General features: G+C 44.5%; 1 protein-coding gene across 5 annotated transcripts; it reads left to right on the top strand.

Annotated features, from left to right (window-relative positions):
- Nucleotides 1–87,531: 87,531 nt before the first annotated feature.
- Nucleotides 87,532–228,608, top strand: TRABD2A (TraB domain containing 2A). Of its 5 annotated transcripts, none has more exons than XM_074932130.1 (7): nucleotides 87,532–87,770; nucleotides 102,208–102,768; nucleotides 165,116–165,262; nucleotides 167,440–167,614; nucleotides 181,765–181,855; nucleotides 193,236–193,502; nucleotides 228,189–228,608. In XM_074932130.1, exons 1-7 carry the CDS (start codon nucleotides 87,666–87,668, stop codon nucleotides 228,190–228,192), a joined length of 1,350 nt encoding a protein of 449 aa, XP_074788231.1. In that variant the 5' UTR covers nucleotides 87,532–87,665; the 3' UTR covers nucleotides 228,193–228,608. The 5 variants fall into 5 exon arrangements, with proteins under 5 accessions (XP_074788231.1, XP_074788229.1, XP_074788227.1 ...); XM_074932128.1 differs by lacking the exon at nucleotides 228,189–228,608 and adding an exon at nucleotides 227,351–227,456; XM_074932126.1 differs by lacking the exon at nucleotides 228,189–228,608 and adding an exon at nucleotides 196,949–197,556 and having other exon boundaries at nucleotides 193,239–193,502.
- The last annotated feature ends 59,750 nt before the right edge of the window (nucleotides 228,609–288,358 follow it).

Genomic DNA, 288,358 nt, shown 5'->3' with positions numbered 1-288,358 from the left:
TATAAGAACAACACAATACTGTGACAAAAGTGTAGCCTGTCAGAGCTTACATGTTTCCAGGTGGCCTGCTGAGTGTCAGACTCTGCTTTCTGCTCTGGCAAAGTATCCTGCTGCCTAAAGATGATGCTGACTCACTGTTTTTCCCCTCTAATTACCAAAAGTGAGAGGTGAAGATTTTTTCCCTGCCCACTTCTTTTGACCTCTTTGGTGCTTGCTTTAGATGGTTTCATTAGTCATGATCTGCAACACGTATGCTTATAAAAGTGTGTTCACCCTTTCATGTACAGGTTATTTACATGCTGGGATTTCAGGGATTTTCCTCCTTCAAAGTGCTTTTATAGAGCTTATATCTGGCCTAATTGAATATCTGTGGGGAGATTAATAGGGGTTTTTGCAAAAACTTAGAAGAGATCAGTTAATCTTTTTGTGGGCTTTTAATGGCCTTTTTGAACCAAAGTTAAGTATGCAGTTAAGACCCATGTAATTCTCTGTCAGTTCTGAAATATTTAAAGTTTCTTTATTTAATAAGGAAAAATTTATATGAGCAATAGAGGAGAATGGAAGTGAATCCAAAATATTACATGGTATTCTGGTCTCCAGGAGGCACAAATCAGAAGACAGACTGATTTCCATCAGATAAACTATTTCCTCCATTGAATGTCTCTTTATAATAGACTGAGCTGAAGGCTAGGAAGCACAGATTGACAAAATTCAAAAAATAACAAGAAAGGGGGAATGGAGAGAAAAGATTTATGAAAAATGATTCTGGTAGATTGGGAAGGAGCTAAAGTAGAGACAGTGGCAACTTTCCAATTACGAACAGGGGAGAGAACAGGAGAGAGTGTATATTAGATGACCTGCTGTTGACAGATCTGCAGACTTTACCAGATGCCTTTAGAGTTTTGTCTTGGCTTTCTTGGTCTGCCAGTGTGGATCTCACCTCCTCTCCATGCACCACAAACACAGAAAAGCTTGGGGGCACACCTTTCCCTCCCCCTTGCTCCCTGCAATCTGGCCATGAAGAATGGGAATGAAATTGTGAAATGTCTGATCCACCAGAAAGGTCTCAAAAGCATGTACCAAACAGAGAAGACACAAACACAAACTTCCTTGTCACCTTTCTCAACAGTAAATCTCCTCTTAGCTTCTGCTTTTCATAACTTTGGCATAATCTTTATCTTCTTGTTGCCTCCCTTCCTGCAAAGCTGTCTCTCTTCACCCATTTCACGCTCATGAGATGCGCATTTTATGTTGCTGAAGGGCCCACTTGTCAGGTTACTTCTTCTTGTATCTGCTATTCCAATTTATATACAAGTTTGGGAATAGCATAAAAATATTATACATTATGAGAATATGAAACTTAAAACTGAAAAAATAAGAAAAATTAAGAAAAGAGCTAATAATATGACATATAACAATGAATCCGATTTCAGACTGCACACGCTGTCACCCTTCTCCTTCCAGACCAGACAAGGGAGACCAACTGGAGCACCTTTAAAACTGCTTATGGGGGATGCAGCCCATGCTACTCATTGCTGCAATATAATTGTGGGATCTATTCATGTTGTGAGGCCACTAACAAAGTATTTATGGCTTAGGTTTTCAAAAATGTAAGACAGGTGGAGAATTAACATGCATTTATTTCAGTTGGAGGGAGGTGTCAAAATCTTTTAAGTCAGGTTTTTTTCTCCCTTTTGTTTTGTGGACATCTAACTTTCCAGTAGAAGTTAACATTTTTTGAAATTTCACGTATTTCAACCAATGTGCAGCTAACTCCAACCTCTCAATGATATAAATAATCAGTGATTATTCTGGATTTAAATTGTCATAAAGAGTTGTTACAGCCTGGCATTTGGGGATTTGGCTGATCACTTCCAAAGAAATGGGTGAGATTGCTCTTCTGGAATTCTCTGAGTTGTCTCAAAGGCTGTTTCAGTCACAGGTTGTCTTCAGGATCCAGGATAGGAAAATATTTCTTCTCCACTTGAAATACGGTGGCTGAAAGTTAACATTCAGAGAAACATGTGAATTGTGAATTGTGAATTGTGAATTCAAGGTTGAATCCCTCATCACTGGATCACTGAAGTAATTGCTCAGCTGTCAGGTTGTAGCCAGAATTGTCATCTCCACTAATGATTTTCATAGGTAGCCACACCTTGCTTACTTCAGGAAAGTGCTTATGAAACTGACATATGGGCTCTGACAAGTGTCCTTTTATATTCCCTATTGCAAGGTTCAGGATGGGACAGCCCATTTTCAGACACAAACTGGTCCTGGGTTTCCCATGTGTTAGGATATTCTCCTCCCTAAGAAACACAGAAATGGGAGATATTGAGGAAAGCTTCACTTTCAACATGTTTGCTGAAAGCTGTTATGTTCGTTACAGACCATTAAGTCATGGGAAATCCAGGAAAGAAAGCAGTACTGCACCTGCATTTTGAGGTGACACACAGTTTTTAGAGTGTCTGAGAAAATAAAATGAAACAAAACCAAACCACCCTGCTCGAAAACTTTCTGACTGCAGTTGAGGAAAAAGGTACTTTTCTGCCCAACATCCCCTGCTTTTCACTAGGAATAAACCAACTTCGTTTGTTTGCTCACTTTCTCATTGTCCAAAGATAAATGTGCTTTAATAAAATCAAGCATTTGTGAAGCAGTGTCTAAAACAGTAAACCTTAATAATGGATGCATACGAGCAGCACAAACATACTGAAGCCTCCCTTAACTCATTTCCCGATATGTCCCCCAAACTTCTCCCTGGTACTTTTTTCCAAGTTACACTAACGATGTAAATACTGGACTCTGTATTATCTTCCTGTAAGAAGCAAAGTTCTGAGTATATCATCTGTTGGAGAACGGCTTGCAGAGAGCAAGGCCATGGGTCTCTGCAGGAGCTGATTGCAGCCATCTGAGGTAAACAAAGGAAAAAACCCAGGGTACAGTTATACTAACAAAGGACTGTTATGTTAACAAAGAGAGAAACTGAGGTACACAATGGCCTTGAGTGTGATGGTAAAAACAACCTTGGGAAAGAAGGCAGGCCAGAAGAGAGAAGATGTTGTGACATGCCTGAGATGCCACAAGGGGCTGGGATATTATAATGTAGCCTTTTACATGTATCCAATAGATTTGTGAGTAGTATGCATGATTATTGTAGAGTGCTTATATAGGGTGTGATTTCTTTCAATAAAGTTGAAGCTTGCTCTATCATTCACATTGAATTGGCTGCTTGCTTCCTCCGCCCGCCGCAAGTGGCGCACTGAACAGGGTTACCCGAACTCTGCTTTTCCACCGAACAGAATCCGGGAAGCGGCGGAACGGATTTTGGAGCAGGAAGGCGATAAGGTCGCTGCCAGGGACAGTAGAAGTGTGCCATCTCCTAAAGCGTCGGGATTTGTAAGTCTGACATTGGAGCAGATGATCCACAATATTGCTTCAGGAGATTTTGCAATACGAGGAGTGCTACCCCGGAATAGGCCGCAATAGGGATTTACCCAGGAAAGGCCAGGCTGCAATAAGGATTACCCAGGAAAAGCTACAAGGAATAAAAGGCTGAATCGGGATTACCCAGGAAAAGCCTTCACTGGTCGTTGGCTACTTGATCGGACTTTAAGGAAGGTCGTCAAGCTGCACCAGGAATTTAAGGAATTTTTGCCTGGGCAGGAACAAGGAACGAGAGGTAGCCCTTAAACTTTTTGCCTTTTAGAAAAGCGGGGAGTAAGTCCGTTAAAAGACTTAGCCGCGCTGATTGGTCTGGGCAAGGCTAAGGGACACTTTAAAGAGCCAAATTTATTGTTTAAAGAAGCAGAATGGTGTGATAATCTTTTAGACCCTGATGCTGTAAATCCTGAAAAAGAATCTGAACTGTCTGATCTGTGTCCTCCCTTAACTGAGGATGATCCGGAGATAAAAGTGAGGTGAAAAAAACGTAAAAGTGAGGCGCAAAAACCTTGGCGCAAGGGAATATAGACATGGCAAGAAAAATTCTTACTCCTGTAAGCTATGAGCTGAGTCATCAGCCACGTTGGGAAATACGGCATTTTTCTGTTATTAAAGATTTAGAGAAAAGCATTAATAAGAACGGGCTGCAAAAACTCAGATTACAACAGCTATTCTGGAGGTGATGGCTCAGGGATATCGATTGGCCCCATAAAAATTGACTAACACTTTTAAGAAAAAAACGGCATTCACGCCGGCACAGTAGTCTATCTGGAAAACCGACCGTGTAGATCTCTATGTTTAACATTCAGAGCTGGCGGCGGTGGCCCGCGGCCTCCCCGACCCCCCCGCCGCAGAGCGGCCGCCTGCGGCTGAGCCCAGCACTGCGCTCTCGGCACCCCCCCGCCAAAAGCGGCAGGGTTGTACAGCACAGGCTTTAATATGTTCTTAATGGAGTCCTCGTATTTGTAATATTTGTCATTTTATGTTGTGAATAATAAGTGTCAGGAGCTCCTTTGTGTAGTTGTGTGATTGTGTGTGTGTGTGTGTGTGTGAGAGCCGCGGCCGCTGCAGCTGCGGAGTTCTCCGGCCAGGGAAGCGGCCGGCGAGGAACTACAGGGTCCTAGTGCCCGCCCGCTGGGGCATCGGTGCTGCGGTTTCTCAGTGTTACAGGTAAAATACCTCCTCTAACGGGAGGCAGTAATTCTGTGTTGATTGTTGTCTTGAATTTAGGTGCATACTCTGCGGGGAGAGTGCACCTCTGTACCATCTGCCTAATGGATATATTGTTAAAAAATCATCTGCAACTTTACAGGGGTTGTTTGTTTTACCAGGGGTCGTAGATGCTGATTATGAAGAGAAAAATCAAAATTATGGTCTGTACCCCTGTGTTCTGTAACAAAAGGGTCAAAAATTGTTCAGCTTGCTTATTTTACTGCGGCTCCCCCTAATAGTATACCAAGAAGCTGCAATTACTCAGGATTTAGATCAGCAGGTACCCCTTAAATATTTTTGGACTAAAACAGTAACACAAGGTTAACTTCTGGTAAAAGTACTCTCATTAAAGCTAAAAAAATGTGTTGAGCTGACAGGCATTTTAGATATTGGTGTAGATGTAACCATAATATCTGTGAGCAGATTGGCTGTTAGCTCCGGTAACTCAAATGCTTTTCAGGGTTGGTGTCATGCTGTAACAATTTAAAGCAAAGATCTCATTCATGTAAGGGCCCCCCAAAAAACTGGGTAGCAAATATTCATCCATTTATATTGGAAAACCCTTATTGCATTTTGGGGTCATAACTGTATGACTCAATGAGGAACTCAAATTGGATAAAATTTGTCTTAATCACCACTGTAGCACAACCCACCCTGAAACCCACCCTGACACTAACCTTGTAAACAGAATCACCTGTGTGTATTGTCCTGCAACAGCTTAAAACTGTTATTAAGACTTTAGATTTACAGACACTGTTAGGAACCATAAATTAGATACAGCCATTGTCGGCCTAACTCATAATGATCTACATAGCTTATTTGATATTTTGTGAAAAGATTCTTCACTGATATCACCCAAAGTACTTACAGAGAAAGCAAAACAAGATCTTCACCGTATAGCTAACAAGCATTGCAAGTATACTGCGTTCCCCCACAGGACAAACCATCATAGAAAGAGCACGCCAGATCTTAAAAGTGCTTTTGCAAAAACAAAAGGGGGGAGAGATCTTGGCTCCAGGTCAACCATTTGCTCTGCTGTAAAACGCATGCATTTTTTCCACCAGAATGCCAGAGCAATACAAAACCAGTTTTCTTTATCAAGGCATCCAGCTAAAAACATCACTGCAACTTGCCCTGAATACCTGAAAGACTCCATCTCTTCAAACCTTTTAAACATCTCCCCTGTGTTACAGGTGCCACAAGTATTGTGTTGTCTTCCATCACAGATACCAGATCAACAAGAAGTCCAGAGCAAAGCTCAAGTGTTAACAAAAACCTAGAAAGGGGTAACTGTGAAGGACCATTTTCTTTAATACCCTGGGGAAGAGATTATGCTTGTGTCTCCACAGGTCTCAGTCTCCAATGGTCACCGGCAAGGTGTGTGCAACCACACCTGAGGGTGAGAGGCAGCCAGCACTCAGGATCCAGCTGTGGGTGCTGTGAGTGCCCCTGTGAGGACAGTTTGCGGTCTCTTCGACTGGTTATTTAAACAGAATGTCTGAGTAATGTTTGCTACTGTAACACAACAAACCACACTACAGTTGCCAATTCTTTTAAGAGAAAATGCTAACCGTAATTTTAACTCCTTAATGAAATTTATAGGCTTACTAGTCACTTGTGCAAGATGTACTTTAGCTAAAATATAGTTATTAATAAGGATAAGATACCGTAAGAATATGTGTATTCAACTTTCTTTGTTTAGTAATATTAAGAATTAAGAGCTCAAGTATTTAACCTTATTTAGAAACTCCCTTGGTTTTCCCCCTGGAGTACTGGCCAGGCTCCAGGTGGAACCCAACAGGAGGATGAAATCAGATGTATCCGCTCAAAGAAAGTTGCCAGTTATTTTGGCCTGTTGCTTTAAAGGCTGGACCTGCTTGCAGCGACTTTGGATGCCTCACCTACGGATGGACGCATCACGTAGGGTTTCCAGTTTGTGAGGAAGGGCACTTTAAATTCTCTCAAAGAGAGAAACTGAGGTACACAATGGCCTTGAGTGTGATGGCAAACAACCTTGGGAAAGAAGGCAGGCCAGAAGAGAGAAGATGTTGTGACATGCCTGAGATGCCACAAGGGGCTGGGATATTATAACGTAGCCTTTTACATGTATCCAATAGATTTGTGAGTAGTATGCATGATTATTGTAGAGTGCTTATATAAGGTGTGATTTCTTTCAATAAAGTTGAAGCTTGCTCTATCATTCACATTGAATCGGCTGCTTGCTTCCTCTGCCCGCCGCAATCATCCCTTGAATATCTTCAACTATTTCTTCAATTCCAAATCATGTATTAGATCAAGTTTTGTGACTATTTATTTCAGTGTTACTGTTATTGTGCTCTCATTGCAGGGAGCAAGAAACTTTCAACAGTTGTGGGAGACTTTGTAACCTTAATACTTTGGTTGACTTATTCTGAAAGATGTTTTAGTATTCACAGCAATAAATGAATGGATGACATTCTCAGTTGTTATGCTTTTGATTTACATATCAAACTTCAAAAGTTTTGTCTTTGAAGTAACAGTTGTTTCATTTGGGATGGCAGGAAATGTTGGTTGGTTTCACTCATTTGTTGGTTATGTCTTTGTAACAGAACATATGATGAGCTGACTGATGACCCAGTCCCAGTGAACTTTTCTGTATGTTGCACATGTCGTGACTTTGTGCTTTCCTTTGAATTTGTGCAACATGGGCCCAAGGGCCATTCTTTTGATACTTGCTGCTAATTGGAACTTTAAAGTAATTTTGTCAGCGTAGGTTGCTAAACCTCATCACAATTGAATGTGAAACATCTCACGGTTCTGAGTTTGGCCTTCATTATCCTGGTTTTAGAAATCCTTGCACTAGATTGCAAACACTAGACACACAGGGGAAAAAAAAAAGTTTAAAAAGGAATTTGTTTTGAAAAGAGGTGGATGTGACTAGTAGTATTGCTATTACTTTAAAAACCAAGGTCAGCACAACAACACTGCAGGCAAGAAAGTGATACCAGCTCTAAACCATCAGCAGTCCTGGCCAAAAAAGTTTTGAATGGCTTTGGATGTCCACGTCTAGCTGTTTCTGAACTTTGTGCCTGTAAATGCAGTGAAGATGGTGCTGTTATGCAAAGTGGGAAGAAAATCAAGGGAGGGAAAGATACAGCTACATTATCAACACTGGCTTTCACTGTAATTGTTACTATTTGGACATTTCTACCTTGATGAGGAAGCATTTTAAATAGCAGAGGAGTATGATATACCATGACTGTCTTCAGTGACACCCAAGACTTCTCTTAAAATAGGTGTAAGGCCTTCTATGTATTTGGGGCAGTAAGCATATGGGTATGAGGTATAGGATTGTGTAGGTTGGGTTATGTCACAGAGCTGAACTTGTTGTTTCTACTCATCATATTTTTTAAGGATCCTCAGAGTTCTATAGCCTATTGCATGTTAAAACCTCTACATGGGTGAAGAACTTGTCATTAGTGCTTTGTATCAGTGGAGGTGCCTCTAGAGCATCTTAGGCCTAGCCCTTGGTGCTCAAGACATGGGCCAGAAATCTCCCTGTGGGGTAGGTTACTCCTTTATTCCTCTACACTGGCTTTTTTGTGAAGTGTCAGACCTGACCACCCTGGGAGACACTATGTTAGCCTGGACTGACTATGGGTCTGAAGGGTCTGAACTCATCTGTCCTCCATTCTACCTTGTGCGACAGCTTCCCCATATATATTTAATAGCACTGGCACCTTGAAAAGTTAGTTAGTTTAGCCCTGAAAATTTGCAACAAGATGTGTTTTAAATCTCACCTAAAGATTCATGGGAATTTGTACTCCTAAATCTGTTAGGGCTTGGGAAAATCTGATCTGCACTTTGTGGGAAGTCTCAACAGAAAGGAAAACAGCCAGCCATAGACAACAGGGGCAGGACAGAGCAGGTGCTTTGCTCCAGCATTGGCTTGGGCTGTGTCCCTGAAGGAGCAGCCTCAAGATCCTTGCCTGTGTTGTTTCACTGCTAATGAATAGAGACTTCTTATTCCTGGAGTTTGCAGTTTTTCTCTTGAGAGAATATCAGCAATTGGGATTTCAGAAGTGCAGGCACAGCTTTACCCATCTGCCACTGAAATCACTAAGTGTTTTACCCTTGGGATCAGTAGGGGGAGCATTAGGCCCATACTGAGCTCTTTTGAAAATCCCACCCTTTAATGAAGAGAAAAATGGGACGTTGATGACTGTGTTCTAAAAGCTCTTCAGAGAACACAGAATTTAAAAAGCACTGAAAAGAACAATCTGAGCATTGCAATTGCCTGTCTGACCAGCCGTTTATCCCCAGGTGATAGTTTTTCCTCTGTGAACGATACTTTTAATTGCTTGTATGATACTATGCCTCATCTAGTGAACATTAATATGACAGAGCAGAAGCATAGAAAGGCTGGTAATCTGCAGTAACAGAATTTGGCTATTGTGAAGTTGTCTTTGTGTTGCAGCATGGTAACAGAATAAAATAGGCCTATTTAGTGATTAACACAGAGGCAGACTAATTGGCCTTTTTTTTTTCCTCTATGAAGACAGTGGTTAAGTGCAGATGCTACCTCTTAAAATACACTCAAGTGAAGCACATGTTATACATTAATTGAGAAAACACCTGTCTAGGTGAAACTGGAAATATTCAACTTGTTTTATGCAGGAATATTGGCTACACCATCATACAAGATGGAAAATTTAATGATACTCTTCTTCTGCCATGAAGTGAAACAAAATGCATGGCATCTACCCTTTGAGAACCCAGTATTCAGGACAGTCAAGGGTCTGCAGTCCCCACTCCCTGAAGTTTTGCTGATAGTAGCTGCAGAAAGAGTCAAAAGATACAAAGTCCCATGAATGTATTGGGATACTTCATGCTGAGTTGAGGTTTTGTTCTTTTTCCCCTGCCTGTATGGCCTTTTACTTAACAATGTTGCCACTTAAGGTTTTCTTTAGAATGCCTTTTTCCTCTTTACTCATCTTCCTTGTTCTCAGCTGTGCATTACTGTCTTCTGCAGGCTGATCCGAAAGTCTGATTTTTCTAACACGTGACTCATGCACTAAGGCTGCCTCTGGCATGTGTGCAACCACTTCAGTGAATGTCACTGTGTTTCATTTCCAGCCAAAAAGAAAAGAAGGAAGTTCTTTCTGAGTGGAGGAAGCCAGAGCTTCCTGATGTCTCCTCTATTTCAGTTGCTTTCAGTGGATAGAAGAGGGAGTTAAAAAAACTCTCGTGCCTGACTGCTGATTCTCTTTCAGACAGGTAAACATCTGCCCTGGAGAAAGGTTCATTAATGCTGGTGTTATAATCAGACAAAGCCAATTTTTATAAAAATATATATTTTTATTTGGGTTCAATCAATTTAGGGTGGGAAGCAATAGGCAAAGCAGAGCTGGGTGCATGGAGAGCCGCAACTCTGCCACACGCACGCCGAGTTCCAAAAAGCAGCATTTTTTATACTCTTGTGCCATCGTCTTTAACCAATCTCCTCCCGTCAGATAGTTGTCCTGCTCTTTTCCATTGGGTCATTTGGGTTGCTGGGGTGCATGTCCTCCTCCTATTGGGTCTTTTGAAAGTCTCGAAGCCTTGGTCTCCTGGCGTGCTTTTCTCCTATTGGATCTTTTAAAAGCCTCATGATCCCATCCTTTTGGTGGGCTTTTCTTCAAACAGCAGTTACATGTCAGCTCTAGGTGAGGTTTCTGAGACAAGGTTACATTGTTCCAATCGGAATGCTGGGGGGGGGGGGGGGTGGGTTCTGAGACACGGTTACATTGTTCCAGTCGGAATGGCACACTTTACATTTAATTGTTTAACATTTACAGATCATTCAAGTGTACCTACCCGCCTTGCCCAGCCTAGCAAATTAGTTACAATAGTTTATTACAGCATCCGCCTTACTTAACTTAGCAAATTAGTTACCATAGTTTATTACAGTCCTCCCTCCAATTTGCTAGTTAAGCTTAAAAATAGCTTCTCTAGCAGCCCCTAAAAAGGTGGTATCTTCTAATTCAGTCTCTAGTCGGTGTTCTTCTTGTTGGGTTAAATCAGTGTATTGTTGCCTTAACATTATGAGTTGGACAGCTTCAATCCTGTTCTTAACAAGGTTAATTAATTTGTTCAAGATACAAAGTCCAAAAGTGAGAATTAATAACAAAATAATCAGGGATCCAATTAAGGTTGTTTTTATCTCCTAAAGGACTGAAAACTTCATTCAAAATTATCATTTATCCGTATATTGCAATACCAGGATCCCGTATCATTTCTCCATACACAGGTTCGATTATAAAAGCTATTTCCATATAATTTAGCATATTCAGTTTCATTTTTATCTGACAGAAATCCCTTGAACCCTTTGCTACGTCCCTGTTCATTAAGCCATAACCATATATAAATACCTCTATCTTTGTTGATCGATTTATGTGTAAGTGTCCACTGGCATTTACCCTCCTCTACATCAATTCCTCCTTTCTGAGTTCAGTTCACACAAAATCTGCCCTGATTTGGAAACTGGATTGGCCATGTTCCGTTTTCTTCCCAGGTAGTGTTGTTAATATCACTGTAATTACTCACAATCTGCGATGGAGTAAGGGGTACAGAGACCCACAGCCAGCTGAACAGTCCTACAGTCCTCCACAGACCCAACAGTGGCTTAGATTGAAAGTTCTGCTTATTGTCTTGGCTAAAAAAGCAAATTTATTATCTTCAAGGGGAACATATGGAGAACTTCAACTTTCTGTATTCATTACAAGGCTGATACATATAATTAGGAGAAAAAGGAAACCACTATAGTGAGGTCCGGTATGGCACATTTTTCTGTTTGTCCCTAGACCCATTGGGTTGCTGCCAACGGTCGGGTGTTTATCTTCTTAACAGCAAAAATGGAGGCCAACCTGGTCTTGCCCTCACTTTGAATTTATTTTTAGTCTTCTTCTCCTTTTTGTTACTCTTTCTTATTCAACTAATGTTACTAATTTCTTATTCAACTATATACAATGGCTTATATGTCGATGGATACAGTCCGGGTATCAAGAATAACACCAATATGGTTTGCCAGCTTGATCCAATTTTATTAAGTACAGAGCATCTTATATACTATTAGGGCGTGATTGCATACAGCTAAACAAGCTGTGATTGGTTCTAAGCTACTGTCCACACAATATAACTCATATTTCATTGGTACAACGCGAGAAGCACAAGTCTATGGACCTCCTACTCAATGTTTCAACTTCACTCCATATCTCTAGTTAAGGAATTTGCTAAAACAATAGCTCTCTATGCAGTGGCAAGCCACAGAGGAACATTGAACAGTAAGTTCTTTACACAGGGGCAGCTAGCAGAGAGTTACTCATGTCGGTATCAAGGACCAAGTGGCCGTTATCTTCCAAAAACTTCTCCACAACTCCCCCTTTTTTCTTTTTAAGTGATCCAGACCCCTTCTATTTTTCAGTCCATCGTTCTCATAAAACACTTCTACACACAGGTTAATACCATTAAAAGGATTACAATGACAATTTAAAATTCAGATCTGCAATTGCTGGGGAACTCTGGATACAGCGCGAGTTTAGAGTGCCCTTCCTCACAAACTGGAAACCCTACGTGATGTGTCCATCCGTAGGTGAGGCATCCAAAGTCGCTGCAAGCAGGTCCAGCCTTTAAATTAACAGGCCAAAATAACTGGCAACTTTCTTTTAGCAGAAACATCTGATTTCATCCTCCTGTTGGGTTCCACCTGGAGCCTGGCCAGTACTCCAGGGGGAAAACCAAGGGAGTTTCTAATAAGGTTAAACACTTGGGCTCTCTTCTTACAGCATCTTATTCTTATTAATAACTATATTTTATCTAAACTACATTTTGCACAAGTGACTAGTAAGCCTATATATTTCATTAAGGAGTTACAAGAATTGGCAGCTGTAGTGTAGTTTGTCCTGTTGTAGTAGCAAACATTACTCAGACATTCTGCTTAAAAGATCAGTCGAAGAGACCACAAACTGTTGGCACAGGGGCACCCACAGCACCCACAGCTGGATCCTGAGTGCTGGCTGCCTCCTTCTGTTCATTTACGGGTGATTTGTTTGCCTCCTGATGATATGCAGGGCGAGTGAACCGACTCGGCACCCAGAGAGGTCCTTCCCCTGTGGAAACACACATGTAACCTCTACCATTAAATAAAACAGGTGATGGTCCTTCCCATTGTCCTGTTCGAGGATGTTTATAATTTACAAAAAACTGAGGTAAAGATTGTGGTCTCCCAGATTTTATATTAGCATGATGGATAACAACGGGCGGCTCTTCTCTTCCCTCTGTACTACTAAGATAATTTAAAGTGAACAAAACTTTGTTCAGTCTTTGAATTGGGTCATTTTCATCATTGCTTTTCTGTCTTTTCAAATAATCTTTTAACATTTGATGTGCTTGTTCAACTATAGCTTGTCCAGTAGGAGAATGAGTTATGCCTGTAAGATCTTTTATATTCCAAATACGCATAAATTTTGCTACACTTTGACTAACATAGGCTGGTCCATTATTAGTTTTTATTTGCACTGGAACACCCATGACTGCAAAACATGCTGTCAGATGTTTTTTGACATGTAATGCTTTTTCTCCTACTTGGGCTGTAGCCCAGATAAATTTTGAAAAGGTATCTATTGATACATGAACATATTTCAATCGTCAAAATTCTGGAACATGAGTCACATCCATTTGCCATAACTCTAGAGCCTGAAGACCTCTAGGATTTACTCCCAGACCCAGACCTGGGCCATGATGACTACATTGAGGACAGGCACGTACTATACCACTTGCTTCTATTTTTGTTAAATTGAACTGTCTTTGTAAAGAACAAGCATTTTGGTGAAAAACATCATGACTGTTTCTGGCTTGTTCAAATGCATTTAAAGGTGGTAAGTGTGTAACTAAACTGACTGCTTGATCTGCTTTTGTGTTCCCTTCTCCTAAACCTCTATCCCATAAATGGCTACGAATATGAATAATACAGTAAGGCTGATTTCTCTGATTCAGAATGTGTCGCAACTGCTGAAATAGTTGGTTTAACCTTACATTTTTTATTCTTTTTAAAAGTGCATCAGCTATTCTTTGCACAATTCCTACAACATAAAGAGAAGCAGATACAACATTTAAAGGTTCCTGTGGCCAATTTTGAAAAGCCCAAGACACTGCTTTCAACTCAAGAGTCTGTAAACTGTCTTGGTTGTCACCCTGTAAAATATGCTTTTGCCACTCAGTATCTTTTTTCCACACACATACAGCTAAGCGAGTTCATTTTCCAGCATCAGTGAACAGAGTTCTTCCATCAACAGGTAAAAATGATACATATGGCCTTTCAATCCACTGTTGGCCACCTAATACTTGCCACATTCGACCTTTAGGTTGTTTATTATGAATAACTCCAGAAAAACCCAATACAGCTTCTTGCATAGGCAATGAATGCCAGCATCCATTCTAAGTCTTCTGAACAGATTGGAACACTAATATCCTCTGGTTCCACACCCGCAATTTCACATACACGATCTCTACTTTTTCTGATGAGAAGCCCAAGAGCTTCTGACTGTGTCAATACTGAGATTTTTGGTTGCGTCTGTAAGAAAACCCATTCTAAAATCACCATCTCTCCATTTTGCAAACCTTCCTCTCTCAACTCCCCTTTTTTCTTTTTAAGCCATTGACATAAAACACTGAAAGGCTGGTTTGCAACATTGACAACATAAACAGAAATTGCAGTGTCTTCCAGACGGCAAGAGCTCCAATGAGAAGAAATTTTTTGTGCTATGTTATGTAAGGCCTCTTGATGTTTTGTTGTACATATACGGGGTTTTGCTGCATCGGTACCTTGTAACCATGATAAAAGTGGAGCAATATCATCGTTAGTGATTCCAACAATATTTTGAACCCACTGGATATCACCTAGTAATTTTTGAGCATCATTCAAGGTTCTAATAGTGGTGCGCAGATGGATCTTTTGTGGCCGTATCTGTGTATCTGTGATGATCCATCCAAGATATTTCCATGGTGCCGAGTGTTGAATCTTTTCTGGTGCTACAATCAATTTCTTTGTGGCCAGTGATTGGATTATACTTTGAACAAGTTCATCAGAAATCTCATGTGGGTGTGCAAAAAGAATATCATCCATGTAATGATATCCCAGGGAACTGTTGACGCAACGGTGTCAACGCCCATGCTACATATAACTGACACAAGGTTGGTGAATTTTTCATTCCTTGAGGAAGCACTGTCCATTCATATCTTTGGCTTGGGGCTTCGTGGTTTACTGCTGGTAAAGTAAATGCAAAGCGTTGAGTGTCAGTTTGATGCAATGGAATGGTAAAGAAACAATCTTTTAAGTCTATTATGAAAAGAGACCAACCGGCAGGCAACATGGTAGGGGTAGGAAGTCCAGGCTGCAAAGCATCCATAGATTGCATTTGTGCATTTACAGCTCGCAAGTCCTGTAATTAACGTAATTTTCCAGATTTTTTCGGTATAATAAATATAGGAGTATTCCAGGGACTTACTGAGGGTTGAATGTGACCAGCAACTAATTGTTCTTGAACCAATTGTTGTGCAATTTTCAGCTGTTCTTTTGTCATTGGCCATTGATCTACCCATACAGGTGTTTCTGTAAGCCATGTGAGGGGCAAGATGGGCGGCTGTTGATCAATGGCCATTACTAAAAAAGCTGCTTATCAGTAGTCAATACTGCACCAATCTGCGACAAAACATCTCTTCCTATCAGTCCTTGAATTCCAGCTGGTAATGACATAACATATGGTCGTAACGTGACTCTTTGTTGATCTGGGAATATAATAGATACTGGATCAGTACTTAAGGCAGGTACTTCTACACCCCCTACTCCCAATACTCTTGTAACAGGCTTTTATACAGGCCAGTGATGTGGCCAATGTTGTTTATTAATAATAGTGATGTCTGCTCCTGTGTCTAATATAACTTGTATCTGCAAGTGGGCTGAGTCCTTATGTAAGGTGACTGTTTGTTCTGGTCGACTAGATAATTCTTGAGTGAATAAAATGGCAGGTCCAGTAGAGCTAAAACCTTTTGCTCCTCTTTCGTTATGATGTTTAAGAGACAAATCACCGGCTTTAGGTTGTGAATTCTACAGCGTAATGATTTGAGCTATTTTGCTGCCAGCAGGAATAGTCAGGGGAGGAAACAGCGTATAGGCCATGACATGAATTATTCTAGTGTAGTCAGCATCAATTACTCCTGGTAAAATTATAAGTCCTTTTATTCCAGAGGAGGATCTTCCGATTAACAAACCTCCTAATCCACCTGTAACATACTCTGGTACAAATAATGGTCCTTTTGCAGTAGTTGGAATTAAAGTGACTTTGTTATCCGTTAAGGTGACATCTATTGCTGTTGCCACATCCACCCCGAGACTTCCGTATGTGGCTGGTGCATGTTGGGAGAGGTATCCATTGTCGATTGAGGAGGAACAGCTATTTTTGTCGACGCGCGTTGTCCCACCGCGCTGCATCTCCCGTTTCCCGATCGGAGACAAGCTGCAGTTGCATGAGAGGATCTATTACAATTGTGACACCATACCGCTGTTTTTTGACAATTTTTTCTAAAATGTCCATTTTCTCCGCAACGAAAACATGGACCCATATCCTGAATAAATTTCCTCCTTTCTGGTATTTTATTGCTCATCTTAGTAACAGTAGCAACTACTGGTTTTTCTCTTTCTACCTGTAAAGCACTTCTCACAGCAGAGGCAATCATGGCTGCTTGGGCATTCTGTTCTGCCCTGGAAGCACGTAATAACATTTCACCAACAGGGGCTTTTTTTGGTAAACCTGCTAATATAGTCCTTGTCTTGGTATTAGCATTCTCAAAAGCTAACAACCAAAACATATAGTCTTTCATCTCATCAGGTAAATCTGCTTGATCTTTTATAGCTTGAGATAGTCGATCAATAAAGGCATTATATGGTTCTGAAACTCCTTGTCGAACAGCTGCAAATGGAGATGACCTTTTCCCTTCAGGAATCTGTAGAAGAGCCTGGTGAGCTAGCTGTTGTGACATTTGATGAAAAATTGAAGGAAAAGTCACCTGCACGTTAGTGGTGACATATGGGCCTTGACCTGTTAGCATATCTACAGTTACAGCATAGAATGGATCATTCTGATCATATTGATGCTTATTTAATTCAGCAATTGCAAGTTGTTTCCATGTTCTTTCCCAAATTATATATTGCGAAGGAGTCAGCAGAAGTGAAGCAATATTCTGACAATCAGCAGGAGCCATCAAATCTGCTGTAAATATATATTTTATAATGTTCTTTGCTGCTTCTGATTTTAGTCCATAAGTAGTTACGGTCTGTTTTGCTTGTTGTAAAATTTTCCAATCATGTGGTTCCCATTTCCCAGCTCCACCATCAATAACCACAGGGCAAGCTAAAGATGCAGCTGTTTTCCAATCTCCTTCTAAAATAGCATCTCGAATTACTCCATTCCATCGTCGTTGCACAGGATCGAGGTTAGATACTGTAGTGTGATAAGATGGAAGTTGTTGTGTAGCTGGAGCTGTATTTGTTGTAGCTGCTGTTGTTGGTGGTAGCAGTGGTGGTGTAGAAGGAATTGCAGAGCCTGTATTAGAATGTCGCCAAGTGGTAGATTTTAAAGAGTCCTTTTTTATCTCAGCACTGGAATGCAACTCCTCCAGTTTTTTCATTAGTTGATGTAACAGTTTATCATTTTCTAGGTCATCTGCAGCAGGAGCTGCTGGAGGCGTGTTACTGCCAGAATTATTAGCTGACGATGATGAAGAGGAGGAACCAGAAACCGGAAGAGGTGGATATGCTCGTGGGTGGCAGCTAGATCCACCTTGCTCCGCCTCCTCTTTCTTAACGTCCTCCATTTTAGAAGCAGTCTCTTTCACTTCCGTTTTATTCTCAGTTGAAACCGGAACTGCACTGCTCGTACCGCCCCCTTCCACACGAGCTATGATTTCTGCTGCAGAAGTAGCAACAGGAGCTGACATACCACGAACTGGCAACTTAGTAACATCAAAGCCAAAAAATTTCGCCACTCGAGGATGTGGGGTGGCTGCTGCGTTGTTCACTTCTGTGTTATCTGATTGTAACGCCTTTATTGCTGCAGCGGCAACCTTCCGCTCAGCTTTCATCTCTTGTAAAGTATTAATCACTTCCCACCACACTGATCCAAGTCCCTTTGCTTTCTTTCCTGCTTTTCCACCCTTTATAGTAAATTTCCACAGTAAATCTCCTACTGCCCTCCACTCGGAGAGATTAAATAACATAGAGGCACTGAGACAACACATTGGTACAACGCGAGAAGCACAAGTCTATGGACTTCCTACTCAATGTTTCAACTTCACTCCATATCTCTAGTTAAGGAATTTGCTAAAACAATAGCTCTCTATGCAGTGGCAAGCCACAGAGGAACATTGAACAGTAAGTTCTTTACACAGGCGCAGCTAGCAGAGAGTTACTCATGTCGGTATCAAGGACCAAGTGGCCGTTATCTTCCAAAAACTTCTCCACACTTATACACTTATTTATAAAGCAGACACCACAACTTATTATAACAAACATTCAGGATTTTACAAAACTTCATAACAAATACCTTAAATTTTTCTTGTTACCAATATAGAGTCCTTCTAATTATTCAGTTAGTCTTAATGAGTCCATCCCTTTGTTGATTCCGCTGCATTTGAAGCTTTAGGTCTCCCGGCGTTGATTCAATCTTCCACTGAGGCTTTTCTGTAACAGGTCCTTTTACCCTGGAAACTTGAGTCCACCCTCTCTCAGCAGTTCTTACAGCAGTTTTTGTGGTTAATAGTACTAGGAATGGTCCTTCTTATCTATGAGATAAGCTTTCCTCCTTCCAGGTTTTAATCATTACTTCACCTCCAGGTTGTATTTTGTGTGCTGCAAATCCTAAAGGAGTTGTCTGGGCTAATATGATCCGAATTAAATGCTCTTATAATTCCAAATCGTGATAGAATTTGTTCCAGTACTATTTTAGTTACTGACTGAACAGTCGCTCTGGTGGTAGGAAAGGCTTCTACTCAGTGAGTAAATTGATCTACTATTACCAGCAAATATTTATATCTCCCAACTTTTGGTGGTTCTGTGAAATCTATCTGGACCCTCTCAAAAGTTTGATAAGCTGTTTTCCTTCCACCAGCTGTGGTCTGTCTCATAGTTCTTTTATTAATCTTTTGACATGTTAAACAACCGTATGTAGTTTGTTTTGCAATTTCATATATTCCAATGCAGCCAAAATATCTCAAGAAATGATCACTCAAAGCCTTAGTGCCCCAAGGACTTCATTTTCTACAATTTGTAATTTAGATTTTGAAACCTTTAATTTTTTTTTTTAATTTTTTTTTTTTTACAAAGTTCAGCAGTTCTATAGTCCCCATCCTGACATCATTCTCAGTTTGTCCAGCTATTAATAAATAATCTACATATAGTAAAAGCTATATTTTTGAGGATGGCTTGAATGTCTGCAGTACCTTTTTTTTTTTTTTTTTTTTTTTAATGCCTGCCCAAAAAGGTTAGGCGATTCTGTAAACCCTTGGGAAAGCACTGTCCATCTGAGTTGTTATTTTCTATTATTAGATGGATCTTCCCATTCAAATGCAAAACAGTCTCTGTTCCCCTTGTCCAGGGCGAGCGGGACAACAATGCAGCCTTTAAGTCAACTACACTTTACCAAGTATAGTTAGGGGTATTTGGTTAAGCAGCATATAGGGGTTTGCTACCACAGGGAAACGAGCCTGTTTGCTGATTTACAGCCCTTAAATCTTGCACCAATCTGTAAGATCTGTCTGATTTTAAAACCGGTAAAATAGATGTATTATATGGAGACATACAAGGTTCCGATGTGCCTTTACTTAATAATTCGTCTATAATTGGTTTCAGCCCCTCTCAACCCTTTAGGGGAATGGGGTATTTTTTTATCTGAATTGGTGTTTCTGGATCAATTATATCAATTTTAATAGGCTTTATTTTAAGCTTTCCAATCTCTCCTTTTGTATATCAGACTTTAGGATTCATCTGTTGCTGGTCTTTTTCCTTTAATGTATAAATTTTCTTATTTTTTTTGTACTATTATTTTTTAAATTTCAGCTTCTGGTAGCAATAATAAATCCCCTCGGAATATTTTTTTACAGTTGATTTTTTTCCACACCCCTATTTGCTAAAAATCCAAACTCTTCTCTCTGGGGCTTAGTTTTATTTTTATCAAGCACTCCTTTGATGTCTTTGTCCCCAGAAAATAGAGCTCCCGACTCCGTTATTCTTTAAACATCCTTTTATCCTGCTGCTGTTTTCTACAGTTCTGCTGTAAATGTCCCTTCTTTCCACAATAATAGCATGCTAATTCGTTTCCTCTAATTACTGCCCCTTTCTTTTCACCACTCAAAGCTGCAGGTAAATCCATTAGAATGAGATCTCAGAGATTTCTCTGACTGCTGCAAATATTTTCCCCTTTGCTTCCTGCTTTTCTTCGTCTCTCCTAACATGCACTTTCTGTGTTTCTTTTAATATCTCCTGCAGACTCCGGTCTTGCCAATTGTATACTTTTTCTAACTTTTTCCTGATGGCACCTCACGAATTGGCTACGAATTGAGGTGGGGTTTTTTGTTTGTTTGGGGTTGGTTTGTTTGTTTGTTTGTTTGTTTTTTAATAAAGCCTCTCCCACGGGGCGTGTCGGGTCTACCCCCGAATACATTTGTAAATTCTTTCTTAATCTTTCCAGCCAATCAGTGGGTGGTCCATCTCTCCCTTGATGTTTGCTAAAGACTATATTAATGTTTTGCCCCCGAGGAACTGCTTCTCTAATGCCGGCCACTGTTAAATTTCTAAGGTCCCTCATATTCTGTCGGCCCTGTTCTTGATGACCCTAATTAGGGCGGACACTGGGCCATTTCTCATCTGCTGGTGGCCCTGCTTGATTTTGCATTTCCCACAAACGCATTCCGGCTGGTCTCATAATTTGCCTTTCCTTGGTCGTAAATAAAATGCTTAAAATGGACTGTACTTCTTCCCAGGTGTAAGTACTGGGACCTAAAAGTTGATCTAACCTCTCAGCTACTCCGAGAGGATCATCTAATAGAGTGCCCATTTTTTTTTTTTTTTTTTTTTTTTTAGTTTCGTACATCGGAGGTGTTTAACGGGACTGCCACAAATCCGATGCCTCCTTGATTGCCTCCTAGGGGTACCTCCCATAAGGGATAAAGAAGCTCCCTCAGTTACGGCAGTTTTACTTCTTGTACATGCAGCCGGAGGTGGAAGGGGAACCGCCGGGGCTGTTAAAGCCGCCGGGGCAGTTAAAGCAGCCGGAGTTGTTAAGGCCGCCTGGGCCGGGGCAGTCAAAGCCGCCGGGGCTGTTAAAGGTGCCGGAGTTAAGGCTGCTGGGGCCGGGGCCATCAAAGCTGCCGGATAATTAAAGTATGGAGGCGGCCAGTTATCTAGTGGTTCCCATTCATAATCTTTCTCTATCCCTTCCTTGTTCTTATCCCCTTTTTCTTCAGATTTTTCATCCTTTTTTTTAGTGTAAGTATTGAAGCTGGATAAGGACGTGAAGTCCTGATCCACAATTTTGCATAATCGCTTTCTTCTCGACTAAAAGGTTTTCTTGAGTAAACATATGTACTGAAAGCCTGGCAAATCCAGTCTTCAAAAGATCCAAAAGTAGGCCAGAAGACAGGTGGGTTTAAAGGTTTTTTCGGCCATTCAATCATAAAATATTGGACTAATTTTAATTTACTTTTTCCTTTCTAGGACCACTTCCATTCCAATTTCTAATCATTATGCCTAATGGACTATCTGGTGGTATATCCAGTAATTTACTCATTTTTTCTGGTCCCGGGTTTTTGATTCCTTTTGACCCATCTAGGGGTTTTACTGTGGCAACTCCTACAGCCCCTGTAGGGGGTTGGATCCAGGGAGTTGGGCCTCTTACCCATCCATGTATCCTTTGGGAATTTTCTAAGGCAATTCCTCTCGCCTTGGGAGTTTTCTATGGCAATTCTCGCCTTGGGAATTTTCTACAGCAATTCCTCTCGCCCTTGGTTACCAGTAAGAGTGTCCTGTGGGGGGCTGAACCCTTTACCCACCCATGTACCCCTAGAACCCATGCTCCCACCCATGAGTCCTATAGGATCTGCTTCGGTCCTTCACCGGCCAAATCCCTCGCGGGAGTTTGGAACTGCGGTTAGAAGACCTCCACACTCGATTCAGAACTCAAATCCTGGCTCCAAAACTACTTTCCTTTCCAGAATGAGGTTCCATCTCAATCACACTCTCACACACAAGCAATCGAATCCCACCCAACCGAACAGTATGCCTTATACTCACAACTCCGTTGTCTTCATTCGGGTCTTCGTGCACCAGAATTATGGGTATTTTATACTGCAGTCTTTTCTTTGGAGCTCCAGTTCCTTTGACTATTGCTTCTCTTTTGTCCATTGATCTCTGGAGACTGACCCAGACTTCTACTTTCGAGCCACAATCTGTGGGGCGCCCCTCGAGAAGCCACAGTCCAGGAAAGCACACTGAGATCATGTCTGGGTCACCAAATTGTTATAATCAGACAAAGCCGATTTTTATAAAAATATATAATTTTATTTGGGTTCAATCAATTTAGGGTGGGAAGCAATAGGCAAAGCAGCGCTGGGTGCATGGAGAGCCGCAACTCTGCCACATGCACCCCGAGTTCCAAAAAGCAGCGGTTTTTATACTCTTGTGCCATCTTCTTTAACCAATCTCCTCCTGTCAGATAGCTGTCCTACTCTTTTCCATTGGGTCATTTGGGTTGCTGGGGTGCATGTCCTCCTCCTATGGGGTCTTTTGAAAGTCTCGAAGCCTTGGTCTCCTGGCGCGCTTTTCTCCCATTGGATCTTTTAAAAGCCTCATGATCTCATCCTTTTGGCGGGCTTTTCTTCAAACAGCAGTTACACGTCAGCTCTAGGTGGGGTTTCTGAGACACGGTTACAGTGTTCCAATCAGAATGGCACACTTTACATTTAATTGTTTAACATTTACAGATCATTCAAGTGTACCTACCCGCCTTGCCCAACCTAGCAAATTAGTTACAATAGTTTATTACAGCACCTGCCTTGCTTGATTTAGCAAGTTAGTTACCATAGTTTATTACACTGGTAATGTTGCAACAAGAGTCCAAACTTTAAACACTCACCTCAGCTCATCTCTGGCTGATCCTGTACTCTAGTTTGTGGAAGAACGTGTGTGAACAGTCTTTGCATTCCAGCTGTGTTTTGAATGCTTTATGGTTCAAGTCTGACTCATGACTTTTTAGATAAGCTTACAGTAAGTGTGAAAATGCATGGTATAGAAGCAACACTAATGCTTTTTAGCTGGTTTTGCTAGTTTGAAAACACACTAGTGGGAGACACCAAGTCAGAATAACAATTTAATAGGGAAATAAAAAGACGGAAAAAAAATATAAAGGCAGATATCACTGGGTTAAACTAACAGAGTCAGGATACAACCTGACACCCTGTTAATCAGGGTGGTGGTAGCAGTTCCCCCGAAGTGGTGATCCTGTAGAAAGAAGGTCTGCTCTTCCTCAGAAAAGTCCGGTGGTGGCTAAGTAGCTCCTGTCCTCCGGAAATGCAGTGGAAGAGAGAGCGTCTCTGGTATTCAGAATCTCAGGTTATATCCAGGATGGAATGCTTGGTTTCTCCCTCTGGGTGGAGCATCTCACAATGGGATAATGAGTCATGCTTCATGGCATTGATGGGCCATTAACAGAAAGATAGTCTGGAGGGGGGGGAGGGAAGGAAACACTGCCCCACCTGATTTCTACAGCTCATGAGGATGGTTATAGAATACACTGCAACCCAGGACACTGGTGAAGCTCTCAAAAGAAAACGTGAAAGTAAGAGTTTATGCATGTGTGCACACTTGCTTGTACATTACAATGAAAGTTTAAGAGAAAAAAGAGGCAATTCATTATCAAGATAAAACTCTCAAGGCAAAAATATTTAGCTGTCATATGCTGAAAGAAGAAAAAATGGCCATAAACATGTATAAAAGACCTTGTAACTTTTTCCTACATGCTCCATCTCACTCTTGGCCTGAGTTGTCATATGACGATCTCTGTGAGCTTGGAGGCAACCAACTAAATCTCCACTGCACAGATACACAAATGCATGAAAGATGTACAGTGTTTACAGATTTAGTTTTGTTGGTTTTTGTTTTATTTTTTTTTTTAAAAAAAAGAGTGTACAGAATCTTGTATAATTCATAACAGTTTATTCCTTCTTTTTATGTTATTCACTTGTAATCTCCCAGTCTATGCCCAAATTCACTGACATGTGCAGGTAGAAACTTGGGCTAAGTGTTAATGGAGCATCTAAGAAAAGGCTACACAGTCATTTACAAGGGCTCTGATGGTTCTTTATTCTGTTTTCCTGTATATAAAAAAACCAACCTCATTTATTTTTGTCTTGACAATATAATCTTCACAATGAATTTTCTATACTGTTCTTGGTTTCTACAATGAAATTCTCCATCTCTTCTGTGCCACACTGCCACTGCAAGCCAACATTAAAACAAAGAAAGATTTAACAACGTTTGTAAAGGTCTAGTTGGGGTGGCCTGTGTTGACCCCAAGGTGAGGGAAAACTCACCTTGTGAGTAAACTCTGACATACTAGTCATTGAGAAGCCCACAGGACATCTTCCTGGGCTAAAACAAGTTTGGGTTTTGGTTCAAATATGGGCAGGAAGACAAGTCTGTGACCTTTTGTTTCTATGCACACATGGGGTCAAATGAGCATTGGCTCCTGGAAAGGGAAGGAGTCACATTGGTACCAGGAGTCAACACAAGATTAACTAGCAGAGCTAGTGAGAGCTCAGTCCTCCCTTGGTCTTCATCTTTTCCTTCCCATTACATCTTTTGCATTTTTTTTTTTTTTTTTTTTTTTTTGTCTTTCTCGTGCTACCATGACCCAGCCGAAATGGGCATTTAGAGCAGAGCATGAAGAGGTGGAACACACTCAAGTGATATTGGAGGACTACTAGGGCACAGTGATCACAAAATAATAGTGTTCTCAATTCTTAGACAGGACAGGAGAAGACTAAGCAGAACTGAGATCCTGGACTTCCAAAAGGCTGACTTTGTCTTGTTTAGGTACCTGCTTGACAGGATCCCCTGGGAGACTATCCTGAATGGTAAAAGGGCCCAGGAAGGCTGGGTGCTCTATAAGAAGGAAGTGTTAATGGTACAGGAGCAGGCAGTGCCCAAGTGTTGTAAGACAAGCTGACGCTAGAGAAGACCACCCTGGCTGAACAGGGAGCTTTGGCTGGAACTCAGGGAGAAAGGGAGATTTTACAGACTTTGGAAGAAGGGGCTAGCCACACACAGTGATTACAGAGAGACTGTGAGGCTATGCAGGGTGGAAATCAGGAGGGCTAAAGCCCAGCTGGAAATTAATCTGGATAATGAGAAATGTTTCTATAAATATGTCAGTAGCAAAAGAAACACCAGGGATAGTCTCCATCCCCTGCTAGACACAGGAGGAAACATGGTAACAGGTGATGAGGAGAAGACTGAGGTGCTTAATGCCTTCTTTGCCTCAGTCTTTAATAACAAGGTTAGTTTTATTGATGAAATCCAGCTTCCTCAGCCAGAAGACAGAGACTGGGAGAATGACGCTCCTGCAATCCAGGAGGAGACAGTCAGTGACCTGCTGCATCACACAGACACACACAAGTCTATGGGACTGATGGGATACACCCGAGGGTGCTGAAGGAGCTGGCTGGGGTGCTCGCCAAGCCACTTTCCATCATTTACCAGCAGTCCTGGCTGACCGGGGAGGTCCCGACTGATTGGAAATTGGCCATTGTGACGCCCACCTATAAGAATGGTCGGAAGGATGATCTGGGAAATGACAGGCCTGTCAGCTTGACTTTGGTGCCCGGGAAGCTGATGGAGCAGCTCATCCTAAACACCATCACGCAACACATGAGGGACAACCAGATGCTCAGGCCCCGTCAGCATGGGTTTATGAAAGGCAGGTCCTGCCTGACAAACCTGATCTCCTTCTATGACAGGGCAACCTGCTTATTGGATGAGGGAAAGGCTGTGGATGTTGTCTACCTTGACTTTAGCAAGGCCTTTGACACTGTTTCCCACAGCATTCTCCTGGCAAAACTGGCTGGTCGTGGCTTGGATGGGCACAGGCTTTACTGGGTAAAAAACTGTCTGGATGGCCGGGCCCAAAGAGTTGTGGTGAACGGAGTTAAATCCAGTTGGCGGCCGGTCACGAGCGGTGTCCCCCAGGGCTCGGTTTTGGGGCCACTCCTGTTTAACATCTTTATTGATGATCTAGACGAGGGGATCGAGTGCACCCTCAGTGAGTTTGCAGATGACACGAGGTTGGGTGGGAGTGTTGATGTGCTCGAGGGTAGGGAGGCTCTGCAGAGAGACCTGGACTGTGGGAGTTAGGGTCTGGCGCTCGGAAGATATCACGTTGTACGGGAAGATAAAATGTAGGCAGATGGATGTGACGCCATGAACCCAGGGTATAAAAAGCGGTGTTATGCGATAATAAACGCCATTTGCCATCCATCACATTGATGTCTGTGTGCAGATGGACCGAGGGGCCTGGGGTTGGCCGCTGTGTTGTTTTTCCCTGAGCCAGGTCTTTAAGCATCATTAGGCAACAAATGGTGCCGAAACCCGGGAAGTGGGAAGCGGCTAGCTAGGGAAGACGTTTGGAGGAGGGAGGACACTCCCAGGACCAACAAGGAGTAGAGCATACGAGTTCTCAGGACCAACAAGGAGGGGGAATGTCCTTGTGAAGGTCGTCTTGTGAGGCTCGGATTGCAGTTCCCGAGGACCCGCGAGGACGATGGAAGCTCTCGTGAAGGTCGTATCTCAGTTACATAAGCAGTGGGGAATTGAGTGTAAGCCTAAGGACTTCACTCGCGCTGTTGTGAGGCTCTTACAACTTGGGGTTATTGATCAGCCGGTGGATATTCTCCACCCTAAAGTGTGGGATAAATGCACTAAAGCATTAGCCGAGGAGACAAAGTTCTCGGGTTGTGGGAAACACCTTAAGTCATGGGGGAGGGTTGAATTAGCCCTCAAGAAAGCTATACAGGAGCAGGAAACTTGGAAGGCGGCAAAAAACTGTTTATTAGCCACCCCGAGATTAGGGGTCAGAGCGGCCACTCAGACTATTAACTTCCCAGATGACAGTGATCACATTGAGCCAAAGTATTTACAGGAGGGCGGCACACCCCCTCAACTCTCAGACCCTGATCCGCTTGCGGAAAGGAGAGAGCAAGTAAAAACTTTCTGGGGCGTTTTGGTAGAGGAGGCAAGGAACGCCGCGGAAACATCAAATCAATACAAACCTGGGACCGACCGCCGCCCTATTTGCTCCAAAATGGCGCAGAAAAAAGAGGGGCAGGACAAGATAAAAATGGTCCTGACAAAAAGAATGAGGAACTGCCAGCAACTACAAGCGAGGCCAGAGGGGAGGAGTGTACGGGTGAGGAGTATAGAGCCAGTTACGAGGCTAGAGGGAAGGAGTGTACAGGTAAGGAGTACAGAGCAGGAAAGAGCAAAAGAAAAGGTGGGGGAAGTGTTCGGGTAGGAGCGGAGAGTGTGGGCGAGGGGCGGAGAGCCAATCTAAGCGGCCACCTGGAGAGACACCTTGATAAAGCAGGGCCCTCCCCTAGCAGGAGGTGGGACGAACTCGGGGGTAGGGAGTGGCCTGTCCATAAGGGGAACTGAAGGGGAAGGAGCCTATCAGAGAGGCACTGGAGCCCGGAAGTGACCAGCCAGTCGAGTTCTGACTTCGGGTCAGACAGTAGAGAGGATGAATGGTTTACAGCCAACTTAAACTTAAAGGAAAAAGGAACGGGAGCAGACAGAACTAAAGGCCAACACCCCCCACCCACCCACTCTAAAGAGAATCCACGAGAAAAGCAAACCCCCCTCACGGACTGGAGAGAAATAAAAATGACATGCGCCGACTTATTCCCACCGGCAGCACTAGCATTCCCGGTCCGGGTGACAGACGGGGGACAGAGGGTTTACTCGCCCATAAACCCTAAAGACATACAGGCGATTGGTAAAGCAATTGCCGATAAAGGTCTCAATTCCGCCTTAGTCTCCACCCTTATTGATGGTGTTTTTGGGGGGGATGACATGCTCCCATTTGACATAATACAAACTTGTAGACTAATCTTTGACGGAGCAGGGATGATTGTTTTTAAACAAGAATGGGAGGATATTTGTAGAAGATTATTGGCTCAAGTAGTGGGAGCAGACCACCCCTTGCATGGATCTAGTTTGCAATGTCTGATGGGCACAGATCCGGCGATAATTACCCCTCAAGCACAAGCTCAAGGCCTACGAGTCCAGGAAATCATGGCAACTACTTGTGCAGCCAGGGACACTATTCGCATAGCTTGTAGGGTCGTTGCAAAGCCGTCCTCCTGATCTACTATTAAACAAAATGAAAGTGAGAGCTTTACACAATTCATAGACCGCCTTCAAGCAGCAATTGACTCCTCAACATTACCTGTAGAGGCAAAAGGCCCAGTTGTAACAGAATGCATACGTCAACAATGCAATTCAGCGACAAAAGAAATTTTACAGTCGCTGCCGGCTGGGGCAAGCATAGCAGATATGATTAAACATGTCATAAAGGAAGAACATCTAGCTCCGATTCAGGCGGCTGTTCATACAATAGCTGGGGTAATGGAGTGCTTTAAGTGCGGTCAGTCAGGTCACATTGCAGCGAATTGCCCCCAGCCAGCGCATCTATCAACGATGATTCCCCCATGCCAAACGCGATCTGGGGGGGCCCATGCTGGACCTGCGGGAGAAAAGGACACCTTGCCAAAGAATGCAGGTCCAGGCAGCCGGGAAACGGGAAGGGGAGGGGGCAACAGGGCCGCGCACGACCCTCTCCCACTTGGGATGTGAGGCAGCCCAACTATGCCAACCCTGGATGGAGCGAAGCGCTCCCAAACCCGCTTCCCCCTTGAGAAGCGACCAATTTTATGGCTCAACCCATTATAGCCCAACCTACACCACAACCAGTGTTTCAACCAATCTCACCTATACATCAGAAACAACAGGAACCACTCTTGGGGAGCGAGACCCCTGGGTGGCCTTGGCGGTAAAGTGTGATAGGCCACCGACAGTATGGGGAATCTGCTCCCTCTATAATGCCTCTGAAGATACTACCATTAGTATCCCCTTTTTAATTGATACTGGAGCAGATGTCACTGTCATCCCCGAGACAAATTGGCCCCCCCACTGGAAATTGGAGGATGCCCCCTCGGTAGGCGGAGTCGGGGGTTTAACCCGCGCTCAGAGGAGTGTTCAGCTGATAGCTATTACGCTCGACACTGAGAAAGGGCCAGAGAAAACTGTTACTCTCTTTCCATACGTCATGTCGGGAGTCCCACCCCTGTTAGGAAGGGACACCCTCTCTCTGTTAAAAGCCAGAATAACAAATTTACCATGAGGGCCACTGCCGTACACCCGCACCTGCCAATCAAGCTGACATGGAAATCATCTGAACCGGTGTGGGTCGAGCAGTGGCCCCTTCCAAAGCCTCGAATGGATGCTCTTCTTGAGCTACTCGACCACGAACTACAACGAGACCACATAGAGCCTTCCACCAGCCCATGGAATACCCCAGTTTTTGTAACACCCAAACGAAATGGCGAGGGGTTCTGCCTCCTCCACGATCTGCGTGTGGTAAACAAGAGAATCCAGCCGATGGGTCCAGTCCAAACATTGTTGCCCATGAACTCTATGATACCAGAGAAACAACCTTGTGCTCTCCTTGACATTAAGGACTGTTTCTTTTCCATACCCTTACATGAAGAAGATAAGGAACGTTTTGCTTTCTCTGTTGTGTTCCCAAACAGCCAACACCCCAACCTGCGTTTCCAGTGGAAAGTACTACCTCAAGGAATGATTAATTCACCCACTATTTGCCAAATTACTGTAGATCGGGCGTTGACACCAATCCGTAACAATGAGCCAACTGCAACCATTATTCAATACATGGACGATATCTTGATCGCCGCACCGTCAGAAAATCAGGTGGACCAATTGGTGTCAACAATCTCAGAAACCTTGAAAACAAACGGGTTTGAAATTGTGAGTGCAAAAATTAAGAAAGGACCTAGTGTAAGTTTTTTAGGGGTAGGAATCACAGGTTCTTTTATAAGCCCTCCTCAGGTAAAAATCCGTCGACACATTGAAACACTTCATGATATGCAACAGCTAGTAGGGTCTTTACAATGGCTCCGCAATATCGTCCTAATTCCCCCTGAAATTATGGCCCCCCTGTATGATCTTCTAAAAGAAAAAAACCCCTGGGACAAAAAAACTCTGACGACGGAAGCAATGAGTTCTCTCGATTTCATCGAAGGACAGGTATTGTCAAGCATGCTCGCCAGATGGTACCCCAATGTATCACTTGATCTGTACATTCATTTCATGCCAGGGGGAGGAGTAGGAGCACTAGCTCAGGGCCCCCCTGAAAAAGCCCAATCAATACAATGGATAGTCCTGGGAAAACCATCATGTGCTTTCTCTCCAGGGGTCGCGTGCATTGGCAATCTCATCATGAAAGACAGAAAACTCGCCCTAAGACACTTGGGCATTGAGCCCGCCAGGATATATCTTCCCTTCCGAAAGCAGCTCTCAAGGCAGTCAGTGACGACATCAGACTATTTAGCTATAGCCCTTACCGGATTCGGTGGAGAAATCTGGTATGCCGCAAAACCTCCCTGGACTCAAATGTTGGCAGTAGTAGCCATTGACCCCCCACCTAAAGTCATAGATCGACCCCAGGAAGGACCAACAGTCTTTACAGATGCATCTTCAACGATATCGACTGCCGTAGCAGTGTGGCAAACAGGAGACGAATGGCACCATATCAAAATAACGGATTATGAGCTTTCAGTTCAACAGCTAGAAGCAGCAGCTATAGTACTAGCATGCGGGCTGTTCCCAATGGAACATCTCAATATAGTGACTGACTCCATGTTTGCAGCCAAACTTTGCCTAGCCATGTCAGGTCCTGGCGTGACAACATCCACAACAGCGCTAATGCTCGAAGAGGCACTCTCCGCATGGAAAGGCACTATTTCAGTTATCCATGTCAATAGTCATAGTCCTATTAAAGGGTACTTCCAGGTCGGTAATGACAAAGCTGACACTGCTGCAAAAGGACTATAGATACCAAAAGAGGCTCGTCAACTACATGAATCTCTCCATATTGGAGCCAAAGCACTAGCAAGGAAATGCAAGATCTCGGCTACCGACGCAAAACATATAGTAGCCACATGCCCCTACTGCCAGAAAGCACCATTGTGGTCGTGTGGCGTTAACCCCAGAGGCCTTAAGGCCTCGGAAGTGTGGCAAACAGACTTCACACTCTGTCAACTACTAAAACCACGAGCATGGCTAGCAGTAACGGTAGACACTTATAGTGGAGTGGTTGTTGCCACGCAACACCTCAAGACTGACTCCAAAGCAACCATCCAACACTGGCTAACAACCATGGCATGGCTAGGTGTCCCTAAACAAATCAAAATGGATAACAGCCCAAACTTTGTCTCCAAATCAGTCCAAGCATTTGCTCTAAAATGGGACATCACTCTAACACAGGGTATCCCGTATAACAGTACAGGACAAGCCATAGTTGAGCGAGCGAATCAAACTCTGAAATTGAAATTAGAAATATCAGAGAAGACAGAAGGCTTCACCAACATCATCCCACAAGGAGACCAAGCACGTCTTTTAGCAACCGCCCTGTTAGCGTTAAACCAATTTCCCAGGGGGGAAGAAGTGAATAGCCCCGCTCAAAAACACTGGACCACTTGAGCGTTAGAAGAAGGTCCACCAGTCACAATCAGAAATTAATTAGGAGAATGGGAACAGGGGTGGAAGCTAGTCTTGACAGGATGGGGATATGCCGCAGTTAAAAAAGAAGGCAAAATTAAATGGCGTCCTCTTAAGTCTATTAAACCTGATCTCCGGGATAAAACTAATGAGAATTATGAGTTTCTATTCACAGGACCGGATCATCGGGCTCCCCCGCAACCCGTATATCCCTGTGGCGAGGAAGGAGAATGAGTCAGAGAATATCCTGACTACAACGGGAAGCTCTACTTCATCAAGACCCGAACAACAGCTGAGGCGCCCCCGTAAAGGGCTGCCGCAATGTTTCTGTGTAATTCTGCTTGTAGGGTTCATAGTATCTTGTGGCTCATATGAGCACCAGCCGTGAGAATGGGTGTTAACGAGATGGGATTAAGAGATACTACAAACAATCATCACTTCGGGGCCCCCTAGCTTTCAGATAAAACTCTGTGACTTAGCCCCAGTAGAGTCCTGTTTGCACACGTCAAGCTATTACATGTGTCCCAGCTCTAACCCTGGCAGGCCTTACTGTAACTCCCCTAATCAGCATTACTCTTCCCACTGGTGATGTGAGACAATTGCCTCAGACTGGGCACCAGGAGCAGGGCCAGACAAATATTTAAAAGTACAACCAGGACGTTACGGGTGTGCCATTCCTCCAAAGGACCCCTTGAGACCAGGGCTAGCAGCAACCCATGGGAAAATCGAGAATTGGTGTCAGTTCCTTATGCTCAATGTCACCAATGAGGATGATCCGAGATGGATGATTGGCAAAACTTGGGGTGTCAGATACTATGAATCAGGTACGGACAGGGGGATATTGTTTTCTATTAGAAAACGGGAAATACAAAGCAGCAAAGCAATTGGCCCCAGTGTCTTAGTCAAAAATGACAATGACGCTGAGCAAGGAAGAGAAAGCTTGCCATTATCCACCCCTATCCTAACTACTCCTCTTGTAGCTAAGCAGATAACCCCTCCAAGCGAACCCAAGGTGAGCCCTTACCGCTTACCTGATAAGCCATTCCTTAATGTACTAAACGCTACCTTTTGGTCATTGAACCAGTCAGACCCGGACCTCACAAGCTCCTGCTGGCTGTGCTATGATATGAACCCGCCCTTTTATGAGGACGTCGCCATCAATGCCTCCTTTTACTATTCGCCAGATGATAATCCAGCTCAATGCAGGTGGGACACACCACGGAGAGGGATCACCAGGTCAAGGGCCAGGGCATATGTCTGGGCAATACCTCTTTGGCAAACTGGGGTAGTTTCGTTTGCGTGAAAACTGTTAAGGTCAATAGAGCCTACAAATGGGCAATCCCGTTCACATCCGCAATGTGGGTCTGACACAAGTCAGGAGTAACCCCCTGTGAGTCCCTTATTCTTTTTGATAATTCTGCCGACTTTTGTGTCCAAGTTCTAGTCATTCCTAAGGTCCTATATCATCCAGAGGGAGACTTATATCATTATTTCGAAGAATCTCACCGGATTAATAAAAGAGCAGTAATAACAGGCATTACCATTGCAACACTGCTCGGGCTAGGAGCAGTCGGCACAGCCACAGGAGTTTCTGCCCTCGTGACCCAGCGCCAAGGATTATCCCAGCTACAAATGACCATAGGTGAAGACCTACAAAGAACTGAAAAATCTATCTCCTTCTTGGAAAAATCTGTCTATTCCCTTTCGGAGGTCGTCCTACAGAACAGGCGAGGGTTAGACCTTCTGCTGTTACATCAAGGAGGTCTTTGTGCCGCGTTAGGAGAAGAATGTTGTTTTTATGCAGACCACACAGGGATCGTACGAGACACCATGGCTGAATTAAGAGATCGGCTAGCCCAAAGAAAAAAAGAAAGAGAAGCCCAACAAGGATGGTTCGACTCTTGGTTTAAACAGTCTCCATGGCTAACCACCCTCTTTTCCGCCCTGATCGGCTCACTCACTATAATACTAATAGTACTAATTTTGGGGCCTTGCATATTGAATAAGTTAGCATCGTTCGTGAAAAGCCGCTTAGAAAAGGTTAACATTCTGTTTATCGATCACCAGCAAATGCTCTAAAGCATGCTCGCTCTACACTCAATATATTACCTCCTTAGTCTGTCATTCTAAATCTGATAGTCTAAGCAGTGTCTATAGCCTTAATGTTTTATATATATGCTTTATTTTTATATTTACCAGCGTTAAGAACGAAGAACTTTAAATATATTACCTTTAGGAACTCCCTTGGTCTTCCCCCAGAGTGCTGGCCAGGCTCTGGGTAGAACCCAACAAGAGATTCAGAATCAGATGTTTCCGCTTAAAAGAATTTGCCAATCATTTTGGCCTGTTAATTTCAGAACAGGGCCTGCTTGCAGCGATGTTGGATGCCTCTCCTATGGATGGACGCATCACATAGGGTTTCCGGTTTGTGAGGAAGGGCACTCTGATTCTCGCTGCACCCAGGGATCCCTTGCGATCGCGGGTCTGAATGTTAGTATTCCTACTGATTAAGTGCACTATTTAATATTTTAATCACAGATAATACATTCAGTTTACCTTTTTTATCAATGATTGCAGCTGCTATATAAATCTAGCCTTTATGGAACACATTTAGGTACGCTATACTTTTAAGGTCTATCTAATTTCTAATTAATATAACCTTCCAATAAATTTAGCAAGTGTTATCATATCATTAGAATAGCATGGGGGGGGGGGAAATGTGGAAGTTAGGGTCTGGCGCTCGGAAGATATCGTGTTGTACGGGAAGATAAAACGTAGGCAGATGGATGTGACGCCATGAACCCAGGGTATAAAAAGCGGTGTTATGCAATAATAAACGCCATTTGCCATCCATCACATTGATGTCTGTGTGCAGATGGACCGAGCGGCCTGGGGTTGGCTGCCGTGTTTTTTTTCCCTGAGCCAGGCCGTTAAGCATCATTAGGCAACACTGGACAGGCTGGAGCGATGGGCTGAGGCCAACTGGAGGAGTTTCCATAAGGCCAAATGCCGGGGGCTGCCCTTGGGCCACAACAACCCCCAGCAGTGCTACAGGCTTGGGGAGGAGTGGTTGGAGAGCTGCCAGTCAGAGAGGGACCTGGGGTATTGATTGACAGCCGGCTGAACAGGAGCCAGCAGTGTGCCCAGGTGGCCAAGAAGGCCAATGGCATCCTGGCTTGTGTCAGCAATAGCGTGGCCAGCAGGGACAGGGAAGGGATCTTACCCCTGGACTCGGCACTGGTGAGGCCACACCTCGATTCCTGTGTTCAGTTTTGGGCCCCTCACTACAAAAAGGACATTGAATGACTTGAGTGTGTCCAGAGAAGGGCAACGAAGCTGGTGCAGGGTCTGGAGCACAGGTCCTACGAGGAGCGGCTGAGGGAACTGGGGGTGTTTAGTCTGGAGAAGAGGAGGCTGAGGGGAGACCTCATTGCCCTCTACAGCTACCTGAAAGGAGGTTGCAGAGAGCTGGGGATGAGTCTCTTTAACCAAGTAACAAGTGACAGGACAAGAAGGAATGGCCTCAAGTTGCACCAGGAAGGTTTAGACTGGATATCAGGAAGCATTTCTTTCCAGAAGGGGTTGTTGGAATGGGCTGCCCAGGGAGGTGTTGGAGTCCCCATCCCTGAAGGTATTTAAGAGTCGGGCTGACATAATGCTGAGGGATATGGCATAGCTGAGAACTGTCAGTGCTAGGTTAACCTTTTGACTGGATGATATTCAAGGTCTTTTCCTACCTATTTCATTCTTTGATTCTGTGATTCTGCCACATGTGATTTTTATTTCAAACACTTGAGGGCACTGTTGATTTAATTTTACAGCAGACAAGGTCCCCTGCTGACAAGCTCCCTCTTAGGATCCCACCGGCGACAGCCTGGCCTCCCCTGGCATGTGCAGCTTTCAGCGCTTTTGGGGTTCAGCTTCGGCTCCCAGCCTGTATAGCTGGTATGGGACCCTTCCCTGAGATCTGGTATCCACAGCTGACAGTGTAGACTAAGAGCTTGACAAGCACTGTTACAAAATTAGGCCCATTGCAGCTGGTATGGGAACTTCACATTGAATATCTAGCAGTTTCACAACTTGTGATTTTGGTGCCTCAAGCTTTAATGCACCTTCACGTGATGGCCTGTGGATTAGTGGAATCTTGTTTTTCTCAAAACCTGAATTTTCGCTTGTTCCAAGTAAGTGTTTCCCATTGCTGTGCTAGTCAAGTCTGCCATTTCAAACTTGTGGAGGTAGGTGTGATAGCTCTTTGCATCAGAAGGAATGAAACATTCTCTATGTGCAGTGGGATGTCTTTGAAGACTTTAAATATTGATGGGTTTGAAGCAGCTTACGGAGACTTCCTGTGCAGGAGCAGTAGGAAATTTTGAAAATGCTGAGTTTGTGTTCTCCCAGAATAAATACTTAAGAAAAATTACTTGGACAACTTAAACCAATCTAAACAGTCTTACCACATTTCCCTGGCTGCCATCTAATATGGTAGAAAATGACAGACTGAAATCTTACAATTTGAAGGCTGAACTTCCAACCTTCCTTTTAGCTTGGGACTTTTCACCAGTGTCAAGACAGCTAGATATCTTGAGTGCAAGTAGAAGCTCTGATAATTTTGCAGGCAAAGACTAAACTTAATTTTTTTGCAAAGAAATCAATTCCTTACCCTTGGTCATTTCCAAAACCAGGTTTGGATAACACTAGTTAATAGCATGGGGTTTAGGAGTGTATCCCCCTTGTGGCACTAGTAAAACTGAAGCATGTATCCAAAAATCAAGTGGTTTTTCACTGGTATGTAGGAGGAAACAAAGGTATTTTGTCCTTCAAAAGAAACCAGGGCTCTGCTGTTTTGAATTTCTTAGAAGATTTTGGTACAGACCTTGTGTGTAATACAGTCAAAAGATTGATTTCTCATGACTTCAAAGGGCAGGGATGGGGGCATCATTTTGATGTTCTACTTATCAAGGGTTCTTTGATTTTCCCTCCCTTCTCCTTTCTGTACCAAAGGAGTCCTTGATGCTTCTGTACTCCTGTTCTTGCAGGGAGTTGAGTCTCTGCTGTCACTCCCATTTTATGGATAGAACTGAACACAGTTTGGACGTGTTGACACTGTTGAAGGAACAGAAAGCCGAAGCTGCCTTGCCTGGTGTCTGACTCAGTGAATGCAGCCCGCTCTGTGTAATGATCTCATTCCTCCTGCTGAGCACAAAGATGTTTTACACAATTCCATTAGACTTTTTACTGATAGTATGGTATTGCTTTTCAAACATTAGAATCAAATGTTTCCAGCACAAAGCTACTTCATGGATGGAGATGTGCAGCATCTCCAGCAGTTCCTAGTCTCAGTGCACTCAGACTGTGTCCTCACTGAAACTCTTCCTTCTTCCTCACTTTGAGGCACCTGTACATGGGCTCTCTATCTTTCAAAGACTTGGGGAGATATAGCAGATTCAGTCTTGCTGGACTCGGGTGCCTATGTGTGGAAGGGGAGAGCAAGGCTGAAGGGGCTTTATGACTCTTGTTATGCTGCAGCACAGGAGAACTTGCCCAGTGTGAGCCTTGCTTTATGTAAAATCTGGAGGTTAAAGCCTCCTGGGAGTCATGACTGAGTAAACAATACCATGGAGTCAGAAGAGCTTATCAACTCTCACACTGTTTTTTTGTTGTGCATGTCACATTCTGCTGAGGGTTTTGTCCACCAGTGGAGCAACTTCCAGGTAACTTGGAGGAGTACTTATGCTATTGAAAAAGGTACAGGTGACACACTCTCCAGAAAAGTAGGTACAACTGCCAGCCCTCCTGCACCAGTTTTAGTGGAAGTATCACTCAGGGAGTGCTTGGCTTGCCTTACCCAGCAAAATGAAGTCTTGGAGAAAATATGTTTAGAAGTAAACATGCTGGGAAATATGCAGAATAGAGAGAGATGTTCAAGCCAAAGGAGCAGAAATTGTGTAGACTGTTCTAGGTTAAACAAAAGGCAACAGTGGAAAGGCCTCTGTTCTTGGAAGAAAGGACATAGTGGCAAGAGGGAGGATAAGACATTTCTGTATTGTTATGATGGAACTTGATCCCTCACTGAGCAAGCATGCCATGTGTTAGCCTACAAAACAAGATACTGGAGCTCTACTCTAGATGCCCTGCCAACCCCCATTCCTGTGTTGACCAAGTGATTTAGCATAGGGAGTGTCCTTGTTCTGCACAAGGACAGTGCCTGGAGCACAGGAAACGAAGAGAACCTGATCCTTGGCCAGTATTAACAGCTTGAAGACTGCTGTAATCCATACCGTTGTGCATGTTTCCTACTCTAAATGTTATTTGAGACCTCAGAAAGATATCAGGCAATGCTTAAGGGACTTAGCAGCATGATGTAAGATGTGATCTTTTTTGTGGAAATTTCCTCTTTACAGTGAAAAATGGATGGTAGTCCCTGTGCAGTGATGAACTGTCCAATTTCTGGTGTCACTCAGCCTGACTGACAGAACCTGGTAAGGATCATAGAAACATGGGATGCTTAGCAGACTGCCACTTCAGCTGTGTCATGCATATGTGCATGCCACTACTTCCCTTTACCGTTTTTCATGTGACTTAGCAGCAGCTGAATGGTAAGCCCATGAGCTAAGGCAGTGTATCAAATACATCACAACTCAGATCTTCACAAGTACACATATATAGCAGATAAATCACAAGTATCAAATGCATCACAAGTCAGATCTAGACCAAATATAATACATCATATACAAGATTAAGGATGCATGGCAGGCCCACACACAGTGATTTAAGTCCTGTCCCATGCACTTCTGGAGCTTCCACTCTGCCTGTGGATATTTTGTCCATTTCTTCTTACTTTATTAGGTATCACTGCATACAGAGGTGCAAGCTATCTCTGAGAAGGTACTCTGGCCTGCTTCCATAGAAATGTCAACATTCTTCATGTTAGTTGTTGTGGCTTCTTGTCTTTCTAAATGGTGATGAATGTATGTCACACAGGACATAGTGAGAAAACTCTGGAAATGTGAAAGGCACCAATGGGGACAAACAAGAAGTCCAGAGTCATCTGGCTTTTTGCTTTTCCCCCAGTCTTGGCAGCAAGCTCATTAGAAAACCACCTATAATACACCCCAAGACAGTCAGTGAGTCAAGCTCTTCCAGTATGTTACCGCAGCACTGCTGCCATCAGTTCATAGTTTTCTTCTGAACATTCATTCCAGGCAACTTGTCCCAAGCTGAGCAGGACTGGCCTACATTGCTCAATCCATTCCTCTATAACTTCCTAAAACTGCAGAGAGTTCTTGGATTCCAGAACACTTCCTTGGACATTTGCTTCCTTGTGACCAGCCTCCTTCGTAGATAACCCTTTCTTCTGTCCTTAGTTTCATGCGTAAAATGGTTATTTTCTTACCACATACTTACAGATTAATTCCTATTCAGAGTCATCACATATTCTCTCATTGTGCCAGGCCCTCTCAGTGCATAGTGATACTAATAGAGACATAAACACAGAATTTGTATTGAGCCACTTCCCTGTACCAAATAAAAGTCTGACATGTTCTTCCTTCTAGCTCTCCTTTTTGGACTCTTCCTCCTTGAAGAGGCTTCCATTTCCAAAGTGGTCCTCTCACATTGTTGGGGATGCCTTTGAATAGGAGGATGAAGGGAGACTGTGCCCTATGTGTTGTGTCAGGAATGGCTGGCACAGAGTAACAGAAATCTGAAAACTTCAGGGAGTGAAGTGGGAAGTGTTGCTTGTACAAAGACACAAGGGAGAGACATGCAACTGGGAGCAGAACATCTTTGTGGGCCTAAATTGTTCATCTTTGCACCAATACATCATTTGTGACCTTTCAGCTGTCCTGGAAAGCTGAAGATTCCATGATGGAGCCTGAGGTTTGTAGAAATATGATGGACACAGCATGAGGCAGCTTGGGAAGAGAAGGACCAGGGACCCCATGTGTCAGCACCTACAGGTGAATCATGAGTAAGACTAAATATCTCTGATCTCTTCCTAGAATGTGGTATTCCCTTTTCTACCATTTAGCCTCCACTTTTCCCTGTGATATAAAACTAGCAGCCCAGGGTAGCAGTTAGTGCTCTGAGGTGCAGCACATTTGAGTCTGTTGGGAAAGATTGCAGACCATGAGAGCAGGAATATTTGTAGGGATTCTAGCTCTTGGGGGTAAGGGAGATGAGGAGCAAGTGGGCCTCTGAGGGGGCCTCCTGGAATGAAAGACACCTGGATATGGGATGTATAGCCTTGCCCAAAGTCCAGTCTCAGGATTCAAAGTTTCTTGAGTAGAACCTGAAGCAATCCTGCCAATCTTTGAGATCTGTTAACTTTACATTACTGTAAGTATCAGAATAATCAGCTCTGAGACTTGCAAGAACCATTGAAAAGCGCAGTTCCCTGCATCTTCTCCCTAGATTGGACTCAGAGGTGTTCTGGACACCACCATGACAGCCAAACAATGTCAGGACCATAGTTTGGCCATGTGGGGGTCTGATAAGTTCTGAGTGTTCTCTTATTTGAAGAGGCCTCAGGCAGGCAGGACAGCCAGCTGAAGTGTTTAGGTGTGTGGTGCAACTCAACAGTGGATCCAAAAAACCCATTCAAGATACTAACAAGCACCAAAGAGTGTGCTGCTCTGCAGAAAGTCTGTGAGGCTTCATTTGTGCATTGAGAAATGGTGGTTTCCCCAGTCTGACAGACTCAGAAGCTCTCCTCAACAGCCTATCAGCTGCTGTCAGCTGTCCTAACACATATCTGCCAGGGAACTGGGTCTGCAATGTGCCTTAAAGGTAGATATTGCTATTGAAAGTGCCTGGTTTGCTTCATGTGTATATAGGAAATAACCATGTGCAACGTTACCACGTAGGACAAGCTGAGGGCCAACAAGATGGAAAGCAGATTTACAGAAAAAAGCCTGGTGGTCCTGATGGACACCAGGTTGAACATGAACCATCGATGTGCCCTTGCCACAAACAAGGCTAATGGTGTCCTGGACTGCATTGAGAGGAGTGCTGCCAGCAGGCAGAGGGAGGGGATCCTTCCTCACTCCTCAGCACTGGTGAGGCCACACCTGGAGTTGTGAGTTCAGTGCTGGGTTCCCCAATACAAGGGATCTCCATTGTACATATTGGAGACAGTCCAGCAAAAGCCACTAACATGATTAAGGGACTGGGGAATTTTTACTGTGAGGAAAGGCTGAGAGAGCTGGGACTCTTCAGCCTGGAGAAGAGAAGACTTAGGGGGGGATCTCATCAATATATATATAAGTACCTGAAGAGAGGGTTCAAAGACAACAGAGCCAGGCTCTTTTCAGTGGTGCCAAGCGACAGGACCAGAAGCAGTGGTCACAAACTGAAACACAAGATACTACCTCTGAACATCAGGAAACATTCTTTCACTGTGAGGATGATCAAGTATTGGCACAGGCTGACCAGAGAGACGGTGGAGTCTCCCTCCTTGGAGATATTCACATGCCATCTGGACATGGTCCTGGGCAACCAGCTCTTGGTGATGATGCTTGAGGAGGGCAGTTGGGACAGATGACCTCTACAGGTCCCTTCCAACCTCAGCCAAACTGTGATTCTGCATGATTTAGTGTCACTGAAACCAGTATTTGTCTTCTGGAAATATTTACTTGTTGATAACTCATATAATTATGTTATGGAAATGTTTTGCCTGAAATGTTCAGGCTGCTGTAATATGAGCACATCACACATGTAACGTTTATATAGGTTTCAAGTATATGCTGAATGTCATCCCAAGGAAAGGACAGCACAGAAACCATTCTTGATATATGATGCTGTAAATATATTAGTGAAGCAAAACTACCGTCCTTAAAATAGATGGAAAAAAACCCCAGCCACTGCCAATGTCTCTCTAAAGATATCTTTAGTAAAAAAATTAAGGGTTTTCTAGCATTAAATATTTATAGGCATATGGGATCACCAGTACTGCCCTTCATCAAGATGTCTTTGAAAGAAATTATTTGAGATGGAAAATCTAAAAGTTGGTGCTATGTGTGCTGGTTTAAACCCTGCTGGGACCGGAGACCACGTTGCCATTTTTCCTCCCCCACCCTCAGGTGGAGTAGGGCACAAACCCTGGGGTTGAAATAAGGAGAAATTTAATACAACAGTGTAATAAACAATCTGAACAGCAACAATAGCAAAAATAACATCAGTAAACAGTAATAACAGTAAACAAGACAAAAGATATATAGAGATACACCGCAGTGTACACAGCCAGACTGCTGTGTGTGCTTCCCCAAACCAAAGCCACAAAGCAAAGCTTCCTGCGCTGCCAAGCTTGACCTGACGCCAGCATGGTAGGAATAACCCAGCTGGAGATACCTTCCCGCTGGTGGGGAAAATTAACCCTATCCTAGCTGAACCAGGACATAACCCACCCCTTCAATCTATACCATCTGCGTCATGTCCGGCTGCCATTTAGCAGTTAACAGTAAAAAAACAACAATGAACAAAGGCACAGCATAATTCATGGCATGTTCTCACCCAGAATCAAGTCCCCCTGTAGTACACATCTGACCTCTCCATTGTCCTGCAGCACCCACTAGGTAAACCCAGGTTCTTGAGCAAAAGCAATCCCGTGGATGGGTTTGCCTTTACCTTTGCCTGGCGCAGGACTAAACCAGACCATTTTTCCCAATATATTCCTCATGCGCACCACAGGGACTTTATTCCCATCTACAGCATGTGGAGGTTTCAACTGAGCCAGGCCAGCTCGATTGGAAGACCCTCTTGTGTTGACTAGGCAGGTGGCCTTTGCTAGATGCATGTCCCAGTCTTTGAAGGTCCCACCTCCCAGTGCTTTCAATGTGGTTTTTAACAGTCCATTGAAGCGCTTGATCTTCCCAGAGGCTGTTGCATGGCAGGGGATATGGAAGACCCACTCGATGCCGTGTTCTTCTGCCCAGGCATTTATGAGGTTGTTTCGGAAGTGGGTCCCGTTATCTGACTCAATTCTCTCTGGGGTGCCATGTTGGCACAGGACTTGGGTTTCAAGGCCAAGGATGGTGTTCTGGGCGGTGGCGTGGGGCGCTGGGTAAGTTTCCAGCCATCCAGTGGTTACTTCCACAATTGTGAACACGTGGCGCTTCCTGTGGCGGGTCTGTGGCAGTGTGATGTAGTCGATCTGCCAGGCCTCTCCATATCGATATTGCAGCCATCACTCTCCATTTCGCTGGGGCTTCACCCGCTTGGCATGTTTGATTGCAGCGCACGTCTCACATCTGTGGATGATCTCTGCAATGGTGTCAATAGTGAGGTCCACCCCTCGATCTCGAGCCCACTTGTATGTTGCTTCTCTACCTTGGAGGCCTTGGTCTGCCTGCTGGTTGTGTCGATGTTCATCAGTGGCCCGACTCTTGGGTACATGGGCATCCACATGGCGCACCTTCACAGCGAGGTTTTCCACATGGGCTGCAATATCCTGTCACACCTCAGCAGCCCAAACGGTTTTACCCTTATGTTGCCAGTTGCTCTGTTTCCATTGCTGCAACCATTTCCACAGGGTATTGGCCACTGCCCACGAGTGGGTGTACAGATAGAGCCTCGGCCACTTTTCCTGCTCAGAAATATCCAAAGCAAGCTGGATGGCTTTCACCTCTGCAAACTGGCTCGATTCTCCCTGTCCCTCAGCAGCTTCAGTGACCCGTGGTGTGGGACTCCACACAGCAGCCTTCCATCGTCGATGTTTTCCCACAATGCGACAAGACCCATCAGTGAACAGGGCATCACGCTTCTCCTCATCCGGCAGCTCGTTATATGGTGGGGCCTCCTTAGCACGTGTCACCTCCTGTTCTGGTGACATCCCAGAATCTTTGCTCTCTGGCCAGTTCGTAATCACTTCTAGTATCCCTGGGCAGCTGGGGTTCCCTATTGGAGCCCGTTGTGTTATCAACACAACCCATTTACTCCACGTGGCTTCTGTTGCATGATGTGTGGAGGAGGCCTTTCCTTTGAACATTCACCCCAGCACTGGCAGTTGGGGTGCCAGGAGGAGCTGTGTTTCAGTGCCAACCACTTCTGAGGCAGCCCAAACTCCTTCATACACTGCCAGTATCTCCTTCTCAGTTGGTGTCTAATTAGATTCAGAACCTTTGTATCCCTGGCTCCAAAAACCTAGAGGTTGGCCTCGGGTTTCCCCAGGTGCTCTCTGCCAGAGGCTCACGGTAGGGTCATTCTCCCCGGCTGCAGTGTAGAGCATGCTCTTAACCTCCTGCCCTTCCCGGACTGGTCCGAGGGCTACTGCTTGGGCAATCTCCCGCTTAATTTTTTCAAAGGATTGTTGTTGCTCAGGGCCCCATTCAAAATCATTCTTCTTACGGGTTACGTGGTAGAGAGGGCTCACAATCAGGCTGTAGTTCGGGATGTGCATCCTCCAGAACCCCACAGCACCCAGGAAAGACTGCGTCTCCTTTTTAGAGGTTGGTGGGGCCATGGCTGTTATCTTGTTTATCACCTCCACTGGGATGTGGCGACGCCCATCTTGCCATTTTATTCCTAGGAATTGAATTTCCCTTGCAGGCCCCTTTACCTTCTTTTGCTTAATGGTAAAGCCAGCCTTCAGGAGAATTTCAGTTATCTTCTTTCCTTTTTCAAAGACTTCCTTGGCTGTGTTCCCTCATACAATGATGTCATCAATGTACTGCAGGTGTTCTGGAGCCCCACCTTTCTCCAGTGCAGTATGGACCAGTCCATGGCAAATGGTGGAGCTGTGGTTCCACCCCTGGGGCAATCGATTCCAGGTGTACTGGATGCCTCTCCAAGTGAACGCAAACTGTGGCCTGCACTCTGGCGCTATCGGAATGGAGAAGAACATGTTAGCAATGTCAGTTGTGGCGTACCACTTGGCTGCCTTCGACTCCAGTTCATACTGGAGCTCCAGCATGTCCGGCACTGCAGCACTCATTGCTGGCGTAACTCCATTCAGGCCACGGTAGTCCACAGTTAGCCTCCATTCACCATCAGGCTTTCTCACTGGCCATATAGGGCTGTTGAAGGGTGAGTGAGTTTTGCTGATCACCTTCTGGCTTTCTAGTTGACGGATCAGCTGATGGATGGGGACCAGGGAATCTGGGTTGGTGCGGTACTGCCGCCGGTGCACCATCCTGGTAGCAATCGGCAATCGCTGCTCCTCAACCTTAAGCTGCCCCACCACTGAGGGATCCTCTGAGAGGCCGGGTAAGGTGGACAACTGTTCAACCTCCTCCAGGGCAGCCACACCAAAAGCCCACCGGTACCCTTTTGGGTCTTTGAAGTACCCTCTCCTGAGATAGTCTATGCCCAGGATGCACGGGGCATCTGGGCCAGTCACAATGGGGTGCTTATGCCAGTCCTTCCCAGTCAGGCTCACTTCAGCTTCCAGTAGGGTCAGCTGTTGGGATCCCCCTGTCACTCCAGAGATGCAAATGAATTCAATCCCACTGTAGCTCGATGGCATCAGGGTGCACTGAGCGCCAGTGTCCACCAAAGCCTTATACTCTTGTGGGTCTGACGTGCCAGGCCATCGGATCCACACTGTCCAGTAAATCCGATTATCCCTTTCCTCCACCTGGCTGGAGGCAGGGCCCCTCTAATCCTGCTCATCATCACTCACTTCTTGCAAGAATGATTTCCTGGTCCCCTCAAGAGGGTCAGACATAATGTTGGCCATTCTATTCTGCCTGGGGGATTTCTGACTGGACACTGGAGCTGCGCTCTTCTTGGAGGACTCCCCTTTTGTGATGGTCTTCCCTTTCAGCTGCTCTACTCGTGCAGCTAGGGCGGCAGTGGGCTGTCCATCCCACCTCCTCATGTTTTCTCCGTGCTCGCGGAGGAAAAACCACAGGGTGTCTCGTGGTGTGTGCCTTCTGCTGCCTTTCTCTTGGGTGGGGAAAAGTTTACTTCTACTGGCTGAGACATCAGCCCGTGCAGGTGGAATGTAGGACATGTCCTCCTCTTCCATTTTCTGGACCCTCTGAGTCAGTTCCTCCACAGCTGAGACCAGAGAATGTTGACATGAAGGGAGATTTCCCTCATATTGCCGGAGCTTGCCAACCACTCCATCCACTGTTAGAGTGTGGGTGTCTGTCCACCAGGACACTATTGCCAATGCTTTCGAGTGTGCTTCTGGTGCACTCTTAAGGAACTTTCGCCACTTCAGGTGTGTGCAAGGGGCCTGATCTGGGTCCATGGGTGACTGCTCATTATTTAAATCACCATAGATCATCTCAAACACAGCCAGTTCCCTGAGATTCTGGATGCCTTTCTCAATGGTGGTCCGTTTGCTTAGCTGACATAGGATATCATCCTTGTAGGGGTGCCTCTTCCTTACACTGAGCAGGAGTTGCTTCCAAAGGCTGAGGGTTTGAGTCTGTTTCCCTATTTCCCTATCAATGCCAGCATCCTTGGCCAAAGATCCCAGCTGCTTGGCCTCTCTCCCCTCCATCTCAAAAGCACTGGCTCCATCGTCCCAGCATGTGAGCAGCCAGGTGCAAATCTGCTCGCCTCCCAGGCGGCCGAAATCTCTCCACATATCTTGTAACTCAGTTGGGGGTAGAGATCGGAGGATCACCTCTGGGCCTTCCTCCTGTTCCCGTGCTGGGCCTGGGTCATCCACATCCCCTCCTTTGCGAACTGACTTTCTTGTATATTTGATTTTCTGTACTGACACAATCACTGGCTGGCTCTCTGGCTCAGCTGCTGTGCTGGTGGAGGCAACATGCTGGCTCTGCCTTTTCCCCCCCAACAGATACTGTACCAGTAAGTTCACTCTCAGATCCTGCAGCCCTTTCTCCCCCTTGAGGGTAGTGAGCAGTATTAAAGAGGACACGGTAGGCATGGGCAAGTATCCAACACACTGCAGCGATTTGTGTCTCCTGGGTTTTGCCAGCTTGGTAAAACACCCTTTCTAAGCAAACCATCAGCTTATCAGGGCTCTGCATTTGTTCAGGAGTGAAATTCCAAAACATTGCAGACAACCACTGGCCCAGGCATTTTCCCATCTTTTCCCACACCCCTTGCCACTCACTGTTATCTGACCTCAGGGCAGGTTTCTGGGCACTGCTATTGTTAGAGAAGTGCGGCATGGCCCAAAACAAGATCTGGCAGGCATTCAGAAAGCATTGTGCCGCAATCACACTGGCCTGCAGGCTCCAAGGATAACTGAAAGTCTCAAAACCCAAGAGGATCGCTTCCCCTGGCTCACCCATAGAGAGGGTGAGACCCCTAACAAAAGCCGAGGCAGCGGACAGGTAATGGCCTGCTCCCACAAACAGTGATACAAACACATTATTAATAGTCAGGAGCCAGTACAGCAAAACAAGCCCCTTTATACATTTTCCATAGACAACAAACATCAGCACTGGGATCATACACTGGATATAAGGAATAATCCAGCCCCACCACGCAAGCAAGTGGGCCAGCACTGCAAACATTTTCTTATCAAACAGTACAAATACAAACAGTAAAAACTGCACCCAACAGATTGCTCCAAGACACTCTGGTCAGGGTCTATCTCTTTTTTAGCCTTATTTCAACACTCCTGTGCCCCACATTGGTGCGCCAAAGAAGGCTGTGCTGGTTTAGGCCCTGCCGGGACTGGAGACCACGTTGCTGTTGTCCCTCCCCCACCCTCAGCCGGTCAGGCTGGAAGTGAGGCACAAACCCCGGGGTTGAAATAAGGAGAAATTTAATACAACAGTGTAATAAACAATCTGAACAACAACAACAGCAATAATAACTACAATAAACAGTAATAACAGTAAACAAGACAAAAGATATACAGAGAAATACTGCAGTGAACACAGCCAGCCCGCTGTGAGTGCTTCCCGTGACCAAAGCCACAAAGGAAAGCTCCCCGTGCTGCTGCACCGGATCTGACGTCAGCATGGACATCAGGCTGGAGATCCCTTCCCATTGCTTGGGAGAAACTTAACCCTATCCTAGCTAAGCCAGGACAGTATGATATGACGGAACTCAGGAAAATGAAATAACCAAATGAGGTGATGTTCTGCTGCTTAAGGACACCAATTAAACTCAGACACCAGAGTGAAAACAGCAGGCGTATTTTACTAGTGATAACAGTGTAATACAGAAAACATGCAGTAAGAAAAAGCAGAATAGTGCACTTAAAACAGCAAAAAGGAAAAAAACAGGGTAATGCATTAAATCATTACTACATGAGAGAGAGAATGGAGATTAAGAAAAATACATCACCACTTGCATATATTACCATCATCCAGACCCGCGGTGGCTGGGCAGCCCCGGTTACAGCAAGGATTTGGAGAGCCTGTCCCAGCAAGTAGGAAATCTTATGCGGTGTGTCCACCCATGGGTGAGGCTTCCAAAGTCGCTGCAAACGGGCCCAGCCTTATATACCAGAGATAAACAGGCCAGAATAGCTGGCACCGTAGTTTTGCGTGGAAAATTTATGGTTTCATCCTCCTGTTGGATTCCACCCAAAGCCTGGCCAGGGCTCAGGGGGGGAAACCAAGGGAGTTTTTAACAAGGCCAGATACATGGGTTCTCAGCCTTGAGGAAGGCTAAACAAGGGAAGTTGGATACATTCTCTCCTCACTACCGATTCTGTTCTGTCTAAGCTGCACCTTTCACTAGCGAGTTTACATACTTTGTTAATGATTACAGACTAGGTTAGCAGCTTCGGCTTGGGGCCTGTTGTTCAGGCTTCAGTACTTCAAAGCTTTAGCACTTTTTACATCAGCATAAGTGCTTTGTTATAACTTAGCATAATACCTACTAGCACAACAGTTATCAGTTATAAAATATACAGGATTCATCTATAGGTCAATTCTGGCTTGGGCCAGTTGTCCAAGCCTTAGCACTTCAGGCAAAGCACGTTTAAAATTATTGAAAGGATTTACTGTGGCATATAATGTGGCTGTCAGGCAGGCTAGATCTTTCACTTGGTTGTTACTTTTGCCTCACTTCACTTTCACATGACAAGGCTCTGCTTTCTCTAAGATGACTGCTGCATCCCAGCCACAACTGGATTCTGTAACAAGCATCCTTCCTCCAGTCCAAGAAACAGTTGGGCAGTGGCAGGGAAAATCTGATTTTCAGTTAACTTGAGAGACCTACCTGACATGGATGAGACAGTTCAAATTATCTTGGCAACATAAGTAGACCTACAGCCACAAGATGATGGAGAAAGCTTCTGGTATAAGTAGAAAGACAGCCCCTTACTTTCCAAAACAGTGGTTTTTATGGCTTGCTGAGATGATGATCTTATTTAGCTGGCTAAGGCTGTATGAAAAGCTCAGACCATACTGCACAGAACATGAGCTCTCTGTCACCAAGTACCATCCAAAACACCATTCCTCCTAGTAGACATCTGTGACTAAACTACAAATGCTTCAGCTTCAGGACCAGAGGGCATGGAAGAAACAGAGGCTCACGCCAGATGCTAGCTGATGCAAATGTGATCGATCAGTAGATTGCAGGACTAATAACTGAAAGAAAGTGCTACATCTAGTAAGCCATTCACAGCACACAGACTTCACTGGTCCTGCAGGACCCAAGGACTGTCCTGTTATGCCTTCGGGAGCTCCACACATCAGGATTATTTGGGTACATAGAAAAAATGAGTGTTCTTTTAACAATACTGTTTTTCACTGATCTAGCCACAAAGTGGGCTTTCATGTACTGTAAAGTCATTTGATACAATGGGGCTAAGCATAGTGTAAATGTCAAGATAGATTAGAGCAAAACAGTTTGGAAAGGGCTGGACCATGGCCAGGCAATGTGTAGCTGTGCTGGGGAGCAGTGTGGCAAGACCCACAGCTCTTGGCTCTTTCTACACCTGTCAGTGCCCCAAGGTAGGGTGCAACCAGCTAAGTGAATCCCTCCCCAGTGGAATTGCTGTCCTTTGCCTTTGTGGTGGTCTTCCACACCAGTGTGCTGGTAGTTTTCCACAGGGACAACACTGAACATAATAGTTGAGCCTTTCCCTGAGATTCAGCACAGAGCCAAGCATTCAGCCTTGCATCTGCAGAAACTGCCTGGCAGTCAATGCTGGAAGCCGGGCAGCAGCAGAATTTTTCATTCCCATAAGTATTCACACTTTCTTCCCCTGTCTTACTGTTGTTTCTAAACATGTCAGACAATAATCAGAAATTAGAAGGATTTATGTTCTCTCTACAGGGAAAGCAGCACATTCACAACATCAAAGGTGGGCTTTAGCAATCATTAGTGCAATACCACACTTCAATATGATCAAAGCAATCAGTGCCCAGACACAATAAAGAAGATGGAGCTCTGATTCATCTCGTTCATAAAAGGCAACAATAAAGAGATCTGGGAAGAGGTTAAGTATATGAGGTCATGTGGCTGAGATATCCTTTTACATCAAAACCAATTCTCATTTCATATCCAATTATACCTCTGAGCTGTCCAGCCCAACATCACTGTCATCTCTGGTTTTCAGTTGACATTGCAAATTGTTGAATAGAAAAGCTACCATAAAGCATGCCTCAGCTGAAATTCCTCCTGAAGTTGGTCACTGCAGAGGGGTAGCTATTTGAGAGCTGGGATACTTGCTCTGCCTTTATTGCTGTTGCCAGCCAGCCTCATTCACATTTAGGTGAGGAACTTTTTAGCTACTGCCTAGTCAATGAAAATAGCCTTTTCGATTACCGTCTGAGCCAGGGTAGAGAGTTCTGAGTGTAGGGACAATGGACTTTGCGCTGTTGGGTGTCCATAGCCAGGGAAATGAATGCCATTGAAGTCAAGCATAGAGATGTCATTCACCAAGCCACGGGAAGGGACTGATCCTTTCGTCTCTCAGACTTGTGCAGCTTAGGCTATGAAAGTGCACCTAGAAAATCCCATAGGAAACCCTTGCCTTCTGCCTGAGTGGGGGCACCTCTGAAACACCCAGCTTTTTCTTAAAATTCTTGAGACATGCAAGTTCTTCTATATGCCAGGGGTATTGACCAGTGACTGATTACAGCAGTTACGTATTTCTGTGCTGTTCTCTGAATTCAGATTCAAGCTTATTGATGTGTGGGGTATGTGTGGGAGGCTGGGACAGCTGGTGGTTTGGTGTTTGTGTGTGGGAGGGTCTGTTGGGAAGAGGTTAGATTAACAAGACCTCAGATGCTGGAAGTCTGGTCCAAAAGTACATAGCCTGCAACTGCAACTGAAACACTGTCTTCTCTTGTGCAAGCTAAACTGCAAGAGCTTCTTTAGCCTTTTTCTGGAAGATGGATTTTCCATGCTCCAAATGACTTCTAAAGAAGATGTTATAAAATGTATCTCAGGGGGAGAACACAAACAGAAGATCAGACCCAGTAAGAAGAAAGGGATTCAGTGATACTTACCAGGGCAATACACTTGTTTGGAAGCAGCAAAGCATCAAGAAATATTGGCATGTTGTGTAGACATCAAATTAAATATGGCTTTGTCAACTACTAAAGGAGTAAGAAAGGTGTGGTCGTTTAAGCCCTGCCGGGACCGGAGACCATGTTGCCATTGCCCCTCCCCCACCCTCAGCCGGTCAGGCTGGAAGTGAGGCACAAACCCCGGGTTAAAATAAGAAGAAATTTAATACAACAGTGTAATAAGCAATCTGAACAACAACAGTAGCAATGATAACAACAATAAACAGCAATAACAGTGAATGAGACAAAAGATATACAGATAAATATTGCAAATGGTTACAGAACAAGCCTGCTGTGAGCTCCCTGCCACCAAAACCACCAAGGAAATGTTCCTGCACGCGGACCTGACATCAGCATGGAATGAATAACCCAGCTGGAGATCCCTTCCCCCTCTCTTCTGGGGAAACTTAACCCTATCCTAGCTGAACCAGGACATAATCCACCCCTTTATTCTATACCATCTGAGTCATGTCCAGATGCCATTTAGCAGTTAACAATAACACAACCATACTTAACAAAGGCACAGCATAATTCACAGCATGTTCTCACCCAGAATCAAGTCCCCCTGTGGTACACATCTGACCTCTCCATTGTCCTGCAGCACCCACAAGGTACACCCAGGTCCTTGAGCAAAAGCAATCCCGTGGATGGGTTTGCCTTTACCTTTGCTTGGCGCAGGACTAAACCAGACCATTTTCCCAATATATTCCTCATGCGCACCACAGGGACTTTATCCCCATCTACAGCACGTGGAGGTTTTTGACTGAGCTGGGCCAGTTCAACTGGCAGATCTTCTTGTTTTGACTAGCCAGGTGAGACGGGGAGTCTAAACAATCTTAGATTGATGGTGCAAGACTTGCACAAAAACAAAAGGAGGCGTATGGGGCTGTTCCCAAAGACATACCAGGTGCTGATAACGTTGCTAGGCTACTATCTCCTAGCCCAAAAAGAAGTCTCCTCTGGTCCTTGAAGTTGGGGGTATCAGCAACAGATTACCCCAAACACCGGCACAAACTGGCCTGGCAGTCTGGTCAGAAGCCAGAGAACAACTGAGGCTGCGCAGAGCGACAGGGTGAAAAGTTCATCAGAGAGGAAGAAGAGGTACTTCATATTCACGACCCCTCCCCTGGAATTTGAGACCCCTGCCTGGAACTTGAAGAGCTCATCGCGCAGGCACAAGGGGAGGAAACCTGATTACCATGAGAAGCGAGGGGAGGCGGGGGTAGACTATGTATATGTATAGGCGTTCTATGACTATGCACTATTTTGAAACATATAAGCTGGACGGGAGCTGCAAACGGTGCATGTTTGTGGTGGAGTGATCCCCCATGTGCCCAGCGCTGAATAAACATACCCACTTTATAACTCCACAGTTACAGAGTGATTTCTCCGCAAGTCACAGGTAGCCTTTGCTAGATGCATGTCCCAGTCTTTGAAGGTCCCACCTCCCAGTGCTTTTAATGTGTTTTTTAACAGTCTATTGTAGCACTCAATCTTTCCATAGGCTGGTGCATGGTAGGGGATATGGTAGACCCACTCGATGCCGTGCTCTTCTGCCCAGGCATTTATGAGGTTGTTTCGGAAGCGGGTCCCGTTGTCTGACTCAATTCTCTCTGGGGTGCCGTGTCGCCACAGCACTTGGGTTTCAAGGCCCAGGATGGTGTTCCGGGCAGTGGCGTGGGGTGCTGGGTAAGTTTCCAGCCATCCAGTGGTTACTTCCACCATTGTGAGCACGTGGCGCTTCCTGTGGCGGGCCTGTGGCAGTGTGATGTAGTCGATCTGCCAGGCCTCTCCATATCGATATTGCAGCCATCGCTCTCCATTACGCTGGGGCTTCACCCGCTTGGCATGTTTGATTGCAGCACATGTCTCACATCCGTGGATGATCTCTGCAGTGGTGTCAATGGTGAGGTCCACCCCTCGATCTCGAGCCCACCTGTATGTTGCATCTCTACCTTGGTGGCCAAGGTCTCATGGGCCCACCGGGCTATGAACAGTTCACCTTTGCGCTGCCAGTCCAAGTCCACCTGAGCCACTCTAATCTTAGCAGCTTGGTCTGCCTGCTGGTTGTGTCGATGTTCATCAGTGGCCCGACTCTTGGGTACATGGGCATCCACATGGCGCACCTTCACAGCGAGGTTTTCTACACAGGCTGCAATGTCCTGCCGCACCTCAGCAGCTCAGACGGTTTTACCCTTATGTTGCCAGTTGCTCTGTTTCCATTGCTGCAACCATTTCCACAGGGTATTGGCCACTGCCCACGAGTGGGTGTACAGATAGAGCCTCGGCCACTTTTCCTGCTCAGAAATATCCAAAGCAAGCTGGACGGCTTTCACCTCTGCGAACTGGCTCAATTCTCCCTGTCCCTCAGCAGCTTCAGTGACCCGTTGTGTGGGACTCCACACAGCAGCCTTCCATCGTCGATGTTTTCCCACAATGCGACAAGACCCATCAATGAACAGGGCATATCGCTTCTCCTCATCCGGCAGCTCGTTATATGGTGGGGCCTCCTTAGCACGTGTCACTTCCTGTTCTGGTGACATCCCAGAATCTTTGCTCTCTGGCCAGTTCGTAATCACCTCTAGTATTCCTGGGCAGCTGGGGTTCCCTATTGGAGCCCGTTGTGTTATCAACGCAACCCATTTACTCCACATGGCATCTGTTGCATGATGTGTGGAGGAGGCCTTTCCTTTGAACATCCACCCCAGCACCGGCAGTTGGGGTGCCAGGAGGAGCTGTGTTTCAGTGCCAACCACTTCTGAGGCAGCCCAAACTCCTTCATACACTGCCAGTATCTCCTTCTCAGTTGGTGTCTAATTAGATTCAGAACCTTTGTATCTCCGGCTCCAAAAGCCCAGAGGTTGGCCTCGGGTTTCCCCAGGTGCTCTCTGCCAGAGGCTCCAGGTAGGGCCATTCTCCCCGGCTGCAGTGTAGAGCATGCTCTTAACCTCCTGCCCTTCCCGGACTGGTCCGAGGGCTACTGCTTGGGCAATCTCCCGCTTAATTTTTTCAAAGGATTGTTGTTGCTCAGGGCCCCATTCAAAATCATTCTTCTTACGGGTTACATGGTAGAGAGGGCTCACAATCAGGCTGTAGTTCGGGATGTGCATCCTCCAGAACCCCACAGCGCCCAGGAAAGACTGAGTCTCCTTTTTAGAGGTTGGTGGGGCCATGGCTGTTATCTTGTTTATCACCTCCACTGGGATGTGGCGACGCCCATCTTGCCATTTTATTCCTAGGAATTGAATTTCCCTTGCAGGCCCCTTTACCTTCTTTTGCTTAATGGCAAAGCCGGCCTTCAGGAGGATTTCAATTATCCTCTTCCCTTTCTCAAAGACTTCCTCGGCTGTGTTCCCTCATACAATGATGTCATCAATGTACTGCAGGTGTTCTGGAGCCCCACCTTTCTCCAGTGCAGTAGGGACCAGTCCATGGCAAATGGTGGAGCTGTGGTTCCACCCCTGGGGCAATCGATTCCAGGTGTACTGGATGCCTCTCCAAGTGAACGCAAACTGTGGCCTGCACTCTGGTGCTATCAGAATGGAGAAGAACACGTTAGCAATGTCAATCGTGGCGTACCACTTGGCTGCCTTCGACTCCAGTTCATGTCCGGCACTGCAGCACTCATTGCTGGCGTAACTTCATTCAGGCCACGGTAGTCCACAGTTAGCCTCCATTCGCCATTAGGCTTTCTCACTGGCCATATAGGGCTGTTGAAGGGTGAGTGAGTTTTGCTGATCACCTTCTGGCTTTCTAGTTGACGGATCAGCTGATGGATGTGGACCAGGGAATCTGGGTTGATGCGGTACTGCCGCCGGTGCACCGTCCTGGTAGCAATCGGCACTCGCTGCTCCTCAACCTTAAGCCGCCCCACCACTGAGGGATCCTCTGAGAGGCCAGGTAAGGTGGACAACTGTTCAACCTCCTCCAGGGCAGCTACACCAAAAGCCCACCGGTACCCTTTTGGGTCTTTGAAGTACCCTCTCCTGAGATAGTCTATGCCCAGGATGCACGGGGCATCTGGGCCAGTCACAACGGGGTGCTTATGCCAGTCCTTCCCAGTCAGGCTCACTTCAGCTTCCAGTAGGGTCAGCTGTTGGGATCCCCCTGTCACTCCGGAGATGCAAATGGATTCAACCCCACTGTAGCTCGATGGCATCAGGGTGCACTGTGCGCCAGTGTCCACCAAAGCCTTATACTCTTGTGGGTCTGACGTGCCAGGCCATCGGATCCACACTGTCCAGTAAATCCGATTATCCCTTTCCTCCACCTGGCTGGAGGCAGGGCCTCTCTAATCCTGCTCATCATCACTCACTTCTTGCAAGAATGATTTCCTGGTCCCCTCAAGAGGGTCAGACATAATGTTGGCCATTCTACTCTGCCTGGGGGATTTCTGACTGGACACTGGAGCTGTGCTTTTCTTGGAGGACTCCCCTTTTGTGATGGTCTTCCCTTTCAGCTGCGCTACTCGTGCAGCTAGGGCAGCAGTGGGCTGTCCATCCCACCTCCTCATGTTTTCTCCATGGTCACGGAGGAAAAACTACAGGGTGCCTCGTGGTATATACCTTCTACTGCCTTTCTCTTGGGCAGGGAAATACTTCTAATGGCTAGACATCAGCCCGTGCAGGTGGAATGTAGGACATGTCCTCTTCCATTTTCTGGACCCTCTGAGACAGTTCCTCCACAGCTGAGACCAGAGAATATTGAGATGAAGGGAGATTTCCCTAATATTGCCGGAGCTTGCCAACCACTCCATCCACTGTTAGAGTGTGGGTGTCTGTCCACCAGGACACTATTGCCAATGCTTTCGAGTGTGCTTCTGGTGCACTCTTAAGGAACTTTCGCCACATCAGGTGTGTGCAAGGGGCCTGATCTGGGTCCACGGGTGACTGCTCATTATTCAAATCACCATAGATCATCTCAAACACAGCCAGTTCCCTGAGGTTCTGGATGCCTTTCTCAATGCTGGTCCATTTGCTTAGCTGACATAGGATATCATCCTTGTAGGGGTGCCTCTCCCTTACACTGAGCAGGAGTCGCTTCCAAAGGCTGAGGGTTTGAGTCTGATTCCCTATTTCCCTATCAATGCCAGCCTCCTTGGCCAAAGATCCCAGCTGCTTGGCCTCTCTCCCCTCCATTTCAAAAGCACTGGCTCCATTGTCCCAGCATGGGAGCAGCCAGGTGCAAATCTGCTCACCTCCCAGGCAGCCGAAATCTCTCCGCATATCTTGCAACTCAGTTGGGGGTAGAGATCGGAGGATCACCTCTGGCCCTTCGTTCTGTTCCTGTAAGGGATTCCCCATCCCTCACTTTGGGAGCTGACTTTCTGATATATTTTGTTTTCTGTATCGGGGCGACTGATACCTGCACTGGCTGGCTCTCTGGCTCAGCTGCTGTGCTGGTGGAGGCGACTGATACTGGCTCTGCCTGTCCCCCCGGCCCATCTGCTGTACCAGTAACTTCACTCTTAGGTTCTGTAGCCTTTTCTCCCCCTTGAGGGCAGTGGGTGGTATTAAAAAGGACACGGTAGGCATGGGCAAGTCCCCAACACATTGCAGCAATTTGTGTCTCCTGGGTTTTGCCAGCTTGGTAACACACCCTTTCTAAGCACTCCATCAGCTTTTCAGGGCTCTGCATTTGTTCAGGAGTGAAATTCCAAAGCATTAGACGTGCCCACCGACTCAGGCCTTTGCCCATCTTTTCCCACACCCCTTGCCACTCACTGTTATCTGACCTCAGGGCAGGTTTCTGGGCACTGCTATTGTTAGAGAAGTGACGCATGGCCCAAAACAAGATCTGGCAGACACCCAGGAAACACTGTGCCACAAATACACTGGCCTGAATGCCCCAAGGATAACTGAAACTCCTCAAAGCCGAGAGGATCTCTTCCCCTGGCTCACCCATAGAGGGGGTGAGACCCCTAACAAAAGCCGAGGCAGCGGACAGGTACTGGCCTGCCCCCACCAACAGTGATACAAAGGCGTTATAAGCAGTCAATAGCCCGTATAACAAAACAATCCCCTTTATACATTTTCCACCGAAAAAAACCATCAGCCCTGGGAACACACAGTGGATATAAGGAATAATCCAGCCCCACCACGCAAGCAAGTGGGCCAGCACTGCAAACATTTTCTTATTACACAGTACAAATACAAACAAAAAAATTACACCCAACAGATTGCTCCAACACACTCTGGTCAGGGTCTGTCCGTTTTTTAATTCTTATTTCAACCCAATTCATGCCCCACATTGGTGCGCCAATTAAGGCTGTGTTGGTTTAAGCCCTGCTGGGACCGGAGAGCATGTTGCTGTTGTCCCTCCCCCACCCTCAGCCGATTGATCTGGAAGTGAGGCACAAACCCGGGTTAAAATAAGAAGAAATTTAATACAACAGTATGATAAACTATCTGAACAACAACAGTAGCAATGATAACAACAATAAACAGCAATAACAGTAAACAAGACAAAAGATATACAGAGAAATACCGCAAATGGTTACGGAACAAGCCCGCTATGAGCTCCCTGCCACCAAAACCACCAAGGAAAAGTTCCTGCGCTTGGACCTGAGGTCAGCATGGTATGAATAACCTGGCTGGAGATCCCGTTCCCCTCTCTCTCTGCTGGGTAAACAACTCTATCCTACCTGAACCAGGACAAAAGGGAAGCAACTGAGTCATGTGTGTTGAAGAAAAGGAGTCAAGGCAAGCAACACAGAGGACACAGAAAAAATCAGTCACAGAACAGGGATATTCTGCAGGGGAAGAAAATTATTTTGCTTAAAAAGATGAGATGGGTAATAAAATTTGGGTCAGAGAGGTGCTCATCTGTGTTGGCAGTGAGTGTAAACTGATACGGTTTCAGTCACTCCCTCAAAGCTTCAGTATACACAAGCGAGCAATGCAGTTCTTAATTTCTATCATGAAATGGTTTCAGTTGGGTAGCATTCCCATTTTGCTTAATTAATACCCACTCTCTTCTGGGTAACAGAAGCATAAACTTTTCTACCATAATGGAACCTCTCACTTCACCTACCTTCTATGTCTGAAGTAAAATGAATTTTCTTTTCCAAAATCTCCAAAGTCACACAGTGAGGGAGCATAGTGGCCTGTGGCTCTTCAGCACTGAGCCAAACACTCATGTAATTCCTGGAAAGAGCAGGGTATGCAGGTACAAGATCCTTGGGGCCTGGCATGTGGAGTGGAAGGTACAAACCAGCAAGCAAAGAGCACTGGATAGAATTACACTCTGACCTGAAAGGTACCTGAGTGCTTTTTGCTGCTCTGGTTTTCTGCTGTGAGACCCCTCCCCTCTGCCAGTACTCTAAGTCCTTCCCTTTGGAAACAGAAAAAATCAAACAGAAAAAAAGCCTGTTTGTGATCTCCAGCCTGATGCGCATAGCATTCTCTCAGGTGGCCCTGACTTGCACGGAGGAGGTGACCATGCTGAACAAGGCATTGCCAGGGGTTTTGACTCTGGTGACAAGTGTGGAAAATCATCTCTATCCCTCCCAGGGTTATTGGCACCTGTGCACACCAGCGCCTGGCCACCCTGTGCAATGCTGAGTAACTCAGTCTTGTGACTGTAGCCACTGCCAAGGCCAGTGGGATCTGCATCTGTGTACTCTGGCACCAAAGGCTGGAGGTGACCATGTGGCTCCAGCATGTGTAGCTTTCTGGAACCTCAGCTTCAAGGACTTGGGTGCCCCTGTCACCTTCAAACTGGGATTTTAGCTTTACAAGTTCCTTGCAAATTCTGAAGAACATGGCCCAGGGTCTCCACTGGAGCACACTGACATGGCTTATCTCACCCAGTGGGATCCTGACCAAATACTGTCTTTCTCCATCCACCACTCATCCCCTTCCTGCTCTGTCCATAACTAGCTCATCTATTCAGTGTGCTGTTGCGGGAGGGTAGTGGAGTGTTCTGATTTATAAGTGTAAAACACAGAAGTGCAGTTAAGTTGTTCTAGCTCTGCACAAAAGACAGTGTCTCCTTTTCAGACCTTCCTGTGGAAAAGCACCCATCCCTCAGGAATTCTGCCTGCCAGTGTTGGGGAAGCGTGCTGCAGGTCAGGTGGTATGGCCCTCCAGAAAATATTCTGCTCATATTATTCACTGGGAATTGTCTGCTCCACTCTGCTCTCCTCTGCAGGAGATATGCAGTTAATATTTTTGTATGATCACCTCAGATGGCCCTTCTGGATTTGCAGTATGGTGGGATCGTGCCTAGGATTTCATTTCTGTGCAAAACAGTAATATGTCCCCACTTTGATCAGCACTGGTTCCTCTTCTGCTCAGATCCCGCATCCAGGCAAAGGCTATTAAGGGAATATTCCTGCCTTTTTACTGTGAGTGGGGAGGAACAGGTGGAACACTGTTACAGAGACTGCTCCTCTTTCTCTTCCTTCACAGTCAGGGTAGCAGAGCCCAAGTGCATGTTTTTTTGTTGGATAACAGTGAAGCAATATAACTGGTGAGAAAGAACCAGCTGTTACCCATTTTCCAGGAGATGGTTGTTTACCTGCTACTGTCTGTTTAGGACTATACCTAAAGCTACCTTTAAATTCAGACTTTCTGTGTACTCTTATCTGTGCTCAGAGGAAATGCAGAAAGTTTCCCTTTCTGCTTTTTTTTTTGTGAATTTAACCACCAAATGAGAAGAGATGCAGTAGCTATGGGACAGCTCATCCTTGCAAACACCCTCAGAAGCAGAGCTGACACTGTGATTCAGCTCTAAGTGCAGAGCTATAAGGCAGAAAAAGGCAGGTCCCATGCCTTCTCATGCTTTTCCGTGTGCCTTTCTTTTGTCCTGCAGCTAGAGAAACTCCAATGCTCAAGCACCAGAGAAGGTGTTTGCCTGAAACAGCATGTGCTGTTTGATGACCAAAGAAAATGTTTGCAGACCGGGGGAGCAGAGGCAACAGGAGAGGATCCACTAAGTGCAATAGTGATGGAGGGTCTGTAGAATGGCTTTGTAATTAGGAGCTGGGGAGATAGGCACGTGGCTGGTCCCACCAGAGAGCTCAACTCTCCCCTCCTCTCCCCAGAAGCGCCCCACAGGACCATGACTTGCCCGCAAGAGCACCCTGCTCACAGTGAAGGTGACTGTGCACACAGGCTCACAGTTGCCACAGAAGTGGTTTGCTCCCCACTGCACAGAACCCTTGACCTGTCCTCTGGCCACCGTGGCTGCAGACTCATGCACTTGCCCTGGCAGTATGTCTGCCTCTCCTCTGGTGAAGATCTGGAGGAATCTGTCTGACCTTTGCACGCTGAGTTGGAGTATGCAATGTGCTTGTGTGTAATCTCTGGGCAAACAGTGAGGAGAATGCCCTAGGGAAGTGCATGTGGGATGCAAAGTGTGCTGATGTGCCAGACAGCCCCATTGCAAGGAGGAGATGTGCACAAGCAGCAGTGGTTCTGCTGGAGAAGGAGTATGCTTTCCCCACAGAAGAAACAGGCCCCAGCTGGGAATTCCTGGGACACAGATGCACTGCAATGGAAGCGTGACACCATCAGCTGCAATTGTGCATTATCCTTCAGAGCAGTGGTTTATTTGAAACCTGTTTCCAACTGACCTGACATTCATTTCCAAGGCAACAACAGGTGGCAGCAGACAGATGGCTCAGTAATTTCAAAGCCTCTCCAGAGAAAGGAAGTGTCACTATAAGCTTACACTATCTTGACATTAGGAAAGAATGGGACCTTAGCATCTGCATTGGCTGAAAACAGTGTTAGGGAGGCATGGATTTTTGTAGTTATTCTCATGGTCTCCACTGACATGGTTCCATGATTCTCAAACCTTCTCCTTATCTCAAAATGGTATTTTGAACCAAAGTTTAAATTACTTATTTCATAACTGTAGATGTTTTCTCTGCATCATCTTGGTCAAACCGCATTGTTGCTTGATGCTTCAGTTTCCTTCTTTTTTTTTTTTTTTTTTTTTTTTTTTTGTCTTTCATGGTGCTGGACTCTACTATGGCTGGAATCTCGCCCCATGCAAGAAACAATTGTTGGAGGGCTGTATTCCTTTGTTATCAACTGATGAGTAAGGGAACTTCAACTTAGACATCTTTTTGTTATCTTTGCCTTGCTTTATTCGTTGTTTTTTGTTTGTTTGTTTGTTTGGGGTTTTTTTTTGTTGTTTGTTTGTTTGTTTTTTTTAATTTATATTGGTAAGGGTTGGCTTTTCTTTGTTGCAGTTTTAGTGCTGCTTGTCCCCTCCGCAGATTGACTTTTGATAGTTTTTTTCATTTCCCCCTTCTCCTGGATATTTTGTTGCTGTAGCTTTTTGAAAGAATGAAGGTTGTCTTCCCCTCTGTATCCTCATTGCATGGTAGAAGGCCCATCAAATGCCAGAGACAATAAATGAAACATTTCTTTGCTATACTAGAAGTAGACCTCTTCTTAGTGAAGCCAGATTGCATTCATTCTCAGCTCTGACCTGTCCTCCGGAGTACATGTAACTTTCTCCTCTTTCTGACAAGGTAATCAAACATGATCAAAAGGAATAAAAGGACTGGCTCTGTCTTGTTATCTGGTGCATACCCATCAAGCAGAGTCCTGAGAGGGAAAGTTTGCGGCACAGCATAAATTCTCTTTGGAGTGAAATGGAGGGATGAAGTCATGGGCATTGATAAGCATCTTATTTCTCTCACCTGGGGTAAATCACAGCTCAACCCAGTGGAGCTATATGCTTATGAAGTTTGTGTAAGTAAAAGTAGCATCAGACCAGTCTTCCTTTTTCCAGGAAGTCCAGTCCCTCTGTACCATCATGGATGTACTTCAGGTGTTAGAAGGCAGTTGGCTAGCCTAAACTTTCCCTTCTTTGTTAGTGAGAGCAAGCTTGGCCAGTCAGAGCTGCTGGATTTACAGAGAAGATATGACTTCATCTGGTGGTGATGGGGCTGGGCTGACCTCAGGCCCAGAACTTCATTAGGGTTTCAAAAGTAGGAAGGGAAGGGGGTGATAGCGTGTGGGTACTCTACAATCAGAGGTAAAGGTATAAAGATATAGACAAATGGAGGTGAGAATATCCTGGTTGTAACTGAGCAGAAAATTACATTGGACACAGAAGGCGAGAGCAAGAGAGCAGAGTGAGGTTTATTGTCCTGTGGAAAGATGCAAATGGGGTGTGGAAAGAATCAGTCTTCAGCATGAAGCCAGTGAACAGTGACATAACCTGAACAAAGCAAGGGATGAGCTGACAAGCAAAAAACGGCAGTGTTCATTGAAATTAGCATGAAGAAAATGACCATGATGAACTATAGCAGTTTCCACAGGGCTGTTCACTGATTAGTAAACCCTTGGGTGGGTATTGCAATGCAGGCTCCTTGACACAAAATCTCCCTGGACCACCCTGAAGAGGAGCATGGCTATTGTCTGTACGTAAAGATGGGTTTAGGACTGCTGCGACACAAAGGGGCAGAGGTGCACCTGGATGAAAATGACAGATGACTGCAGGCCTCCCATAGTGTGGCAGGGGATTATATTTGCCTTTTGAGATACATTGGTCTGGAAAAAACTCTGGCTCTGCTTGCCATTGCAGAAGGAATGCAAACTTAGAAGGCAGGAGATGCTGGGAGCAATGCCATTTTAACATTTTACCGAAGTGTTCTTACTGTCATGCTACCTGTCATCTTTACCCTCCTGGGCTCAGCAGTAAGAACTATCCTGCTTACAGAATGTACCCTAAGATCAAACAGGATCTGGGGGCTGATGAACGTCATTATGTTCTCCTAACAGAGAGCTGGGCTCAGGCCTACCTTTGTTCATCCAAGTGACAGTTTTGATCCCGGACAGGTAGATGGATGAGGTGGGCAGGCTGCCACTGAGAACACTGGTGTCTCCTATACAATAGAATCTGCCTTGCCAGTTGAAGGAGAAACCTATATAAAGGTGTATGAGTAGCAATTGGAGTTGGCACAAGCTACTGTAGATGGAAAAGACACCAGTCCCTGGGTGGAGTTAAATCCAAACCCAGAAGGAGGGGAATTGAAAAGCACTGTTTGTGGACTGGAAGAAGGGCAAAGAGAAGAAGTACAGCAGCTTGACCTTCTGGGAAACCAGGACTGTGTAAATTGCAATCTCAGCTCCAGGAAACATTCAGCTGCCTCCATGCAAGCCATGAAATTAGAGAATTAACTGCTTGATCCATCAAAGAGATTCAGAGTAAAACAGAGATATTCTGCAAATATTCAATAAAACCAAATACAGGCTGTCAATACAAATACAGCTTCCATCATCAGAAACAAAGCTGGGGAGCCCAGTAACTCTTCCAAAGACACTGGTAAAAATGATGCAACTGAAGACAGGTGTCACAGATGAGAGTATTAACAGGTGATGATTTAACAGAAAATCTAGGTTTATTAATAATTAGGAGCACTTGATCATTACAAAATAATTCAGAAAACATTATAAAAATAGCAACTTATTTACAGATTCTAAGGTGACAAGATTCACACTAACTTACTTTATGGTATCTTAAATCTATACATATGTACATGCACATACACAAAACATACAAACACTCTAGGGCTTTAAAATGAGATTAGGCAGTTCTTTGGAAAAATCAGCTGTATTCTAGCCTCTAAGGAAAATTACATTGCTGGATGAATTTTTTCTGGGTGTTTAACAGGCAAGCAGGTACAGCAAACACATAGTCTCTGCTGCCCAGTGTGGTATCGGCAAGTGCTGACTATGTGATTAGAGGCCTGGTGATCACCACAGGTAGGAAAGTGAATTAATTCATGTCATATGCTACTAATATTCTTCTATTAAAGCTTCCTTAGAGAAGGCTTTAAATTTTCCAGTGAAATTTTTCTAGAGAAAGTCAGACAAGAGCTGGACTTGACAAGATACTCCTCTGTACTCACAGAGGTTATCAATGGTCCTGCACACCATCATATAAGATGTGAGCTCTTTCCACTTGGGAAAGGACAAGTAACTCTCTTCCTCCCCAGTTGATGAAGTTGACCTGTTGGTAGAATATTTTTTGCATATGTCTAGAACTTGGCATCAGCCTCACAAGTTTGCCTTTTACTTATGATAAGCCAGGATCAGATAACTCACTGGAAGAGGAATTATCATGGTAGATGTTGGGGAATTTTTATGGTACCCCTTGAGATGAATTAAACACATATTTGTGCTTAAATATAAAAGAAAAAATTAATGAGCAATGTATTGGGCAAAGTCCTATGGCAACAAGTGGTTCTACATGGAGTCTGCAAAGACGCATCACAAGCAGATTCCTTACATTCTTTATATTCCTTATTCCATGAACCAGCACCAATCCTGAAAGAAGTTGCATGGGGAACCTCAGCCCAGCTGTGCGTCCATCCCCCAGCCCGACTCTGCTGCCCAAAGGTGGCCCCTGAGCTTAGGCTCCTGAGTGCGCCCATTCCAGGTTGGCGACAAGACAATGCTGAGATTGTTTCTCATCACAAGGGAAACTTCGGTGGTTTGCAAGGAGTCCTTCTGTCTCTGGCATTTCTGCTTCCAGTCAGTTTAACTCCTTGTAGTTATGCCTTCTTGCCCTCAGTACCACCTCATTCTTTGGTTATAATTTACCACTGCTGAGCAGTTAAAATTAGATTTTCCCTTCATAGATCGAAATGGCTGATGAGGTTAGACTCTTAAAAAATATTCCTGAGTGGAATTTTAAATAGGAGGACAGAGACTCTGAGCTGGGTTTTGTGTCAATGCAAGAGCAAACATATGTTTGTTTTGACCAGTACTGTTAAGGAGATGAACTGCAGCCATTCAAAATTTCAGGCCTGCTTTGGAAAAGGGGAGCTGAGGTCAGGCTATTGCAATTGTTCCGTTGGCACTAGACACAGTATGTGCAAATCAGCACAGGCACAGACCAGCTGTGACATGTCATGTACCTCTGCCTCTGACCCCTGTGGTGTAAAATGGCATTGACATAAGCCTCAGAGAGGTTTTATGCATTTCCCAAAGTCACACAGGATGTGTGTCTGAGCTGGAAATGATGCCCTAGTCCTACCTTGGAACACCACATCTCAACAATACTAGCCTTTCTGCTATGCTTAGCCTGGCTTTTCTCTGCTTAAACACTAGCACATGTTCCCATTATCCATGTAATTAATTAGCAATAAATAATGTCTTCTCTGAAAGAAAAACATTTTTCTTGGCCTGCTGTGTGTTTAGACAACTGTTATCTCCTGAATAAACTGATACAATGTCTATGCTGAATTTTTAAATCCTTATGGAAAAATAACATCACAGTTTTCATTTGTGTGTGTGTGTCTATTAACTCATCACCTCCACAAAGAAGATGGGAGATGTTAGCTCTCAATAAGCACTGGACTTCCAGGTGGTGAGAGGGAGGGCCCCTGCTGCCTTGCTGGCATCAAGCATTTTTCTACCATGTTGCAGGGGAAAAATTCTGCTGTGCAGCACGATGTCTTGCAATTCCCAGGGCTGTAATCTCATACTCCCATGTGCAGGGGCAATGCAGCCCATAGTGCCCTTAGGCAAGAAACTGATCTGCAAAGAGTGGGTTTGAAGAGCACAGAACAGAGCCCTGCCCATGCAGCCATCCCTGTGTTACAAAGAGACAGCTGCCCTTACATGCCATTATCTTCTTTATGGCTATGCTGTTTTAAAAGCTTGTACAACTTCATTCTGTCAAAGGTGTAGTATCACTATGTTGATCCAGGTTTGCTGTGGTCTCATGACAGTCTCCAGCAAAGACCAGAGTTATAGAACCACTAAGTTCTTGCTCTGAAGGCACAGTCCCTGTGAGCTGCTGTCACACTACCTACAAAAAATTCAGTGAAACAGGTAGTGCCATCTACTGGGAATCGAGATTTTCACTTCTGTTTGATTGACAGACAAGACCATGGAATCTAATTTAATGCCGTCAGACTTCCTCCAGGCTTTATCTGGCATCATTGCAGTAAAATGTTTATGAACAGGAGGCAAAAACCAAACTTGTACCATTGCAAGTCAGGATCTGAATTCAGTCTGTCTGCATGGAAATTTCTGTGGGGCTCTGGTGTGGCATCTCCCCACTGCAAATTACTGATGCAAGAGCACATGAAAGGACCAGGAAGAACTGCTTCTGGCTTTTTGATCTGGGTGCAGAAAATATTCATCCTGCTCTGGCAGTGGAGATTAAACTCTGATAGACAGATGCAGGGTGTTATGGAGAGCTGACAGCAGGGGAAAGCATTGAGCTTGCAAAAGAGCTTTTGGAGAGATTCTTTATTGTGTTTTTATCCAAGGTTTTTTTCCAAAAAAGCTTGATAGAACATCCTTATAAAATGGTGTGATTTTGTCACTAACCTTTGCCTCAGTGCCTAAAGCATCTGAGGACCAGGGAGCTCTGGAGCCTGGGGAGAAACCTGTCGGAGTCTCCCCATCCAAACAGCTGGGACACTGGATGTACCCATAGTTTTGGTTATGAAAGAGATTGGTTCAGACTGCTCAGCAGCCCCTGTGTCCTTCTGAGCTGCGTTTTCTCTTTGCTGTTCAATAAGATAAATATTTTCTATTTCATAATACACATAGCCAAACACTGAGTCAGGCTTTGCTGCAGCACACTGCCATTTTGTCTGATCCCTAGGTAGACAGAAAGTTTAACAAACCGTTTGCTGGTTTTGGCCTAAGTCTGTTCCCATTTAATTCAGTGGGAGTTTTGTCTCTGATTTCTGAGGGAGAATTATGATGAATGCCTTACAAAAAACCCCTTCTGAACTGTAACTTTCTCTCTTAGTAATGTTTAGAGCCTCCCTCCCTGCCTCCATGTGTTGCTAACAGCTTTTGTCTCACAAGTAAGAAAGAAATTAATTCCTAATATTTTAAATGCTGTCTCCGGAAGTTATTTTAGATGAGCTATTCTTTCTATTAGAGCTGCAGCCCTCTGTTTTGCTTGCTATAAAAAGTTGCAAATTAATCAGGTTGGCCTAGACACAGGAATTCATCAGGGCCATATAAATGCTTAAATGCCCTGCCATATAAAACTGAAATATTTTTAGAACCGCAGATTAATACATGGTTTAGATCTTGACTGGATCTGCAAGGCAGATACAGCATGGGGGTATGAGGGTGCACTTTGAACCCTAGTCTAGCAAACTTCTGTTTAAGTGAAGTGCAGTCCTTTAATGGAGGGACTTTCCAACATTCTCTGGCTGTGAGCTGGCAATGCATGGGCCTCTTGCCACCTCCAGTGTCCCTTCACCAGAAAAGGACCTTGAAGCTGGATTTTGTCATTGGTGGGCTCTTGTTTAAAGATGGACCATTCACCCTTCTGCTCTCTGTTTTGTGGGGATTGTTAGGCTATTTTTTTTTTTTTTTAATCCAGCTGTCTATCCTTGCTGCTCTTACATGTGCCAGAAATAAGTCTCTGATGTTGAAGAGGCTGTTTTGTCTGTGGGTAGCAAAAATAAAATTAAAAATGAAGTTAAATTTCTTTGATTCCAAGAGGATTTTTTGAGTCTTTCTGAGACAAGCTTTGCACATTCAAGAGACCAGATAACTGAGCAACCTCCTGGTCTGCAAATCTTCCAATCTTTTGAAAGACTTTTTTATGTATGGGTGGGAGCAAAATCCTTTCAAAATTTCTTATCTTGAGATCCCATCCTTAAATACTACTGTTTCTGGAAGAAGCCAAAAGCATCTGTAGGAAAATTGCTTTTGGATCTCTTTTGCAGCTCTTCGATGTAATGGCTGTTTAATGGGAAGAAGGCAGTATTGTTCTGCTGCCAGGCTGTTCTAAGAACTTTAGGACTTTTCATACCTAAGACTAGTTTTCCTCAAAAATGCTGAGACTTGTAGCCAGTATCTTAGGAATACCCAAGTGCATACTCCTAGTGCATAAACCCCCTTAACGTTCTTCACAGTCTTAATCCTCAACTTCGAAAGTGTTTAAGTGCCCCCTTAAAAGGAAGATAATGTGAAAAATTCTTGATTTGGAGAAGAAAAGTAACACTCCAAGCCTTAGGAAGCAAAAATATACTGCTCTTCTGAAAATCGTGCATAAGAGGGGGAGGGGACAAGGGCAAGAGGAAGTCAAGGGGGTGAGAAGGCTGTGGAGGCCAAGTAGGGACATGACACTTAAAATTATTTCCTGCTTAACCATGATGTCAGTCTGTGTGCCGCAAAGCCTCTTTAGATAGAACTTTATGTTAAAACATATCTGAGTAATTTGTGTGCTTTCTTTCAAGAGGATAAGTGGTCTCAGAAAAAAAACCCTATTTTTTCTGCTAGAAATGGAGGGTTTTTGAACTGTGAAGCCTGATGCCATTCTTGTTTGCATAGCTTTCACATTTATGAACATAGTTTCGCTGGCTCTAACAAAGTTGCTCTTGATTTGCACCAGTGGCCAGCACCCTACTCATACTCTGAATAAGACTTAGAGGGGAGGAGTGGGAAGGAGCACAGTGCCAAAAAAAAATGTCCCCACAGGCGTCAGAGCTGGATCTTAAAGCAATGTAAAGCATATGTCATATCCCTTGCCGTGTGAGCCAGTGACCTCAGAAACTCTGGTTTATACACCTTCATCTTTCATTTTCTAAAAGGAAAGGGAAAAGATCCATGAAGGCTGTGTCTGCAAGTGGCTCCAGAAAGATCTGTAACTGTGGAGCTTTCTTTACAAATAGCCCTTGAAATAGTGCTTTGGGAGGGGAGAAGTCAAAATTTCCTCTAGTACCAGATGGAATAAGCAGCTGAGATTTTTTTTTCTCCTCTTTTTGTGATCCAAGGACAGAAGAGCTGGACTTGACACCTCACAGAGGCAGTGGTAATACTTACCTGTGGACTTACCTCTTTGTTCCTATGTATCCCTGAAGGATTTGCTGGGGGCAGAGGGAATATTGCCTCCTTCTTCCCCTCTGTGAGGAACAACTTTTACTAAATGTTGCTGGAGACGAGTGGATCAGCTCTAAAAAACATTGTATAGGGTATTAGGAGCAACGGAGACCTCTACTGGTTTCAAGTGCTTTTGGGCCAAGGACCTGGGCCAAGGACCTGTTTCAGTCCAGTACAGGCTGAATTTTGCATGTGTGCTGAAGACCTACCAGTGTGTCAGGCAACAGTGCTTTTCAGCAGCAGTCTGGATATAAGCATGCGCTAACAAAGCCCTCGTGCCCTCAAATGAATGACTAACTGCATCTCTCTGGGTCATGCAGACCATACGCCTTTGCTGACTAGTGCTGCCTGCTCTGGGTATTCATCTCACGTCTCCTGATTTTGCCTGAGAGGTGACTTTTGATGTTGTTTTCATGAAGGCTTTTGCTGAAGGTGGCCTCGTGGGAGAGTAAGCTCCTCTCTGCCATGCTTGGGGATCACCATGAGTTGCTCACACATGCACAAGACAGGGTTTTAGCCATAGAAGCCTCCTCAGCTTGTAACACAAGGGGTATCAAGCAGAGACCTGAGTCAGTGCATTATTCTCTGTTTCAACACCATGCTTTGTCATGGCAAATGATGGCACATGTTGCACACATCCTCCCACTGCTAACTTTGGGTGGCACCTGTGCCTTCTCTGACAGACAATGCTTCTCTGGAATCTGATCACTGCTGGCACCACTTTGGGGAAAACATCATGAAGAGGTAGTGCAACAACAACATAAATACTATATTAGAATCACACAGGAAAGGACATGCAGAACTTGCATGATCAAAGAAGCAGTAGGCTGACAGTAATATAATACACACCTTGGAACTGTTCTCCTTTCAGCCGGTGAGTAACTCTGCATACTGGATATGGTACAACAGAGGGGATGGGAGGCTGGTGACATCTATCTGATTTCCTTCCCCAAGTATACTTTTCTAGAACCAGAAACACCACTCAACAAGCCTACTTGAAGCTGTGTCAGACAAGCAACATTTCCATGCTGTACCTATAAATTATGCTTTGTATTCTGGTAATTCTGCACAATAAGAATTGGCATAATTCAAAGAAAAGTGGGGAGATCCCAGCCTAAAGTCTTGCCTGACCCTTCTTCTCCACATGACATCTTTTAGTGGAGCCCCATGCGGTCCTGCCCATTCTCCAGCTGGCTATGCTCCAAGAGCCCTGGAGACCCTGAGATGTGATTTCTGGCAGGGGTGGGTGAGCTGGGCACCTTGGAAATTGAAATTCACGTTAGCAGCATCACAGGATCAAATTTGTAAATATTGTGTTCAAGTGGCAAATAAGCCTTGTTTCAAATGCAGTGACGTATGGTCTCCTTTGGCTGTGAAGATGCCTTGGCTATGAAACTCCACCTTCATGTGAAGACTCTCTTCTCCTACTTAGTGCTTGGTCCTCTTTCCCTGTAGCTCCCCCCATGCACCAGTGTCTCCACCACCTCTCCCATCTTCATGCTCTCCAGTGTTGCTGGAATGAAGAGGGAGCTAGACACAGCTGTAAAGACACAGTAACTCCCCCTCATAACTGCAAAATTACTTCAAGCATCTTTCTTCTCCAGTAGTGAGGGCAGCACTACCTATCATTGCACACCCATGGTGTTGCCAGTGTACTGATGGCACTGCTGAGGGCCCAGGCCCTTGACACATTCCATGCTTCCTTTCTGCAGCTACTCCTGCCTAAAGCACCTCCAACTTCTGGGAAAGAGTTTCCCTGTGCACAGTCTGTGTCTTAAACAGGGCAAAACAGCTGCTTGCCCTTGTTCCCTTGGTGGTGTTTTCATCTCCTGCTCTGACATCACAGGTATGTGTGGAAGCCGGGGTGACTAAGAAATGCCCTCCTATTTTAAGTCCCTTCCTATTTCAGTCTGGTCCCATGTGCCTTCATTCCCTCATGTACTTTTTGTTATCTTTATCTCTGTGAGTACATTGTCACAGGCTGGACCAGAAAAGGGGCCTCTAAATGGAAAACACTAATCAGTAATTGCATGTAAAGGACCAAGTTGTGGACACCTGGTTGCTCATCACCATGCATTGAGTATGCTCCGTAAGGAAGGAATTTGAGTGCTTTAGCTGTTCTCTGGGACATCTCTGTGATGATCAGGTGAAGTCTGATGGTCAATAAGTGTTCAAATGCTACTGAACAGTCTGGAAAAAAAGAGATCAGATTACTTTCCTTGCTAAAGGAGATTATCCAACAGTTCCCTGAAATGGTTTAACTTCTACATGTAGCATGAATGCAGGTTGTGCAGGGCTGAAGATTAGCTTCGCTTCAACTGATGGTGGCCTTTGGGCTATGCTTGGTTGTGTCAGGAAGGGCAGGTTTATCTTTAAGAGGTGTCTGTCTGAAATGGATGTACTGCATGTTTGAAGGAGAAAGGACAAGATGGATCACTTCTCTGAATGACACACTGGTTATTTCAGTGAAGACCAGCGTTGCCTGGTTTTGACCTGTGAAAGCCAGGAAGGGCAACAATTGAATTTACATCTTTCTGAGTCTTCAACGTAAGTGTTTTGGGTGTGGGAAAGGCCAGCAGCCTACCACTTTGAGAGTGCAAATTGTGTATGAGGCATGCTGTTTGAGGCTCCGGAGACAGTTGCCATCCCTGCAGCTAGTGAGTATCACTTTTTCTGCCATAGGAAAGTAATTTTATGAGGTTTTCCAGTCTTCAGAAGTTTTTTGGTGCAGGATTTGATAGCTCCCATGGAGGTAAATAGGACTTCGCATACTTAGTCTACATATTGTCTTCCCAAGCCCGGAGTCACATAGTTCTTGGTGACAACCACAGTTTTCATAAAGCAGTCACTAATATCAGCTGTGGTCATGAAGAAGAATGTGAAAAGTGGTTTCATCTAGTACTCAGGAACACACAAAACAAATTACACCTCTATTTATTTTTCTAACTGACATTTTCAGGCCTGTCTCATGATTTTTCAGGAACCAGAACTGATCGTGAAGAAATTGTCAATGCTAAGCTAAAGAGTTTAGTCCTTTTAGTACTGCGGCCAGGCCGGCGGTCTGTGTCACCCCAGCTGCAACTCTGAGTGTAGCTGTCCCTTGACGACGCAGCCCCCTTGGACATGCTCTCCAATGGGCTGGCTGAATCTCCTCACTGAATGAAGATACCTGTTTAGCAGCTGTGACTTTAATTCTCTCAGTGCTGGCAATAGCCAAAGGTGCCTTTAGAAAAGTTAAAACAAAGTTCCAAATGCTTAAAAAATGGCTTCAGCGATCTTCCTTTCAAAGGAGAAACACCTACAATGCAGCCAACTGGAAAACGCCACCGTCCTAGCTGAGAGTCCCACTTCGCTTTTCATGGGAGACTGCTGCTACAGCTGACCAAGAGTAAAACATAATCAATTTATTTGCAGAAGATGGAGCAATTTCTTTCTTTTTGCAACATCTGTAAACGATCAGTATCAGGGTTCTGTCTGATTGCTGGATAGCTGGCAAATCCAAGCTGAAACTTCTGTGCATCAGATATGCATTTCTGCTTATTAATCTGCAAAACACATCAGATGTCAGCTGATTGACTTGCACTTGATTGGGCTGGGTAACCAACCAGTAGGAAAAGAGAAGCTACATAGCACAGTGAGAGTTGTTCCCCCTGAACCCTCTTTCTTTTCAGCTCTATGTTTTTGTTCCTCTGTTCATGTTTTTTGCAGTTTGTTTTCCTACATGGTGCAGTTACCGTATTGAATATAAATAGGAGACTGAAAGCCCACATTTTGAAAAGGTGGGAAAACAGCTGTCCCTGGCAAAATAATTGTATCTGTGATTACCATCACCAAAAGCATAAGTGAAACATGTCATGAAATCTTCCAGAAACTGCTCTGGGATCTTAGCAGGAATGCTGGGGAGGGTTTGGAGTGTGTTTCTGTAACAGAGATTTGAACAGCTTTGACTTTTAAAACACATTGAATCAAACACAGTTGTGATATTAGAGTTTGCTGTTTGAAGCTGAAGTTGTATTTTCTGTCTTGCTAATCCCTGATTGCATTTACGCTGGTTACTCCCACTCCCACTGCTTTCTACTGCCCACTTCCCTGGGTCAAATGCACGTGCAGTGTTGCAGTCTTCATCAGAAATACTCTTGCTCTTCTGGCTGCTTCTTTAGTGACCTCTGGAAATGCAGACATGCATGATGACGATTAAGAAGACTCTTGTTATCTTTTTAATATGATGTGCAAGGTGACACAGCCTGGCTCATGGCTTTGTCTATCTGTCATAGCAACAACTGTACCACATGATACTAAAGTCAGTCTGGACCTGGGGCTTATCTCTGTGCGTAAAGCAATTAGTGAAGGATTCAGCCATTCTCTCTTCAGTAGCAGGTCTCCTAACAGTGCTTGAGAGCATAAAATAAAAATATGTCTCACTCACCTCTACATTGCTTCTGCATCACCATGGGAAGTTCACCATATCTGGAGAGCCAGCAATTAAATCCTCTGCTGAGATCATGCCATGCTCTAGTTCCTTGTGCTACTCTGAGAGCAATGAGAATTTCTGCACAGGCAGTATTTGTGAAACCCCAACACTTCTGAAACAGGCAGAGACAGAGGCTTGCTTTAACAGCCTTGTGCGACTCTGTGGCTATTATAGCTGACAGGGGGGATCTGCCACATAGTTTAAAATCAGAGCCATCACCCCTTTAATGATCTTCCCTCTGCAACTCAAGGATAGCTTGTTAGCACAGTAGTTCAAACTTCCCACTATGACTGTGATGTATGGGTAAGTGCTTTTCAGACTGCCTTTCAATCCTGGTTGGAGCAGAGCAGTCATTCAGCAGCTGGCTGGCCTAGCAGATGAATCCTCTCTTCTGTAAGCATCACCTGCATGAGATCACAAATGCCTACGTAGGAAAGGAAATCTCCTCATCAAAGGGTGTGGCCCAGGTAAGTGTGCATGACCTGTTCTATTTTTATCATGTCAGATTCAGGAAGAAATCTCCTTTGAAGGAAATATATTTCTGTATCAAAAAACGTAACAGAAAAACACAAATGGGGAAAAAAAAATGTGGATCTCATCAATGTGTATAAATGAAGGGTGAAAATAAATTTGAGCTAGTCTCTTTTCAGTAGTGCCGAGTGACAGGACCAGAAGTAGTGGGCACAAACTGAAACACAGGAGACTCACTCTGAACTTCATGAAATTTTTTTCACTGTGGAGGTGGTTGAGCACTGGCACAGGTTGCCCAGAGATGTGGTAGATGTCCATCCTTGGAGATATTCCACACCCATCTGGACATGGTCCTGGCAACTGGCTCTGAGTAGCTCTGCTGGATGAGGGGGATTGGACCAGATGACCTCCAGAGGTCTTTCCAACCTCAGCCAGTCTGTGATTCCATGACTGAGTGAGGGGATCTCTTCAGTCTGATGTGAGCATGTTCTTCACCTAGGTACTAGGAACAGAGTCCACCACAGTCGCACATGGCACGGAAATGCCTTGGCCATGATACTGTGTTAGTAGTGGTGCTTACTCTTGTGCAGCTCCTCTCTTAGAGACATGGAAGCACATTAACAACTACCCATATTTAACAACCATGGAAAAATTAAGCACTGGAAAGTTGATACAGGTTCATCTAGATCTAAGACAGCTTCACAGGCCAATGCACTGGCCAGTACCACTTAGTACATGAGGTAGTTTTGCAGTGCAGTCCTTGGGGAAAAAAGCAGCAATGCACTACAGCATTTTCTCCCAGGAAAACTCTGAGACATCTTCCTTTTGTTTCTGCTCATTGTGCATGGGGACAGTTTGACTGGTACCTAACAAAGGTGAGATTGCTGAAAGCATGCCCTGCTCAAGTCTAACAAACCATGTAAAAGTAGAAGAGGAACAGAACTGGAAATGTTCCCAAACAAGCAGCAGTAGTAACAACCTGTTACACTCAATTAAACTTGAAACACAAGCAAAGATTTGGTCAGTTTTGTTTCAGAACTAAGTAATGCTGTGGTGTAAACCACATGAAAAGCCAGCTTAAATGTTTCCCTTCCACTATGTGGTGGAAATGTGCTCCAGATGCTTGCAGTCTGTTGGTAACAAACAGCAGTGTGATGGATGGGATGGATTTTGAAATTATGCCTCTAACTTATCTAAAGAATAAGTAATGATAAAATGTCCAGCAACTGTCTAGGTAGAAATAACAAATGGAACTTTATAATCCAGGCCTCAGAGATGACTGTGCACCATTTGGGGCAAATTTTTGGAGGCCAGAACCAAACCCAGCCCCTAGTGATGAATGACTCATTCTCTCAATGTACTGATAGACATAGGGGCAATCTTCCAGTGCCTGTCTGGTCTAAACCCTATTCACTGTTTTGAGCACTCAGTAGTGGAAATGAAGAAGAGCAACATTACTGCAGATATAGTTTGCTGCCTCTGGAAGTCAACCTTGGTTCTGTTAGAGATTTTGGGATGTTCTCCAGCAACAATAATCTACTCTTCAGGAAGAACACAGGCACTGAGAACACTGCAAAGCATCTAAAGATATGGAGCATCTGAAGCTGATCCAAAAGTGAATTTGGCCTCAGAGAACATGTTACATGAGAAACCAATGCCATTTTGGAGAGGTCTTCTACCTTCTGATACCACGACAGAGCTTGTCTGGAATTCCAGTGCCAGAGCCAACCTAGCTGGTGCATAACCAGCTGCATGGCAAGACCCTATCTGAGTTTGTGTTCCCACGGTTGATATTTACAGACTACCTTTAAGACAACCATGCCCCATAGTAGAGGCTTTATGGCTAGAAGATATGGAGTGATGTGGTGGCTTTGGCTGAAGAAAAGCCTTCTTACTGCTGAGCTGACCACTGCAGCATGGATGTCCCATGTCTCCAGTGGTTTCTGTGATGACTGACCTCTGCTAAACTCATCTGCATTATTCCTGCTTGTGGAGGTGCAGCCATAGTTTTTAGCAAGGTGGGAAACTTTTGGGTACTCTAGTTATGACCTACGATTTTGCTGTTAAAAAATGTCAGTTCCCCTGGGGGAACGCTGGGAAAACACTGGAACACTTAGTGACGTAACACAAAGTTTGTCTTGCCTAGCATTTACCAACTGACAGTCAATCTTCTCACGTGAGCTACTGTGAGCCTCTGGGATTCTTTATACACAGCACAGACAGAGAGAGTGACAGAATATGATTCATCTCATTCAAAGACTTATTCCTGAAAACAGAGGAATTACTTCTCAGTCCTTGTCCTGGGCATTACTACACCCAGTGAAAACTGTGTGAGCTCCAACAGGCCTGCCACCTCCTCTTGCTAGCCAGGTTTGCTTGAAGAAGTGCTTAGATTAGGGCAGAGAATTTTCTCATGTATGTGGGAAGTTTCAGACTGTCTCTTGGGGGGGTGGGGGTGTGTGGAAACAATGGTCTAATTTCTCTCTAAGAATATGTTCTCTGAACTGGGACCAGTGATGGTAAAACGCTCTCTGTTCAGTAGTGAAATCCGGTTTCAGAGAAACTGAACATGCAATCTGCAAGCAGCTCTGCACAATGCCTCACCTGAATGAAAAAGGATCCAGAATAAAAAGGTTTTTATTAGAGCAGTTGTCACAGAAGGGGAGGTGGTAGGTAGACACAAGCAGCCTTCTGCCATCAAGGACTTTGAAAGCAGCAGTTTTCTTCAGTTGCTTTGGAAAAAGCCTTGGGAAAACTGGAGACCTGCCTTCCACTACTCCAGTGCACAATGTGCTATGAACAGCTGAGAAAATGCATTTGTCATTAGATTTCCAATAGCATTGGCCCATCTTCTTGCAGTGTGAAGGATGTGCCTTTAGAGGCAGGAACTAAATCACCTGGCAAACAAGGCATAACACAGCCAGAACACTGAATGTAGCAGTGAGAATTTCTGTATGAAGGAACAGAAGGGTGTTCAAATCAGACTAGATGGATTTATTTTCCTGGATTTACTCTTGTTTTAAGCCAAACAAAAACAGCTTTTGAAGACTGAATTGTCCTCATGTTTTTGTGTAATCAGTTTAAGAGGACATCTTAATGTAAGCTGAAGCTATTCTGTTTGTGAGAAAAACGTCAATATAGATTTGGATCAGGCAATAATACAACAATGTTGATTTCAAGTGCAATATTTGCAGGCAGAAGTGATCTATCACATCTTCTGATACAGCTAGGGTAAAAGGCAAATGTTTAGGTGTGTAGAACTTCGAGGTAGCTAGATGAATAAACATAGCTTGTTTACTGGAACATAAAAGGAAACTAGTACAGAGAGTTTCTGCATATTTCTTACTATCAGCTGTAACCAAAACATTTTCTTTCTTGCTAATATTGTAGAAACAGTAAACTATCATATAAACAGAGACAGGTCTTGGATCCAATCCTAAAGCTCCAAGGAAATATTCCTATCCTTTCTGTCAGACTCCCCAGTTTTGAGGGCAGCTTGTCTCTATTAGGTCTGTAGGAAAGACTTAGTCCTAAACTCTTGGTTCTGCTTTCACCAAAACTGAGTAATGCTTGTGACAGTGGTGGCTGCTATAGATGTATCAGCATTCTTAATTGCAACACTTTACCTGGGGGCACTTTTCATTCTCACTCAGCATGGCTCCATGACCCTGGCCACCAAAAGAGAGCACGAATCACAGAGACAGATCCAGAAGTAGCATAGGTGCTTCAGCACAGTGCCACATGAACACACTATACAACCTGGTCTCTGCATATGTTGCAGTATTGAGCTTTGCAGCGCTACCAGCCTTTGAACTAACTTTGTTATCTCAACACAACAGTAGATGTAATGGGATATTCTTACCACAGCTTATCAAGGACCCCAAATCCCTCTATTTTTCAAGCAAACTTGAACACCAGTGTGTCAAGCTGCATCACTCAACTTTTCCGAAAACGTAAACTGTAAAAATATGTTCCGATTTCTTTCACAGGACATACTCTGTTGGTTAGAGCAAGGCGACCAATTCCAAAAGGTGGTTAGACTGGACACATCAGGCAGTTTTCAAATACTCATATCATTGGCTTTTCACTATCTGCAGTAAGACCTGCCTTCAGAAGCCAGAACAGGTGTGTGAGGACAGACAGATAGGCTAAATTATTGTGAAAATATTTCTGTAGACCAGACTCTGCTTTGGGGTGTGTGCAGGCACTGCCCTACTATTAGGAGACAAGGGGCAAACCCACACTGATTCTCCATCCCTACATTGCAGATTTTCTTGAAGAGGATCAGATGGAGCAGACCAATGGAAATTTCTTGAGTCTGGCAAGAAAATGACCTCAGGATAGGTGCTGGGGAGTGAGAAGGGTGCACTAAAGCCAGGAAAACTTGACCCCCCAGGCAGGAAGTGACAACGTGTAACTGTGTCATCAGGAGTTATGGGGAGAATCCCAGGAAGTGGGGTGTAAATTGTCCCATTTCCTCCGTTAGGGTTTGGGCAAGGATTAACACCCGTCTTTGCTTAGGAAAGGTCCTGTGGTGCTTTTAATACCTGACAGGGCCCATGCTGCTGCTGTCTCATGCAAATGCTCCAAAAGAGCATTTCTAAGCAAGCGGCATGAATCAACACAAGCTCGGGCTCCACAGGAAAAACAAATAGCCAGCCCTTTATAGATTTACTTAGTAAGGGTGTCTGTAATTTATGGGGGCCCAGGGGCACCCTTCATGAGGAAGTTTGATCTCCTCCCTATGTTTAGAGTTACAGCCTGCAAACCATTTTTAGAACTAGTTGGAAGCTTGTTCTGTGCCAGCACCGGAAGAACATGTCCTGGCAAAACTGAGCCTCATCGTGGTCTCCATTACAGGAATATTAGCTGCTCCTGATCAGTGAGTGGTGATGAGTTTCCCTGCAGGATGGTTTTTAGCACAGCCCTAGGATTGTTACTGCTGAGTTAGCCCTTGTGTTTCTAACATCATCAACTGGCAGATTAACTTGTCATGGGGGATGTGGGGGCACACATTCATCTTTTGCTATTCTGACACACCTAGGACTCACCATCAAAACCAGAGTGGTGGCATGTTCTCTACTCCCCTCCCAAGGCACTGGCCTCACTCTCTGTGCCCTACCTGCCACTCCCCATCAGAGCTCTATCCTTTAAGTGATGATGTTTTTTAAAACTATCTTTTATGGAAAGGTTGACTTGATGTAAGCATATGGTACAGAAAACCCCTTCCATACATAACTGATGGTCCAGTATCCACTGCAGTTTAGTCAGTTTGCTGCTAAATCCTACCAGTGAGTAGTCACTTCAGGGGGTCCCACACAGCCAGCCTGATTTTGCTGTGCGTGCAAGGCACTGAGCCCAAATTCGCAAGTCCTGCCAGGCCTGAGTTGGCATTCTGGCAGTGCTGCCAGACAGGACAAAGGAGCAGATGTTGCGAGAAAGAAGTCCTTATTAGCATTTTTGGGATGTGTTAAAAGCAAACAGGCAGAAAACTTCGCCTGTGCCAGATAGATCCAGGAGACCAACCATGGGTGATGCAAAGGATAACAAGGCAATGCAAAGACTGGAGGCACAGCAGATGCAAAAAGGCTGCTGAACTGGTGTGCATAGCAGTCAGGGGGTAAAAGAAAGTAAAAAAAAAAAACCAAAACCAAAAGATTAGCAAAGCCATGTTCTGGTGCCACAGGTTTTGTTACATGTAGAAAATCTCTTGTACCCTAGTCCCAAACTGCAGGATGGTTATGTTGGACTATTGTCCCTTTCCTCATCAGGAACTGAAATTTTGTCTCATTCAGACAAAAGCTGTACACAGGCTGGAGTAGGAAACCATGCAGGCTGGTTCTCTACTCCAGCCTCTATACGGTTTCTAGAGGCCCAACTTTGCAGGACAGACAATGAAAATGTTCAATATTAATGAGTTACTCATAGTCAAACATTTGGATAAATAATGCAACCTCTTTCTGCTCTTACATCCTCATCTATCTGATATTCCAACTTGAGAATGACCAGGATATATTCTACATTCAGCTGAAAATATTTAATTAAATTTTTAGATGGTTAGGGAATGTTATTGTCTTTGATGCCACCTCTTTCAAAAATCTTGCTATCTGTAGAACACAGGTTCTATATTGTTGATATTAAAACATTTTCTGTCTGCTTCAGGTACCTGAATGCCACTCCATCTTGTTGCTGTACCTGTCCAGAGACAGCTGTCATATCTAGATCCTGACCATTCTTGCTTTGTTTTCATATTCCTTGACAATGGAACAAGCCACTGTCAAGAAGAGAGAAGAGGAAAGAAACATTCTCTAACTAGATTTAAAAAGCTATCTGTAACTTTTCTTAATACTGAACTGTCTGGCATTTATAAATCAGTCATATAGGACCAGGAAGTTAGAGTCCAGAAAAAAACAAGTACCTCCCTTATTCCTTCTAGTAGAACTGGGCAAGATTGCTTCCTGTGCTGAACCCAACTTGTTTTATATGAGCATATGGCCTTCCTGCCTTCTGTGCAAAGCTTTGAGAGCTGGCTTACCACGGCACTGAATGCTTGGTACCAGTCTGCATGCTTTGCATGGAGTCTGCTATTGTCCTGTGATGTTGGCAGTTATTGATCAGGAGAACCCAGGGGCAGACAGTTCATAATGTCTAATGATACTCGGGCACCTAGTGAGGCCTGAAGCCTGCTAAAGTGGTCTGAATCTCATGAAGATGAATAAAGGGGTAAGAGACCAGCCTAGGAAAAGTACTGTCCTATCCTTTAGGATGTACCCACAGAAATTATGATGCCGTCTTCTGGTCAGTGTCTCTATGGATCAGAAGAGGAGGACTGGCAAAGAACAAAACATTCCAGATCCCTTTATCTGCAGAGAAAGAAGACTGAAGTCCATGTTGAGTGCTCTTTAAAATCCCCTTCAGTATCTTTTGCAGATCTTGTCTGTGCATGGATATGAGCTTGGGCTGCATGCAGTCCTCTGCAGTCTGAATCAGGAAAGTAGCTCTGACCCTTTATGTGTAGTTTCAGGAAAGCAGATGAGGTAAGCCTGTGGGTGGGCTTCTGTCACTGATAAAAGCCAACCCAGTGTCCTGGGGTCAATAAGGGAGAGTAGCAGCCAGCTTGACTACTTCTCAACTGTGCAGATGAAGAGGCCTGGGATATTCCTGGAATTCCTGCTTTGGACCTTACATTTTCAATCTATGCGATAAGTGTTCTGCTTCTGCCTCACATGTTAGAATTTGGCTTTTCCATCCAGAATCTCACCATGACGTGTGAAAGCTCATGGCTCATCCTAGCAAATGCCTCTGAGGATTAGGAAACAAGGCTTTAGTTAAAAGTAGTCATGTCAGCTAGGTAGGAGCTCTGTCCAACTTTGCAAAGAAGAGAAACAAGGTGGAGTGGCTTTAGTGTATGGGCCTGGGGTCCAGGGAAGAATGGGCCAGATTTCTAGTGGTTTGATACCAGGTCCTTGCTTGCTAATGGCATAGTACAGGTGGCTCAGTACCACGTTTTTCACCATCACATGATGGGGAGATACCCTTGGGGAAGAACTGTCTCCTGAGGAACTTCCCTCCTAAATGGTTTTACACCTATTGAGTATTAACTACAGAACAACGGAGAGTTCAGCTTCCTTTGGTTGTTCTGGATTGGGTTTACTTCCTGCATAACAGGGCATTTGTCTAGATCTCAGCCTCAAAGGGGACATCTGGTTCAGCTGTGGTACTGTCCATCTGCTTCAAGTTAAGTATGCATTCAAGAACTCTCCTGGTCTGGAGCTTGAATGTCCATGGCAACTCACTTACTTGATAGATACCACAATGATAAAAATATTTGTTTTATGTCATCATAGTGAGCACAGAGGAAGTAATTTGGCCTCTGTAGCACATCTCTAACACAGGATTTAGGGTGTAATCCTGTGATCACTGAAGTACTGGACAGAACTCTCAGTGGAAACAGTACAAATCAGATCCAGACTATCTAAGAAAGTTACACAGCATTTCCAGCAGAAATGGTCACCCTACCTGGTAAAGGTTGGATATTCTTCGGACTCCTCAAGATTACCGGTTCTGCAAAGCTAGGTAAAATAGCCATGGCTAAAGGGCTGTTATTAGCCCCACTCTCCACCCCAAAATGCTGTTTCAGCAAAGAAATTCAGCATTAAAAATTCTAGAGTTGTGCCATTTCTTCGGACAAGCAGAAAGCACACTTGTTGTCTTTTTTTTTTTTTTTTTAATCTTGATAAGAAAACTTGAGCAATTTTCCTCAATATTTTCCCCAAGAAAATTCCCAGTTGACTGAAAGCCAGGCAAGTGCCAACTAAAAAAAAATACCAATGAAAATAGAGTTAGAATAGAAACTTAATTTCAGCTCTGCTACACTGATGGGCTGATAAGAAAGAAGAATCTCTTATAGTGGAGTAATGCATGATCACTGACAGGCTTATATCCAGCTATGTGGTCTCTCGAGGGAGCATAAGGCTAATCCAGAATTATATGAAACATTTTCAGTATGCTGGTTCTTTAATTTTCCTAGGTCATTGTGCAGTGAGTAAAGCAAACTGTCTGTGTAAATCTTTGCAGGATCTGAACTTTAAATGCCTTGAGACAGGGACGGTCATTTGCTGCGCACATCTGTATAGCAAATAACCTAGCAGGATAACCAGTGGATTGCTGCTGTGCAAGGACATGTTCAAGAGCTTCTCAGAAGTCATGTCTGAATGAGTTGGCACACACACAACAATTATGTGGTGCCACAAATGCCTGACCTGAACTCCACCATCCTGAGTAAAAATCATGTCCCCACCGAAGTCAGAATCAAAACTGCGTGGTTTCCCTTGTGCTGGGGCTTCACTTCCATGACGCACTCTGTCAGTCTGTTTCTGCCTTAGTAACTTCAAGAAGATGTTCACCATGTATTTATCTGTTTTTACAGAAAAAGGCACTGCTGAGACAACATTTTGTACGAAGTTAGACTGTTGCCTCCTGTCTTAAACTGACAGCTTTGCTAATATTTTTTTAGAACTAGTCAGAGAACTTGGACAAAATAGGTGTTTTCTCTTGGAAAATTCATCTCCTCTTGATTGAAATCTTTAATTACAGCTGCTAAAAAATCAGGATAGCTTTTCTCCCCCAAAGACGTCCTGAAAAAAAAAATCATGCCAATTTAATGGATAAGATGAATTCAATGCATTTCTACCTGTTCGAGATTTTCTTCAGTTGTTCCACAGTGAGGTTGTCCTGATATTTCCTGGAGGACATCAGAAATCTACCTGTGTAAACTGAAGGTTTTATACATTGTGGATATACCAAATGGCTCTGACTTTCCATCTACTTTCCAGATGGATGCCTATGTGCACGGGACCAGAATGTACTTGATCAGTCCACAGGACTGATTGCTTCTGCATCTTTCCTCCAACCCAGTGAAGGGCTTGAGAAGGAAGTAGGAAGAGGGACTGTTGCATCCCTCCTTCCCAACACCTAAGCAGCTGTTCTTCAGCCAGCAGGGTTGAGGGGCTATAGTTCCCAGAGAGAGAGAGGACTAACCTTCAGGGACCTTCATTTCCTTTCCCACCCTGCAGAGCAGGTTTGGCCAGCATTCTTACTGTCCAGTATATGATTTCATGACACAGCATGCTCAATGCACAGGAGCACCAAAGCATCAGGTGAGAGGGTGAGCCATGGCTGATTGGGATGGAACATCGCTTTTGGTGGAGAAAATCAGTTAATTTCACTTAGACTACTTGAGCTTTCACCATGGGCCTGTGGTCTGTTTCTGCTTCTCCAGTTGCAGCATGATGACAATGTAAAAAAAAAACCCAACCTCAAGATACGGTACTTTCTATCTACATAAGACATGGGGTCCCTATTTACTGCATTTAATAAAATAATATGTTAAATGTATTTATTTTGAGAACCTTTGACATTTTTTCCTCCTAACATGAATCAAGAGCTGAAAAACTCACACTTTTTTTACTATTTTATTAGCACTTTAAATGGTTTGGATTTTGATTGTACTTTTATAAAGAATACTTTCAGACTGGAGAAAGAAGCTTGTAAGATGTCCTTTAACTCTTTCCAGCCTGGCTCCAAATGAAAAAAAAGTGCTGGGGCCTAGTGCAATTCAGAGCTCCTGTTCTAGTCATGTACTTTCTCTTCACCTCCTTTCAATGACTAAGAGATTTATTTTTGTTTAGCTTTCTCTCTCCATTCAAATTGAGATTACTGTTATTAAGACACATTTAGAGAACAGAATTCCACTTTCTACTTTTGACTTCTGGCTGACTGTGCTTGATAATTACATGTAACCATTTAACTTTATAATATATTCCCCATATTTCCCTTTCAGCTGACCTAACACTTTCATACAGTAATACACTACAAAGTTCACTAACCTTTTTTATCTAGAGGTATAATTGTGCCTCTGTGTTCCTGAATCTCTGAAGTCTACATCAATGCTTCTAAGCAAACTTCCTTTCAAACGCAGATAAAGTTCAGTACTTTTCCTCAACTTGATGAAGTAAGCTTCTTTGCCTCCTTTATTATCTGCTTTATTATCTGTTTTATAATTTTAAATGGTAAGAAATCCTCATACTTAATTTGCATGGTGTTTAAAATCTATGCCAAATTCAAAACCAGCTGAATCATGTTCAACAGTGGATGAATCACAGCTGATCTGCCTCTTAAGAGAACATGAATATAATTCTGTCCTGAAGTCTGTGCAAATCTCTGTTGCGGCAGGTTCTTTCACTCAAGTCTCACTGTGTTTGGCTGTATGAGGTGGCTTTCCTTCCTACTGCAGGATAATGTTCGATAGCAAAGGCACATGCAAAAGATGGGAGGTCTGTCAGGAGTGCATGCACTGTACGTGCACTGCACTACATGCACACATGGACGCATGCCACCTAAATTAACGAGTGCAGGAGTTTTAGACTGTGATCTTCTGCAGATCTGTCAGCAGTTACACCCACTTGAGGAGACTTATGCCTCTGACAGCCTCTCAGGCTATTTAAATATAACTGCTCCTACGGCTTGGGAAACTGACTCAAGTTAAACATCAGCTGACACAAAAAAAAAAAAAAAAAAAAAAAAAGTAGCTTCTTTTACACACAGCCTGGGTCACTACTTGGCCCCCACCTGTAGGCACACCTAAAGGCATGGGACTTGGGTGTGAGCAACTCCCTGTGCATGACAACTTCTTAAATCAGCTACTTAAACTCTGCTGTTGTAAGAGACATGGCTGTGGAGCCTGCCCTTCAGTTATGTTGAATTAACTTCCAACCAGATAACTCAGGTCACAGACTCTCTGTAGTCTAAGGCTCCGATTCAGAAAAGCATTTAAGTGCGTACTTCAGTTTACCATTTCTGTGCAATATACATAAGCACATGCTTAACTTTAAGCACATGCTGAAGTCCTATTGAAATAATTTTGCAAGGGACTGGGACTGGGATAAACAAATCCCAGTCCCAGAACCAAAAGCAACTAAAAGTGGTCACACAGAATGTGCCTAATCAGTCTGGCAGCACACCTCTGTGCCATGAAAGATTTATTAGTATTCTCTATAGCTTGATCTAGGTATTCCATAAATGCTATTTGGCTTCCATGCCCAGAAATACATACCATCAAATGTGGATCTGGTTTACTGCATTCCAGGGCAGAAAAATGTTGTTGCTAAGTTTTACATCTGGTTGCTAAGAGTGATGTTTGTTTGGAAAAGCTGCTTAACTGCCTCTAACTGGTGAGCAAACTCACTATTTGAAAAGCCAGCAACAAATCAGAAATTTTTTAATAAAAGATGATAAGGAAAGATATCTCATCATCACTTCTTGCTCTGGTAGGTATAGGAATATCTGGAGTGCTGGCAGATTACAGGTTGTATTTTCCCCTTCTGTAAAAAAGGAATAATAACTAAAATAGCTAGGGACTCTAATTTCTGTATATTGGATAAGTGCCATATTCCTTGTCAGATAATTCTTTTTGTTCTAAATGGCTGGCATAACATCACAAAAGAAAATGCATTTCATATATTACAAGAATCATTCTCCTCATTAAAATCCACAGTATTCAGAAACATAGTGCACGTAACAGAAGGCAAGACAATGAAGGGTTTTGGCTCTGTCTACCTTCTTCTGCAGGCAGTCACTTTGCACCACAAAACTAAGCTCTCCCAGCAAAAAGAAAGAATGGCACCTTTGCTTTCTCTGAGTTGGTGGGAAGTTGCCATTGACTCTAAACCAGAATTTAACCTTAGGGACAGAGATTTGGATTTCTGGGACTGAAAAAAATTTGTTTAAAAGTAAGGATAGGGTAAAGCTAAAGAAACAATGAGTCTGCAGAGAGCCCAGAACAGTTGGTCTGCAGCTTGTCTGTTGCTTTGTGCATGGTATTTTTCACACACACAGCTTCAGAAGGAATGGTTAACATTATAAAGGAATTATAGCAGTCTTTTAAGACTATCATTGTGCAGCTAGTGTACCTAGCCCAGGGGCAGGTCAGGTCCACTAGCTATTAAAAAAAAAAAAAAAAAAAGACAGAGGCATCCCCATTCATCCTCACAGGACAGTGAGCACAACAGGGACTACTAAAGTAGAAATGGTAAAAATACTATTACTGACTGCTGAGAAAAGATGGAGATGCATTCACTGTGGAGAAAGATCTGTGTTAAGAGCAACACCTTATTTTGCTGCTGAAACAAATTCATAGCATGGTGTAACTTTTCCCCCTTCGTTTGACCTCTGTTGTCTTTTTATTTATGGCCTCAACAGATCTGGCTGCTTCTGTGTTTGGAAGTCCCTAATTAAAACAACTGGGGATGGTGCAGGAGGGAATGTACCATACAGTAGCACCATACACCGTGGTGGTCAATGGAGAGCTTCTATTCTAACTTTTAAGATTTTAACTCAAGCTCTAAAAGTGCTAATAGTTTTGCTATACGTGAATTACACATGCCATATTAAATTTATCAGGAAGATCCTATTATGAAAATTTTGAGAGCTATGAAATCTCATTCTTTTAATTTGCACCAGATTGGCATATTTCTGGCTTTGTTCAATATTTTTAAGACTGTGATTATAGCAGTAGGTACTTTTGTGATGTTTGAAATACGTCTCCTCAGCAAATATGTCTGTATTTTACAATTAAAGATGGTAATATATTCTTCAGTGCATTTTTGATCTTAAAATTGTTTGTGCAAAGTACACTGGACACACAACTTTGGCACAGGCGTCCATAAAGAATAAAACGAGTCAAAACTGTTCCTTAGTCTGAGGTTGACGGACAATAGACTTTCGAAGAATCACAATATTTAATTTTATATTCGCTTCATGTTCACTTCAGGAGAGCAGCAGGCTGGGCAGAGACCGGTAGGCAGGGCAGGGGGCAAGCATGAGCAGGGAAGCAGAGGCAGGCAGGGCAGGACGGGGCCGGACGAGGCAGAGGGCAGGCGGCGCAGGGCCGGGGCAGCTGCGCTCCCTCCGGGCACCGGGCGCGGCAAGGGTCGCAGCCGCCCCAACTCCCCGGGGCCAGGCGGGGGTCTCATCGCTATGCGTGGCGCCCACCGGTCCCGCCGCCGTCTACCTCAGCCAGGCGGCGGCGGGCGGGGCGCAGGATCCCCCCGCGGCCGCCCCATCACCCGCCTCCGGCGCGGCGGGCCCCGCGCCCTCCCCTTCCTCCGCCCGCGCCCCCCCTCCACCGTCCGGCACCGGACCCTTTAAGAGGAGGGGGCAGCGGCTGGAGGGCTTGGCCAAGGGACGGGGACGCTCCTCCGAGGGCTCTAGGATTGGGTCGACCGGCCGAAAAAAAAAAAAAAAAAAAGGGAAATGAGGGAATTAGAAAAGAAAAATCGAAAGGGAGGTGTGGAAGCAACAGAAGAGAAAGGAAAATAAAAGAAAAGGGAAGCCGTCCCCAATCGTGCCAAGACTAGGAGCGAACAGGGATGGTGCTCGCCGGCTGGCTTTTTCTGCTGCAGGGCTCCCTCCTCCTGCTGGCCAGAGCGCGGCAGAGCCGCGGCCCCACCAGTGCCTGCCCGCTCCACGGAAAGGTAAGCGCCGGCGCGAGGGTCTGTGCCGCCCTCTGCGCCGCGACGTACCGGCCGCAGGGGAGAGTGGCGCGGCGCTGCACCGACCCCGCCGGCGTTGCGCGGGGCGGGAGGGAGGGCAGGCACGGCGCAGCTATTTGTTTCCCTCGGGGGACAGTGGCTTGAGGGTGGGGTGCGCGGAGCTGCCGTGGGCGCGGTGTGCAGATCTTGGGCAGCGGCCGCGTGTGGCTGCCGGGAGCGGAGCAAGGGAGCGGGGCGGGTAGGAGGGCGGTTTCTTGGGGCTGTGCGCCAGGTGGGTCGACCAGCGCTGGGTGCTGACGGAGGAGCGTGACGGAGGAGGAAGACCCCGGGATGAACCCGGGCAGATCCCTTTTCCCCGCGCCGTGCGGGATGAGCTACGCCGCTTGCAACAGGACGGGCTCGCCTGTAGTGACTTGCTGCCAGCACACCTCGCAGGGGGCGGCCTTGCTGCTGAACGCCGAGCGTGGTGGAGCAGGTTCGGACCAGAAAAATGGCCGTGCCCCTGAAGTGGGAACACGGCTGTAAGTTTTGTTAGGTTTTGCGCGTCCTCTAACCTCATCATCCTGACTGATAACCAGGAGCAGCATAGGCTGACCTGACTTCAGTGGGTGGGAAGCACAGCAGAGGGTACCAGCTGCGAGTTAGGGGTGATGTTCTGGCCGGTGTGAAGCTTGCGAGCCGGATGTCATTTCCATTAAAAATCAAATGAGAAAAAGCAGTTCTCACTGAAGTTTCTGAGATAAAAGTACCAAAAATCACGCAGGAAAAGCCTTCCTGAACATTGTGTTAATGCATCTCTTCGTGTTAACAAACCATCCTTGCTATCTGTAGGCATCTGCTTGGACCTGGAAGCAGCCTGTCTGGAGGTGCTGTGCACCCAAGACACTCATTGGGACATGTGTCTTGCCATTTGTGTTCATCTCCTGCCCCAGGCAGGGTTACCTCCTCCAGCACAGCTGTTAAGGGAACTGGAAGCCCTTAGAATTAAATGCAGACTTAGGGCATTGGGAAGGTGCCAAAATCACAGTGGGCTCACTGCAGGGCAGGTGTGAGAATGCTTTGCAACTATGAAGAAGGTGTTGTGGATGATTGTTTTATGATCTTGCCAATTTGTCGCAGATCCTAATACATGATCACTTGAAGTGACTTAGAGTTCGATGACAAGGTTCACTCTTATTACTTACTACCTGGAGAAAACATACAAAGGAAAATCGAGCTAAAATCTATTTAGAATGATTTACACAGAGACCGGAGGTGCAAAAAGGTAAGGGAGATCCTCCCATTGAGTGACAAGGTTCAGAGTGGATCCCCTAAACTCCTGATGGAGCCTAGGTGTGGCTGAATCCAGACTTAGTCACAGACCTGGTCAGTGGCTTCTGGCTAAAGGATCATATGTGCACAACCAATTCTTTAGATCACTTGTGGCTGAGATTTCAAAGTTTCATCGTTCTTATTCCCAATTCAGTTATCTTCTGTCTGGACATCCGGTGTTAGTTTGCACCAAAGTTCAAACCATTCAGTCTGGGCATCTGATGGTAGTAGTTTACTCCAAGGACTGAGGTTTACCGACACAGACAGAGGCATCAGATTTTATTAAAATAAGTAATTTAATTGCTTTTGGAACAGTACCTCTGAAGAGGGGGGACTCAAACGAAGAAATCTCTGGGCAATTATTACCCTTACAGACTATTCACACACCCTTTGGTCCAGTAGTGATTCTGGCCTAAGTTCTTCTGAGATCTTATTGGATTCCTTCACTGTCTTCAGACAGGCCGTTTGTTATACTGTTGAATTGCAGTTGCTGTTGATGATTGCAGCCTTGAAGCCATCTTATCTTATGATTTATACTGGCTCTGGAGGCCCCTGTTTTGAGTAAGTAGGTACACATTCAGTAAATCGAAGTGAAAATTTTCAGCTTGTGGCCTAAGGTTTCAGCAAGTCTAGCAATTCATGCTAGGTAAGTAAGGCTAAGCAAACAGCACACTGATAGAGTCATCCCTGGTCAAGGGGGGAGTTGCCTGGTGTGCAGTCCAATCACTGTCCAGGGAGAACTCAAATTGGGCTTATCCAGTGATCTGTCACTGGTAAAAGATCTCTGTCTTGAGAAGGAACCTTGAAAGGTGTCCTGGCTCAAGGGGAGATCACCACCATGCAGCCACATTGCCTAGCAGGGAGAGCTCAAAAAAGGCTCACTCAGGATGTCATATTTATGGGATAAAGTGGCTGGCTGGTAGTCAAATTGCATACAGTGGGAGAGGTGTGTGCAAGACCTCTTGTTGCTCTGCTCCTTTGTGGGTTTCCTATTGGAGTTCTGGGCCTGGCTACAGCTCAGGACTTCATCTTCTGTGGAGCTTGTACCAAACTGATGCTGGTTTGGGTTAAGCAGGGGGCAGGTTGAGTGCATCTGTCACAGGTCTGCACTGTGACCTTTCTTCTCTTTCTCAGCTGCACATGCACATGTAGCCCCTGGTCTAGGGGCCTTGCTGCATCCAGCTGAGCATGGCAGCCCTACTGCAGCTGTAGAGGCTGAGATGTTTCCTCCTAGGGTTTAGGGCACTGCTGATTCAACCGTATGCTAAGCTACATGTGTCTCACTAGAGGTGTCTGCCTGACACAGCTGTGGGTTTGACACAGCTAAACTCTACTTTGGGGAACAGTACCTTACCAATTTGCTTGTGCCTGGCACCAATTTGTCAACTGGATTTGTAGGCAGCCAGCTGTGACACTGCCGTAAAGCCAGATAAAGCCTCACCCCCTTCCTCTTGAGGGCATGAAGTGCAAAAGCTGTGGGCTGGCCTTAATCTACTGCAAGGAGCTACTGAGAGCAAGAAGGAAGGGGACGGCTGCTGAGAACCTGAGAAGTCAAACTTGTGGAAACTGGGTAATTCACTGATTTGGTGGGACCCAGGAAGTTTTTCTCAGGAGGCATTGACTGGACTTCTGCCAGTTTTCAGCAAAACTGGTGGTGAAATGTGTTAATGGTACCTCATTATCTGTTAATTACTCTGTCAATAAAATGTGAGACTGCTTATAGTTCTGGGTCATTAGGACAGTGGTGGTAACCACTGTCTAGGAATGGCTCTGCCTTATTTGCAAAGCTGTTGAGTGTATCCTTATGAATATTTACCTGACCACTTGGGAAAAAATATTCCTCCTTGCCCCTGCATCAGGGAAGGCTTTTTTGTTTATCTTAATTCTTTATGTGATCTCTTTTCTTACCTCTCCAGATGACAGGTATATCAATCTTCTTTTTGTCCAATTGCCTAAAGCTTCTGAGGTGAAAGAAATACATGCATCTGTACCTGAAAGAGAGAAGCTGCTATTTCAAGGAATGGCCGTACAATAGGGCTCTCTCATCATCATTCCAAATTATAGTTAAAGCCGCAACTAATAATGTGCCCCATCATTTTTATTTTTTTTTTAAATAGGAAGAACAAAAGACTTTGAAAACAGTTAATCTAAAATAAAGTATGCTGGAATTCATATGCAGAATGCTTGTGGCTGTAGCTTGTTAGTATTTTATGTATATATATGTATATATTAGGCTAGTTAATATTTCCTGATAGGGGGCCAATTCATTTAAATGGCTACCTTTCCCCATATACCAGATGCTCAGGCCCAGTCAGCATGGGTTTATGAAAGGCAGGTCCTGCCTGACAAACCTGGTCTCCTTCTATGACAGGGCGACTTACTTATTGGAGGAGGGAAAGGCTGTGGATGTTCTTTACCTTGACTTTAGCAAGGCCTTTGACACCGTTTCCCACAGCATTCTCCTGGCGAAACTGGCTGATCGTGGCGTGGATGGGCACACGCTTTACTGGGTAAAAAACTGTCTGGATGGCCGGGCCCAAAGAGTTGTGGTGAATGGAGTTAAATGCAGTTGGCGGCCAGTCACGAGTGGTGCCCCCCAGTGCTCGTTTTTGGGGCCACTCCTGATTAACATCTTTATTGATGATCTGGACGAGGGGATCGAGTGCACCCTCAGTCAGTTTGCAGATGACACCCAGTTGGGTGGGAGTGTTGATGTGCTCGAGGGTAGGGAGGCTCTGCAGAGAGATCTGGACAGGCTGGAGCCATGGGCTGAGGCCAACTGGAGGAGTTTCCATAAGGCCAAATGCCGGGGGCTGCCCTTGGGCCACAACAACCCCCAGCAGCGCTACAGGCTTGGGGAGGAGTGGCTGGAGAGCTGCCAGTCAGAGAGAGACCTGGGGGTGCTGATTGTCAGCCCGATGAACAGGAGCCAGCAGTGTGCCCAGGTGGCCAAGAAGGCCAATGGCATCCTGGCTTGTGTCAGCACTAGAGTGGCCAGCAGGGACAGGGAAGGGATCTGACCCCTGTACTCGGCACTGGTGAGGCCACACCTCGATTCCTGTGTTCAGTTTTGGGCCCCTCACTACAAAAAGGACATTGAATGACTGGAGCGTGTCCAGAGAAGGGCAACAAAGCTGGTGCAGGGTCTGGAGCACAGGTTGTATGAGGAGCGGCTGAGGGAACTGGGGGTGTTTAGTCTGGGGAAGAGGAGGCTGAGAGGAGACCTCATTTGCCCTCTATAGCTGCCTGAAAGGAGGGTGCAGAGAGCTGGGGATGAGTCTCTTTAACCAAATAACAAGTGATAGGACAAGAGGGAATGGCCTCAAGCTGCACCAGGGAATGTTTAGACTGGATATGAGGAAGCATTTCTTTACAGATGGGTTGCTGGGCGTTGGTATGGGCTGCCGCACTGCCCAGGGAGGTAGTGGAGTCCCCATCCCTGGAGGTGTCTAAGAGTAGAATTGACACAGTGCTGAGGGATATGGTGTAGCTGGGAACTGTCAATGTTAGGTTAACGGTTGGACTAGGTGATCTTCAAGGTATTTTCCAACATAGACAATTCTGTGTGATATATGCACTTCATCAGAGCAAGTAATCTGCCTGCTCTCAACCCTTGGCTTTTTAGTTAAAAATTTGATTTTATTTTTTTTTCTTAATTTCTTGTAAATGGAGACTGAATGTATGTTCTTTTAATAGTTGTAGCCAGTGCTGTGTTTATCCCCAGGTGAATTCTGCTTACAGTCTTAAGCTGAGTTTGAACTGTTAGTAATTCAGGTGGGCAAAAGCTCAAGGAATGACTACTGAAAATTTCTGTGTGCATTACCATAGATGCCTGGGGCATTTTACGTGGTGAGTAAAGGCACAATACCTCAATTACGTATAAATGAACATGACAAGGTACAGCACCAGGATAGATAAGAGGGAGGGAGTAAGCCATATAGGGAGTGTTATAGGGCACCCTCCTTGGTGAAATATTGCGTGCCACATGCTCTGGATTCCATAGGAAGCAAAATATTTTAAGAGAATTTGTGGACTGAGAAACAGTGCAATCCTGAGCTGAGGTTTGGAAGATGTGGCTGTGGGGCCAAGTGGTGAGTATGATGGTTAGGGGTCCTGAAGGACACTGAAGCCACAGAGCTCACCTGGGTGCATAGCAAGTTATACACTTTGTGCTGCAAAATGTATAGTCTACAGTGATGGGACTGACAAGATGGAAGGAAGCAGAGTGATGTAGAAGGAAGAAGACCAGGGTAGGTTTCTCATATCTGGAGTTCACATCTGGTTCCTCAGTCACTGGACAGCAGTTTTCCTTTCCCTCTGAGTCTCCGTTCCCCATATTGTTACTGATTGTTACTGATTTATTATTTGAGTTGATGATTTTGATAAGGAGACATTAGGAGTAATCGGTTAAATTGAATTTCATAGGAATATAATTTTTTATAGAATATAGTGGTGTAATGTTTTAAGTAGTCATAGAGATACTGTATTTAGTTTAAAGTAACCATACAGCCAGTTATGCTGCTAGATGAGGTACCATTGTTAGAGTGTTTAGTAAGGATGATTTATTGCCCTGTAGACCAGGTGTTTTAAGAGTTGCTTTGTGAAAGAGCCTTAAAGCATGTTTAAATCACAATGTGAGCCAAAGTCCTTGAGTCGGGGCATTGGAGGGTCTTTCTTTTAGGTCAGTAGTCAGTGGTGGTTGCAAAAGCAGCCCCCTGACTCATTTCAGGACTCAAGTGTGCATGACCGGAAAGAGGTGGGAATAAGAAAATGAGTTACAGGAATTATTATGTTTATGTATGAGAACTTGTTTATTATGTATTATATATGTTTATTATGTATCCGATATAATCAACATCCTGCATGAGTTAGGTGTGTGTTGTTGGTGAGACAACTCCCCTACGCACACGGCCATTAATAAAGGAGTGTGTGCTTATCTACATCACATTGGTGTGGACAGGTTCTTCTATCCTGTTTTGGCTGACAATATCACTACGACATTCTCGAATTTTTTTGGTTTTTAAACTCCCATGCTCTTCTAGATGTTCAGAGTGCTGCCAGTAGATGCATTCTTTGTTCCTCCTGTTATTTGCTGCATTATTTTCTGGATGTTTACCATAATTTTACTCTTGACAGCCAGTACATAATTTGGCCCAATTTAAGTTTCTCAGTTTCTCAGAAGAAAGACAACACTTTCTCTGATCCTCTTTGGCACCACTCTTCCAGCAGAATAATTTCTGCCTCACCTGAAATGATGCATGATGTCTGACAAATGTGGTAGTATTTGTGTATTTGAAGACTACAGTTTGCAGTCTATGTTGGACCTATAAATACTGCTTGGAAAAGCAAGCTTCTGGGGGTAGTTAAAATGAATAGAATCTGAGGCTTGTTTCTTTTTTTAATCTTAAAAGAAGAAACCTGTTGGGAGATAATGGACATGTGAGCAATTCTACACATGTGCATGCCTTGGCAAGGACATAGAACAAAGAACTCAGCAACGAACTCCAGGAGATGGGTTGGGCGGAGAAAGACATTTGAGTGTGGCGCTTATTATCCAATCGTGAGAAGGCTCGAAGCGTGTGGACAAAGCTAACTGTCCAATCATAAGGATTGCACCATGTACCGTTTGTGTGCACAGGAGAAACCTATAAAAGGGCTTGCTTACCTTCAATAAATTGGCATTACTTGGTCATACTGGTCGTGTGCGTGTCCATATCTCCTGCATCTGGCGCCTGAACAGGGACCCTCAAGACTGGCACAAGTCTTCGCTGGGGACTTGAAGGAGGTGCAATCGAGGGTGGAAAGCTGGTCAAAACTGATCCAGACCCTGCCCCAGGGTCTGAAGGTGAGAAGCAGCGCGCTGTAATTTGGGTTGAAGATCTGCAAAAAGAAGCAGTGGCCAGGGAGGAATGGGGTCTGTTCTCGGCAGGGACGAGCAAGCAGTGAAAGTCCTCCAAGTTATCCTCTCCATGAGAAGGATAAAATACAATAAGTCCACCCTGAAAGGCTTGGTGAAATGGAGCTGGGAAAGATGACTTATCTCCAATGCAGGTCTCATATTTGAGAAATCTACCTGGGAATCCATAGGAAAAAAGCTTTGGGATGCGATCAGTGAGGAGGGGAGGTCAGCAGAAGAAGTGAGCAACTATCCCATGCTCTGGAAGCTGATTCACGAGACAGTAGAGGAGCTGAGCGACGACCGTGCGGCTGGGGACTGCGAGGCTGGCAACCGCATGGCTGGTGACTGTGAGGCTGGCGACCGCATGGCTGGTGACCACATGGCTGGTACTTCCGCCTTTGCAGCTGTAGAAGCAGCTTCTGGCTCTGATATGCCACCTCCGGTGCCTGCGCTGCTGGCAGATTCCATCACGTTAGGTCAGCCAAAAAACCCGTTTGCTTCATCGGTCGCGCTGGTGGGGCCGCAGCGAGCTGCAGGGGTTAGACCGGGAGCTGAGCGGGCGGGAGCGGGCGATGCCGGAAGTGCGCCTGGCGCCATGAGAGTGGAGAGCGAGGGGAGAGCGGGGGCATCAACGGAGCCCAGCGGGGGGCGGGGCGCAGATGGGAATGTGGGCAGAACCGACGTATCGCCGCCTGCACCTTCCTCGCAGGGAGAGAAACCCCCGCCTCACAAGTCGGCGTTTCAAACAAAGGAACTTCACTCTTGCAACTTATAGGCAAGCTTGAAAAACTGGCTGCAACACGGGAGGAGAAGATGGAGCACAGATCGTGTACCTTTTCATCTGGCAAGCAACTGCAACCGTCTGCTCCTGACCCGCCACCTGGCTATTCGGTTCCAGTACCTGCTTCTAATCCATTCTTGCCATCATCACAGGCAGAGGCTGCGCTTCCTTCGTCTCACCCTACAACTTCACATCTTTTTTCTTCACAGGTGCAGAGTACCTCTGTGGCCATGCACCGATGGAAAGGGATTATTAGAGATGCTATAGTGGAGGGGTCTTTTATTCCTGAAAGCGTACGTTTCCTGTTTCTATTAATAGTGTTAGTGGTACTAATGAATGGGATCCTTTAGACTGGAAATTGCTTGAAAAGGCTAGAGCTTCAGTACTGCAAAATGGTCTTCATCATCAATTAACAAAACAAATTATTAATTATATTTTTTCATCATCGCTGTTAATTCCAAAAGATATTGAACAAATAGCAGCAGTTACATTAACTCCATCTCGAAAAATGTTGTTTGAAAGTGCATGGGCTAAATTAGCTAATAATGAGCAAGCTCAGCCACGACCACAAGGTGATCCACTTTATCTCGTTCAAGCGCAAATGTTGTTAGGTACAGGACCCTTTGCAGCAGTAGATCTACAAGTCAATTTCTCTAATGAAGTGTTGTGACTATTGCCGTCAATAGCTTGTCAAGCCCTAATGTCTGTGCCTGATACAGAAGGGAAACTGTTGCAACAACTAGTTCACACTCTTGATCAGAGAAGCGTTGTCTACTTTATTACTCACATCAGAAGTCACCAATCCAAAGAAGGATTAGGGTATGGAAATGAACTAGCTGATCAATTGGTTGCTCCAGCCTGGTCTGGGCCCTCTCCAAATTTGTTTGCACAAGCTAGAGAATCTCACAATTTTTGCATCAGTCAGCAAAAATGTTGCATAAACAATTTAAAATTCCTCTTGCAGATGCGAAGGGCATTGTTACCTCTTGCCCATCCTGTCAAAAAGTAGGGTTTGGTCTGGGATCAGGAGTTATCCCACGGGGCCTATCACCTTTGCAGTTATGGCAAATGGATGTTACTCACATAGCAGAATTTGGTAGGTTAAAATATGTACATGTCATTATTGATACCTTCTCCATGGTTATTTGGGCTACAGCTCAAGCTGGAGAGACAGCTAAACATGTTGAAAAACACTTATATAGTTCTTTTGCTGTACTTGGAGTGCCAAGAAAGATCAAACCAGACAATGGTCCGGCATATATTTCTGGACGCTTCCAATGCTTCTGTATCTTATGGGGCATTAAACACTGCACAGGAATTCCACACTCTCCCACTGGACAAGCAATCATCGAACGAGCTCATCAAACTCTGACACAAATGCTTCAAAAACAAAAAGGGGGAATGTCAGGTATGATGCCAGCTGAACGATTAAATAAAGTTTTATATGTTTTGAATTTTTTGAGTTTTACAGGAGAACGTCAGGAACCACCAATGATGACTCACAGTTTAGCAATAAAGAGTGATGCTGAACAATCTATGGGCACACAGCAACTGTTAGTTATGTTCAAAAACTTAAATAGTGGGCAATGGGAAGGACCTGTTAAAGTACAATTAACAGGCAGAGGTTATATGTGTTTGCTTACAGATCGTGGCTTACGGTGGGTTCCATCTCGCTGGGTGCAGCCTTGGAAAGAAGGTCACGCTCACAATCCTAAGCCTTGCAATGGTTCTAACAGTGATTAATGCTCATACATTCTGAACGTGTTTATTGAAATCCCTTCCAAACCAGTAGGGGCCCAAGTTACATAGGAAAGTTAACTATGTTCACAGATAGTTGAAGAAGTTGTTACAAGGGGAAATTGTTGGAATTGTTAGAATTGTTATGTTTGTTATTATTTTGCCATGCTTAGTTTGTTGTATTAATAATCGTTGGAAGAAAGCCCGCATGGAATGTGGATTGCTCAAAAACAAAAAGAGGGATATGTTGGGAGATAATGGACGTGTGAGCAATCCTACACATGTGCACGCCTTGGCAAGGACATAGAACAAAGAACTCAGCAACGAACTCCAGGAGATGGGTTGGGCGAAGAAAGACATTTGAGTGTGGCGCTTATTATCCAATCGTGAGAAGGCTCGAAGCACGTGGACAAAGCTAACTGTCCAGTCATAAGGATTGCACCGTGTACCGTTCGTGTGCACAGGAGAAACCTATAAAAGGGCTTGCTTACCTTCAATAAATTGGCATTGCTTGATCATACTGGTCGTGTGCGTGTCCATATCTCCCGCAGAAACCTGTTGAAAGGATAAAGAAAATGCCTCTCAGTCAGAGTCTGTGTTCTGCTGAAGCAGATAGAAGGAAGGCAGGAGATCATGGGAGTTCCTAGTGCCACCTGTGGACAACCAGCTAGCTATGTGATTAGATGGAGATGTTGGATTATGGGTCTAGCATGCTCAGGTTTCAGCTATGATCTGGGATACATCACTTTACTCTCCCTTTCTTCAATTTTTTTTTTGTTCTTGCATAGACCCTCCCCCAGCTCCTGATGTGCACCATGCTTTTGCAGGATTTCTGCAGTGCCTGGCACTGTTGTCCACTCATTTTGGGGAAACATTGTCTGGCCTTAGATGCCTCCATTGCATCTCACAACAGGCAGTGGAGTTTGCCCCTGTGCAGCCCTGGGTTTCCCAGTCTCATGACAGGGAGTAGATCCCACAGGTCCCAGTGTGTTGTCTCTGTGACAGTGTCAGCTTGAGCAGACCCTTTTCCTTCTTACTCATTCCTCTGCTGGCTAGAGAAAAGCTTCTCTTTCTCCTTTTTTGTTCCAAGGAATTTTTTGGCTGGACTGATACCCTGAATCAGTTCACAACCAGCTGTTGTTCACTTGGGGAGGTGAAGCAGGGGAGGAGTTACTGTGCCGTAGTGCTGAGCACTCAGAAATGCCTTGATCTCGGACTCTGTAGTGGGAAGTTAAACTTGAGGCACAGAGAAGTTGTGGCATGGCTAGTGTGATGCTGCCTCAGATCTTGGTGTGGCAGCAGATTGGGAGACCTGTGTTCTCATGTGGGACTGCTGCTCTCTTCCTTAGGCTCGCCCTCCATTCTTATCCCTTGCTCCTATTTTTTCCCATCGTGAGTAATGCACTGAGTACCACCCATAAACTGGGGAGTGGAGGCAGAAATATGCCTCTTGATCTATATGTGAACCTGACGAGTGAAATTCCTGGAGGTATACAAGTCACCTCTCTTAAGCCCGCAGGACACGCCTTTGACTGTAATTTATGTTTGTTTTAAGCACCCCTTTCTAATGTAACAGCTGTGTAGAAGGATCCTGCTGCAAAGGAAAATTGGGTTGTAACACCTTTATCCACTGATTATTCTCAGGGAAGTAAGGTGAGAGAAAGGTACTGTCGGTGACTGTATACTGAGATGCTGAACAAGCCTTGGTGCTGCTCCTGTGCTATCTCACAGCCACCTAGAGCACTGTTTAACAGATCCCATTTTATGGTCTTGGGGAGAGATTATACCCTTGCTTTTAGCTCTTTAAAGCTTCAGTCAGACATGTGTGAGCTCTAGGAGGTGCACAGGGACAGGAGAGTGCCAGAAGGTACTACAGGGGAAGCACAGACCTGCTCAGGCACACGAAGGGCTTTGCCCCATCTCTTATGCAGAGTAGTGGCAGACTGTTTGCAGGGGTCAAGCATGGAAGCAGAGCAGTGCTGGGACCTCACTCTCCACCTCCTGAAGGTAAAGGAGCTGCTAAATGAGTGTGAGGCACTATCATGTCCCGAACAGCTGTAATGCTGCCTTTTGGCTGAAGGTGTGAGCTCCTGTTGTAGTATCACCTGGTGATCATACTCAACTGCTGGTGCCCAGAAACTGGCTCTGCAGGGTCTGGAGAGGTTTTCCCAAGTGGGAAACTAAGCCCTGTTCTCTGGCCCCTATGCTGGCTCGAGCAGTTCTGAGAAGGGAGGTCTGAATGGTGCTTGGAGTGAGTTGCCAAGTTCATGACCGCTTCTGTTTGCCAACAAGAGCGCTCAGCCACTTTGCTTTATAAGGTTTCAATCTCCAGGACTGTGTGAGAAGTTTTGTTATGTTTCAGCCTGCTTTCTTCTGCCTGTGCTGCAGGCTATTTAAAGGAAGACTTTATGCCTGATGGCCTGTGTGATTTCCTCAGTGGTACCACTAATAACTGGCAGTATTACTCTGCTTTCAGCATCTGACTGTGAAAGCTGGGGGGATTTACAGAGTGAAAAAAGTGAGAGTGCAGTTCCAAACACCTTTCTGGCTAGGCTGTGTGCAGTAGTCTGGAGTAGTGCTGATGATCCATGTTAAAGCCCGTTACTATCTTTCTGGTCTTGAGTCTTCTGACTGGGTTTATTCAGGTGCTGAATTGAAGTTTTAAGCTGGCTGATGACCACTTGTTCCTTATGATTCCTTGCAGCTGCGTGTGTTGTACGTTGCCATGTACATGATCAGACTTGTGTTAAGTGAAGGAGTGTTGACCTCCTGACCTTGTGTCTGTCCTAGGTGCCTCTTCTGTCTTTTTGCTTGCTTGTAGATAGAAGACAGAACTTCCGGTCCTTCCTCCTTGCTCTCTGATGACTATTTCTAGTTCTCACCTCAGCGGTGTGTCCTTCAACTTTTCCCTCCTATCATTTGTCAGGAGGGAACCCTGTCTCATTTTCCTTCTTGTTTTACTTTGTATATTCATTTTCCTATGTTCTTCCTGAGTCTGTGTCAGATTCATATTCACTTGTTGCTCTGTATCTTCTTTACTTTTAAGTGCTGCATCATGTTTGTTGTCCATTCTTACTGTGGTCTTCAGAAGAGTTTTTATGGTCTGTAATTTAGGAGTGCATTCTAGGGCTGTCCTAGGACTGTCCTGGAGTTGTAGCATGGCATTACCAAGGTCTGAGGTATCCTTCAGACTCTTGACATGCTGCAGAAGTATCTGAAGAGCTCTTTGGAGTATACACAGTTTGTTGGTTTGTGCTGGTAAGCTGGACTAGTGGTAGCACGCTGAAGTGCTGCTTGATCTGTGGCCTGGGTTTGATGTAGAGAGCTGTTGGAGAAGGTTGTCCAGGATGAGCCATTGCAGAGCAGTCTTTAAGATTAACCTTTCTGACCCTTGGTGTTTAGTGTCAGAAAGTTATAGGCCATGTGGTTCCAACAAATTCCTCCAAGCAGCATGTTCTGCATTTGGCAGTCAGGCAGGCCTCTTGGACCAGCATACATGCACACTTTTCCTGAGCTGAGATTAGAGTTATCTGCTGGCTGAAAGCTGACCAGATGTTTGATTGCATCTGGCAACGTGTCCTCTTAGGCATACAAGGACTGCTTCTTCCTGTCTGTGCAGACAGATAGAAACTGGTTTGTCCATTGCTCTAGTAAGGACCACTGTAGCAGTGGGGTGCATGCTGTTGGTGATGGAGGTCATACCTGCTGCTAGTCTAAAGTGACTTGGCAGGGTCCAAGCAGGATCCATTTTGCCCCATCTGTTCTCCTGTCCTGTGGGATTGCTTAGGGCTTGAGTACAGCCCCGTGCTCAGGCATTCCTGAGGATGTTGTGAGGCACATTTTGCAGCAGAACAAACTTAAAGTCTGATTCTGACTTCCTTATGACTGTGTTTTTTGAGAGATTAAAGAAACCTTAATTTAAAGAAATAAGGTTTTTCCTCCTCTGTGTTTAAAAGATCATGCCCTGGAACCACAGGCCAAGTTCGGCCTGCAGAATTTCCTCCCTTATTGTCCAAAGTATTGCATGCACTTCTCTGCTCCTTAAGAAGGGGGACAACTGGGCTGTGAGGGGTCTTGACTGTGTGTCTGTCTGCTCTCTGCTACATTCATGTAAAACTGTATTTCTGCCTGCTCCAGGAAGTCTGTCAGCTGTGTTTTATGTTACTTTTTCAGTGTCTCGCTCAGAGTGGAAAGTTCTTCCAAGGTGCTGCAGTACCATCTAAGTGTCACAGCAATTTCTTTGACAAAAGGTGCCTTGCTGTGCTGAAGTGAGAGGCATCAAGGTGAAGGTGATTGAGACTCTGCTGTCCTGCTCTGCTTCAGCAAAGTGATGACAGCTTTTGACTTGATAAAAGGTGAAAGCTGGTAAAGTGTCTTGCATGGACCATGGCCTGCTTGGGCTGTGGTTTTGGCTGAAGACCCAGTGTTGCATTTCAGGAGGAGAAAGCCAAGGCCAATCTTCTCGTGCTTTTAATCAAATTTTTTTTTAATTGAATTTTGACCTCAAGACCTGAGAAAAAAAATGGTCAAAGAGGATTCTGTGTCCAAAGATAGTTTAGGAAAAGTCTATGCTGGCAAGCTGCTGAGCCAGGTGACCTGCTGGCTTGGCACCATATTTTTCTTAAGCCCTGTACTGCAGTGGCCTGGTGTAAATGTTTGTGCTTACTCAGCTGTGTCTCCCTCTCCCCCAGCAAAGTGAGCTGAACTCTTTCCTGTGGACCATCAAGAGAGATCCCCCGTCTTACTTCTTTGGCACCATCCATGTCCCATACACACGAGTCTGGGATTTCATCCCAGAGAACTCCAAGAAGGCCTTCCAGCAGAGCCACATTGTGTACTTCGAGCTGGACCTCACTGACCCCTACACCATCTCAGCTCTCAACAGCTGCCAGCTCCTGCCACAGGGAGAGAACCTCCAGGACGTGCTGCCCCACGACATCTACTGCCGGCTTAAGCGACACTTGGAGTATGTTAAGCTCATGATGCCGTCCTGGATGACACCAGACCAACGGGGCAAAGGGCTGTATGCAGACTACCTTTTCAATGCTATTGCTGGCAACTGGGAGCGGAAGAGGCCAGTGTGGGTGATGCTGATGGTGAACTCTCTGACAGAGGTAGATATCAAGTCACGAGGTGTCCCCGTTCTGGATCTGTACCTGGCCCAGGAAGCAGAGCGGCTGAAGAAGCAAACAGGTGCTGTGGAGGAAGTGGAGGAGCAGTGCCACCCGCTCAATGGTCTGAACTTTTCCCAGGTGAGATGGAGTGGTGTGCAGGGTGCCAAGCTGGCTACTTGGGTGGATGTCACAGCAGCAAGAGCATGGGCTGGGACATGGAGTAAGTGCTGTCTGCCCAGAGTCTCGTGTTTGCTGTCAGCAACCCATGCTTTGCATGTGCCCCCAGGAAGGTTTGCTATCTGTAGTTTAGGCCATGTCTTAAATTCATTTAGACCTGGCCTGGGGAGACCCCTGTCTTCTTCCCTGGTCATCCTTGAGCAGGCTCCACCCTAAGAGACACCGGACCTTTGAATGGCTGCTCTCTTATCCTGACTGGGCTGCCCTGAAGAAGCCTGAGGCAGGCTTGGGCTCAATGTCTAAACTTGCTTTTGTAATAGATAGTTAAGAAAAAAGGTGTAATCACTGGGGGGAAGAAGAGGCGCTGTGAGTAAAGCTGCAAAGTAAGCACTGGTTGGAAAAGTGTCCCTGTGGACCTGTCAGTGCCCTCAGAAATAGGGTCCTATCCTCTGCATTGAGAGAAGTGTTCTTTGGGTTTGTTTGTTGGTTGTTTTTTTTATATCTCTTCCTTTGAGACCTGGTTTGGGCCAGCACAGCAAAGCAGGGAGCTCCACAGACTAGTTAGTGCAGGCCCTTGTGTGAGTGTCTCTGTGTTTGCAAACCAGACGGAGTTTAGCACAGTTGTTCATGCAGCGTCAAACCAGACAAGTAGAACAACCTCTGTGTTGTCCATCTGTTGGGTGGGGCAGTCATGGGCTCTACTCTCTGAACTAAATACACCAGGGAGCAGCATCTGTTGCTGTCTCTGCCTGCCTGGTGGGATCACAAGCAGGCATAAGCTTGCTCTTGGTGTGGGGTACCTTTTCTGAAGGGAGGTGCTAGTTTGGGGCAAGGAAGTAGCATTGTTTAGCAATAAGTGAGACCTGCTGATGCAGCATTCCCTGGTAGCCCAAGGTGGGAAGGCTTTTAGCCATGAGGCTGGGGAGTTCTGAATGATGTCTGACCCTTTCCCCTGCATCCTGAAGCTTTTCCAGTCACTGATGCAGAGTTTATATTGCAGAAGGGGAGGCGCAGCCCAGCAAGGGCAGAGACAGCAGTTCAGGGCAGGTGTCAGAAGTGCTGCTACCCCAACCAATCTTGGTGGGGGACCACAGTGTGGGGAATAGCACGTTAGCCCAGGGTGCAGTTCTTAATGGCAGGCAGGGCATCTGTGTGCCTCTCTTCCCTTGTTTGGAGCTGGGCAGCCTCATTTGTATCTCCAGGGTTTTGCTTGACTGTGCTTTGAATACTTGGGCTTTTGCTGTTTGCTTGCAGCCTCCCTAGGAATGGGCTGGGAAGTTCCACCTCCTCCATCTCTTAGCTGGTTGGGGCTTTATTAACATTATTGCCCATGTTTTTATTTGGCAGATGCTGCCCTTCTGGTTTAGCATGATAGAAGGTAGGGGTGTGGGGGAGGGCACGTGCTATTCCACTGTCCTGTGAGAAAGTGGTTGGGAGACTGAGAAATATATGTTGCAAATCATGTCCCTGTTAAGCTCATGCAACTGTTGACACTTACTTTAGGCCTTCGCACAGCTTTCTTCAACGAACGGTTGTTGCTGTGCTGTTTTGCAAGTGGAATAAATACCATATAAACCAGGAAGCTGCATGAGGTGGGGGGACAGAGCTGCAACATCCAGAGTTGCCCAACTGGGGGACATTTATTTTGAGAGCCCAGCTGAGGGGGTCAGGGTAACCAGAACTACAGGAGAAATTTAGCTCTAGTCAGGAAAAATGCAGCCCTTGGTTACCCCACGGTGGGTGGAGATGTGCAAGTGCATCATGCGTGCTGTGACTCTTCCCATGCCTGCTCACTTCCAGGGGAAAATAGCACACTGTCCCTTGTGGGAAGAAGTCTGGAGCAGCTACTGCACCTCAAATTCACACCCTCACTTCTGCCCTTCTAGATTTGCAATACAGGCAGCTCAAGGAAAAGGAGAACCAGAGGCAGATGATTTTTATGTTTCTAAGCCAATTTCATGGTTGTTTCAGAACCTGACTTGTGAAATTTCATGGTTGACAATTCTGTAAATCTTTGATTTCAGAGCTTTCTTCTCAGTTTGTTCAGACACTTCAGTTAGTTATGTGTTTAATATAAAACAAAGACTTAAAATAGTCTGTCTGAAAATTATTTCCTTTGGTATTGTGCTGTTGTCTGGGAACCCACAGTATCAGACCGCTTCTGTGTCTGCCTTTCAAGTGAGTAAACACACAGGGATGACTTAGAAACTTCTGCTGGGAAAAATGGGGACACAAAACCATGAATAGTCTAATCCTGTGAAAGACATGCTTTTTTTGTTGCAGTAGATTCGCAGAGAGATGATTATGGGGAACAGAAGCAAGTTGAGGGCTCTCAGTTTATGTTAGGGTTTGCTCTTTCTTTCACTTAGGACATGGTTGTACTACCTGTTGAGGGGGACTTCCTGGCTACTTAAAATCAATACATTGTTATTAGTTAGGTCCCTCTTTTGATCTATACTATTGGACAAGGCCTGGCTGTTGTTGAGTATGTTAATGAAGGAGAAGATCTGGAACAGTTTATCACCGATTGTCTCCATGGAGTTGCACAATGCTCAGTTAACTGTAAAGTGCAGACAAACCCAAGCTAGGGATTTCCTTCTTCTCCTGTGAGGAGAAAATAAAATAAGCAACTCCCCCTCTTCCACATATAACAGCTAACACTGCCTGTCATGGAGTTCTGTGTTGGGATGTATTTGCTCAAGTTTCCTCTTTATCTTTTGTTTTATGACTCTCTTATTTTACCTGCCACATCTCGCTGTCCTTGCTCAACTCAGGCTGTCCGCCCACATAGCCAGGCCTTAAAAGTATCATTTCTATATGATACACAATGGTGTGTATATGATCTGTCAAATAGTTTACTGCCTCTGCAATCACCCTCTCTTGTTCCAAGATCTGTGCAACATTAGGGAGTATGGAAAAATTAGTCTGTCTTCATACCAGGGCCATAGTGTTACTTTGCCTGTTTCGTGTTGTTTCTGTCCTAGTTTCTCTTAAAGACTTTTTTCTCACACCCCACCTTCTTTCACCAGTAGTGCCTCTCCTATTGCAGTACCCTATAAGGATTCATGTCTCATTCCTAGCAGCATCTGGGCTTCTAGAAGATAAAAGACTTTGTTGCTATACACAATCTGACTTCCAGCATTGGAGTCAGTCCTTCAAACCTTCCAGTTGTTCCTCTGAAGTTATGCATGTGCTTACATGTTTGCTGGATTTAGAGGCATTAGTGCTCTGGCTGAAAGCCCATGCAGCTTTGCTGTTGACTCTAGCAGTAGTGTCATGAACATTAGTTTGTTATTGGCTCAGAATATGAGCTGTCCTTGGCCTCTAACATGCCATGCACTTGTACGCAGACTGTGCTTTGGCACACTTGCATGGTGTCCAGGTTGTGTTTCTCACAGACTAGTTTAAGCTTGAACACAAAAAGTCTGGACTTGTGTCCACCCTCTGCAGGGGACTGAGCCTTAAGTGTATAAACACTGTCCAACCATCACCACTTCCTAGCCAAGACCCTGGCCAATTTGGCTTGTCCAAGCTTGGGACACTTGATGGAAGACTTTACCTGTTAGCTGTTCTTGATTTGAGAATTGTTTTACCCACGTACTTCCCTGTGTCCAGACCTTGCCACAACGCTCTTCCTATCTGAGCATCTGAATACATGGCTACATCTTCAAAGTAATCTTCAGGGCTGCTTGGGTGGCACTAGAAAGCAGGGAGCTACTAAGGACTGACTGCTCCTGAAATCCTGGCTCCAGCTCTGAGACTGAGCACTTGGAAATCTTGTCTTTTCCATCTCTCAACAACTTCCTCATACAGTTAGATGCAGATAGAAAATAAAGGAAAGGCTTCTAGAATTGATAATTTTCTGTTAATTATGATATGAATTTTTTCATGGTTCTACTCAAAGAGCAACATCTGCAAACAACAAAGCAGTGAGAGATTCTGCTTGACAGGATCCCTTGGAAGACAATCCTGAAGGGTATAGGGGTCCAGGAAGGCTGGGCACTCTTTAAGAAGAGAGTCTTAATGGTACAGGAGCAGGCTGTCCCCAGGTGCTGTGAGAAGCCGATGCCAGAGAAGACCACCCTGGCTGAACAGGGAGCTTTGGCTGCAACTCAGGGAGAAAAGGAGAGTTTACAGACTTTGGAGGAAGGGGCTAGCCACTCACAATTACAAACACATGATTACACACGATTACAAAGATGCTGTGAAGCTATGCAGGGTGGAAATCAGGAGGTCTAAAGCCCAACTAATAATTAATGTGGCTTCAGCAATCAAGGACAACAAGAAATGTTTCTGTAAGTATGTGAGCAGCAAAAGAAAGACCAGGGAGAGTCTCCATCCCCTGCTAGATGCAGGAGGAAACATGGTAACAAGTGATGAGGAAAAGGCTGAGGTGCTTAATGCCTTCTTTCCTTCAGTCTTTAATAACAAGACTAGATATACTGAGGGAATCCAGCCTCCTCAGCCAGAAGACAGAGACTGGGAGAACGACCCCCCTGCAGTCCAGGAGGAGACAGTCAGTGACCTGCTGCATCACACAGACACACACAAGTCTATGGAACCAGATGGGATACACCCGAGGGTGCTGAAGGAGCTGGCTGGGGTGCTTGCCAAGCCGCTTTCCATCATTTACCAGCAGTCCTGGCTGACCGGGGAGGTCCCGACTGATTGGAAATTGGCCAGTGTGACGCCCATCTATAAGAAGGGTCAGAAGGATGATCCAAGAAATTACAGGCCTGTCAGCTTGACATTGGTGCTCGGGAAGCTGATGGAGCAGCTCACCCTGAGTACCATCACATAGCACATGAGGGACAACCAGATGCTCAGGCCCAGTCAACATGGGTTTATGAAAGGCAGGTCCTGCTTGACAAACCTGATCTCCTTCTATGACAGGGCGACTTACTTATTGGAGGAGGGAAAGGCTGTAGATGTTTCTTACCTTGATTTTAGTAAGGCCTTTGACACCATTTCCCACAGCATTCTCCTGGCGAAACTGGCTGATCGTGTTTTGAGTTTGTGTGTAGACGCATCTGCAGCCTCCACGTCTGTACATCAGGGATGAGGAATGAATGGCCTGGCTGGTGGGAACTAAAATAGCTAAGGCTTCGCATTTCTATTGTCATAATTAGAGTTTAATTAAGAGTTTATCAACTACCTGCGGAGTTCAGGGTTCTTCCCTCAGTGAGAGTAAAAGGGAAATTCAGTTGCTGATCTGCTGCCTGTGCATTTAGAAGTGTGGACGCTTTGTTTCAAACAGCCTGGACTCTGCAGTAGGGCTTTGAAATCTCAAATGGTGGATTTTTCTGTGGCACTGGTTTGCACTGGTCATACATGGCATTTTAAGCTCCTACACTCTGTACGCCTATCAACTAGCTGGATTTTTGCATTAAAAGTGTCTTTTGCTTGGCATATTACACAGCAGAAACAGAAGACATCAGGTGTTAAATGTGTCTTGGTCTCTCATTGCAGCTTCTGTAGACAGCCCCTTACCTGTGGCTGGCTCCCAGTGTTACAATGGGATCATGTCAATACACTTACCTCTTTTCCCAGTTAGTGAGGGGTGGGCAATGACTTGTGTACAATGTTCTGAGAGTGCTCACAACTGGGTTATCCCATTCCCTTCTGGCAAGTCAGTACTAGGCTGGTGGGCTGGTTGACACATTTCATGACACTTGAGATCCTCTAGTTTGGGTGAGAGTACTGTGGTCCTGGGCATCAGAGGCCCCTCAAGGAAGCACAGAGAAGCTCTGGGTTGGATGCTTTTTGAAGCAACTGAAACAACAGTGAAGAGTTCAGGGAGGGGATGTGGGCTTGGCTCATTCAGCTGTGCAGGCAGTTGGATGCCTTCGTGCTAAGCTTTGGTGTCATGGTTTGAACTTGGCTGGTAGCCAATCACTACGTGGCCATTCTTTTATTTCCCACCTCCCACACCCTCCGCTGAATTACGGGAGGGACAAAAAAGAATTTCATATATTGAATAAAAAAAAATAATAATAGTAACTAAACAACAGTAACAATAGTAAGTCCAAACAGGTAAAAATACAGCAGTGGCTCACCAGCCAGCAACCGGTACGCAGCCCACTCCCAGCAGCGATCTTGACTGCACCGGAAATCCTGCCATGCTGACCAGGAAACGGAAACTAAAAATGGGTGTGAGAGAGCATTATGTCACATAATATGGAATACTCCAGTGACCAATCCGGGCCTGGCCCTCTAGCTGCCATCCTTCTCAGCTCAAGGAAAGTTAACTCTATCCTGGCTGAAACCAGGACATTTGGTCTGCACATTCTCAGATCTTGGTGCACGGTAATCGGTCACAATGGCCTGATGCTATGGCTCCATCTGAGGCCTGATTCTGAGGGCCTGCTATGTATTGCTCATTACTAAACCCAAAGTGTGAGACTTTTCCCTTAGACAGCAAGGTTGCAACTTCTCTGGACAGTGCCTGCAGAGTTGTAGAAGACAACTTCCTTTCTGATCTAAGAACTGGAGTGCACAGCTGTCACCTTCTTGTCTAGCAGCTGTAGGACAGTTACTTTTCGGCCCAGGCTGGATTGCGAGGTCCATGGGGACACCACATGGCTCTCATGTCTTGGTGACAGGATTTCTGTTCCATGGCAGAGGTTCCGAAGACTAATTTTTAGTTTTCTTCAAACAAACCCAGACGCATTCAGACTGAGAATATAGCTTAGCTTCAGCTTTCAGCTGTTTGACTTTGTGAAGGTTTGTATCCCACCAAAGTGCCTCTGCTGTCAACTTTCTCTACCTTGTATGGGTACTACAACTGCAATCAGTTTGTCTTTTTTTTTTTTTTTTTTTTTTTGTTAAATGAAGCTAAAAGCAGCCTGTTGAACCTTTCCCATTGGGGCACATTTTCTATGTGTTAACTATTCCTTCAGCTCTTCCGAGGCTTAACAGAATCTGTCTTGTGTTGTGGCAGTCATGTGCATGCTTGGTGCAGTGGTATTGTTGCTATCCTCATCCTTCTGAGTTTGTCAGTGGTTCTTTCATGCTTGTAGAATTCAAAGACCTTTTTACTCTCAATGCTTCCCAGGAAAGAGAGGGTGCTACCTTGTTGTGATGCAGTCCCTGTCTGCTTTGTGGTCAAGATGAACTGCAAGCCTGCAGACAATACTGGTTTTAACAAGAGATCCAGATTACACAGCACCTGTGCTCTTTCCCTAATGATTTTGCTCCTCTGACCTCTGTTTTATCTGCAAAATGCATTAATGATAGAATTGGGGTTTGTTGTGGGTTTTTTGCCCTCTGGGCTGTTGACATTTATGTTGAATGCTGTATGGCAAAGAACTACCCCTGCAGAGGTCTTCAGTAATTTACACAGTTGTTTCTCCTCTGTGTTCACATTTTCAGGTCTACTACCTACCTTTCACATGTCTTCAGTGTGTGGTGTGTTGGGTTTGTATTTCTCTAAATTCCTACTGCCATACACTGTATTCAGAGGTCTGTTCACTGATGCTATTGCCTTTACAGAGTAAACTTGAAAGCTCACAAAAAGTGATCAGGATTTTTGGAAAGGATATGTTTTCCATTATCCTTGTTGACTTGCAATTTTATATAATCCTATAATTATTTTCTATAATCTTCATGAAGATTTTTACTAGCTAGTTAGAAAAGTTGATTGTAAGTAGGATGAGGGGGCTAAAACACAACTTTAAGATGTCTATTGATTTATCTGGCCTAATGTAGAAAGGGTGCATCAGGAACAAGTCATTGTTTTTGAGAACAGAGGAAAGATTGGGTCCCTCAATAAAATTATTATCAGACAGCAGGCTTAGCAGGTAAATACACATCCACACAAGATATCATTAATTTCCAGCATGCCTGAATGAAGGATGCTTGGACATCAAGATGTGTGAACAGTTTCAAAGGGATTAGACAGGTGGATGAAGGATAACTATCCAGGCAATCTCATACATGTCCCAAGTGCCACCTTTGGCTCAAGTTATCCCTCAGCCCCTGACAGCTTGAATTGAGGGCAGGTGCCAGGGGAAGAACCGCTCTGTAGGTGCTCTGCTGTCATTGGAGATAGGCTGTTGGGTTTCTGCTCCACTGGGCAGGTGTGGGAGGGTCTTTCCTAAAACTTCACTGAAACTGCATGCTTGGAGACTCAACTTGAGACAAGTGTAGTAAAATTGGTGCTTAGACACAATGGCCTTCAAGATTCCTTGGCTCACTGGGAACAGGAAGGAGGTGGGCTTTGAAGTTGATAAGGAACAGGTCAGCCAACCTACACCTGGCAGTGTCCCTGATGGAGCACTCAGATGTCCACATTTGCCTCCTTTTCACGATGCTTATCTTTTTTGAGCATGCAGAGGTCAAATGTGAACAAACAAGTTGTGGGGAGCAGTTGACTGTGAAGTCTGAAACCAGGGAGAGGTTTAATGAAGGTATCCATCCATGCTACTTAAGTAATTGTTACTGTCAATTAAAACCAGTAACAGTAACAATAACAGTGTAACAGTCTTTAGTCTGCAATATAGTGTGATCACAATTCTGTCATATAACTGTAAGGGAAGATTCAGGTAGCAAGCTTTGTGCATTTCTCAATCTCTTTACTCTGCTCTAACAAGATTAGTAGGATTGCTAGTTTTGGCCAAAACTCAAATTAATCTTTGGCAGAAAAAGATACACTGTTTCAAGACTTGACTTACCTGAAGCATCTGGTAAATGCATTAGGAGAACATTCTAACATATTTTTTTTCCTTTTTAATGGCAGCTTTTATGTGTTTTTGTGTTGACCTGTTTTGCTTTCTGAGCATGTTCTTTTTGCACAGAGGCTTCATCATCAGCGGACTCAGTGCTAGAGTCTGATTTTCGTCTTATTTACTCAAACTCATAATTTCTGTGTGGATTACTTATAATTTATCAGTGTGTCTCAATCCCCTCGTATCCCCCAAACAGTACCATGTTAGAAAAATGTTTGTACATCTTTATGGACCATCAGGCTGTCAAAGCTCAAATCAACTGGGTTTACAGCAGTGCATAAAATCTGGCTGATTTTACTGCAGATAAATTGGTGCTACCTAGTGCTACTTGATCCAAACAGTAAGCATCATCCCATGGATGTTCCTATCTCCCAAAAGTAAAAGCTGAGGAGCTAGCTGCCTTTGCTGGGTATGTCTGGTGGTCAGGTATCCCCATGCTGGCCACCTGCAGTAGCTGTAGTGAGAGAGCCCTCTGAGATGCATGGCTCATGGGGAGAACATTGTGTCTTGATAACATCCGAAGTACAGTTAGCCCCATCCGCCTCTCAGAAGTGGCAGTTGTTGGCTTACTGGGATGTCACACAGGACAAGCCATCCTAACCCCACCAAGGAGATGGGTTTCATGGTGTGCTTCACTTGGCTGAGCAAGGAGCCTACTCCAAGCATGGCTCATCTATTTTAACTCATGCTTGAGGCAAGGTAGTACAGGACTGCATCACTACAACTCCCTGGCTTTGCTTTTCTGGCACTTGGTGGCATTTTGAAGAGCTTCTTGCAAGCTCAGAGGAAGTTTTTGGACTTCTTGTGGGAACCCATTATATGAAGAACACCAGAAGCTCTAAACTAGCAGGAGAGCTGCATCTCTTCAGTAATGTGCTGCAGGTTGTGTCCCAGCACAGGGTATTGTCAAGGACCCTCCTGTTGATGCTACAGCCCTGGATTCCTCTGGTTCAGTGTAGGCCAAATTTTCAATTGCTTCAAGTAGAAGCTTTACCTTTACTGGGGGTCTTGGATTAACTGCTTTAAAGATTTTAACTGCTGAGAAATTTTGAACTTTGATTTGGACATTGTCCTAAGCATCCTCCTGCCTGTACCTGCAAACCTTTCATCAGACCGTTGAGTTCTGTCTCACCTGAAGAAACAGGGTGAAAAGCAGGTTCTGTTATTGCTTTTGGATTCTCTTCTACTTGTTTTGCAGGGGGAAGCTGGCTAAATCACTCAGGTGCTTAAAATCCACTGGTCTCTTCCCACAGTTTTACCCCTCTGCTGTGCCCCCAGAAGAACAGGTTAAGTTATGTCAGAATCCAATAGTAAAGAAGGCTAAAACAGCTTAGCTTTCCACAGTTGCACAGGATCAGCACAAAGCTAACTCTCCTAGGTCTTTCACAAGACATTTGAGGGTTTGTTACGGATGCTCTCAAATAAACAACCAACCACCAAAAAGAATAAAAAAATTATTATTAACACAGGTAACTAGCTCTCTGTAAAATACAGGTTCGAATGTCTGTGAGAGGAGAACAGAACAGCTTTCTAGGGTTTAACGGCAACCCAGAACACATAACAAAGAACTCTATAGGGTTTAGGCAACCCAAAACACAGACAAAGCCCCGCTCCCTGGAGTTTAAGGACAAAGCCAAACGCTTTACAAAGCCCTGCTATCTAGGGTTTAACTACAACCCAAAACATTTTATCACTCACCTGACAAGTGAGGGCTCTCAACCTCGAGGACCTGCTCAGTGCAGTGTCCCAACCCAAGGCATCTCGAGGAGTTTCCTTGGGCAACATCCTGACCCAAGGGGAGAGTCCTCCACCGCAGCGTGCTGCTCCAGGGGATGAGCTCCAAGTAGCCTTTATACCCAGGCCGAATCTGACCTGTAGTCAATAGCAGCTCTCATTGGCCAAAAGCCCCAATTGCTATGAGGCCCTGAAAACAAAGGCAGCCCAAAGCTGCTACACTTCAGCAGCCAAGAAGCTCTGCTTTCATTGGGCGGATGCACCTGCCACAATCCGCCCTTCGTCTGGTTTCCTTGAAGTGGTGGTGCAGTCACCTCTTGCCTCCAAGGTTAAAAAGGAGTGCGGTTCCGGTGAGTCTCCATACGTTGTGGATTGTCATCCCTAGATGATTATACAATCATATCTTAAAAGAAACCAACCCTCCAACCATACAATGTATTACAATCAACACTGAAGGAAGCTGATTAACCATTCTAACAAGGAAGATTTAAACATATCCAATTAATCAATTAATGCTTAATATGGCAACATTTGCCTCAAGTCTCTTGCTACTTTCTTTATTTTTTTTGACCTGAAGTGACATTAACACAACAGTATCAAGTTCAATCAATTCTTCTGAATGCTGCCAATTTCACAAGATCCATTCACCACCACGCTGTCATCCGAATCTTCATTGTCTATATGGATCCCCATGGCCAAGCAGGATGCCAAAGTCATCTGTTCCTTCAAGATCCTAACAAAAAACATAACTAGGCCTCGGATCAGAACCCGGGCATCAAGTTAGACATCAGGGATTATCCATCAAGCACTGATTCCGTGAGTTTTTCCACTTCAGTTGAGGGCAACTTCACCATGTCAGGTTGGCCTGCATATATTTTCAGGGGGAACTGGCCCTTATGATTGTCAAATATAGTAGCATCATCACCTGATAATCCTATAGGACAAAATGCTCATATTTTGTAGTTCACATAATGTTTCCAGCGGTTATTAATAATAAAAACCGCTTGCGCCAATCTTATATCCTAGTTAGGTCATGAAACATTGGCATGTCTCTTGATCAAGACACTAATTTGCTCATCCATACCATTAGCTTGAGGGTAATATGGTGTATGAAACACCCACTTGATGCCTTGTGTGCCCACTCCTGGTCCACCCTGTCAGTAAAGTGGCTCCTGTTACCTGATTAAATTGATTTGGGTATTTCCTTCCCTGTCTGCCATGTGTGGCAATAATGATGTAACTGCACGCAGGGCTTCCTCGCAGTTTCTTACTGGAGGGGGGGTGTATGTTTCCAGAGATCTTAACCCCTTCTTGGGGCATGGTTTTAGTGAGCTTTTGAGCCAATGCATAGCAAGCAATTGTTGTCGAGAGATAATTATAAATAATATAAATTGCCCGCTGTCCCATGTGGGAGCAAAGCCACCTCTGCTTCTGACAAAAGCACCACACACAGCCCGTCCCAGCCCTGGCAGCTCCCAGCTCAGCCAGGCCTTGCAGCTGACAAAAGGCCCAGATAGGCATTCAGCCGCCCATCATCGGCTGTTAACTGCCACCTTTGGTTTGGTTTGTGGACTGGCCAGACCAGAGAACTGTAAGGAAAATGTGTACAATTTATAATATTTTTCACTATCATTAATCACTTCAAAAATACTCCGTTTGGCAGCAGTTGGGAACGGTTATGGAGAGACACAGGCAATTTCTGTCCCCCAAACTCCAGAACTCCACACTGCCGTCTGGTAAACACCACTGTTTACCTACCAAAACATCAAACCTTAATATTTTTCCTTTGTTCTTGAGTTCTGCCTTCCAGCAATTGCACCAACTTCGAGATGTTACCAGTAGATTGCCCATGTAATATTGCTCGGGGTATCCCCAGTGCCAACGCCTTCCGCCAAAGATGATTCTTTCTTGAATCGTAATATCGACCTGATTTATCCCGGGGCGGTTTAAACTCTCTACGAGGAGGCTGCCCGGGGGGAAGTTTCCAACTGACTTGCTGAACCCTCCAGCTTCCATTTTCACCCCCACCCGGGTCAGTCCAGCCCATCTCTCGCCCATAAGCAACCAGATCATGTAACACGTCTGCCCACCTTAACACGTGTAAATGAGGGTTGGGGGTGGGGGTTCGCTGGCTGCATTCAGTAGCTCTTTGCACCCTTACTCTGAGGGACAGGACATGTATCTTTAAGGCATCCAGGAGCCCTCTAATAAGAGCTCTAAGGTGGTTGGGATCCACCGGCGCCGCAAGCTGGATTCTGCGCCAACCCCTCTCATACTTCGCCTGAATGCAAGTGGCCTTTCGTACTGCCTCCGCCAGCTCCGACATCCCATTTACTTTAATGGTAACAGGTTCCCCTCTCTCCTTAGGGTCCACACCCCCAGCCCAGTAAGCCACTCGGGATGTTATCGACTGGTTACCCGCTGGTCCATCACTTAAAAACACTCTGGGACCCCAGAAACCTCCTGCCTCGTCATCACTCAACAGAATTCGATTCCCCCCCACCCCGTTAAAGAAACTCTCCACAAATACTCAGTTTCAGTTTTACATGGCTTACGTGAATATTTAACCTGAAGCTCACCGAGCTCAGCTCCCGTCCAGGGGGTTGTACGGACAGTGGTTCGGGGTTTCCCACCTTGTGGACCTGTGTGCCTTTCTGTTTTAATGAGAGGTCGCACCTGTCTTTCCTCCAGTTCCTCTATTTCCTCCAAGCCACTTTCATCAGACTCTCCCCAAAGATCTCCGTCCCACTCCTCAAGATCTACACCTGTAATTAACTTCCAAATCTGAACAACACTAGGAGGTTTTTTTGCTCGTGTCAGCATAATTTCAATTTTTCTTTCTAATAACCGCCTTCTCTCTCTTTCTCGTAATAATTCTGCCTTTAAATGCTCGATTTCCAACTGCTCCTGTAAGGCATCTTTCTCCACCACTACAAAGTAATCCTGCACCTGAATCAAGCAGGCACCTAATATGGCGCACATTTTTCCTTCACATCTGCTTATCCACCAGCTTCCCTGGCTTTGTTCCAATTTTCTTGCAACTTCCAATGGATCAAACCACCTCTCCTTCGCCCATTGCACATCTGGGGGAGAAGGGGCACAACCATATTTCTGTAATATCTCCTCTATTGACATCAGGCCGACTACGCCAATTGTTACGGATGCTCTCAAATAAACAACCAACCACCAAAAAGAATAAAAAAATTATTATTAGCACAGATAACTAGCTCTCCATAAATTACAGGTTTGAATGTCTGTGAGAGGAGAACAGAACAGCTTTCTAGGGTTTAACAGCAACCCAAAACACAGACAAAGCCCCGCTCCCTGGAGTTTAACAACGCCAAACGCTTTACAAAGCCCTGCTACCTAGGGTTTAACTACAACCCCAAATGCTTTATCACTCACTTGACAAGTGAGGGCTCTCAACCTCGAGGACCTGCTCAGGGCAGCGTCCCAACCCAAGGCACCTTGAGGAGTTTCCTTGGGCAGCATCCTGACCCAAGGGGAGAGTCCTCGACCACAGCGTGCTGCTCCAGGGGACGAGCTCCAAGTAGCCCCCCTAGGGGACTCCAGTGATCCCCAGGCCGAATCTGACTTGTAGTCAATAGCGGCTCTCATTGGCCAAAAGCCCCAATTGCTACGAGGCCCTGAGAACAAAGACAGCCCAAAGCTGCTACACTTCAGCAGCCAAGAAGCTCTGCTTTCATTGGGCGGATGCACCTGCCACAGGGTTGTGCAGCTTCAGGAAGGCTTGACACTGTGATTGCTAGCCCTCTTGACCAGAGCTGCCCCAGCAGGGAAGACATGCCCTTAGCCAGCACTAGACAGACAGAGGTTTGCTGCTGAAGTTCTGAGGTCAATTCTGAAGCTCTTACCTTATTCTGACTAAAGCAACCCTTTCTGCTGAGAATATTTGGCACTTTGACCGCCTATGTGTATTGATTAACATCAACTTTGTGATATCCCATGCCTATAATCATACAAGAACTTCCCCCAACTTCCATGCATGCCTGGGGAAATTTCTGCTCGTGGAGTGTCAGGGTATGCCCAAAAGTGCAAACATAACAAATTCCTCTGTGGCTATTTGAGAGAGGAACTGAAGTCCTGTCACTGTTGGTATGTCTGGTAAAATGGTCTCTGGGGATTTTTAGGGCTGAGATTTCTGTATTCAAGCAGTTGCAGACATCCTGAGGTGAGGTATATCTGTACTTGACATCATGGTGGGTACCTGGTAGTAGTGTACCTTTCCGTCTTGCATTGGTGACAGATGACTAAGCAGACCCATTCCTCCCAGTCTGGCTGCTTGCCTCCAGTGTCTCACCAGTCTGTGCTCTGTGACTGAGTGTTTCAATTGCTCTGGGCACTGCAGTTCCAGTCTCTCAAATGAATTTCCAGTTTCCCAAATGCCTGCAAAAAAGCTTGACCCTGCAAAATGCAGGCATGTAAGGAGTGGTTGGGAGCTGCTCATGAAGGCATTACTGCTAAAATGATTAATGCAGTATGGCCTAAATTGAGACTCCTGAAAAGTCTGTGCTGATCAGCCAGTGTAGAATTACTTGTTAGGCTAGGGTAATGTGATCACAATTCTCATCTGTCCTGCTTCAGCTAGGATGGGGTTAAGTTTCCCCAGCACAGGAAAGAGATCTCCAGCTGGGTTATTCATACCATGCTGACGTCAGGTCCAGCGTGGCAGCGCGGGAAGCTTTTCTTTGTGGCTTTGGTCGTAGGAAGCACGTGCGGCGGGCTGGCTGTGTTCACTGCGGCATTTCTCTGTATATCTTTTGTCTTGTTTTACGATTATTACTGTTTATTATAGTTGTTACTGATTGTTGTTGTTCAGATTGTTTATTACACTGTTGTATTAAATTTCTCCTTATTTCAACCCCGGGGTTTGTGCCTCACTTCCAGCCTGACCAGCTGAGGGTGGGGGAGGGACAACAGCAATGTGGTCTCCAGTCCTGGCAGGGCCTAAACCAGCACAGCCTTCTTTGGCGCACCAATGTGGGGCACAAGAGGGTTGAAATAAGGCTAAAAAAGGGACAGACCCTGACCAGAGTGTGTTGGAGTAATCTGTTGGGTGCAATGTTTCTGTTTGTATTTGTACTGTTTGATAAGAAAATGTTTGCATGCTGGCCCGCTTGCTTGCGTGGTGGGGCTGGATTATTCCTTATATCCACTGTGTGTTCCCAGTGCTGAGGTTTGTTGTTGGTGGAAAATGTATAAAGGGGCTTGTTTTGCTGTACTGGCTCCTGACTATTCATAATGTGTTTGTATCGCTGTTTGTGGGGGCAGGCCAGTACCTGTCTGCTGCCTCAGCTTTTGTTAGGGGCCTCACCCTCTCTATGGGTGAGCCAGGGGAAGAGATCCTCTCAGTTTTTGAGAGTTTCAGTTATCCTTGGAGCATGCAGGGCAATGTATTTGTGGCACAGTGTTTTCTGGGTGTCTGCCAGATCTTGTTTTGGGCCATGCGGCACTTCTCTAACAATCGCAGTACGCGGAAACCTGCCCCGAGGTCAGGTAACTGTGAGTGGCAAGGTGTGTGTGAAAAAATGGGCAAGTGCCTGGGTCAGTGGTCACCTCCAATGCTTTGGAATTTCACTCTGGAGAAAATGAAGAGCCCTGATAAACTGGCGGAGTGCTTAGAAAGGGTGTGTTACCAAGCTGGCAAAAACCAGGAGACACAAATCGCTGTCATGTGTTGGGAACTTAACCATGCCTACTGTGTCTTCTTTAATACCACTCACTGCCCTCAAGGGGGAGAAAGGGCTGCAGGATCTGAGAGTGAGCTTACAGGTACAGCAGCTGGGCCGGGGGGACAGGCAGAGCCAGTATCAGTTGCCTCCACCAGCACAGCAGCTGAGCCAGAGAGCCAACCAGTGCTGGTATCACTCGCCCTGATACAGAAAACAAAACATACCAGAAAGTCAGCTCACAAAGGGGGGATGGGGATGAGCCAGACCCAGCATGAGAACAGGAGGAAGGGCCAGAGGTGATCCTCCGATCTCTACCCCCAGCTGAGTTTTGAGATATGCAGAGAGATTTTGGCTGCCTGGGAGGCGAGCAGATTTGCACCTGGCTGCTCACATGCTGGGACGATGGAGCTAGTGCTGTTGAAATGGAGGGAAGAGAGGCCAAGCAGATTGGATCTTTGGCGAAGGATGCTGGCATTGATAGGGAAATAGGGAAACAGACTCAAACCCTCAGCCTTTGGAAGCGACTCCTGCTCAGTGTAAGGGAGAGGCACCTCTACAAGGATGATATCCTATGTCAGCTGAGCAAATGGACCAGCATTGAGAAAGGCATCCAGAACCTCAGGGAACCGTCTGTGTTTGAGATGATCTATGGTGATCTGAATAATGAGCAGTCACCCGTGGACCCAGATCAGGCCCCTTGCACACACCTGATGTGGCGAAAGTTCCTTAAGAGTGCACCAGAAGCACACTCGAAAGCATTGGCAATAGTGTCCTGGTGGACAGACACACACACTCTAACAGTGGATGGAGTGGTTGGCAAGCTCCGGCAATATGAGGGAAATCTCCCTTCATCTCAACATTCCTGGGTTTCAGCTGTGGAGGAACTGTCTCAGAGGGTGCAGAAAATGGAAGAGGACATGTCCTACATTCCACCTGCACGGGCTGATGTCTCAGCCATTAGAAGTAAACGTTTCCCTGCCCAAGAGAAAGGCAGTAGAAGGTATATACCACGAGGCACCCTGTAGTTTTTCCTCCGTGACCATGGAGAAAACATGAGGAGGTGGGATGGACAGCCCACTGCCGCCCTAGCTGCACAAGTAGAGCAGCTGAAAGGGAAGACCATCACAAAAGGGGAGTCCTCCAAGAAGACCGCAGCTCCAGTGTCCAGTCAGAAATCCCCCAGGCAGAATAGAATGGCCAACATTATGTCTGACCCTCTTGAGGGGACCAGTAAATCATTCTTGCAAGAAGTGAGTGATGCGGAGCAGGATTAGAGGGTCCCTGCCTCCAACCAGGTGAAGGAAAGGGATAATCCGATTTACTGGACAGTGTGGATCCGATGGCCTGGCACGTCAGACCCACAAGAGTATAAGGCTTTGGTGGACACTGGCGCACAGTGCACCCTGATGCCATCGAGCTACAGTGGGGTTGAATCCATCTGCATCTCCGGAGTGACAGGGGGATCCCAACAGCTGACCCTACTGGAAGCTGAAGTGAGCCTGACTGGGAAGGACTGGCATAAGCACCCCGTTGTGACTGGCCCAGATGCCCCGTGCATCCTGGGCATAGACTATCTCAGGAGAGGGTACTTCAAAGACCCAAAAGGGTACCGGTGGGCTTTTGGTGTAGCCGCCCTGGAGGAGGCTGAACAGTTGTCCACCTTACCCGGCCTCTCAGAGGATCCCTCAGTGGTGGGGCGGCTTAAGGTTGAGGAGCAGTGAGCTGATTGCTACCAGGACGGTGCATCGGCGGCAGTACCACAGCAACCAAGATTCTCTGGTCCCCATCCATCAGCTGATCCGTCAACTAGAAAGCCAGAAGGTGATCAGCAAAACTCACCCTTCAACAGCCCTGTATGGCCAGTGAGAAAGCCTAATGGTGAATGGAGGCTAACTGTGGACTACCGTGGCCTGAATGAAGTTACGCCAGCAATGAGTGCTGCAGTGCCGGACATGCTCGAGCTCCAGTATGAATTGGAGTCGAAGGCAGCCAAGTGGTACGCCACAACTGACATTGCTAACGCGTTCTTCTCCATTCCGATAGCACTAGAGTGCAGGCCACAGTTTGCGTTCCCTTGGAGAGGCATCCAGTACACCTGGAATCGATTGCCCCAGGGGTGGAACCACAGCTCCACTATTTGCCATGGACTGGTCCATACTGCACTGGAGGAAGATGGGGCTCCAGAACACCTGCAGTACATTGGTGACATCATTATATGGGGGGACACAGCCGAGGAAGTCTTTGAGAAAGGAAAGAAGATAACTGAAATCCTCCTGAAGGCCGGCTTTGCCATTAAGCAAAAGAAGGTAAAGGGGCCTGCAAGGGAAATTCAATTCCTAGGAATAAAATGGCAAGATGGGCGTCGCCACATCCCAGTGGAGGTGATAAACAAGATAACAGCCATGGCCCCACCAACCTCTAAAAAGGAGACACAGTCTTTCCTGGGTGCTGTGGGGTTCTGGAGGATGCACATCCCGAACTACAGCCTGATTGTGAGCCCTCTCTACCATGTAACCCGTAAGAAAAACAATTTTGAATGGGGCCCTGAGCAACAACAATCCTTTGAACAAATTAAGCGGGAGATTGCCCAAGCAGTAGCCCTCGGACCAGTCCGGGAAGGGCAGGAGGTTAAGAGCATGCTCTACACTGCAGCCGGGGAGAATGGCCCTACCTGGAGCCTCTGGCAGAGAGCACCTGGGGAAACTTGAGGCTGACCTCTAGGTTTTTGGAGCTGGGGATACAAAGGCTCTGAAGCTAATTGTACACCAACTGAGAAGGAGATACTGGCAGCGTACAAAGGAGTTCGGGCTGCCTCAGAAGTGGTCGGCACTGAAACACAGCTCCTACTGGCACCCCGACTGCCGGTGCTGGGGTGGATGTTCAAAGGAAAGGCTTCCTCCACACATTGTTCAACAGATGCCATGTGGAGTAAATGGGTTGCATTGATAACACAACGGGCTCCAATAGGGAACCCCAGCCGCCCAGGGATATTAGAGGTGAACAAGAACTGGCCAGAGAACAAAGATTCTGGGATGTCACCAGAACAGAAGTGAGACATGCTAAGGAGGCCCCACCATATAACGAGCTGCCAGATGAGGAGAAGCGTGATGCCCTGTTCACTGATGGGTCTTGTCGCATTGTGGGAAAACATCGACGGTGGAAGGCTGCTGTGTGGAGTCCCACATGACGGGTTAATGAAGCTGCTGAGGGACAGGGTGAATCCAGCCAGTTTGCAGAGGTGAAAGCCATCCAGCTTGCTTTGGATATTGCTGAGTGGGAAAAGTGGCCGAGGCTCTATCTGTACACCGACTCGTAGGCAGTGGCGAATACCCCGTGGAAATGGTTGCAGCAATGGAAACAGAGCAACTGGCAACGTAAGGGTAAAACCGTCTGAGCTGCTGAGGTGCGGCAGGACATTGCAGCCTGTGTGGAAAACCTCGTTGTGAAGGTGCGCCATGTGGATGCCCATGTACCCAAGAGTCGGGCCACTGATGAACATCGACACAACCAGCAGGCAGAACAAGCTGCTAAGATTAGAGTGGCTCAGGTGGACTTGGACTGGCAGCGCAAAGGTTAACTGTTCATAGCTCGGTGGGCCCATGAGACCTTGGGCCACCAATGTAGAGATGCAACATACAGGTGGGCTCGAGATCGAGGGGTGGACCTCACCATTGACACCATTGCAGAGATCATCCATGGATGTGAGATGTATGATGCAATCAAACATGCCAAGCGGGTAAAGCCCCAGCGTAATGGAGAGCGATGGCTGCAATATCGATATGGAGAGGCCTGGCAGATCGACTACATCACACTGCCACAGACCCGCCACAGGAAGCGCCATGTACTCGCAATGGTGGAAGTAACCACTGGATGGCTGGAAACTTACCCAGCGCCCCACGCCACCGCCCAGAACACCATCCTGGGCCTTGAAACCCAAGTCCTGTGCCAACATGGCACCTCAGAGAGAACTGAGTCAGACAACGGGACCCATTTCCGAAACAACCTCATAAATGCCTGGGCAGAAGAACACGGCATCGAGTGGGTCTTCCATATCCCCTGCCATGCAACAGCCTCTGGGAAGATCAAGCACTTCAATGGACTGTTAAAAACCACATTGAAAGCACTGGGAGGTGGGACCTTCAAAGACTGGGACATGCATCTAGCAAAGGCCACCTGCCTAGTCAACACAAGAGGGTCTGCCAATCGAGCTGGCCCGGCTCAGTTAAAACCTCCACGTGCTGTAGATGGGGATGAAGTCCCTGCGGTGCGCATGAGGAATATATTGGGAAAAATGGTCTGGTTTAGTCCTGCGCCAGGCAAAGGTAAAGGCAAACCCATCCATGGGATTGCTTTTGCTCAAGGACCTGGGTGTACCTGGTAGGTGATGCAGGACAATGGAGAGGTCCGATGTGTACCACAGGGGGACTTGATTCTGAGTGAGAACATGCCATGAATTATGCTGTGCCTTTGTAAATTGGTTTTTTGTTATTGTTAACTGCTAAATAGCAGCTGGACATGACGCAGATGGTATAGAATGAAGGTGTGTATTATGTTCTGGTTCAGCTAGGATAAGGTTAAATTTCTCCCCAGCAGGGGGAAGGGATCTCCATCCGGGTTATTCATACCATGCTGGCGTCAGGTCTGGCATGGCAGTGCGGGAAGCTTTCCTTTGTGGCTTTGGTCGCAGGAAGCACGCGTGGCGGGCTGGCTGTGTTCACTGTGGTATTTCTCTGTATGTCTTTTGTTTTGTTTACTCTTATTACTGTTTACTGTTGTTATTATTGCTATTGTTGTTTGGATTGTTTATTACACTGTTGTATTAAATCTGTTCTTATTTCAACCTTGGGGTTTGTGCCTAACATCCAACCCTGACCGGCTGAGTGTGGGGGAGGGACAACGGCAACGTGGTCTCCAGTCCCGGCAGGGCCTAAACTATCTCATCATCCCTGTGTGAATCCCTGTTTATTAAGATAAATGGGCTATTGCTACAGCTGGATTCTGGTGGCATGAGTTGCGTGTTTGGAATATTTAAAAAAGTAGCTTTAGTCATGCTTTCTAGGAAGGATGAAATGGAGAAAGAAAAGAGGGTGACACCACACATCTTTTTATTTGCTGTGAAACCATTGGTAAGTCAAAAGAAGTGGACATGGAAAGTTCCAGGTTATAGCTGACCAACACCACCACAGGGGTTTGAAGTACTTATTACCAGTATTGCACAATGCTTGGGTGAACAGCTCCTTGAAACTCTAGTTCTAAAGGAGAAGAAAGAGAAAAATTATACTTCCATTTAGGTATTTCAGGTGTGTTTTTGCAACACTGGAAGAAACCTATTCACCTAAACCACACAGGTGTATAATGCTGTATCTAGAAGATATGGCATCACAGCTGATAGAAATGAATTACTGAACTGAAAAGAGTGTTTGCGTAAGTACAAGTAATTGTGACTGAACTTAATTTGCTATGTGAAAAGGAATACATAATCTCAACTAATAATACATATGATTGGTGCTTTAAGGGAGCCCAATTTCCCCAAACTGAAAATAATTATAGGCCAAATAAAGTGGGAGTAGCAGGGATTCTTGAAATCCTAGCAGTGGTACAGGCTCCATACTGAACAGGGTTGCAGAATTGTTGCTTATGAAAAAGAAAAGGCAGAAATAACCAGTCACTATTTCTTGGTGTTTGGAAAGGAGAAAACTGTACATTCATTCATAGCTTGGTCATAAAGGAGTATTTACTGCTCCAGTAAGAAATTACTTCCAGTAATTAGGAAAAATGTTAAATGTCAGTGTTTTTAACGTGCAAAACATTAACAATGGTTAATTTACAATCAGAATATTTAGAGACTAAGCCAAGGAGCAATTTGAATCATTAATGTAGGCACTTGAAAAACTTTAGGGGAATGGAAAAAACCTACAGTATCAGCATTATTCTGGGACAGTGAGTGATGAGCTTGTTAGACTACACAAACTTCAGTTTGCTTAAAGCATAACAAGTCTGATAGGTTCTGCAGCTGGTAAAGAGCTGAGAGAAGACAGGATGATGCTATTCAAGTTCCCTTGAATGGAAAACTAGCCTTGTCAGACAAATGTGATCCTACTTCTTGATAAAAGTATGATTTTTGGTGATAAAAGTCATTATGTTGACATAATTGTATATAGATCTAAAGGCTTCTGACTTTGTTCCTGGTGATACTCTGATATAGGAGTACACACTAGACAAAATCAAGTGCCTTATTGTAAGCAGTCCCAGGAAGTGATCACTCTCATAAAATGGTTGCAGATGGTGAGTCATCCTCCACTAGGGAGGAGGGAAGCTAGAAGATGCTTGTAAAGAAGTAACTGAAAGTATCTGTTCATGGCCCTGCATTACCCAGTGGCATTCTCAGTGATGTAAATACCAGAACATGGAGATCCTGCAGATGGAGGGGAGATAAGCAACAAGTCAGTTGTGGGAGCACAGCTGAGTCACCTGGAAAGCTGTGCTTTAGTTCTATTAAATGCAAGGCTGTACATATAGGATGAAAGCATAGAGGTCAAGCTAGCACAGCTGGAGGCCTTATCTGGAATACATTGGTGGTGCAGAGAGCTTGGAAGATAACTAGCTAACATGACTGCCAAGGCCAGTACTGCAGGTGAGAGAGAGATTGCAGTCCTTGGTTGAGTGGTAGGAACAGGGGAGAAATGTGCTGGGGAGTCCACTACAGGAACACTGCTTAGTTCTGGTGTCAGCACTTCAGAGGGCATTGAAGAATTGGAGCAAGGTTGTACAAGAGCTACAAAATTTATGTGGGATGTGAAGACCATGCCTCTACAACAGGAGAGTAAAGAAACTTGGTATACAAAGCTGTAAACAAACTGATTAGTCATTTCATGAGCATGCTAAGGTATCTGTCAGAGAAAGAGGGACAATACAGCAAAAGCCCCAAGTCCAGTGGCCTCACTGCTGAGTCACTATCAGAGTCAATATAATTGGTTTCTAGTGAAGGCAATCAGCCAGTTGAACAAATTTCTTTAGGACCTGGTTGAATTACCGTCATTCAGGCTTTAAATTGCTGCCAAATAGCTCTCTGAAACAGAAAAGATTGCTAGGTGGTATTCAAGGGCTGCTGGTTCATGCATGGAATCAATGTACGTTTTGTTCTGTCTTATAAAATACCAGTTTGGGGCATTTAGACATCTACAATTAAAGCTAAACAAGCAGTTACAAGCAGCTTCCAGATGTATTTTTTTTTTTATCTTTGCCATAGATCAGGTTGAAGCTCCGTAAGTTTGTTGTCAATGCCAGTGTGACTTTCGAATTTCTTTAATTCTTTCAGATTAGCATTGAAAAGAGACTTCTTTATTATTTGACAGTTAGACATAGGACAAGAAATTATTCTAAAAGAGAGGTACTGTGACTTTAGCAGGTGGGTGATGCAGGAGGGGGTGGGGCAGCTGCAGGTGAAAGCTGTGTGGTTTCTGCTGCACATCCTCTGCAAACAGAAGCCGTGAAACTCCAGTACCAAGCAGAGACTTCTGTTGTGTGCTTGAGGTCCTGGAGGCCTTTGCTGGACAGTTTCAAATGTCCTCAGGTATCAGCCAGATGTGTGTGTACATGTGAAAGGGACAGAAAGACTTGTAGGGCTGCATTCAGTACTTCAGTACCTGCAGAGGAAGATCCCTAAGGAGCAGGTACCGGCTCTTCTGGGCTCTGTTCACCTGCTTAACAAGGAGTGAAGTGGGATCATAAAGCCGTAACTCTGTCTGGAAGCCACATTCCTGCTCAGGTTAGTCAGGGGTCAGTAAAGTTCAATGCCTTCTTCATTTCACAAGCCCTGGTCTTAACCTTTGTGCTTTATGTCTGTTCCAGGAGACTGTAAAGGGCAGGGACAGCTGTCCCTGCCTGGTGCAGGGCAGGGGATGGTCCCCAGGCCGTGGCTGCAGTGGAGATGCATGGCAGATAGGCACTGAGATCCCTGCCCTGCAAGCTTGCAGTATGGTGGTTGCCATACCCTGTGCTGTCAAGTGGAGGGCTGGGATTTTGGTAAGTGATGGCAGCCCTTGCTGTTGGCTCCATCAGCTTGCCATTGTTTTGTGTCACCAAGCACAAGGAGCATCAGTCAGATGAAGAACCTTTTAAAAAGCACTTGTGTTGCCAGGTCCCTTTAGTCCGAGGCTATCCTGGAATGCAAGACGCTTTTCTGTGTGTTCCTGTGAAGATGGCTTGAGTTGGTCCCCGGAGCAGTGTTTTGCAGTAGTTACTGTGACGCATACAGGTGGGAAACTGAGGTGTCAACGATGCTGGTAAGTAGAAGTCGCTCCTCTTGTTCATGCTGTCTGGGAATGCTACAACATGTATGCACAGTAGCATTATAATGAATTCTCTGGGAATAATCTAGTTTCCTTTGCCTAAAATTTGGATCTTATTTTAGGCTAGTCCAGTTTGACATTAAGAGCTAAAATTTCCAGTCTTCACTAAATCCTGGCCAGCTGGCCAAAGCAAGAGTTGGACTTCATTACCACTATTGCAAAACTGCTTCCGAAATGTCATTTTGGTGTCACTGTTAGAGATAACATCATGGAGAGGTGGCAATGTCATCCCCATATTCAGTGAGGATTGGGAACCTAGCTAAATGCATCACCTTGCTCAGGCAGTTTTCAGGGGAGTATAATTTCAAGGCCATTAACAGTGTTTTGAAGACCGGTCTTCAAAATGTATCCATTTCCTGGCCTGCTGGATTAGGGAAGCTGGGTCTGTGGCTGCTGGAGTGTAATGTTTTTGTAACTTCCAGAAGTCATGGGCTTGCTGAGGAAAGTCCTTGAGAGAAGGCACTGTTTTTCCACTGCCATCATGTGTGATTGTGCATATGCAGTATCTAAGCAGACATCTAAAATTTAGAGGAATTAAATCCTTTGGCAGCTCAGGAACCTAAGTGAATCAGAGGCTGTGTGAATGTGAGACAGAGAAACAGAGGTGATTCCAAACATGGTTGTCCTTAAGAGGTGCTCTGGTCCGTAATTCCAGATGTCTTTCTGGAAGGAGCCACCATGCAGGCTCTTTGACCTCAGTGCTGGTGGCTGTGGTTTGGAAGGGTGTGTGCAGGTCTGTATGCTGGCATAAAGCACATTCCCAGGCAATACAGTGGAGTGATGGTGGTGACTCGATGGTATCTGCCTAGCCTACACAGCTGTGATCCCATGTGCCCCATGCTTTTCTGGTTTTGCTCTTTAGATCAAGGTGCTGGACATCTCTTGAGAGGCTGTTTGTCTACAGCTGTGAAAAGTGATCAAGTGGCTGTAGAGCTGCTGCATGGTGATAGATCTCCTTAAATAAGGGGATTTGTAATGTGGTGCATCTGCCAGAGTGGTGGATCCAGAATATGTCCCCCATGCCTCAATAGGCGTGGCTTAGGGAAGACTGAAAAAGGAAGCCTGCAGCTCTCAGGGCATCCTTGGAGGGTCCTGTGTAGCCATACAGAAGGTTAGTTGCTTCAGATCTATTCTAAATTTTGCAGGGAAGCTGCCCTAATCTGTTGTACCATTTTCCTTTTCCTCTGTGACTAGCCTTGGTGAAGCTCAGAGCCTGGCAAAGAGCTCCCTCTGCATGCAGACCAAGTTGGCCAAGGGTGGAAATTGGAAAGGTAGTGATAGTCTTGTCTTAATGGATTTTGTGAAAAATCAGCTGCTGTTTCCTGATGCAAAGCTTGTGTTAAGTCAGGAATTGATCTGCAGACGTCAGTGGTTTTCTGCTTCAGCTCTAAGTTCCTAAAGGAAGAAATGGGAAAAGTCCTAGGAATAAATTCTGATGTTAGATCTCTGTATGGGACCCATTTGCCTCATGGAGATTACCTCTCTCTGGAGAACACTGCAAGAGTATACTGAGTTTACAGCTGCTCCTCTGTGCAGGTGGTAGGGTTGACCTTCACTTTTTCTTCCTCCCTGCACACTGCCTTCCAGGCATGTGTCCCAGCCAAGGGAAAGCACTGATTCCCTGTATCAAGCATGTTACACACATTTATGTAGTGTAACACTGCAGGGTATTAGTTCTGTGGTCACATGCTTCAGTCACACAGGCTTACATCAAGAAAACTACCTACTTATTCAAATGTTCAGGGGTTGCAAATCAGCACAGATTATTTGACTTTATTAGAAATATAGAAGTTTTTCACAGTCATCTCTCTCTTTTTAGTCTTTATATGGGTGTGCATGCATGCAGTGCCTGAATTTTGAAGGGGGGCTGAGTGACTATGTTATATGGGCTAGAATCATCCCAAATGATCTCAGCTCATTAGGAAACTGTTGCAAGTAACCCTTCTGGCTTCCTGTTGTTTCAATCAGCTTTTCCCTGCTGTTCCTAAAACTTCACTCCTTCAGTTTATGTGGTTAAGACCCTTAGACACAGCATTAAGAAAAATGGTCTACACTCAGTGTTATAACTGACTTCTTAAATTTGGCTGAGTCAGAGTTCTCAATTTCTTTATTTAGCAAGTGGCAACAAGCAAAACAGCGCTGGGCGGCCGGGGAGTCTCCTGCTCCAACAACGGACCGCACCCTCCAGGGCACTCTGTTTCAACCTTATACTACAAAGTATTACATAGTCATTATACACATATACATATTCATTACTTGTACCCACCTACTCCTGCTTCGTATGGTAATTAGCTTATCAGTCCTTTACGCTTGCGCAGAAGTTGTTAAAACTACGGTCAGGGGTCTTGAAATCGTGGGGGATGGTCTTCTGGGAGGAAGGCCGTAGGTCCTCCTCACAGTGTACGTTTCACCTTTGGCTTGGAATGTGATGATCCTCTGAGTTTGCAGAGTTCTTATCAGTCTAGGCACAGTAATCTCTTTGCATAATGAGATTCATGGTCGTGAACATCCTCCTGTTTTATTCAATTATGCGCCTGCAATTCTCCACATCTGCTGACATACAGACAGATGCTTCCTCTCTTGTTGTTCCTCCCCCCCCTTCCTGTCACTTTTTTTTTTTTTACCCTATCATGTTAGTTCAATTAAGCATTTGCTGTTAGTATTACACAGTATGCAATAGTTCATATTACAGTTCGCTGAATTTGATGAACAGACGGTTTACCACCTATCACACTCAGTTCTACTTTCCCTTGGATTGAGTTTTTTTCTTCTTGCTCTCACCCCATCTTAATTTAAATGTGGTCTAGGGCAGACTTTGCTGCTCATGCAGAAGCTAAATGAAACGTTCCTTTGCACTCACATGGTCATATGCACAGCACCAGCCCCCAAGGTGTGTGTGCAACAGAAGGAGGGGAGAGGCAAAGGACTGGGGAATTGAGTTACTCCCAGTCTCTGCCTCAGACTGTCATTCTGCCCTTTGTGCCACATACAGTGTTTGGTTTTCTAGAAACTCTCAAGTCAGGTCTGGCTTGCCTGACACCTTGGTACTGTGGCACTGTACAATTTTGCTGCTGTAGCTTTTCCCGCTGCCTATGAACTGCACAGGACTGGGAAATTCAGTCCTATGCCCCTTCATAGTAGAGCAGACTTGTTCCCCGTTCCTCGCCCGCCTCCTCCCCTCCCCCCCCCCCCCCCCCCCCCATTGAGCTCATGCCCTTTTTTGGAGTATGAACAAAGGGGCTGAGCTAGAACTGGGTTTTAGGGTTTTAACTGCATTCTTGCCTGACTCCTTTTCCCAGTTTAGTATCAACACTTGGATAGCATTTTGGTTTTTTTCCCTTTTTTTTTTTTTTTTTTTTTTTTTTTTTTTTTTTGTAATACACAGACTCATTTGTTCCCAAGACAGTTAGACAGGTCTAATGCAAACATTAGCAGGAGTACATGAGAACTGACTGTAAGCAAACAATCACTTTGGCCTCTGCCAGGGTTCATGTTTAAAACCAAAAGCAACCATTAAACAAACTTCGCTGGACCTGGGGATGATATGAATCAGCTCTGCCAGAAGCATTGCTACTCAAACCAAGATGCTTTTCAGCTCTGTGCTGGAGCACCACAGGCCTCCTGGGAGTTGGGTGTGTGTTGGAGGTTTCCTTCTCCAGCATGGAGTGCAAGCATGTGTGCTGTCACCACAATTGTGTGCAGAGCTGGGGGCAGCAAGGCCTCACTGCTATACTCCTGCCCTCAGCATGCATGCACCTGATGGTGGTCCTAGCTGCCAGGAGATGACCAAGAGCAGATTCCTGCCAGTCCAACTACCTGTCTCCCATTATCTTGTTACATGCTTCATTGAAAAATGCCCTCTGGGCAGGACTGTGTTCCTGACTGGCTTCATTTATCTGCATACTCTGCAGATTGCCCAGCCAGAGCTGCAAGGAGGCATCAAGAGGGTGAGGGTAGGGGCAGGATAAGGCTTAGGTTTCCACTCACTGGCCCTCCCCTTTTTCTTTCCTCCAACTGGGAAACAGGACAGAGCATGAGCAGGTGAAATGGGTTCAGCAGGGCATGTACTGTATGTAGACAATGCCATCCCACAGAGGCTTAAAGATTTTCCCAGGCTCTGCGGTGTGGGAGCTGCACAGGCAGATAATCGACTTCTACCTAGGGAAGAGCAAAAACGTAATTTGTTGCAAGGCTGGGAACAAGGCAGTTGCTCTGGTGCTGCTGCATTTTCTCTGCATTTCCTCCCCAGCTCAGTCTTCTGGTTTGTGTTCCCACCTGCCTTTCTCAAGGATTTCCACAGTGAACGAGGGGTGGTCCACTTTGCCTTTTTGTCCCTGGGGACAACACAGTGCTTGTGTTCAGAGCCTGTCTGTAAACACTTTCCTTCTTTCGTCATCCATGCCAGGCAGAGGTGCAAGTACTGCTGAATTAGGAGGAACATCTACTTCAAAGCTGATTGAGAAAGATTTTCTTCAGCCCCAGTTTCTCTACTTGCAAATGCCTGCCCCTACAGTGCCAGAGCATGAATGTGTGCTTCAGCACTGCTGGTCTGCTTGAACTCTAGTTTGTTTTCTGTTACCACTGCTTCTTAATCCTGGCTCCCCTAGAAACTAGTCAACTTATCATCCAGGTCATGTAATGGAAACCTGGAGACCCACCAATGTATGAGTCTTCACCTTAAGTATTATAAGTATTATTTGGGGCTTTCAAACATCCTGTAGATAACTTAGTCTGTTTCTAATTGCATTTGCCCTGGTGAAGATATTTTCCTCCATCCATTTCAGTCTCTAGAGGAGAGTAATGGCAGATCAGTTAGCTGATAATGAGAACTTTATCTTGACCACAGAAGGTTCCAGCAGAGCATTTTATTGATGGGCTTTCAGAGATGAGATTTAATGCTGTTGGGAAAGCATATTTCTGAAAGCTGTGCTGCATTTACTTTTAGTGAGGGCAGAAACTGTACTTGCTTCAGACTGATCTGAGTAGAAGCAGTTGTCTCTTCTCTCTGCGATGATTTCTAATACGTTTGGCAGGGGAAATTAAGGTACTATCTTGTTGCTAAGAGTCACAAGAATGAAAATCAGGTAAAGCCTCTAGGTCTCAAATAGTGATATCCGCTCTTTCCAGGACACACAAGATGAAGCAAAGTCCAGGTGTCTTCTTCCTAAATTGGTGAGATCATCCTCCCTAGATTGTATCTCTGTGTCCTTTTGTTCAAGTTTAAGTTTGCCTAAGTGCCCGTGGAGGGCTTTGAGTAAGTGCTTTGAGTCTGCTATCAGTGAGTTGTCTTTTTAATTCATACCCCAGGACTACCTGCTACTTTCTCAGCATAGCCAATCCCCAAGCTATCTGGTAAGCTACACTGAATCCACAAAACAGTGTGTGTAGAGAGTTTTGTGCAAGACTGGCTAGAGAAGAAGGGCCATAGCCGAACTAACTTGATAAGATTAGAAGAGATAACCTCAGGGACAGGGTACCCCTGAGAACAAAGAAGCCTTGCAAGAATGTGCAGAGCAGCATGTAGATAAGGAACTGAAGCTGATGTTTAACCACAGGAATGAAGAAGTGCATAGCAACCACCGATAAGACTAAATAGCTAACTGACCAATGATGAGCTATAATTTTGTAATATGGATGAGCTTATTAACCACTGTATTTAACCACAATAATAGCTGACAATAAACGAGACTTGCTGATGACCAATTGGTGTCCGCGTCTCCCTCCTCCGACAAATGGTGACCCCGACGTGATCCTGTCGCTGCAAAAGAAAACAGGGAAGCACGCACCACGGTCGGTGGAGTAGGGTTGGGGCCCGATGCAACCGGGTCGGTGTCAAACGACGGAGGGAAGGCACCCTCAGGAGCTATAAAGGTAGTCCTGGGCCATACGTGCTGCCGGAGCCGGAGAGTTGCAACAGCGCTGACGACATAATGGACAGGCAAGCAGCATATGATTTATTTATATCCCACTTAGAAAAGAGGGGGGCGAAGGAGATAGATTTAAAAAAGGAGCTTCCAGGGTTGTTAGCTTGGGGATATGCAAAAGGATGTTTTTTGAACCCACATACAGTGCATGAACTTACAGAATGGCGCAAATTAGGAGATATATTATGGGAAGCAGTTTTGGAGGATGATAAGACAGCGAAAAAATTGGGAAAGGTATGGAGAGTAGTGCATAATACGTTGTTGAAACAGGAATCAGAGAAAAGAGCAGCTAAGGAAGCGGTTGAGGCATATAAGAAAAATGCGCAGTATGGGTCGGATGACGAGCCTCGAGCACCTGGCATTTCGCAAGTAGTGATACCTCTCCCTGGGGGGTCTGAGAGCCGCCCAGACATGAGTAGCTTGCCGCCCTCCGCACTTACTCTTGAGGAGATCTCGAAAAGATCTACCTTAACAAAGCCCGCTAATGCCGATGGAAATATCTCGGAGAGAAAGGCTCCCGCGACTCCATCAGAGCCAGAACCTGTCCCTGGGGCGCTTAGCGACCTGTGGGAGGAGATGGTAAAACAAAGGAGAGAAGCGTGGAGTGCCCTGGCAAAGCATGGGCTAGAAAATGGAGAGGAGGCGGAGGTAGAGGCAGCAAAAGATTGGGCATTTCCCATGATGTACACTCAGGGGGTGGATCAACAAGGACAGCCGGTGCAATTAGGAACGTATGCGCCACTAGATTGGAAACTGTTAGCACAATTACGGCAGACAGTAAGTCAATTTGGATTTAAGAGTGAGCCCGTTAAGCAGATGTTGGATTATTTATTTGATACACAACTGTTGCTTCCAAACGATTTGCGAAGTATTGTAAAGCTAATACTCACACAGCATCAGCAGTTACTATTTAATGCGCACTGTCATGGACGTGTTAATGAGGCCCTAGCCGCTCAGAGGGGGCCAGGAGATCCACTGCATGGGGTTACGATGGAGGAATTGATGGGGGTAGGAAATTACCGGAGAACAGAAGCTCAAATGGTAATGGGCCCAGATAAGGTTCGGGAAGCGATGCGGTTAGTAAGGACTGCTATAGACCAAGTAAAGGATAGTTCAGGCATACCTATGTATATGGGAATTAAGCAAGGACGAGAGGAATCATTTGGGAACTTTATAGATAAAGCTGCTGCAGCAATAGAGAAAGCAGGAGTGCCGGATTATATGTGTGGGGCGCTCCTTAAACAGTGTGCTTTGCAAAATAGCAATGAGACCACCAAAAAGGTATTAGCAACACTGGGTGCTAATTGGACCATAGAGGAAGCTCTAGAGAGGATGGCTTTGCAACCAATGGGTTCGCAAGTCTTTTTGGTTAATGCCCTTAAAGAGCTAGGGCTAGTACTACAAAAACAGGCAGAATCGACACAATCCCAAGTGCTTGCAGCTCTTGCTCCTCTCCGTGCTTCCACTGTGGCTCCAGCAACGTCCGGCGACCGCCGGGAAACTCCCAATGGAGCGCGAACGGCAGCCGCGCCCAGACACAAGTCGCTGCCGTGACATCAGCGCCACCTCCTGCCTTCAACCCGCCACAACAGGGAGTTTGGGGCTCGACTTGGCAGCAGCAGTAAAAGTTACTTTGATGACAACACGACCCACGAAAATTCCTACTGGAGTATATGGCCCTATGAGAATTGAAGAACAAGCTTATGGAGGACTGTTATTAGGACGATCTTCAGTTTCTATCTTGGGACTGTTTGTGTTACCTGGCGTGATTGATGCAGATTATAAAGGAGAACTACAAATTATGGCCTATACTCCTTTTCCACCCTTAACGATTGAAGCAGGGCAGCGTATTGCGCAATTTATACCGCTTCCACAAATTAGCCGAGGAATACAACCGTTAGAACAGACCCCTCGCGGTGACCAAGGTTTTGGATCCTCTGGCTTAGCAATGCTCACAATGGACTTACATAGCAGACCCAAAAAGAAGATAAAGATAACTTATGCCGGACATACCATCGAACTTTGGGGCCTACTAGATACAGGAGCAGACACCAGCATTATTTCTCCAGAAAGATGGCCAAAGGACTGGCCTGCTAAAGATACATCGGATACAGTCACGGGAGTAGGAGGATTTACCTTAGCTCACGGCCATGGGTGTGAAGATTTTGAAGGGATGTGTTGTATGGATTTAGAGGATAACTCTCGCTCCATACACAAAGAAATCAAACAGCTAATGGAACACTCTCAAAAAAATTCAAAAAGACATAGGGGTTTTTGGTTTAGAAGGACTAACAAGTTGGCTTGGCATAGAAGGATGGCTAAAAGGGATAATCCAGAGTTTGTTGTTACTTGTGATAATAATTGTAATAGGACTGTTAATTTTTAGCTGTGCCTTTTCTTGTATAAAAGGGTTATTTATGAAGGTTGCAAACCAAGCCTGGCTTATGCAAAATAAAAACGGGGGAAATGTAGAGAGTTTTGTGCAAGACTGGCTAGAGAAGAAGGGCCATAGCCGAACTAACTTGATAAGATTAGAAGAGATAACCTCAGGGACAGGGTACCCCTGAGAACAAAGAAGCCTTGCAAGAATGTGCAGAGCAGCATGTAGATAAGGAACTGAAGCTGATGTTTAACCACAGGAATGAAGAAGTGCATAGCAACCACCGATAAGACTAAATAGCTAACTGACCAATGATGAGCTATAATTTTGTAATATGGATGAGCTTATTAACCACTGTATTTAACCACAATAATAGCTGACAATAAACGAGACTTGCTGATGACCAATTGGTGTCCGCGTCTCCCTCCTCCGACAAGTGTGGGCAAGCAGGATACTTAGGCAACATTCATAAATCATCATATGTTGCTATAAGTAAATAATTTGCAAGGGAAGTGGTAGTTTCTCTGTATCAATTCCACCCTTTTCTTTCACCTATGCAAATTCTTTTGCTATATCATGCCATTCCCTTTAAGGGTTTTGGCAAAATAGGCACCTCTCTCCACCTTTTGGTGTAGCTGATATCTTTTTCAGTCCTCATAATGGTTGCTGGTATACTTGCATATCCACGTAAAACACATGCAACGTAGCGATATTCCTAGAATAATTATTAAGACGCAGGCTATAAAGAGCTGCTTTAACCATGTTAAGTCTGGTAGCCAAGATGTGAGTTTCTCCTACAGGTGTGTAAATCCTAATGATGTATTGTCCTGAGTTATTTGGTGTAGTATTTTTGACAGCTTCCACATTTGGGTCATATCTATTTCAATTCTTTTATCTTGGTTGATGTATGAGCAGCAGCTTTGATTTATTGTCAAACATAGTCCTCCCTCTTTAGCCATTATTAAATCTAAACCTATATGATTTTGTAAGACTACTTTCCTGAGGAAATTTCCGCTTGTAACCCCTGGATGGCATCTACAGTGGAATTTATTATTTGGCCAAAATATTTACTATGGACTTTTCTAATTCAGTGACTCCTAATTGAGGAAAGAACCATCTTACAAAACTATGATAAGCTGTCGGTCTTTTTATAAGGGGATTTTCTAGAGCCCTACGCATCTTCTGCTAAGGGGTCTGTATAAATCCGGGTGGGGGATGTGAGTGGTTATATATTTTGTCCTGGGGAATCACATATGTCCTGGGCAATCCCCATCCCAATATTTAGGCAGAGATTTCCTGGCTCTTCCATCCCCACACAACCACCAGTGATCATCAGGGATACAGTCATAAGAACAGTTGAACTGCAGTCCTTTCAGTATAGTTGGTGGACAAGTGCTGTTAAGGGTGTCATGGAGGGTTTCTCTTATTTTACATTTGGTTATTTTTTCTAAAGGAAATCTTCCAAACTTCAGGGCAGTCATATTATTTTGTCTGATGATGATTGGTTTTTCTAATATTTGCAAATCAAATTTAAGTGGATAGCCATTTTTGTTCCCACAAGAATGATTGAGAACTGATTCCTTGGGGGCACTGGGCTCTGGGAACCCCAATACATGGTTTCTCCTGAGGGTGACTGGCTCTCCTGTTGGCCAGTGCCACAACTAGTACCCACATTCCCGATTATGTTATCCCCTGAGAGCAGAGTGGAGTTATTTAAGCTATCGTGGGGCCAACTTATTTATTATAAGACACTGGAATTCCAAGGAGTGGAATCTAAATTTCCTCCAGGGAGAGCAGTGCATACCCAGCAATCTGAGAGGTTAAATCTTTCTGTGATTGAGTCATTTTCACATCCCATTCACCTACTGTCCCTACCCATAGTCCAGTCATGTTGATAATCAGTGTCCATCCTTTTGCTGGATTCAGAGTCTTAGGGACTGTGTTGGTTTAAGCCCTGACGGGACCAGAGACCACATTGCCATTGTCCCTCCCCCACCCTCGGACACAAGTAGGGCACAAACCCCGGGTTGAGATAAGAAGAAATTTAATACAACAGTGTACTAAGCAATCCGAAAAACAACAGTAGCAATGATAACAACAATAAACAGCAATAACAGTAAACAAGACAAAAGATATACAGAGAAATACCACAATGGTTACAGAAAGCCCCGTGCTCCCCACAACCAAAGCCACAAAGGAAAAAGTTCCCGCGCTCCCGCACCCGGACCTGACATCAGCATGGTATGAATAACCCGGCTGGGGAAACTTAACCTTATCCTAGATGAACCAGGACATAACCCACCCCTTTATTCTATACCATCTGAGTCATGTCGAGATGACATTTAGCAGTTAACAATAACACAGCTATACTTAACAAAGGCACAGCATAATTCACGGCATGTTCTCACCCAGAATCAAGTCCCCCTGTAGTACGCATCGGACCTCTCCATTGTCCAGCATCACCCAGCAGGTACACCCAGGTCCTTGAGCAAAAGCAATCCCATGGATGGGTTTGCCTTTACCTTTGCCTGGTGCAGGACTAAACCAGACCATTTTTCCCAATATATTCCTCATGCGCACCACAGGGGCTTTATCCCCATCTACAGCACGTGGAGGTTTTAACTGAGCCGGGCCAGCTCGACTGGCAGATCCTCTTGTGTTGACTAGCCAGGTGGCCTTTGCTAGATGCATGTCCCAGTCTTTGAAGGTCCCACCTCCCAGTGCTTTCAATGTGGTTTTTAACAGTCCATTGTAGCGCTCGATCTTCTAGGAGGCTGGTGCGTGGTAGGGGATATGGTAGACCCACTCGATGCCGTGTTCTTCTGCCCAGGCATTTATGAGGTTGTTTCGGAAGTCGGTCCCATTGTCTGACTCAATTCTCTCTGGGGTGCCGTGTCGCCACAGGACTTGGGTTTCAAGGCCCAGGATGGTGTTCTGGGCGGTGGCGTGGGTCACTGGGTAAGTTTCCAGCCATCCAGTGGTTACTTCCACCATTGTGAGCATGTGGCGCTTCCTGTGGCGGGTCTGTGGCAGTGTGATGTAGTCGATCTGCCAGGCCTCTCCATATCGATATTGCAGCCATCGCTCTCCATTACGCTGGGGCTTTACCCGCTTGGCATGTTTGATTGCATCATACATCTCACATCCATGGATGATCTCTGCAATGGTGTCAATGGTGAGGTCCACCCCTCGATCTCGAGCCCACCTGTATGTTGCATCTCTACATTGGTGGCCCAAGGTCTCATGGGCCCACCGGGCTATGAACAGTTAACCTTTGCGCTGCCAGTCCAAGTCCACCTGAGCCACTCTAATCTTAGCATCTTGGTCTGCCTGCTGGTTGTGTTGATGTTCATCAGTGGCCCGACTCTTGGGTACATGGGTATCCACATGGCGCACCTTCACAACGAGGTTTTCCACACAGGCTGCAATGTCCTGCCGCACCTCAGCAGCTCAGATGGTTTTACCCTTACGTTGCCAGTTGCTCTGTTTCCATTGCTGCAACCATTTCCACAGGGTATTCGCCACTGCCTACGAGTCGGTGCACAGATAGAGCCTCGGCCACTTTTCCCGCTCAGGAATATCCAAAGCAAGCTGGATGGCTTTCACCTCTGCGAACTGGCTCGATTCACCATGTCCCTCAGCAGCTTCAGTGACCCATTGTGTGGGACTCCACACAGCAGCCTTCCACCGTCGATGTTTTCCCACAATACGACAAGACCCATCAGTGAACAGGGCATATCGCTTCTCCTCATCCGGCAGCTCGTTATATGGTGGGGCCTCCTTAGCACATGTCACCTTCTGTTCTGGTGACATCCCAGAATCTTTGTTCTCTGGCCAGTTCTTGTTCACCTCTAATATCCCTGGGCGGCTGGGGTTCCCTATTGGAGCCCGTTGTGTTATCAACGCAACCCATTTACTCCACATGGCATCTGTTGCATGATGTGTGGAGGAGGCCTTTCCTTTGAACATCCACCCCAGCACCGGCAGTTGGGGTGCCAGGAGGAGCTGTGTTTCAGTGCCGACCACTTCTGAGGCAGCCTGAACTCCTTCATACACTGCCAGTATTGTAACAAGACAAAAGATATACAGAGAAATACTGCAATGGTTGTGGACAGCCCGCTGTGTGCTCCCTGTCACCAAAGCCACAAAGGAAAAAGTTCCCGCCCTCCCCGCGCTGGACCTGACATCAGCATGGTATGAATAACCCTGCTGGAGATCCCTTCCCCCTCTGTGCTGGGGAAACTTAACCCTATCCTAGCTGAACCAGGACAGGGGCCCAATGGATTTTGATTCCCACTGCTGTTAAGGGCTCCTTTGACTTGTGATGTATCCACAATGATCATTCTTTGCTGTATGGGACAATAACAACACCTGAAATAGACCCCCCCACTTTGGTTCCAGAGGTGAATATGAAAAAGATCTGATATATATATCATCACCCGGTTTAATGTTGTGTACAGGCCCATCCAGACCTTGAGCTCTGGTCCCTAGGACCAATTTCTCTATTTCCCACAGCTACTTTTGTAGGCTTATAACATAAGCTGTTAGTATTTCATTCCCAATGCGAGTTGATGTCCCCGCCTGTATCATATATGATCTTCTGTATACTATTTCAAAAGCACTTAATCCCTTCTTACTTCTGGGTTTGGTTCTGATTCTCAAAAGTGCTAAAGACAATGATTGGGGCCAAGGCAATCTGGCCTCCTGACCTAGTTTTACTATTTGTAATTTAATTAAATGATTCATTTTTTTTTCTACTTGACCACTTGCTTGTGGATTATATGGGGTATGTAATCAGTTCATTCTTAAAGTTTACTGCGGGACAATTTTTGTCACAAAATGTAATCCCTGATTTGATGACATTGTTGCTGGAACTCCAAACCTTGGTATTATTTTTTGTAACAATACTTTAGTTACTTCCCTAGCTTTATTAGTTTGGCAAGGGAATGCTTCTGGCCACCCAGAAAAGGTATCTGACAGGACCAAAAGGTACCAAAACCCCCCTTTTCTTGGGAGTCCAGAAAAGTCAATCTGACATTGTTATCCTGGGTAATTTCCTTTCCTGATCTGCCCGGGATTGGGTCTTCAGTCCTATTTTAGGATTATTTTGTAAACAGATTTCGCATTGCTGTGTCACCTGCTTGATGGTGGTGTACAGATTTCAGGCAACTATACGTTGATTTAGATACTTGTATGAGGCCTCTACACCTCAATGGGATTTTCTGTGTTCAGCCATAACTACGGCCATAATAATGCAAATGGTACTATTATTTTACCTTGAGGAGACTTTGCCCACCTGCCCTTTTCTCTCCTCCCACCTAAATCTTCAATAAGTTTTTGATCCTCCCTAGAAAATTGAGGCTTACAATCAATTTGTATTTTACCGTCTGGAACCAAAGACTGCACTTCTACCTCACCTTCTTCAGCCACTCTTTTGCCCTCATGATCTGCCATAGTGTTGCCAAATTCAAGGGTGGAGTTTCCTTTTTGGTGAGCCTTACGGCCATCTTTTCAGGTAGTTGCACTGCTTCCAGGAGTTTGAGAATTTCTTCAGCATGCTTTATATGTTTTCCTTTTGCGGGCAAGAGTTGTCTCTCTTTCCATACTGCCCCATGAGCATGGACCACTCTGAAAGCATATTTAGAGTCTGTCCATATATTGATTTTCATGCCCTCGGCCATTTCCAGTGCCCAAGTTAGATCTATTATTTCTGCCTTTTGTGCTGAGGTATTTGGAGGAAGGGCTTTAGATTCTGTTACCGGATCTTCAGTGGTTATCACATATCTTGCCTTGCAGATACCTTGTCAGACAAAGCTGCTCCCATCTGTAGACCAGGATTCATCATCGTCCCCTAATGATTCCTCTTTGAGGTCTGACCAGCTGGAATAGACTGCTTCAATCGTTTCCAGGAGGTCGTGCATCACAGATTCTCCTGTGATCCCACTGAGGAAAGAAGCTGGGTTGACAATATTAGTAACTTCTATTTTTATATCATCCTGTTCCACTAGGATGGCTTGGTATTTCAGGTATGCATGAGGTGAAAGCCAGTGTCCTCCTTTCACATCTAGTACTGTAGGCACTGTGTGGGATACTAATATAGTGATTTTCTGCCCCAATGTGAATTTCCATGCTTTCTGGATATTTAAAACTACTGCTGCTACTGCTCTTAAGCAACTAGGCCATCCTTTGCTTACTTCATCAAGTGTTTTAGAGACACTGTTTCCCACAGCATTCTCCTGGTGAAACTGGCTGCCCATGGCTTGGATAGCACAGGCTTTGCTGGATAAAAACTGGCTGGATAGCCAGGCCCAAAGAGTTGTGGTGAATGGAGTTAAATCCAGTTGGCGGCCGGTCATGAGTGGTGTTCCCCAGGGCTCGGTTTTGGGGCCACTCCTGTTTAACATCTTCTGTACCCATCTGACAACTTCTTAAAATTTTCACACTAAAAATCGTTCCCAAACCCAACCCAAACGTAACTGTCACAAGTAAAATACTCAATAACAAATATTGGGTGACATGAAAAATCCCGACATCCATGTATAGGACACCAGCAGTTGACAATAGGTTCAGTTAACACCATTACAGAGTCTGCCATGCGCTTCATTCATCTCCAACCGCTTCCCTGGTGGGATAACGGAACTGCAGGTCAGAACTCCACACTCGCTTCGCAGCTGGGCTGTGTCTCACAAACGCAAAACAATCACACAAAGAGAGGTGTGTGTTGTGAAGAAGCAGTGTGGTAGTGGTGTCGAGAGATGGGGATGGAGCATACTTCAAAAACAGATACAAGAGGTAGCCCATTATGCTTTCTATTTGAGTGCAAGCTTATAATGCTGTACAGCAAGCTGGCTGGAGAGGTGGGCCAAAGATTGCCTACACTTTCATCAGTAATTATTAGGGGTGTGGCCTATGACAGCAGAGAGTCCTCTTACTGTGTGGCTGGCAGAAGTCTCTCTCACCTTTTCAGGCTCTTGTTTTGTGCTGAAACAACTCATCTGGCTGTCACTGATTTGTAGCCTGCTACCCTGTGGACTCACCTGAATGTAACATATAGTCCACACAGTTCCCTTCTTTGGGGATAGGATTGTTTGCAACTGTGCTAGGACTGTTTGCACTGCAAATTGTGCAACAATACAAATTTTATTCCTTTACATTCTTTCCAGTGAGCAGTAAAACATGAAATTTCTGGTCAGAGAGTGAACATAGCAGTTTCCAATGTCCCAGACTGGCTGGACTCTTTAATGACAGCTTTACATTCACTGCTTAACTATAAAAATTAGGAATCACGGTTTCAGCTAGATTTGACCTATGGGGTATTTAGGGAATGCCGACACATCCAGCTTAACGGTTCACATATAATCTAGGCTGGCCCGGGCCCTGCACTGCAGTGTAGCATATTTTGCAAGTGTCCTACTTATGCAAAACGCATCTTCCCTTGCAAAGAGCATAGAGCACCTGTGCTGTTGTAGGAGTGGGGTATGTGAAGTGGGGGAGGAGAGATCAGATGCTCCAAACACATACTCTAGGTGTCAGGATCCAGTTGCGTGGCTTCTTCTCCCTTACCTTTCTCTGTGTTTGTCTCCTCAGGGTGAGTAGTTCTCACATACACCAGAGAGTTGTCACCAGATATAAATGAAAGGAGGCAGACCCCAGAGGACATGTACAAGGATGCCAAACAGACCTTGCAAGACAAGGTCTGGAGTAGAGGCAGGCTTTGATAATCAGGAGGAAATGGAAAGCCTTTATTGCAAGGGGTGGGTGGAGTTTCTTCTGCAAGAAACTACTGCAAGTTTATGCAAACAGGTCCTGTGGGCTAGAGGGGAAGCAGATGCTGTTGTGCTCCTGTGACCTTCCATATATCTTGTTCAGGATGGCAATGTGGTGTAGTGCCCTCCACATCTCGCCCATGCCTGTTTTCTGAGCCAGCTCTGTGGTAGCACTGTAATTCCTCATTGGCAGTTCTGTAGACAGCATTGACTATGTTTGCTCTGAGGATTTGTGGTGGACTGTTTTCTACCAAAAGCTTTGTCAAAAGGTCAGGGAGTCTTCAGTTTGAAAAACCCTTCAAATATATTTTTGATGATGGTTTGAAAGAGAGAATTTCTAGGACTGTTACTTGGGGTGTTTTGGCAAAAGCATTCTTGTCCTTTGAAAGATGCCATGGCTTGCTATGTGGTGGAAAAAGCCTGGTGTCTCTAGGCTGAAATCTTATAATAGGAAAACCTGGCTTTAATCCCCATGCCTGTCACAGCCTTCCTGCCTCTTCTGTGTCTTTTGTTCCTTGTATAACATCAGGATTAACAGTACTGTGCAGAGCCTTTATGAAGATGTTGCAGTGTTCCAGTACTTCAAAACAGGAGTAGCAGAAGAGTTCACAGGAAGCGGGGTGGTAGCACACTGCTGCTGCTGTTGGCTTTCCAAAACAGGATAGCCTGTTGACATGCTTTAGTCACACTCTTAAAATTAATTTTTTTAAGGAACCCTGAGGAGGTGATCCTTTCCTAGCTTGAGAATTCAAGTTCCTGAGGAGTAACGAGCCATTTCAGTAGCTGTGTAGGGAGGTGGAAGTGGGCTTGTTACAGCAAAGCAAGCTAAGGAGAGGTGAGGTAGTCTGAGTACTTTGAACGAAGGTGGATTTAACCACCCAGTTAAGTCTACATTTTTCATATCCATTGAAGCTATGTTAATAAAATAATTTCAAATCTTTTCTTTCAGGTGCTAAGAATGTCTTTTTGGAATGAGGAGAAGTAGAAAACATGCATCAGAATTACAAGAGTAAATGGATACAAAATCTGTTGTGTAAACAACAACCAAATAATTGCCTAGGAGAAAAGGAAGTACCAGGATAGGGTGTTTTTCTTACTCTCTCCATTATGCAGTTAACGTGCCTCTTAACTTCAGGTGATGTTGCTCTTGCTTGTGATGCTTCTATTTAAAAAAATATTTTCCAGTTAAATGATTTAGTGAAGGTGGATTTTATTAATTTCTGATTGTTAAATTTTAGCACAGACTTTATTAGGATTAAGAGTGACCCAGCATTGCAGAGAGCCAGCTGTAGCATGTATTTGTTGTGTTTTGCCTCTTAATAGATCTGTTCCTCTAGCAGGAATTAGATTGTCGTGTCTGAGAGGATTATCTTCTAAAACATAATTACTTGAGAGCACGGTGCTGCACCAGAGTGTTTTTCTGCATACTTTGGGGAGGGGGGAGGGTAGGTGATATCTTAGGATTTCTCTATTTTCGGGGCTCTGATCAGCGTGAATTGAATTGTTTTGGAAGACTGGAACTGAGACTGGCTCTCCCAGTCCTCTCCAGCAGAAGCCTTTTTTCCTTCAGACTGATGGTTGCTGCTGACAGGATCAAGCTTCTTGCCACCGAGCTTGTGTGTGGGAACTGGCTTTGTGGCAGCATGGCAAGATGTGGGCAAACTGCTGGCTACTATTATTTCTTCTGCTGTTCAACGTGTTGCCCAGGTTCCATGATACATGAAAACACTGGCATCCAGGTGCTTGGGTGGTGTACAAATTCTCATCCTGCTTTTTAGCTGTCTCCAAGTAAAAACCTCAGGCAGCCCTTTTGCTTTAGGGATGCAGTTTCAGGTGCTGCTGATGCTGCTGCAGTTGTGGATTTTTGAATGTGTGCATGTAAGTGTGGGTGAAGTCTTTGCAGCTGCTGTTCTGCCTCAGCAGCATTAGGACTGGCTATCAGTGCTGGGTGTGTTGTACCATGTCTGAGTCTCAGTGGGAGGGTGAATGCACGATGTCCACATCTGTTGGAGCTGTCCTGTCCTGGGGAGCAGCTTCAGCTGCTCTGTAACACTGCTCTGAAATAGCATTCAGATTTCCCTTGATGGTGCATGTTAAAGTGGAGTGTATGTATGCACACCAGCATGCTAAGGTGAAGCAGTGGTATGATGGGAGGTCAGATGTGTGAAGAGCAGCTGAGAAAGACACAGAATTAAGGGACATGTGGCAGAGAGGTGATTTCTCAGGAGGAATTGGAGTACTTGGAAATCGTAACTTTTCTTGTGAGACTTGTTTTTTTCTGGTGTTTTGTTTTGTTTTGTTTTGTTTTTTCCTCTGCCATAAAGACTTGTGGATGGGACCCATTGTGTGGCAGAGACTGATGCAGTCTTCTAGCTGCAGTCACACTTTCAGCAATCTTCTGTCACTTTCTTTCACAGACCTTCTGTCTGTGCCAGAGGAACAAGTCCTGTCCTGTGAGCTCTGTGGATATGCATGAATGGTTTCTATTCAGTAACTAAACTAATTTTTAAAAAGTTAAGCTAATTTAACAATGATAGTCATACGTTAAGTAGGTTTACAAATAAACTGGTTTATTTAATTTATATATATATATTAATTAAGTAATGTAAATTTTAAAAATTAAATTCAAAGACCAATTAACTGCCTGCAATTAGCAGTTACTAAAATTCCTGGCTGAGTTGGTTTGCAGACCAGTTCTGTGGGTAGTGAACTCGTATGATATGGATGATTTGATTATCATCGGGTGTCATGATCCAGAGAAAATGCTAACTACCACTATATAGAAAATCTCCAAAATGAAATTATTGTGTCATGTAACAAACAGAAACATTTCAGATCTTGTGGATTTACCAAGTTTAACAAATTTACTAGGGAAGATATGCTTTTTCATAGCCTGTCTTCTTGGAAATTAATCTTTGGGAAGATGATCTTATTATGTTGAACACTAACTTCCTCTTTACATACATTTATTTCTCCCATTCTAGATGGTTGTTAATTAATTATTGTGCATACAATATTATGTTCTTTAGTCAATTTCAGTTTCTTATTACAGCAGCATTTGGAACTTTTTAGACACAAATATACAGGAAGGACTAGAGATTGGAGATTCTGTCAATGAATACTGACTGTTGGCTTCATTTCAGTGCTCAGTTTTCCAGTCTTGAAAGATCCAATATTCTGGTATCATTTGCAGTGAGAAAGTTCTGGGCAAAGTAGCTAGGCCTAGAAGTGGGAAACGTTGCAGAGATAACTTGGAAAATAAAGCAACAAACATTTTAAAAAGAGATCCTCATGTATTATGTCAGTTCAAAATGGAGATGGACTTCAACAATTCAGTTGATACTACTATAGTAAGAAATGTCAGTTTGAGGGACCTTGCTTGTTTTTGTCTGTGCTTTCTAACATGGTTTATAAAAACAGAGCTTGCTTCCTTTTTGCCTTTATTTGGCTGGACGCAGGCAGCACCTAGTATTTTACTTACTTTACTGTCTGAAATAAGCCAATTTTTAAGCGTCCTTTCCTTAAGAATATAGCCTGAGGAGGATGGTAAGCATATGATGGTTTAGGCATCAAAGGCTGAAGAACTATCACATGTGCTTTGTGACAGAGAAATGCCGCATCAAAACATCCCATTTGTACTGGGTCCTAAAGACAGGAGGCGGCCAGGACCCTTAACCTTGTGTCTATCAGGGAAACCATTCAAGTGGTTCACAGGGAGCTACAAAGTGTGGTGGGAGCTCCATGGCAGGAGGACCAGGTGTGTTCTGCATCCAGACGCTGAAGAGCGCACTCAGCCTTTCCTAACAGCAGTGTGTCTCTCTGTCTCCAGTTATTGTCTTCTTACCTGAAGAACCAGTTACTTGTAGTGCATGAGCATTTGGTTATGACAGCTAAAAAGACTTGCTGAAGCTGTGGAAACCTAATTCATCTTCTTGTTCCAAGGCAGGAGAAGTACACCAAAATGATGCATGTGAAATGAGACTAAAAGTCTTAAATCCAGTGGTGGAGACTGAACAGTGACCCTGGAGCATCCATCCCTGCTTCATTCCGTCTCATCTTAGCTTCTCCTTGTACTTAAAACACTTGCTGTTGCAAGCTAAACTTATGTTTTCCTGTTGTCCCCAAGCTGTGTACCACAACTGGATGGCCTTTTCCTTTGTTAACTGCCTTTTGTAGGCAGGATTAACCATGGTGATACCTGTCTCCTTCCTTGGGCTTCTCTTTTCTGGATTCATTAAGCCAGTTTCTTCATCCTTTCCTTTAGCATATGTTTCCAAACCTCTAAATAGTCTTCCTTTTCTTCTCTGGACTCTGAATTTGTTTCTGACTCAGCAGTGTCCAAAACTGGTTGCAGGAGTCTGGCAGATGCCTCAAAGGGCTGAATAGGACAGGTTAATTACTTCCCAATTACATATTACACTCTTGGAAACTGCCTTTCTGTGAAAGCATCATGTTGTTGACTCATACATTTTCTGGTGCCTTGCCACCCACGATCCTGTGTGATAGTATGGCTACCTTCCCAATAGTTCCTCACGTTTTTGTATCAGTTTTGATCTTCTCCTCCCATATTTTCCTTTCATCTATCTGAGATTATCCTTTCATTTTACCATAATGCTTGTGAAATACTGCTCTGTTTCCAAAGAAGTTCTGAGGATCTTTTTGAACTTGAAATTAAAAAAAACAACCACAAAACCAAAAAAAGTATTTGCCGTAATAAATCTCCACGCACTAAGATAAAGAGTCAGGAGTTCACAATCCATTTTGTTATTTTGAGATCCTTAGCCTGTTACAGAAATGCACATTCAGTTTGCAGTGAGAGCCCCTGTCCTGGGAAGACCTAATGAATTAGCTCGCTTAAGCTTTTGATTTCAGTACCCTTTTGATTTGGAAGCTCAAGAGATGTGACAGTCTTGAAACCCAGATTTGTCAGAAAAGTTACAAATGAATTGTAATTACCCATTCTTTCCCTTAATGAAGTAAATCCCAGAAGCTTTTGCTGGATAAGTAATACTCATTAAATAGTGTTAGAACATATCAGGAATAAAACAATGTGTGGAAAAATTATGACATTTTAGTGCACTCAGCTGTACTAGTTTGTGCCGTCATCCTGGACAGACTGCTTGGATTGTGGTATCTGACTATTTGCAGTGCTGCTCAGGTGACAAGCCATGCATGACTACAGAGTCCCCAAGCAGCATTACAGCCATGCCTAATAGCACATGGTGGTACGTGTGCTCCAGGTAGACTCCATGTTTGGTGTGCATTGCTATATGTAAAGAGTAGGGGCAAATGTTTTGGGAGCTCTGCCCTAAACAGCTGTAGTGGTGTATCTGACTTGGTGATATTTCTCATCTGCGGGGGAGGAGGAGGACCTTTGCAGTTAGAAGTGTTAGTGCCAGCTGCCAGCCCATAGTTGAAGTTTCTGGTAGTTCCTGGTGAGCTGTTTCAGGAGGCTTAGTGCATCTGTCCAGTCACTGTGAAAAGGGAACCTGATGGTAGCATTTGGGCTCTTTGTGGTTTTTTTTCCCTCCAGAGTGTGTGCTTTCTGCAAAGGCATCTTTTTTGTGTTAGCTGTAATGCTTGCCGACACCTTTGAAAGATATCCCCTTCTCCATTACAGGGTTTTTAAGAAGAACAGGACTGAAGATGAAGGCCCTCTTGACAAAAGCTGTGGTATTTCCTTGTCTCAGCAGTTAGGAATTTAAGACTAAAAAAACTTTGCGGAAGCAAATGTGGGACTTCCCTTCTACTGCCCCCTTCCACCCACCTTGAGTAGCCTGTCTAGCTGCCAGTCAAAACCATGGAAAAGTTTCAGAGGACTTTCTGGGTTTAACCAACACAGTTATTGCTGCAGCTGATGCTTTGTTGCTTATGTTTATTTCCAAATGAAGAAAATTGACTGTACAGGTTTCTTCTCATTTAAATCCAGCAGTTTTTATTTGACTTGTTAAAGGAAGAATTTGCTTCTAGGGTAGATAAAACCATGTAGTCTAGTGAGTGTAATAAGAAAATGGAGTTGGCAGAAGCAAGAAGCATTTTAAAATGGATTTTCTGGTGGCCAGATTTTTTGAGAACTCTCCACCATCAGATCATCACTGGTACAAAGTCTCTTGTGATGCAGAAATATTCATTGCACCATTTTGCAGCAGAGCAAGAGCAGTGGAGGTAGGAAATGAAAATAAAGAGAGAAGCTCTTGAAAGAACAGCTTTGGAGTATCTGAGGATGGCAGAAAGGCTGAAGCAAATAAATATTTTAGTTAAGAAAACAGTGCTGTTAGGGACCATCAGGAGAAGAATAGAACTGATGTTCGTTTAGCCAGCAAGTTATTGATGAAGGGATGTTGAGAAGATACCTGGTAAAACTAACCATTTTAAAACCATCAGGACCAGATGACACACAGCCCAGGCTTCTAGAGGAACCAGCAGAGGCTACCATGAACTGCTTACCAGCATTTTTGGACACTCATGGAGAACAATTGAGATCCAAGAAAACTGGACTAGGAAAGTGTAATAACAACCTTTAACAGGATAAAAGCATGTCCTTGGAAACTGTTAAGGAGAAAGTTTGAATTAAAACCATTTTGAAATGTAACAAAAGGTCAAACATGACAGCATTTCTATCAGACAGTATGTTTAAGCCATTTTAGATTGAATTAGCCCTTTCTGATGGTGGAGAATTGTTGCAATGATTCCATCAGCAAAGAAAAATTATGCTAGGCTTAAAGTGTTAATTATTTTTATTTTATGATTGCTTGGGTCTGGTTTTTGATGATGGCTTTTTTATGTGCAATCATTTCATGGACCATCATCTGATGTCCTTGGATGACTGGTCTGTTTGACCACAATTTAAATAAACACTGAGCTGCACCAAATACATCCTTGACATAATGTACTGAGAGCTGGCCCTGTGGCTTTTGAGTATCATGAGGTCATTCAAGATAAAAGATTGTGTTGACAAAACTTTGACAGCCTCTGGAAGAGAATTATGTGATCGCTGAGTAAACTGAAAACACAGGGCTGGATTAACTGGACCATAAGTATAATTGTATTTTCCTTCCTGAATGCAAAGTAAAGGTGCTAATAATATTATTTAAGGACTTCTGCAGAGCGGTCATATAGTCCCACCAGAGGCTGGCTAGCAGGCAGACTCAGAAAGGAATTATGATTTAGATTGACATTTATTTGATTATCTTTCTTGCAAAAAGAGACCTTGTTAGAATTTCCATGTCCCAGAGCTGGATGGCTCGTCAGTTTCCATAGCCAAAGATACATAATGAGGGAGTTATTTGCCAGGGTCTACAGCCTTCAAGTTTTGTTTTACTTGGTTTGAAATGTTTAAGAATGTATATGCAATTGGACATACTATCTGGATGATTCAGGTTTGCACCTCTTAACCAGTGGTGCTGCTATTGTTACATTTGTAAACTCACACTTCCCTGGTGTGCACATTAGACAAGTAGGACACTTGTCACATAGCAGTGCTGTCTGCTTCATTTGAAGGTCTCCTGGAAGGGAATGTACAAGGGGGTGCAGTAGAGGCTGCAAAGGGTTCTGGGTTTGGTACTATGCTTTGATGATGACCAGAGGACATACCAAGGGAGTGAATTTTCTCCCTTGGATCTCACTCGCAGCTTTTAAGGTTAGGTATGGAAGCACTTCTTTCCTCAGTGCTTATGTCACCTGGCAGAGCATCAATACTGTTGAAACTCAAGTTTGATACTGAAACATTGACACCTATTGCCGTTGATTCTGGAAGGTACAGACAACCTGATTATAATAAGCAAATATGATGGTAGTTAGCATATGAGGTTGAGCACTGAGCATGTGACTGTCAGGAATGGACACGAGCCTTCTCTTCCTCACCTTTGAAGCAGCAAAAACTGGGAGGGTTGAAATGAGTGAGTTGACAGGTCTCCAGCCGACCAAGGACACTTTAACTGACTCCGGGGCTTATTTGGATAGGCATGCAATGAAGTTGAATGTCATCAGGTCACACACAAAGAAGCAGAAAGGGAAGACTTAAGTCTGGAAGAAGGGGGTTGGAATGGTAAATGAAGGAAATTAATAGATTGCTCAGGTTTGTGCAATAGGAAGAGGGGCTTTAGCCAACGTATCAGAACCAGCTCAGTGTGCTCATATAGTGTGAAATCCTATTTCTGAGTGCAAGAAGGACAGTAGAAAAAATGAAGTGAGACCTGAGCAAGAGTGTTACATTTAATTTGTACAATTGCTCAGCTGGGACACTGTGGCCAGTTACCACTGAATTTTTTGGACAGTAGTGTGCATGCACATGACAAAAAGGCTTTAATGTCCTCTGTCTTTGGAATTTATAAATCTCCACTGGTCTCACAGAGATCATGGGAGTCTGATGTACAAAACTTCCAGGGGCTTCTGAAACGTCTTGAGAAACTTAAAATTCTTTTTTGCATTAATTACAAATTGCTCAGCAGTTTCTGTAGTTTTTATCCCATTTCAGATTTTTTTGATTTATACAAGAGTTTGAAATGCTGTTCAGATGGATGGTTATTTCAGTTCTTGTTTTATCTGTCACGAACAGATGTTCTTCTATGTAAGGTTCCCTAATTAAATGTTTGTAAATTTACTTTTCAACACCGTGTGTTTGATGACATAGTAAACATAACATGTTCTGAACAGGAAATCTTTGTTGTTCTGGCAGGTTGGTGTTTAGTTGTATTTAATCAGGAATGGTCAGAGCCTGAAAAACTGGCATCATTGAGAACAACTCATGTCTGCTATTGGTTGATGAGTGGGTTTGGATGAGTGTTCTTAGGACAATGTCTAGGAAGATTCCTACACCAGCAGGGCTCTTGTGGGCTTTTCTTCCAAGCTGAAATATTGCTGTGTCTGGAAAAATTAAGGAAGAGGTAATATTGACATTTCTCTGTCTTCAGTGAGTTTCTTCTCCTGCTCATCTGTAAGGAGGCAAAAAACCCCAAAGATGAGCTTCAGTAAAAAAGCAAGCTAATGCCCCTGTGAAAAGAGTATCTACTAGAAAGGAAGGAAAGGTTTGGAGATAGAATTGCTTTGAAGGGCAAATGAGCACCAATCTGGAAACAAAACCCTGCTAGAGTGTGGTGGAAAAACACACCTGTAGGGACGTATTGTGTATTGTGGTGTACTGGTATGTGTAGTCTTTGAGAAGAGCTGCATTGAGCTACCATTGAGCTTCAATAAGAGACAGTCCAGTGAGGTCCATCACTGTTAATGACAGTGGTAAATGAATTGTTGCCTCACTATTTGGGGATCACACATGACAGAGTAGCAAATACCAGATGTCCTGTTCTTAAAGAGGCAACTTTTTCTCAATAATTGTTTCTAGTTAGATTAAAGATGGAGACTGAATCAGAAATACCAACAAGGCAGCATTTTCCCCAAGATAATAAATAAGGAATTTATAGGAGTTCATGAACATAAGAGATTGTTTCTTCTCTCTGCTGGATTTTGACACAAGTTTCTGAATGCTAACTTTATTTTCCTGGTATATGAGTTTGAGGGTAGTATTTTAATCCTTTCATGTATATTAATATTTTTTAAAAACCTGTAGGAGCTTTATGGGAGGATATGTAGTGTATTTGAAGGGATGGATAGATGCTCTTTGTTACCTATTTTGTATTATCATCCAGAATGAGGTAATCTCTGAACTCTTTTATTCTAATCCATTGTCACAGCACTTCATAGACACAAGGCTTGTGGACCTGCATCTCAGATTTTAACTGAAGAGACATGAGCATAAGGAGTTCCAGTAGATGTTGCCTGACATAGAAAATATGCACATTAGTAATGATGTGTAAATATGTAATGATGTAAGAGGGAGGCATCCTTGTGCAGATATTTGGGGTGAATAGTAGTAATGTAGCTTAACCCAAGACTTTGTATATGGTGTGCTCTCATTCAAACTTGGTTCAGTCTAGACTTTTTGGAGTGCAAGCCTCATGCCTATGCTGTACAACTTTCTTGAGGGTTTCTGGTCAAAAAAAAAAAAGTAATTGAATCACTTGGGAGTCCCTGGAAAAGATCCTGTTAGTCTAAAAGTATAGCTTGTCAGAATTTACCCAGCTTCAGGAGGATAAACAGTTCAGACACTTGAATTTTGTTGCCTTGACTGCCTGCTTATTGTTTTGTTTATGTCACAGTTTTAGCAGATATTCACCAAGCAACTGCTGTTGTACAATATTGTTTGTCTATTATTTACAAAACTGGATTTGGAGAATGATGATTCACATCCCATTATGCCTTTAAATTTGCACAGTTCTGAGTGCACCAGAGGTTTTTGCTTTGGTGCTGAAAGTAACAGACCTTAAGTCAATATATTCTTGCATTTTTCAATACATGGAGTTGCTGGTTGAGTTGCTATCAGCTGCATTACAGCTTTTCCACATACCTTCTGAAAAAGCATTTCCCTCCATAGCCCAGGAAAACTACCCAAGTGTTCCCTTCCAAGGCCATAACATGCCTATGAGATAATTCTTGCCATGCTTTGTTCTTGTTTTACCACCTCGTTTCATCACACCACAGAGCCTTCCTGCTTTTCTTAGGCTATTTTAATCTTAACAGCCAGATTTTTGTAATCCTGGTGCTCTGCAAAAATGGTGAGCTCTGGGCAGATACCTCCACTTTTCTCAGGGATCCTTGAGTAAATGTTTATCTATGACATTTACCCTGATAGTGAATGTGTGTGATCATGTGCTGGAACTGCTGTAGGGAAGGTGACCTGCCCTGGCCTTTAACAAAATTATTTGACTATCTAGAGCTCAAAAGTGCTAAAGAAGATTGGGTTAGCTCATTTTTGGGACTGCTGTCTACCCTGTTGTAGTGTTTTAAGCCCAGAGGGCAACTGAGCACCACAGAGCCACTCAGGCATGGAAAGGAGAAAATAAAACAAAAGGCTCAGGAATAAGGAGATAAGGACAGGAGAGGGATAACTCACTTGTTATGGTCAATAGATTGTTAGGGGAAGAAAACCCATGAATTTAATTTAAATTTCACCACCATCACCACTTAATTTTCCAATCAAATAGAGCAGGATAGTGAGAAATAAAACCACATCTTAAAAACACCTTTGCCCCCACCCCTTCTTTCTTCCTGGACTCAGCTTTGCTCCTGATTTCTCTACCTCTTCCTCTCCAGTGGAAGAGCGGAGCAGGGGATGGGGGTTGTGGTCAGTTCATCACCTGTTGTCTCTGCCGCTCCTTCCTCCTCGGAGGGAGGACTCTTCATACTCATCCCCTGCTCCAATGTGGGGTCCCTCTCAGGAGAGACAGTCCTTCATGAACTTTCTCCAGTTTGAGTCCTTCCCACAGCCTGTGGCTCTTTACAAACTGCTCTAGCATGGGTCCCACCCACTGGCTGTAGTTCTTGATGAACTGCTCCAACTTGGATCCCCCCAACCTGTTGCAATCTTCCCAAAAATGAACTGCTCCAGGATGGGCTTCCTTCAGTTCCAGCCTTCTTTGGGTGCAGCCACCTGCTCTGGTGTGAAGTCCTTCACGGTCTGCAGGTGGGCATCTGCTCCACTGTGGACCTCCATGGGCTGTAGGGGGACAGCCTGCCCTCTCATCACCACAGGCTGCAGGGGAGCCTCTGCTCCAGAGGACTTCCCCCCCTGCTCCTTCTCCTTTCTTCTGCTGACCTCAGTGTGTGCATATGTATCTCCCTCACAACTCCTCCTCCTCTTGAGTTCCACTTATTAAATATGTTATCACAGAGGCATGGCCACCATCACCAATTGACTCAGCCTTGGCCAGAGGCAGGTCTGAATTGGAGCTAGGGGAACTTCGAGAAGCTTCTTACAGGGGCCACCACTGTAGCTCTCTCCCGCTACCAAAAACCCCGCCACACATAAACCCAACACATTCTGCCCCTGCCTCTGTGAATCACATATTTAAGAATTATCATTGAAATAAATCCACATTCATCCCACAATATTCACAAACTTCATTCACATCAACAAAAAAGAGCTTCCCCACACCAAAATAAAAATAACATTATCACAATACCGAATGCAAGTACATGGTGCCGTGTGTGAAGAATGAACTCACAACCTTCAGATTATAAGATGATATCACTGAGATGATATCACTGAGATGACTACAAAATCTCTATTCAGTTGGTATGAAATGTGTGAGTTCAGAGATACTCCATGGCTTTCTTGCCTGACAGATCATGCCCACCTTCAGATAATTTTTCTGTGATGTTTCTTGTTCTGATCCATTCCAAGTGGCAGTGTTGGTAGATGCCTGTTACAAAACTACTGTGATCCAATTTGAACTAACATACTTCTGTCTTCAGATTTTGATGGACTGCACTTACTTTTTGCTGATTTAACATCCTTTTTTTTTTTTTTTTTTTTTTTTTAATATAATCAGTAGGGGAAGGAAAGTAATAAAGGCCTGATGTACAGTGGATAAGTCTTGCAGTTAGCAGGGGAATTAAGAATCCTTTCTTCTGGCTTTGGATGCGTTGCAACTGGCACAGAAGTCCACAGGTTAAAATCTTTCATTCTTTGAGAGCAATAGCTTACTTGATCTGTGAGATTTCTTATTGAATTTAGACAGTAACTTGAAATTCCTGAGGGGTCCTTGTTGGCATGCAGCAATCTCTTTCAAGACCAGAACTGAAAGAGAGAAAAAACCCCAAACCCCAGATACTTTTTAACAATAAGTAGCCTATCATTCAGAACTGCCAAATGCCCAGCAGTTCCCTGATTGCATTGGCAGCAGGTGGGTTTTCAGGGGTCTGAAAATCAGAGTATTTTAGATTTTCCCACAAAGGCAGCTTGGTGTGTTTTCCAAAGTTGTGTAGGCCACACTGGTCAGGTCCTAATGTGGACAGCCAGGGAGGTGAGGGGACGTGCCATCTGGCAGTGGAGCCAGCTGGCTCAATCCAAGAACATCCTCTCAGGGGCTTCTCACAGCACAGCTTGTGGCTTGTAAATTCCCACCCTACTTTGGGATACACTAATTCTTCTATGTATGTGACTGAGCTCACCGTTACAATGGAGAGCACAGCTTTAGGCCTGTATTTCACTATGTGTAAATTTCCTCTTGCTCTTCCTCTTGCAAAAGCTTTTGCACTGAGAACCAGTTAGCTTCTGATCTGTCTGAAACCAGCTAAGGACCATTTCAGCAGTTCTTGTTCGAGGTTTTTCTTGGCAAGTCTGCCACGAGCATAAACTCCTCTTTTTACCCTTGTACCTTGAAAAGGTCATATTACCCTTCTGTGCTCCATTTGGAAGCCAGAGGCTTCTCTTAAATATGCTCCAAGATGCTTTTGACATTAGCACTGGTTCAAAGTTGTTGTTTGGAACAGCAGCCAAAGTCCTGGCCTAATTGTTCTTTTGAGTGGAAAAATATTTCATCAGTGCTGAGTGTTTTATATGGAACAAGCTTTCCCAGCTGGCAGAACTTCAAGAAAATCCAAAGCATTTCCTTGCATGGTTACCAGAAGGCATACGACAACTGTCTGAGCTTGTTCATCCCATTACAACTCTAGATTGTTTACTCCATTAACCTTATAGTCTTGATTTGCTCATGTTTACATGAATTATGCAAGTAATTTACTCAAGGAAGAGGGGGAAGCACTCAAGCCAATGAAAAGTTTATTTTCTGAATTCTTCCATTCTGCCCAAAAGCTGCACAAGAACTGGTGAGAATTGTTTCAAAATTCAGTATTTTGCATTTCTAAGATATGCTACTTCTAGTAGTCTTCTAAACTGTTGTCAGCCTTAGTCCTAAACTATTCATGGCCTGTGAGAGGACAAGCAAAAAAATAGTCAGTGCAGGCAAGAGGGGACCTGTAAGACTTTTTCTTTCATCTAGCAGCACTCCGAAGAGCATCTGTGGTTGAGTAAAAGAAAACTGAAGGCCAAGTCCCAGGTCATCAGTATCAAGTTTGTTTAGTTTCAGTGACTGCATTTTAGGAAGATAAAAATTACTGCTAAATGTTGTCCTTGAATATGTGGAGATAGGTTGGGCTTTGGCAAACTAGTTTACTCCTTACAGTGGCAGGCACAGTCATGGCTTCTACATTGTTTACATCATTTCTACAGTTTAGAATGCAAAATATTTCCTTTCTAAAGGAATTTTCCTGTAAAGTTGTTTTAAAAAGTTTTTTTTTAAAAAAAGACATTTGCTTTTTTAATCTCAGTGTTTCCATTTTGCTTCCACTACATTTAAGAGTATCCAGTGGAAAAGAAGAAAAGAGGACATGGACTAAAGCAATTGCTGTTTTAGTAGAAGGATTTTTTTTAAAAAACTCAAAGCAACAAAAAACCAAACCCAAATAAAACATTAATTGCAGGTGCTGAATTTTAAAATTATAGCCAGTCTCAACCCAAGGAATCCTAGTTTCAGATTTTTCACTTTGCAATTCTGTTGTTCTTTTAATACAATTTTGGGATGGCTGTGTTTAGTGTCTTGTAAAATAAATAAATATGCAAAAGAAAGAAACCCTTATTACTAGCATAGTGGTTAGACAGTTCTGTAAATTTGAAAGTAGGCATACCCTAAGAGAAATGTGGATTGCTAGTAATTCTTTTTCATTTGGTTAATTGTTCCCAAGTCTGATCTTGACCTGAGTTTAGGAGCTATGTGGCAATGCTAATCCAAAACAAGCTGGATTGCTAACAAGAAATGCTGAGTAGGAGACAGGCAGGACTTTTAATTATAATGTTTAAAAGTCCATCTTTGCTTTGAATTTTGGTTCAGGACAGTTGCAACTTGAAAATTGTACAAATGGCTAGTCCCTACTACTGTTTGATGAGTTTAAAATGTATCTGGTTGAGGTTTGATTTGTGAAAGTTTTAAAAAACAAACTGCTAATGTTTACAAAATCCTTTACAAAGATGAAATTAAAAAAAAAAAAAAGTTTAATTCATCTCTAGTAGTGTGCAAACATGCATCACCAGTTCATTTCTAGCACAGAGCAAAGATTTTCTGCACAAGGATGAACTTCACGAAAGCTTGAGGCATTCCTGCAGCACGAGGAGGAACCGCAGTGACCACTTAGATGGAGAGCTCTCAGGTATGATGTGCAGCAGCAGGTTCATAGCCATCCTATTACCGCTATAGAAAGATAGGAGCAAGTCTCAGCAAGATCATGGAGGTATCCAGCTGTGAATGGCAAGCTGACCTGCGAAATGGGAACTGTCTATTCCACTGCTGGTCTTATTCCACATTCAGCATGTAGTGGGGTGTTTATTTCTCCTGCTGTCAGTGGAAACATAAAAGTCTGTAAATCAGTGTAAATTACTCGGACAAAAGACTATGTATTAATATGGTCTGTTACAAGTAAATGAGTTGCATTTCTTCCAGCAGTGCTGTAAGTTCCTCTGATTCAGCATTATCTACCATCCTTCTGCATCAAGAGGAGGATGATAAATTAATTCACTGCTTTAAAAATGCCGGATAAATTATTGTTTTTTTATAGCTCCTAGTTGGAGAAGGAGTGGCTTGTGTGTTCCTGTATAAATTTCAGATAACAACCAAAAACTTTAAAGTGTCTTTTTGATCAGTTTTGAAAAGACACACTGCAAGAATCTGGCACCAGATGTGCCAGGATGAATTTGTTGGCAGCAGACCGAAGATCTAATTCTTCAGTGCCATTACCTCTGTCGGCATATGTGTATCTGATCTGAGGTAAACAGTGTCATCTAAATGCCTTGGATGATTGTGCTAGAGAAGAGGTGTCTCTCTGCTTGCCATAGTGGCTTTTAAGAAAAAAAGCCATAAATAAAACCAAGCCTATGGGAAATTTGTAGCTCATAGGTAACCTAGAATAGTTTCCATTTCCTTTTGTTTCAGTGACTTGTACTGTTTGTCTCTTGTCCTCTGGGTGAGTCTGTCTCCTGACTCCTAGTTACCTTAATCTGATCTTTCTCACAATAGTGGTTCAAGCTTGGGAAGTTGCTTCCTTTTTCTCTCTTCTTTACAAAAGCTTGTTGCAGAGGCCACAGGGAGCATCTCATCTGGTGCAACATCCTTGAAAGTGACTTAGGCTCCTCTGACGGCTGCAGATGATGGGTTAAATCTCCTATTGGTATCCTCAGCCTCTGCCAAAATCAGACGACTGCTTGCTTGCGCAGGCTGCTGTTTGCAGGTCTCCTCATGACAGGTGGGTTCAGGCTTCCAGGCTCTGAGAATGCCAGTCCCAACTTTCTGCCTCAAAGGCAGCTTGAGGTATGAGCACCAGACATCTAAGGAGCTACATCACATTGGAGTGAGGAGTCCAGCTTTCTTCTCATCACTTGGCCTGCTGGACCATTATCATTACAAAAGAGGATTAGTGATTTTCATACTCACTATGCCTTTGATTTGAGGCACTAGTGTTCACTGGCCCAGAGAAGCAGTGGTCTCCTCCAGGTGAAGAACAAGGAGAGAAACATGCTTTTGAGGAGGAAGAGGGAAAGAATTGGCTGAAGAGGCTGAATGGAAGCTGTAATGGATGTAGTTAGTCACTGGGAAGGGCCCAAAGCAGCCCATGATTCCTAAATACAATTAAAAGCAAATTGTCCAGCTGAGTGGTCCCAGAGCAAGGAAGATGCTCCCCCAGACTATAATTCAAGGGGCTGAATGGCCCTCAAAAACTGAGAGCAGAGTGAAAAAACCCGGAAGATGAGGCAAGTGATGGAACAGATGTGAGCCCTTTTGTTGGGAAGACTTGGAGGCTAGTGAGATGGCAGTAGGCTAATTTGAGGAGCATAATGCCACGTTCTTTTCATATGCAGAATAACACTTTGATCCAATGTGGATGAAAGTGCTGAAAAGTGGAGAGGATGGCAGGGGATCTTTTGTCTTTGAGGAAAAAGGCATCTGTCAGGCTCTAAACCCCTTCCCCCCCCCCCCCCCCCCCTTGGCCTAGCAGACCACTCCAACAATGCTAGCAAAGGGGACAAGTGTCTCCTGACTGCTGAAGAAATCTCCAGGAGGAGAATGAGGCTTGCAGCAATATGTATACCAGAGAGCTTAACTGATTTTTCTCCACAGTACAAAGAGAGAAGAGAGTTGGGGAAAGACAGAGAGATCACAGTGGAAATGGGAGGTAAGAGGAAAAAAATCCCTTTCTAATAAACTTCCTACTTTTGTTCTCTGAATACATCTTTTCAGGAGATGCTTTAATGCTAGTATGATTATACTTACTGGAGCAGAGTAGAGTAGAGTTGCTGGGAGGGGGGAAGGTATAAAGTAAGAAAGAATAGTTTTGCAAGGAGGATGAATATGGAATGATTTTTTGTGAATTCCAACACAGGAAAGATTCTGGAATTAATAAACCAGTGCAATGCAAGAGATTCCTGGAAGACAGATGGGTACTTTCTGTACCACCTGTTGGAGGAGCTCAGCTCAGCACAAATTCTTGGGTTTGATTTCTAAGCAAAATTGACAATTTTTCTTCAACCTTTTCTTCTTTTCTGTTGTCTTCTTAGCTCCTTGGACTTGCTATAAATGAAAGAACTGCAGGATTGAATGGAGCACTAGGAGGATGAGCATTATTTGTGCCAAGCAAATAAAGCAGTTGCAGATCTGCTGCTGATCTGGTCATTGCTTCTCATGTTCTGTTGACTTTCTTAAGCTTTTCACATCTGGTAAACAAGACTTGGGTCTGATGTGTAGAGTTTGATGGTTGTGGTCATCTTTAAGTATCTCTTTACACCTAGTCTGTTTTCTTCGAGAAATAACGACAGATAAGAGTTATCAACCTCTGAGTGAGACCCACCTCAGCAAATTAAATCCGTTAATAACAATAGGTTTAGGAATCTTTCTTCTCTTGAGATCCTAACAGTGTTTATCCATTACTATTTATTGAAGATAACCTTCTCACTAGGGCACAGCTTTAAACAACACATGGTACTGCAAACAGCTCCTTCCTCTTTAACCCCACACCCCTTCTCTCTCTGCCAGGAAGTTACAATTCCCCCAAGATGGTATGAGTGATACAGAAGTGGAGAGAAGCTATCCCATTCATTTGAGAGGCTCTGCACATACACTGACACCAAATCATAATCCTGTGTAGTTAAGTAGGTGTGCCATGATTCCTCTCCAGCAGATGCCACCATTCTGTTCCGACCAACTGATGTAGAGAGTATTTTTGGCAAAAGCATCTCCTGCCCTCCAGCTGTGCCAAGCCTGACTAAATGAGTTATCATAATTCATTAGGGAGGGCTGATTGTCAAGGACATTGATGCTCTTTTGATTTCTGCCCATTTGTCATATTTTGACATTTCTTGCTCCCAGTGCTTGGATTGCGATTGAGAATGATGCAGAAGGACTTGAGCTGCAGTTGCTGTCATCAAAGGAGCTGAGACCACCTCTGTCCCTCACAACACCAACTTGAAAGTTCTTTCTCTTGGTGGGCTTCAGGTAGCTCTTGTGTGACCTCTCTCAGGTGCTATGCACAGTGATAGGATGCAGGTCTAGATGCAAATGGGGAAAGATGTTGCTCACGGGGAAGTCTGACCTGGCAGAGAACATCCCTCTGTAGTCCCTCATGCCAAAGAAAAACAGTCCATTCAGTGCCACACAAACCCATTGACCAGGCTGTGGTGTTCACGGCAGCCTGCTGGATGCTCTGTCTGCAGGCAGTCATGGTCAGAATGGTGTGCAGGAGTGCTGGGCAGTGAGCCTGGACACTTTGTTCTTTTAAGGTGCAACATGAATCACCTCATTGTGAAAGGTCTTTTGTGCTTCTCCAGCTGGGCAAGCAAGTCCTTCAGCTGCTTCCATCCTGAGATTTTTAAACATGTCCCACCTCCACACCAGGAAAAGGTACTCTTAGCAAAGACCAGAGAGCTGCCAAAGCTGCCTCACCAGGGCAGCTTTGTATCATGCCAGCAGTAAGGTTAGAGGTGTGAAAACAGGGGGGGTGAGTTGCCTGTATTCCTGTGTAAACATGTGCAGTAATTCCCCATACTCATTGTGGTTTTAAACTCTGCTTTTGAGAAAGATTTATTTAGCCATTGGCAGTTACTATTTGCTAGTTTCCTACGGTCAGTGGGTAGGCATGAGGAAGGAAGATGCCACTGTGGCTTGACCTGGCTGCTACAGTCCAGGGCAGGTCTGTTTGGAGAAGAGACTGAATCTGTTTCACCTGAAGCACACTGCAAGAGAAGAGGAAAGAGGTGCATGGAGCACAGGGTAGCATGCAGAGCAGGTGACAGCAGAAGTGCAGGCTGTGTGAGGAAGATTTGATTTGTTCTCATGTCTTGCCCAGCAGACTGGTGCTTTCTCCACAGAAGTCAGTTACCCTCCACTAGTTGGTGTTCAGATAAAAATCAAATGGTTAAGAGTGCAAAGCCTCTTTGATGTGCTTACTCTACACTGAGGCAGAGCTACTTGACCAACTCAGGAGACAGTCACAGGTCTTAACCCCTGCTCTGTGATCAGGGACTGTCTGGCCATTGTTTCAGAGTCTGGAGAGTCTAGAAAGGGCCATACTCCTTTAACAATAAATTATCCAAACAAATGCTGATATGGTAGTCAAATAACTTCCAAAATAAGCCATTCCTATGGAAGTGCTTTTGGCTGTACTGATTGTACATACAAGATTTTCCTGGCATAACGTAGCAGTCCTGGCTGTAGAAATCCTTCATTCTCAGCATTCATTTTGCTTGTTTCTCAGTGAATATTGTCTGATCATTAACATCCATTAGGGATTCTCTGGGAAGTGAAGCCAAACAAATGGAAAATGATGGCTTCAGAATGCAATAAACCCCAGTCTGCATGCAAACATTTGTTCAGATTTAAAGTGGTTTAAATTCGGTTTTGTTTAATTTACTTCCAAATTAAACAGAGGTCCTTTGCAAGATGGCCACTGGTTAGTTTGATGTAACTTTCCTGAGCATTTAGCTGCAGGTATTCTTTTAATCGGGTGCAGTTTGTACCAACAAAGTGAATTCTTCCCTTTTTAAAAACATGAGATGGGAGTGAATGTTGCTATTCATGAACACCCTTCCAGAACTAATGCTAAGTTACGTGCTTTCATATTTGGTTAAAAACAGAGTGGTTTGGATACAGAGAGACAGCTCTAATTGTAGTGGGGACAGGGGGATTTCAAGTTTGATGGGACCTGCACGTTTCTGTAGGATTTATTGTTCTGGGGAGGGCAAATTGCACCTGTTCATTCCCAGATCTACTCTGTTCTCTAGATTTGTTTCACATAATCTCAGTGTGTTAGGAGTATGCTTATTCATGTGTGAGTTTCACAGTGTTGGTGAATACCTCCAGTTCCAGACTGCTTTTGATGGTGTTCGAGGCAAATATCCAGGAGGTGTTAATTACACAGAGCCCTCATCAGTCTGCAGAGTCACCAGAGCTTGGAAAATAACCCTTTGAAGAGTAAATTTTGAAATGTGTTTCAAGACCTCAGCAATATCTCTCACTTTACTTCATTTAGAAATAATAATTAAAAAAAAAGATAAGCCAGCTGATAGTAGGAAGACTTGTTACAGTTGTCTAGTCTTGGTGTGCAAACCAACAGTAGCTTGAGTAAGTGCTGTGTTCAGGAGAGGTGAGTGTTTTACTTGCCACATGCTGAAAGAGTGCTGCTGTCTGTGCAAGTGAGTAGCCAGCTCCACACCCCACCAGTGTGCCCACTGGCTTCCCATGCTCAGCTTGCAGAGTTTCTGCCCCAAGCCCTCCTCCCTTGGCTCCCTGCCTCTCTGGGGCTCAGTGGCTGCCTGCTGCAGTGGTTGAAGCAGTTAGGGAGAGGTACAGAGGTGCTACATCATCTGTTTGGCTTCAGAGGCCCCTGCCAAGTGTTGCCTCAAACTGTTCTCTTGCGCCTTTTAAGTGGTGACCATCGTGGGTTGTGCGTGGCTGTAGGCAGGCGGCAGCTGGAGTGGCAGCTCTCTCTGGGTCAGGCCCTGAGGTCACAACCCTGGGAGAGCCATACTGTGCTGGAGGTGGGGAAGCAGCAACAGCTGGAGGAGACTCTGCTGATCTTCTCCCTTTCCAGTCAAGGGAGAAGCTCCCTGGAGATATGAGCTGTGGCAGACACGCTGGTTAAGCCTGAGGCAAAGGGAATGGGAGTGTTTGCATTCCCAGGTGAACACCAAGGAGGAGGAGGGAGCACGGGCAGTGACAGCCCCCATGCCTGCAGAGGCAGTCAGCCAGGGTAGAGCTTGGGTGCATTGCCCTCAAACTTCGCCTGTGGGGAGGGTGGTTTCCTGAGTCCCCTGACAGCTACCATCCTTCCCTCGCCTGCTCCAGAGAACCATTCCTGCCTGAAGTAAATGGGGTGTGTGGGAGAAGGAGACATGAAGCAGGAAACAACAGCATTAATATTCCTTGTGGATGAGGAAGAAAGGGAAGAAACAAGGAGAAGCCGTGCTTATTTAAGTAGGTAGCTGAGGAGCTGTGGGGATAGGAGCCCATCAGGCTCTAGGGCTCTATGGTGGTCAGGCAGACTGTTGTTAGGGGAGCAAGATTGCCCCTATTTCAGTCTGCCCCTTTGTACCTTCTGTATTAATCACATTGTGGCCAAAACCTCCTGGAGTTACGTGTGGTGAGTCAGTTCCCTTTGAGCAGGCCCATGGGACCTAATGTGTGTATATCTGAAGACCTGGAGGAGGTGTGGGTTGGCGATGCATGGACTGGCATGCTCAGAGCAGGAGCAGCTTCAGAGGGCTCTTGGCAGGCAGCTCTATGTCAGTGACCTTCTCAAGGGGCAAGATGAGAACTCACTGGGAACTCTGTCTTTTCCTCCCTTTCCCCCTCCCTCAGGTGGTCTTTGCTTTGAATCAGACTCTCTTGCAGCAGGAGAGTCTCCGAGCAGGCAGTTTCCAGATTCCCTATACGACAGAAGACCTTATCAAGCATTACAACTGTGGGGACCTCAGCTCCATCATCTTCAACCATGACACTTCTCAAGTGAGTCTTGCCACCACAGCCCTTGTACTATGCACATGTCCCTGTAGCACTAACCCCTGTGTCACTCATGCTCATCTCTTCTCAGGCAGGCCCTTTGCAGGTGAGGGCCAAGGGCACCTTGCTGGCTCACTGGCATGTCCTCTTTCCTGTGCCTCCTGTCCCAGGAGTCTGCACCACCTCAGCCGTGTCTTGCTGCATGCAAGCAGTGCAGGTGCACCCGGCTTTCCCTTTTCGATGAATATCATGTTTGCTTTAGCATTTAATCCTTTATTTTCTTAAAGACCCTGTGGAATTATGCTAGCTTGGGTATGAGTGAACAGTGCCAACAGAGAGCAGCAGCAGGCTCTTTTGTGCAAATAGTGACAGAAATGCACATGTGACTTGGATGCTTGTAAGGCTGGGCAAGTTGCAAGCTTTTTAATGTCCCCCATCAGTATGATTGTGTACTGTGCACAAGGTCCAAAGAAGAGAAATGGAGTGAAACAAAGAAAAGATAAATTTAGACTGATTAAGGAAAAGAAAATCTTCTGAGGCCTCACAGACTTGGTTTATGGAGATGGTTTTCTAAGTGGCATGGTGGAATGCAACGCTCTGATCTTTAAACCACAACAAAGTGCCCATCAGGGACCAATTTGGTCTGTTTGGGCTGTTAGATTAGCCAACTTCAGACTGAGACATCAGGCCTCACTATTCTTGTCCATGAGGTACTGCCTGGCAGTTATGCACCTCTAGGAAAACATGGGCTCTAGCCTCACAGGGCTGAGCAAGTGGGTGGTGGTACCTGGGCTTTCCCCGATGAATAACCATTTTCCTATGGCCTTTTGTCTGCAGTGCTGCAGAGCTGGAAATACTGTCATACTAATCTTTGCTTCTCTCGCACTAAGCTTTGTGTTGTGTGTGTTGTTACCTTCTTGTCCTGCACATCCCCTTCAGCCTGCAGGTGCAGACAACCTGGTCATTAACACTGCTTAGCTCTTATACAGTGCACTTCATTCATAGATTTCAAAGGGCTTCTCAAAGGAGACCAGCACTGTAAGAGCATACAGATACTGCATCACTATTCTGCTGAGGTGTTACAGACTGCAGACAGCTGGTATTGCCTTGAGGTCTTTGAAAAGAACATCTCTTGCTGAGACACGCATGTCTCTGAGGGAGGAACTGCCCTTTACTTACATGAGGGGCTCCACTGCAGGGCACTCTCCCTTACAGCAGACCTGAGTAGTAATAGTCTGCAACACTATCAGCTTATGTTTTTAAGCAGAACTTCTCTGTAAATTTTATTTGACCCCATGCTTGTCCAGTAGATGACCCACTGTGGGCTAAGAACCCTTTGGTAACAGTCGGTAATAATCTGAGTGGCTCCAGAGCCCCTTCACCTGCTGCAGTCTTGCAAGAGAAATCACCTGGCTTAGCGGCTCTGCTCCCCAGGAACCACCACTTGCAGACCCCTTCTTTAGCAGTCCCTGTTGCTGCAGTGCCCAAAGCTACTTGTCAAGAAGCCAGAATGGTTGCAACTCCAGACCTGTGTTTTTCTCTGCTAGCAAGAGGTCACGTTAGTGTGCAGCCACACCTGTCCTGGGGGCTGTAGGGAAGGAAGCCAGTATTTTAGAAGATACCTTGAGGACAGGGGAACTGGAGGTGGTAATATCTTTTATTCCTGCCAAAATCTGGCCCTCTTTCTTTTGGAAAGTTTGGAGATGTTTTTGTTAACTAGTTCAAATTGCACAGTTGACAGCTTTGAGGGCTCTGATACCAGTCAAACTCTCTTAAAAGAGTGTAATTCGCCTTACAGTTATGTCATACCTGTGGCAATTTAAGGAAGAGGTATGTAGCTAAAGATAGCCAGGAGCAAATATTAACTTTTTTCAGCCAAGTAATCAGTATTTGGGATCTACAGTGTGGCAAACTGAGAGTATCTGAGAGTATTTGTTGACTTTGCATCAAAACCCCCAGCTAGCTAGCTTATGAAATGATATGTTGAGAGAAATGAAGCACTATGCGTATAGGAGTTTGCTTAGTAATTTTTTTGCTTTCTTTGTGTTTTGTTCTACTGGATGTGCCTTGAGAGACAAGGCAATTACCACATTCAATGATGGAGCAAAATACCTGTGCATGATGGTTGCTTGAGAAATAAATGCCCCTTTCATGAAGACCTTTTTTTTTTTTTCCTACCTTAGGTTCCAAATTTCATTAATGCTACGCTTCCAGCCCATGAACGCATTACTGCCCAGGAAATAGACAGCTACTTCCGTCAGGAGCTCATCTACAAGCGAAATGAGCGAATGGGCAGAAGGGTGAAGAACCTGCTGGAAGAGCACCCAGAGAAAACTTTCTTCTTTGCATTTGGAGCTGGTATGTGATTGAGGTGCCCTTCAACCTGAACATACTCTTCCCACATCTGTTACAAGCTTTTTACAAATGCTTGCCACAGTTAAGAGAAGGGTCTGTACTTTTACCATGATGGACACAGAATACAGTTTTGCCCTGATAGTTGTACCCTAGTAAGTAAACTTTTTTAGTGTAGGAGTCTGTTTTTCTTCAGTATGCAAAGAGCTCACGGTGTATGCACTGATTGCAATATTTATTAGTTACAGACTTATTTGTTAAATGCATAGCCAAAGATACTGAACCAACGTTTTGTACAAACACAAAAGAAATAGCTCTTAGACATACAAGTTTATGGTCTGCCCAACCAAAGCAGAAGGGCAGTAGAAATAGGGAACTGAGATGAAAGGTAGCAAGCTGGAGGTTGCACCAGTGCTTGAGTAACCTTTCAAGAACACATCCAGAAGAATAATACACCAAATTGTGTGAGTCTAAGGGGCTCAATAAATGCAAGGGAAGAGGCAAGGCACATTTTCACTGTTCTATTCCTCCTGCAGCTCCTTACCTCTTTTACTGCACTTCTACAATGACAAGGAAATTGTGTCTGCCACTATTTTGGAGCAGAGCACTGGGCCCAGCTGGGGAAAACTACTCCCATTTCCTGCCTCTCAGCAGCCAGCAGCAATCTATATGCACATCCAGCAGCACATTCAACCCAGTGAGGTTAACACCCACACTTTCAGACTAGGGCTGGGTGGGGGGTGTAAACAGTATTGGTTTGCCATGACTCGGGTCATTCCTCTAGCTCCAAGGAAGGGAACAAGTGAGTCCTGGTTGAAAAGACAGGTTCTAATTACCAGAGAAGTATCACATCCCCTCCACCATGAACCATATTGACCTTGAGAAATGGGGAGAACTGAAACTGGTGTCAGAATCTATGTGATGTTTTCTGGTCTCATTGGCTACTGCTTCAGTGAGGATGGAAGATCTGGACAAGACAAGGAAATATTTACTTAAACACTCTAAAAGCATTGGTATTCTAAGTCTGTGAGAATCTCCTCACTTGCAGCAGGGAGTTGTGGTTACAAACTTAACAGGGTCCTGTGTGTGAGGGCAGGGAGCTAACAGAAGGTGGCTGCTAATGTTAATACTAATGCTAATTCAGGCATACATGAAGATTGGAACATGGTATCCTACAGTATCACTGCTCTGTGCAACTCCCTGTCATGAAGGACAGTAAAGCAGGTGCAGGTTATGTAGATTTGGTCATGTCTGTCTGTAAGCTAAGACCAGGCCTTTTTTGTACTCTGCTGCTGGTGTTCTGGTTGCACTTGTCACCACTGGACTGATGTTCCCGACCAGAGTGTATGTCAGCCCTGAGTGCCAGTTTTGTCAGTTGCAGGTAGCTAGTCTTCTATTGGGAGACTAGTCACAGATATTGGGGCTCCAGTAACTGGGTCACAACCGAGCGATGAGCAGCCCATGCAAATGGACAGATGTGGGTGCAGGTGTCACTCTGAGTCTGCCCTGTTCCAGGAGCAGGATTCTTTGAGAGAAGAGAGCCTCTTCCCCTTTTTGCACGCACACCCTGCATCCTAGCAGATGCACTGGACAAATCACGTGTCTTCAAGATGCTTTGGTGCCATTTGTCTCCCCTCCCATCAACTTCCTTCCCACTTTTCTGCCCCAGACTGTCTTCACTGTCATAGCTCTGCCCCACAACCCAGAAGCACTGCAGGATCAGGACAGATCCCTGTCCCTCCCACTCTCTCTTGTTTTCAACCTTCATGACAGTCCTAAAATTCTTCCCAGGGTTTTTGGATTTGTGCTTGCCTCTTCCAGTAGAGAAGAGTTAGGATTCACCCAGCACCACTATACTGCAGAACTTCCTGGAGCGTTGGGCTTGTGTGAACACCCTTGATCTGTGGCTTATATGCACACAGCTTGATGTCCAAGCACCAGGCATGCTCTTCTCATGCTTTTCCATCATACTTTTGAATCCAGATAGATTCCCTGTTTTCTCTGGGGACTCTAGATTGACTTCAAAATTGTATCTAATTACACTCTGGCTTTGATACCAGTCCAGCATCTGTTCTCATCTGCTCTTCCAAAAGAGCTCTATTCGCAGGACAGTGCCAGCCTCGCACTTCTAGCAGCACAATTCCTCATTATCCCCTTGTTTGACTGCATGGGGGTTTCCTTTTTTAAAAAATTTGTTTCATATTAATTGTCTAAATGAGAAGTAACATCACAGGATATCATACAGAAAACAGATTGATTTCTAACAGTTCTGACGTTTTCTGAGTGCACATAACAAATAAGAGTGCAGGTTTTTATTGTTTCACAGCAAGCTAATTTAACCTTTTGCATATCCAGATTACTGTATGTAATAGATGATTATGTGGAAGATTTTTTTTTATGCCAGCAGGCAGTGAAGATGAACAAATGTCCTGTATTCAGTTTTGAGCATTGCTTGAGTATTATACTGCTGTTAATTACTGAAAAAGGTTTCCAGGAAAGTGCTTGCACAAGGCATTCTAAAACATTAGAATGCACTATAGAAGAAGAGAAAAAGAAAGGCTACAGGAATGGGACTAAATAATTATTCGTGGTTTTCCCTCTTCTGGCATCAGTGAAAAAAGTATCTCCTGGCTATGGCTGATAAACTGCATGAGGCTGTATTAAAATAATGGTCGGATATTGGAGATTCTGCAGGTTAGAAGGGGGAGAAGACTTTTCATTGTTTCATTCCAGATTTTTTCACCTTGTATTTTTAAAGTTTAAAAGCACTAGGTTTTTTGTAAAGAAAGTTCCATTTTTCCCATTAACCTAACACCACTGAAAAAACACTTTTACCACCAGTTACAGCCAAAGTCATGGTTGGTGGGTGACTGCAGTATTACAAATACCCCCTCTTGTGATTTAAACTATTCTTTGTATTTTCATTTTAAGTGGGGGAAAAAAAGCTCCTGTCCAGGTCTTAATACAGCTGCAGGACTTTAGAAGTTGATTTCTTACATGGAACTACAGGTATTAATTTGGTCTGTAATAGATTTGATCATTAGATCCAGCATACGTTATGCTTTTACTGCATTTTAACAGATCAGGCAAAGTCCCCCTATATTCTGTTAAATATAGTTTCACAGTGAGAGCTCATTTCTGGATCTATCTTTGTTTGGAAGTAATTTAAGCTTGCACAAAAGCGGAGAGCCAAAAAAATACATATTTTTCTGAAATTATCTGAAAAGCTTTGCTTCTGACCAGAGTTCAAATATGGAAAGTTTCAAGCCAAAATAAGTCTGTTTGAGGGAGAGGAAGGTACAGAAAAGAAGAGATGGTAATGCCAACAGATTCCAGTAGATTCAGTAAGGATTCTGTCCTAATAGTGGACAGGCCTTTTTGTATGTTGGCACTAGAGGTACAAGACAGACATATTTCCTGTAGCTAGTGAAAGAACTTGTGAAGCAAAGCCAGCTACAATGTTTCACAAACAATCTTCTTTCTATATGCATTTTTAATTTCTGTGAACTGTAATTGAGCGTTCAGGATCTGAATTGTAAGCCAAAGTAAGTGATGGTGAATGTGATTCCATAGACTGATATAGAGAAATGATTACTTGTTTTGAGACTTATTTACTTATTTATAGCAACTTATAGTATTACTTATAGTATTTTTGAATATTGCTAAGAATCCTGCTTGCCCTGATTGTTCTGTGGAATTTTACCAAGGACTACTGTGTTCATCAAAACAAAGCACTTCACTGTGAAAATCTACAAAGAACTGCAGTGTTCAGCAAAATATTATGTTTTTGTCCTTGGGAAACAGGTTGCTCTAACTAGTTGGGTCTTGGTAATGAATAGAGATAGCTATATATGGATGGTAGAAGTTCCATCGGTACTTTTAGATAAAATAGAATGAGTAAACTGTCTGAAAAACATTTGTTATTCAAGAAACTGGCCAAGAGAGTCTGTGCATGCTCCGAGGAAAAGTACAAGGTGAGAAAGACTGTGAGCCTTCCTCCCAAAGACCCGTGAAGACACCCACCAGGAGGCAATGCGCAGGTGCAAAGAGAACATAAACTGCTGACACCAGACTCTAGAACTAACCCAGCCTTACTCATGCATATGTATGTTTGTGTTATGTAATCCAATGAATATGGATATCCACACTCTATCAGTTTCTGGAAAAACGTGCAGTGAGTGTGCAAGCTTTGTGGAGAAATCCTCTTGCACCCTGGCACTGGAGTAAACGTACCTGCTTTATAACTCTATTTGAGTTGTAGAGTTTGTTTCCGCAAACCAAGACAGCCAGCTAAATAATACTATAGGTTTCTGGTTTATCTAAGAGGTACACACTGACATAAAGAGGGCTGCATTGTCCTGCTGTGCTGTGGAGAGTTTTACGACTTGCACAGGTGTTACAAAGGTGCTGCCTGCTCACTAAACCTTCACAGAATCATGGGAAAGTTGAGGCTGCAGGCACCTCTGGAGACCTGCTCAGAGCAGGATCATATAGAACAGTTTTCCTAGGACTGAATCTGGTCAGGTTCTGAGTATCTGCAAGGATGGAGACTCCATCCTTCTCTGGGCAACCTGTTCTAGTGTTTAACCACTCTCACAGGAAAGAAGCTTTTTCTTATGTTTAAATGCAATTTCCTGTATATCAATTTGTGATCATTGCTTCTTGTTTTTTCATGGGTCACCACTGAGAAAAATTCTGCTCCATCTACTTCACAGCCTCTTAGCAGATAATCAATTATACTCCCCCAAGCTTTCTTTCTCCAGGCTGAACACTCCTAGCCCTCTGAGCCTCTCCTCTTATAACAGATGTTTTAATTATTCATCACCTTTGTGGCCCTTTGCTGGACACTCTCCAGCATGTCCACACCTCTTTTGATATGGGGAGCCCAGGGCTAGACATTGTACCCCGATATATGTCATCAGGGCTGAAGAGTAGGGAAGGATCACCTCCTTCAGTCTGCTGGCAGTGCTGTTCCTAATGCAGCCGAAGAGATCATTGCCCTTCTTTGCGCATTGTTGGCTCAACTGGATGATCACCAGGATGCCACATCCTGTTCTGCCATGCTCCTTTTCAGCCAGCAGGTGCCCAGTCTGTCCTAGTGTCTGGAGCTGTTCCAGCCCAGGTGCAGGACTTGGTTTGCTGAACTTCATAAGACAAGATTGTCTCATCATAATCCAAATCATTTGCTTAACCCTACAATATTTAGAAATAGTTCACAGTATAATTTGCTCCATTGCCTTCCCCAGGAATAGAGTTGTGGCTGACCAGTTTGTAGTTCCCCAGATCCTTCTTATGCCCTTCTTGAAGGTAGGAGTTATACTTGTTTTCTTCGAGTCCTCAGGGACTGTCCCCGGTTGCCATGACCTTTTAAGGATAAATGAGAGTGGCCTTGCAGCGACATCAGCAAACTCCCACAGTTCCTCTCGGTGTATCCTCTTGGAACTTGTACATGTCTGGTCTGTTTGAATGTTCCTTATCCTGAGCCTTCTCCACCTAGGGTGAACCTTCTTTGCCCTGGACTTTCCCTCCAGTCATAGGAACATGAGATTCCTGAAGGCTAGTTATACGAGTAAAGAAAGTGACAATGGCACTAGGTATCTTGTCCTTTCCCATATTCTTTGTCATCAGGTCTCCTGCCCCCTTCAGCACTGGGATGACATTTATCTAGTCTATGTTTTACTGCTGAGGTATCAGTAGAAGCATTCCATATTTCCCTTGATGTTTCTCACCAGATTCAACTCTAGATGGGCTTTCCTGCATGATCACTTTTATTCCAGGATGAGCATGGCTTGTTTGCTTTAGCTTACGGTTTCTGCTGAAGGGACTAAAGAATAAGAGAAGGAAAAGAGTAGTTGAGGGGTTTTTTATGCAGGAGGAAGCATACTTACTGGCATGAGATCCTGACTTTTTATATGACAGGCAAGGCCTCAGGTGAAGCCAGAGTTTTTAAGAGCCATGTTTAGATTCCTTCCAGGCTCTCCTGCCTCTTTGAACAGCTGAGAAACTCCAGAAGTGCCAGCTCATGAATAAGAAGTACAGGGGGATCTAAGGTGCCTTATATCCCTGTGGATGAAATGATTGACTTCACTGAGAGATGCTGACTGACGTGACAACTTCAGAAGTTGGTCCTCTTAATCTTGTGAGCACTGCCAAATCCCTTTTTCTCTCAGAGCTCTTTTTTCTTTGCTGCTCCTGAAAAAAGCATCATTCTGAGACTTTAAAATATAGTGGATGTTGTCAAGCCACCATTAACACCAAGAAAAGAAGGATGATGGTGAAAACTTCTTCAGCTACCATTTATTCTAATTGCTAAAAGAAATAATGAATGTGTTTATTTAGCATTACTCAGACTTTATGTATTCAGACCTGCAGGAACTCTCTGGTTTTTTCCCAGTCTTTACTCCCCCATACTCCCAAGACCCCTCAGAAAGAAGTGTTCTGAGCAGACTGATGAACCAATATCTGAATTAGCAATCCAGCTAAGAGCTCCAGATCTTAGTTGTCTTCCTCCCAGCAGCTGAGTCAACTGATACCGCTAAACTAAAATTAACTCTTGGATAGTTGACACGTAATCCAAAAACATGAAGAAGAAGGATTTCGACATTGTAGAAGTGTAATTGACCCTGTCTAAGCTAAAGATGGGTGTGTAGCCTACCATTTTAGCCACCTGGACAAGGAAAAGAGTGAACACGCGACAACCTGTGGTTACCCCAGAGTCTGCCATAGTCCACCAAATTGTTTCCTCCAACTTCTACAGATTTTGAGGCAGGGATGTGGGGGACTGATTAGTTGTGTCAGGTGCCAAGTGGGCATGTGTGATGCCTTTTCCCTTGCCCCTTACGTCATAAAAAGAAAAAAAAAAAAAAAAAGAACAGATTTCCAGGGGAAACTGGAATTGTGCTGAGTCTCTGTCCTGAATACTGTGTTAGGTGGTGTTGTTCCCATGTAGAGGTGTTCGCTGTTGCTTCTTGAAATTTGCTGTTCCATCTGGCATTTTTGGATGGGAAATTATGCAAGAGGAACAAGTTCTATTGTCTCTGGAAAAGAAAAGATTGGAGAAAGGACCTGTCACCAGTGTCTGTAAAAATAATAGTGCTAAGCCCAGGATGTCTCTGTCCATTTTGTGTAGGTGTTTATACCTGTAAAACAAAATCAAACAAAAACCTGCCATGGGAATATGAAAGTTACAGAGGTAAATGGGATAACAATTTGCCAGCAGGAATTCTGCACCCAGCTTGGAAACTTTGAACCTGCCATCAGTACAGCTGGGACTGGAGGTGTGGGTGTTACAGGGAATGTAAATTTATCTATGTCTTATATAAAGGATTTGTAATATGTAATGAAGAAGGTTATGAAAAATCCCCAAGAAGCTGAATCTTGGCAGATCCTGGAAGAGGACAAAAAGGCAGGGGGCAGGGGCAGGAAGATAACATACTGATAAAACAGATTAACAGATTGAGTCATGTAGGGCTACTTCAGTTCTCCCTGGGCACAGAGGGCTTGCTTCTTCTGTCTTTGGAATGCAGCATCATTTTAGCCTTTTTGGGTGGGAGGAAGGACTGAGTTCCTGAGGGTGTGCCTGTAATCAGAGAGTGCCAGATAGAACCAGTTTTGAGACTGTTTTCCTTAGTAGCCTCTCTGAGTCTGCAGAATGCTAGTGACAGGGTTTATCAGAACAAGAACCCCCAAAGGGGATAAATAATATTGTGTGGAGGCAGGACCCGCTTCCAAAGCCCTAGGGTTCACATGAAGGGCACTCCTTCTGACATCTCTGGCACATGAAATGAGGAAAGCTTTGCATTTCTGATTTAGAGGCAGAAAACTTTGTTCCAGTGTATTAGTGCAACTGTCAGAATCAGCCAGATCAGACAACTGTGCTGTTTCTGTTCAGGTACTGACAGTCTGGTGACCATCAGCTTCTCAGCAGTGCTGGGGTTTACCCATTGTTACCTTTATTGGGCAGCTACAGTAAGAAAACTTTCATCATGTAATGTCTGTTTTAAGGTAGTGGGATTTCAAGTCCTTGATTTCTTTTTTCTGGAAAGGAAGCCAGTAGTGTGGAATGGGAGCAGGTCCAGCAGCAGAGGTGGCTGTGAATACTGCAGCTCAGACATGAGACTGGTATTTCCTTCCCTTAGCAGTAAAATAATACTGCCTGCTAGCATAGGCTCCTGTGGGAGGGACTCCTTGCCTAATGAGCCTAGGGCTTCAGCAATGGAAAACTCTCAGTAAATGCCAATTGAAGATGAAGCCCCAGTGGCTGAGACTGTCTGAACAGAAGCTGTTTCTTTTAACTCAGTGTTTACAAAATAAATGATATGGGGTTGCAAACCTTTTCCTTTTGTTAAATTTGCTATAAATTTGGCCTTATAATCAGTGGAAAACCTTTTTCTAGCTTCAATCTGTGTAGTTATCAGGAGGTTTGACTTTGCCCCAAGGTAAAAATGGGAACCCTGGGACCAAAAATACTGAGGTCATACATTTAAGAGACCAAGTTTTTGACAGAAACTGGTAAACAAATATCTTGTTATCTTTTGCAAAAAAAAATGCCTTCATTTTGGCTCATGCAAATTGTAACTTCATATGGTTCTTTTCTGTGGTATTAGGCAATTTTTCCCATGTTGTGCATCATCATCTGTTTTGAGGAGGATTTAATGTTTATGTTATTCTGTTACAAACAAATGTGGAAAATGAATCCTAGTAATTCCATATAAGTGAGTTCATCAGCAAAGCACACCACTTGTAAGAAAATGGAAGGTAATTTTTTGTTTCCTCCTGAGTGAATGCAGGTTTGAGGCCCTTTCTTTGAGTCTCTCCATGTCTAGTGAAAATATTTTAATGGGCACAGAGAATGCCACTGTTCCACAGTCTTGCCCACCAGATTTTTCCCCATTGGTTTGAGAGTGGTGAAGTATGATCCACTAAGATTTTATATGAAAAAAGAAATTTTAAGGAAAGAATGTTTTTTGAAGACAAACATTTGACCTGGTCTTAGTGGAATAAAACCTCAAGTTCAATGTTTATGGAGTAATAGTTCATTAATATTTCATCTTACAGGTAATCACAGGAAGGAGTACATTTGGAAGTCTCAAAAAGATTGGAGGGCATGGGAAATCTGCTTGCAGGGGATTTGACCTACATGCATGCAGAAGTATTGTAATGCAACATTGTTATACCCCCGCACATAATGTGAATTCGGGGGATCTTTAAGCTGTTTTACAATACCCCTAGGGCTGCTCCTATCCCCTTCAATTTTTGGAATTTCCTTCTTCTGGCAGCATTAAATCTACGAGACTATCATGCTCTTGGTCCTTTGGTTTGTGTTCTGATACCTCAGCTTTTCCTGATTTGTTAGAAGCAAGAAGATTTTATTAGATTTAGTATTACATGCTTTCTGTCTGAGAAGCTGTTTTAATTTAGGTGTCAAATAGGGAATCCCAACTACTTTATCAATGACACCTGTTTTCCATCTTTGGATTATTTAGTGTAACTGCACAGGACTTGCTCCCTCTGATTCTGGGAGAAGTGAAAGCTTACTGCACCTGGGTGCACAGTGCTCATGCTTGAAAGCAGCATATTCCTCTTGTGAACAGTGTATGCAGAAAACATGCATCTAAAGGAAACTAATCTGTAACTTGGTTGATCACATCACCTGTTTTCCTTGTTTTGCTTTGGATCATATTAAATATTTTGTCTGGCTTTTTTTTCCTCCATAATTTTACTCAGTTAAAATGACTTCATGTTCTGCATCCCAAAATGTACTGAAAAGTATAACCATGTGTACACATGAGGCAAACTCATGATATTTGCCCCTGGATTTCTGAGCGCCAAGTACAGATTCCTTCAAGGGTGATCAGCTGGGAATGTTTGCCACTGGTGGTGTTCTCAGCCCAGTTTTGCAGAGGATCTTTTGCAAACAAAGTTTGGTAGTAAGTTCAGTACACAAAGCTGAAGGCTCTCTCAGTGCTTGCTATGGTATGACTGCCTCCAGTATGGCTTGCCAAGCTCTGCAAGTAAGACATGATTAGGTTTATCTTTCTCTGTTCACTTAGTACTATATTGGGGCAGGGCAAGGTCATTTTATGATATATGTGAGAAATGAACTTTGCCTGTTACTCACAGACGATGGGCTGTCCCTTGTCCTTGTGCCAAAAGGTTAACTAACCTAAGTAGAGATTTGGGGATATGGAAGAGAATCCTTTTCTTTCCAGAGGTTTCTTCTGTTTCACTTATTTCAGCTCCTTTCAGGGAAAAACAGACCATGGAGAGGAATGAAGAAAATTCCTCTGTAAGGGTTCTTGCCTGTGGGGACAGGGTACCACATGAGTTCTTTCTGTGTCTCCATTCTTAATCGTTGTGTCCTAAGCACTGTGCTTTCTGGGAACTCATTTTAGCCTCATGAGGTACCTGATGTCAGTGAGGATCACTTTGTCCACTTCATGGAGTGATGAACTCTCACATGATCTGGAACTGTAGGAGGAGTAGGATATCTGTTTTGCAGTTTGGTTTCCATCCAATGAAATTATTTAAGACAGTACTCTGCACTCTCTAGGTCATTGACTGGTTCTGCCACACACTGAACTTTCAGCTCTTCACTGCAGATACCTGTGGGACTGACTTGAGCCATGCATGTCTCTGCTCTCGAGGACATGAGGAATTCTCCTTTGCTTGTGTTTGCATCCTTTGAGGGAGCACTGGGAGTTTTGAACCCTTCTTCATGGGTTTATTGCCTCACAAACTGCTATTGGAGGATACTTTGATTATTGAAAGGGTAGGAGAAGAACCCTGCCATGGGAGGCACACAGAGGGGGATGAGCTGTCCTTTGTGCCTCACTGTTAAGTGATAATTTTTGCTGAAGTTTTTATTTTTTGTTCATGGGTAGTCTAGTCAGCAGCTTCATGTCATGCCTTTTTTATAGGCCAGTAACTCTAATCCAGACACCTACAGGTGTCCTGTTCATCCTTCTGGGACATGTTAAATGATTTTATCTATATAATTCTTGGAAACAGTCTAGGAAGAGTGACGGCAGTTGATCATTGCCATGGGCATTTCCAGAACATTTTTAAGTAATAGTAAGATCTGTACCTCTAAAACATTCTTGAAAATATTTGTTTCAGTGACCCATAGAGTCTAAACCAAAAGTCCATTTGAACACTACCATCCCAGTTAGGAATAATCATCCTGCTTTATCATGTCCCCAGTGCCTTGAATCATTTGGGCTATTTTGTGGTTGGATTGTTATGATCATGTGCTGTAGCTATTCCCACAACTTCTTGGAGGTCAGCAGTCCAGATCAGGTTTCCTAACAAACAGTTTTGTTTCTTTACATGTACATCCAGTGATTCATTATCTTGGGATATTTGTAGATGGTAAGGTCCTGGTATGTTTCTGGGGCAGATGGAAGGTGACAGCTTTCTACTAAGGATAACACAGCAGAAATAAAGAATTACGTGGGCTTGGGGGTTTCCTTTTACATGATTCTAAGAGAGGGTCAAGGAAATTTGTGTATCAGCTTGGAATCATGGATTTTGTTGAAATTCAGAGAGAAACATATTTTTCTTCAGTCTTACAATCTTTCTTTATATGAAAAATAAAAATTCAGGACAAGAAACAGAACTCTGTTGTGCAATATTTCCTTGTTCATTTTGCTAGATGAAGAAAATTTTCAGCCTCGTGATGGCTCAAACTTGAGTTCAGGAGCTTTTGCTGAAACCCACAGTCCTAGCACAGTTACCTAGACGAAAACACCTCTGTGTACACTGGCAGTAAAAGCTGCAAGCAGGAGACATGGATTTCATGGCAATAATAGTAGCCTGTGTTCTGCAAGATTGGGTATTGCTCTGAGGAAGGTCAGGAGTACTCAACGCACGTCCAAGGGTATGGACTAGTCTGCAAGTGCACAAGTCAAACAGCATTGTTTGAGCATATGGCCTGTTGCAGTCCCTGTACACCATCTCCTTTCAGTGCAGATTAAAAGCTGGGGTCGTATTTACTCTCCAGTAGAATGCTTGGCTGGTGCACACAACAGCTTCTTAGTTTCTCTTTGAACTTCAACACAGAAGAATAGGTTCATGGGTCCCTACCCCCTGCCAGAGTAAACTGACGTCTCAGAGGCATCTATTCACCTAGTGGAGTGAGGATAATGCAGGACTATGTACAGAAAGAAAAGAGCAGGCTTTCTGATGGGACAGGGCCTGGGGCTTTACTTTGGGGGGGCATTCAGGTGTATTAGACTAAAATAGAAAACAGGTGAAAGAGGCCTGCTCTCTGTCATGTGACTTCGGGCTAAGCTTTCCTTGCAGTATAGCTGCTTGATCATAAACCTTGGAGAGTGAATCTTTCTCATGTTTCTTACAGTTGCTTTTGGTGATTAGGTCTCTTGCATACCACCAAGCTCTTTCTGTGACAGTTCCCAGAAAAGAGGCAGAAGTGCTACAGGACTCTGGCTCCTGGTGGCGTCCTGTGCCTCAAACCTTCATCCTTTTGTCTGTTTTTTCATTTTTCACCTAGCTCAGGTTGAGCCTGTAGGTTGTCTGGGCCTCAGGCCATCCCTGTCTCATGAAGCATGTGTGGCCTACCTTTTGGATAGCAAAACACTGACATCTTTATGTACCTAGCCTGAGCAGCTTCTGATTGATCACATCTTGTGAACAATCTAATATCACATGCCTGTTCATATGGGTATGAATCTGTTTCATACATATCTATTCATTTGGTCTGTTCTCTCTTGCACAATATTAGCACACCATTTTTCTTTCACGTGCAGAAATAATTCACTGCATTTGCCACAGGGAAGAAAGGTTCCCTGTGAAGGCCTGTACATGAGACTGTGATATAAAAAATATTCTTATCTCTCCATCAAATTAAAAAGAAGATTAAGGGCCAGCTTCAGGAAATCACTCAAAGCAGGTTGACTGATTGAAATGGGATTCATCCATGTGCTACAGTAGTTTCCTACCTATGTCTAAATCTCAGCTCTGAGCAAGGGAACTGAAGATTGATGGGGAATAGTGTGCTTGGTTGTGTGATGTAAACATCTATTCAATAGCTCACTCTTGAAATGTGTGAGACTCTAAGATCTTAAACTGGCACAAGGAAAATTATTTTAACGCTGTAGATTCCCCAACAGATTGCTTATTTTTATGTCTTCTCTCTTCCTGAAGGATGTGGATTAGGAAAATATGAGTTCAGAGCCTTGGCACTGCTTTTCAGAAAACAGTTTTTTTGTTTATCAATTTCAGCACTGTTGACATCTACAGAGGCAAGGGAACACTCTAATAAGTCATTTGCTCAAGCCTAATTTTAATTCACATAGGCTGTTAAATAAACAAAAGTTTTCAAGAAAGCTAGATCTATGAGCGACTGTGCAAGGCCTCTTCAGCTGCTTCTCAGCAGCCTTGTCTGATGAGGTGTTAGAGTGATGGTGGAAGTCATTCAGCATGCAGCGCCTGCAGTCCTTCAGGAATAACTCCTGCACCCTTTAAGTAGTCATTTATTCACCATGATGCCAAATTGTGGGCTGACCAGTCACCACATCTGTTTGAAAATCGAGTGGAGACATGAATCACAGAATTAGGGCAGAGCTCTCTAAGTCCTTTTAAAACTTGTCAACACCACTGAAGTGTTCCTGGTGACTTTTACTGAAGGAATGAAAGAGATTGATCTGAGTCATCGGCTTTCAGAGCTATTTTGTGTTTTCTGAAGTTGCATGATTCTTAATCATTTAAAATCAGATAGTGCTTTTATGATGCCAGAAGATGTTAAAATGATGTACACACTGCAGCCAGATTCTGACCTAGTTTGCATCACCACGACTTGTAGACTAAGTGGTGCTCCTGAACATCCTCTCGACTTCATCTTTTATTGCCCCAAGAAATGCACAGTGGCCTGATAATGCAACAAACTGCAGAACCAGAGTAATTTCAGTCACATCTGCATTTCAGAAAGGTAGAATATGGTAATTGAAGTGACTTTGGGAAAGTGGAGCAATTATTTGTTAGAGATCCTATGTTTCTGGTGCATGATGGTAGGGTCTGATAAAGCACTGACTGCCCTGAGTGTAGTACACTTGCTGTGATGAGGAAGGACTTTGTTGTTCTTCTCTCTCTTTCCCTGTGCTCACTGAGTTCTGATCTAATTTTTCTCTTAACTGCAGGTCACTTCATGGGCAACAACACAGTGATTGATGTTTTGAGGAGAGAAGGGTACGAGGTAGAACATACTCCAGCTGGACAAGCCATCAACAAGTAATGCATGCTTTTATCTAGCTGAGCAGCCATTAGGAGGATCAGTTTGTAAACAATCATGAAGAGGCTGTGGCAGCTAGAACTATACCTAACAATGAGCCAGTTTGGAAACAGGATTTTATTTGGTTTAGGTTTGTTTTTTCGGTGTTTTGTTTGGGGGATTTTTTGTTCTTTAGTTTTTGTTTTGTTTATTAAAATAAAAATATTTCCCTCCTTGTAAGTTTTAACTCTTAAACTAAGAGCCATAGAGTACGCATGCTTGGTTCATCAGATCTGCATGCTGTCTCATACCACACAGGTTTTCAGGCTCCTTCCTCCCTTTTAGATGTTTGACTGCTCTGCCTTTTAACACTCTTCTTCTCTTACACTGCTATTTTTGATTCCTTCTGAGTACTCTCTCTCAGCCAGGAATCTGACTGCCCAGAATCCACCTAGCCTCTTTGCAAGCTGTCCCCATGACTGACTGCTCTCATGTTCCCTGCTCTCTTCGGCATTTTTAAGACAAGGTACTTGCTGTTCTGGTTCATCTTGCAGCTGTCCTTCGGGACATACCTTTATTGCCTCTTTCTGCCTCCACTGGATGCCTTTATCCATCTCCATGGTTTCAGTAACCACAGAATACCAAATAATCTCCTCCTCTATACTCTGCTGAGATTTACATGTGCTCTTGACACTTCCTGGACTTTTTGCCACCAGCTTGGAGTATACAATCCTTGTCTCCCCCTTCTTCAGACTCTTGCCAGACATGTGCTCTTGTGTCTTCTCAGGTGTCCCCACTCTTCCTTATAGACACTGCTAGAAGACCACAGTGGAAAAAAAGTTTGACCCTAATTATGGTAGTTTCTCTTATATGATCTGTGCCAGGCACACTGTCCCTCACTGCTCACATCTCTCTTCTTCCTCCTCTACATTTCTGATATAGGGCTTTCAGGCAGAACGATAAGCTTTTGTGCAGGGGACACACAGTGCAGAGTCTTAGTCTGTGCCAGGGGCTTCACAGATGTGGTGTAAAATAATAACAGATGTTTCTCTCATACTCTAGTTGCTTCACCTTTCTCTTTGTACTAGTTTTGCTGCCTTTTTCAGACCATGACATTAAAATTGTAGGTCATGCTTTTTCTATTATTCTTTACATGGACATACTTCATTAACTCAACATGCACTGAAAAAGAGCCAAGACTCATCCTCATGGGTATATGAACGTAACCCCTAATCCTGCTGCCACCAATGGGCAGGTAGTCTGACATGGAGAAGCCCCTGTGCTTAAGCACAGGACTTAATGATCCTGTAAGACTTAAGTCATGATAGACAATCCAGTGTATCAGTGTTTACAGTAAACACCTGCCTGCACTGATATTTTTGGGGGGAGTGGTGTTTCCCCCCCAGAACATTCTTAGTTTAGGTATTTCTAAAAACAGATATAGCAGCTTCTTAATGTTTAAAGAAAGAGAGCTTAATATGTACTTGAGAATAAACAAAATCTGATACTGCTGTGTAAAGATGTAGCTGTAAGGAAATTAAGGGCAGACAAATGTGCAAAGGAAGGATAGATCTTCACCCATCAAGAAGGCAGGTAACAGTGATACTCAGGGTAGCTGGGCACCCAGTTCTCTGACCACATCATGGGAGTTCATTGTCCAGCCAGTGACTCTTGCACCTTTGAAAGCCCTAGTTTGGCATTGGTTGCATCTCAAACCTTTCATTAGAATTACTGGACAGAACATTCTTCCTCAGTCTTAATTTTAAAGCTCAGTGGAGGAGCTAAAGAAAATGGAACATTAATGATTTTTTTGAGAAAAATGTTAACATTTCTGGATGACTTGGGAACAGATTTAAAAATATGAAACAATTCTCAGGAAAAATGTGAGTTCTGAAGGAGACCTTTGGAGGTGATGGAAAGACCTGCAGCAAAAGTTTGTCAGAGTCCTGGGGGTTGGATGGAGGGTTTCACTTGATTGCTATCCTGGTCTTATTCTAGGAGAAAATACCAGAGTAGTCTGTGTCAATAAACCCAGTCTAGCCCACGTAAATGTGGAACAATATCCAGCTACTGTCCTAGATAGCAGTGCTGCATACAGTCCAGTCAGTACCCATGGACTATTTCACAGGACAAAATTGAGAGAGAAAGAAAATGACAAGTGGCTGAACCAAGAGCGTTCAAATGGCTGTTCTACTGTCAGGTACAGTAGGGGATATTAGCTGACTGGTCCTAAAACAAGAGGATGAGGAAGTCTGCAGTTTTCTCCCTTCCCTGCAACATAACACTGTGCAGCAGCAGCACAGTCTGCTGCTTTCCTGTGCTCTGGCTAAACAGAAAAGCTCCTTATGACGTATCTTGTAGGTCTCTGTGTGTAGCAACACAAAAAAATGTGGGATCATTATGCATGTTTTCCTGTAACTGGCAAACTGCTGGGTGCTGTCACACGATTTCATCTGCAGACAGGGCTGCCTGAGGTGTCCTGCCCATCTGCAGGGGAATGAATTCCTGTAGTGGAGGTGGAGGCAGGAGAGCTCTTTATTAGTGGTGTTGCCAAAGCAAGGAAGGCAAAGAGGTGCTCCAACCATTCAGCAGCACAAAGGACATTTTATAAATAGTGCCACAAGTTCAATCAAGTTCCTCCTGTCTTATTTTGGACTTAACTGTTTCTGATTTTAGAATGCATATATATATATATATATGTTGTAAAATATTCATCACATAATCACAGATGTAATTAAGGTGCTTCCTGACTTCTCCTTAAGCTGCTGTGCTGGGAGGGAACTCGCCTTGAGAAAGAAGGAGGACTTTTTGCATCTCTGTGCCTTTTCCTGTGGTTGCTCAGCCAGTCCCTGGAAGAATTACCTGTGGAAAGTGTTGCAAAGGAGGTTATGTATATGAGTGTCTGTTGTTAGTAGTGTCCTGAGGCTGCAGGTATCAGAATTAAATGTCTGGCCATGCAGGATGGAGGTCATCCAGGCTGTGCCTGTAGCAATGCTGAGCTCCAGCATGGTATCATCATGGGTTTGGTAGGGAAGGCTGCAGGGAGCAATGCACTCTAATCTACCAGGGAGGACTGGTGCTCACTCTGACTTTCACAGTTAAGGAACAGACATGATGAAGAGTAATTGGGGCAAAGGGAAGCATAACCGGAGGACCTTCAGAGAGATCAAATCTGGTCACTGGAGACAACTGGGGGGGTAATTTTGAAAAGTGGAGTTAAAGAGTGGGTGATGTGAAGATGTTGTGGAGGAGAGCCAAAGGGTTGTGACACTTCAGAGGTGATAAAGTGAGAGTTTGACAATCACAACGATTTTGAAAGAGATTGATAGCCCAAGACCCATCCCACGCCAGTCTCTGTCACATGAAGTTCACCCCATGATCAGTCTGTGATTTTCCTTGCAGGAAATAAGATCACATTCTCTTCATTTTCCATCTACTTCCTCCCTCATGTTCCAGTCCACAACTTCATTTCCTCTTCTCCGGGATGGACCCCCTTTATTCTCCATCAGAGAGATGTGCCCACAGTGATGGGAGAGCTTGAAAACTGCACCCACACTGAAAGACATCTTCTTCTGGACACCCTCATTTGATGCCATTGCAAGGCACAAAGAAAACACTATAGCTCTGGGAAGATTTCACTGATTGAAGCCAGGTTTCTGCACAGTGGTCTGTGGTCTTCTACTACCTTTCCGAATTTCAGCCCAAGCCAGTCTCCAGTTTTCTCTTGTTACACAAGACTACATCATCTGTTTTCTATGAAGTAGCCATAAAGGTCAGTTGGATATTTGTGTTGTGCTCTGTGTATCCAGTGTGGATTTTGTGAGTTTGTCCAAGATGCTCATGAACAAGTAAAGAGAGGGTATTGATTTGTTCCAAACAATGAGAAGTGTGTCTCACTTGGACACAGATGAGATGTTACAAGTTTCATTCTAATGAAACAGAGCTTGAGTACTCAGGGTGGAGCTGATTGTTTCCTCAGTATAATACCTTTGCATGAAGCTGGGTAAGCATAGCCTTAGAGCTTTTTCTGGAGTCTTGACTAAGTGGTCTTTTGGGCTTCCAAGATTTGCCTTGTGAGAGACTTTGTGCATGCACACAGTCTCACTGCAGTATCTCACTTGCTGGAGTCACTCTGAATTTCCAGATAATGCTGCTAGATTAATACAGGATCCATGCAGCCAGAAAGCTGAAGGCCTGACTCCTGCTCTCATTACTTGCTATAAATGTGTGCAAAGCCCATTTCTGTGTTGTGAGATGTGCAATTGCTCAGTCTCCTTCCCTCTATGTGGACTTCCATACTTGTCTGATACAACCCTTTAAAACCACCATTTCATGCTCCTTGGTGTGCTTCACTGAGTGGCAGGACAGCATTATCTCCTTTCACAGATCAGCATGGAGACAGTAAATGCTTACACTAGAAGTCAGTATTACAATAGTGAGTTGAGCTCTGGTCTCTTTTGTGTCAGATACATCACAGAATCACAGAATCATTCAGGTTGGAAAAGACCCTTGGGATCATCGAGTCCAACCACCAGCCCTACTCCACAAGTTCTCTCCTACACCATATCCCCCAGCATCTCATCTAAACCACCCTTAAACACATCCAGGGATGGGGACTCCACCCCCTCCCTGGGCAGCCTGTTCCACTGTCTGACCACTCTTTCTCTGAAAAATTTTTTCCTAATGTCCACTCTGAACCTCTCTGTTGCAGTTTAAAGCCATTCCCTCCTGTTCTATCGCTAATCACCTGTGAGAAGAGACCAGCACCAGCCTCTCTACAATGTCCTTTCAGGTAGCTGTAGAGAGTGATGAGGTCTCCCCTCAGCCTTCTCTTCCTCAAACTAAACAGTCCCAGCTCCTTCAATCACCCCCCATAGGATTTGTTCTCCAGGCCCTTCACCAGCTTCGTTGCCCTCCTCTACACTCGCTCCAGCACCTCGATAACTCTCTTGTATTGAAGTGACCAAAAATGGACACTAGTCCAGGTGTGGCCTCACTAGTGCAGAGTACAGGGGGACTATCACCTCCCTAATTCTGCTGGTCACACTGTTTCTGACACAAGCCAGGATGCCGTTGGCTTTCTTGGGCACCTGGGCACACTGCCGGCTCATGTTCAGCTGCTTGTCAATGAGAACCCCCAGATCCTTCTCTCCCAGACAGCTCCAGCCACACCTCCTCAGGTCTGTAGCCATGCAGGGGGCTGTTGTGGCCCAAGTGCAGGACCTGGCACTTGGCCTTGTTGCAGCTCATCCCGTTGATGTTGGCCACCGATCCAATCTATCCAAGTCTCTTTGCAGAGCCTCCCTATCCTCATGCAGACCGACACTCCCGCTTAACTTGGTGTCATCTGTGAACTTACTGATGATACACTGTGTTCTTATCAAGATCATCAATGAAGGTGTTGAACAGAAATGGTCCCAACACCGAGCCCTGAGGAACACCGCCTGTGACAGGCCACCAGCTGGATTTAGCTCCACTGACCACCACTCTCTGGGACCGTCCATCCAGCCAGTGCTTGACCCAGCAGACCGTATGCTCATCCAGGCCATGGGCAGCCAGTTTTTCTATGAGAATTCTGTGGGGAACTGTGTCAAATGCTTTTCGAAAATCCAGGTAGGAAATATCCACAGCTTTTCCCTCATCCAATAGTCGGGTCATCTTGTCATATAAGGAGATCAGGTTTGTCAGGCAGGACCTGCCGTTCATAAACCCATGCTGACTGGGCCTGATCCCCTGGTTGTCCATTATATGACTTGTAATGGCACTCGAGATGACCTGCTCCATGACCTTCCCTGGCACCGAGGTCAGACTGACAGGTCTATAGTTCCCTGGATCCTCCTTTCTGCCTCTCTTGTAGATGGGTGTCACATTTGCCACCCTCCAGTCCAGTGGGACCTCCCCAGTTAGCCACGACTTCAGGTAAATCATGGAAGGCAGCTTGGCAAGCACATCTGCCAACTCTTTCAGCACCCTCGGGTGTAACCCATCCAGTCCCGCAGCCTTGTGTGCATCCAGGTGGTGTAGCAGGTCTCTGACCACCTCCTCTTTAATTGTGATGACCTCAGTCTGCTTCCCCTCCCCATGTCCCAGCTCATGAGGCTGGGTGTCCAGGGAACAGCCAGTTCCACTGCTAAAGACTGAGGCAAAGTAGGCATTGAGCACCTCAGCCTTTTCCTCATCCTTAGTTACCATGTTTCCCTCTGCATCCAGTAAAGGAGGGAGATTTTCCCTAATCCTCCTTTTGCCGTTAATGAATTTCTAGAAACATTTTTTGTTATCCGTAACAGCTGTAGCCAGGTTGAGCTCTAGCTGTGCTTTGGCTCTCCTAAAGTTCCCCCTGCATAACTTCACTACATCTTTATAGTCTTCATGAGAGACCTGCCCCCTCTTCCAAAGGCAATAGATTCTCCTTTTGTTCTTGAGATCCAGCCAAAGGTCCCTGTTCAGCCAGGTTGGTCTCCTTCCCCGCCTACTTGTTTTTCGGCACGTGGGAACAGCCTGCTCCTGTGCCTGTAAGACTTCTCTCCTGAAGTATGTCCAGCCTTCCTGGACTCCCATATCCTTCAGGGCAGCCTCCCACGGGATTCTGTCAATCAGCCTTTTGAAAAGGTCAAAGTTTGCCCTCTGGATGTCTCAGGTGGCAGTTTTACTAACCTCTCTCTGTCGCGGTCGAGATGGTCATGCGACAATTGACAATTAATTAAGAAGCAAAAGAAGTGGAATCCTTTATTGCTCTTTTACATCCTTTTTTATATCTTCTACAACTACTGCAAGCTCTAACATAATTGGCTAAGCCCATAGCAACGGTACACCCATAGCAACGGTACATGATTAGATAGCTTTCTTAAAGTTTTTACTTCTGAACATGATTCACGCAGTTCCTTATCTATGTTCAACAGTTTCACGTTTCTTGTTGCAGATGTTCACTATCCTTGCTCCTTATCTGTGGTATGCTCTCCCGCATGCAGACTTCTCACGGGTACGGGATGATCTGGCCGAGGTCAAATTCCTTCTGCTCTGCCAGGCGTTCAGCAGACCCGCTGCCTACCCCGACAATTCCCCCTTTTTGTATTTGTGCTACAAATATTGCATGAGCAGCCTTCTGCAGGGCCCTTTGCAGAAGACTGATGATACATGGCAACATTAGGAGCACAGTTATGACGACTAACAGGATCATTCCAGTAGTTCTGATTAAAGAGATTAGCCAGCCCGATAACCCCCATCCTTTAAACAACTTTGTTAGCCAGTCAAGACCATCATCTTCTGTTAAGCGATGCACTCCATCTTTCAGCTGCTGAATACTGTTGAAAATAGATTCAGAATGATCAGACAAGTTCATACAACACATCCCTTCAAATTCGTCACAACCATGTCCTTGTGCTAAAAGCAAAAAGTCAATCGCAGCCCTGTTCTGTAAAGTAGCATGCCTAACACTATCAACATCAGTTAAAAGACCACTTAAAGCTATAGAGGTAGCATTGGTTTGCTTGCTAAGCCAACAGCCTAATTTATTCAAAGTTCTTAAAGCATGTGCAACACCAACAATTGGGGCTAAGAGAGCAGTTGCTATGATTTCGCCTGAATTCCAAAATTCAACATTATCTTTGCACTGACTGTCAAATGAATGAACAGCTCTCCGGGCCCGGTTATGCTTCCGAGTCATGTTTACAAGCTGTGACAAACTTGGTGTCAGCAGGGTAAGGCGACCAAGACTACAAGGTCCGCCGTGCAGTGCTGATGGGATACCACTCCAAGCTCTGTCTTTTGCACTTTTTCAGGGGCAATAATCAATCCATACTGTTGCAATGATTCTCTAGTCAAATTTTCCATGTCACACAACTGCTCCTCGCTGTTTGATGCCAACAAAATGTCATCCATATAATGATAACAATAACTGGTGGGAAATTTCTCCCGTACAGGTGACAATGCTTGTGCCACAAACCATTGGCATATTGTTGGAGAATTTTTCATGCCCTGCGGCAACACCTTCCAGTGGTGTTTGTACAGGTTCTGCATGATTAACAGAAGGCACAGAGAATGCAAATTTTTCTTTGTCCTGAGAAGCTAATGGTATTGTAAAAAAACAGTCTTTCAGATCTATAACTATGATTTCCCAATTATGAGGGATCATGGCAGGTGAGGGCATACCTGGCTGCAGAGCCCCCATTGTGGCCATAACAGCATTAACTTGCCGCAGGTCATGTAAAAACCTCCATTTACCTGATTTCTTTTTGATTACAAATACAGGAGTGTTCCAAGGGCTCTGAGAGGGTTCAATGTGTCCAGCAACCAACTGTTCTTGTACCAATTCTTGCAGGGCCTTTAACTTTTCAATTGGCAGGGGCCACTGATCTACCCACACAGGGTCAGTTGTTAACCAGGTTAATTCCAGTGTAGGTCGTTTAACACCCTGCAGAACAGTGACCCCTGTTAAAAACCCGTAGTAATCTTTACCCCCCATTGTGACAAGCAATCCCGCCCCCATAAATTGAGAGGGGCAGCTGTCACATACGGTTTGACAGTTGCCTGTTGGCCCTCAGGATTGGTAACAAGAATTGGCGTGGTTGCCGTTCTAGCTCGTGTGGACCCTCCCAGCCCTAGTACCCCTGCTCCTGCATCTTCCATTGGCCAGGTCGGTGGCCACAGGTAATCGGCAATGATAGTCACATCAGCTCCAGTATCCAGGAGCCCAGCAAGCCTTACTGTGGTCGGCGATCGGTCACGATTTGATAGTGTACACACCATGTGTGGTCGGGATGATGACAAAGTCTGTGACCAGCAGATCTGCGGAGGTCCTGTAGATCCGAAGCTGCCGTCTCCACGCAGGCGCTGTTCTGCTTTTGAAACACAACTCAAAAATGGAACAAGTTGAGCAATACGAGTACCTTTTGGTATTGTTATTGGTGGAAAAAGAGTTGAAACCATGGCACAAATCTGTCCTGTAAAATCTGCATCAATAACTCCAACATGTACTATGAGTCCATTTAAAGTGCTACTGGATCTTCCAATTAACAATGCACTTAGTCCTTGCCCTATGGGCCCAACAGCCTCGAGTGGTACTTTAACGATCTCTTTAGTAGTTATTGTTACTGTGTCGGAGGTGGATACATCCAGTCCTGCAGAGCCTGCCGTGGCTGCCGACAGGCGTTCACAGCAGGAGCAGCTTTAAAAACAGGGAAAGCCTGCGTTTGTAGTTGAACTGAACGGGAGGAGGACAGGAGGGAAGAACCAGGAGTGATTCGCTCTACTAAGTCCCAGTTACCGCTCTCAGCTGCATATTTACGAACACCCTCCCAAAACTGCTCTGGGGATCTAGGAAGGACAGTCACAGTGGCTGGAGGAAGTGTCCATGGCGAAGCTTTTTGTTCTGTCTGTTTATCAGTCAGATTCAACGCTCGCAAACTGTCAGTAAGTTCTTTAGTGCCAGACTCATCACCCTCAGAGTCTCTGTCAGACTCACTACATACTGCTGGCTCCTCCGGGGGAGCTGATGGTGTCACGTTTATCGTATCAGAATCCTGCGAGGGGGAAGCCCCTCCAGGGTCTTCCTGTATCGGCACAGGGGGAGGTGGACGAGAATGCCCCCTGCTTTTTCCTGTCAATGGTTTTCGACCCGCTACTGCAGACAGTGTGGGATCACCATAACTGAGACCAGGACCAAATGAACTAGAGGCAGGAGTGGATTCTTTCTTTCCTTCAGCATCATGTTCCTTTTTCCACTCCTTCAGCGTCTCAGTTAGCACGCACCATGTAGTTGCTAGCTCACACGCCTCTTTCTGTCCTTTTGAAACTTCATCCCACAGCTTTTCGCCTATTCTCTGCCACACAGTCACACTAAATGCAGTGGTTACGTTAGCTTCAAAGCCTTGCGTCTTACTCCATATCAACATTTTCTTCAGGCTTTGTTCTGGGGTTTCAACCCCTTTTCTTTTTAAAAGGGCTTTCCAGGCAGACAAAATTGTCTCCTCCTCTTTAGTTAATTGCTGCCCCATATTATATCTTAACAAGTTTTCCCCGGTGGCTCACCTTGTACGAAGGTGTCAAAATGTCAGGTCCGGACCAGGCAGAACCTCCTCTGCTCTCAGCTTCACCGGTCTCCGTCTCCGCTGCACCTCGCCCTGCAGCTCATAAAAAATCCCCTATGTTCCACTTGTATCATATCACGTCGGGGTCACCAATTGTCGCGGTCGAGACGGTCATGCGACAATTGACAATTAATTAAGAAGCAAAAGAAGTGGAATCCTTTATTGCTCTTTTACATCCTTTTTTATATCTTCTACAACTACTGCAAGCTCTAACATAATTGGCTAAGCCCATAGCAACGGTACACCCATAGCAACGGTACATGATTAGATAGCTTTCTTAAAGTTTTTACTTCTGAACATGATTCACGCAGTTCCTTATCTATGTTCAACAGTTTCACGTTTCTTGTTGCAGATGTTCACTATCCTTGCTCCTTATCTGTGGTATGCTCTCCCGCATGCAGACTTCTCACGGGTACGGGATGATCTGGCCGAGGTCAAATTCCTTCTGCTCTGCCAGGCATTCAGCAGACCCGCTGCCTACCCCGACATCTCTCTTTGTTTCTTGAAGAATTGATCACTGCACCCCAGACAGCCTCCAACCTTTACTTCCACCATTAGCTCTCCCCTGTTTACAAACAGGTCCCCTGACCTGATATTTTATAAAGGCCATGCATTCGCTGCTCTGTACCCTCTGGCTTCATGAAAGAGCAGATGAGATGAGTGAACTTAGCACTGCCATAGCTAGTCTGCTTCCAGTTGCCGCAGACTAGATGGCCCAAAGGATTGCTTAATGATGCATTGAGCCATTGCCTTCAGAGACAATAATTTGCAAGATACTTCTGCAGCCATGACCGCAGTCTGTGGCCTAGCTCATGGACTGACCTTCTCCACCAGTGAGAGTTGTTGATCTAGGACTGGCTCCTTCAGTTAGTGTGTCTTAGTTTTCATGTCCCTTCTTCCTGCCCCCAAGTTAGTTTGCTCTGGGCAGTAATTGCTGAAAGGAATGATCTGGTCTGTGTTCTGCCATACATCAGACTAGAGGAGTGTGGTTTGACCTCCTCTGACTTTGAGGGTGATTCCTTTTTTGACTCTTTCTAGGTATGCAAGGTTATTCCCAAGGTTATTCCACCATGAGCCACACTGCGTTCTTTCCTCAGTTCCGGATTACCTCTTTTCCAAATCTTTTTCCATTAAAGAGAACTATTTTGATCAGAATATTTACTTATGGAAGAGGGGGCAGGAACACAAGGTAAAGAAATAAGTATTCAGCCAATATGTTAGGGAGAAACACCTGTTTTATGTGTGCCTTGATGGTGTCTCTACCAGTATTTTGCCTCAGAGCCCTTTCAAATATTGTGTTCCCTCCTCCTTCCAGCAGAAAACCCACGAAAACCTTGTTAGCCTTTTCATCATCATCATCACTGGCACAGAGCCCCTGTGTTGCATCCCAGGAGCTCCCACTGCCATTGCACCACCGAAAGGAGGAAGAGGAGGAGGAGGAAGAGCTCTTGCCTCACCTGCTGCTCCCTGACAGCATCAAAGTGCTGGAGAGGATAGACAGGAAGTACAAAAAGAAGAAGAAGCAGCAGAAGAAGCAAAGACTTCGACAGTTTAATGACCTCTGGGTTCACCTTGAGCAAAGGTACGTAACAGCTGGGGAGGAAGGAGGGTTTGTCATGCAAACTAGACTTATCTTAGACTGATTAATCCAGTACACCAAACTTTACAGGGGCTAATACATACTGAGGGAAGGATGTGACCTTCTCCCTCACCATGATTCTTATGAAACTTTTACTTAAGGCTGTTTGTGCTTTTAGTGACAAAATAGATTCTTCTGCACAGTTAGGTTTGTGGAAAATTAGGCATAAAACAAGTGGAAGTCTTCTATAGACCATTTTGCATTTGGGTTTGAGGGACTGTGGTAGTCCTCTTTATCACAGAAGGCTGGGTCCAGTGGTAGATGGTATAGTCTCTGTATTCTTCTAATCTTAAAAAGCATGTAAGCCCCATGGCATTACTGGAAATCTGGAAAGGTGGATGACAACCTAATGGATGATGGAGTTAATATAAAAAATAGAATGTGTTGTGGGGCAAAGATTCACACATAACCCTGGTTTTCATCCATAAGAGCTTACTCACCTACAAGAACTACAGCAGCCTGCAAAAAAAAGAGCCAGCTTCTCCCTCATGAGCTGTACTTAGGCCTGTAACTGAATGTGTACCTTAATGTTTCCCTCCTGTCAGATAACACAACAGACTTGAGTCTGCTCTCTTTTTGTACTTTGTGTTTCTGTTTGTATCTCTGCCATAGTCAGGTTGAAAGCATTTTATTTATTGTAAATAACCAGACAGGTCAGGATGATGGAGAAAAGTCTGCAGTTCTTGAAATGAAACCTCTACATTTTATTTTTGGGTTTGTTTTTTTTTTCTGAAAAATTATCTCTTCCTGCTTCCCAGGGTACTGGGTGTATCAGGGTTCTCCTATGCCTTCCCTATCAAATCCCTGTGTCCCAGATCTACCACTGCTTTGAGTAATACGTTGCTCAGGCTATCTGCAAGCAGGTCCAGCAGCTGTTGTTCTGTTCCAAGCATTCACCCATTGCTAAACTTTTTAGACCAAACTCCTTTTCCTCTTTTCTAGAGTAGTTTTGTGTTCTCTTTCTGTTCTTCCTTCCAACCTAAGTGTTAGCAGTTTGGAGAGAAAGGGAGACAAATGCACGTGGAGGTTTGCATACCCACTGACAGACCTACACACAGTCCAAGATTCACCAGTACAACAAATCCTTATCCTGATCACATTTGATTGTGTCTTTTAGTGTATCGTTTACTGTCTATTAATGTAGTTGATACCAGCTGTTTGTGAATGGGGTTTTGGAGTTTCTCATGACAGTCTGTTCAGTTGAAATGCTAAGGAATGATTTGGTGTCTTTATGATCTAAAGCTCCTACCCTGCCTGCACACCAACACATTCAGTTTTTCACATGTAGCTATTCCCATGAAGTTCAGGGAAGTCAGTGGGTGCCTTGGTGTGAGATACACATGCACTTGCAGCATCCAGTGCCTTCAGAAGAAGAGGGAAGAAGGGAGGATGTGCTACTGTGACTAAATTGGAGGTACTTTAGGACTACATACTGGATTGCAAGTACTGTAAGGCAATAGTTAGGTAAACCCAAAGTTAATGATGACAGATTAGGAAACCACTGCATAAATATGGGAGCAGGAAATCCCAGAAACTTTGCCAGGTGCTAGGTGACAAATTCTTTTTAGAGGTGAGTCCTTAATATCAGAGAGCTTGAATATCTGGAGATGGAGCTGTTGCATAACAGTACTAGGAAAGACAAGTGATGCATATTGCTGCTTGGGAGATTGCTGTGCACTTGTTGCAGAGAAAAAGTTGTGAGTGTCATAGAGGCAGCTGTCATTCACACGCATTTCCCATCTGTGCTCTGATTTAGCCTTTGTAAAGAAGGAGGAATCACCACCTCTCTGCCCCAACACCCACATGCATAAGCAGTCTGTGCCTCTGTGGGTTAACCAGGCAGGTGTGGGTTGAGCTGACAGCCTCACCCTGTGGTCCAGCTGCGATGAGTCCTCATAGAAATCCAGTTCCTCTGGGCTTAAGCTCACACGTGTGCAGAGCAGTCTCAGCCCTTGCTATAAGCATTCCCCAGGGTGCCCAGGCACCAGTAAAGCTGTCAGGTTTCTTATGTGTGGGTCATTCACAGCTCTTCTCCTATGAGCCTGGAAATGTGAAAGGCACAGCTAAAGCGTTTAATACAGTCTTGTAGTGGGCTTGGCAGAATTGCTTTGGTTTGTGCTCCTGCATGCATCAGCTGTCAGCTGTATTTCTTTGAAGTGGTGCCAGCTGGCTTCTCTCCAGTTACTGTTCAAACCTTCTGTGGGGACCTTTGGGTATGGAAGGGTAAGCATTTTTAAAAAGGATGCTAATTGCCTTCAATTTCCCAAAGCTTTTTTGCTTAGTGCATCTGGTCAAAATAAGACAAGAATGGTGCACAGCAGCTGGGGGTTGGGTGAGAAGAAATGACTCTGCTTTTGTACTTGGCAGGTAGACTTACTTTTAATTTTGTCTGAATTTGTCTTCTGGTTCCACACAGCACATGAGGCCCTGGGTGTATGTCAGCCTTACAGCTGTGGGGGCAAACATGGCTCTCAATCCACTGCCAAAGAGAACACCACCTGTGTAGTATCTGACCCTTCTGACAACCTGCCCTGATGTGGGAGCTCCCCCGGTGCAGAACAACTGGTGTTAGCAGCCTGGAGCACACAAATTTCTCTCCTTCCTGATGTGTTGCCATAATGGGGATTCAGCATCCTATAGGCTCTGACACAGTTCTTGTTCATCACCACCTCAGAGTCCTCACTACCAGTGGGAAATACTCTGGGATGTGGTGATCTTTTCCCAGTGACTCTAGGATGTGTTTCTGGAAGTGGCTGCTCTTCTTCTTAAAGCATGTCATGTAAACCTTTTTTAATTCCTGACCTGCAGAAGGGAACATGCAGTACAGGAACAAGTTTGGTCCACATTAAGATGCATGTACAGAAGCATGGCTGGGGAAGATTGATTCAGATGAAAGCAGGTGTCTCACTCTTGCTGTGCTCAGCAAGTGTTGCTGCAGTGACACTCCTCTGCTTGTTTTGTTCTTCTTACATATTTTTTGCTTAGCTGAAAGGCACTAGGAATATGGTCATCCTATCCACCTGATTGACTGTGTGGGAGCAATGGGCAGGCTGGCTGGGTAGACCCAAGTACAGGGCAGGTTTTGGTGCTGTCTCCACCCTTCTCAGTCTCTTTCCTGTTTCCCCTCGAGATTGCTTTGCTGTTCAGCTGGGCAGTGCCTTCAGCCCTGTGGGCTGGCATGGGACCTGTCCACACCTGTGAGGATGCGATGAGGCAGTGTTCTGCGATTAGGAGACACATGCCTGTGTTGACGTGGAACCTGTACAAGAAAGCATTCCCAGGAACTCAGAAGACTGACAGTGGGGCACAGAGGCTGATCACCTCCTGCTCTGTGGGCATCGGACAGTTCTGGGCTGGGTCTGGACTGATGTTTTTCTCTTGCCTTGCAGTGCTACCGATCCTCCTCCCCGGATCCGCATCATTAATGGCTACATCACAGTTGAACCCCAGCCCCAAGACCACGGACGGTCTAGTCATGCTCACACAGACACTGGCAGCACTCACCAGCTTTCCCATTCTCTCTTCCTCCCACTACTGACTCTGACTTTGCATATGATAAGGCTGCATTGAAACACAGGGGAAGCCAAGCTGTAGGGCTCTCACCTTGAAAATCAAAAAATAAACTTATATGAAAAAACAAAAATAGAAGACTCTGAGTGGGACAGCTGTTCTTTGGGGTGTTCTTAAACTACCTCCTTTTCCTGACTCTGGATCATTACACTATTAAGTGGTTTGACCTGCCCAATACAGGAGAAGGTGTTTTCTTGAAAGTGTTATTTTTCCTTCTCTTGCAGAAGAATGATTTAATGTTATCCCATAATGCTTTGGGGAGATTATAATGTCGCTATAACACAGCTGTTGCTTAGCTGTATGAACCCAACTAAATTACACTTTTTTTCACCTTCAGTGCCTTGTAAGAAGATTTAGAACAGAATATTCTGATCATATGAACACAGATGGGAAAGAGAGGTTGATATTTTATGCCTCTACTGGTAATGCTTTTAATTCTTGCTTGTTAGGGCATCAGATTACATATAAAGGTAAAGGTTCATGACAACACCTTGTACAACAGAATAAAATAGTAAAGACCTGTGAACAGAATGTTTCTGCTGTCTGTTTGGTCCTGCTGTATGATGGGTACACCTGAATCTCCAATGGCCAGACAAGTCTGTCTCATAAGCACAAACTAATGTACATAATTAAAAAAAAAAAAAAGAAAAAAAGAAAAAAAGCGCGCATAGGTAGCTTTACAATTCTACTGTTGGACACTTCCAAAATAAGTTTCCAATAATTGATTTGAGAAGCTCAGACACAGTTTTTCCCTCTTTCTAATTCACACATATATTGTTATTTTATAGGTGGATTCACTTTTGGGGAGAAAGGGCTTGCTTTTCTGCACAGTTAAGACTTCACTCTAGGAAATCCTTGCAAGCTTTCTACCAGTTTCAGTGGAAATTCTCAGACTTTCCAAATTGCCTTAAGTCCTTCACTGTCTGCTTAAAATGGACATTACTGTCTACTTAAAATTGCATGTAGGAAGCTTGGAAGTGGAGATGAATGCTTTTCTGTGTTTGTACAGGACATTCTCTTGCGATCACACTGACTCATTTAGTAAGCAATATATCCCTGTCTCCTCTTCAGAGGGCTTCATTGGCTGGAAAGGTCTTATAAGATTCATGAATAGGAAGGCTTGGAGCCAGTGTGATGAGCTGGTACACTAGAAACACAGCAGTCACCTGCCCGAGTGAGACAACAAACCCTCAGGTTTCCCTTCCTGTGCAGGTACCTGTGCTTTGCTACTTTTTCCATTGTCTATACCTTTTTCTCATCCTCTTACTGCACCTTGGAGGAGGAGGAGGAGGAGCAAATGGTTTTCACTTTCCTAACAGACTTTTCATCTCTTGATCTCAAACTTCAGTCCCCCTTCAGAAGAACAAAACCTGAACAAAGCCTCAGTTTGATGAGGAAAACAGAGAAAGAAGCTAAATATTGCAATTTGCAACAGCACTGTGGGGAACAAAATACACAAAATACATCTGGACCGAGGTAGAAGACAGCACCATCTCACTGTATATTCCTTCTCATATGGAATGCTACAAGACCTCAGGGCCCTGAATACATTTGGGTCCTTGGCTTTACATAGCCGCCAGTCTGGTGATGTGCTCTCCCATCTCTCTCTCTGGTTGGTCTTCCACTGGTGTAAGCTGTCACAGAGGGGATGGCTCTGGAGCTGTTTTCCTTGACCTGACTATGACCTGAGGGAAGCAAATCAAATGGGGGATAGCTTAGTCACAAAGATGCACTGCAGACCTGACAAAATGAGCACATGCTTGTGTGTTTACCAGTGCATCTGAGGGGGCCACCAAAAATATTACATCAGAGTGTGTTCTGCCACTTGCTAGCCTATGCATTGGTATTGCTTCTCCTACCCCTGTCCTCTGTCTGTCCTTCAGAAGTTCACAATGAGGTGTGACAGGTTCAAAGGGCTCTGAAGCAATGGGAAAGGGGCTGAGGCAGATTGTCCATTTTGTTCCTCCATTATAAGACAAAGGCTGCTATGTAAACTAGCCTGGGCTGACTTTTCAGTTTGTTCCCTCCTCCATGCTTGCTCAGGAGCTTTGCCTCTGTGAGGGGAACAGAGGCAAGCAGAACAGCCACCAATGTTTTTCTTAGGCTGCATGAGGAAATAGTAGTTAAAAACACTCAGAAATAAGAGAGACCTGAAGTAGCACTACAGATAATTCAGTTCTGGAGGTGTAATTCATTCTGTTCCCAAGTGCCTGACTGTGTCAGGGAAATAGAAATGTCCTTAAACTGTGATGGATTGTGTGCCTACAGAGGCTGCATCCTGTGAGTCTTTCTGCAAAGTAATCAAATTCTTTCAAGGTATTTTTGAGGGTTTCGTGGGCTTGAGTTGATACCTGTGAACTATACTAGTGGTTCCTACCTGTCACTTTTTCTTCCAGACCAGTCATTACTGACTGGCCATGGGACACCAAAATCTTGAAACTGTGACTGGTATGGAGAGCAGAGCCTGACTCCAGCTGCACATGCTATTCAGCTGTTTACAGTGACCACTGGGAAGTGCTAGGTTTGTTTCTTCCTAGTTCAGAACAGAAAAAGTTTGTCAGAATCAGAGCAGCTATCCTAATGGCCAAGGTCTGCTCAGGTACCACACTTCTCTTGGCTACAGAGCATCAGGAAAGCAAGCATTCCCATCATATGCCTGGAAGATTTCACTATCCCTCTATCTGTCCCTCTCAAGCAGCTGAGGTAGCTTTTGTTGCCTTGCAATTGAGATTCAGCCAGGCTTGTGATGAATAGCAGACTTAATTCAGATTGTGAAGGTGCAGTACTTCCTTCTTTGGTGCAGGGGCTGAAATCTCCTGTTGTCTCCTAAGCTAGGTGCCTCCATGTCCTCCAAGTGCTGTAACAAAGTGTTCTTTATTGTATCTGAACATCTTGGTCTCCATTTTCTATTCTCTTTCCTTTGTACTTACTAATTAGCCTGTGCACTTTGCTGTTCCCCTCCTTGCTTAAATTGTTTTCATAAATCATCTCTCCAGTGTTCTGTGAACAGATCTATTTTGAGATGATTTGGACTTTTGCCATGAGTTCCTTGTGGTTGAGATTCCTCTTTCTCGGTTGGGAGTCTGATATCTGTGCAGTTATTAGCGCAAATTAAAACCTCCTCACTTCAAAATGTACTGGTTTGATAATATAATGCCACACACACCCTGGATTAAATTGTAATGTTGGAGAATATAAATTATCACCATCACTGACATTCAGCAGTGTATTATGAATTCTTGTGAATATCTGTTACTTGACTAAGCTTGGCTAACAGACTACTGTGTTGAGACACAGATGCTTTTTAATTATTATAAAACTTCACATTTACATATATAGCTTAAAAAAAAAAAAAAGGCAGTCATCCTCCTTGGGAAAAAGGGCTTGATTTTAAATTGTCATTTCCTGAGATAGCACTTGCACTTGTATTTCTACCTGTTGATGAAATGCACCAGGCATTAGACACCATTTATTTTAAACTTCATTGACCTCTCAACAGATACGTCCTGCAATTTCACAGCTTCTCCTTTCTGCTGCTGGTTGCTTTTAACACACTGAAGCTTTATTTTCTGATATGATACTTGGTTAGCAACTGGGATTTTTTGCAAAGCATTGCAGGAGGCATGACTTTACTTGTTTTCATACACAGTAATGTGTATCTGACACAGCTTTTCTCTGAACTGTGAATGCCCCTTAACGAGCTGGCAATATAGTGCTGGTTTACTTTCAAACCCTTTCAGATTAGGATGTGAAAAATAAAATTGCTGAGAGAAAAAAAAAGGTCTTGTTCTTCAGATAAGGTCTAAAAATGTACACCTCCCTCATAAGCAATAATTGTAACAGTGTGAAAGGGGATGTATAAACTGTGATGATTACTTCACTCTAACTTCTGGCACAGCTTAAGGACCTTGCGTGGTTTTGTTATTTTAAAGGTGCAGTAGCATGAAAGAACACAGTAATGCAAAAAACCTTGCTAAGTGATTCACATTTATTTCTTTTCACTTTGAAACTTCAGAAAGGGAGCATTTTCTCTATTAGAATCACAGAATCATCTAGGTTGGAAAGGACCCTGGAGATCATCTAGTCCAACTGTTCACCTATCACAGTTCCCACCTACGGCATATACTTAATCTCTAAATCAACCCTACTTTGAACACCTCCAGGGATGGGGACTCCACCACCTCCCTGGGCAGCCCATTGCAACACCCAACAACCCATTCTGTAAAGAAATGCTTCCTAATATCTAGTCTAAACCTTCCCTGTCACAACTTGTGGCCATTCCTTCTTGTCCTTTCGCTTTCTACTGGGCTGAAGAGGCTCACATCCAGCTCTCTGCAGCTTCCTTTCAGGGAGCTGTAGAGGGTGATGAGGTCTCTCCTCAGCCTCCTCTTCCCCAGACTAAACACCCCCAGTTCCCTCAGTTGCTCCTCATAGGACATGTGTTCCAGACCCTTGACCAGCTTTGTAGCCCTTCTTTGGACATGTTTGAGTAACTCAATGTCCTTTTTGTAGTGAGGGGCCCAAAACTGAACACAGTAATCAAGGTGTGGCCTCACCAGTGCCAAGTACAGGGGCAAGATCACTTCCCTGTCCCTGCTGGCCACGCTATTGCTGACACAAGCCAGGATGCCATTGGCCTTCTTGGCCACCTGGGCACACTGATGGCTCCTGTTTGTCGGGCTGCCCATCAGCACCCCCAGGTCCCTCTGTGACTGGCAGCTCTCCAGCCACTCCTCCCCAAGCCTGTAGCGCTGCTGGGGGTTGTTGTGGCCCAAGGGCAGCCCCCAGCATTTGGTCTTATGGAAACTCCTCCAGTTGGCCTCAGCCCATGGCTCCAGCCTGTCCAGGTCTATCTGCAGAGCCTCCCTACCCTCGAGCACATCAACACTCCCACCCAACTTGGAGTCATCTGCAAACTGACTGAGGGTGCACTCGATCCCCTCGTCTAGATCATCAATAAAGATGTTAAACCGGAGTGGCCCCAACACCGAGCCCTGGGGGACACCACTCGTGACCGGCCGCCAACTGGATTTAAATCCATTCACCACAACTCTTTGGGCTTGGCCATCCGGACAGTTTTTTACCCAGCGAAGTGTGCGATTGTCCAAACCTCGAGCACCCATTTTTGCCAGGAGAATGCTGTGGGAAAAGGTGTCAAAAGCCTTTCTAAAGTCACGGTAAATTACATCCACAGCCTTTCCCTCCTCCAATAATCAGGCCGCCCTGTCGTAGAAGGAGATCAGGTTTGTCAGGCAGGACCTGCCTTTCATAAACCCATGCTGACTGGGCCTCAACATCTGGTTGTCCCGCATGTGTTGCATGATGGTGTTTAGGATGAGCTGCTCCATCAGCTTCCCGGGCACCGATGTCAAGCTGACAGGTCTGTAATTTCCTGGATCATCCTTCCGACCCTTCTTATAGAAGGGCGTCACACTGGCCAATTTCCAATCTGTTGGGACCTCCCCGGTCAGCCAGGACTGCTGGTAAATGATGGAAAGAAGCTTAGCGAGCACCCCAGCCAGCTCCTTCAGCACTCTGGGGTGTATCCCATCTGGTCCCATAGACTTGTGTGTGTCTGTGTGATGCAGCAGGTCACTGACTGTCTCCTGGATTGCAGGGGGGTCGTTCTCCCAGTCTCTGTCTTCTGGCTGTGGAGGCTGGATTTCATCAATACAACTAACCTTGCTATTAAAGACTGAGGCAAAGAAGGCATTAAGCATCTCAGCCTTCTCCTCATCACTTGTTACCAAATTTCCTCCTTTATCTTGCAGGGGATGGAGACTCTCCCTGGACTTCTTTTGCTACTGACATACTTATAGAAACTTTTCTTGTTATCCTTGATTGCAGAGGCCAAATTAATTTCCAGCTGGGCTTTATCCCTCCTGATTTCCACCCTGCATAGCCTCACAGCCTCTCTGTAATCACTGTGTGTGGCTAGCCCCTTCTTCCAAAGGCTGTAAACTCTCCTTTTCTCCCTGAGTTGCAGCCAAAGCTCCCTGTTCAGCCAGGGTGGTCTTCTCTGGCGTCGGCTTCTCTTAGAGCACCTGGGGACAGCCTGCTCCTGAGCCATTAACACTTCCTTCTTAATCATCCATATAGCAAAATTATACTTCTAAAACAGATTAGAGGGAAAAAGTGCAGGACATACAGAAGGCGGGTAAATAATTAGAAGTGAAGAAATACAAGCATTTTGACTTTTTCTTTCTCTGTGTTCCTTTTGTACCCTCTGAAACAAGCTTCAGGGAAAAAGTGCTGAAAAAAAGTACAGTGCTCTTCAACTGGGGAAAAAAGAGCCAGGCACTGGTAAAGCAGATCCCTCTCTTCAAACACCAGGATAGTTTTGTGGCGGGTCTGTTTTCTTCCCAGTAAAATTGAAGCTGAAGTTACTTTAAAAGTAAGAAAACAAGCTGGTATAGGTCAGTGGGATGTTGTGGCCCTTTTTGTGACAGTCAGTGTGTGAATCAGGCTAAAATCTCTTAGTTAAATAACCAAGGATGTGCTTTAGAAGATTTATGTCTCCAGTGGCTTTCTGTCTAGAAAATCACAGAATCATTCAGGTTGGAAAAGACCCTTGGAATCTACAACTCTACAAGTTCTCCCCTACACCATATCCCCCAATATCTCATCTAAACCACCCTTAAACACATCCAGGTGTCACCGAAAACTGGATAAAAACTTATCAACACCAATGTGATGTCGATAAGCAGACACTTCTTTATTGATGGCTGGACGTGTAGGGGAGTGCTCTCACCAACAACACGTGCCGGGCACTAAAATCATACACCTTATATAGAACTTACTCATACGTATTCGTTAAGTGTTCATACATAAACATACAACTTCCAATAAATCATTAACATATTCTCCTCCTATTTCCGATTCTGCGCAGTAAAGTTTAGAAATGTCTAGAAATGGGTCTGGGGTGTAAGTTGAGTAGGTGGTCCATGAGTCGGTGGTCACGATCTCCCCCTGCCGGAATTACCTTTTGCTTAAGGACAGAGTTTTCTTGGCAGGTACTTGCAAGCTCTTACGGTCACTTCCCTCAGTTCCCATTAATCCTGGACCTTGACAACTACTTGCATTCTTCTAGTCCTATGTATGTATTATAAATGAGTTTATAAACCATCTTGTGTTTTGTTACCTAGGTTCTAACCATTCCTACTAAACAGTTATGACCAGTCCCTTTGGCCTTGGTACAGGGCTGTACAGGGGATTTTTAGAGTAGCAGTTGGTTGCTAGATTCAAAACACAATAAATGTAAAATAAATGATTTTTACTAAAATATCTCTTAATTCTATACTTATATTAAAATTAAACACAATTTAAATCAGTAACGCAGGCATGGTGACTCCACCACCTCCCTGGGCAGCCTATTCCACTCTTTGACCACTCTTTCCTGAAAAATTTTTTCCTAATGTCCACTCTGAACCTCCCTGTTGCAGTTTAAAGCCATTCCCTCCTGTTCTATCGCTAATCACCTGTGAGAAGAGACCAGCACCAGCCTCTCTACAATGTCCTTTCAGGTAGCTGTAGAGAGTGATGAGGTCTCCCCTCAGCCTTCTCTTCCTCAAACTAAACAGTCCCAGCTCCTTCAATCACCCCCCATAGGATTTGTTCTCCAGGCCCTTCACCAGCTTCGTTGCCCTCCTCTGCACTTGCTCCAGCACCTCGATATCTCTCTCGTATTGAGGTGCCCAAAGCTGGACACAACATTCCAGGTGTGGCCTCACCAGTGCAGAGTACAGGGGGACTGTCACCTCCCTCCTTCTGCTGGTCACACTGTTTCTGATACAAGCCAGGATGCCGTTGGCTTTCTTGGGCACCTGGGCACACTGCTGGCTCATGTTCAGCTGCTTGTCAATGAGAACCCCCAGATCCTTCTCTCCCAGACAGCTCCAGCCACACCTCCTCAGGTCTGTAGCCGTGCATGGGACTGTTGTGGCCCAAGTGCAGGACCTGGCACTTGGCCTTGTTGCAGCTCATCCCGTTGATGTTGGCCACCGATCCAATCTATCCAAGTCTCTTTGCAGAGCCTCCCTATCCTCATGCAGACCAACACTCCCGCTTAACTTGGTGTCATCTGTGAACTTACTGATGATACACTGTGTTCTTATCAAGATCATCAATGAAGGTGTTGAACAGAAATGGTCCCAACACCGAGCCCTGAGGAACACCGCCTGTGACAGGCCACCAGCTGGATTTAGCTCCACTGACCACCACTCTCTGGGACCGTCCATCCAGCCAGTGCTTGACCCAGCAGACCGTACGCTCATCCAGGCCATGGGCAGCCAGTATTTCTATGAGAATTCTGTGGGGAACTGTGTCAAATGCTTTTCGAAAATCCAGGTAGGAAATATCCACAGCTTTTCCCTCGTCCAATAGTCGGGTCATCTTGTCATAGAAGGAGATCAGGTTTGTCAGGCAGGACCTGCCGTTCATAAACCCATGCTGACTGGGCCTGATCCCCTGGTTGTCCATTATATGACTTGTAATGGCACTCGAGATGACCTGCTCCATGACCTTCCCTGGCACCGAGGTCAGACTGACAGGTCTATAGTTTCCTGGATCCTCCTTTCTGCCTCTCTTGTAGATGGGTGTCACATTTGCCACCCTCCAGTCCGGTGGGACCTCCCCAGTTAGCCACGACTTCAGGTAAATCATGGAAAGCAGCTTGGCAAGCACATCTGCCAACTCTTTCAGCACCCTTGGGTGTAACCCATCTGGTCCCACAGACCTGTGTGCATCCAGGTGGTGTAGCAGGTCTCTGACCACCTCCTCTTTAATTGTGATGACCTCAGTCTGCTTCCCCTCCCCATGTCCCAGCTCATGAGGCTGGGTGTCCAGGGAACAGCCAGTTCCACTGCTAAAGACTGAGGCAAAGTAGGCATTGAGCACCTCAGCCTTTTCCTCATCCTTAGTTACCATGTTTCCCTCTGCATCCAGTAAAGGAGGGAGATTTTCCCTAATCCTCCTTTTGCCGTTAATGAATTTCTAGAAACATTTTTTGTTATCCGTAACAGCTGTAGCCAGGTTGAGCTCTAGCTGTGCTTTGGCTCTCCTAAAGTTCCCCCTGCATAACTTCACTACATCTTTATAGTCTTCATGAGAGACCTGCCCCCTCTTCCAAAGGCAATAGATTCTCCTTTTGTTCTTGAGATCCAGCCAAAGGTCCCTGTTCAGCCAGGCTGGTCTCCTTCCCCGCCTGCTTGTTTTTTTGGCACGTGGGAACAGCCTGCTCCTGTGCCTGTAAGACTTCTCTCCTGAAGTATGTCCAGCCTTTCTGGACTCCCATATCCTTCAGGGCAGCCTCCCACAGGATTCTGGCAATGAGCCTTTTGAACAGGTCAAAGTTTGCACTCTGGATGTCTAAGGTGGCATTTGTTTCTCCAAATATGGACATTGTTTCTCAAAATATGGACAAAATTGTCATTTACCCTTTATCACATAAAATTAAATCTAAGCCATGAAAATTAATAAAACAAATGATGATCTTATTATATCCATGGTGAAACTGATTGCCATTTTCTACCCTTCCACTCTGCTTCATTCAGACTGCTATCCTGTAACCACCAATGAATGCAGATGAGGTTTATTCAGGTCAGGTCTCATGCTGAAATTAATTTACCTTTCTAGATCACAGTCCTGTTATAGTGAAGGTTTGTCCTTATTGAGAAGACTGTATGGATCAGTAAAGGCAGGAAAAAGTCTCTGTTCCAATTTATTAACACTCTTGCCTGCAAGCAGGGCACAGCTAGACTGAGTGGCTTAAACGGTGTAAAATGAAAAGCACACAGTGTTTCTGGGTGTTTCCTGTGCTTCAGAATAGTAACAGCCATCCAGCATTTATACTCTGAAGATACCTATGGTCTAGGCAGAGAATTGAGTCTTCTGTCTTTGGTCCCCTGAATCATTCTGAGGTATGTATCTTTTCACATGAGTATTTCCAGCAGTGTTCAGCTATACCTTATCTGAGAGGTACGTTTTCCAGCACTCAACCAACAGCTATTTCCTGTTGGTGTCCAGGGAACTGGGCATTAAAGAGTTCAGAAAACCTCCACCTCACAAACACTTTGTCTGGCCATGGCTAAACTACCTCTGATTATACAGCTTGTATCTCAAAGTCACTTAAGCCTTGAGGTCAAAAAACCCATGGAGAGTTTATTCCCTCATACACTGCAAGAAGTGAAAGCTTTGGATTTTAAAATGTTGTTTGTATGTGTCTTGATATGACTTGACTACAGATGCATGAATAATTGAATAGGAGAATGACAAATACTTTGTTGTCACATCTGTGTTTGATGCTTGTGACAAATAACTACAGGTCTTTTGTGTGTTACATTTGTTAACATCCTCCCTCCAAGTCACTAGAAGTTTATGCAGCTGAACCAAGAAACAGTATTTTACCTTTATTTCCTGACAAATGTAACTATTTGTGCATTGTTTCAGTTCTTCCTACTTGTCCTCTCTGCAGTCCCCATGCTGGCTCTGCATTACTTCGTGCAATTTTAGGCAGTACCACCAGAAGGTCGGGGGATCTGCTTTCTACATGTAAACACCTAGTGTGGGAACCCCCTCTGGAATCCCCACAAAACAAGTTGCAGAGCTAATGCTTTCTTGCTGTCAGGTAGCTCTATGATTAAAATATTGGGTAAGACCTGTTTTAAGCTCGCTTTCTGCTGGAGGGGATTTAAGTCACAGCTTCTCCAGGTGCAGACTAGTACTCACTCAGAAGTTAACTGAGAGGAAATAGATCCTCCTGTTTAGGGTGCATAGAATATATGTTTCTTAAGCAGTGGTTGACCTCAATTTAAGAGCTTAAGAGATGATTAGCAACATCTAGCAGGGATCACTGTGGTCAGCTGCTGGAAGGCCACCTTCTGGCATCCATTTCTATCAAATGGATATTCTATCAAATACTGTGTATTTGATATTGGATTTAACATGTAAACATTCCTCATGTTTGAGGTTATCAAGTTGTAGCAGAGTATCTCATAAGATGCACAGAACACTGATGATCAGCCCTCTGAATGATTCAGACCTTGCATATTCACAATACTTATCATTCAGGGTTAATGCACATGACACAATGTACACTGGGAATATTTATCAACCCGGTCGAGATGATTTTGCGTAGTGTGTCTTCTCAGTACAGCACAGTGGGCCAGGTTGACGCTGGTCTGATTACCTGCCTGTGGAGCCAGAGTCCTTGAGGACTGAGAGCTGGTGCTCACTTTGTGGAGTTGCACCAAATGATATAGAAATACTTGGAGAGACAAAGCAGCTGTGACCCTGTGATTAATAGGGAAATAGAACTCTTAACAAAGCTGCACTGAACACTTCAGATAAAAAAATCCACAGTGTTCATCTCCTCTCCCCCCTTCTAGATACCAAAGCTTTGAATTTTTTTAAGCCCCTCTTATTAATTTAATTTAATATTAACTACAATCTTATAAACATTTGTATAGAGTTCAGTGGAAGGAGGTGGCCCTTTCTAAAGAAATGGTAGAAATCAGATATTTTGATTATGTTCAAGTTAGCAATAAGAAAATAAGCCCCTGTCTTTTCAAGCTGTGCTGCAATAGATGCATTGCTGCACTCACACTTTATGTTACTCTGATTGTCCATCTGGCATGTGGCTTTTGAAAGGGATATGAAGTTTTGTGCTGGACTTTTGTAACATACTGTTTAATTATTTGCAAATACAGCTTCAAAGATATAAACTCACACCTAAATGGATGAAATGGACAAAGGCTATTAAAAGAATTGGAGCAGAAATACTAAAAGCAACAAGGATCTTGAATATCAGGCTCTTACCCTGTCATGAAAGGTAAAAAGATGTGTAACTTAAGTACAGTGGTTACACACCTGTGCTTAGCAGGCCACATAAAACAGGCATCTGTCTTGGAGCTTTAATGTTTCGAAGCACTTTGCTACTGTGCAAACACCCCATCCATTCAGAACTCAGGCATTTCTATTACTGAGTAGATAACGCATATCCAGGCTCCTGTGAGACATGCAGGTACACAGGCTGGTTTCCCCACATTAGACTTATGTTGAAATGTTAGCTTCTTAAATGCCAAGCAGCACTATTTTTTTTCTGCACTGTTGTGTACTTCTGTAGTTTACACTGTCACCAGTAAATTTGTGCTGCCTATGGCTTTAGAATAAGTGCTTTGCAAAGGAACTTGTTCTCTAGGAGATAACTTTGGACCAGTGTCACTGTGGTGAAGTTTCTTCATAGTAATAATGATACAAGAAAATATGAAGTCCTTGCCACCAGAAATCACCAAATGTGGCCTAGGACCCATTGATATTTTGCTGAAGAATCATGGGCTAGCAGGAGAGCCTCTTCAGGCTTGCTCAAGCTTTTTCAAGCTTGATCCTTCAATTGCCTGCATGTGTGGGAGTTAAAACAATACAAGTACTCCACTCAGCTGAATTCACAGCACTGTTTATTTATTGATTATTGTGGGTGCAGTTGTCCATTATCTGCTTAGGAACTAAAGCCATAATGCTGGAATTATTTTACATGGTAAGACTCAGATTTGAGGAAAATCTTTTGTGTTGAGAATTCTGAAAACGTCACTTATGGTTAGCCCAAGTACTCAATAGCTAGAAGGGAAATTAGACAAATAAACCAGTTTACAGAAGAGCTGACAATATCTGTTTCAACAGTTCAGCTGATACAAGGAAATGATCACCTTCTTTGCAACTTATTTACTTATAGCAACTTATAACGATTTCTGAATATTGCTTAATAATACTGCTTGCCCTGACTGTTCTGTGGAATTTTACCAAGGACTACTGTGTTCATCAAAACAAAGCAGTTTATTGTGAAAATATACCAAGAACTGCAGTGTTTGGCAAAATTTTATGGTTTTGTCCTTGGGAAACAGATGTGCTCTAACTAGTTTGGTCTTGGTAATGAATAGAGTACTCAGCTGGCTGGTACAGCTTCAAGTTTGACCGTGATGCACACCCCACACCTGCACACAGCAGGTTTGCAGAAGGTACAGATGCTCTTCTGCCCCACAGCAACTGGTGCTAGGCAATCATCTGCTTCATTCTCCCCAGTTCTTCACAGTTACTTTTTTTGGACACACATTGTTCCCATCCCAGTGGTTGAGTGGACAAGACTCCTACCTGCTGTAGTTAAGAAAAGATTTAATAAGAACATAGGACCGACTTCAGTGATCAGGCACAGAGTACTGACCAGCAATATTTTACACAAAACCAGCCCCTTTTATGCCACTTTCTGTCTATTCCTCCACTTTGTTTCTCCCCAATCCCCTTCCACTAAACATTCCCTTGTAAATTTTGCTAGTTCCTCAGACCGCCCTCAAATATCTCAAATCCTCACATTCCTCTTTTTTCCCTTTTCTTATCATTCATAAAGTCCGGGTGGCCATATTCAAAGCTATACATGGGAGTTTCTTTCAATCATCCATCAATTTGTAGCTAGAGACTTTTAATCCTTGGCATCATCTCTTTTTGTGGCAGTTGAGGCATGGACTCTCCATGAAGTGCGAAAGGAAAGAAACTTTATTATTACTACAGTACGTATTTATGCTATGGTGAAAGCTCTTACTTCATAATTAGCAAATCAGCAATTAGACAGCTATCTACCTTTTCTCCTATCAGCATAAGACCACTCTAACACGCGCTGTGCAGACCAATCAACTTCTCGTTCACGTGCTATTCATGCAGCGGTGACTTCTTCACAGTTCAGGACTTTTCCACAGTTCAGTGTTGCAGCTGTCAGTTGTTTTTCCCTGCCACATTGGCACAACTCAGCAGTTTCTTATCTTTCTCCCAAGCCCTCTTTCTCATCAAAGCCTTGTTTCTTGTCAGGGGCTGTGCGCAGAGCTGACAGGCCAATGTCAACTTTCCTCTCTCCCACATCTCCCCCTTCTTTGTTTTGTAGTTGCACCTGCAAGGCTTGTTTCAAAGCTTTATCAATTAAGGTTTGGACAAACTTCAAAAAACACAGTATACCTAAAACAATTCCACAAAAGGCTAAAAACAATACAGCAGCTACAGTTACTAGTTGAAAAGAGTAGGCTGGTTTCACGGCCAATAATTAAAAGATATGACCAAGTACTACAAAATAAACAGTAAGGAAAACACAGAATAGTACACTTACTTAACGGGGTACTAATATTCAGATCCACAATTGCTGGGGAACTCTGGATGTAGTGAGGATTTGGAGTACTTTTCCTTGCAAATTGGAAATCCTCTACGATGTGTCCATCCATGAGGCATCCAAAGTTGCTGCAAGCAGGTCCAGCCTCATATATCTAAATGAACAGGCCAAAATAACTGGCAGTTTTCTTTGAGTGGAAGCATCTGATTTCATCTTCCTGTTGAGTTCCACCTAGAGCCTGGCCAACACTCAAGTGGGGAAAACCAAGGGAGTTTCTAATAAAGTCAAACACTTGGGTTTTTAATTCTTAATATTTGTAAACAAAGGAAGTTGAATACACACATTCTTGTAGCATTTCATCCTTATTAATAACTACATTTTGTCTAAGCTGCATCTTTCACTAGTGACTAGTGTAATGGTTTGACTCTGGCTAAATGCCAGGTATCCACCAAGTCGCTCTATCACTTCCCCCCCCACTTCCCTTTGTTTTCTCAACAGGGTAAAGAGGGGAAAGAAGATAAACTAACCCTTGTGGGTGAAACAAAAGCAGTTTTAATATAAGCGAAGCAAAGAAAAAGTCCGCGCGCGGAAGCAAAAGCAAAAAGATTTATTCTCTACTTCCCATGAAGAGGCGATGTCGGGCCTTCTCAGGAAGCAGGGCTCCAATACGCGTAGTGGTTGCCTCGGAGGACCAAGGGTGACCCCACCCCCTTCCTCCTTTCTCCCAGCTTTATACTGAGCAGACGTCATATGGTATGGAATATCCCTTTGGTCGGTTTGGGTCAGCTGTCCTTGCTGTGTCCCCTCCCAAGATCTTGCCCACCCCGTCCCACTGGGGGAAATGTCAGAAAGAGCCTTGGTGCTGTGTAAGCACTGCTCAGCAGCAGCCACAACACCAGGGTGCTGCCAACACCCTGCCAGCTCCCAGCATAAACCACAGCACCGTGAGGGCTGCTGTAGGGAAAAACCAATTCCAGTTCAGCCAGACCCAATACAACTAGTAAGCTATATATTTCATTAATGAGTTGCAATTACTGTCAGCATTTTCTCTTAAAAGATTTGGCAACTGTAGAGTGATTAAGGACAAACAGGGTGTATTTTGTCCTATTGCAGTGGCAAGCATTACCCATACATTCTGCTTTGGTTGTTTTGGGATCCAGGGGATAGTCAGTCTACCTGTGAGGATAGTGCTGGCCATGATGACAAGGCAGGCCACGCTTATCTCTCTGGGATCCACTATGGTCTGCTGCTCAGCAATATGGTTCCTGTTTTTGCACTTCGGTTAGCACAGTTTCTTTATCAGTGTTTATTCCGAATTCTTCTGCACTGTTTACAACTCCCAAGGTTTACTGCCAGCTAATTCAACAAGGTCACTAGCGCTGTTATGTTCCAAAGACAGGCCAGACATCGATCCAGCATAGCTGTGCTGGTTTAAGCCCTGCCGGGACCGGAGAGCACGTTGCTGTTGCCCCTCCCCCACCCTCAGGCAGTCGGGCTGGAAGTTAAACACAGATCCCAGGCTAAAATAAGAAGAACTTTAATACAACAGTGTGAAAAAAAACAATCTGAACAACAGTGGCAATGATGACAACAATAAAAAGCAATAACAATGAACAAGACAAGACAAGATATACAGAGAAATACCGCAAAATGGTCAGGGAACAAGCCCGCCGCGTGTGTGTGCGCAACCCCAAAACCAAAAGCCAAAGTAAAAAGGAAAAGGCTCCGCCCCTGGACCTGACGCCAGCATGGTATGAATAACCCGGCTGGAGATCCCTTCCCCCTCTCTGCTGGGGAAACTTGACCCTATCCTAGCTGAACCAGGACAATAGTTAAGGCCCACATCTTCCTCTTTCTTTTCTACTAAGAACACGGTCCATATTGCTTTATCAATCAAGCATTGCACGCATTGTAAAATACATGGTATACATATAATAATACATAAGAATATTCCTATAAATATCAAACTTGATTTTAAGGTAGACTTTTAAGACAGCCACTTATTCCCCATCCCCCTAAAAATTCATCAAGCCACCTATCTTGAACCTGTAATTTGGAAACATGTTCCTTCAAAAGTTGTATACTCTTGTGGCCGGATTCCAAATGATCTGACAAGTTTATACAACACATGCCTTCAAATTCTTCACATCCATGTCCCTGGGCAGTTCTTGCAGAACAGGCCAACTATCCACAAGAACACCAACTAGACACATTGTGAAAGGATTCTCAGATGTTGTGGTTGCGAGACACAGTGAGTCTTGTCCTGTCATGTTGGCTAGAGTGATCCATATGTTGGTCTTCGGTTGTGGAGGTATCCAGAATGTCATTCATCCTGTTAATACACAGGTGATGATGATGGTTGTACTTATTGTTTCCTGCATTGTCGTGATCATTTCCACGCAAACCATTTTTTACGCTTTTGTACTGTCTTATACCACTCTTCCTCCGACACACCCCAAACTCACAGCAAATTATCAGTCGAAGAGACCACAAACCATCGGCACAGGGGCATCCACAGCACCCACAGCTGGCACCTGAGTGTCCTCCAAAAGCTGTCTCTCACACCTCAGGTATGATCGCACACATCTTGCCGGTAACCACCAGGGACTGTGATCTGTGGAGACACAAGCATAACCTCTTCCCCAGGTTATTAAAGGAAATGGTCCTTCGCCGTTACCACATTCCACTTTTCACATTACACTTGAGCCTTGCCCTGGACTTCTTGTTGATCTGGTATCTGCGACGACAAGTGATGAAATATTGGTGGCACCTGTGAGAAGGGGGAATGTTTAAAAATCCTTGACATATAATGCCTTATTTAGCCTTTTGTGAGGTGTAGATACCCTCCATCTCCCTTTTTGTTGTTGTAATAGATGCTTTAGCGTGCCATGTGTACTCTCCACAATGGCCTGCCCGATCGGTGAGTGGGGAATGCCAGTCAGAGGCTTGACTCCCCACTGCTGAAAGAAAGAAAGAAAGAAAGAAAGAAAGAAAGAAAGAAAGAAAGAAAGAAAGAAAGAAAGAAAGAAAGAAAGAAAGAAAGAAGAGAAACGGAAACATAAGCAGGTCAATTGCCTGTCTTAATCTGTCGTGCCATGCCCAAGGAAGCAAATGCAGCTAAAAAGTGTTTTCTCATATCGCGTGCTTTTTCACCTGTATGGCAGGACGCAAACACTGCTCTAGAAAAGGTATCAACAGACACATGCACATATTTTTATATTCCAAATGCAGCAAGTGCGTGAGGTCAGATTGCCATAATTCTAATGAAGTGAGTCCCTGAGGGTTGACACCACTAGCTGTTAAAGAGAAGGAGTCCTTCTGGCATTCAGAGCAAGTCGCAGTGATGTCTTTAGCCTGATGCCTTGATAAAGAAAACTGATTTTGTATTGCCCTGGCGTTTTGGTGGAAAAATGCATGTGAAATCCGTGCTTGCTCAAAGACATTAGGTACCACCTGAGCCTTCAGAGTCAACGCATCTGCTCATCGATTGCCTTCAACCAAAGGTCCAGGTAGTGCAGTATGCACTCGAATATGTATAATAAAATAAGAAGTCTTGCGATTATTTAATTATTGTAAAAGGCTGTGCATTATAACAGTGGATTATTAACATCCTGCAGACACAAATTCTCTATACGCTGTACAAGACCTGTACATAAGCAGAATCAGTAACAATGTTAATTGGGCTGTCCCAGTGTTGAAATACACGGACTACTGCAGCTATCTCAACAATCTGTGGCAATCCCAGGGATCGAGTAATGTCTGACTGCCAAATTTGAGTATGCGGGTCTTGCCATACTATGACTGACTTCCCCGTTTTTCCAGTAAACACAGTCAAGGCTTGCAATGGCATGTTGCTGCACTTCGGCATGGCTTATAATAAAAAATTTTGCTGTAATAATTTCTGTGACGGGCTGTGTACTAAAAGCTGTGAGAATAGAAACCAGAAAACAATGTGAAAAACGTGAGAATAGAAACCAGAACAATGATACACACAGGTTCCTGACCAGCAAGTAATAGTAGGCTCTGCCTACCTTTCATGATCAGTTTGGCAAACATTTCTGGACAAGTAGTGACCATCTTGTGCATTTGGTGTGACAAAAAATTCCATTCAGTAATAATAAGAGGTTTCATCCCACTGAAACAGCAGAGCATATGGCTGCCCTGGAGGGTTAAATAATATCAGTTGATATGGATGGCTGGGCACATATCCCGATGCTTGTCTTTTTGTGATGGTGTTAGCCACATGATCGAGATCTTGTTTCGCTTTCTCTGTAAGTACTTCAGGTGATGTCAATGAAGGATCTCCTGGCAAAATATCAATCAAGCTATGCAGATCATCATTAGTTAGGCCCAACAACAGCCATGTCTAGTTTATGGCTCCCAACAGTTTCTGTAAATCATATGAAGTCTTAACATTAGTTTTAAGTTAACCTGTCTGTTCGCAAATTCTCCACCCCAGGTTCCACCATGGTGATGACCACTGTACCTTTTCAGGTGCTCTTTGCAACCCTATTTGAGATAGTGAGTCTTTAGTTAAAGCAAGAGCCTTTTCCATGATCTCCTGTGTTTCTGCTGCTATAAGGATGTCATCCATATAATGATATATAAAAGCCTGGGGGACCTGCATTCTAACAGGGCTCAAAGCCTTTGCAACAAATCCCTGACACATCGTGGGACTATTTTTCATGCCTTGTAGCAAAAAGCCCCATCTTGCAGGTTCACTAACACTAATACTGGGAAAAGAAAAGGCAAATTTAGGTGCATCATCCGGACGCAAGGGAATGGTAAAGAGAACAACGATCATAATAGTTTTCTATTGTCAGAGAGGCCAAGAGAGGGCTAAGCAGAAATGACATCGTGAACTTCCAAAGGGCTGACTTTGTCTTCTTTAGGCACCTGCTCGAAAGAATCCTTTGGGAGACGATCCTGAAGTGTATAGAGGTCCAGGAAGGCTGGGCAGTCTTTAAGAACAAAATCTTAATGGCTCAGGAGCAGGCAGTCCCCAGGTGCTGTAGGAGAAGCCAGCGACAGAGAAGACCATCCTGTCTAAACAGGGAACTTTGGCTGGAATTCAGGGAGAAAAGGAGAGTTTACAGTTTTGGAAGATGGGGCTAGCCACTCACAGTGATTACAAAGAGGCTGTGAGGCTATGGAGGATGGAAGTCAGGAGGTCTAAAGCCTAGCTGGAAATCAATCTGGCTTCAGCAATGAAGGACAAGAAGTATGTCAACAGCAAAAGAAAGACCAGGGAGAGCCTCCATCCTCTGCTAGACACAGAAGGAAATATGATAACAAGTGATAAGGAAAAGGCTGAGGTCCTTAGCGTCTTGTGACACATGGAAGTCTATGGGACCGGAGAGGATACACCCAAGGGTGCTGAAGGAGCTGGCTGGGGTGCTCGCCAAGCCGCTTTCCATCATTTACCAGCAGTCCTGGCTGAACCGGGGAGGTCCCAACAGATTGGAAATTGGCCATTGTGACGCCCATCTACAAGAAGGGTCAGAAGGAGGATCCAAGAAATTACAGGCCTGTCAGCTTGGCTTTGGTGCTCAGGAAGCTGATGGAGCAGCTCACCCTGAGTACCATCACTCAACACATGCGGGACAACCAGATGCTCAGGCCCCGTCAGCATGGGTTTATGAAAGGCAGGTCCTGCCTGACAAACCTGATCTCCTTCTATGACAGGGCAACCTGCTTATTGGATGAGGGAAAGGCTGTAGATGTTGTCTACCTTGACTTTAGTAAAGCCTTTGACACCGTTTCCCACAGCATTCTCCTGGTGAAACTGGCTGCTCATGGCTTGGATCGACACAGGCTTCGCTGGGTAAAAAACTATCTGGATGGCCGGGCCCAGAGAGTTGTGGTGAATGGATTTAAATCCAGTTGGCTGCCGGTCACGAGTGGTGTCCCCCAGGGCTCGGTGTTGGGGCAACTCCTGTTTAACATCTTTATTGATGATCTGGACGAGGGGATTGAGTGCACCCTCAGTGAGTTTGCAGATGACACCCAGTTGGGCGGGAGTGTTGATCTGCTCAAGGGTAGGGAGGCTCTGCAGAGAGACCTGGACAGGCTGGAGCCATGGGCTGAGGCCAACTGGAGGAGTTTCCATAAGGCCAAATGCCGGGGGCTGCCCTTGGGCCACAACAACCCCCAGCAGCTCTACAGGCTTGGGGAGGAGTGGCTGGAGAGCTGCCAGTCAGGGAGGCACCTGGGGGTGTTGATTGACAGCCTGATGAACAGGAGCCAGCAGTGTGCCCAGGGGGCCAAGAAGGCCAATGGCATCCTGGCTTGTGTCAGCACTAGAGTGGCCAGCAGGGACAGGGAAGGGATCTTACCCCTGTACTCGGCACTGGTGAGGCCGCACCTCGATTCCTGTGTTCAGTGTTGGGCCCCTCACTACAAAAAGGACATTGAATGACTCGAGTGTGTCCAGAGAAGGGCAACGAAGCTGGTGCAGGGTCTGGAGCACAGGTTGTATGGGGAGCGGCTGAGGGAACTGGGGGTGTTTAGTCTGGAGAAGAGGAGGCTGAGGGGAGACCTGATCGCCCTCTACAGCTCCCTGAAAGGAGGTTGCAGAGAGCTGGGGATGAGCCTCTTTAACCTAGTAGTAAGTGACAGGACAATAGGTAATGGCCTCATGTTGCACCAAGGAAGGTTTAGACTGGATATTAGGAAGCATTTCTTTCCAGAAGGGGTTGTTAGGCGTTAGAATGGGCTGCCCTGGGCAGTGTTGGAGTCCCCATCCCTGGAGGTGTTCAAGAGTCGGGCTGACATAGCTCTGAGGGATATGGTGTAGTTGGGAACTGTCAGTGCTAGGATAACAGTTGGACTGGATGATCTTCAAGGTCCTTTCCGACCTAGATTATTCTTTGATTCTGTAAAAAACCAATCCTCTATATCAATAATTACAAGATGCCAGTTTCAGGGAATCATTGCTGGAGAGGGCATTCCTGGTTGTAATGCACCCATATCTTTCATGGCATCATTACTGTGTCAGAGATCATGGAAAAGTCACCATTTACCACTTTTCTTTAAAATAACAAACACCAGGCTGTTCCAAGGACTGATGGTTGTATGATATGTTTTGCACTTAATTGTTCCTGAACTAAACCATTAAGTTGGTGCAACTTTTCCCTTGGCAAGGGCCACTGACCCACCCACACAGGTGATTCTCTTTTTCCAGGTTATTTTCAGGGTGGGTTTAGCGGTGGGCTGTGCTGCAGTGGCCCTTAAGACAGATTTAATACAATTTGAATTCCCCGTTGAGCCATACAGTCACAACTCCATAATGTAATAGGGGTTTCCAATATAAATGGATGAATATTTGCTACCCGGTTTTCTGGGCCCCCTACATGAATGAGATCTTTGTTTTGAAATGTTACAGCATGACCACCAACCCCGAAAAGTACTTGAGTTGCCTGAGGTAACGGCCAACATGGTGGCCATTTGCTCGCAGATATTACAGTCATGTCTGCGTCAGTATCTAAAATGCCTGTCAGCTCAACAGATTCTTCTGCTTTGGTGAGGGCACATTATACCAGAGGTTGACCTTGTTTCACTGTCTGAGCCCAAAATATTTGAGGAGTACCTATTGATACAAATCCCGGGTCACCCTGGCTTCTTGGCATACTATTAGGGGGAGCTGCAGTAAAATAAACAACCTGAGCAATTTTGGACCCTTTTGTTACTGAACACAGGGGTCCAGGACATAATTCTGATTTCCCCTTCAGAATTGGCATCTATGACCCCTAGTAAAATGAACAACCCCTGTAAGGTTGTAGATGATCTTCCCAGTAATAATGCACTTTTTTCATTTCCCAGTGGTCCATATCCTCCTGTTTGTATCAAGGATACCATGGTATCTAATGTTACTGCCTTGGAGGCTGCCAGGTCCACACCAGCACTGCCTCAGGTGGCTGCACATAATTCTGATGCCTTTGGGGATTTGTTGGACTGTTTTGTGTCATGGTGCGATTCCAGCCCACACTCCTTGATTGGTTTCCCAAAATCGGCCTTCCTTCTTTATTAAATTTGTACCAACATTAATTTGCAAAATGTCTACCCTACTTACACCATGGGCAGACATCAGGAGCTTTGATCTGCTTTTGCTGATTTGGACATTGTCTTTCTAGATGGCCTGTTTGTCCACACCCAAAACAGACCTGTTGTCTCATATTAAGGGTAGCAAAGTCAGCCACAACTGCCTCTTATTTATGATCAACAGTGCCAATTCTATTACATGTTTCTATCATTTGAATAAGATTATGATTGTTCAATGGTAATTACACTTTCTGACAGTCAGCAGTGGCATTAGAAACTGCTAGTTTTTATAACAAAATTTGATAAGCCTCTGTGAGAAACAAAAAACCAGGCCTGCAAGAAACTAAGAAAAACAGCCTAAGAAATTGAAAGTTGAGACTGATCTAAGGAATACCTCAAACTCTTGCAAGACAAAACTATTAGTCACGGAGTGGATGGTGTGGAGGTTGAAGCTGATAAAGCTGACTGAATAACACAGGATGCATCTGGAGGAGGGAGCCTTGTGGAGACAGGATGGCTCTGCTCTGGTGAACCTGGACAAATTTCAAGGGCCGTCTGTCTGGTGAATGACCTTTGCTTCATTATCCACGAAATGCATATTAAAGTTAACACCCCTCAATATGCTAACGAAGGCTAACATGATCATGCTAATTACATGATCCCATGAAACACCTTACCCCTCCCTGTACATGGGATACATAGGTATTTGGGTTGACCCAGGGGATGGACCCAAGGAAAGCGTGTATAAATCAAGGCGGAGGGGCCTGGAGAGTGCAGTGAGTGAAGAAGGGAGATGTAAGTGAAAAAGACGGCTGCCTCCTGGAACCCTCACCAGCGGGATCAGCACAGGAACCCAGACAGTGATCTGTATTTCCCCATTCCCTCTATCTCCCTCTTTTCCTTTTTCCATTAAGAAATGCAAGGCATATTGTATAGCTTGCCACAACTTGCTGTATACTTAGCTAATTATCATGTGTTCAGTTAGTACATTGTGGGTAGTTAATAAATGCTTGGACTTTGAGACGTTGTCCGCTCCATTGGGGATTTGCAAATCTGAGTCATTTGTCTCCTCATTTTAGCAGGATGTTACAACCTCCCCTTTAGGGATCTGTTTGTCCAATCAATCAGCCAATCAATAAACTGCATATATGGCTCCTTTGCACCTTGATTAATGTCAGTAAATTATTTCATAGGTTTGCTGACTTCAAGTACCTTTAAAAATGTTCAATATGCCAGACCTCTTATATCATCCAATGCACACTGTGGGATCTCCCATGCTTGTTGGGCGGGATCACACCACTCCCCTTTACCTACTAAGGCATCACAGGAAAGAACTGCTACAGGATCACCAGGCAGGAAGTTTAGGTCTTCTAGCTGGTTTTGTTCTACAAGCCTATGCCACACTGTCTCCGACAAAGTATATTGGGTTCCTGTCAATATTAATCGCATTAAGGGTTTTAGAGTCTTGAGGAGTTAGGGTGTAGCTCACCATTACTGAGCCCAGCATGTTAGTAGTATAAGGAGCTGTAATCCCAAAATTAATTGCTGCTTTTTTGAGTTCTTTAATAACAGAAAAATGCAGTCCTTCCCAATGTGGCTGGTGTCCCAGTTCATAGATTACAAGAGTGACAATCTTTCTTGCCATGTCCATATCCTCTTGTGCCAAGGCTTCTTGCTTCACTTTTATCCATGGATCATCCCCAGCTAAGGGAGGACACAGGCCAGGTTGTCTTTTAGGACCTAGGGTCAGGGTCTAAAGGATTCTTGCAATCAAATGACCCAGCATATAAAACTTGGGTAGTCTTACGCTGTTCCTTCTGATCATCACGGGGTTTCTCATCAGGTAATGGAGTAGATGACCAAGGGGACTGCAGAGGTTCAGAACATGTGTCCTCACCCTCTGTCTTAACAGACTGGCCATGTTCCTTATCTTGTCTTTTTATTGTCTCAAAAAGGGTACTCCATGTCGTTAAGAGTTCTGCCGCAACCTTATTCCCTCATGTTGCACAGTCCCACAATCTTACTCTTGCTTATCCCATATCGGAACAGTGAATATACTAACCATGTCAACTCCCAGTACTTCTACTGCTACCCACTTTAAAATTCTCTTCAAGGCATGCGGGTTAATATGCACCTCATGTTTATCTAACAGTCTTTCCATCAGTGCAAGCACTGACTTTTCTTCAGAGGATATTGACCTACCCATCGCTTCCCCACAGCTCACCTTGCTCACCCTGAAACGGTGATTGATGCCGGCTCCTGCTTCCTTACAGCAGCTCTTAAATTCTGAGGAATTTGATACTGGACTGATCCAAGCTGGTCACACTTGTCACCTGCCTCACATGGGGTTTTGTTGCAATCGAGGCATGGACTCTCCATGAAGTGTGAAAGGAAAGACCCTTTATTATTACAACAGTACATATTTATGCTATGGCTAAAGCTCTTACTTCATAAATAGCAAATCAGCAATTAGACAGCTATCTACCTTTTCTCCTATCAGCATAAGACCACTCTAACACACGCTGTGCAGACCAATCAACTTCTCGTTCACGTGCTATTCATGCAGCGGTGACTTCTTTGCAGTTCGGGACTTTTCCACAGTTCAGTGTTGCAGCTGTCTGTTGTTTTTCCCTGCCACACTGGGACAACTCAGCAGTTTCTTACCTTTCTCCCAAGGCCCGCTTTTCATCAAAGCCTTGTTGCTTGTCAGGGGCTGTGCGAGCTGACAGGCCAATGTTGACTTGCCTCTCTCCCACATTTTTTATCTGTTGTCTACTAGGTTTGTGTCTTTATGTGTCCTGCTTATCATTTCCTCTTTGCACTGAAAAGGTCCATGATCAGATAACCTTTATAAGGCAGATGACCTAAATGAGGCAGATGCTCTTACATTCCACATACCCTTACAATAATACTGTACAGGACATTCATTAAGCAGAATGACAGAAAGACAAGTGATTTTTTTTGTCGGCAGCAAGAGCACAGTCCAGGGCACAAAGTGTATCAAACTCACATGTTAAAGCTTCCTTTGCTGAAACCAAGTCCATGGTCCTAAAACCAGGAAACAAAACTGTATTCTTGTCTTTGGAAACCCAGCATGAAAGAACAAACTGCAGGTGATGCTGTAAAGATGGCACCAAAGCTAACAGCTGTCTGAACTTCTGATGCAGCTATAGCCACCAGCACCTTGCACTGAGTCAAATGGGTGGCATCAAGGTGGTGTGAAACACAAAGCTGATGACAGCATCTCTATTTGTAGTTTACTCCAAGGTTGTGAACCTTTTATGGCTTGCTGGGAGTGTGGCTGCTAGCTGGGTGTCAGAGCAGATACAGGAATAAGACTCTCCAGGGACAGGGACTGAGTTCCTGTCAAAAAAGCTGAGGGATTTTTCCCAGCACCTCATACAGCTATGGTTTGCCAGCAAGCAATTACTGGTTTGGTCTGAGAGCACCACATCATCAGCATATGGGATGTACCTGCTGGAGGCAGGTATATCTTGGACTTTGAGACCTGTTAGTCTCAGGTCATGACAATACCTTGTGTTGTCTGGGGAAATAATACCTAGTGAGCATATCCTGCTTTCTTTCTCCCACCAATTTTTCTCATGGAAACAAATGGCAAGGTAAAGATCATGTTCTCCTAACTGTGTACAGAGCTGTGATCTAAAACTAGTGAATACGGTGTTTGCCGTGACCAGATTGTTGGGGTTCAGTAGACAAGCACTGTCAGTATAATGTGCTGCTGAGTGAAGATTCCAGTCTAGTATTGAGGCCTTGATAAAAGTTTTGGGGTGCCCAAATATCTCCCCAAGTCTTAGTACTTGATCTCCAGACAGGGCAAGGAAAAGATTCTTACCAGCTTAGGCAACTGATTGTTCTGGAGCACCAGGGGAAGGCTGGACACACAGTAAAAGAAATAAATATCCCTTTCAGCCACAGCTTGATTGTAATCAAGCAACAGTGCCACCCCCTCTTTAAAAAGTCTGTAGACATTTGCTAGTCCTAGGGTCTTGTCATGCTGTAGAAGAACGATGATCATGAGAGAAGCTGGGTCATAGATGATGTGAGGAGGAAAGGGGGAGAAAATGGGCTGACTGGTACCTCACCAAATGGGGCAAAGGCTCCTGCAGTAGCAGGAGGGTCTGAGTTGTGCTGACCTCCGCATGCCAGCATCAGGTAACTTTGGAATGATTTCCTCTGCAACACAGCCTCCTCCCATTCTCCATCCTCCTAATGAGCATGTCTGGAACATGTGCATCATTCCCAACAGGGTTCTTCATTCTCTGCCTGAATGCTGAGAAGACTCTATGCAGGCCCTGCTTTCCTATGTTCCTCCTACTTAATCAAACCATCCATCCATTCCTATTCAGTAATAGCCTTGTTCTACAGGACAGTAATTTTCTTGCTCTCTGGACCGACCAGCATATTTCTGACTTCTTGGACTGTGGTCATCACCATAGACCGGTACTGGGGAAAAGAAACTCTGCTTGCCTCCGCATGGACTTTTTAGGATTCACAGGTTAAATGATGGTGGGACATTGCTATTCATTTTAACTAGTACAACATAGCATTATTCATGTGAATTAGAAAATTGTTCGTCTAAAACTTTTGAGTTCACGCTGTTCCTTTAATCCACTTTCCCAAAGCTCATGTCTATTTATTACTAAGTCTAAACAAGATACCAACAGAACTGTCCACTAACAGTATTCTGGCATTGAGAAAAAGCAAGCAAATAACTGATGTGTGCCTTTTGCAATAATGTCTGCCTGATCTTAGAGATATGTCATCTTGACCTGGTGTAAGAAGACCTGTTTTTGACTGAAACTCTTTTGTAGACACTGATAATGAGTGATTTGGATATTTAGCCATTCACGAAGATGATGGGATATGCAGTATCCCCCAGCTAACACGAGATGTTGCCCATGTGCTTTAGACGCTGATTACTCATCATGCAAAAGGGAGCAAAGCTTGCTTGAGGGCTTCAGAAAAGCAAGCCTGAATACAAGTTATAGGCACCTTGTTCCAGAAGTATTTCAGTCAGAAGTACAAATATATATCTACCTCACTTTATCTGGCAGTTATTTATTATTAGTTTTCTCACTACTCCTCAGGCTTGGCTAGTCCAATCTGAACAGTGATTTGGAATGAAATTCTTAACTCTCTTCTTAAAATATCCACTCTGGTTTTTGTTACATCTATAGGAAGCAGTGCTATCCAGGGTGGAACCACACACTTAAGGTGAATATACCAAAGTTGTTACTAAGCCTCCAAATATCCTCAGTTTTCTATATCATACCGTGCATCTTTGTGCTATGTCTCTTGTTCTGTTTGTCATGTTGTTCTCTCTGGGACAAGAAACTATATATTGTTAAAGAACAGAAACAACAAGTTAGAGCACTTTGTTCAGATTCTTGCTTGGGCACAGGTCTTTTGACTGTTTTGGATGAGATTTGCTCTATTTGGGTCTTGATACCTCTTTTCTTAAGAAGGGACCTAGGGGTGCTTCCTTCTCACATGAGGGTGTTACGTTCTTAAATATATATATCTTAGTGCTTGGATGGGAGTGAAAAAATCATGTGGGACAAAAGTACACTAGAAGTCTAAAACCATTAGAGGCATCTTCTCTATTAAAGCTGGGAAGTCTATCTCAGAATATTCAGCTCTTCGGAGTATCATATATTTGGGGGAATTAATAGCCAGTATTCAGTCTTGGCAGCCAATTCACCTGAATCCTGGCCAGACCACTGCTCTTCTTCTTGTAAGGGATACCTTGAAGTGAAGTCTTATCCATCTGTAAATCCTTCAAAGTGCTTTCATCATCACGCTTTCAGAGAAAATCAGATGCTCTAAATTCCATCTTGACGGTAAGGAGGCATCAGGCTGGCTGTATACTCATCACTCTACTTCAGGAGACCCCAGGCTATTCCTGCCTCTTCTGGTGTGAGATAAAGCCACTGCCACTACCAGCACTACTGCCTTTCTTGAAGATAAGTCACCTTCCTCCTGATGTGCTGACAAAAAGTGTCAGCTGTATCTTTTTTATTTTACTGCTCTTCTTGGGTGTTTATATCAGTTATTCACCCAGTGGAATCATATGGTGCATCTTGATTCTGTATGTCATGCAACGTTTCAAACACATCCTGTATTGGTGATAAACCTACATGCAGTGTCAGAAATGGTTAAGGCCAGAGCTGCTGGCAATTAAGAGGCAAAACATATCACAGAATCATCAAGGTTGGAAAAGACCTTGAATATCATCCAGTCCAACCATTAACCTAGCACTGACAGTTCCCAACTACACCATATCGCTCAGCACTATGTCAACCTGACTCTTAAACACCTCCAGGGATGGGGACTCCACCACCTCCCTGGGCAGCCCATTCCAATGCCTAACAACTCATTCTGGAAAGAAATGCTTCCTAACATCTAGTCCAAACCTTCCCTGATGCTGTTGAGGCCATTACCTCTTGTCCTATCGCTTGTTACTTGGTTAAAGAGGCTCATCCCCAGCTCTCTGCAACCTCCTTTCAGGGAGCTGTAGAGGGCAATGAGGTCTCCCCTCAGCCTCCTCTTCTCCAGACTTAAAACACCCTCAGTTCCCTCAGCTGCTAGACATAAGACATGTGCTCCAGAAATATCTACAAAGTGGATGTCTTCCTTGATTAGTGTGCCTTCTCCAGGTCCTTTGAATTTCAGTGCTCTGGAGCTCAGAGTAGTTCTGCCTTCCAGATACGGGGCTAAATATTTTCCTCTATCTCAAAGAAAAGGGAAGACTGCGGTATGTGGCCACACGAGTGCCATCTTCAGCACACTTCTGATAGGCCCACATTAGCTACACTGAAACCTCTAAAAATGAAAGAAAAGAGGTAAAGCTTTTTTCAGTTTTCAGAAACCTGAAAATAAGGTTGTTCTTGAAAAACAGCCTCCACAAGTACATTTATGGAGCTGGTTTTTATTGTAATTAATTCAATAATTTAATTCTCATGGTAAACACTGGTATTCTGTCACAAGCAAGTGGTCTCCACAAGCAGGTTCCTACATCTGTGTTTAGTCCTAGGTCCCCAAAGCTACACAGTGCCTCATTTGCCAAGGTTACAGGCCTTCATATAACCGAGGGAGTGAGGTGGGACCTGCTCAGAAACCCTCTGCTCTACAAGTATCTCTCCTCAACCGGCATGGGCAGGTTCTGCTCTGCTGCCTCTGGTGGTGCCCAACACCTGCTTCTTCACCAGCCCTCACGCCCAGCCCAGCTCCGCTGTGCTCATAGTTTCCAGGTGCTGCTGCCATCCCAGGTCACCACTGGATGCCACCCGCCATTTCCGGCACCAGCACTCGCTGCACCACTCCGTGGCGTGGTGTCTGAGGGGCAGGTCTTGTTGTTAGGCTCCCCAAGACACGCACTTTTGATTGGTTGAAGGTGGCAGGTGAAGGATGGCAGTGCAGGAACGTGGTTTACCGTTGCCGTGGGATACTGGATGCTCCGCGAAGGCTGTCCGATAGCAGTGAGCACTGGACAGACTCGGTTGTGCCCAGGGGCCCCTCCCCGCAGTACGGGAGGGAAGGAGCGTTAAGGACCGTCGCCCCGGGGTGTCCCTGCCACTCACACATCGGGCCTCCAGACCCAGCCGCTGCGGAAAGGAGATGGCAAGTGTTCCTGTCGTGAGAGATGCTTGCCGATGTCCTCAGGGGAGTGCCCCCGGTAACGGTAGGCCTCCTTCTGCTATACATGTAACTGGAAGGCTCAGCCTCCCACCACCAGAGGCAAATGAGACACCCACACCTCATTTACAGAAGTGGTGAAGGTGATGAGGGTGATTATCTTGGTGGTTTCAACTCCTGTGCACTGAATATGTAAGTAGCTAGGCTCTCCATCCCCACCCTCAGCTCCCCCTGCCCCAGTTTTTGGATGCTCCAGTTTCCTCTGTCAAGCACTACCTGCTAACTATTTTGATTCATCTTGCCCACAGAAAGATGTTCTTATCAAGGTAAAATGAATGACCTATTATAAACAAGACTTCCTGACTGCAGATTTCTCTCCCAGGTCATTCTTTTTCCTCTGGACTGGTCTGTGAATGGCTTCTCTGTAGTCAGAAGAGATGGAATTGGAAAATCTACAATCATAGACTTCATCTGCTTGAAGAAAGAAGACGACATTTAACTGCTGCAAAATTAAACAGCAGTTGTGTCTGAACTATTGTTGTGGGTTTGTCCTGGCAGGCAGCTGAGCCACACAGCCGCTTGCTCAGTCCCCTGCAGTGAAATGGGTAAGAGAGTCGGAAGGGTAAAAGTGAGAAACCTCGTGGATTGAGATAAAGACAGCTTAATAGGGAAAGCAAAAGCTGTGTGCACAAGCAAAGCAAAATAAGGAATTCATTCACTACTTCCTGTTGACAGGCAGATATTCATCCAGGAACAGGAGAGCAGGGCTTCATCACATGTGATGAAACCCACCATAATACCCAGTGCCCCCCTCCTCTCCTTCTTTCCCCCAGCTTTTATCACAGAGCAGGACGTCATATGGTATGGGACTGACCACCTTTGGTCAGCTGGGTCAGCTGTCTCAGCTGTGTCCCCTCTTGACCTCTTGTGCACTCCAACCTGCTTGCTGGCAGAGTAGCATGAGAAACAGAAGGCCTTGACATTGTGCAAGTATTGTTCAGCAATATCTAAAACATATCTGTTACCAACACCATTTTCAGCACAAATCCAAAACACAGCACCATACAAACTACCATAAGAAAATTAACTGTACCCAGCCAAAACCGGTACAGCTATGGAGGAAGATAATATTTAGGCATTTAAAATGGCACAGATTAGAGTTGAAGTTGCCAAACCTTTGTTATTTCTTCTTTAACAGATAATGTATGTTTGATTTGCAGGTAATGATATCTAAGAAGTTCTCCCTGCCATCCTTCTCCCCTTAGGACAAATATTCAAATGGAGAGCTGTGGAGAAATTTTTGGAAGATAACAGTCACATGGTCCTTGATACTGAAATGAACAATTCTCGGCTGTTTGCCTCTGTATAAAGAATTATTGTTCAGCGTTCCTCTCTGGCTTGCCACTGCATAGAGAGCTATTGTTCAGCAAATTCTTTAACTAGAGATAAGGTGTGAAGTTGAAACTTCAAGTAGGAGGTCCATGGCTCATGCCTCTCACGTGTGCTTCTTACATTGTACCAATGAAATAGGAATTATATCATGTGGACAGTAGCATAGAACCAGTCACAGTTTGTTTACCTCCATGTGATCACTGTCTAACAGTATATAAGATGCTCTGTACTTAATAAAATTGGATCAAGCTTGCAAACCATATTGGTGTTATTCTTGATACCCGGCCTCTATCTGTTGACAAATGGCGCCCGACCAGGGACGGCACTCTTCTTAAAACATTGACTGAGACGTGGTGGTGAGTGGAGAACTTCGGATAGAAGCAGCGTAGAGAAACACAGAAGCCAGAAGCCAGCGCATAGACGCACTTCTGGAGTTAGGAGACGGTTCTGCAGGCTGTCCTCTGCAAAGGTAAGCTGCTATGGCACAAGAAGTGGAAGCGGCGATACGGCTCCTCACAAGTATACTCTCTAAGAGAGGTAGTGATATGAGCCAGTGCAAGCTAAAAGACTTGGTGCAATGGGTGCAGGAGCAACAGCTTTGCCTCAGCTCCTCTATGTTATTTAATCCATCCAAATGGAGGGCTGTAGGAGATTTACTGTGGAACTTTACTATAGAGGGTGGAAAAGCAGGAAAGAAAGCAAAGGAACTTGGATCGGTGTGGCAGGAAGTGATTAATGCTTTACAAGAGATGAAAGCTTAGCGGAAGGTCACCACTGCAGCAATAGAAGCGTTACAATCAGATAAAACAGAAGTAAATAAAGCAGCCACCCCACATCATCGGGTAGCAAAACATTTTCGTCTCGATGTCACTAAGCTGCCTGTTTGTGGTATGTTGAGTCCTGTTGCTACATCTGCAGCAGAAGTTATAGCTCGTGCAGAAGGGGGTGGTACAAACTGAAATTCTGGTTTCAACTGAGAATAAAACGGAAGTGAAAGAGACTGCTCCTAAGATGGAGGAAATTAAGAAAGAAGAGGCGGAGCAAGGCAGATCTAGTTGCCGCCCACGATTATATCCGTCCCTTCCGGTTTCCAGTTTCTCCTCTTCCTCGTCTTCATCCAATAACTCTGGCAGTAACATGCCTCCAACCGCTCCTGCTGCAGGTGATTTAGAAAATGACAAACTGTTACATCAATTAATGAAAAAACTGGAGGAGCTACATCCCTGTGTTGAGACAAAAAAGGACTCTTTAAAATCTACCATTTGGAGGCACTCCAACGCAGGCCCTGCACTTCCTTCTGCACCACCACCACCAACAACAACTACTACAGCTCTGACTATACAACGACCTCCATCTTATCACACTACAACTTCCAACGCTGATCCTGTGCAGTGACGATGGACTGGAGTAGTCCGAGATGCTGTTTTAGAAGGAGACTGGCAAACAGCTGGATCTTTAGCCTGCCCCGTGGTTATTGAAGGAGGAGCTGGAAAGTGGGAACCACATGATTGGAAAATTTTACAAGCAAAGCAGACAGTAACTACTTACAGATTAAAATCAGAAGCATCAAAGAACATTATCAAATATATATTTACAGCGGATTTGATGGCTCCTGCTGATTGTCAGAACATTGCCTAACTTTTATTGACTCCTTCTCAATATTTAATTTGGGAAAGAACATGGAAACAACTTGTAATTACTGAACTAAATAAGCATCAACGATCCATTTTATGCTGTGACTGTAGATATGCTAACAGGTCAGGGCCCATATGCCACCACTAACGTACAGGTAACTTTTCCTTCAATTTTTCATTAAATGTCACAACAGCTAGCCCACCAGGCTCTTCTGCAGATTCCTGAAGGGAAAAAGCCAGCTCCATTTGCAGCTGTTCGACAAGGAGCTTCAGAACCATATAATGCCTTTATTGATCGATTATCTCAAGCTATAAAAGATCAAGCAGGTTTACCTGATGAAATGAAAGACTGTATGTTTCGGTTGTTAGCTTTTGAAAATGCCAATACTAGGACAAGGACTATATTAGCAGGTTTACCAAATGGAGCTCCTGTTGATGAAATGCTACTACGTGCTTCCAGGGCAGAACAGAACGCCCAAGCAGCCATGATTGCCTCTGCTGTAAAAGGTGCTTTACAGGCAGAAAAAGAAAAAACAGTAGTTGCTGCTGTTACTAAAATAAGTAACAAAATGCCAGAAAAGAAAAAAATCCATTCAGAATATGGGTCCATGTTATCGCTATGGAGAAAGTGGACACCTTAGAAGAAATTGTCAAAAAACAGCAGTATGGTGTCACAATTGTAATAAATCCACTCATGCAACTGCGGCTTGTCTCCGATCAGGAAATGGGAAGCACAGTGCAGTGGGACAGCATGCGTCAACAAAAATAACTCTTCCTCCTCAATCAACAATGGATATCTTTCCCAACATGCACCAGCCACATACAGAAGTCTTGGAGTGGATGTGGCAACAGCAATAGATGTCACTTGAACGGATAACAAAGTCACCTTAATCCCAACCACGGCAAAAGGACCATTATTTGTACCAGAATATGTCACAGGCGGATTAGGTGTTTTTTTAACCAGAAGATCCTCTTCTGGAATAAAAGGACATATAATTTTACCAGGAGTAATTGATGCTGACTATACTGGGATAATTCATGCTATGGCCTACACGTTATTTCCTCCTCTAACTATTCCTGCTGGCAGCAAAACAGCTCGAATTGTTGCGCTGTGGAACTCACAACCTAAAGCTGTGACTCATTACTTAAACATCACAACGAAAGAGGAGCAAAAGGTTTTGGCTCTACTGGACCTGCCATTTTATTCACTCAAGAATTATCTAGCTGACCGGAACAAACAATTACCTTACATAAGGACTCAACTCACCTACAAATACAAGTTATACTAGACACAGGAGCAGACATTACTGTTATTAACAGGCAGCATTGGCCGCATCATTGGCCTGTTCAAAAACCTGCTACAAGTGTTTTGGGAGTAGGAGGTGTAGAAGCACCTGCCTTAAGTACTGATCCAGTAACCATTATATTCCCAGATCAACAAAGAGTCACTCTACAACCGTATGTTATGTCATTACCGGCTGGAATCCAAGGACTGATAGGAAGAGATGTTTTGTCACAGATTGGCGAAGTACTAACTACAGATAAGCAGCTTTTTTAATGGTGGCCATTGATCAACAGCCACCCATTTTGCCCTTCACATGGATTACACAAACGCCTGTACGAGTAGATCAATGGCCAATGACAAAAGAACGGCTGCAAATTGCACAACAGTTGGTTCGAGAACAATTAGCTGCTGGACACATTCAACCTTCTGTATGTTGAGATTCTAGAGGGCTTTCTGCGAGAGAATGGCCATGTGAGCAATCCTGCGTGAGAACAAGAGTGATAAGAGCCTCAGCCGAGAAAGAATGTGATAAGTACGTGACTGCACTTGCTCCCCGCTGACACCAATCCTCGGAAATGCCGTGCTGCACCCCAGTGAGGTGCCACGGCCGGTCACTTTTTTTGTTACCGAGGCTTGGAGAAGTAGTAAACTCGCCCAGTCTCAGCAGGCGAGCGGGCGAGCGGGAGGCGCTGGCGACTGCGGAGCGGGACCCCCTCGGGGTAGGGCGGCGAGCGGCCAGATTACCCCCATGGGGAAGCGGACCGGGTAGACTACGCCACACCCCGCCGGCGCTGGGCCTTGACCACAGAACGGCCGGGAGGGAAGGAATAGTGCGCATGCGCATTGATCGGCAGGCTGGCTGCACAGGGCGTGGCGCGCATGCGCATGGCTCTGCCAGCTGGTCCCTGGTCTGGGGGCAAGCGGGACAGTGCGCATGCGCATTCTGGCGTACCTGAGCGCATGTGTGAGGCGGCCGCAGCGACCGCGGAGTGGGGGGCGAGGGGCCGGCGGCAGCCTCGGTCTAGGGGAGGGAGAAGGTCAGAGTGGGCCGGGGGCGGAGAAACTGGGCTGGCGTAGGACTGCCCGGGAAGCAGGCCGCAGTTAGAGGGTGAGAGCAGCAGAGTGGGGAAGAGTGCAATAAGAGGAGGGATTAGAGGAGTGGGAAGTACGGGTGGAGTGAGGATGCCGGAACCGAGGGTGGGAGAGACCATGAGAGGAAAAGGGATGGTCAGACAAAAAATGGGATAGAGAGATTGAAATAGGGACAAGGAATGGAGGAGCGGGTGGGGGGAGTGAAAGGGAGATGGGGATAGAGAAAGATGGGTGGGGACACAAAAATAAGGAAGAGGAGCCAAACAAAAGGATAAACAAAAAGTCTGAGGCCCTGGCAGAGAAAGAGAGAGAAAAAAAATTGGGTTGTGACCAGAACAGAGGGGCTGCGTGAGAAAACCAGAGAGTGGGACAAAGGGAAGAAAAGGAAGAGCAGGGAACACCAAGATGGGGAAAGAAGTGTAGAGATGGGGAACAGGACAGATATGAAGAGATCCCCAAGGCCATGTCCTCAGGTTTTGAAAGAGGAGCTGCTGAAGTGCACATGAAATTACAAGACCAGTACACGTCTCAAGACCCCCCCGATTTTTATTTTTGTGTTTTACTGCAATGTATATCACTTCATTTATATTCTTTTCCTAGCAACACCCTGTAGCCTTACCCATTTGTAAAATGTCTTGAAACATGCCCTGATGGAGGCAAAACAGACCTTGGACAGTCTGTAAACTCCCTGAGTGCATCCCTGATAACGAACCTAAAAATGTAAGACAAGCGCCTGAGAAGATGCCAGTGTCAAGGTACGTGACAGGAAGACAGTTTAAACTTGATCTGAGGAAAGAAAAAAAAAAGAAAAAAAAATCGACAAAGTTGTGGGGCCCCTTAAAAGATGCTATCACTCAGGCAATGTTAAGTAGATAACATTCTTACAGAAAACGGGATAGATAGCAAACTAATCCCTGCCTTTGAGATAAAGGGAGAGCCATACCAGCTAAAGGACTTACTTCCTGGGACATCTTGATATACACAAAAGTTCCAATTAACAAAACAAACAGGTAAAAGGCTGACTCTACAACCTGGAGAGGAACCGAAGGGCCAGAGAGCATGTGCAGGAAGCCAAGCTGAAAAGTTCATGAAGAGGAAGGAGACATCTGGACTTTGCTTAACCTTAACAGCAAGACACCGTGAAGAGGACCACATACTTCTCCCCTTGAATAATTATAATAATCACACCTATTCCCCGAACTATTTGTAATAACCCAGCCCTTCCTAATGAATATGTATGTTCCGTTGTAATAAATATCTGGCTACTTGCCAGAGACGGTGTGCAAGCTTTGTGGAGAAATCCCCTTGCACCCCGGCTGGAATAAACATGCCTGCTTTATAACTCTTTCTGAGTTGTAGCGTTTGTTTCTGCGTCTCAAACTAACCATCTTGAAGCAAACAGGAGCTGACGGACGGATGAGCTAACTCCATGACTGTATATGGACGCGGGAAGCCCAAATTGCAAGTAGGGGACAGTGTGAGGAAGGCCATGTTGACCTCCAGGAGGGGAGAAGACTCTCGCTCTATTTTTACTACGCATGCTATGTAAATGAATTCTGAGAACTCATTAGTGTAGGACTACCTTTTCCAGGGAATCTGATGAATATGTATGCTTTTTGTGTATATTAGAGTGTTTTGTTAGTAGTCCGAGCACTCGTGGAGTAAACCTCAGTGCTGCCCAGCGCTGCAATAAAGAATACCTGCACTTAACAGTTACATTGGATATTGACTCTTTGTTTCAGGTTCACCACCCATTTCCCCTTCAACCCGGGGTTAGGACTCCCTTCCCTCCTCGTCACCCCACACAGGCATCAGGGGAAGCTGTCTCTCTAGCTGCCCTTGGCAGGTGAGGCCAGGAGGAAGGGATGGAGCTTGGGGCTGGCATGGCTGCAACACAAAGTGATGGTGCATCTTGGACAGTGTGTCCCTCTCCCACAGGTCAGTGGAAAGCAGGAATGCTTTGTGGGCCCTGCCACGTGTCCAGGACAGCCAGGGCTGACTCCAGCACAGGCCCCCCGCCTCTGAACTGCACCGGAGCACAGCCACCATCTTGACTGGACACTTCCCAGACCCTCACCAGCTATGCTTCCACCATCCCCAGCAGTGCAGGCCCCAGCACCTCTGTCTTGTGCTCTGTCTGCTGCTTGCTGCAGTCCACAGGGCTCGGATGGATTGTGTACCTCCGTCACCAGGGGGTCTCCTCACTGCCACACGCACTCCTCAACCCTGTGTAGCACAGCCGCCCTGGCTACCCATACTGAGCAAGGGGGCCCCAGTCTCCACTCACTGGGCACTTTCCAAATCTTCTACCTCCGCTCACAGGTGGGCTAGGGGGAGAGAAGGATCCAAGTCCATGTGGCCACTGTAGCCTTCCACCAGAGCCTCTGTGCCCCCGTTCAGGCCTGCAGGGAGCAGGAAGCCCAGGAAGAGCCAAAAGAGGCTGTGTCAGGGCCCTACACATGCAGTCTGGGCAGCCAACACTCACCTGGGTGGCCCCGCAAGCCCCAAAGAGGAGTGCTGACAGCTCCAAGGATCCTTCTGAGCCCCCCAGGAAGCCACCCTGTCATCAGTGACACTGGGAGGGTACCTCAGGGGCCTGCTAAACCAGGGTCAGTAGGCAGCTGGGGCACACACCAACCCTTTGTAGTCCTGGCACCCAGAATCTATTTAACATTTAATAAAGGAAAATGAAAGCATTTAAACTGCAGAAAGTTTCTGTATTGCTATCAAGACCACTGGCATTGCTATCCCCACCTGTGCTGCCTTCTCCCCTTCTCTACTTGTACCAGGCACTATTTTGTTGTTCTCCCAAAAGCAAGTGCTGCCCAGGTCCAGGTCTGCGTCTCTGCAACTGGTCCCAGGACCGATGTTTGCAGCCGAGGAGTCTCCAGCCCGTGCTCTGCTCTCCCACCAGACTGCACTGCCCAGTGAAGCCTTGCTATGGCAGTGTCCAGATCCCTGCTGCGCAGAGTCACGAGTTGGTGCTGCTCTCTGCATCATTCTAGGGTTGTACCCTGCCAAGGCAGGAGTCCCAGGAAGTTCAACAAAGGGAAGGGTGAAGTCATGCACGTGTTTTCAGTGAATGAGAAGTGAGTAGGTGTGCAGAACAGGCAAAAGAGTAAAAAAAAGGCCCATGCCCAAATGATTAATATCATGGAATGTGTTTGAGCCTCTCCCTTGCCTTGCTTTTGCTTGGCTGGTGAATAAGACAGAGTGGGGAGGTAGAGGAGCGGTCCCAGGAGATCCCAGGCAAAATACCACAGTGAGGAGCTGGCAGTAGTGGGCTACTGGGGAAGAGGTCACTCAGAGCAGTTCCCTGCCTGTGGTGGAACGTTTGCAGGAAGAGGAGCCTCAAAAAGGATAGGAGACTGGCTTGTTTCACCTTCCCCGGCTTCTGCCCTGTTGAGTCTCCGCAGCCACCTCTGCTGGGAGAAAGGGCAGGTGCATGGCAGAGGGACCGTGCCACAGGTGCTTGCTTCAAGTTGCACTGGCAGCTGAGAGAGAGCAGAGAGGGACGCAAACTCAACTCATTTTGCTGGGAAACAGCGCTAGAGGTACTCAAGCGCAAGCACTGAACACTGCAGACGTGCTGTCTCGGGTGAGGTGCAATCCGTGGAGATGTGGAAGCATCTCCCAGGTAGCACGCTCCCTCTCCTTTCAGTACACACACAGCTGTGTGCGGGGATCGCTAGCATTTGATTGTGACCAAGAAAAGGCCCAGAGTGCCTGGGAGCTTGAGTTCCAGGCAAAGTAACCAGCCCCTTCGTGTTTGGATTTACTGACCCAGTGCTGAGCTGGTTTGGCTCCTGGAGAGGCACACGGGCAAATGCACTCTCTCTCCTGGTGGGAAGCTGTTTTGATGCCTTATTACTGTAATTGCAAAATCCATCAGTCATTGCAGGCTGTCTCCAAGGCTTCATCCACTTTAACCCTCTGCTAAGGGAGGATAGGCAGTCTATTTTTACAATGCTAACAGAAAAGTTGTTTGGGATTTTTTATTCTGGACTATGTCTCTGGGCATCCTTGTTCCTGTCTTTCTTTAAAGGTAAGATCACCTGTGGTTGTCCAGTTTGGGGGATTTTTTGTTTATTTTTTTCTAAACACTAGTCACATCATACCCCAACGTTACTTTCAGAAGGACTTGTATCTGCTTGTAGTTTAAACTTAGTCAGAGTCCAGTGCTGGTCCCACCAAGTTTTTTAATCAGTTTTAATAAGTTTGTGGATCTTACAGTGCTAGACACCTTATTTTAAGAAAGAAAAAAGTGTAGTGGGGTGGGTTTTTTGCAATGAAAAGTAATTTTCACTTTCAGAAGTGTTTCAAAAGGAATATATTCTTGCTTTCCTTTAAAAATTTTACCTATGTGTGGTTTTTTGGGGAATAGGAAATTATAACTCCAGACTGGACAGGATGGCTCTGAGAACCTTGTAGGTGTGTGGGTGAAATGGTATTGTTTTGAAAAGAAAAATGTCCAGAAGAAAATTCTTAACTCTTTACTTTCTATGCATCGTTTGGGAAGATTTATAGCTGCATAAATACATACATTTACTATTTCTGGTCTCTTTTTCTTTTCTAACTTTTAGTATATTTAATAAAAAAATCTTTCCAGGCAATGATGGGTATAATCTGGAAACATCTAATAAAAACAATAATGGACTTCTGTACTCTAAAGTGGCAGCTCTGACCAAGCTATCTTCTGAAATTTCAGCACATTACAAACAAAAGTAGGAACTGTGTGATACTTCCAGAATAAGGAGGACTGCAAGGCTAGCAGTAAAGAATTTTTAAATGGGAAAGGAGGTTGGAATAGCCACAGTCCTGAAAGATGTTCAGGATTCTACACAAAATGTGCTTTCATTGCTCCCTAACAGCTGAAACATGCCTGCAGCAACTATGAATTCTAAAACCAAGTATTCCAGGTATGAGGGACCATGTCATGTTATTCATTATTTATGCATAGAGAAAGGAAGATTGTCTTTTTAAAGCAGAGAAAGCAGTCCACATATCTCAGAAGTGCAGGGGCCCAGGAAACTTACATATGTGTGATGTTGTACTGGACTATTCATGTCATGCAGATAATTCCTCATTAGTTTATCTCAGTCTGCAAAACCCATAGATTTAATTATTACAGCTTCACATTTCAGCTGTGTAATGTAGCAATGGTATTGGAGAAAAACGTTTCCCCACCTTGCTAAAATAAGAACCTTGTTATCTTTGTAAGATATTTCTGTGCTACTTCAGGAGCTGAACTAATAGGCAGGTGATGGCAGCCGATTACGATACAACTCACTTTGTGTGCGGTCACATTTTGAACAATTGTGTACCATGTAAATACTGCCTTTTAAATACTGAGTAGTCATTAATTCATCAGCAGGGATGCTTAGTTTCTCTGAGCAGCACATGCAGACACAAACTGCTTTTATAAATAATTCAGAGGACTTTCTGTCAGGTGCTTTTACCAGCAGTTTACAAGTGTGCACTTTTACATACAACTGCTAAAGCAGAATAAAATATACCTCTGATTAAGATGGTCTGTATTTGACCTCTGCTTTGTGGATAGCTTTTTTTCTTTTTAAAGAAAATGGGGGGGGGGGGGGGGGGGGGGGAAGAAAAAGAAAAGCCCTGATAATTTTGCAGCTGATGCAAAAAAGAAAAAAAGACGAGGTAATCTTAGCATGTTATCAGTAGCAGAGTCTTTTAACAGTAAGGTCCAAATTAACTACCCCGGCATTCCTCAGTATACTCACATAGAAGTCACAGCAAGTCCCTCATAACTAACATCACATAGTGGTGAGTTGTTTCAAAAGAATTCATAACAGTTTCTCAACTGCTGAAAACTCCTGCAGAACTGTTTGACAGAAAATTTGTGACAAAGACTAGGTAAGAAACAAAACAAAACATGAGGAACTTGATCATTTTTTCCAGTCCTTTCCACAGATTTTTGCTTCAACTTGACTCTGCTTGCACTACTGCTAGGAGCCCTGGTATGTCATCCATGTTAGGTCATTGCATCACTCCTTCCTGAAGATCCTGGAGTCAGTGATGCTTTTTTGGGGCATGGCCGTAGGGAAAATCGTGAAACGGGTTCTCAGCCTCCCTGGATCCCAGATGAAATCTTTCAGAGCCACAAATGCATCCTTGAAGGAGCACCCAGGGGACTGAAGTACCCTGTGAATCTCAGCAGCTACATAACAACCTCAGATGAAGGGGCTTGAAAACCCTGCTCCAGGGAGAGATTGGAAGGGAAAGGATCAGAGCCACTCCTGCTCCTTTCTCTGAGCATGGTGCAGTCTGGGAGTCAGGGTGCAGACAACCCTGCAAGGGAGGTCTCCTCCTGAGAAACATGTCCCAGTGACCACATGAGCACCTAGCCTCTCTGAGGAGTGTTACCTTCAGCTCAGTGCACAGACCATTGCTGGATGTGAACATCCAGAGAAGTTAAACATGCACTTTACTAGTCTCCAGTCAACCCATGCATTCTAGTTACTGTGCTTTATGTCATTTTTTAAAAGTGATGCCACTAAAGTGGGCACATGCCACACAGAGCAGAGTCAGACCTCAGCTTCTTTGCTCTGTTCAGCCTGACATCAGGGTCATTCTCTGGTCACGCGGCTTTCAAAAGCCCAACAAAGGCAAAGGCAAGCTGAGGACAGAACCCCCTCTCTGCACTCTGTTGGGAACATAAGTGCTAAGCAGTGTGGGACAAATCCTATGGCAGGGGATGCTGGAAGTGAGCTAACAGCTAAAAGGTGTAAATTATGAAGTAACTCAACCTGGCTTGCTGTACCCAGCTGGTGCGAAGCAGCTTTTCTTTGGCGCACTTGGAATGCAGAGTTGAATTTTCACACTACACTCCTTTCATGCTTTCTCACAGTTTTGCTGATTTAGATCTAGTGATCAGATCAGAACACAAATGGTGATCTCTAGGAGCAAATCACAAAGATACTGTTCTTGGTTCACTTCCAGGCAAGCAGGTGCTATTTCTGCAGCGGCAGTAGTGTTGGCAAGATAGTCTCAAAAGGTCAAATTCTGCTGCCAAGCTACAATTTCTCTAATGTAAGCTAGTTAGACTGAGGTAACATGAGTTGGGAGATCTGTGGAGCAGGAAGAACCAAGGCTGGTACTTAAATACCTGTATATGGAATCTAAACTTCAGGCCTCAGCTGGGTAGGACTGATGGAACTGCAGTGAGCTGTGTTAATCAAACTGGCTGAGTCCAGAAAGATACTGCTGAATAGATGTGAGAAGTCCTGTGCCTTGACAGAGTAGAATGTGATGTCATTGGTGATTTAGATGATTGGTGAATGAGCTCCAACTTTATATCTCATCAATGTTACCAAAATAGAATGAGAAGTTAAAGTCAGATCATTTAGAATCCTTCATACTCTTAATTTGAAGTCTGAAGGTCACATTCACCTCAGTTCCCCACATTCTCTATGTTGATGCACTGAGTTGTGTCACCCCACTGAGTGATACACAGTTTCAAAGATAACAATGCAGCTGATGCAAGTTTAAAATGGAAAAGACACGAGGAGGACCTTTGCTTGTACAAGTAGGTCTTTTCTTCCATATTGGCTAAAAAGATGACACGCATGCCCCTTGCAGAGGTGTGAAATTCCTGCCAGATCCCTGCCATTACTATAATGTCTGGGAGTACAGACACCAGAGTCTGGTCACTCTGGATGCTGAGAGCATGCCAAGGCATCCCAAACACATGAAGTCAAATGGGATTGATTGTACTTGTCATAGCATATGTCTGTTTATAGGTGTCACTCTGCTCTGTGATCAAGAACACTAGAGTTGAAACATGTGTCAACACGTGTCTGTCAAAGCACCTGGGCCCTGACATCACCAGCACCTATTGTTAGATGCACCTGTTGGTATAGCACTGTACGTGTAGATAGGGATCCAGAAGCAGATACAGTGCATGAGAAAGCGGCATCCATCTGGTCTCTTAGGATGACGCCACATGATGCCTTGGGAGCTTTTAGCCTAGCTCCAGTGCACGGGGACTTCTGGTGGTCTCAGAGCAGAAGTTCCTATTCCAGGCACAGGATTCATGTCCTAAAGACAGCTCCAGACCTTCTTTTTCCCCTCTGGTTTATTCTCCTAAGACATGTGAAGGACAACATCAGTTAGTGATGTCGGTAACATATTGGATGATTTTGTCAGCAAGTGTAAACTTTTCCAAGCAGTGAAAGAGGTATTTTATGTCTCTGTGGTGCAGTGAGAACAGTGAACAGCAGCATCCCTTCTCACACCTGGATGACGAAGTAACTCTTTCCACAGTCTAAATATGGGTTACATAAGTCATAAAACAGGAAATATTTCCATCTGAATGTGATTGTTGTGTTTTACAAGAAAGGCATGTATCAAAATCCTATCAATTTCACTGTGCATCCTGAACAAAAAGTTGGTGAGAAATTTCATTTGTATGTCACAGAATCAGAGAATCATCAAGATTGGAAAAGACCTTGCAGATCATCCAATCCAACCGTTAACCTAACACTGTCAGTTCCCAACTACACCAGATCCCTAAGACCAATGTCAACCCGACTCTTAAACACCTTCAGGGATGGGGACTTCACCACTGCCCTGGGCAGCACATTCCAATGCCTAACAACCCCTTCTGGAAAGAAATGATTCCTAATATCCAGTCTAGACCTTCCCTGGCACAACTTGAGGCCATTCCCTCTTGTCCTGTCACTTGTTACTTCATCAAGGAGACTCATTCCCAGCTCTCTGCACCCTCTTTTCAGGTAGCTGTAGAGGGCGATGAGGTCTCCCCTCAGCCTCCTCTTCTCCAGACTAAACACCCCCAGTTCCCTCAGCCGCTCCCCGTACGACCTGTGCTCCAGACCCTGCACCAGCTCCTTTGCCCTTCTCTGGACACGCTCGAGTCATTCAATGTCCTTTTTGTAGTGAGGGGCCCAACACTGAACACAGTCATCGAGGTGCAGCCTCACCAGTGCCGAGTACAGGGGTCAGATCCCTTCCCTGTCCCTGCTGGCCACGCTATTGCTGACACAAGCCAGGATGCCATTGGCCTTCTTGGCCCCCTGGGCACACTGCTGGCTCCTGTTCAGCCAGTTGTCAATCAGCACCCCCAGGTCCCTCTCTGACTGGCAGCTCTCCAGCCACTCCTCCCCAAGCCTGTAGAGCTGCTGGGGGTTGTTGTGGCCCAAGGGCAGCCCCCGGCATTTGGCCTTATGGAAACTCCTCCAGTTGGCCTCAGCCCATGGCTCCAGACTGTACAGGTCTCTCTGCAGAGCCTCTCTACCCTCGAGCAGATCAAGACTCCCCCCCAACCTGGTGTCATCTGCAAACTGACTGAGGGTGCACTCGATCCCCTCGTCTAGATCATCAATAAAAATGTTAAACAGGAGTGGCCCCAACACCAAGCCCTGGGGGACACCACTCGTGACTGGCCACCAACTGGATTTAACTCCATTCACCACAACTCTCTGGGCCCGGCCATCCAGAGAGTTTTTTACCCAGCAAAGCCTGTGCCCATCCAAGCCATGAGCAGCCAGTTTCGCCAGGAGAATGCTGTGGGAAACGGTGTCAAAGGCTTTACTAAAGTCAAGGTAGACAACATCCACAGCCTTTCTCTCCTCCAATAATCAGGTCGCCCTGTCGTAGAAGGAGATCAGGTTTGTCAGGCAGGACCTGCCTTTCATAAACCCATGCTGACTGGGCCTGAGCATCTGGTTGTCCCACACGTGTTGTGTGATGGTACTCAGGATGAGCTGCTCCATCAGCTTCCCAGGCACCGAAGTCAAGCTGACAGGCCTGTCATTTCCCAGATCATCCTTCCGACCATTCTCATATATGGGCATCACATTGGCCAATTTCCAATCTGTCGGGACCTCCCCGGTCAGCCAGGACTGCTGGTGAATGATGGAAAGCAGCTTAGCGAGCACCCCAGCCAGCTCCTTCAGCACCCTTGGGTGTATCCCATCTGGTCCCATAGACTTGTGTGTGTCTGTGTGATGCAGCAGGTCACTGACTGTCTCCTCCAGGATTGCAGGGTGGTCGTTCTCCCAGTCTCTGTCTTCTAGCTGAGAAGGCTGGATTCCCTCAGTACAAGTAGTCTTGTTATTAGAAACTGATTCAAAGAAGGCATTAAGCACCTGCACCTGTCACAAGCTAGGAGGAAGATACGAAGTGTCTTCAGCTCTAGGATGTGCTTAAAGTAGATCAAACCCCTTTGCATCACTCCTGACACGGCTGTTCAAGGATATCTAATGTCTAGAGATCCTGCATGATCTATTTAAGGAAGAAACAAACCTGCCTTAGACAGGTGGGGCTAGCACTGGCAATCATTTGCATCCATAGGAATGTAAAATGTAGACAGGAGTTCATTGCTGTTTTGGGACACACTCCTGAGGAAATATGGTTGAAGAGTTTTGCTTATCAAGTACTTTCTGCATTGAGCAAAGGAGCTCATAATGAGGCTGAGACCAGAATCATGTGATAAGTTTAGAAATAACATTCTTCCCAATGAAGCCAGCAAAATGAAATGGAAAGAGTACTTGTAGTCAGCATGACACTTACGCATGTCAACAGTGAGGTACAGATGACTCTGTCCTGCCTTGCTATCAACTGGATTTGTTCAGTTAAAGAAGCTGTAGTCACCAGAGTGCTGAAAGAGATGTCTGCTATCCTTATTACCTTCCAGAAATGGATATCTTCAGTACAGACTGCATTCCGGGATGTTGCAGAGAAAGCCATAGTCCTTATTTCTGACCTTAATGCAACATAGATCTGGACAGAAAAAGGACCTAGAGGGAAGGGAAGGCTTGGGTAGATCTCATTTCACATTGAGGACTCAAACAGCTGTTGCGGATGAAAATATTGACACGGTAATGATTTAGTAAAAATAATCTAGATTTATTAATAACTAACAACAATTTGTCAATACAAAATAACTCAGAAGGAAAAGCGACTTAGATTCTAAAATGACAAGATTCACTCTAACTTACTTAACGATACGGTAATTTGTACATGTATATATACAAGCACATACACAAAACAGACATATACATACAGAAAGGTATTTGGATTCAGTAAAATGAACACAAAAAGGACAAATGCACACAGGAACAAGGGCAAGGGTATGTACCCCCACACACACACCAATAAACAGGTGAAATAGAAGGGGTGAAATAGAAGCTAGCTCAAAGAAAATTTCCCTCTCAAGTTTAGAGCAAATACTCACAATGCCTTGGCATTCCTCAACGGGCGATAATTGAGACTCGAGCGGGTGGACTTCACCCTGGCCTTCCGTCTGGAGCAGACGACACCTTAAAGGTTTTGGTACCTTGTTGGGATTCTAGAGGGCTTTCTGCGAGAGAATGGCCATGTGAGCAATCCTGCGTGAGAACAAGACTGGTAAGAGCCTCAGCCGAGCAAGAATGCGTTAAGGACGTAACCCTGAATGAGGGGACAGAAACTCGATGAGAGAAAGAACCCCCGGAAGGGGTTGGGACGGAAGAGGAAGTTCCACAAGGCAGGAGGCCTGGCACGGCTGATGTGGCACTTTTTATCCTATCATAAGAAGGTTTAAAGCGCGGGCTAAGTTAACTGTCCAATCTTGAGGACTTGTACTGCATGTTACTCACGTGTGCGGGAGAACATTACAAAAGGGCTTTCTTAGTTGTAATAAACGGGCATTGCTTGATCACATTGGTCGTGTGCGTGGTCAGCTCTCCCGCAAGTGGCATCCCTGGGTGGGGGCCTCAAGATTGGCACAAAGTCTTCACTAAGGAGGACTCGTCGGAGTGCAATCTGAGGGAGAGAAAGCCGGTCGACATATCCAGACACTGCCCCGGTGTCGGAAGGTGAGAATCAGCGCGCTGTAACTTAAAAGGGAGAGATAGAGAGTTTGAAGATAACAGATCCGCGAGAGGCGGCGGCCGGGGAGGAACGGGGCTACCTTGCCAAGGACGAACAGGCAGTGGTGAAACGCCTCCAGTGTGTCCTCTCTATGAGGGGGAGAAAATATAAGTTCACTCTGGAAAGTTTAAGGTGGAGCCGAGAAAAGAGACTTATATCTACTTGGGAATCTATAGGGAAACAGCTTTGGGATTCGATCAGTGATGGAGGAAAGTCAGCAAAAGCAGTGAGCAGCTATAGCACACTGTGGAAACAAATCCGTGAGACTTTGCAAGAGCTGAGCAGCGAGCGTGCTGCGGATGCTTCTGCTTTTGCAGCGATCGGAGCAGCATCTCGTTCTGACAATCCGCCTCCGATGCCTGCACCCCTAGCGGCTCCCGTCGCGTTAGCTCAGGAAAAAAACCTGTTTACTTTGCCGGTCGCGCCGCCGGGTCCGCGGCGGGCAGCGGCGGCGAAACCGAGAGCTGCGCGGCCAGAGCTGAGAACACCCGAAGGGCACCTGATGCCGTCAGGAAGGAGAATGAGGCGGCATCGGAGGAGTCCGCGGGGTCCTGCAGTGGTCGGGGCGCGCAGTATGGAGTTGGCGGCGACGGCCCGGTGCCCCCCCGAGCCCCCCCCCCCCGCCGCGGAGGGACCGCCTGCGGCCCAGCCCGGCACCGCGCTCGGACCACACCCACCCCCCCCAACCCCCGACAAAAGCAACAAGTTTTTCACAGAGAAGGTGCTGACGCTGTCATGCAGCACAGGCTTTATATGTTCTTAATGGAGTCTCCGTATTTGTAATGTTTGTCATTCTATGCTGTGTCAGTAAGGAGTGTGGGGGACTTCTTTGTGTGGTTGTGTGATCGTTCTGCGTGTGTGGGACGCGGCGCAGCTGCAGCTGCGGAGTCATCGGTGCTGCTGTCTGTTTGGGCTCAGTGTTTTAAGTGTTACATGTAAAATACCTCCTCTAACGGGAGGCAGTAATTCTGTGTTAATTGTTGTCTTGAATTTAGGTGCATGCTCTGCGGGGAGAGTGCACCTCTGTACCATCTGCCTGACGGAAATATTGTCAAAAAATCATCTACAACCTTACGGGGTTGTTTGTTTTACCAGGGGTCGTAGATGCTGGTTATGAAGAATAAAATCAGAATTATGGCCCGAACCCCTGTGTTCTGTAACAAAAGGGTCAAAAATTGTTCAGCTTGCTTACTTTACTGCGGCTCCCCCTAATAGTATACCAAGAAGCCGCAATTACTCAGGATTTGGATCAGCAGGCACCCCTTAAATATTTTGGGCTCAGACAGTGACACAAAGTTGACTTCTAGTAAAATGTACTCTCACTAAAGCTAAAGCGTCTGTTACAACAACAAAAAAGGGGAGATGCAAGGTATCAATCTCCACGTCACAAAAGGCTAAATAAGGCATTATATGTCATGAACTTTTAAACATTCCCCTGTCTCACAGGTGCCACCAATATTGTGTCATTTCTCATCACAGATACCAGATCAAGAAGAAATCCAAAGCAAAGCTCAAGTGTTAACAAAAAACTTAAAAAGTAGTAACTGAGAAGGACCATTTCCTTTAATAACCTGGGGAAGAGGTTATGCCTGTGTCTTCAGAGGTCACAGTCCCTGTGATTACTGGCAAGGTGTGTGCAACCACATCTGAGCCATGAAAGGCACCCAGGGCTCAGGAGCCAGCTGTGGGTGCTGTGGATGCCCCTGTACCAACAGTTTGCAATCTCTTCGACTGATAATTTAAGCAGAATGTCTGGGTAATGTTTGCTACTGCAATAGAACAAATCACACTACAGTTGCCAATTCTTTTAAGAGAAAATGCTAACAGTAATTGCAACACCTTAATGAGATATATAGGCTTACTAGTCACTAGTGAAAGATGTAGTTTAGATGAAATGTAGTTATTAATCAGGATGAAATGCTGTAAGAATATGTGTATTCAACTTTCTTTGTTTAGCAATATTAAGAATTAAGAGCTCAAGTGTTTAACCTTATTAGAAACTCCCTTGGTTTTCCCTCTGGAGTGCTGGCCAGGCTCTGGGTGGAACCCAACAGGAGGATGAAATCAGATGTTCCCGCTCAAAGAAAATTGCCAGTTATTTTGGCCTGTTGATTTGGAGGCTGGACCTGCTTGCAGCGACTTTAGATGCCTCACCTACGGATGGACACATCGTGTAGGATTTCCAGTTTGCGAGGAAGGGCACTCTGAATTCTTGCTGCATCCAGGGTTCCCTAGCAACTGCAGATCTGAATCTTAGTACTCCGATTAATTAAGTGTGCTACTCTGTATTTTCCTTACTGTTTGTTTTGTAGTATTTAGTCATATCCCTTAATTATGGGTAGTGAAATTAGCCTACTCTTTTTAACCAGTAATTGTAACTGCTGTATTCTTTTAACCTTCTGTGGAACTATTCTAATTATGCTGTGTTTTGAAGTTTGTCTAAGCCCTGATTGATACAGCTCTCAAACAAGTCTTGCAGGTGCCGCAGCAAAAACAAAGAAAGGGGAGATCTGGGAGGCATCGGCCTTATACAACTCTGACACATGGTTGGTATAATCAGACAGTCTAGCTAGGATGGCAAAATGTGACTCCTTCAGCAGTACCGGTAAACGACACTTGGTTTTGTAGTGATGCTTACACGATGACTTTACATCTTGAAGAAGGAAAAGTATTTAATAATGATTCGGCTAAAAGGTTACCGATTACTAGATGGTTAAAAGATTTGGTTTTATGTGGAATAGCAGTTTTGATTGTCATTGTAATCTTTTAATGATGTTAAGCTCTGTGTGGAAGTGTTTTGTGAAAACGATGGACTGAACAATAAAAGGGGTCTGGATCGCTCAAAAACAAAAAGAGGGGTTTGTGGAATGGTTAGAAAACAACGGACATGTGAGCGATCCAGACCGAGTGGCCTCACTGTAACAACAGGCTGTAGCTGGTGTGAAGAACACCTGCAAAGCCAAGGGGCTGCGAAACTGCGTGTGTAGCAAAGAGATAAGGAAGCTGAACTGTTGAAAACAAGATGTTTGCTTAGCAGGAGAATGGCGTGTGGACACCACAGCCTTTTGGCAAGAGTCTCCAGTTGGGACCAAAAAGGCATTACAGCTAGTCACTCGCCTTGCATGTTGGACTGCTAAACAAATGAACTCGACATCAAATGTAATGGGTGATTTGGCTTTGGATGTCGAGAGTCTTAGACATGCTGTACTTCAAGATAGGGCTGCCATTGATTTTCTGCTTTTAGCACAAGGGCATGGGTGTGAAGAGTTTGAAGGAATGTGCTGTATGAATTTATCTGACCATTTGGTATCGATCTGTAAGAATCTGAGAAAACTAAAAGATAACATGAACAAGTTAACTGTTGTAACATCACCCTTATCAGAATGGTTTGCTTCACTGGGAATCACAGGATGGTTGAAAGAGTTGTTACAAGGGGCAATTGTTGTAATTCTTGTAGTTATCATGCTTGCTGTTATTTTGCCGTGCTTAATTTCTTGTGTTAGACATTCGGTACAAAAGGGCCTGCAAGAAATCTGGATTGCTCAAAAACAAAAAGAGGGATATGTTGGGATTCTAGAGGGCTTTCTGCGAGAGAATGGACATGTGAGCAATCCTGCGCGAGAACAAGACTGGTAAGAGCCTCAGCCGAGCAAGAATGCGATAAGGACGTAACCCTGACTGAGGGGGGAGAAACTCGACGAGACAAACAACCCCCAGAAGGGGTTGGGACGGAAGAGGAAGTTCCACAAGGCAGGAAGCCTGGCAAGGCTGATGTGGCACTTTTTATCCTATCATAAGAAGGTTTAAAGCGCGGGCTAAGTTAACTGTCCAAGCTTGAGGACTTGTACTGCATGTTACTCACGTGTGCGGGAGAACATTACAAAAGGGCTTTCTTAGTTGTAATAAACGGGCATTGCTTGATCACATTGGTCGTGTGCGTGCTCAGCTCTCCCGCAGCCAGGCTCTATCCGTCAACGGGGAGCTACTTAGTACTGTCAATAATGCCAGCAAGCCAAGGGAAAGACTGGCTTATATGACTTCCAAACACACAGCAACAAACCCAAATGCTCTGAGGTTTGTGCATAGCACGGAAGTACAAGACAGAACAAGAAGAGTCAGTAAGCTGCAAGTGTGGAACCATTGGATATTAAAGGCTTTAATATGGTTTAAAAGATCTGTGATAGTATCTGCTGCATTTCTAGTCTAAAAGTTTAGGACAAATGTCAGAATAGTTCTTTTAAAACTGATGGTTACTCACTGAAGGAATATTCCCGGCTGAGGTCTGAGTAAGGATGACCTGGCGCTGACTACTGGGAGCTTTTCTCTAGTTGCTAACAAAGGTCAGTAGAACTAAGGATTTTTTGTATATATAATATTCAGCAACATGCTGATGTCTTCTTTAGTATTTCTTAACAGAATATCTTTAATGAAGTTATAAGGCAACTGTGTGTTAGAGGAATTTCTTAATACAAGGAAATTGTTCAACTGGACTCAGCATGCTTAGATGAAAAAAGTGTTTGTATTACAATTTAAATTGTTCCCGATCTTATCTGCCACAAAAGAATATTCTTTGCAGGATACTAAGAGCTTATTTTACATACATGCATATGTACAATAATGTATTGCATATACTACACTTAAATTGCAGTGTATTACTAACCTATTTAATGACCAAAATGTTGCTACCCACAATCTCAAGATTCATAATAACTTAGATGAATTGGAAACTCTACATTTCTGTTTCATATAGACAAAACCATCATTGTTGTGTCTGATAAAGGGACAGTGGACCATTGATCTTTACATTAAATATTTGCTGCGTGTACTAAGAAATAGTTGCACGCAAGAAGAAGCTGTTGCCCTTCGTGCACTAAGCAGCAGAGGAGGAGGTTACACTCTCTTTGCATAGTGCCTTATACAGCTGTTTACAGTGTTCAGAACTGGAACTCTTCGTTCCTGAATCAGTACTCTGGAGGTTTCAAAGCTCAGACTTGCACAACAATTGAGCATGTTATTTTTATTCTGAAAGTTAGGATGACTATTTAAATGTGTCTCAAGTCTGCAATATTACAGACCTCTGTCGGGATCTGTTCCTTGTTACTGACACCTTAAGCTGTTTGTCTGTGTTGATGGGTTGACAAGCGGCTAGAACAGCCTTCTCAGGAATTTGCAGCACCTGGATGTGCATAGGGTAGTAAAGAGAAAACATCAAAGGCCTGTGTAAGAAGTAGGACAGACAATAGACTGTTCTGCTCTTGGTAGCCCTGTGTGGTCCAGAAACCTGCAAGACTTCTGCAACTAGTCTCAAAAGCTGCTTTTATGGTAGGGACATTGAACACACAGAAGCACAGGGCAGACCTGGGTTTTTATACTCTCTCAGCTGCCCTCAGTTCTTGGCTTTGGCACTTTTTTTCTGAAGCAGATGTTGTTTCTGTGTACTTAGCAGCATCTTATCGATTTCTCTTCCATAAACTTGTTCAGCCTCCCCTCGAACCCGTGTAAATTTAGCATCTGCAATATGTTTTGGCAGATGTTTCCACAGATGTATTTCTTCCTATGTGAAGAACCATTCATTTTTCACCAGGCTCTTGCTAGCTTCATATGTCATTGGAAATAGCTGAACTGTTTTCAGATTAAAATTTCCACAAGTAATTTAACAATATATAATGTGCTCTGACAGCAGCGTACTGTATTAGCTTTGGAAACATTACTGCACTTACTAGTACAGTCTAATGGAGTGTCATTAGAAATTCAACTATAGTAGGTCAGAGGTTAGCAAAGGTTCAGTTAAAGTGTTTGCTTGAACTCTTGTTTTTCATTGTAAACTTGGATCTCTGCTACTGCTAGCGTCTGACTTTTAAATCACTTTCACAGCAGTGAAAGTCATACAGTACTACCACAGCATAGGTATCTCCAAGGGACAGTTTTTGTCAAACACAGGTAATGATAAAGTTACAAGTTAACTGAAAACAAGAGCTTATAATGGAATTGTTAAGCAGTATAAATTCCAGTTACTTTTGTTTCCTCCATTTATAATGTTACCTTGGTTGCATATTTTTGTAAATAAATAATTATTTTCCGTTACTAATATGAAATAACATAATTCCTGTGTTTAATTGGCAATAAATTAATTTTTGTCACGTCAACTCCGTTTTGCCCTTGGGGGTAGCTGGTAAGAAATATCCCCTTTGTCTCAACTCACAAGCCTCTTCATACTACTCTAAAAAATACATGTTTCTAAAAGTGTAACTTTATTTTGATAAATTGTATTAATTGACTGACAGTCCTTTAACCAGCACCGCTTAACATTCAAAATATGTAACACTAAATCAGTGACATGGGACTTTGGCATATTGAAAAAGGTTACATATGCAGCCTGGAGGAATTTGGAGGTTCCCAGCTTGTATAGCTGGAGGAGGTAATTGGTTGTCACTGGCTCAAAGCTTTGGTGTTTTTGTTGTTCTGTTATGGTTTTGGTATCCCAGTTCCTTAAGTGCACTACTGCTTTCAGGTCACAACTTCTCTACTGGAATCCAGAGATCCTTCAAAAGAAGTTGTGTAAGTGCTCGTGAGGCTGCTCAGGCTGAATTCAGCTTCACTCCTGATGATTACATGTGTGGAAGAGAGATTACAGGTGTAAAATGAGGCTGAACACAGTGGAAGTGGCTCCTGCTCAGATACAGCTTTCCAAGTACACTTTTGCAAAAGCTAACTCAGCATTCTCTTGGAAAGTCTAATAATATTCCAGTTACTCATCTTGTGATTTTAGAACTTTGTAAAGAAATAATTTTAGCTGAATATTCCCTGAAGATATATACTTGGAGAAGAGAAGAATAGCAGATGTGAGAGATTGTTTGAATAGGCATCTTTTGCCCTTCTCTTTCATCAAAGAGATTCTGCATTACTGCTACTATAGGATAAGTTGGGAAAGTTCTTTTGCTGGGTTGTGTATCAGTTAAATCTAGGAAGTGGCAATAGTATAAAACTGCATTTCTTCATTCCTTCTTTTTTTTTTTTTTTAATTTATTTATTTATTTATTTATTTGGAGCTGTCTTTACCTCATTGTCAAATGCTGTCTGAAAATCTGTACTACAGACTTCAAATTCTGTGCCTTCTGGTTTTGAATTTGTTTGTAAATATACTATCTGGGAAAGGCAGAACAGGTCTTCTACAAAATAAATTGTGACTGTGTGTAGTCGCTGTAGGGTCACCTAACATCTGTCAGAGAGCCTAAGCAATTGCTGTTGTCTGAAGGAGTCATAAAGGGCTAGGAACTGTGTAATAGGGAGATCCATAGAATTCCTTGTACATGCTTCAAGGTCCTCTAATACTGTGATTTTGCACATATCACAAAAATTGGCAATTTGTTTCTAATGCAACCCAGAAATGTTTGAGTGGTGCAGTTGTGTATTGTAATGTTTGTGGTATTTCTATTAACAGAATTTTTTATATTCCCCATATTGAACAGGCATCAGCATTCTCATATGGTGTATTGTCTAGAGTGAATGTCCATTCTCCCAATTGTGTGAAAAATCACTACAATGGATCAGCTGTAAAAATTATCTACATGGAGTGGGCATCTAAAGATCTTACTGCAGGAGGTTAAACTGATTATTACTTGCTGCTCTTGTGGAAAAAGCTATCTTTCTGCTTTCTCCTCTATTATTTTGTTACCAATGAAGTGTAAATGTAGTGTTCTTTATAAATTCCACAATAGTAACTGTTGAGCTGATTAATTATCTAAATTCTGAGTTAATTAATTATGTAAATAAAACTTGTATAGTAGATTAAACCATGCATGAATTTAGTCTCTGAAAGGACTAAATATTAAATGCTTCAGAATGTCTGTGTGTTTCAGATTTATCAAACAGCAACAAGATCCTCTCACAATATTTTTAACTAATTCTTCAAACCTGATGTAGATGAGAGAAAACTACACCCTGGTCCCCTCAGTTAAGCAACAAGATCCTAAAATATGTTGACATTGTTGTTAGAAGAGCTCATAGCTGCAAAGGCATGTTTTTCTCTTTATTCCTTCCTGTTATCACAGCATTCTGTATGTGTACTATGTTATTATTTATATTAGGTTTTAAGTGTCCAAATGAGTTCTGCAATTAAATTGTTCCAGTCTCTGTTTTAATTAAGAGCTGGGAAAGGAAATATTGCTATGGTTATATATCTGTGCGTAACTATACTGAAGACTCCACTGCATTTCTTTAAGAAACACATATCTAAGTAGTCTTGAAAAACTGTGGTGAGGATCCTGTTCTTCACTCAAAAAGCTTGCAGTCATGGTCTGGGCTAACAAGGACTTTCCAGTCTTCTGGTTCTGCATTTCTCTAAGAGACAGAGACATTTTTGGCATGAGTTAAACTTTACTAAGGATCTAAATGACAGCATTTTCATGGACCACCATGATCATGTAGCGGATTATCCTGGAAACTATGCTAGGGCACATGGAAAATGAGGTGATTGCTGGCAGCCAAGATAGCTTCCCTGAGGGCAAATCATGCCTCACAAATTCGGTGGCCTTCTACAACAGGGTTACAGTGTTGGTGGATAAGGAAGGAGCAACTGATGTCATCCACCTGGACTTGTGCAAAGCATTTGACACTGTCCTGCACCATATGCTTGTCTCTAAAATGGAGAAACATAGATTTAACAGATAGACCACTTGGTGGATAGGAATTGGCTGGATGATCACACTCAAAGAGTTGCAATCAATGGCTCAATGTCCAAGTGGGGGGGCAGCGATGAGTGGTGTTCCTCATGGTTGGTATTGGAACCAGAGCTGGTTACCATCTTTGTTGGAGACAAGGACAGTGGGATTGAGTGCACCCTCAGCAAGTTTGCTAATGACTCCCAGCTGTGTGGTGCAGTCAACATGCTGGAGGGAAAGGATGCCATCGAAAAGGACCTTGACAGGCGGGCTCATGTGAACCTCATGAAGTTCAACAAGGCCAAGTGCAAGGTCCTGCACATGGGTCAGGGCAATCTCATGCACAGATACAGGCTGGTTGATGAAGCAATTGAGAGCAGCCCTGTGGAGAAGCACTTGGAGGTACTGGTAGATGAGAAGCTGGGCATGAGCCAGCACTGTGTGCTAGCAGCCCACTAAGCCAACCATATCCTGGGCTGCATCAAAAGAAGCATGGTCACTATGTTGAGAGAGGTGGTTCTTCCCCTCTACTCCGATCTGGTGAGCCCCTACCTGCAGTACTGTGTTCAGCTCTGGGGCCCCAATGTGAGAAGGTCACAGACCTACTTGAGCAGGCCCAGCAGAGGGCCGCATAAGTGGTCAGAGGACTGGAGCACCTCCCTTATAAGGGCAGGCTGAGAGGGTTGGGGTTGTTCAGCCTAGAGAAGAGAAGGCTCCAGGGAGGCCTTATAGTGCTTTCCAGTACTTTTAAAAAGGGGAAAGATGCAGAGGGACTCTATCAGGGAGGGTAGTCATAGGACAAGGGGTAGTGGTTTAATCTGAAAGACAGCAGATTGTAGTTTAGACACAAGGAAGAAATTCTTTACTCTGAGGGTGGTGAGACACTGCCACAACTTCTCTGGGCAACCTGTTCCAGCCCCCTCCCTGGCAGTGTTCAAGGCCAGGTTGGACAGGGCTTTGAGCAACCCGGAAAACCAGGAAAAAATAAAACTTATCAACACCAGTGTGATGTAGATAAGCAGACACTTCTTTATTGACAACCGGGTGCCCAGGGGAGTCATCTCACCAACAATACACACCGAGCACCAAAATTGTACATCTTATATAGGACCTGCTCATACATATTCATTAAGTATTCATGCATAAACATATGATTTCTTGGAAATCATCAACATACTCTCCTCCTATTTCCAGTTCTGCACAGTGAAAGCTAGAAATGTCTAGAAACAGGTCTGGGGTGTAATGTGAGTAGGTGGTCGCGATCTCCCCCTGCCAGAACTACCTTATGCTTAAGTTCATGGTTTCTTGGCAGGTACTCACAAGCTGTTACAGCTCATTTTCCTCAGTTCCCATTAATCCTAGACCTTGACAGCTACATGCATTCTTCTAGTTCTATGTATGCATCATAAATCAGTTGATAAATCAAATTGTGTTTGTTACCTAGGTTCCAAAAGCTCCTACTAGATAATTTTGACCAATCCCTTCAGCCTTGGTACAGGGCTGTGCAGGAGATTTTAGAGTAGCCTTCAGTTGCTGGCATAAAGTGCAATAAGTGTGAACAAATAATTTCTACTAAAATACATCTTAATTCTATACTCAAAATCAAACATAAGAATTTCAGTTGATAGCAAAATCAGTAAAAACCTGATATAATGGAAGGTGTCCCTGCTCATGACAGGGGGGTGGAACTAGATGATCTTGAAGGTCCTTTCCAAGCCATTCTATTACTCTATCATTTTTGGTGGGCAGCCCAGCCCTATGAGTGGCAGCATAGCCTGGAAACTTAGCAGAGTCATGACCCTAACTATGGCATTCCTTGTATCTTTGGCTGCACAGCACTGCTGCTTTTAGTGCACACTCACCCTCTGAATTGCAGAAGTCCTTCAGAAGTAGCATTATTCCTGTTCTCTGCCTGCACCAGCTGTCAGAACCCTCCTCTTCGTGGAGATGAAGCTTGCAGAACTTCTGCCTGTGTTAGAGAGGTACCAGGTTGTTTTGCCAGTTATCAGGCCTAGCATAAAGGACACAGCCAGCATAAAGATGAACAAATGACTAAACTGTATTTGATACAAAAGGATCGGTACATGGGTGAGCACTGGGGGTACAAACAAGTCAGTCAGATTATACATAATCAACATCAACTCCACTGACCCCAACAACAACATGGCACAACCAACAACGGATGGAGTAAATGGTGAAATGCAGTCTCCCATAGAAGGGATGGGAGACAACCGAGTCAACAAGCCAAATACACAAGACCAAGGAAGCCACATACTGAATCTCTACACAGCCCGCGTTTACAAAAGCCAGACCTGACTGGAGCCCAGTTCCAGGGAAGCAGGAGGTCCTTCCCCAACACCAAACTCTGCAAAGTGCATCCACCTCACAGACAGACACTGCCCCTTCCTGCAAGTGGTCCCAGCTTTTATCCCTCAGTGGGACACCTGACCTTTGTTTCCTTAATGCAGACACCCGGGGCTCATTTACCCAATGGCTCTCCTTGCCAGGCCGGCCGCACCCTGGAGGGAAGCCTAAAGGCAAACTCACTCCCCCTTTGTGAAGGGCTGTGGGAATCACCCATATGTCAACCTTAATTTGGGGCTTGGGATTGAAACCCCAGCATTTCACAGGTAAAGCTGAAAATCTTGCTCTAAGGTTATCTGATGAGAGTGCTGATACCCTAGAGATGAGATCTAGATAGTTAAATCTTCTTTCTGTCTGAGATTTTTCTATTGCCAGTGCTTCTGAAGCCTGGAACAAACCTGAATGTAGTCAGTGGAAAATCAATGACTTATTGCACATAAGGCCGGTTCCTAAATTATGTAGTCCAACCACTTCAATGTCTTGGGGGTTCTACCTTCTCCTTTGCTTCCTCTCTTTCTTCATTTGTACCTCTAGTCCCAGAGTACATAATAAATTATGTTAGTTTTCATGCAATTTAGTTTTATTTTCTATTATGTCAGACTATTTATCATCATCAAAATCCTCCTGGGGATTTCTCTCTACCTCATCCTCTCAGTCACTTTTGTAATCCTCCATGTGAGGGCAGTTTTGCCATTGTGTTGTGTATCATGTAATTTATTTAATTAATCCTGTAATATTCTATGTATTCCAGCATTGCTGAAGTCCTGGATCCTTCTATCATTCAGTTTTTAACAATGTCAGAATTGTGTGTTATGTCTGTATGTGACTATACAGGTTGTCTAACATGTTTTCAGTCTTATGTTACAACTATACATAGTAGTAATTAGGTTAATGTATTTTTAATAAAAATATTTTGAAAGTCACTCAAAGCTAAGGAAGAATTGGTCATTTGGCATCTATTTAATATAATGGTGATGCTATGTCTTTTGGTACGGGAAATCGGAAAGGACTGGGAGGTTATCATAGAAGAATAAAACCAACTTCAGTTTTATTCTGTATCTATGAGTGTTTAGTATTGGAGATAATATCCAAAGAGATCTTTCACCTTTACAAAGTACTGGGTTGCTTATATGCTTACTGTTTACACCTGGATAATGACTAATAAGAGAACCAGGGAACTTTTTATGCCCTAGTGGAAAATTCAGACTTTGGGAGAGATTTGGAAAACCTTTGCCTGCCTACACTTTCTCTTCAAAAGCGTACTTAGCAGTCCAGTTCTTGAGGTCCTTTATGCACATTATACATTAAAACTTCTATCATCCATTTCTGGGAACAAAATTGTTTTATGTAATTTTGGAGATGCCCAGAAACGTATGATCCCAAATAATGCTATGAAGGACTTAGTTCTCATCTTGTCCCTGATGGGTCTCAGAGGCTATGTATGTACATATGTCTGTTTTTGTCAGCAGTACCCATTTGGATGAACACTTCAGAGAGTGCCTGAGAGATTGTCTCTCCCGTGGAAGAGGGTAGAGGGAAATGAAATACAAGAGGGCAGGCCAGATAGCACATGGTCACTTTCTGATTTTGAAGGCTAGTTCTGGTCTCTCTCAGACCAAGCATCCTTCATGTGCAAGTATTAGTACTGTATCACAAGATGGCAGTCATACTCCACCTGGACACGTGGGGCACTAAATTAGTTTTGTTTTGTTTGCACTGACATAATTCAGGAGATTAGATTGAAGTTGTCAAAGCTTTAAGTAAACAGCATAAAGTTAAGACAAAATCAGGCTCCCCAGATCGTCATTATCTGGAAGTATTTTCACTGTAGTTCATTTCTGCTGTTAGTCATGGTCAGTGACTCAGTCAGTGCAGGCTTGACTGACAGGGTGCAGCAAGGAGATCCACATATTTCATATCCTCACTGATCCCAGCAAAAACAGCTTTTGAGGCCTGTGCCTGAGGAAAAGTCAGTAATATCTAGCATTCTGAAAACAGATCAAGTCTAACCAATGTTTACTCAGACCTTGTGACATTCAAAGTCTGGGGAAAACAACCCCAAACACCTGTAAACTTCATGCTACAGACCATGCTCAGTCCCTTTGTATGCATATAAGCAAATCTGGGCTGAATCAGCCAAAACAAAGCACTTGTTACAATTTCAAGTGTCCTAGGTCATATCCTCAGACCTTGTTTGTTTGGTTACAAGTCTAATTTTCTCAGATTCAGTCATTTACCTCATCAAGACACTATTAGAAGCAGCTTTTGACTTCAGTATGAAATAATTTCAGACTTGCTGCTGAGAGTTTTCATGCCTTAATCTACAGCTCCCTTTGTCTTTGAAGACCTGGACCACCAAAGCCTCAGACTTTTTTCCCTTGGAAAAAATCCCTTGATAGCAGCCACTTCTGCTGCCAGAACCTCCCAACTATCACCAGCCAGCTAGTAGCACAGCATCTTTCATATAGACAGGCAATGAGTTTATCCTGGTCTAGTGAAAGCGCATCAGTGCTGCTTAAAACAAGGCTGAGTCGCATCTATAGATGTTTTATGTAAGTTTTGCTTACCAAGTGGGAAACTATTTCAGATTTGGGAAAATGTATCTTCACATTTCCCAGTTCAGTTACTAAGCACTGAAAAGTAGGACAGATAAGCAGCCATTCAAGATGCAGTCAAAATTTTAGTCAGGGTAGCCCACATCCCTTTCACAGGACTCTAACACCATATTTCACATCACTCAGCATTTGAGTTTCTGCTGTTGGAAAGACAAAATGCAGCTTTCTCTGCACTCCTAGATCCATGTGCACTTTGGACATTTGTGCCTTGCCTCTGTCTTGCAGTCAGAGTAGCTCTTATTTTGCTCACAGACAACAGCTGAGGCTTGACCAATATGGGAAGAAGGCAGGAGGAGCCCTCACGAGCCTATTGCATCCTCATTCCCTTTGCTGCTTAGCATCGCTATGCAAGTACAGCTGGCAGGCTGGCATAGCCAAAGTCTGTTTTCAGGAAACTAGCCATCTCTGGTATCATAACCATTGTCAATGACCAGCACTGCAGAAGGAGAAAGAACTGCTGCAACATCTTTGGGCACACTGGGTGGTTCATTTCCACAATATTACTGTCTGTAACATTTCCACTCCAACCTGTCCTCTGCATTGCATAGAGAAGTTAAACAATATCACCACTGCTTTGGTAACAACACACTGAGGTTTTGAAGCACTCTGAACTAAGAAAAAAAAAAGGAACAAGCTTTCTCTGCCTAGTAAAGGCATGTCTGTGATTAAGGAATAGTGCTTGGGAGAACTGAGTTTGTTTTTTATCTTTGCTGTCTTCATGTGTTGGGGACAAAATGACATGTTTCTCTTCCTGGGAGATTATCTTCCTCCTTTCCCAGGTTCTGCTGATCCTGGTGTGGGCCTCTTTCTAATTATATTGTGACATTTTCAGCATGGGAAGTAGACCCTGAAGAACTGTGTTGCATAGTAAACTGAAGATTTCATTGCAGCCTCTATCACTGTTATTATCTGCACTGGGTTAAGGAAAAAAACCCTCTTCCTACCTATCATCTTCTCAGCCCTAACCAGACTTGCCTATCTGTTTCCACTGAAATCATTATTACACCCGTCTGTTCACATACGTCTTTCCCAGATCTGAGGTCTCCACATGTGCCTGGCATGGTGCTGAATGGGCTTTTGTTGGGGAGGTGTGGATTCTCTGTGAAAATCTTCAGAGCCATCTTTGAATGCTGTGCAGATTGCCATGTTTAGTGAAGTTCATAGTGCTTTCCCAAGAAGGGCTTTCCCTTGGTTTACTGGTTTGGGTGCTGGTACATGTAGAGGTGAAGGGATGTGGCAAGCTGCTCTGCAAGTCTGTAGGAGCAGGGAGTAAAGAAGCCCACTCCAGTACACTGATAACCATATCATCGGTATCTTACTTCTGTCATATGATTTTGTTTCTTTCCATGGGCTTCCATTATTGCTCCTCCCCACAAATCCCAGGATGCCTGGCAAGACCCACCTTCAGACAGCTCTCTGTAACAAGGAGAGTCCACCTCTTCACCACTGTTCCAGCTCCCTCCTCCTGTGCTCCTTCCACATCTAGTATTGTAGTAATTATAGTTATATTGCATGAAGTTAATGTAAACTAGCATTACACTAAAAATACAAGGTTTTCTCCCTTTCTCCCTGTAGCCAGTTATGTTTCTTACCTGGAGCAATGGGGTGGTTTAGATAACTATCATGTGTTTGAGAGGTATCCTACTGTTCATATCTTAATGTTTATGTCTCAGCCTTTAAAACATCTGTACCAAGCTAGCAGGACCGAAAATATAATCTCATACTTTCATTATGTAATGGCCCATATTCTCTTTTTAGCATGTTGTCATGTGCCTAAAGTATTTGAGATTAAACCTTTCCTAAAGTAGCCTTTAATACCCATCTCTGCTGGGAGCTTTTTAACTGCTATGAAAGAACAGAAATGACCCCTATCAGGAAGATTAGGTCCTTTTTGTCTAGTAAAGCATGGCATTTCTCTCTGCGTATTGAATGAGGTTTGTGTGTAAAATGCAGAAACAGTTTGCATAGCAAAAGTCAAAGATTAGAGTCAAAGATTACCCAGAATGGAAGTATATTAAAAAGAGGTTTTAAATGAGAGAGGTATTCAGATCCACAACATGCAAACACACAGACATAGACACACAGAGTTGAGGCAGCTGATGTGGTTCCTTTGTTTCTTATGTGAGTACTCTTCCCTGAAGGTGTGATGGCATGTATTTTAAATCAAAGGACATTGAAAGAAATAATGCATCTGCAGCCACAGATAAAAACAACAATGCTGAACAGAAGAACAAAAATAGATGGGACACATCTGGGCCTCTGGGGATTAAGTGACATATAGCAGTGACATGCTTTACATTCTCAGAAATCCAGAAAATATACAAAATAAGTTGGACTTTTTTTATAGCTACCAAAGCATTAGAGCATGCCACATTTTTGTAAATGTTGCCATGCCAATTCTTTATGCCGATGAAGTTACCTGTGAAACAACCTGCTTTTTTTCTGATACTACTCCCCCATAATTCATAGTTGCATATAGCGTGTGTGTGTGTGTCTTCCTGTGATCATTCTATTTGCATTCCCAAAGAAATAGCTAAAACTCCTGTAAGAGTACAGTGATAAACTACAAAGAAAATAATAATAGGATCTATGGCAGAAGAGTCTGCAAATTGTTAGGAAAATACTTGAAAGTTCTAGGATTTAGCTCTGATACCCATAGGTTTTCCTAATGGCTTTTTGCTCTGCAGATGATCCAATTATAACAAGATTATATACAATCTTTACACAACAAATTATAACAATATGTCTCAGTATAATGACACTGTTTTTCAAAAAAGGCCAGAGTTCTACTCAGTTTCTTCTACTTAGTTTCTTTTAGGAAACAGTAAAACAAACAATCAAACAAACAAAAACAGAGGGAATGTGGCAAAGTAACAATACAGAAATGGCATGGATATGGTGAAATATCTGCAGAAGGTACAAGAGGAGTAAATAAATACCACAACCACAGTCTTGCTGCAGTTTAGGACCTTTTATGAAGTAGCATGGGACAAAATATTTAAAAAGCAATAATGCGATGAACCAGGAATACACTGTTGATTTTAACTTACTTTGCTCTGCAAAGAGGTTGTATGTGCAAATGATTCTAGGAACTGTTTTTGAGAAGGGAAGGAAAAAAAGGCATGTTTTGTAATTCAGAGACATGTTAATATGAACATGTGTGAATATAAAGTGACATAGGAGGAATATGATATTTGATCTGAAAACCATTGGTCCTTTAAGTACCAATAACTCCCATAATCTTATATGAATAAAATAGTAGCTTGTGTGTAAGGGTCAGGTCTCTGCCGAAAGAAATAAGCAACAGCTAGATAACATTCAGCTAGCAGCTGGCCTGAGAAAAAGTTCAAAGATGATGAAAATAAAACCAAGGAACACTATGAGCCAGTGGTGAAATTGTCAATAAATACAGGTACCATGGCTGAAAACCTCATGGAAATCCATGTCCTTCCACCTACCTTTTTCTTAATATTTCTTTTTTTTTTTCTTTACTGTGCACAGCAAGCCAGAATGTGACCCACACCAAGGATGCTCAGTCAAGGAGCTGACCACTTTTGGAGCAAGTCTGGGGAAGTCGCAAGGGCTGGGCTCTTGCCTTGTAGCTCAGGGAGCTCTGCATGCAAAGCATAAAAGAAGGATTGACCAGCTGAGACCAGACATGACAGCACAGATCCTAGAAAAGGAGGGAGCATCTGGCCTTCCTGGGGATGGCATATGGAGAGTCTGGCCAGAGCTAACTGCAATTTTGACAGCCATTGCTACCAGACAATGCTGAACAGACTCCAGCCCCAACAAACACTTTCCCAGATCTGAACCCAAACCCACAGAAGAAACAAGGAGTATTACGGTGACAGAGTGGAGTGGACAGGATGGCACTCAAGCATGGCAGAGGCAATCTGTGCCCAGGGTATCTATCCCACCTGGACAGAGAAGATGGAAGAGGTTTGTTGTCAGCCTGCAGCCTTATGCCTAGAGCCCTGTGTATCTTCAACAGACCAAATGAAATTGTAAACAAACAAATCAGTGCAACCAGTGAAACCACATGCAGCACACAAAGGAGGAGGAAGGAGTTTGCTAATTTTAATCAGGTCTCTTTTTATTTCTCTTTCTCTTATGTTTTTCCTTCTCCTTCTCCTTCTCCTTCTCTCTTCTTTTCTCTTTTGCATTCTTGTTTTCTTTTTCTCTTTCTATCTCTTTCTCTTTCTTGTTATTTTTTGTTTTTATGCTATTTATTTATTTAATTATCTCTTTCTTTTTTCTTCTTCCTTTTTATTTCCTTTCCAGAGGTTTGGGATATTAATTTTATTTTTAGCTTTGCAGCCAAAACAGATACCCGAGTTACACCAAGATCAGCACACCTTAGGTCACCATAAAGCATGCAGGCCAATTGAAGCAGCTCTTCTTGCCGTCACTGTCAGCAGGACATGAGGAGTTCAATCTGAGCTTGAGCTTGGTCATGCACAGCTGCTGACTTGGCGCTGACATCAGCCAGTACCAGCTTGATCTAATTTAATTACAGTGTTGCACCCTTTTATAGATACCATGAAGGCTCACAGTCAGTGTGAGACACCATCTGTGCAAGCTTCATCAGAGGTGCCTCTCTCCCTCTAGCTAATCCATGGATGCAGCTATTAACTTGCTTCTAGGCTTGCTTTGAGGAGGTTTCTGCAATTGAAAAAAAAAATATACAGTTATCCCACGATTTAGTCCTAGTCTCTTGGTCTAACCTGTCTGGGACATTGCAACAGGCCTGCATTTTTTAATGAAGAGTGTGAAATCTCACAGGCAGACCACTCATGTGGAAGGAAAGACGGCGCTCAGACTGAAAGCTAACAGCAAGGTGATTTGCTTTATTTGTGCTGAAATAATTCAAGGCAAGCATGTTGTAGGGGAACAAAGGAGATGGACAGCTTTTCAGATACATTTGAAAAATAACCCCATGAGAAAGGTGCTATCTTCTGTTTTCTTGCTATTAGTTCCTCCTTCACATAGGACTCCCTGATCCAGCACAGAGGATGCCACACAGTACCACCCTACCTAGGGAGTTCCCTCATCTCACAGGAATGCATTTAGAGGACCCACATTTTCTTGTTTATCCTGTTAGAGGAGGTGGTAGCATACTGCAATAGAGAAATAGCTTCTAGGCAGGTTACCTTGCTGTGTAATTCTCAGCAATTCCATCACAGAAAGAAAGATGAAATTAAACGACAGCATGTATTCCCAAGACATTCATAGACATTTATAGGTCATGTTGATCAATCAGTGGGCTTGTTGTAGGCTTCTTTGCACATGCAGAACGATGGGAGGAAGCTTAGAGAGGTATTTAAGAGTTGAATGTAGTTCATGAATACAACTGTTGTCCATTGAGCTCTTCACAAACCCAGCAGGGGACTGGTTGCCTTGTGCATCTCACTTGCCTGCAAACTCCAGAAGCAGTTTAGGGAACCATTTCAGATTATTCAGAGTAAAGCTTGAGAGACAATCTAGTCCTTGACATAGTAACTTCATCTTTCCTTTGTACTGAGGAACCCAGAACTGGACCCAGCACTCCAGGTGTGTCTCGCCAGTGCTGAGTAGAGAGGAATAATCACCTCTTTTGACCTACTGGTGAGGCTCTGCCTGATGCAGCTCAGGATATTGGTGTCCTTTATTGCAAGGATGCGTTGCTGGTTTATGGTCAACTTCACATCTAGAAGGATCTCCAAGGCTTTTCTGCCAACCTTCTCTCCAACCAGTGGGCCTCAGCCTATCCTGGTGCCTGGGGTTACTCCTCCTCAGGTGCAGGACTTTGCACTTCCTTTCACTGAACTTCGTCAGGCTCCTGTCAGACATTTCTCCAATTTTTCAAGGTCCCTCTGAATGGCAGCAAAACCATGTGCTTTATCAGCCATGCCTCCCAGTTCTGTACCATCCGAAAACTTGCTGAGGGTGCACTCTTCCCCACCATTCATAAAAATGTTAAATAGCATTGGGCCCAGTGTTAAGCCCTGGAGTACTCTACCACTGGCTGGCCTTCAGCTGCATTTTTTACTGCTGATTACAACCCTCTGAGCCTTACAGTTCACCCTCTTTTCAATCCACCTCACTGTTCACTTATCTAGCCTGTAAGGCACAGACAAGTATCTATGATGGTGTTCTCAGAGATGGTGTCAAAAGTCCTGCTAAACTTGAGAAAAACATCATACACAGATCTTCCATCAAATTTTAATGAGATTGCATGTTTTCCTACTGTTTCAAAGATAATTCAGAAACAAGGGACACACTGTCTGAGGTAGTGGGACATAAGAGGCTCTCCTGATCAAAGACCCTTTATCTAGAAAGCGTCATGCCCTTTGCCAGTTATTTGTACTTTCCTGTAACATACATAGGCAAATAAGTCTTGCATTGTTTTGGGGAGACTGACCTTGCAACCTTAAATATTGATGTCCAGCTTCCAGTCTAGTCTAAAAGATGAAACAGTGCCACTGCTTTAGATTTCTGTGACTGAGGGGTAGCCAGTGGTAAAGCTTATTCTACTGCTACTCTTGAGAGATTCAGACTGCCCCATCACCAGCAAACACTTCATTTACCACACAGAGATGTAGTGTCACAATACATTAGCAAAAACATTAGAATGGAAAAAGGCAGAAATCTCTCTGGACTATGAATCATTAAGTATTTGAAGATTACAATTTTAAAAAAAGGTCTATGAAAATACAAGTCTGACTTGTCACCCACCTCAGTTCCTTCTCCAAAGCAGATGTAGCAGAGATGGCAGGGTCATTAGACTAGCCAAATCTTCATGGTACCAACAGCTGCTGTGGCTATTTGCCATGACATCCCAAAGCACTGCTTCTGAATCTGTGTAATTTTGTAAGAAAAACGATGCTAAACACAAACATGTGGTCACCAATGTCAGCTTGCCAGGCTGAGAATAGATCAGCAAAGGCTATGTTAACAATTTCAGATACAAGAGGTTGCAACATAATAGGATAACATTGCAGAGGGGACAGTTGAAGAAACGATGGAAAACCATGTGCAAACCTGCAGTACAGGGATACTTCACGTCATGCAGTTTAACAGTGAAAGAGGCCTGGCTTCAGCATGTTGGAGCACATGGTACAAAGACAGCTTTTCAAAGCACACAGCAAAGGGATATGCTCAGATCTCTCCAAATGAGACCTCCCTTGGGGAGGCTGCTTTAGTGCACCATGACAATGATGGTACCAGGGCACTCTAATAGCCCTGCTGACTTCCAGAGACTGGTGAAGAGCACTTTTCCCTTGTAAAAGCTGAGGCAGACAGTTTAAAAGGAAGGTTAAAGTCAAGTATTGCATAAGCACTAAAGAGCAATAGTGTATGCAGTCATTTCTTCCCTAAAGCACAGAAATACAGTGGGGGTCGTGGGAAGGTGGGCAGTGGAGTGAGTGGAAAGACAGCAAATTTCCCCAAATTTCCCCAAAATGAAAATTACAGAACCTCTTTCCACAGAAAAATGTGTACTGCTTTTGACTGGTTTCCTTTCCACAGAAGGATCTTAAAAGGGAGGTGAGGTTTGCTGAGGCACTGTGAATTACTAAGACTATAAAAGGGGAATTAAGTTACTGCCTTGCAGAGAAGCTTACTTAAGCTGGTGAAGGAGAGATACTGTGGCCAGAGCTTGTTTTTGTTGCTGATAAAAACATCATCCAACACTGAAGTGTCATCAAGGGCTATAGGAGCAGTGCTTACCTCGTCTGCTCATCTGGATCCCCCTGGTCTTGTAATGTGAGAGCAGAGAGGACCATGAAGATGATGTGTTGGTACTCTTCCTCCTTGTTCACCAGGCACTGACATACTGGAAAGCCACAAAACTCCATTCAGTATCAGGACAGCTAAAGAGTATACTAATTAAACAGACATAAACTGTTTATAAGCTAAATTTTTAGTTTATAAAAGGCTCTAAAAGGCATCACTACTGTGTTGGAAGCTTGTTTCAGGCAACTTGTTTCAGGCTTGCAAGGTTTACTGAGCACAGTAATAGCCTGGGGAAGGCAGAATTGGTTGTTATGGTTTGTTTACATTGTCAAAAAGATATTAATCATAACCACTGTGAGGGGAGTGGTCAGTCGTTTTCCAGGAAGCTGTTAAGTGGTTTTGGAGGTGCATGTCCACTGACAATCAGCAGGAGGGATACCGTGGGAGGGGTACATTTACTCAGAGTCCCAAAGGCTGTTCAGTAGTTTTGTAGTGTTAGTAATGATTTCAGAGTATTAATAGTTAATTTTTTAAAAAATCATGTATGCAGAAAAAGCTGTGTCTTTTACACCCATGTGCAGAATTTTGGGGATTTTTTGGGGAACTGCTTTCAAATTACAAACCTATTAAGAAGGGTTCTTCAACAAAACAGACAAAACAGTGTCACCAGCCTGAATGACAGACTTTCTTTCTTTCTTTCTTTCTTTCTTTCTTTCTTTCTTTCTTTCTTTCTTTCTTTCTTTCTTTCTTTCTTTCTTTCTCTCTTGCTTGCTCTTTCTTGCTTGTTTGCTTGCTTTTCTCCTAGTCTCTCAGTACAGCAAAAGCCAGAGACATTTGTACAAAGAACTGCTGAAAAACTACAGTTGTCTTGAATGGTAGTGTATGACTCCTAACCCCTTGTATTCGAGCTCCAGCTTTCTTTACTGCAGATAATTGACGTGGTAAGTTACCTGCTGTTCTGTTCTCTACAGCACCCATTCAGCATAACAAATCTGATCTCTCATGTAGGGACCATACTTAATGTAGGGACCTCTTAATCAGGCTATCAGAGGTGAAAGCAGACCGTCTTTCTTTAAGGATCTTCCCTAAATGCTGTAGTACATGCTTTGACACTCTAGAAGAGTGAATATCCTCCTAAAATCACAGTCAACTCTAATAAAACATGAGCTGCAAGGACATTAGTTATGTAGGGTTTTCTTCCATTTGTTTTAGACAGAAAAAAGAATTCAGTAAATTAGAAGCCATGTGTTACTACAAATCATTAATAAATCATTAATGATACATTCTACTCTGAGCTATATGGCATGCAATAACTGAAGACCATGTGCATTGAAGCTAGTGTCGCTGCACTTACACTTTTTCATTAGACATTATAATGGCATTGACTTCTTCTCCCATCATGTCTTTACCATGCAGTGCAGTTGAAGGAGTGTCCTGGTTCAGCTAGGATAGGGTTAATTTTCTCCCAACCAGGGGGAAGGAATCTCCAGCTGGGTTATTCATACCATGTTGACGTCAGGTCCAGGCACGGGAGCATGGCAAGCTTTCCTTTGTGGCTTTAGTCGCGGGGAGCACACGCGGAGGGCTGGATGTGTTCATTGCAGTGTTTCTCTGTATATCTTTTGTCTTGTTTACTGTTATTACTGTTTATTGTTGTTATTATTGCTATTGTTGTTGTTCAGATTGCTATTTATTACACTGTTGTATTAAATTTTTCCTTATTTCAACCCTGGGGTCTGTGCCCTGCTTGGTCTGAGGGTGGTGGAGGGACAATGGCAACGTGGTCTCCGGTCTCGGCAGGGCCTAAAGCAGCACAAGGAGCCTGCCCTGAATGAGGTTAGAAATATATAAGAGCAAAACCTGGAGGCAGAGCCCTCTAGTTGTCTTGACTGCAACACGCTTTTTCAGAATTGGAGATCTGACCCATGGAAAATTTTAACATAATAATCCAGATCCCTTTTTCATCATGAAGAGGATTTTGTATGATAAACCATTATATATAGAGAGAATTTCATTCACCTACATGGAAAAAAACAAGCCAAGAGAACAATTATGACCCCCCTCACCCTGTCAACACAGCGAACAGCTGAACATGTTAGTGCTCACCTGACCCTTTCCATAGTCAGTATAACGGGCTGGTTTCCAGTACACCACCACTGTTATGGAGGGAATGAGGAATAGAGAGAGATAGATGTGCATGTCTTTGTGCAGCTGCAAACCAATTTGTCAGAAGCCTCAAATATTAAGCTTTTTAAAGGCCTCACAATCTTCCTGAAAATGCATAGTGCACCAGGTTCTCTTCCTGGAGGGTTAAGCATAACCCTGAAAGTCTAGCCCCCCAGCATCATGCTGTACAAGTGTCAGGTCCAGCCAGTTGTGGTGCTCCTGGAGGCAGGCAGCAGCCACTCAGGCAGGGTAAGCAACTTTTTGTTTTGAAATGTTAGCAACTGCACTGAGCCAGAAGAAAGAGATCAGTATCTCAACTAAAGTCACTCATTCATGGCAGGAACTCACAGTCCTCTTCATGAATGAAAGAGCAGAGAAATCCTCCAGGTAATTTCCAGTAAATTTCAGCAAGCAATTCCAGCTTTAGCAGAGGTGTCTTTGCTCCAGAGATCTTGCTCAAGCGCTTCTTTTTGTGATGGCATTTTCTTGCAGTAATTTCAAGGTTGAGGGTGGTAAACGGGACTTTTTAGCCTTAGGGCTGTGACTGTACATTTTCAGTCAGTCCATCCAAAGTAGTTACATAAAACCATTTTTCAGTTGAGTTTCACACTCATGAAAGTAGTAATTTGGAGAAGCACTCATCTGCTTGAAATGGAAAACATTTTCCGTATCTCTTTCCAGGAAAGGTGTCAGGGTCCCCAGAAATCAGAGACCTCCTGGCCATGCCTTACTGCTGCCAGGGGACTGTGAAAACCGTCATGGGGCAGGAGCACTGTAAATGGTCATGTTTCTAAAGCCACTAATTGCAATAAAGCAGTTAAACCAAAGCTGTTGGGATGGCCTTGAACCTAGTATTTCTTAGCTTCTCAGTGTTTGGAAGGTTAGTGTTTTAACACTGTGTTCTCTTAGTGTAACTCCTGAGAGACAGTGACTTCAGTTCTTCAGTAAAAACTTTCCCCGTACATCTCATCCCTGATCATGGGCTTTAAGAGCTCACTTAAGCTTTGAAACAGGCCTACATCCCCTTACTTTGCTGTGCTCTCTGAGCAAATAGAGGAAGAAAAGCAAAGACAGCCTTGCAGATAATCTAAGTGTGAGTCTCTGTTAAGTACTCAGGGTTGACCGATTTGGGACCTTTCTCAACCCTCCTCCCACTGCTTTCCCTGTGATTTTAAATGCTGAAGAAGACAATGAATAATTAATATCTTGAAATAATGATTCGTGTCTAGTCCTGTTTATTGAAACACCTGCCGATTGTGCACAAAACACATGGAGGGCTATTTCAGGATGACGTATCCACCCTGGAGAATATACAAACCACATATGCGTTATGTGTGGATGCTTTGGGATTTTAATCCTTACTGCTTTTTTTTTCGGACTGACTGCTCCTGGATGGTGATGTAACATCCTTTCCCCAAGGAATCAAGCATGTACATGCAAGCATGTACAAACATGTTCATGCAAGCATGTACAAGCATGTTCATCCAAGCAGTCAGAGGGAAGTGCTGTGTAGGTCAGCCTTGGGAGGCCCTCTGACCCACCTCCTAGGGTCTCCATTAGAATCGTCTGTGAAAGGGTGGGGCAGAGCTGGTGCCTTCACTCTCCCCAAGACCTGTAGCAGTGTGGGGACAGGGGTCCTTGGAATTTGCAGGTCTTTGTTGAAGGGCTTGAGATCAAACAGTCTATAACATGACACAATTCACAGTAGTCCTGATCATCAGACACTGATGAGAAGCTGCATCTTGGGAAAATAAAATTGTTTTCCTAAGGGAAATACCCATAGTCCCAGGCTGTAGTTGAAGATCATGTCACATGTGCAGGGCACGAACAAGTCTGCCTTTTTTCAGCACAGCAGCAGTGTAAATTTGAAAATGTAGGCAAAAAGGCAAGTAAGGCACCAATCTGTGGACTTGGCAGACTCCGAGTCACCATTTGTGTGAGTGAGTTGGGAGGGGTCTGGCAGCAGAAACTGGCGTTTCTTCCCTTGTTCCTCCCTCCCACTATCACCTTTGGGAGATTCACAGATTCAGTACAGCTTTTGCATCCGGGCCTTTGCATTTAACATTGTACCAAAGCAGCTGATTAGTCTTTGATATACAGGGAGCCAAGGCCTTCACAAGGAACACCTTTCACAGACTTTGTTGGGCATGCATTATATTTCTTGAGGAACACGGCTGGCCTCCTTGTGTTAGCAGGCTATTCTCACACAGCCCCTGTTTGAACTCTGTGCCCCTGCCAGTACAGGCTTCTCTTAAACTCTTCACTCTCACCACAGTGATTGCTCCTGGCTGCAGGGGTTTGCACGGGGACGAGTGTGATCTGACAGTGGCCAGACCCTCCAACATGTAAAGTTCCTGCTATGAAAGCAAGTGTGCACAGGGTGGCTGTAAGCAGCAGATAGGAGAGCAAGGATACTCCCCCCAGAATGCTCTTCTGGGGACGAGAGCACTGCGGGTGGTTAGTCAGCGGGACCAGGCAGACTCATGCTGCTACCCAGCGCAAAGACCAAACACAGATTGCATTGCTTTCCCACAGTGAAGGGACATGTTCCTTTCCAAGACAGGAGAGGGAACAAGAAAGGCATGACCACAAGGAGAAGCCAGTGGCAACAGATGGTAATGTGGCTTGATCTTAGGTGAAAAACACTTAAGAGACATCACCACCAACCATTCAGAGAAGAAAAAGCCCAAGCAACAAAATGAGAAAAGCAAGAGGTAACGAGTGTTCAGCTATGAGCTCTTAACTATATTCTCCTTGGCTTGACAACACAGACGTGGCTGCATCTCCATCCTGATGAGCAAAGAAATGCTCTGCAGACATCAGTGGATATTTGTTCACCCTTTGTTGTTCCAGTGTATTTTTGTATCTCTCCCCAACTTTTCACCTTGACTCTGGGCCATCCCCTCTGATTCCGATCTTCCTCCTGAGGGTGCTTTGTTAAAGGTACTGAGATGAAGTAATTAAACTTCAGGTATCTCTTCAAAGTTGATGTTACCATGGCAACATTTATTCCAACTTTTTAATGAGATCCCTGAAATATAAAGACTGCCCAGCAATGCTTACTGAATGTTGTCAAGGCAACCTGGGTTTTCCTCAAGCTGTCTGGTTTTGTGGGACTTCAACCATACAGTACATTTAAGATGAGTTTTAGTTAGCCATCTGAAGGTTGTGGGCAGATGGGTGTTTCAGCAATGGAAAGGACTGCCTGCTGTAGTTGTAGGCGGAGCATACAAGTATTTGAAAGCCTCGTCAATTCCTTTTGATACTCTTTATCAAAATCCCACTCAGAGAACAACAACCTGCTAACAAAACTTTCAAAATCTCCATGTCAACATCTCCATGTCTCTTGACCTCCTTGTATTCAGGCACAGAAACAGTGTAAAAATAAATAAATTAAAAAAATCAAAATAGCCACATATGGCCTTTAATGACCTCAGAGTTACCTGTTCAATTGGGACTTTTCTGATCAATGTCTTGCAATAAATCAATGACTGATTCAACTCCCAGTTCTGTGGGTCTGCAAGGGGGCAAGGATTAATGATACCTGTCAGTCACCTGTTAACAAACACCTTGCTACAGAGATGACATATTGCCATATGATGTGACTAGTGAACCAGGAATGACTTTGGCTTTTTTGGCCACGTGCTAGGACCCTGGTAATTATGTGGCTGATGGCAGATAACATTTTATCTAGATGTTGGCCTGACAGGGAGAACCTACTGACAGGCAGTGGTGCAAAAGGCAGGCAGACCTACATACATTGTCGGCTTTGAATTGAGAGCAGAGAAAAGAAAACCAAAGTAAAATACTCACATGCACAGCATGTGCATATGAACAAATCAAACTAACTCTGTCACACAGGTGGCTGTAAGAATAAGCAGATACTCAGGGCAGAGGATTAACTGGGGTCAGGAAGGAGATAAAAAGGGGAGAAAGTGACCCAGATAAAGACAGGAAGGATTTAGAGGACAACTGTTGCACTAGCTAGTGACCACAACATTAGCTTTTCCAGTATTTTTGAATACCAGAGGTAAAATTATTTGTCTGAGCTAAACACTTGCAGGTCAGGGAAACTGCCAGGGGCATACTGGAAAAGCATCTCTGGTGCCTAATCATCTCCAGCCTCACTTCAGATCATAGCAGGGCTTCTTTTGTTGCTTTGCTGCAGGGAAAGCCAGGAGCTGAGAGCCTGCTAAACATGGAGGGAAGGTCATCCTCAAGGTTGACAGTGCCAATGTGGTGGTTTAAGCCTTGCAGGGACCGGAGAGCACATTGCCGTTGCCGTTGCCCCTCCCCCACCCGCAGCCGGTCGGGCTGGAAGTGAGGCACAAACCCCCGGGTCAAAATAAGAAGAAATTTAATACAACAGTGTGGTAAACAATCTGAACAACAACGGTGGCAATGATAACAACAATAAACAGCAATAACAGTGAACAAGACAAAAGATATACAGAGAAATACCACAAATGGTCAGGGAACAAACCCAATGTGTGTTTCCCGCCACCAAAAAGCCACCCAGGAAAAAAGGTTTCCACCCCTGGACCTGACATCAGCATGGTATGAATAACCCGGCTGGAGATCCCTTCCCCCTCTTTCTCTGCTGGGGAAACTTAACCCTATCCTAGTTGAACCAGGACAGCCAAGTGAGACAGAAACCTTGCAAAGGAAAAACAGTGTGATGTATTATTCAAATCTTCTCCTGGGAGGAAAGGCATCCTCACAACTCACCTCAAATCTGGCTGCATAAACCAATGACACAGTGGGCGAGCCTCCTCCAGCACTTCCCAAGCTCAAGAACTAGCTTTTACTTAGACAAAGCAGTACCAGCCAGTGACCTCTTGGGACAGGGTAAGGCCACACACTCTCATGGTTGACTGAAAGTATCTTTGTAACAGACAAATATGGCCCCTCCTGTGCCCAGGTATCTCAGAGATGCACAGGGTCCACAGGGAATGATGATGACAGCAGAAGCTGCGGTTCTTCTACAACTCTGGAAAGGCAAGGCAAACAGACCACTCCAAAGGCCAAACTACTTCCTTGCAGGATGCAAAGCTGCACGGCTCAACAAACCACCACACCTGCAAAGATGAAGAACTCCATAATCCCATAGCCGTCACCTCCTGGGCAGGCCATCAGGCACTCTTCCTCTGGCCAGGCTCCTCAGGGTCCTTCTCTAGAAGGGACTTAAAAGCAAGGAAATGGCTGTCCCGTGTAAAGTGAGCTTTGACGGTCCTGCAAACCAGGCACTTCTAGCAAACTTAGATCCTTGTTTGGAAAACTTTCTGTTCCATTCTGTGATAAGAAGGACCTCTCAGCTGCATCTGTTGAACAGTGCTGAATACAGAAATAACATTTCCTGTGTTTGCTATCCATAAAGCCAAATACCCTTTGAAAACTCAACAGCCTAAAGGCAAGGATGAGAATAGACTCTGAGGCTATGAAAACATCCCGAAGTGATATTTTTAACCCCCAAGCTGATAGAGATGTAAGCAGCCCAAAATCCTGATTACACTTTGTGCTCTTGCTGACTTCTGTTATCAAAAAGCAAGACAAGGAAGACCATGCCGGGCATGGTTATGCTGTAAATGAACCTGTAAGAACTCTAACAGGCAAGTCTTGCTTTGACTACAAAACAAATGTAAGAAACAGGGCAAACATGGTGAGCACAGTAGTCCTGTGAAAAGGAGGTAACGTGTATCCAAGATAATAAATTTCACACTACCTGAAATACATGGCTGATGAATTGCTTGGAGTCAAACCTGATTACCAAGGTCATTAGCATCTGACTTCAAACAGGGAGCTCACAGAGTTCTGACGGGAGAGCAGGTAAAGGCAACAGACTGTAGTGAAATACAGAAGTCAGCCCTAGACATCTTTCACAGTCTGTCAAGTATAAACTTACTATGGCAGGTGAAAGGGAGTTTCCTTGTAAATCCACATCCACACACGAAAGGCTTCTGACAGGAGGCATCTACATAGAGAAAACCAACCCAGAGGTGTCCCAGTTCTACATTGCACTTTAATGTTTCCCTCTGTGGCTCTCAAGTAGCAAACAAAAAGGGGAAGGTTCCCTCCTCCTCTTCTCTATAGGCTGCAACATAGATGGGTAAAATCCTTCATGTTACACAGGAAAAGAATTGCCTAACTGTTGCTGCCATGTGTTCAGGCACGGGGTTCAGGCTTCTTTAGCAGCACACAGAAAGATTTTGCAAGGAGGACATGTGTAGCTTTCAACTACATAACAATTATTGACTGGCTAGCAACACAAAACATTGCCATGAAGACATCAGTCAGATAGGGAAGGGCTGGCATATGAGGATCCCTGGGTCACAGCCTCTGTGTTACTAAATTGCTTTCATTTCCCAGGTCAGTTACACAGATAGCTCTGATGACCCCATCAATTACCAGCTCTTTTTTTTATTTTTTTCACTGAAGAATTTTATACCTTTACATGTTGGTGCTCATCCCTTTGACTCCTTCAGCATCTTAAAAAACATGTTTCAACAAGCTTAGTCCTGTGTGTGATTTTTCTTTTCTTATTTTTCTGCGGACTTTCTTACAATTGCTTCAACAATTGCAACCAAGGGGACAAAAGGAGCTGCAGATGGTCAGGGCCTTTGGAGGTGGGATGTAGTTTGCACAAAGAGAGGCACATATTTGCTGCCATAGTTTGGGGAGCAGCAGAGAGGTGAAAGGGAAATATATGAACAGTATACCATGATATAAAATCCCAGCTGATTTTTGTGTGGCATCTCCCAGCAGCAGACACAGTTTAGGCAGGACTCAAGGGGACTCAGGAAGAGCAGAAGTGGAGGTAGTGTGACACAGTTTTTCATGGAGTGCAATGGCAAAGGACTGTTTCATGCCTGAAGTTAGGTTTTCCTGGGCACAGAAGCCTGGATGCAGAGTATAACTCTGACCACATAGTCAAAACAATCAGGAATCCTCCAGATCTATGATGTGTCCCTTTCCAAACTGGGGTGTTTCTGCAGCTCCAACAACCCAAGTAAGAGGAGAGTGGAAATCATGAGACAGACAAAGTACATGCTAAGGATTCAGCAGTACCAGTGGTCCAGTATACTTTGTGCTGGGGAATCAGTAATTAGGAGACTTCTCCAGGCAGTTCTACTTCATGAATTAGCCTGGGAGTCTGCAGTTCCTGCATGGGACACACACAAAGTAAATCCAGAGGCCTCACAGAAGAAAGCACACACTAGTGATGCAGCTCAGTGTGAGATGATGCAGATTGCTTCCAAGCAGCTCACAACTTTCCTGTCACTTTTGGGTTCTGTCTGTCATACACTATGACAGTAGCTCTAGAGTGGATGAGGGGAGAAAAGAGAGTGTGAATGTAGCTTGAAGTGAGCAGACTGGTATTTTTCCAAAGTGAATAAGGCAGTATTGTCTTCATTACCCTGTTAACCAATAAGTACCGGAAAAAAAAAAAAAAAAAAAAAAAAAAGTAGAATTTAGGATCAGAGTGAATGAAAAAGCCCAGGATACTTCAGAACTGTGGCTTACCCTGTGGTTTTGGAGATCAGGCTTTTTGGATGTTGAGTGCCAACAAAGAATAGAAGTGTCATGGACTTGTGTGGAGCAGGAGAGGTGGTAGTGTGATAGACATTTGGCATGGATGACAATGGCAAGCACATGCTAACTCATCTTCTACTTTAAGGACATGACCAGAGAGGGTCTGCATGCCCAGGGTATCCTGTAGGGTTTAAATGCCTGTCACAACAGTCTGCAATTGCAACGTCTCCCATCCCAAACACTACAGACAACCATATACACTTCTTAGGGCATGAACACACACAGAGACACATGAACAGGTAGCTCAGCCATCTGGAGGATAGTGGTTGTCATCATGAACCTGGGAAGTAAATAGATCAGGAGAGAGCCTGAGCCTGGAACTATGGGTAGACAATGGAGAGTTATCCTCAGAAATTTGCTATGCCAGCACATCATCTTGCATCTTGGTGAAACTCCCTGTCTGGCCTTGAGTGTTTGCATCCTGTTGGTGCCTCCACGTTCCCACACTTCTGTGTTGTACCCTGAGGTCTGATCACTGCAATCTAGCAACAGTAGGTTGCAGCTCACAGGGTTTGTTGCAGAGATTCACAGGAGCTTTGTCTGGTGCTAAAATATATCTCTGTCCTTCAGAGATCTCCTTATCTTCCTTGTACTCTGGTAGTAAATCTAGGTCTCTGCATGAGTTCTGTGTTTCTCCTTGGCTATGGAAAAATGGGAATAAAACAAACATTTTGCCTCTAATTAAAGAAGAATAGTGTTTCAGGGGCCCAAATCATAGTTTTTTTCAACTTATCTCTAGAAAGGGTAATCAAGTCAATGCACCATAGGGTGGCAATCTGGGAGAAAACAGATTGAAGTTATTTTCACTTTGCTGTGGATGAGTCACCATGGGCCAAGCCATAGATGTGCCCAAGAGAGCTGAGCTGATTCAGAGGAGAAAGCCTGCTTTCTGATATTCCTCTTGGCCAAGAACATGGTTTTCTCAGAGAGTGGCTGCATTGGTCAGGCCTACTCACAGCTATAACATCAAAACCAAGTTTCAGGATGCACCTGTCAAAACTGGAGTGATGTCTGGAGAGTTAAGGGTCACCTCCTCATGACGTGAGACAGCTGGGCATACAGTGAGACAGCCCCACAGAATACTCCATCCTCAGCTCCTGGGAATGCCTGTGGTGGTATTTGGAGCTGTGCCAGGCAGGAGTGTGGGTCTGGGTATCTGCACCACAGTAACTCTGCAGCCCTGCTTCTCTATCCCCACTGTGCCAGTAACACCACAGCATCCTGCACCTGATGGCTAAGTGCAGCAAGCTGCACACCGTGTGGTTCCCCAAAGCACTTGGAGACCAGTACAGTGAGGGGTTTCTTTGTTTCTGAGTCAGAGCTGCTTCCCAGTGGGCTCTGCATGCAGGCATTTGAACATACAAACTCCTGCTCTGTGCAGGCGCCACTTGAGCTTCCTTTCAGGCAGCATTTGTGTCCTTTTGCCATGTGCTAGCTTTTGCCCAAGGCCAGCCCTTCCTTCCCTTTCAGCCTGAGCTAAGCCACATAATGTCAGCCTTCAGAGGAACAGCACTTCCAGCAGTGATTCACTTGTTTTGCAGTGGCAGCAAAATGCAACGTAAGATCTCTCTCTACTCTATGCTGTGTGGTGCTGGAAATTATGTTGTTTTGAACAAGCAGCTAGAAGGAAAAACTTGCTCTTCTGTTAAGTGGTCTGATTTTCCCCTGCAAAGTAAGAGTGATTATACTTTATTTTCACTTTTGTTGTTGATCAGTTATGACAAATGCAGGTCTGTAGGTTTAAAAGATAGAGAAGAGCTATTCTTTTCTGGACCATATAATGAAGTTCAGTGGTTTTGTACTGAGCTCACAATTTATTCTGTAAGTTTGTGTTTATTTACACTGAGTATGAGTTTTCTAAAAGAAACAGGAAATCTTCCACCTGTAATCAAACTGCACTTTGAGTCTCATCCCTTTTACTCTTCCCTTTCCTTCCCCCTTCTGTTCAAAGGATGAGAAGAATCAAGTTTTGATCACAAATGGGTGCGTACAGATGGTGAGTAACCTGTGTCAATAAAGAAAAAAGGTCCTTTCAGATAGCAAAGTACTGAATGTGATTTCTTAGCTGAAAAGCAAGATTGCTGTCTTTTAATTTGTAATGTGAAACAAGGAGGCATTCTGAGTCCTTGAAATTTCTCTAGCGCTCCTTTTAGCATTGAAAATAAAATGCAGGAGACTACATTAATCCTTTGGGCAGACCTGTTGATGTTTGGAGAGTGAAACGAGCTGCATTGTAAGGCCAGTGGATGTAAGTCTCTAAGAAAGAGCCCAAAGTTAGCGTCTCACCATAGCTGAAGGAGAGATTCTTCAAGGGGCTCAAGGCCCTCTCCAAGGCCAGTGGCAAGGACTTGTTATGAAGGAGCCAGACATCCAGTAAAACCTGAGTACCCTGCACTCATGGTTTCTGGGAAAATCCCCACCTCTATCTGAAATGGGGAGCCAGGGCTGCCTCTGTGAGGACCAGGGCACAAAGATACCCAGCACTTGCCCCCAAACACAGAAGTGATGCAGCCATGCTGAACCACGTGGAGACTGCTTGGGCTGGGTGGTAGAGTGGCCAGGGACTGCAAGAAGCCCCATGCTACGTGGCTACTGGCAGTGTTCAGGCACGTCAGTGTTAACACTACTTCCCTCACACTTTACAAACCTCATCCATAATTATTCCTTCTCCCTCTTCTGCAACCTGCTCCAGCTGGATAAAGCAGGATAAACAAAACTGAAAGCTTTGGGGAAAGGAGTTTCCCATCAGGTCTGCTGCTGGCTGCGTATGGTGAGATACAGTCTTTTATTATGGTGCGTAAATCAATTTCCTTAATGACTTGCACAGTAAAAATGCAGTTCTGGAAGGAAAAATATGTGGGAGACTTGAATGATTTACCTAATTATGCTTTGACTTTAGCAGCTGAACACTATCTTATGTTAATGGAAGACACTGAACAGGCTGTTTCTTCCTCAGCTACCTGCTGGGATTTGCAGTAGAAATGAGCAGTTTTCTATTGCAAAAACTAATCCAGATCAACCTATAGGACTACAGGACTGTTAGGACCACTTCAGCTCAGAACCAGCATGCCTCATGGAGATGCCTACTGCCAGTGTTTCTGCCAGCCCACCAGAAAAGGTTTGGGATGCCTGCCTTCAGGCCTCAAGGTGGAGAGGTTAGACATTAAATTAAAACACCATTCACAGCATTCAGTCATCACACTGTGGATTCCTCTGTATATGTGCCAAACTTTCTTAATAATAAATCTGAGCATTAAACTTTGTCCTGGTTTTGACCAGGGTGGAGTTAATTTTCACTGGGTATTTCATACCTTGTGAGGTCATGCCCAGGTGGGTGGTCTCCTTCTCTCGGTGCCGCACTGCACGCGGCTGCTCCTCGGCCATGTTGTTGCTGAGGGGGCGGTCACTGCGGTCCGTAAGCCACTGTTGCATTTTACCCATTTTCTTTCGGACTTCCTATTGTTACTGTTCTCTTGTTATATGTAGTATTTTTTTTCTTTTTACTTAACCCATGAATTATCTTCTTTTGTCTCTCCCCTATCTTACCAGGAGGGGGGGAGGGGGGATGAACGATGTCTGGTTGCCAGATGAGTTCAAACCTCCACAGTTTTTGATACCCAAGGTGGAGCCAGGAGGCTTTTTCTTTTTGCCTGAGATAACAAAAAAAGGGTAAAATGTGGATTGCTTGGCTCTTCAAGATCTTATCACCTCATGTGCAATAAGCATTTCCCATGCTGTTGCTCACCTTCTGTGACAGGTGGGTTAAGATTCTGTTTCTGTGGTACTATGTGATGCTCATCTATGATAGGGTGCAGTCATTGGCCCTGGGGCTATTTACAGTTGTGTTTGAGAAATTTGGGGGCCTCAAATATCTGTGGAATCTTGACCTAAACATGGTTACCGTGGTGTTAGGAGCTAGTATTTTCCTGCATGTGGTTCAGGGTTTTTTTATGGTTAAGCTACTATCTGAGTAACCAAGCAACAGAGACTGCAGCCACTACAACCCCCAGGACAGGCGCTGCAGCTGGCCCAGAGAACCAACCCATGACAGTGTCAGTTGCTCCCATACAGAAGAAGAAATACACAAAAATATCCCCTTGCAGTGTACAGGGTGATGATGAACAGGCCCATCACAAGAACAGGAGGAGGCAGAGCCAGCGAAAGTCACCCGATCCTTGACCTTGAGTGAGTTACGAGATGCAAGAAAAGATTACAGCTGCCATCCAGCTGAGCGACTTGTTACCTGGTTGCTGCAGGCTGGGATAGCAAGGTCAGTGGCATGGAACTAGAGGGCAGGGAGGCGACGCAGCTGGGATCCCTCTCTAATGAAGGGGGCATTGACAAAGCCCCCTTTGAAGGAAAGGAGACATGAAATCTTAGTCTCTGGAGGTGACTTCTGTCAAGTGTGAGGGAGAGGTATCCTTTCGAGGACGACTTGACGTGTTGACCAAGTAAGTGGGCCACTGTAGAAAGAGGCATTCAATACCTGAGGGACCTAGCTGTGGGGGAGGTAGTTTACTATGACCCAGATATTGTACAGCTGCCCACAGACCCAGATGAAGTCCAAGCACCTGGGCCATGTGGAGGAGTTTTGTTATATCGCTGAGCGAGAAAAGTGGCCGGTGCTCTACCTCTGTACTGACTCACGGATGGTGGCAAATGCCCTGTGGGGGTAGTTACAGCAGTGGGAATGGAGCAACTGGCAGCGCAAAGGCAAACCCATCTGGGCTGCTGAATTATGGCAAGACATTGCTGCTTGACTAGAGAATCTGCTTGTGAAAGTACACCAGGTAGATGCTCATGTACCCAAGAGCCAGGCCACCAAAGAACATCAGAACAACCAACAGGCGGATGAGGCTGCCAAGATCAAGGTGGCTCAAGCAACATGAGGACAAGTGGACTGGCAACATGAGGGTGAAGAGTTTATGGCTCGCTGGGCCCATGACTCCTCAGGCCATCAGGGAAGAGATGCAACATATAGATGGGCTCGTGACCGAGGGGTGGACTTAACCATGGATGCTATTGCAGAGGTAATCCATGAATGTGAGATATGTATTACAATCAAGCAAGCCCAACAGTTAAATCCCATTTGGTATGGAGGACTATGGTTAAAGTATAAATATGGAGAAACCTGGCTGATTGATTATATCACACTCCCACAAACTCGGCAAGGCAAAAAGTATGTGCTTACAATGGTGGAAGCAGCCACTGCTTGCTTGGAAACTCATGCCGTGCCCCATGCCACTGCCTGGAACAGCATTTTAGGCCTTGAGGAGAAAGTCTTATGTCAGCACATCAGACAGAATTGAGTCAGATAATGGGACACATTTCTGAAAGAACCTCATAGACACCTGAAAGAACATGGCATTGAGTGGATATATCACATTCCCTACCATGCACCAGCCTCTGGAAAAATTGAGCGATACAATGGGTTGCTGAAAACTACACTGAGAGCAATGGGTGGTGGAACTTTCAAACACTGGGAGGTGCATTTAGCAAAAGCCACCTGGTTAATCAATACCAGAGGATCTGCCAAGCAAGCGGGCCCTGCTCAATCAAACCTCCTACATACTGTGGGTGGGGATAAAGCCCCCATAGTGTGCAGTAGGAACATGTTGGGGAAGGCCGTCTAGGTTATTCCTGAATTGGGTAAAGGTAAACCCATGTGTGGGATTGCTTTTGCCCAAGGACCTGGGTGCACTTGGTGGGTGATGCAGAAGGATGGAGAGGTCCGATGTGTGCCTCAGGGAGATTTGATTTTTGCTGAGAATAGCCAATGAACTGGACTGTCAAATAATCCTGTTATGGCAATTTGTGCCTTGCAACATTCCCGTGCCACATCCAAAGCCTCCTGCTCCAACGACTGAGCCAACTCTGCCTCATTCCTCAGCGTTATAGACTGTCATAACAGATAGAACCCGAAGTTATGGACCAAATGAACTCAGTAGCCATTTTGGAAGGATGGCCCATAGACTAAGGGAATGATATCTGTGAGACCCAGGGAAGGAGTGGTGATGCCTCAAGATGTATTTGGAACCTGAGCATAACATTAATGGTATGGAGTAAGGGGTGGAGACTGTCCTGGTTTTGACCAGGATGGAGTTAATTTTCATTGGAGTATTTCATACCATGTGATGTCATGCCCAGGTGGGGGGTGGCTGGCACTCCTGGGCTCGTGATCTCTCTGGTGGCACGTGATCTTCTCGTCGGGCGGTATTGCTGCTGTGGGGGGCAGTCGCTGCATTCAGTAAGCCACTGTTGCATTTTACCCATTTTCTTTTGAACTCACTATTGTTACTCTTGTTCTCTTGTTATACTTAGTAAACTCTTTCTTTTACTCAACCCACAAATTCATTTCTTTTGTCCCTCCCCTATTTTACCAGAGGTGGGAGGGGGAGGTGAATGGCCGGCCACATAGCGTCTGGCTGCTGGCTGAGTTCAAACCTCCACGAATTCATGCACCATACTACTGCTATTGCTAGAGGCCAAATACATGGTATTCCCATAATATTCCAGACAATTTAGAAGACTTTTACCAGGTCATATAGTCTGATGCATGTATTTGCCAACAGTACTGGGTTGATGTTTACCTGTCTTGGGATCAGTATGAATACCCAGGGGTGCAGAACTTGCGATTTCCAGCTGACCAGATTTGGGTACCATACCTTCTTCCGTATAACAGGTAAGCAAGATGCGCAACGACTGGTGGGAGCCTAGAACTAGAACATTAGTTTCTGGAAGGCAATCATGCTTCATTGATATTCTGGGGCTTTTGCCATCTGAGCATTTGGCTCTTACTCTTGAAACAGTAACAATAAAAGCAAACAAGCGCCAGCTCTAATTTTTTTCTAGTAGTCAATCTAAGTCTTCCTTTTTGTAATTCTGCAGATGTTTTCTTCACCCTTTCCCAGTGAATTCAGAGTGGAAACAATTAACATTCTCCTTGTTATTACCATGGCACTCATGGAAAATTATTACTATGTCTCCACCATAGTGTTCCTGGCTGAACTAAACAAATGAATTTTCTTCTCACTTTCCTCATCACTCATATTTTATAAACCTCTCCATCATTCTTCTTCCCCTCTGAATACTCTCTCATCTGTTTTTCTTCCTCCAGAGCTGAATCCAGCTCTCTAGCAAGCACTTCTGCAGTGTTGAATAGAGTGGAAACTCTCTAGACAGATGTTTCCTTAATGCTTTCCAGGAGGAAGGGATTTTGGTTTTGCTCTGACTAACATCTTAGTTTTGGACTTATTTGTTCATTTATCATAAACTCAAGATGTTATACTTCGGCCTTGCTTTCTTACTAGATTTTCACCTATCTGCCTTACTCTAACAGTTTTAAAGGTAATACTTTTCTAATCATCAGACTGAATTTCATTCTGTTGGTTTCCCCTGTTCACCAGGATCCATTTTCCATTCCAAACACTCACTACAAGATATCTGAAGGAGGATTGAAGTGACCTGGATTGTTCTTTATTTCAGGTTTACTCCTCACAGACTCCTTATTCCTCCTCAGCCTCTTAAAAGGAGGCATATAGCCTGGTCCATATTGCTGTGGTTTGTTTATAAGTAACATGATGTGACAGGCTTTCTGAAGTTCAGATTTATCACCTGCCTGCTAATAGTCAGTAAGGAAATTAGATCGATTTGATGGAATCAGCCCTTGACAAATCTGTGCCAGCTCTTCTTACCTCATTATCTTTGAAGTTAGGCTGATGGATCTGTAATTTCACCTCTTAAAAAAAATCAGAATCATCTTTGATCTTCCCTAATTCACCAAGCCCTTCCCTGTTCTCTGGAAGATCTCACAGATAATTGTTAATGCTTCAGAGGGTATTTCAGCCAGTCCCTTCAGTTCTCAAGAGTAAATTTCATTAGCCCTACTAACAGGAATAATTTTTAATTACACTTCTTTAACCTGTTCCTCCCCTATTCTTCCCTGGACTCCTACCACCATGTAAGAATTAATTGTGGTGAGCCACAGTTTGTGAAGAGTGGAGCACAGAGGGTGCAGGATGCTGCAGCTCTCTGCATCCTGTTGTTTCCTTTCCTTTCCTTCCACAGCAAGTAATGGATCTATCTGGTCCTTTGTAATTTCCTTGATTCCTTGCAATTATAAAAAAACTGTCTTACTGCCTTTTATGTCTTTTGATAGTTGTCACTCATTCTGCACTTAGTCTTTTCTATTTTATCCCTTTGTTTTGTGCTGGGCACAATACTGAGGACTGAGGACTCAGAAATGAATAAAGATCAGGTCACAAAAGGAATGGAGGGTCTGAATTTTCCATCTGGTTGTGAGACAGGTTGTGTTAGATTGTATAGTCATGCAACACAGACCTGCACATAGCCGTGACAGGCAAGTCTCTACAGCATCAGCCAGGGTTAATCTCTTCCCAAGAGAGTCTCTAGAGCAAGCCACCAGGCTGCTACTTTGAAGAATTCTTGTCCTTACCTGGATCATTGCTCCCTTATTTTTCTCAGAATTGCTGGAATCCTATAGAAATTATGTTTTCTTAGTCCTTTTAACCTGGTTTCTGCTCTCAGAGTCTCAGCAAATCTCCTCCTACAAGCCCCAAATCTAAAACAACTTCCCCCCAGTGCCTCCCTCCACTGCCTGAGGCAAACCCTTAGCCCCTCTGAATCCTAAAACACTGCAGAATTATTACCTTAGGCCACCACTACTATTACTACAAATATCTGAGTAACAGATAACTTGATTTACATTGTGAGCTGCCTGATTCTAACAGCAGCCCCAGAAAAGCCTCATTGTTCCAATGTCCAGTTTTTGGATACAACTACTGTGATACTTTTGTTCCTTTCACTTCTGCCTTTGCTCTGAGACATTGAACAGCTCTGCCTCTCACTTCTTTGAGAACATTGCAGCATGCAACCAGCATGCCTGGGTGCAGGCCAACAGTGTCCATGAGAAGTCAAGATGGTAATCAAGGGCAAACTCTTCATCCAGGCACAGGACATTAATCCATGTATTATATGAATTAAATTAATCCAGAAGATTATTTTTATGTTGACAGTAACTACATCTTAACTCAAACATCAGCTTGCTTTTTCTTTATTCTCTTTTTTTTATACTACGTTATATTGCGGATGAAAAATTCAGTGAAATATTTCACACAAATGTGCTGGTGAATTACTTTGGATCTTGCCAATATATTCCTCCAGGTAGGGCACACAGAATATTTGTTTGCTTTAAGTCAAATAAGTACAAGCAGTTTTCCTTCATGAATGAAACCAAGGTGTTTAGAAGCAGTCTGGAAATCTTGTAAGTTGTGTAATTATGGGACAGACTCACTGAAATAATTTAGATCCATCATTAGTGGTACATTTCTACTTCACAAATCAATAAATCACTTTCCTGAGCAGTTTGCTTAGGACATTCAGAGGACCAACTGAAGTGTCATCTAAAGAATGGTGGTGTGCACTCTCACATCATGTTTCATGTGCAATCCAATTAGGTCTTTCTTGAGAGTAGAGAGGCATGTGACCACAGGAGACTGTGAGAGCAGCACTTCCTCTGTAGTGAAGTTCTCCCTGTCAGGCTAAGGCTACAACTCTAGGTGAAAAGACAAAATGAGACTGGTCTCAGCCAGCCAGACTTGAGTCTCAGCCTACTTTCTCTCTGTATTACTGATTCAGTGCCTGTAGGCCCCAGTAGTCAGGACCTACCAGCAAATACACAGGCTATCCCCACAGTCACTCACTGTGGTGGACAAGAAATGTCCAGACTTTGTGTCTGCTGCAGACTGGTGCCAAGTGTGCCATAGCTGCTGGCAGACTGGTGCCAAGTGTGTCCACAGGGCCCACCACGGAACAAAGTGGGTCTTCCCTGGTGGATGGTTCTCTGTTGATCACTACCCCTGAGACCCCTTAAAGCATCCCTGTGGTTTTACTGAGAGAGACCCAGTAAGGTTGCTCTCCAGGGAGCAACAAGAGACAGGAATAAAATTGGCATGTACCAGAGCAGAGCCTTCTCCTTCCCTCCAGGGAAGGAGGTGATGCAGAGAGTGATCTAGTGTCCTGCTTATCTCTTGGTGAGCTATGAACTCCATGGTGGAGAACTGGTTAGTTAAGAACCCAAGGAAAGAGTAAAGAGAGAAAAAGTAGTAACAGAAATCTGTGTAAAGCACAAGAATTCCTTTGTTACAGAGAGTTAATTGCTGTCAAAATACTTTGCAAAATTTTAGAAAGAAAAAGTTGATAATCAGCCTACTGATCAGCAACAAGGTATTACAGAATCAGCTAGATTAATAAAGACATTGAAAAAAATGGATGTGGTAAAGATGGTGTTTCCAATGTTTCATGAATGTTTTATTTCCTATGACTCTGAGAGCAGGCTGTACTCACTGATGCTCTCCATTAGAGACAACAGATAGGTGAAGGAGAAGAGAAAAAGGGTAAGAAGGCAACAGCTGTCTTCTGTTAAGGACAGGAACAGAGACAAGATTCAGGAGAAATGGGAAGAAAAGCCTCCATGTAGCCCATCCAAAAATGGCCATGGCAATGAGAGTCAGATCTTCCTGAATGTACAGGGACAAATGAAGGGAACCCAGCCACCCCAGAGCAGCAGTGTTTGTGCAGGGACATGGTCTTGCACACATGGTTATGCCTCAAGACTCTCAGCCTTTGCAGCAGCAGGCAAGGAGAGTAATCAAGGATCTCTGTTTCTGGGATTTTATCTTCAAAACGTGTGGCTCAGGACTTACTGCAAAACACCGAACACTGCTCAGTTAGGTGACTCAGAGCTGGGGTTCACACTTGGTGTTTTAGGGAGCATACAGAAACAACTACAGCAAACAAGTAGGATAAGTGCAGCATGGAAGATAATTTTCCTGTTCATCAGGAGCTGCCTCTCCTTCACACAGTCCTCTGAAATGGCCAGCATGCAGTGAGCTGGTGAGATAAGGTGAAGGCTACAAAGCTGCAGGCCCATAGGGGTAAGAGTTTACAGGGGTGACTTCTGTCCTTTGCCACCAGCTGCCAGTGACACAGGGTGTGCAGATCATCTTCCTCACTCCCTCAGCCCTCCATGCTGCTAGATGGCTGGGGAAGGCCTACAGACACACATGTGGCCCCAAGAAGAAAGTTTGGTGCGGAGGACGGAGGAAGCAAGCAGCCGATTCAATGTGAATGATAGAGCAAGCTTCCACTTTATTGAAAGAAATCACACCTTATATAAGCACTCTACAATATTCATGCATACTACTCACAAATCTATTGGATACATGTAAAAGGCTACATTATAATATCCCAGCCCCTTGTGGCATCTCAGGCATGTCACAACACCTTCCTTCTTCTGGCCTGCTTTCTTTCCCAAGGTTGTTTTTACCATCACACCCAAGGCCATTGTGTACCTCAGTTTCTCTCTTTGTTAACATAGCAGTCCTTTGTTAGCATAACTGTACCCTGGGTTTTTTCCTTTGTTTACCTCAGATGGCTGCAATCAGCTCCTGCAGAGACCCATGGCCTTGCTCTCTGCAAGCCGTTCTCCAATAATTCCCCCTTTTTCTTTTTGTGCAGGCTGCACAAGCATAAATTTACTAATATTTCTCATTATACAACTATATGCTATTTTAATAATTACTACAATCAATAGTACTATTCCTAATCACCTCAATAAACTGTCAAAGGTATCCTATGAAGTACAAAGCATCTCAAACTACCCATATTTAAGGGATATGACTAAATACTACAAAATAAACAGTGAGGTAAATATGGAATAGCACACTTAATTAATAGAAGTACTAACATTCAGATCTGCAATTACTAGGGAACCCTGGATACAGCGAGAATTTAGAGTGCCCTTCCTCACAAACTGGAAACCCTACGTGATGCGTCTATCTGTAGGTGAGGCATCCAAAGTTGCTGCAAGCAGGTCCAGCCCTTAAAGCAAAAGGCCAAAATAACGCACTTTTCTTTGAGCGGGAACATCTGATTTCATCCTCCTGTTGGGTTCCACCCAGAGTCTGGCCAGTACTCCAGGGGGAAAACCAAGGGAGTTTCTAAATAAGGTTAAACACTTAAGGTCTTAATTCTTAATATTACTAAACAAAGAAAGTTAAATACACACATTCTTACAGCATCTTATCCTTAATAATAACTACATTTCATCTAAAGTACATCTTGCACAAGTGACAAGTAAGCCTATATATATATTTCATTAAGGAGTTACAGTTACTGTTAGCATTTTCTCTTAAAAGAATTTGGCAACTGTAGTGTGGTTTGTTGTGTTACAGTAGCAAACATTACTCAGACATTCTGTTTAAATAACCAGTCGAAGAGATTGCAAACTGTTCACACAGGGGCACTCACAGCACCCACAGCTGGATCCTGAGTGCTGGCTGCCTCTCACGCCTCAGGTGTGGTTGCACACACCTTGTCGGTGACCATTGGAGACTGAGACCTGTGGAGACACAAGCATAACCTCTTCCCCAGGTTATTAAAAGATATGGTCCTTCCCAGTTACCCCTTTCTAGGTTTTTGTTAACACTTGAGCTTTGCTTTGGACTTCTTGTTGATCTGGTATCTGTGATGGAAGACGACACAATATTGGTGGCACCTGTGAGACAGGGGAAATGTTTAAAATGTTCATGACATATAATGCCTTATTAGCCTTTTGTGAGGTGTAGATTGATCTCTTGCATCTTGCCCCTTTCTTGTTGTTGTTGTAATAGACGCTTTAGCTTGTTAGATGTATGCTTCACAGTGGCCTGACCAGCCGGTGAATGGGGAATGCAGGTCAGATGCTTGACTCCCCACTGTATGGTAGGATGCAAACAGTTCTCCAGGAAAGGTATTAACAGACACATGTACATATTTTAATATTTGAAATGCAGCTGAGTGAAAACAGGCTGCTATAATTCTGAGGAGGTGAGTCCCCAAGAGTCAACACCACTTCCCTGTTGAAGAGATGGAGTCTTTCTGGTATTCAGGGCAAGTTGCAGTGATGTCTTTAGCCTG

Source organism: Athene noctua, chromosome Z, assembly GCF_965140245.1.
Source record: "Athene noctua chromosome Z, bAthNoc1.hap1.1, whole genome shotgun sequence".
NCBI classification, from domain to species: domain Eukaryota; kingdom Metazoa; phylum Chordata; class Aves; order Strigiformes; family Strigidae; genus Athene; species Athene noctua.
The sequence above is the reverse complement of the archived record's forward strand: the minus strand, read 5'-3'. Positions and strand labels throughout refer to the sequence as shown.

Excerpts from the sequence above, each read along its gene's own strand:
- TRABD2A (XM_074932125.1), top strand. The coding sequence starts at position 87,666 with ATGGTGCTCGCCGGCTGGCTTTTTCTGCTGCAGGGCTCCCTCCTCCTG. Across the intron at positions 102,769-165,115 it reads ATGGTCTGAACTTTTCCCAG|GTGGTCTTTGCTTTGAATCA; the intron begins GTGAGATGGAGT and ends CCCCTCCCTCAG. Across the intron at positions 165,263-167,439 it reads TCAACCATGACACTTCTCAA|GTTCCAAATTTCATTAATGC; the intron begins GTGAGTCTTGCC and ends TTCCTACCTTAG.